The 288,358-nt window shown below is 38.4% G+C and overlaps 1 protein-coding gene across 2 annotated transcripts; it reads left to right on the top strand.

Annotated features, from left to right (window-relative positions):
* The first annotated feature begins 71,458 nt into the window (after positions 1-71,458).
* Positions 71,459-199,550, top strand: LOC149168885 (auxin response factor 6-like). Of its 2 annotated transcripts, XM_089428467.1 has the most exons (15): positions 71,459-72,215; positions 75,154-75,266; positions 127,911-128,009; positions 128,111-128,167; positions 128,265-128,423; positions 128,612-128,696; positions 131,051-131,141; positions 131,378-131,542; positions 131,635-131,757; positions 164,469-164,544; positions 183,824-183,977; positions 196,868-197,944; positions 198,204-198,292; positions 198,375-198,565; positions 198,806-199,550. In XM_089428467.1, exons 1-15 carry the CDS (start codon positions 72,173-72,175, stop codon positions 199,002-199,004), a joined length of 2,721 nt encoding a protein of 906 aa, XP_089284593.1. In that variant the 5' UTR covers positions 71,459-72,172; the 3' UTR covers positions 199,005-199,550. The 2 variants fall into 2 exon arrangements, with proteins under 2 accessions (XP_089284593.1, XP_089284594.1); XM_089428468.1 differs by lacking the exon at positions 71,459-72,215 and having other exon boundaries at positions 128,107-128,167.
* Positions 199,551-288,358: the final 88,808 nt, after the last annotated feature.

The raw sequence follows: 288,358 nt of genomic DNA, 5'->3' as shown, positions 1-288,358 counted from the left end.
TGGGGAAATGAAGAATCCATAGGATGCAGAAGCATGGTTGCTTCGAATGAATAAGTTCTTCAGGATACATGATTACTTAGAGAATATGAAGGCCAGAATAGCTACATTCAGTGTTAAAGGTAAAGCAGATATCTAGTGGAAAGATGTAAAGAACGCCAGAGATATTTATGAGGAGGAGTTGAATTAGAGTGAATTCGAGAGACTATTCAGGAAGAAGTACCTATCGGAGAGATACTATGATGACAGGGGAAAAAAAATTATGAGCTAAAGATGGGATCTATGACTGATGAGGAGTACACTAGCAAATTTATGGAGTTGTTGAGATATGTGCCTTACCTCAAGGAGGAGAAGTCTAAGATTCAAAGATTCATCAATGGATTGTTGATATCGTTTAAGGATAAGATTGAGTTTTATGAATCTAGACCATTGGAGGAGGTCATCCGGAAGCGAAAGCATTGTTACGAGAAATCAAAGCGCAGATCTGATACTAAACCAAACTAGAAAGGTAATAATAAGAATAAATGGAAATGGGACAAGAAATGGGCAAGGCCTCATGACAGAAGTAACAAAGAGAATGCAATGCCGCAAAATAAGTTCAATGCATCTGACATAAGGCATGGATTTCAGTCTTAGCAAAACAAGGGTAATGATAGGAAACCCATACAATGTTGGACTTGTGGCAAAGATCATTGTCAAAGAGATCGTTCACAACATCAGGGTGGTAGACCGCAAATTTACAGTTCCCAGGAGGCACAAACGGTTGGGGATGTTGGAGAAAGTGATCTTAGGATCTATGCGGGGTTGCATAACAGGCAGGCAGATCACCAGGTGTTTGTTATCGAGATGGATGGTAAGCTTTGTGATCAAGTTGTTTCTATTTTGATTGACCCTAGATCTAGTTATAGTTATGTTAATACTGACCTAGTGGATAAGTTTGGTTTGAATAAAGAAGTGCATGCATAGTCTTAGTTAGTGAAGTTGGTTTCATGTACAAAGAAGTGAATTCATCATTGGGTAAGAGCTTGTGCATTTGAGTTGAATGGTATGCCTACATCAACACATTTGAATGTATTATCGTTGGGATCATATAACATGCTTTTGGATATGGATTGGTTGTATCTCCATAGGGCCAAGGTGGAATGTTATGACAAAGTTATTGAGTTTTTGGATGATAATGGAAAACAGAGAATTTTGTGGGGTAAGAAGAAAGCAACATCAGTTAGGGTGGTGACAATTATGCAAGAAAAACGCAATCGCATAAAAGAGTGTGTGTTGTTCGCAGTGCATATTTCTAGTGACAAAGGTAAGGAAATTAAGGATGCAAATGTCTTGAGCAGATACCTGGTTTTACAACAGTTTCAAGATGTGTTTCCAGCAGAGGTTTCAGAATTACCACCTCACAGGGAAGTAGATTTTTCTATTAAATTGGTACCAGGGGTAGCACCATACAGGATGAGCACTCCAAAGTTGGTAGAGTTGAAGTTGAAATTGAAGGAAATGCTTGACAAGGGATACATTAGGCCAAGTGTATCACCATGGGGTGCACCGGTATTATTTGTGAAGAATAAATATGGTATTCTCAGGTTGTGCATTGATTACAGGTAGTTGAACAAGGTGACCATCAAGAACATGTATCCATTGTCAAGGATTGATGATTTGTTCGATCAATTGAAGGGAGCAATAGTGTTCTCGAAGATTGATCTAAGATTTGGATATCATTAGGTATGCATCAAGGAAGATGACATTTACAAGACAAATTTCTGGACCAGGTACAGAAATTATGAGTTTGTTGTAGTTCCATTTGGTTTGACTAATGCTCCACTACCTTTATGTGCTTGATGAATAGCGTGTTGCGCCCTTATCTGGAAAATTGTGTTATTGTGTTCAATGATGACATATTGATATATTCTAAGAATGAGGAAGAACATGTTGAACATTTAACAATAGTGTTGAGATTTCTAAGAGAGCATCAGTTGTACGCTAAGCTTAGAAATTGCAGTTTCTTTCAGACAAAGGTACATTACTTGGGACATGTGGTTTCCAAGGAAGGCATAACAGTAGACCCAAAGAAGATAAGGGCTATCATGGAGTGGACAACTCCTAGGAATGTGGATGAGGTGAGATCATTTATAGGGTTAGCATGTTATTGTAGGAGATTCATTGGGAACTTCTCACAAATTGCATATCCCATCACATCATTGCAAAGGAAAGTTAAGAAGTTTGAATGGACAAAAGAATGTGCAACAAGTTTTGAGCAGTTGAAACAATTGTTGACAAATGCTCTAGTACTAAAGATTGCAGATCTGGACAGAGAATTTGTGGTATGCACAGATGCTTGCAAAAGAGGAATTGGTGGAGTTATTATGCAGGAAGGAGAAGTAGTATGTTATGAGTTAAGAAAACTAAATGAGCATGAGTTGAATTATCTGCATATGATATTGAGTTGGCAGTGATCATACTTGCATTAAAGATGTGGAGGCACTATCTTCTTGGCAGGAGGTTTGTACTGATGAGCAATCACAGTTGATTGAGGTACCTATTTGACCAACCGAATCTAAATGTCAAGCAAGATAGATGGTTGGCCACTATTAGTGAGTTCGACTTTGAGATCAGGTACATTAAAGGTAAAGAGAACAGGGTTGTAAATGCTCTTAGCAGGCAGATATAGGTGAACCACATAGCAACTATGAGCTCTTATGGGACAAATTTATAGGCTTGGATCTTACAGGCAGGTCAGTAGGATAATAAGTACATGGAGCTCAGGCATAAGTTACAGTAGAGTACAGGTACATGTACAGGTGCAATTACAGTTACAGGTACAAGTGCATAGGATGTGGACTATTGTCTCACAGCAGATGGCTTGATCAGATTTAGGGACATGATATATGTGCCAGATGACAGCGAGCTCAAGAAGCTTATCTTGAGAGAGTTTCATGTGAAACCGTATTCAGGTCACCCAGGATATTAGAAGATATTGATAGCGGTGAAGAAGTTCTACTATTGGCCGAACTTGAATAAATAAGTGGCAGAGTTTGTGGCGAGATGCTTGGATTGTCAACAGGTAAAGGTAGAGTGTGAGTATCTAGGTGGCTTACTACAATTGATCTTGATTCTAGAGTGAAAATGGGAGGCCATTTCCATGGGCTTCATCACAGGTTTTCCAAGGACATCTAGACAACATGATTCCATCATGGTTGTGATGAACAGGTTGACTAAGGTAACACACTTCATTCCAGTTAAATCTACTTATTCAACTAGTGATGTGGCATAGGTGTTCATCAAGGATGTGGTTAGATTGCATGGTGTTCTGAAGAAGATTGTGTCAGAGAGGGATGCAAAGTTCACTTCCAAGTTCTAGAAAGAGTTGTCTATGGGTTTGGGTACAAAGTTGGCCTTTAGCACAACTTATCATCCATAGACAGATGGGCAGACAAAGAGGGTCAACATGATATTGGAGGATATGTTGAGGATGTATGTGATGCATCAACAACGGAAGTGGGAAGAGTATATTCCACTTGTAGATTTTTTGCTTACAACAATGGGTATCAAGAGTCACTAAGGATGAGTATGTTTGAGGCACTCTATGGGCAGAGTTGTAAAAGTTCTATTAGTTGGAGTGATCCAGTGAACAAGGTATTGACTGGACCAGACATGTTAGCAGAAATGGAGTAGGAAATGCAGGTAATCAAGAAGAATCTAAAGGCAACACAGGATAGGTAGAAAATTTATGCAGATCGGAATAGGTTGTTTAAGGAGTCTCAAGTTGGGGAAAAGGTGTACTTGTGCATCAAGCCCAAGAAGAGCTCCTTGAGGATTGGATCATGTGCGAAGCTGGCACCTCGATTTTGTGGACCTTTCAATATTCTTAAAAGGATTGGACCAGTAGCCTATCAACTTTCACTGCCTCCGACAATGAAATTCCATGATGTTTTCCATGTGTCATTTCTTAAAAAGTGTGTTAAAGATGTTAATCACGTGATTTATTGGTTTGTATTGCAGGTGGAGGCAAAAGGAGAATTCAAGTCGGAACCTCAGTGTATATTGCAGAGAAAGATGATCATGCTCCAGAACCGAGCAATCGAGTAGGTTAAAGTGTGGTGGAAGCACTTTGGGCCCGATGAAGCTACATGGGAGATGGAAAATCATATGCGGGCTATTTATCCTTCTCTATTCGTTGGTTCAGATAATGTCCTTGATATATGTCTTTGGTATATGCTTGGTAAGATGTTTTGGTATATGTACATATGTATATGGATGCAAATACTACCATGAGTTGTGTTATAAAGCTCCAATAAGTAGTATGGGTGTCATGTCAGTATAATTGTCATGTTGTTATGTTGTCATGTTGGTTTGCTTCTCAACAAGTTAATCATTATAAATATTGCAACGAGCTAAGTTATAAAGCTCCATGGGTAATATGTTTTGTTTTCAGCAGTATTATTGGTTGTAGGTGTCATTGAACACTGAGGAAGTTGTTCCCCCAAGGGGGAGGTGTTTGTAATAGCCCTGGTCAAAAATCCATGTAATAAAAGTTAATAAAGGCAAAATAATAAACATGGTCATGGGACACATATTCCAAGTTGAATGTTGGGCAAAACATCCTAGTGTGGGTGTTCATTTTGTTTGTTATGGCTATGGAAATTAGCAAAGGCAATGGCTAAGGCTTTGGAAAGGCAAAGTGGCATTTATTGGCATTTATTTATGAAAATAATGGAAATTAGGAGAAAAGGAAGGTCACAGGTCACAGGTTTCATGTGAGGAGGAAAATGAAGGAAAATAATGGAAATTGAAGAAAAAAGAGGCCTCATTAATAAAAAGGCTTATGAGGATCAGTTCATGGCTTTTGTCAGTTCAATTTTGGAGCTCTCATTCTATTCTCTCCCTCTCCCTCATACTCTTGGGTACTTAGATTTTTATTGGAGCACTCTTGGAGAAGTCTGACATACTTTGGATTTAGAGCAAGAAGGCAAAGGAAAAGCAGGAAAGTGCAAGAGGACATCGAGATCAGCAGCTACAACAAGTTTTCCTTGTAGGTACCGAGTTGCATGTATGATTGCTTTACTAGTTTTGGCATGCATGGCATACGCATGTGGTTTCTCGGTGCTGATCTATCATTGGCATGAAGGATTGTCCGGATTGATAGTGGTTTTGCCTAGCCTTACCATTTTTTGGATAGGCATAGTGTTGTGGGAGCCTTTCCCTTTTGTTTTCTGGTTGGTTCTCATGTTCCTTTGGTTGTGGGTTGAGTTATTAGTTCTCGAAGCCTTGCTTGGACAAACGCTCTGGAGCCTTGTAATAGCTTGGATTGAGTTATTAGTCTTGGAGCCTTGGTTGGACAAATGCTCTAGAGCCTTTGGTGGGTTGAGTTACTAGTCTTGGAGCCTTGGTTGGACAAACGCACTGGAGCTCAATAATAGTTGTGGGTTGAGTTACTAGTCCTGGAGCCTTGGTTGGAACAAACGCTCTGGAGCCCTGGACAACTTGGTTAGAGACCGATCTGGTGATGGATAGTGATGTCTGACGTGAGGTGGAATCACTGGTTGAGGGTTGAGGTGGTTTGGCCTTTGGAAGCCCTGGTTTGATGTTGATGAATTTGTTCTATAAGATCCCACATTCATGCTTGGAATATGGCACAAGGGTGATTGGATGAATAGAGATTTGGTTCAACCAATCTATGGTAACGTGGAACGTGGAAGTCTTGAACCTGGTTGGCCTTGCATTCATCAGTAAGAACTCTCTTTCTCCCTGGTATTTTATGGGTAAATATACTTTTCTATATATGGCTTATATGGTTGTTATATCCTTGATATTTTTGTTGATTATATGTTGGTTATGAGCGAGTTTTATGACAGTGATAATGTATGGATCTCATCATGTTTTGGTTAATATTTGAATGTATAATGAATATATGGCTTAATAGATGGTAATGCAAATATTGTGATGAGGAATCAATGCTTCTTAGCGATTCTCAAATAAGTATGAGACCCCTATGCTCAAAGATGTTGTTTAAACTTGTAGAATGCATATTTGTGACATGTTTGACGAAATCACTGTCATGGCTAGTAGGGGTTCAGTCAATTCCTAGTTCAAGTATTTGCATTTGTATCATTGTTTTGATGTTACCTTTCATTTCTGGAAGTTTCATGGAGTTTTGGGTAGTGGCCTGAGTCCTGGCCCTAAAAAAGTGGCACAAAATCCAGAGTTGCTAGCACATAACTACCTAGAAAAGTCCCCAATCGCACACATGCCTTGTTGTGGGAGCGATTGGAGGGTCCCAGTCACATGCATGCCCATGTCAAGGGAGCAACTGAGGCTTTAATGGAACAAAATGTCAATTTGTCTTAGGGGCTAGTCACCTGGATGGGTTGGATGGATCCTAAGGCTTTTGTTGCATGTGTAGAAGGTCAGGTTGCCCGTGTTCCGTCAGTTCCACTTCCTTAATTGATACATAGGGAGTTGAATCCTATCATAATAAATCTTCGTCGCATGTTTACCCCTGTTGGTCAGTTACTTGAGTAGATGTGAGAGGATGGTGTTACACCATGTGATTGATTCTAAGAGGTGTGATGGTTAGTCTAATAAGCCAAGCCTTTAGCATACATATTCCATAGTTAAAAAATAAAATAAGAAACAATGGAATTGCCAAACGTTTTTTTATTTTATTTTTTAATTGTATGTTGAGAAGAAAATTGAAAAAATAAATAAATATATATTTGATATATTTTCAAAAATATAATTATATTATTTTGATATGATAAGGAAAATATATAATTTCAAACATAATAAGTTAATTAGTGGATAAATATATTTTTTCTCCAACAAGATTATCTTTTTAGAATATGAAAAATTTTGTCCTAATTTATTCATATATTTTTTTTTAAATTTCAATGATACTTGTCATTTTTAAATCCTTGTATCGAGATAACAATGGTGTGAATGGACAATTGCATGTATGGGCGGTGGCTCTATCCTATTAATCGCCACATGATGGCTAGTTGAGGCCTCACCCCATGCAGATTTGGAGGAGGTAGTTTATAACTCAGACAACTATCAGCAACGAGAGGGACTTTTTTCAGCATAGAGTTGTTTGAATGATGAAGTTGGACTCTGTGATAATTATCTGGGAAACGTGCAACATGAATGTATCAATCTTGTGGCACATCCTAAGGTTTTGACTCCCACGCAGTATGATGGTAATAACTTTGACCCTTCCATCAATTAGTATGCATAATTATGTTAATGTTGGTTTTGGTCTAGAGCTATATTTGAGCTCCCCTATTTTCAGTCTACTACTTTCTCTAGTTACTATGGCTCTTTACTCCTGTCGTCGAGGAAAAGACCTTGCCCGTTGAACCAAAGTGGAGACTGTTATTGTCATTTTGAGACCAACTTTCAATGCTTGTTCCCATCTGATATTAAGAAAAATATTAAAGCCATGGAGGAATATGTCAAAGTACAACACATATATGGAGAGGATGAGAATGTTCATATGTTAATTAAGGACTTTGTGCTAGAACTGGGAACCAACTACATGAGAGACTAAAATTTTTAGGATTATTGAGCTTTAATGGCATATAAAAACATTTGTTACTCATGTTTTACTTGCTTAGGAATTAGACCATCTCAAGTTTAGATAACAATTAAAGAATTTAGAGAAGAAAATATGTCTTTTGGTTACCCTTTGATCATGGTTGGCAGAGAAACATGGTGGGGTTCTTATCTTACAATAGATAGGATGCTCAAAGGATAACCCAATATATATCTCTTATTCTTGGCATGCAAAGCAGACCTATGTTTGCCATTAATTTCAGGTTATCATCTATGGGTTTTAACTTTCCTATTATCATTTTTAGAATTATCTTTAGTTTTACTTACATTATCAACTCTCAGACCTAAGCGGGTTTGGTTTCCTACATGATGAATCTGTCTAGTTGCATGGTAGACTTAAAGTTGGTCTCCTAAAATGTTCATATCTAGTTTGACTTTGTTTCCCAATGGGCATGTGTCTAGTCAATTTAACGTCTTAAATTGCTCTACATAAATTATCAATCCGGGTATCGTAAACTGATGAAGTGTGGTGCACCATATGTGCTTAGTTAATCTTTTTCTTACTTCGTTGTTTTATAGATTTTATTTTGTTTTGGGGTTTTGTTCTTGTTGATCTCCTAAAGTGTCTAATGCAAATGGAAATCCTATTCTAAGGTCTTAAGAATACTTTTAAAGGTCAAGTATGGATGTAGATTTCAAGACAAAGTTTATGTCCCTAATCGTAACTTCCAAAACTTAGCACTTCAAAAGATCTCAAAACATGTTATTGATGAAATTAGTACTTACACAAGAATGGAAATGTGCTGCTATTCAAATCAAACAAATGATGAACTACTGATTATGAAATCACCATCTCTGCTCTTTATCTAAATACAGAAATAAAAGTTAAGCTATTGCACTCAACAAATCAAAAACTGCAAACTAATAAAAGTAAAATCAAATCACATCATTCATAGTCCGATAGCTCGCCAGGTAGTCTAAGCTATGGCTTTAGGAGATAACGTCAATGATATGAGGAATTTGATATCTAATTGCAGAAAAATAAAGCTAAAATCAAATCACATCATTCATAGTCCGATAGCTCGCCAAGTAGTCTAAGCTATGGCTTTAGGAGATAACGTCAATGATATGAGGAATTTGATATCTAATTGCAGAAAAATAAAGCTAAAATCAAATCACATCATTCATAGTCCGATAGCTTGCCAGGTAGTCTAAGCTATGGCTTTAGGAGATAACGTCAATGATATGAGGAATTTGATATCTAATTGCAGAAAAATAAAGCAAAAATCAAATCACATCATTCATATTCCGATAGCTCGCTAGGTAGTCTAAGCTATGGATTTAGGAGATAACGTCAATGATATGAGGAATTTGATATCTAAACTAACTAACAAAGCAAATGAATAAGAATGAAATCAAAGCATAACTGAAATTGAAAAGCTAAAAAAAACAAAGTCAGCGGAGAGGCAAATCTCATGTCACTATTTGATGCAAAAACATGTAAAGAAAAACTAATCTGCAATCAACCGGTTGAACACACTTACATGAATTAAAATTGCATGAATGGAAAATCTAATCTATCAAACTTGAAAACAATCAAATGACATAATGAAATCAAAGCAAAATTACAAAATGAAATATACTCTACCTTACATTCTGATATGCTCCATGACATCTACTTCACATCTCCTTCCATGTTGAGAACATCAAAGTTTTATTCAAATTCTTCAAAATTACAAAGTACAACAAAGCTCTCCAAAACTTTCAAAAGCCATCAAATAAGAACTACAAACTCCAAGCTAAGCTAAGACTCACAAGTTAAGCTCTAAACTCTAAGCTAACAAATGAAGGAGAAATATCTCCTATTTATACAAAAAGATGAGAAGCCATCTCGTTAATGAGAGTCCATGAATCTCTCCCTCTACCTCTAGAGTCCTAATCAAAATAGGAACTGATAAGACACATGTCTTCTTATAGTTTCAATACAATTAGGAGATGTGACACATATCCTCATGATCCCATGATTCTTTCCACTCAAATTCGAATTTGGCCTTAGAGTGCCACATAAGGGTCTTCTAGAAGTCTCCTTTTGACCTACACATGTCAACAATCTCAACCCACCTGCTAAGTATAAGCATATGCACATTATTTTCTAATTTTTAACCACAAATTCACTTAAAAAGGCTAAGAATTAATAAAGTTTGGAAAAAATAAATGTGGCCCAATGATAATGAAAGTGGGATGAATGTAGTAACATAGTAGTGAAATGAAGGTGAAATGGAGGTGATATAATGGACATAATAGTGAAAGTGTAATGGAAATGAATGATATTTTCAAGACCCAACATACCCCCCAACTGAAGTTATTGCATGTCCTCATGCAATATATATTACATTAACTCTTTTGATCCTTGAGATTTGGCTTAATTTTGCATGATATCATTTGATAACTTCATATTTCTGCAAAGTGTTTTACTTGAATTGCAACATGGTTGGTTCTTGTGTTACAACCAATTTTTTTTGTTGTTGTTGTTGCATTCTATTTTGATCTTTGAACTTTGCATAATGATATTTTGATTATTTTTGCAAAGTATATCTTTATTGGATTGCATGATGGTTGGTTCTTGTGTGACAACCATGATTTTGTTTGTATCCAATTTATCCTTTAAGCACTTTTTTGAAAAGCCATTGTATGCTCATAATAACAATGTAATAGTTAATATATGTTGGAAGTATGTGGGCTCTTGAGTATGATATGGACATGGCAAGATATGAAGATGAATGTATTCCCCCCCAACTGATGGTATTGACAATTTTATGAAATGAGGAAGAGAAATGTTTTTCCAACAATTATCATTCTAGCTTTTTATGGAATTCTATGGTCAAAAGTTAGAAAATGACGTACCTTAACTTACCCTTTGGAATGGATGAGTTGTATGTGTGGTGGCTGCAAAATTCTGATCATATTCTTCTTCAAGTGGCTGAACAAGAGGAGTCATGGATAAAGAGATAAGATGAATTTTTATTGCTTCTACTAAAACTTGTTGAATCTGCTCCAAAATGCTGAAAATAATAGTATTCATGTCTTCAAAACTCATTGGCACAATTCCTACTATGTGAAAAGATGTTCTGATGTCGAACATAGTAGGAAATTGTTGACTTAGTGGCCATTAATGGATGCCACTAGTCAACACGAGAACTCTCACCATTGATGACAATGAGAGTCAAGATGCCCAAACACATCTTGCTAAGTACGAATGATTTTTTTGATGTCGAGTCACCTAGAAGATCTAACGAACAAGGGACATTAATGTATTCCCATTGTTTGTCAGCATGAAAACTTGTCATTAAGGCATGCAAGCCTCAAGGTGTTTTTACAAAGAACTTAGACTCAAAGGACTATGGACTCAATAATTTGCATTGAAGCAGTGCTTATTTGCGAAATGAAAATGACAAGAAATGGAAGATGGCAGTGGAGAGTAGAAATGGCAATGGGCAATAAGTATGTGAATGAGCCTCTTGCTTTTATTTGTGAGTTATGAAAGGACAAAAAGAGATGGAAAGTGTATGTGAATGTAAATGGAAAATATGGAGTGAAATGAAGTGAATGGTTTATTATGAAGTATGGATGTGATGGAGACAATAGTATCTGAAAGTTTTTCAAGTGTTTGGATCTGATTTTACATCAGCGTATTTCCTCTTTGTTGTTGATCATCCTCTTATGAAACAAATTGGTCTCTTAGAGAGACACCATTCTCTTGTAGTAATTTGTCCTTCCTCCTGGAACCTATAAAGAAACTAATACTTCTTCTATAATGGAATGTAAGATTATCAAAGGAGAGAGGTGATCAATCTCTCTAGTTATGACATTTACACACAAAACTAAGAATTTGTATTAATAAAACAAGCTTTCAAAAGAAAAATCAAAAGAATTTATCACTGCTTTGGAATTGGTGCCGTAAGTTGAATGTTGCTTCTTTTCAGCGATTTATTTCATTATTTTTCATTTCAAACTCTAATGATGGATTTCTCATTGTGTAGATCTTGTTGAGATCTTTCTAATGATACTTGAAATCATCAAAATCTGATTTTGTATGAGAAAGTTAGGCTGATTTGAACAATGAGGTTTTTCAGCTCCGGAATTGGAGAACAGCTACAGAATTGGACTTTAGCTGCGAAATGTCGACGGTTTCTGTAGCTAAAAATCTTGAATAAAAAGTTAGCCATTCATCTTTCATCATCAGTTCAAAATTAATCAATACCTTCAGAAAAGTGAGCAAATAACTTATTCATTTCATTGATTCAAAATTATTATTTTTTCTTGACATGCGGCGACTTAGTGATAACACACAACTTGACTTCCCTTTGACTAGGGTCTTTTTCATCGACTTGGATCAAATGAATAGGACACCATCCATGTACTGACATTTTCCCAGCTACCCATGTGGTTTGTTTCGTCTCTTGACACCTATAACCTATAGAAGCAATAAAATGGTTGCGGAATTGCTAGTTAGCTGCGGAATCGCCAATTAGCTGCGGAATCAGGCTACTTTCCGCAGCAAAAAGACAGTCAACCATCTGTTTTCTGATTTAAGTTATTAGAAAATAGATTTTATGCAACCAAGTACCAGGGAGAAAGAGCCTAAGATTACAACTGGTGCACAAGACCAATTATTCATGAGCTTCTCTGTTATTTTTCAAAAAAATTCTTCACTGTTTTGTTTGAAAAATAAAATTTTTATAAATGGTATATGAAGCAAAATAGTTTTAATGATGAAAATATATCAGAGTAATGGAAATGTATGATCTTTTCAATAGCTTTGATGACTCCCTCGGTTTTGTCCTCACAATGAGACCCATTCTGTTTTTTTTACTGCGTAAACATCAATGAAAACAGAGTGGTTATGTGGAAGCAAAACGGTTTCAGATGGTAACAAGCAAATGTCTGTATTTGCAATTAAAATTAACACAACATACGACAAATGCAGAGCCAACATGCAGATCCGTCTCTGACGTAACAAGCCCTTCTGGTCAAAGTAAAGGAAAGTTTACAAATTAGGCAGAAGCTCAAATTAGCTCATTTGAATGTGGCACTCTCCTTTGTCCACAGAAAAACAAGAACAACAATATCACCAGAATACTGCTTAGTTTATTGCTGGAAACTCTTCTCATTTCTAACTCGTGTAAGGTGATTCTGTCCCAATATTGTGCTCTCTCCTGCAGTGTAAGCATGTAACCACCATGAAGCATTTAATTACAGGTTAGCAAGTGTGTAAACAATTCCCTTTCAAGCGACTTAACCACACATAAAAATTTTGCATGATAGAATTCGGATTCAAACCGTGCAGCCAGCAGACGTGAAAAGCTTTGAGGAAGAGTCGTATTCAATTAAAATTTCTTGTTAACAGGTGTTACGTCTATCAACAAAGAGCCGTATCCAATTAGAATTGTTGTTAACAAGTGTTATGTCTATCAGCAAAGAGCCGTATCCAATTAGAATTGCTATTAATCGGTAGAGCAGGTGTTAGACGAGTGGCAAAAGGCGGTTAATTATAAGCACGCCATTGATTTTAAATTGGAAGCAGCCGAATTAAATCAACTATCAGTTAATTAATTCAAATTCCGTTTTTCTTCACGCGGTAGGCAAAAAGAGGCTTCAGAGAACCGAGAAATTCTCTTAAACCGCCATGAATTTCTTAAAACCATTTCTAGGTTATCTAACTAACCCTATTGGCGAAAAAACCCATGTTTTATTTTTTCCAAATTCGCCTCCGTTTGGCCAAATCATGCATTCAAAGTTTGATGTTTTTCTCTGTTTTGCGTTTTTCTTCTAAATTGCTGTGGTTGAATTTCATTTGCAGGTCTGTTGTTTATGCTTATTGATTCCTAATGGTCGTGGTTTTGAAATTGTTTGTAGCAAATGGAATCTACTTTACAGGCAATGTAATACTCGTGTGCACGATCAGTTGACAAACCCAGGCATCGACTTCCTTTATCTGATCAAAACTGCTTTCCCACTCAATATTCTTCAGGTTAGTATCGGACTCATGGTCTCTTATAGCTAATTTTGTGCCAGTTGAATGACAAATTTACTTAGAGTTTACAGCACCTTTCCAAATTAAAACACCAGCAAGTGCAACATCGATATTGATTATTTTTCTTGCAGTTGCTAAAGCACCAAATTTAACTATAGCTGCCATACTAGGAGGAGTAACCTCACGATAGCCAAGACGACCTTCAGACTTCCCATCTAAGCCACCAACTGGGAACCTACTGCCAAAAGGTCTTGTTGCCAGATCATCTTTAAGAATGTGTGTTACTGCATTTACCTTCCCAAGCTCCTTTTCACCATGGGCAAAATGGCACTTGTACCCAGATCAACATCTAATATCAGCACCAAAATTACCACAAAGAATGCAGGTTTGTATTGAGGCCATAGTGGAGACTGGAATTGGAGATAGCCATAGATTTTTCTCTTCTCTGAAATTGTGAAATTTTATAAAAATGATTAATGATTTTCAATTTCAGGCAGCAAAGTCTTCAAGGAAAACATGCTAAAAATAGGACTTTGACTGAGGTCTTAAGCTGATTTTTTTATCAATCTGGGCTGGGTGACTAGGATAGGATCCATGTCGGGACAATTCTGGAGATGCCCATGGTGTCGGTTTCTTCATTGGATGCCTGTAACATATTAAACCTTGAAATCAGCTGCGGAATCAGGCCACATTCCGCAGCTAAGTTGCAAAATCTTATTAAAACAAGATACAATGTTTTGAGGACCATTATAAACCATAACCAGTCAATCTTGGTCAGCTGAATCTATCAAAGCAGTTGGGTTTCATTTTTTTTTTTTTGAATCAAATGAAATGATGAAGTTTATTTTGTCCCCTTCTTCTCTTTTTTTTTTATACAACAATCCTTTTTCTGATCCTCCACATCACACAAAGTGCAGGAGGAGAGCATACTCAAGAATTATTAATTTTTTTTTACATAACAATCATTTTTCTGATCCTCCAGATCACACAAAGTGCATGAGGAGAGCATACTAAAGAATTATTAAAAAAAAAATTAGATGTAAGAAATAAGGTCTCATAATTACACTTCCCCGGCAACTGGTGAGCTCCAGTATTGCAGCAATAATGCTGCAACTCCTGGGGCTCCCTTCTTTACTTTTATCAACCTGGTAGTTCGTAACAAACTTAGAAGCGGTGGTTCTATATGCACAAGTACTAGCTCTTTCCGCAGCTGTCACTTGGTCAGCTGGCACAAGTCCGCTAGGAGCTTAAGCCAACTTCTATGAGCTCTGAGAAGAAGATTTTTAACTGATGGATGAAAGCTAACTTAAAGAAGGTTGATCTACTTGCAGAAAGAAACTGGAAAGCTGAAAGGAAACGTAAACCCTAGCAAACCCTAATTTTGCCAGCTAGCTCTATTGATGCAAGAAAGAGGATGCAAGCTACTAGGAGATATGCAATTGACTTCTAAGAAGATGAAATGCATGTGTCTAAGCTACTTTTATAGTCAACTCTGAAAGAAAACATCTTTTTGTATTTTTGAATAAGTTGTCAGAATTATCATGCATGCGATTTGATTGTTTGACTATGCAGAGGTGGGTTGGTGAGAGGAAATGCTTAGATGAGGTCGGGAAGGTTCAGAGAGGGCCTAAGGGGTCCCTAACACCCTTCCAGAGAGTTTCACAAAGTTTGGCTATCAAGAAACTTCATTCGTGAGCTTCTACAGGAAGTCTGCAGGGGTTCTACAGGATGTTTGTGATTTTCTACAGGATGTCTGTAACTTTTCTACAGGATGTTCAGAAATGGGATTTTGGAGGATGGATGGATGAAGAAAGATGAAGGAGTGGTTATGGAGGTAGGATAAGGGTTGGAGGTGGTCCAGGACTTGGTGGATGGAGTGGAGGACAGATGTAGATGGCTGGATTTGTTCAAGGAGGACTGAAACAATGATGCACAAAAACTAGGGTTATGTGAGAAAATGGCAAACGTAAGGCTAGAACCTGAGCTGAGGGATGGAACAGATAGGTTTGATGGAGTATGGGCAGGTAGAGAAGTGGTACAGGTGCTCTGCAAGTCATTTTTCCAACTAAACTAACGAAGACTTGTAAAATCAAATAACTAGTCACGTTGACCTAATTTGATCTAGCTGTCAGTGAAGAGAATGAACAGAAGTTTGAACTGCAATGAAACCATGTATTCTAACTCATGTAACTAAGCAAGCAAAAGTCTGAACTTGTAACCAACTTCTACACATGAAAATCAAACACTAGTGATTGCATGGCAAAGCAAAATCAATGTTTTTGTGGGCAGCAAGGTCACCCTGATCCCAGCTCCTGATCCCACTGAGGGAGAGGTGAAATCAGAGGTGTTTGATGGCCCTTTTTTGAAGCTTTTCCCTGTTAACAACCTATCAACTAAATCTGAGCATCAAAAGTCTTTCTAACCATTAACAGTGACCTAGTTAATCAGCAAGATTTAATCTACTTAACAAAAATGATTTTGCAAATGCATAAAGAACAAATAACAATACATAAAGGAGGCCTTAGCACTCGGGTTGGGCCCAACCCCAAGAGCTGCAGGCTCCTATAAAGAACTCAGATCTGATGCCAAGTAAAACTGCTTCTCATTACTCCAAAATAATCATCACAAGAAAGTTGTACAACAGTAGCTAAGAAAAATGCGCTGAAAAAGGACAGCACTATAGTGCAAATACCAACAGTTCCAAAAGTAAACTACGAAGGTTGAGGCCTTCTTATTTATACAATACGAGGGGGCTAACAGCCCTCCTAGATTCAAGGGACTCGGTTGTCCCAACTGCTAGTAGACAGTCACTCTTCCCAAAGCTACTTGGCTGCCTTTAGAACTCGTTTTGGTGGCCTGTTGAGCTCGGAGTTGAGGGTGGAGATTTTGAGGAAGGGCCATTTAATGCCACAGACAACCTCCCTACGAATCCTCACCTCAAGCTTGGCTGTCACCTGGGCCATAATTGCTTGGTTTTGCTCCAAAATTTGTCCAAAAAACCTGAAATGACCACGTATTAGCCTCCTTGGTAGAGTGACCACCCTTATTCGTTCAAATAACATAAACATACTAGAAAAACATGCATAATCTATGAAAAATGGAGGATTTAACAAGGACAATTAGGCAAAATGAGCCCAATAAGTTACCCAATTCGAGGCTCATCATCACCCCCCTGCTAAATGGGTTGTTCATCCTCTGAGCAACTAGTCCAGCTCATCATCCTTTATGGCTTTGATCGCCTCCCTCATGTCCCAGGCCTCTGCTGTGATATCCTCTTCCCGGTCGTGGAATCCTGCCTTCCTTTCCACTTCCTCCCATTGTCTACCTTCTTCCTCTTCCTTCACTCCTTCTAGCAATCCCAAAAGTAAAGGAGGACTGAATTTCAAGCCAATCCAATTGGCCTGCAAATTCTGCATCAACTGTTTGTAGAGAGGTACCCTTGCCAAGGCTTCCCTCATCCTGGTGGGAGAGTGGTATTCTTTTATCTTCAGGCTGTGAGGCAGTGTGTTCCACCGCCTTGTGCAGGCATGCATGCAGTTTTCTCCCAACAGTCTCTCCATGTCCTCAAAGTGGGCAATGGCTTGAGCCTGTTGCTCAATGTATTCCAGTAGATCCTGAGGACTGTTGGCCAAGTGCTGGTGGGCGCTTATCACTGCTGATGGGTCATCCGGCTCTGCTCTGATCATGAGAGGCTCACTGAGCTCTCTGCCTATGATACTGCAGACCTCTGCTGCTCTCTTCTCCTCATGGCTCATCCAAGAGGCCATGGCCATAAGCTGGACATCTCCTATCACCGTGTTGGGATCCCATGTGTTCATGTCCGGAAGGGCGAAGTTGTGCAAGTAGAGCTATGATAGTTTGGCCCTATCCTCAGATGAACTACTGCCACACAGAGCTGCAAACTGATGATAATTTTGGAATGGGGTGATGCCCCTTTGAGCCAAGGTATTGATCTGAAACTGTAACCACTGATCCTTGAGGTATAGGGCATAGGATTTGGCAGGTTGCCTACACTGCAGAGCTTCCATTGCCCAGCTGGCCATGCAGGCCAGTTGGGCCTCCTTTTCTTGTACCTGCTGTTTCAGAGACTGTGTCTCCAATTCTTTTTCCTGTAGCTGTCGATTCAGTGTCTCAATTTCATTCTGCATCCCTTCCTTTCTCTTCTGTTCATCAGGGGTATCTTTGGTTGTTGTGGGCTCCTCCTGTTGCTGTTTTTTTCCCAAGATATGAGGCATGTCTTCCTTCCTCTGTCCCTGTAATTGTAGCTGTTGTCTAAGCAGCTCATTTTCTTCCTGTAGCTTGACCCGCTGGCTGCTCTCCACATGTCGTACCATAGCCAATTCCCTCCTTGCCTCTTTGAGTTGTTCCTCCAGAGGACCTATATCCACCACACCCTTGGACTTAGCGATTTTCATCCAAGTGTGGGTCCTCACTCTCTCTTCTTCTAGTGCAAGGAAAAGTGGCACTGTGAACTTTTGAGGAATGATATTTCCGGCCTCTAAGAAGTTATAATAGGAGCCCAAGCTAGGCTGGGGGCTAGGTTCCACAATGTTCTCCACCTTTTCTTCCTTCTGTGGTGATTTAGCTGCCTCACCTTCCATTGCTTTAGTATCCTTCAGCCTAGCCAGTGTTTCCTGTAGAATAGTCTCATCATCTTGTAGAGAGGCCTTTGTGTCCAACATTTTCATTCTTTCCCTCCAGGTGGATGTCTTCGGGCTTCCCCATTCATAAGTGATGGATGCCTTGGAGGGGGACCTCTCCTTTTGTGTGGTAGGGGTGTCTACAATTGTGATTGGTTCTTTTGACGGTGGTCAGGGTCTGCCAGTCTTAATCCTCACACTCCTTCTTGCCTTAAAATATAGGGGAGACTCCCTCTTTTGCTTTCCCTTCTGCTTGGGAGATGTGCTTAGGGTGGCCAACACAGCTGCTGCCTCCCTAGCTAAAATTTCCGGCGATTTTTCCCTCTGTTGCTCTGTCTTCAGACTTCCTGTAGAAAGTCATGTGCTGATTGTTTCCTGTCTTCCTGTAAAAGCAGTTTTCGGGCTTCCTGTAGAAACAGTTTTCAATGTTTTGGCCTACTTGGCTGGGGGTGTCTTCTCTTTCAATTTTGTTGTGGTTTCCTTGGATGCGCCCTCACTTGCTTGGACCTTTTCAGTCCTTTCTGCCCTGATTTGCAACCGTTTCTCCCTTGGCATTTTTGCTTTAATTCCACCCACAGCTTTGGCCTCAGTAGCTTGGCCTTTTATTGTTTCTCTTCTTGCTTTTCCTGTGGTGGTCTGTCCTGGGTTTCTTTACCCTTAGTTTCCTTACCCTTAGTTTTCTTCTCTGCCTCAATATGCTCCCTTTCCTCACTGCTGGATGAAGTGAGTTCTTCGGCCAGAATTCGGATATCATCATCCTTGGACATATTGCGAAAAATCTCCCAGGAGAGAGGGACAGTATAAGTATGGAGGGCATCTTCTACTAGAAGCTTGATAAGCCCATGATGGGCCAGCTGGTCTGGTGTCCCTTCCTTCAGTTTTGTGCCACACTCAATCAATGACTATAGGAGGAAGTAGGGGATGCTTAGCTTTTGTTCTGTGGGTAAATCCATCTTATGTCTGAGTTCAGTTAGCAGCCGGAAGTGATAACCGTATACAATACTGAATCGCCCCTCACAGGTAATGTATTTCATAATCTGAAGGCTAACCTTGCTCCACAATGGCTGAAGGCTGGCTCTCCAGACCCCATTCTTATCCTCTGAAAACTGTTCTTCTTGTAGGAAGAATTCCTTTTTGGCCTTCTGGCCCAATTTCCTTTCCTCTTTATCCCCGGGTATCCCCAATGGCAAATCAGTGACCCAACTAATGAGTTGTGGGGTGAGTTTTAATGTCAATCCTCTGAAATTTACAGTGGCCAGTGTCTTTTATTTAGGCTGCAGGGACCTTAGGAACTCCTCTGTTATCTCATCATCGTGACCTTGAATTCTGTCATAGAAGGTCATCTAATTTGCACGGGTAAATAGGTCTACCACCTCAGGAGTTTCTCGCAACTTCTTGGAATCCGAGGGTTCCTTTCTGATAAACCCTCCTGGCATGGTGAAAAATACTCTTTTTTGGCTTGTGCTATGATCAGAAAGGGAATTTTGTTTATGGTTTCCTCCTTTGATTCTCAGAACAGGGTTTCTCAAATGTTTGTATTTCCCCTTTCACCAATTCCCTGGTTATAATACTGTTGCTGCTCAAAACTCGACCTGTCAAAAGGAAATTAGGCTCTCACAGACAGAGTCCAGAGCTTAATTTTCACACCAACCATATACAAGTCACATTTTTTTATGCACAGATGAGTCCTTACAGAGGTTTATCGTTTCTACAGGAGGAATTCATTAATAGGAACCGTGGAGAAGAATGTGACGCAGCATCATTTGAAAGAAATTCCGTGTATCATACAAGCAAACCACCATTCTTGACCCTTGAGCAGACTTGTTTTAAATTTCCCTACTCCAAACAGTTTAATTTACCACCTTTTGAAATATCATGCATGGGTATGGCATTTTTCGAGCCTACCTCTCTTCGAAACTCCAATTCCGACGCAGAAGATTCGGGTTTCTCTACTCCGGGAGGCTATGCTGTGCTTCCTGTAGAGCTCCTTCCTATAGAGAGCTTTGCCGGCTTCTGGAAGATGTCACGGTGCTTCTGAGCAAGCTTGGGATCGCGGGAGGAGTTTGAAACGGGTCGAGAAGCGCGGGCTAACGAACTGCAAAGGAGGAGGACGCGTACATTGCTGAAAACCGGTTGCAAGAGTAAATGACAGTGGTTAATGTGAGTGTTATGGCCGAAGGACTTTGAATTACGGCGCAATTCGTGGCGCAGGGGTGAGGTGTCTAGGCCGATCCGTTTACCAACGTCATGGCCATCATTCTCCGGCGTGTCTCTGACCGCCATTTTTCTATCTCTGCCATTACCCGCCGTCATCACTGCCCATCCGCCGATTTCACTGCAAATCTTCCGATTTTCCTCGACTGGACACTTCCCACGTGTCGGCTCCACATCCCTTTGGCGGAATCAAGCGTAACCGAGCTCATTCGGATCCCACGAGGCCATTTGACTGACTGTGGGTGGCCAGTCAACTGGCCACCAAATTTGTTCAATCTGCACCATTCATAGACATGCAATTTTCATAGTATAGTCTATGCAATTTGACGAAATAAGGTTAGGCACTTACCTGTGTAGCCGCGGATGTGCTCTGCAGGTTTTTGGACGTGGAACGATGGCCTTACTCACTGCTGCTTCGTGCACAAGAGTTGGAATTCCTTCGTTCATTCGTTGATGCTGCATGTAAGGCTTCGGGACCCGATCCTCTAGTGATGAACGTTGCATGCTCGGCTCTGTCTTTTCTCAGCTGTCAAGGAGGTGTTCACATTCAAGCAGAGCTGGTTACATGCCTCCTGCGTTGATTTCAACTGCTATTGACTCCATAGTGTGTATTCCAGGCGGATCAGCTGCTACAGGATTCCTGTAGGACATCCTGTAGCTGCTTCTCCTCCTGGGCTGCATGCTGAAACGAGCAGGGTTGCATTCACGATTGAAGGGTCCTAATGAAGCTTTAACAGGTAGAGTGTGCGGGCCTTCATGTACTTGATTTGTCCCTTGAAAAAAAATTGCAATCTGAGGAAAACAGGACTTTTTGCATGACTGTGCAGGAATACAGGACCAAATTGTGGTAATGGCGGTGGAAAGAGATGAAACAGGTGATGGATGGGAAAAAGGGGTGGCTGCATGCCTCATCAACAGATTTCAAGCTTTAAATCCCTCTTTAGAATCGATTTTGGCCTGCCCAAAGGTTCTACAGGATGTTTCCTGTAGAAATGCAGAACTTCCTATAGAAATCCCTGAAACTTCCTGTAGGAGGTTGAATCTTGATTCGAATGTGTCCAAATCCTGGAAAAAGTGAGTGGCCATGGAGAGAGTGTCTGTGAGGATGTCTGGTAACTTGGTACGGACCCCTGTCCTTGTTTTGCACGACCTCCTTTATCTGCACTGTATTCCCTGCAACCTGCAATAATTCTTCAGAGATTAGACCTCTTTCTTTTCTTCTTTTTTTCTATTTCCTCTTTTTCTTTTTCTCTTTTTTTTTTTTTTGAAAGACAGCAGGGGCGCCTTCATGAGGTTTTCACCCCCACTATCTGCCCTGGGCGCCTCAGAGAGGTTTTCGCCCAAGGATCTTTTTTTATTCCATTTCTTTATTTTCTGAGAGACAACTGGGGCACCTCCATGAGGTTTTCACCCTCACAGTCTGCCCTGGGCGTCTCAGCGAGGTTTTCACCTAGGGATCTTTTTATTCCCTTTTTTTATGATTAAGGTGTGGCCGGAATAGAGGCAGAACCCTGCTCTACTACCAGCACTGATTTTTCAACATTTTCAATGAACTCCTGCCTTGAAAGGGGTTTCTTGTATATTTTCAATCGATGCCCATTGACAAGCATGGGGATGGCTTCTTCATCAATGGTCCTAATGCGGACTGAACCATTGTCATTTCATTTCTCCACTATATATGGTCCTAACCATATTGTCCTCAACTTTCCTTTGAAATCCTTGTATCTTGAGTCATACAGTAGTGCCCAATCTCCCGGCTGGAATTGCTTTTCATTAAGGTGTCGGTCATGCCATATCTTCCTCTGGAGCTGAACTACTTCTAAGTGGAGGAGGGCCTGCATTCTCTGTTCATCTAATCCATTCAGCTGCAATAATCTTTCACGTTGAGCATGGCTGAGATCTAGGTCCAGCTGAGCTGCCACCCTCAATGTATTGTACTCGAACTCTATGGACAGCAAAGCTTTCTTCCCGTATACCAGCTCATAAGGTGTGAAACCGGTTGTAGTCTTCCAAGTGGTGTTGTAGGACCAGGTGGCCTGTAGTGTTCTAGCTAGGGTACTAGACTAGACTATATTTATTATCGACCAGGATGCGTAAGCTTAGAGGAATGCGTCTAAAGTATATAGACATAAAGGATTGTTGGCTAAGTGGTTATGATGTAGGTCACAGGGCTTCTTTACGGAAGACTCAGGTATGTCACCTATCATCAAACACTCAGGTCACTCTGCTAATATAACTAATTACAATACTATCATTAAATGCATTTGCCCAAATTACACATTGAAACTAAACACTGTGTATCACTGCAACAATGATCTCAATCTCCTTACAAAGACATTACACATAAAACCCTTGTTCAGTAAACACCCAGCATTCGCTAATATTTATACAACATCAAAATATACAGAGATCATAAATGGATTGTGAAATGAAAACAAAGTTTATGACAGTGCTTTTAAAAGACAACACAGGGATCGAATCCCTTACAGGACGCACTTCAAGATCTCAGTGATGACTATTCAGGCATTACCACAAACGTAAACCATATACATTCGATGGAAATCAAGAGCTATGGAAATCGAAACCCAATTAATTGTAACTGTTGTGCAAACCATATAATACCTATTGAAATCGAAATCCAATCAATCGTAACTACTGTGCAAACCATACGATAACCTAAGTGCAAATAAAATGAAAAGAACAGTATACCGGTTGAACGCAGGGCTTGTCCGCGTTCCAGAGGTACATTGGACTATATTCGACCGGCTATCAAGTCAATGCACAAGACACAAAAGTCGTAACTGCAACTGGGTTCTTAGTATTAAGTTCAAAAACTCTGTTTCAGAATGATACAACGATTAACCATTACATCCGTTACTCGGACTGTATTTACATATGTCTAGCACAACCATGTCATTTCGATAATGAATGTACATTCGGAATTTGGCTGTTGCCGCTTTTACTACATCGAGCTTTTCAAAATATTTCTATCCTAACTGATTCCAAAAAGAACAAAAACTAAATCAAATTAGAATGAACTGTTGTTTCTGCCTTTGTCGCCAGTGTGCCATGCTTTGACCTGAGTTGACCGCGCATGTAGGAGGGTCGATTCGGTTGTAGGATAGGTGTTTGTCCATGCTTGGACATTCTACTTTTCATCCATGCCTTTCGTTCTAGCCCAGCTGTTGTGCCACATGTCAAACAATGAGCTAATTACAGGATGTTGGAACTTCCTGTAACCATTTCACCAAAAACTTCTAATTCTTCAACATAAAATTCCTAAATCAATTTCAATGCATTTTAATAACTATAAGACTATTAATAATTAATTTTCAAGGATTCTAAGGGATATATGATGAAAAGGAATGGGTAAATGATATGTTTTTAGGAGGAAAAAGGGGTCTTGGGATGATACCAACATCTCTCCCCGACTTAAGGAATTAGCATGTCCTCATGCTATCCCCGAAGTGCTTCCCTTGAACTCTGTCCCTGCCTGGATCTCTGCTGCCTTGAGCAATGTGTCCACATTATTTTTCACCTGGTTATCTTTCTGACCCTTGAGCTCCTGTTTTAACCTTTTGTATTTTTCTTTGAGAGTCTTCTTCTGATTGTACCACTTAGTGGCCCAGTTAGAAATCTCAGTTTGCTCAGCCTCCAGTTCACTGATTCTTTCCCTTAACTTTTCATTCTTCTTCTGAGTTTCTTTACTCTGCGCCCGGAGCATTTCATTTTCTCTCTTGATAACTTTTTCTAGCATATTAGCCTCCATGAGCTCTTCCTTTAATTCTTCAATTTGTTTTTCCAGTTTCTTCTGTCTCTTAATGGGAGGTGGTGAACATTTTTCCTGCTTGTTATTGCTTTCTACCTCTTTATCAACTTCTGGTCCTGGTAGTGAGTGGTCACCACTCTCAACATCCATTTGTGCAGGTGCATTGGATTCAAGCTGGTCTTCTTGTAACTGGGCTTATGGTGTCCTCCTTGTTCTTCGTGAGTAAGTGGTGAAAATTTTATCTTTTTCGGCCCTCTTAGCATCTTCCTTTCTCATGTTCCTAGTCTTTATGCTGCCCACAGGTAGAGGTGCCTTGCTGGTTTTGGATACTGGGATTTCTTCATCAATGTCCTTCATGAACCCTGAGTCCTCTTGCACTTCTTCTTTATCTTTCTCATCTCTAATTTGATTAACAGCTAGGAATTCTTTCCATGGTTTCCCTCTTCTCTGCAATTCATGCTCAATAAGGATTTTAATTAAGCCAAAGTGATACAGGCTCTTGTCTTCATTCCCCTTCTGCTTCTGGATAGTCTTGGACATCTTGGTTAAGCTTTGTAACAGAAAATATGGTACACTGATAACAAATTGTTTCTTCAAGTGGAGGAGTAGTTTAATGTGGTATAGATAGACAATACTGTAACGGCCTTCACAGGTTATGAATTTTTGAAGGATGTAGACCATCTCATCCCAGGGATGCATCAACCAACTTCTTGGAACACCCTTCTTCCAGTTCACTGATGAGACTCTAGATCTAGACATAAACTGTGTCCACGATTTCTCTTTAAATTTCTTGGTTTTAAAATACTTCTCCCCTTCTGGACTAATCCCTATTGCCTGAGCTATAGTATCCTCTGAAACCCTGAATGAGAAGTTACCTATCAGGGCTTTTTCTCCATTGAAGGTGAAAGCAAATTGCTTGGTAACCTCCTCATTGCTTCCATGAAATTTCTCTAGAAATGGTAACCACTGTATTTCTCTGAGAATTTCAATGCAATCCTCATGATATTGTGAACTGTCGAACACACTCGGCTCGACCCTATTAGTCATAGTGGCAGAGGGTCGTGCTTCTAACCCTTCTTTGTTTATGTTCTTACAATTTTAGCAAAGAAATTTCAAATTGGTTACCTGGTGTATCGCTTCCCTTAATCTTCAATATGATGCTCGGCCGATCGATTGTCTTATGACTGTGGTGGGAGTCAAAACAGAGTGGTGATACTTTCCTCTTTCGGCGCTCACTGCTTCCAATCCTCACTGTGTAAATCGAACCCAAATGATAATACTCTTTTCGGCGCTCACTGCTTCCGATTCTACTTTGAAAGTCACGGGAAATCAAATGCGAAAATGATGGTGGAATAACCGACTGTACTCACTTCACAGCGTATCCATTCATTTTAAAACAGAGGAGTGCTGTACGCTTACATAGATGTCACCACAAGAGCGCTGGGAGCATGTATATATAATGTTGGGTATGATTTCGGGGAGTCCCTTGAATCATTCGGTACGTCGGGTGGTGGAGTCATGATTTGGCTGTGTGGAATGAAATGGATAGGCCGCTTTACATTTGTCTCTTTCCCTTGTATTTAAAACACAATCCGCCACGTGTCCTATTTCAGTTGGTATTCGGTCAGATGGAGGATGTTGGTATGACTGTAGGATGTATGACAAGGTTGATGTGTTGGTAATGGGTTTAGAAGTATGAATAGGTTGATGTATGGTAAGAATCGGTGGAATAAGGGATGATAGGAAATGTAGGTGTCCTTGAAATCAATCATAACAGTTTACAGTCATCAAAGTTACATTAAAAGTCAATCTAAGAAATTAAATGTTTAAGAACAAGAAACATATTACTCTTTTGTTGGTCGTTATTGTATTGACATGCGTAGTAGCTAGTCCCTTTTTAACTGTTCTTTTGCTTGTTGTAACAGGTCCTCTAAGGAAGATTGAATGCACAGGTCCTTTGAGAAAAATTTGAAGATGTAACAAGTCCCTTGAGAAAGATTGAATGTAACAGGTCCCTTGAGAAAAATTTGAAAATGTTCATGCAGCTCCTTATATTGATACAGGTTCACTGAGTGGGCATTTGATGGAGTCTTGGTGCCCAAATCCTTGTAGAAACTTGATGAAACTTTGTTGAAGTAGCCCTTGGTGTCAATTTCTTTAACAGGTCCCTTCTGAATGTCTTAAACAGGTCCCATTACTGCTGGTGTTGGTAGCATAGTTGTCTGGACAGAACAGGTCCCCTTGCATAATGTTTATAACCAGGTCCCTCTGAGATAAAACAATGACAAAACAACTTATTTATTGAAGTCTGGAATGCTGGAACAAGCTGCTTTGGAAATTTACAGTGAAGATATAGGATAAGAAATCTTTAAGAATTTACAATGGAGAGATAAAAGAACAAAGTGCTGATGCCTCTCTCCCCGACTAAAATTTTGACTTGTCCTCAAGTCATGATTCAGCTGATAAATCAAACAGTGAACAAAAGAAAGAGAATTCTTACCCGCCAACAAATTGGTTTTCAAGTAGGAATTCGAGGTTAGAGTGTGCCAGAGACTGGTTTTCACATCTAACCCATTATTTTTTTATTTTTTTTTTTATATATTTTTTAGTTTTTGTTTTATATTAATTTTTTTATTATTATTATTTTTTTAATTTCTTTTTGACTCTGAAATTGAAATGAAATGAAACTAAGGCAGTGATACTGCAGCTGAGGGCTGCAATACCTCAACCTCTCTTTGCTGAGATAGTGTATGGAGAAAATCTTGCTTGCTGATGGGCTTGGTGTATAGTTTCAGGCGATGACCATTGACTGTGAAGGAGTGACCTTCTGCATCAATAGTTTTGAGCTTGACTGAACCATTGTCATAAGCCTGAACAATTTCATAGGGGCCCATCCAATGGGTGGTGAACTTGGCTTTATGATCTCTGAATTTTGAGTCAAAAAGTAAAGCCCAGTCACCTTCCTTGAACTGCTTCTTCTTAATATGTGCATCATGCCACTGCTTCCTTTGTTTTTACATGAGGATTGTTTTTTCCTCTGCTTGCTGCCTCATCTCATCCAGCTGGTTCAACTGCTGAATTCTTTCTTTTTGTGCTTGGTCCAAATCAATTTGTAAATCTGCAGCCAGTTTAAAAGTATGTATTTGGAACTCAATAGGAAGCATTACCTCTTTGCCGTACACCAATTGATATGGTGTAAATCTTGTAGTATCTTTCCAGGTAATCCTGTAAGCCTAGAGTGCATCTTTGAGCTTCTCTTCCCAGTTTTTCCCGTTCATTGCAACAGTTTTAGTAATGATGCCTTCCAAGGTTTTGTTTGTGGATTCCACCTGCCCATTGGCCTGTGGATGGTAAGGGGTACTTTTCCTATGCTTGATTTGGTATTTGTCTGTGATGTCCTTCACTAGCTTTGAGGTGAATTGGGTACCTTGATCAGTCACAATTTCCCTTGGTACTCCATACCTCACAAAAATCTCCTCAAAAAGGAAATTGACCACTGTGTGTTCGGTTGCTCTAACCAGTGCTTTTGCTTCAGCCCACTTTGTGACGTAATCAGTACATACTAAGATGTACTTCTTACCATTGGAGGTTGGGTTAATGGGTCCTATAAAGTCTAGAGCCCACTTATCAAATGGCTCTAAGTGAACTTGGGGCTGAAGGGGCATCTCATCGGTAGCTGTTGGTCTGCCCATTCGTTGGCAGCTGTCACAACTCTTTACATACTTCTTGGCATCCTTGAAAATGGATGGCCAGTAGTATCCAAGAGTAAGAACTTTGAATGTTGTCCGCTTCGCTGCAAAATGCCCACCACACGGTTCATCATGGCAAGATTTTAAAATATCAATTACCTCATCATTTCTTACACATCTCCTAATAATCATATCATAACCGGTGTAAAATAAATCGCCATTAAACCATGAATATCTAGCACTTTGTTTGACTAGTCTCTTCCTTTCCTTTGCAGTAAAGTGTGGAGGTGTCCTTCCTGTAGACAAATAATTGGCCAAATCAGCATACCAAGGAGTTACTATAGAAATTTCAAATAAGTTTTCATATGGAAAAGAATCTTCAACTGGAACAACCTCACCTGGATTTTGCAATCTAGAGAGAAAATCTGCCACCTAGTTCTCTTTGCCTGGTCTATCTAACACTGTGATGTTAAATTCCTGTAACAATAGTAGCCATCTGGTAACTCTGCCACTAGTTATTGGTTTATTCATTAAATGTCTAATGGCCGAATGATCAGTATGTACAAAGACCTCATAACCAGTTATGTAATGTCGGAATTTATTCACAGCATAAATGATGGCAAGTGTTTCCTTTTCTGTAACTGTGTAGTTTAACTCTGCAGGTGTTAGATTTTTACTAATGAAATAAATGGCATAAGTACAAGATTCCTCTTTTTGGCCTAAGGATGCACCTACTGCAGTGTCGGATGCATCTGTAAAGATATGAAATGGTAGGCTCCAATTAGGTCCTCTCAAGACTGGTGCGGTTGATAACTTCTTTTTGAGCTGTTCAAATGCTTGTTGGCAGTTCTCATTCCAGTTGAAAAGTACATCTTTGGTTAGAAGTTTAAACAAAGGTAAAGCTATCTTACTAAAATTTTCAATAAATCTGCGGTAATAGCTTGCATACCCAAGGAAACTTCTTACCTCTCTTTGATTCTGTGGAACTGGAAAATCAGCAATGATCTGGATCTTGGCTGGGTCAACCTGGATGCCTTGAAAAGAAATATAGTGGCCTAACACTATCCCTTTGTTTAACATCATAAAGCACTTTTCATTGCTAAGGGACAGGTTAGCTTCAATACATCTTTTCAAAACTCTCTCAAGATTTTCTAATGCATGTTCAAATGAATTGCCATATACTGAAAAATCATCCATGTAGACTTCAACACAATCATGAATTAAATCAGCGAAAATAGCTAACACAGCTCTTTGAAATGTAGCTGGAGCGTTACAAAGTCCAAATGGCAAAACATTGTAGGCATAGGTGCCCCAAGGACAGGTGAATGTGGTTTTGTCCTGGTCTTCAAAGGCGATCCTGATCTGGTTGTAGCCACTGAAACCATCAAGAAAAGAAAATGATGATTTGCCAGCTAGGGTGTCTAACACTTGGTCAATAAATGGCAGTGGGAAGTAGTCTTTGAGCGTTGCTTTGTTCAGTTGTCTGTAATCAACACAAATGCGCCACTTACCATTTTTCTTGGGCACTATAACCAATGGGGATACCCACTGACTGTCAGAAATAGGATATATAAAATTAACTCTCAAAAGTTTTTGCAATTCCTCTCTAACAATATCTTGGAGCATGGGGTTCATTCTTCTCTGTGGTTGCCTCACTGGTTTAATGGTGCTATCTGTATAGATATGGTGAGTGCATGTGTCGAGGTGAATCCCATGCATATCGGTGTAGTCCCAAGAAAAGGCTTTTTGGTATTTTCTCAAGAGTTTAATCAATTTCTCTTGTTGAGATGAGTCTAGGTGATTGCCTATGTTCAGAGTTTTCCCTGGACTAATCTCTATGATCTGACTCTGTGTATTGGTGATGGATTGAACTGGAAAAATGTCGTGAAATGTAGTTTGCAAAGACTGGATGGTGCATGTTTCCTGAAAGTTTTGGGCCAAAAGTACATCTGCAGCATGATATTATTCACTTCTCAAATTTTCAGACATATCAGGTTGAGAAAGGAATAATTCTACCAAATCATTATTGTCTTCCTGGAAATCATAGATTTGGTCAATGCTAAAAACAGATTGTACTTCTTCTTTATCATTAAATTTATCATCAAGCCACAAATTATGTGTTACTGCTGGTGATTGTGCGGATGGATAAAGGGTGAGTTGTTTTCTTTCGGTCCCCCTTGAAATGATCATGTTTCCCGATCGACATCCTATAAATGCATCAGCAGTCGCTAACCATGGTCTACCTAGGATGATAGGGTGTCCTCCTAAATTGGATTTGGGTTGAAGGACTAGGAAATCCACTGGATACTCCCAAGAGTCCAGTGAGACAATGATGTCTTCCAAAATCCCTTCAGGAATGTCTTTGGACCTATCAGCTAGTTCAAGAACAATCGTGGTATGTTGCAAATTCATGAGCTGGAGTGTTCTCATGGTTTCAAGAGTCATGACATTGATTACGGCTCCAAGATCTATCAAAGTGTTTGGAATCCGTATGTTGTTAATGATGGTGGTCACTTTGGGAATGCCAGGATCAACATACTTCTCCATGGAGATGGTATTGGTCATAAGCCTTGCTAAATTTCCTAAAACATGAATGGTTTGAGGATCAATCCTTTTCCTAGCAGGCTTCTTGAGGCACATGTCTTTGATGGCTTTGGTATAGATAGGAATGTCTTTTATAGCTTGCAGCAGTGGGATTTTTATGTAGACATTTTTAAGTTCATCCAAGACATCAAATTGTGGTGGAGACAGTGGTGGTTTTACTTGGACCAATCGGTCTGGAAAAGGTGGATGCAGTGGTTGCATCTGTTTGTCTTTGGTATCATTGTTTGGTTTTATTTGATTTGTCATTTCATTTTCCTTTTCTGAGTTTTCTTCTTGCTTATCTGTTATTGGAGAATCCTTGTGGAGCACCCTACCAGACCTCAAATTAATGTTTTGCAAAGGCAGTGTGGAATATGAGGTTCCTTCTTCTACATTGTAGGCTGGCCTCTCTGCTCTATTATTCAGATTTGGAACAGTTTGAGCAGGAATTTGAGTGGGTCTGGGAGGTTGTGAGTTAGCTGGAAATTGGAGTTGTGGTGCATTTATTGGTGGAGGAGCAGGCAGAGCTTGTTGAGGAGGTTGGGGCTGATAGACAACTTGCTGAGGATACTGCTGATATGGTTGAGAATGTGATGGATACGGCTGTTGGTATGGTTGATATGGTTGTGAGTAAGGTGGGTATGATTGAGGATATGTATGATAAGATTGGGAGTACTGTTGAGACGGTCTCCATTGGTGTTGTGGTTGGTTTTGGTGCTGCCATGGCATGGGTACATTCCATGAGTTTTGTGCATACATTTGATCATTCATAGGAAACTGCAGATTTTGATTTGGAAACATACCTTGGGTTGCTGGCCTTGGCTGCCATGGTCGCTTTGTGCCCATGTAATACACGGTTTCCATCTCTGTATCGGCTGCCATATTACAGTTCTGCAAAACTTTAACTTTAGGACAGTTAAACATATCATGATGTTCAGTACAGAAAGCACAAACTTGGATGTTCTCTAGAGGGAAATCTTTTAATGCATGTTTCTTTCGGCATTTTGGGCAGAAGATAGCCATGATATGATCTTCATCTTCTTGTTTCTTCTTGGCTTTTAAAGTGTCAATTTGGTTCCCTAGAGTGCTTAACAAATCTGTTTTAAACTCTTCTAAAAGATTCCCTATTTCAGCCCTTGTAACACTTGCAGAGGCGGATTTTGTGACCCTTGATGACAGGCTTCTCTTTCCCATTTTAGCTTTACTCCTTGAATACTTTTCACACAACTCAGCGATTTCTTCAAAGGGTAAGGCAGAAATGTCACCTTTGCCCATCAAGTTGAGATCATCCATGTATTCCTCTCGGATACCTTTCAAGAATATTGTGCGGACCAGATCAGGAGGCATAGTTCGGTGTTTAGATTTTTGTAAGTTATAGACAAACCGTTCTAAATATTCCTCTAAGGTTTCATCCTCTTGCTGACTCATTCTAAAGATATCATCTTTAGAGTCTTTGGATCTGCAATAAGGCTGATATTTCCTAAGAAATATTCTCCTCATACCATCCCAATCAACTATAGCATGCTCACCAAGCCCCATGAACCATTTTAAGGCGGATGCCTTTAATGTGGCTGGGAACAATCTAAGCCTATGGGCATCATCTGTATAGCCATAAGTTCGACATACAATGTCAAACTCGAACAAGAATGAGTCTGGATCCTCCGAAGCCATACCATAGAAATTTGGTAGCACGGATGGGGGTATGTTTTTCATTTTGATCTCCTCATCCTCTTGTGGTTCATGTATAGGGAACTTAAAATTTGACTCCTCTTCATCTCCTTGGTGTGGTACTGATCCAGATCCTTCCTCAGCCATTCTAATTGGTCTCTCTGTGTCAGTGTCACTTGGTGGAAAAAGGAGGAAGGAAGATTGTTCGGTAACTGTACTACTTTCTCCTTGTGTAGAAGGTCTAGGAAAGTGCTTCTTTTGCGATTTATGTGTGAATAAAGTTTCCCTCTCAATAAGAGTAAGTTTCTGTCCTGAATAGAATTTTTCTGCCAATGTTTGGATAACTTCCTCAGCTAGTGTTGTATTCCCTAGAGAGTCTGCTCCTGATGATGATGGGTTAGTTTTTAGATGGTGGGGGGTTTTTACAAATCTCCCTTGACTATCTCTAAATCTAGGCATAAATGAACATGATTTCTAACTGTGTTTTTGTTTATTTTTGTGTGTTGAAATTTTTTTTTTCTTTTTGTCTGAATCCTTTAAGTACGCCTCCCCGGCAACGGCGCCAAAATGTAGTGTTCTAGCTAGGGTACTAGACTAGACTATATTTATTATCGACCAGGATGCGTAAGCTTAGAGGCATGCGTCTAAAGTATATAGACATAAAGGATTGTTGGCTAAGTGGTTATGATGTAGGTCACAGGGCTTCTTTACGGAAGACTGGGGTATGTCACCTATCATCAAACACTCAGGTCACTCTGCTAATATAACTAATTACAATACTATCATTAAATGCATTTACCCAAATTACACACTAAAACTAAACACTGTGTATCACTGCAACAATGATCTCAATCTCCTTACAAAGACATTACACATAAAACCCTTGTTCAGTAAACACCCAACATTCGCTAATATTTATACAACATCAAAATATACAGAGATCATAAATGGATTGTGAAATGAAAACAAAGTTTATGACAGTGCTTTTAAAAGACAACACAGGGATCGAATCCCTTACAGGACGCACTTCAAGATCTCAGTGATGACTGTTCAGGCATTACCACAAACGTAAACCATATACATTCGATGGAAATCAAGAGCTATGGAAATCGAAACCCAATTAATTGTAACTGCTGTGCAAACCATATAATACCTATTGAAATCGAAATCCAATCAATCGTAACTACTGTGCAAACCATACGATAACCTAAGTGCAAATAAAATGAAAAGAACAGTATACCGGTTGAACGCAGGGCCCATCCGCGTTCCAGAGGTACACTGGACTATATTCGACCGGCTATCAAGTCAATGCACAAGACACAAAAGTCGTAACTGCAACTGGGTTCTTAGTATTAAGTTCAAAAACTCTGTTTCAGAATGATACAACGATTAACCATTACATCCGTTACTCGGACTGTATTTACATATGTCTAGCACAACCATGTCATTTCGATAATGAATGTACATTCGGAATTTGGCTGTTGCCGCTTTTACTACATCGAGCTTTTCAAAATATTTCTATCCTAACTGGTTCCAAAAAGAACAAAAACTAAATCAAATTAGAATGAACTGTTGTTTCTGCCTTTGTCGCCAGTGTGCCATGCTTTGACCTGAGTTGACCGCGCATGTAGGAGGGTCGATTCGGTTGTAGGATAGGTGTTTTTCCATGCTTGTACATTCTACTTTTCATCCATGCCTTTCGTTCTAGCCCAGCTGTTGTGCCACATGTCAAACAATGAGCTAATTACAGGATGTTGGAACTTCCTGTAACCATTTCACCAAAAACTTCTAATTCTTCAACATAAAATTCCTAAATCAATTTCAATGCATTTTAATAACTATAACACTATTAATAATTAATTTTCAAGGATTCTAAGGGATATATGATGAAAAGGAATGGGTAAATGATATGTTTTTAGGAGGAAAAAGGGGTCTTGGGATGATACCAACATGGCCTCAACCAGGCGATCTGCCCAATCCTTTCTGCTGCTGCTCACAACCTTAGTCAAAATCCCTCCAATGCTCTATTAGTGACTTCCACTTGCCCATTTGCTTGAGGATGATAGGGGGTGGAAGTCTTGTGCTTGACCTTGTGATGAGCGAGAAAAATCTTCAATCAGGTTGGAGGTAAATTGGCTTCCTTGATCTGTGACTAACTCTCTTGGGTAGCCAAACTTGTAGAAGATATTTTCCCTCAGAAACTCAGCCACATTTTCTTCTGTTGCTACTTTGATTGCCTTCGTTTCTGCCCACTTGGTCAGATAGTCGGTGCACACAATGATGTAAGACTGTTGCTTTGAAGGAGGGTTGATAGGACCCACAAAATCCATGCCCCACTTCTCAAATGGATCGAAGGTCACTTGAGGTTGGAGAGGCGTTTCATCCCTTGGAGTCAGTTTCCCCATCCTCTGACATCAGTCACATTGGCTGATGTATCTTCTGACATCTTGATGAAGAGTAGGCCAATAGTAGTCGGCCTGTAGAATTTTGAAGGCAGTCCTTTTTGCTGCAAAGTGGCCTCCACAAGCTCCATCATGACAAGTTAGGAGGATGTCAAAGACTTCCTCCTCCCTAACACAACGTCTCAAGATCTGATCTAGGCCAAGTTTAAACAGGTTGCCCCCGATCCAAGTGAACGGGGCACTCTTCCTTACAATTCTGCTTTTCTCCTTTGAGGAGAGATGTGGAGGGAACTGTGCTGAGACCAAGTAATTTGCTATATCAGCAAACCATGGAGAGAGCACTGAGATAGCAAACAGATGTTCATCGGGCATCTAGTCATCCACTGTTCCTTCTTCACCTGCAGGCAAGTCTAATCTAGACAAGAAGTCAGCAACAACATTTTCCTTACCTAGCTTGTCAACAATCGTCAAATCAAATTGCTGCAACAAAAGTAACCATCTAATGATACGAGCATTGAAATCAGGCTTATTCATTAAATATATGATCGCAACATGATCAGTGTGTACAAATGTTTGATAACCAGTGATGTAGTTTCTGAACTTGTTTAGGGAATGGACTACAGCTAGGAATTCTTTCTCGGTTACAGTATAGTTCATTTCTACCTTGGACAAGTTTTTGTTGACGAAGTATATGGCATATCGGAGTTTCTCCTCAACTTGTCCTAAGGCTGCCCCTATGGCTTTGTTCGAGGCATCAGTGTGGATGTGGAAAGGTAGGGCCCAGTTTGGACCTCTCAAGATCGGGGCGGACACCAGCTTATCTTTCAACTCATCCAGTGCCCCTTGACAGTTGTCAGTCCATTTAAACTCAACATCTTTCCCTAAGAGTCCAAACAAAGGCGATGCTAGCTTACTGAAGTCTTTAATGAATCTTTGATAATATCCTGCTAAGCCTAGGAAACTCTGAACATCTCTTACCTTTTGAGGAGGTGGGACCTTTTGGATGATAGCAATTTTATTAGGATCCACCTGTAATCCTTGCCGAGAAATGGTATGACCTAGCACGGTCCCTTCAGTCATCAGGAATTCACATTTTTCGGGACTGAGGGACAGGTTCATCTCAATGCACTTGGTTAGAACTTTTCCCAGATTAGTCAATGCTTCTTGGAAGTTGGACCCATAAGGAGTAAAGTCATCCATATAGATTTCTACCGAATCATGGACCAACTCAGAAAAGATGCTCAATACTGCTCTCTGGAAAGTGGCAGGAGCGTTGCATAGCCCAAAGGGAAGGACTCGGTAGGCAAAGGTACCCCAAGGACAAGTGAAGGTGGTTTTATCTTGGTCTTCCGGGCTGATTTGGATCTGGTTATACCCGCTGAACCCATCTAGGAAAGAGAAGAACTTCTTCCCTGCTAGTCCGTCCAACACCTAATCTATGAAAGGCAAAGGGAAATGGTCTTTCTTGGTGGCTTTGTTAAGTTCTCGGTAATCTACACAGATTCTCCACTTCCCGTTCTTTTTGGGCATGAGCATTAGAGGCGAGACCCAATAACTATCGGAGATAGGGTAGATGAATCCTGCATCCAATAATTTTTGCAATTCTTCTTTGACAATGTCTTTAAGCATTGGATTCATTCTCCTCTGAGGCTACCTGACTGGTTTACAATCTTATTTAATGTAGATGTGATGGGTACAGACCGAAGGATGGACTCCTTTCATCTCCTTATAGCTCCAGGTGAAAGCATCTAAATGATTGTTCAGTAAGCTACACAGCTCCTTCTCTTGGGAAGGAGATAGGGAGGAGCTGATCTTTAAAGTTCTTTCGGGACCAAACTCCACATTCTTAACTCTGGGAGAGGTTGGATCAGTCACACAGAGGTCCACTAAGGTGCTGGCTTGGGTATCTTCCACCAATTCCTCTAAGGACAGTGCACTGGGAGGTGGATTTTGAATCAAAGTCTCAATCAAATCATCCTCGGTTTGAGGACCTCCCCTAGTGGTTTCTACTATGCACAAGGGTGCAGAGTAGACCTCATCCTCATCTCCTTCTTCCAACCAGAGTGGTAAGTCATGTTCTAGCAGAGGTTGGGTAGGAGGATACAGGACTAGCTGCTTGGACATAGGCCCATTCTTGATGGTCGTGCTTCCAGCTCGGCAACTGATGTAAGCATTCGCAGTGGCTAACCAAGGCCTTCCCAAAATGAGGGGGTATCCAGTGAGCTTTGCCTTTGGTTGAAGGACCAAGAAGTCCACAGGGTACTCCCAAGAGTCAACAGAGACCAAGACATCTTCCACAATCCCTTCGGGAGTCACGGTGGAGCGATCTACCAACTGCAGGACTGTCGAGGTCTTCCTTAAGGAATTCTGAAGGTTGAGTTTAAGCATGGTGTCCCTGGTCATCACATTAATGGTAGCCCCTAGATCAATCAAGGTATGGGGAATTATGGTGCCATTGATGTGGACATCAACTACAGGACTCCCAGGGTCCAAATACTTTAGACAGATTACTTGCCCCAACGTTAGATCGAACAGTTTTCCGATGACATTAATAGTCGAGGCATCTCCCTTTCTCCTGCCTAGGTGCCTGAAACACTTATCCTTAATCAATTTGTTGTATATCAGTACATCTTTGATGGCCTAGAGAAGTGGTATTTTCACACACAACTGTTTCAGTTCTCCCAGAAGTTCAGTCTCCTCTGGGTTTGGTTGCATGGTTACTGTTAGTCGCTCAAGAAAGGGTGGAATGGCTTTGGGTTCACTTTCCTATTTCTCTTCCTCGTCCTCTGGGGGAGGAGGTTGGCGATCTGGAAGGGTCTTCCCGGATCGCAAGTTTATCTCCTGGATCTCCACAGCATAGGTAGGACATGTCGTCTCCCCAGTGTATACCTGTTGGGCCTGTCGGTTGTTGGGGTTAGGGTTCGGTTGAGCAGGCATCTGGGGTTGTCTTGGAGGTGTTAGTGTCAGTCTTTCCAGCCTTCCTCCAGTGATCAAATATGCTCTTACAAGGTGATTTTGAAGTGTCAAGGTCAAATTTTGTCATTTCAGTGAGTCTTCAAGCAAAATTTGGTCACTAGGCATTAGGTCTAGGGTTTGCTTTCACTCCTTCTAAAGTTGTCCAAATGTCGGTCCATGTCACCATTCAGCTGAGCTTATCATCATTCATAGGGTTGTCACTATCATGTCAATGTCTAATGAGTCATTTTACATCTTGTTCATGCTTCAGTTGCGCCTAGGTAAGGTCATTTCCCTCTCCTAGGGTTTTGAAGGCAATTTCTCTTGGACGGTCAAGTCATCAGCAAAACTTGTATCCAGATGTTCATACACCTTCCCCTATCCTTAAAATACCCTATCAAATGCTTCCCATCTCTTAGATCCCCCAAATTCCTCATTTTTGCACAAACCCTAGTTTCTAGCTACAACTTGGCAATTTTCTAGGTTTGGCCTGTGTTTTGCCCTTTTGGACCCCTTCCCCTCGCTCAATCTCTGAGATTCCACTTTCCCCTGCTTCCTAACATCCCTCCCCACTCCCAAAAATTTCCCCAAGAATTTAGAAGCCCCCTATCCCCTTCATTTCGCTCCATTTTGACAAAATTCCTTGTTTCACACATCGGGACAAGTCGCACTCAAATGATGTTCCAGAGCAATAAAAGATGAATTTTGGAAAACTGAGAGAGGTTTTTGTCCATAACATGCCAAAGAAGAAAAACCTCCTTCACTTTTTGCACAGGTGTCATGGTTTTAGAGAAATGTCAAAATTACAATCACCGGATTCAAGGAGGTTGGCCAAGGCACTAAAACGACGGAAAAGGCCCGATCCACTCCAAATTTTGGCCAAAGCCTCTTTGGCTGAGCATGGTTTTGTCCATTAACGGGTCTCACCCCCCGCGTGACCCTTCATCCCGGCAACTCCATTTGGCAAAAACTCAGCATTTCCAGATTTGTCATGAGAAGTTACATATGCTCATCAATGGACTTGAGATTTTATGAAGTTTTGGGCCTCCAGAAAGTCAAAAAACAAGCAAAAATTGACTTTCTGCCACATTTTTGAGTTACAGAAAGCAGTCTTGGGAGATTGCACTTTTGGAGGGGCAAATGACCACCAAATTCAAAAATTCCAGTTGGGTTGGAAAGTAGACTCACAGACCTTTCCAACAAGCCTACTCTTGCTCAATTTGGACACCAGGAAGTGCCCCAAATGTGGTCCCAGAGGCGCGCGACCCGTCAGGCAAACTTCTCCAAATTTCACTGTACAGCTCAGAAAAACGCAGTTTGACCCTGTTTGAATTTTTGGGGTGGATTATTAGGCTCTTTGATGTAATTATTGTACTTTTATGACACTTTTACTCTTATGTACCTCTTCTAGAAGATTCATTCATGAAAAGGGTGAAAATTAAATGAATGAATTGGTTTCCTAGCTTATAGAGGCAAGTTGTTTTGACTGCCTAGTTTGTAGTGCTTAGTTTAGAAGTGGTTGAAACAACTCCTAGGATGATGAGCTCGACCCCTAGAGGCAAGGGAAGAGGTTGGCTTGCCTATATTATGTATTTTCTCAATCATTTTCAGAGGTTGGAAGGTTGGACTCTTGAGGGAGAAGCTATCATTGTACTATTCACTGTATCTCTGCAATTTTTGGCTAAGGAAGACCAGGGTTTTGCAGTCCTCTTTGGGATTCTTGTGGACTCATGTGTTGATGGTGTGTTTCTCAATGTACTTGTAAGTGTGTTATGTGACTCATTTCCTTTCTTCTACTTCTGCACATTAAACAAATGAAGTGTTAAAGTAAGAATTCATGCCTGCCATGCTCTGCTTTTAAGTTTGTTTAATTTCAATGTTTTCTACTGTCTAAAGAGAATTCAAAGTTATTGTTTGCTCTCTTTAGCTCTTAACCTTTCATTCCTGACCATCCACCTCAATCAAAGGCATCAATATTGTCTCCTACCTCGCCCCAAAGAACCCCCTGCAGAAACTGTGTCCAATCCCCGCACCCAAAATTGCCCTCTCCTCAATTTGCCACCAAAAACCCAAAAAAACCCCAAATCAAACTCTTTGATCAGTTTACTAGCCTAATATCAGTGTTACCTTATTGGTCATCTCATCTATTGAAGATTTTACTGAGATAGACCGGAGAGAGCCTTCTCCTGCCCCGTAGAGCTAGCTACGAGGCTAAATGGTTTGATGTTGCCTTGAGGTTTACCTTTCTCAGCTTGAGGTGAAATTTCAAGCGCTAACAGGAGGAGCAGGAGGTAATGGTTGTGGTTGAGCCAGTGGTGGAGGCAGAATGGCGGGAGGAGAGTTGTATTGGGACCTCCACCCCGGTTGAGGTGCATTCCACTGAGGCTGTGGCTGGACATGTGAGTGAAACAAATGAGCAGTGGGTTGAGTATGGTATTGAGGTGGATAAGACCACGGAGGAGGTGCAAACCAGGAAGGATGAGCAGGGGGACCCCAAGAAGGCACGTGAGCAAATTGGTTGGGGCTATAATAAGCTTGGGATGTCCCTTGCATCCCCTGCTGGTAAGGTCTGGGTCCATGCGGCCTCCTTTGGTTGAGGAAGTAGAGAGGTTCAGTCGGTGCCTTAATCCCTTGGTACATGGCTTTGAATCTGGGTAAGGTTGGGCATTGGTTTGTGGGGTGGTCCTCCTCACAAACGAAACATACCTCTACTGAGTGCAATGGACACTCGTTCTTAGGGTGCTTCCTCGTACATGTGGGACAGAAAATGGCCAAAGCCCTCTCAACTTCCTCTTTCTTTTGTTGGATTTGGAAAATATCAAGTTGCATGGCAATGGTCTGTCTCATCTCACTTTTGAGGTCTTCCATCTGATTAGAAAACTCATGCTTGGAGAAGGTAGTACTAGCTGAAAGTGGATTCCCCCTACCTCTTTTCCGGGCTGCCCTAGAGTGGTTTCTAAACACAGTCTTTATGTCCTCATAAGGTAGTTGGTAAATGTCTCCTCCAACTAGCATGTGAAGGGTATCTAGGAGGTCTTCAGGGACTCCTCGGAGCAGAACCAGCTTTAGAGATTCAGGGTCAAGTGTGCACCTGGCCCGTTTATAGCTGAGTTGGAACCTTTCCTCGTAGTCCTCTAAAGACTCATCATTTCCCATGGTCATCCGAAAGATTTCTCCCTTGGTTTCCTTTGACCTACAGTAATCCCGGTATTTGTTGTTAAAGGCTTGCTGCATTTGAGCCCAAGTAGTGATATTGTTTCCAGGTAACCCCATGAACCAGCGTAATGCTGCATCCTTGAGGGTAGAGGGAAAGAGTTTCAACTTTTGCTCATCTTCTGTATAGTCATAAGTTCGACAAAGGATAGCAAACTCAAACAGGAAGGTATCAGGGTCTTCAGTGGTCAATCCATGGAAATGAGGTAAGGCTAAGGGACTTATGTTCTTCATTTTCATGTCCCCGTTGGTCTCTCGGATGGGGAAGGTACCTTCTATTCTCTCGTCATCGTTTCTACCATTTATGTTGTCAGCCATGGTCTCAAAAGGAATGTTTTCTTGCTCTTCTTCTGTTATAGGATCTTCGTATATCTCAGGAGGTTCACCTATAGGTTCTTCTGGATCACTGCCACCAAAGAAGAGAGAAGGGTGACTCAGTGAAGTGGTGGGGGTGTTGGGTAGGAATTTTCCGGTATTATCTCTGTTCCTACGAGGCATGAAAGGATTTTTGGTTGTTTTTGCTTTTTTCTCTGCTTGTACCTGCAAAACTGAAACAGATGGAATTGCAACTAACTAAAATCTATCTTGCAGAAATGAAAATGTGGAATTGAAATGAAAGCAGGAAAGGACTAATCTACTTTGCTGAAATCAAATTGCGAGAATGAAATGCTAGACTATGCTTGCAGAATTGAAATTCTATTCTACGCTTGCAGAATTGAAATTCTATTCTACGCTTGTAGAATTGAAATTGCGGAATTGAAAGGCTAATCTATGAAAGCAGGAAATGTCTAATTTACTTTTGCAGAAATGAAATTGCAGAATGGAACTGAAATAAACTACTTAGCAGAAGGTTAGAGTAGGAAAATAGAAGAAAAGCAGCAATCACAAATACTCTAATGCTTCCCGGCAATGGCGCCAAAAAGAGTGGTCAGCTCCAGTATTGCAGCAATAATGCTGCAACTCCTGGGGCTCCCTTCTTTACCTTTATCAACCCGGTAGTTCATAACAAACTTGGAAGCGACGGTGCTGTATGCACAAGTACTAGCTCTTGCCGCAGCTGTCCCTTGGTCAGCTGGCACAAGTCCACTAGGAGCTTAAGCGAACTTCTATGAGCTTTGAGAAGAAGCTTTTTAACTGATGGACGAAAGCTAACTTAAAGAAGGTTGATCTACTTGCAGAAAGAAACTGGAAAGCTAAAAGGAAACGTAAACCCTAGCAAACCCTAATTTTGCCAGCTAGCTCTACTTATGCAAGAAAGAGGATGCAAGCTACTGGGAAAGATGCCATTAACTTCTAAGAAGATGAAATGCATGTGTCTAAGCTACTTTTATAGTCAACTATGAAAGAAAACATCTTTTTGTATTTTTGAATAAGTTGCCAGAATTATCATGCATGCGATTTGACTGTTTTGACTGTGCAGAGGTGGGTTGGCGAGAGGAAATGCTTGGATGAGGTCGGGAAGGTTCAGAGAGGGCCTAAGGGGTCCCTAACACCCTTCCAGAGAGTTTCACAGAGTTTGGCTATCAAGAAGCCTCATTCGTGAGCTTCTACAGGAAGTCTGCAGGGGTTCTACAGGGTGTCTGTGATTTTCTACAGGATGTCTGTAACTTTTCTACAGGATGTTCAGAAATGGGATTTTGGAGGATGGATAGATGAAGAAAGATGAAGGAGTGGGTATGGAGGTAGGATAAGGGTTGGAGGTGGTCCAAGACTTGGTGGATGGAGTGGAGGACAGATGTAGATGGCTGGATTTGTTCAAGGAGGATTGAAACAATGATGCACAAAAACTAGGGTTATGTGAGCAAATGGCAAACGTAAGGCTAGAAGCTGAGTTGAGGGATGGAGCAGATGGGTTTGATGGAGTATGGGCAGGTAGAGAAGTGGTACAGGTGCTCTGCAAGTCGTTTTTCCAACTGAACCAATGAAGACTTGTAAAATCAAAGACCTAGTCAAGTTGACCTAATCTGATCTAGTTGTCAGTGAAGAGAATGAACATAAGTTTGAACTGCAATGAAACCATGTATTCTAACTCATGCAACTAAGCAAGCAAAAGTCTGAACTTGTAACCAACTTCTACACATGAAAATCAAACACTAGTGATTGCATGGCAAAGCAAAATCAGTGTTTTTGTGGGCAACAAGGTCACCCTGATCCCAGCTCCTGATCCCATCGAGGGAGAGGTGAAATCAGAAGTGTTTGATGGCCCTTTTTTGAAGCTTTACCCTGTTAACAACCTATCAACTAAATCTGAGCATCAAAAGTCTTTCTAACCATTAACAGTGACCTAGTTAATCAGAAAGATTTAATCTACTTAACAGAAATGATTTTGCAAATGCATAAAGAACAAATAACAATACATAAAGGAGGCCTTAGCACTCGGGTTGGGCCCAACCCCAAGAGCTGTAGGCTCCTATAAAAAACTCAGATCTGATGCCAAGTAAAACTGCTTCTCATTACTCCAAAATAATCATCACAAGAAAGTTATACAACAGTAGCTAAGAAAAACGAGTTGAAAAAGGACAGCACTATAGTGCAAATACCAACAGTTCCAAAAGTAAACTACGAAGGCTGAGGCCTTCTTATTTATACAATACGAGGGGGCTAACAGCCCTCCTAGATTCAAGGGACTCGGTTGTCTCAACTGCTAATAGACAGTCACTCTTCCCAAAGCTGCTTGGCTACCTTTAGAACTCATTTTGGTGGCCTATTGAGCTCGGAGTTGAGGGTGGAGATTTTGAGGAAGGGCCATTTAATGCCACAGGCAACCTCCCTACGAATCGTCACCTCAAGCTTGGCTGTCACCTAGGCCATAATTGCTTGGTTTTGCTCCAACATTTGTCCAAAAAACCTGAAATGACCACGTATTAGCCTCCTTGGTAGAGTGACCACCCTTATTCGTTCAAATAACATAAACATACTAGAAAAACATGCATAATCTATGAAAAATGGAGGATTGAACAAGGACAATTAGGCAAAATGAGCCCAATAAGTTACCCAATTCGGGGCTCATCAACAATGGCGCCAAAATGTCTAGTCAATTTAACGTCTTAAATTGCTCTACATAAATTATCAATCCGGGTATCGTAAACTAATGAAGTGTGGTGCACCATATGTGCTTAGTTAATCTTTTTCTTACTTCGTTGTTTTATAGATTTTATTTTGTTTTGGGGTTTTGTTCTTGTTGATCTCCTAAAGTGTCTAATGCAAATGGAAATCCTATTCTAAGGTCTTAAGAATACTTTTAAAAGTCAAGTATGGATGTAGATTTCAAGACAAAGTTTATGTCCCTAATGGTAACTTCCAAAACTTAGCACTTCAAAAGATCTCAAAACATGTTATTGATGAAATTAGTACTTAAACAAGAATGGAAATGTGCTGCTATTCAAATCAAACAAATGATGAACTACTGATCATGAAATCACTATCTCTGCTGTTTATCTAAATACAGAAATAAAAGTTAAGCTATTGCACTCAACAAATCAAAAACTGCAAACTAATAAAAGTAAAATCAAATCACATCATTCATAGTCCAATAGCTCTCCAGGTAGTCTAAGCTATGGCTTTAGGAGATAACGTCAATGATATGAGGAATTTGATATCTAATTGCAGAAAAATAATGCTAAAATCAAATCACATCATTCATAGTCCGATAGCTCGCCAGGTAGTCTAAGTTATGGCTTTAGGAGATAACGTCAATGATATGAGGAATTTGATATCTAATTGCAGAAAAATAAAGCTAAAATCAAATCACATCATTCATAGTCCGATAGCTCGCCAGGTAGTCTAAGCTATGGCTTTAGGAGATAACGTCAATGATATGAGGAATTTGATATCTAAACTAACTAACAAAGCAAATGAATAAGAATGAAATCAAAGCATAACTGAAATTGAAAAGCTAAAAAAAACAAAGTCAGCAGAGAGGCAAATCTCATGTCACTATTTGATGCAAAAACATGTAAAGAAAAACTAATCTACAATCAACCGGTTGAACACACTTACATGAATTAAAATTGCATGAATGGAAAATATAATCTATCAAACTTGAAAGCAATCAAATGACATAATGAAATCAAAGCAAAATGAAATCTACTCTATCTTACATTCTAATATGCTCCATGACATCTACTTCACATCTCCTTCCATGTTGAGAACATCAAAGTTTTATTCAAATTCTTCAAAATTACAAAGTACAACAAAGCTCTCCAAAGCTTTCAAAAGCCATCAAGGAAGAACTACAAACTCCAAGCTAAGCTAAGACTCACAAGCTAAGCTCTAAACTCTAAGCTAACAAATGAAGGAGAAAGATCTCTTATTTATACAAAAAGATGAGAAGTCATCTCATTAATGAGAGTCCATGAATCTCTCCCTCTACCTCTAGAGTCCTAATCAAAATAGGAACTGATAAAACACATGTCTTCTTAGAGTTTCAATACAATTAGGAGATGTGACACATATCCTCATGATCCCATGATTCTTTCCTCTCAAATTCGAATTTGGCCTTAGAGTGCCACATAAGGGTCTTCTAAAAGTCTCCTTTTGACCTACACATGTCAACAATCTCAACCCACTTGTTAGGTATAAGCATATGCACATTATTTTCTAATTTCTAATCATAAATTCACTTAAAAATGCTAAGAATTAATAAAGTTTGGAAAAACATAAATGTGGCCCAATGATAATGAAAGTGGGATGAATGTAGTGACATAGTAGTGAAATGGAGGTGATATAATGGACATAATAGTGAAAGTGTAATGGAAATGAATGACATTTTCAAGACCCAATAGCATGTCAATATATCTTTTTTGTTTTTTGTGAACCCTATGAGCAACAAGGTTTCTTGAGCACATGACTTGATATTTACACATTGGTTTGGTTTCCTCTAGGTAGACTAGTCTTGTAGCCTCTATGCTTTTTGTAATTATGTACTCTAATTAATTAACTATAATAAAATAAACTAGCTTACTAAAAAAAAGGGTTGAAACTAAAGCCAAAATTTCCATGATCAGATACAATTACAAGGTTAAACATTTTTTGTGTCAAGAGGAGTGCTACAACACACTATGTGGTGGACTTATTGTCTCATAATGTTACATTTAAAAATAATGAAATAATATTTACATTACAAATTGAAAAACAATGATATCAAAAAAACTTTAAATGTTGGATATAAATAAAATACTTCAATATCCACCTTAATTTTACATTAATTTTATATAGAGAGATAAAGTAATTGAAATTAATTTTTAATTGTGTAATTCCTTCAATATCAATATGGAGTTGACATGTGATGTCCCAAGGGCAGCTCAATTGGTGATCAATGTTATGTGAAATCTATGAAAACTAAGTTCCAATGTTCAAATCCCCTCGGTTATGACCTGGTTTACAGAGAGGAGAGATGTGTAATTCATTGAGTCAAGAGACGCTTAAAATAATACTTACATTAAAAATATTAATAACAAAAGATATTTCACTATGGACTATAAATATTAATAAAACAAAATATTTTAATGTCATCCATAAATGAAATACTTCAATGTCCACCTTAAACAAATGTTGGGCAATGTAGTCGCTACATTTAAGTGGAAATTATGATTTTGAAAATTGACATATGAAGTGGGAAAACTATTTGTCTACTAAAGGACAAGGATTTGCATAAATTTTGGTGGCTAGTAAACGCTAGTAAGTATGCACATTTACATTTTTACTGTTACTTGTTAAAGTGTTGAAGAACTCATAAATGGCGGTAGGTAGTAACTCTTGGTAAGTATATGTATTTACATCTTGTTCCTATCTATCAAGGATTTTAATTTTAGGTGGTTTAATAAGGAAAAATCATGACATAAATATTGCAACGACATCCAAAAATAATGATAGAAAAATTTGAGAAACTTATCCACATGAAATTGTATTGTGCAAAGATTGCAACAAGACTTTCAAGTTATTATCCAATCAAATGTTTGATTTTTTTTCTTTCAAAATAAATAAATAAATTATCTATCTATCTATCTATCTATCTATCTATCTATCTATCTATATATATATATATATATATATATACAATGAGTAGATATTTTTATACAACATCTGTGCTCGGAATGCAACAAAAAAACCGAGAGATTTACATCCAATTTTGAGATCAAATTCTTCATTAGAAGATGTAATGTCCCTTCCTAAATTATTTTGGAACAAGATTAATTTGTATATTTTGGGGCTGATTTTTGAGGTGATGGGGCCCATTCGATTTTTATTAGGAGATTAGACTTAGGAGAAGTTATTTTGTTGTGGTTAAATTACATATGGGGGCCACCCACCCTAGGAAAAGGCGCACTTCCTAGTTCGGTTTGCATTAAGGTGGTTAAGTGAGGGCCCACGATGGAGGTAAAATTTTAGGGAAAAGTGCTCCACGAAATCTATATAAGGAAGGTAGCTCTCCTCATTTCATTCATCTTATTAGATTATATCGATTTATCTTTGGTTGCTCGAGCTGCTTAGCTGAGTCACTAGCTATTTACCACGAGTTCTTCAGGCGAAGAACTCACCCTTTCTTCGGGGGACTTCGAGTGCCACCCTAGGAAGGTTTTCGTCATTTCTTTAGGAGGAGGATCACATTGTGATTCCCAGCAGTATCATTCCCTTCCAGGTTGTGCGTATTACTGGGGGACGCAGTGGAGAGGAGGCCGAGTTCATTGGTGGTGCTTAGTAGTGGAGATTTGACGTGAGATTTTTCAGAGAGGAAGCTAGGGAGGATTTTCAGCATCTATGAGAGTTTGGGAGGTTATTGAGCTTCTAGCTTGGTAGTGTGACTTTCGCAATACCTGGGCTAGCGCAGAGGTAGTATGTGGGAGCTCATTTGGTGGGTAGAGTATCAGTCCTTCAGGCTGAGCTTTTACGTGGAGGTTAGAGGAGATATTTGGGGTGGTGCTTGCTTCCATTTCAAACCTTGGAGGAGGAATTTGTGGTCATTCCTTGCAGGTCGTATTTCTTGAGATTTTTCTGGGTTTTCGACAAGGATCCCATATATAAAGTTTCAGAATTTTTTGAGCACCGGAAGTGGGATTTTCAGCCATATCTTTGCAACAGATAGTGTAGAATTGCTGGGGATTGTTTAGTGCCTTTGGGGTCGATTTTCAAAGGTCAAAATCGGGCCAAACCATTTCTGGGTTTTTGTGAGTTTTGGCCAAGGAGTTTGTGGCTGAAGTTTCATCACTTTCTAAGCATCGGAGGCGAGGTGTCTTGCAGCTCCTTTCCAGCTAGCAATTATAGTTACCGGGAGACAGCGTAGAGCATTGGAGGAGAAGTCATTTCCAGCGTTTGAGATCATTGTATTGACACCTGAGTTCTATCAAGATTTCCCTTGAGGCAAGCCCAGGTGCATTTTCCGCACTATTGTACTTATTCCACTCCATTAAAAAATGGCTCAACTGGTTCACATTTCTGTTGTGTATTGAGCATTTGTTGTTTGTTTAATTTTTCTGTGTATGAATCGCATTTTCTTTTGTATATCACTTTATGTTCCAATTTTTCTGCATTTGGGACATTACAGAAGAAGATTGATGCAGGAGCATTCAGCCCAAGGAAAATCATTGTAAATAGTAGACATAGGGGGTCATGCATTTTAGGAAATAGTTTCCTAAGTATCAAGTTAATGCAATATTTAGGCCTTTAAGTGTGATTTAATTAGATAATGGGAGAATATGTAAATGCTCTAAAAACAAATAAATGAGAACATCAGTAGTTCCATGATCCTAGGAGCAAGAGAGAGCTTTTAGGAATTAATTAGAGTAGAAGTGGACCATTGAGCTGATAAGGGGACTTTTCTGTTTTAAAACAAAGAAAAAGATGGAGTGGATAAAGTCTGCCACATATGTATGCATGTAGCGAGCTTTAGGGATTTTGTTAAAGGATGGGATCAGGTCCTTCATAGTAATCCAATCCAAAGTTTCCATATAAATATATGTAAGCCTACGGGAAGAAAGAGGAGGCCACTAATGTTGAGAATCAGGCCTGTGCGAGATGAGGAGTCTCAAACGTAATCTATGTTTTTACATTAATATATATACAGAGTTTTACCCTGACTGTGTCAGTATGTGTTGAGGAGTATTTCATGAATGATTTACTATGAACTCGTAGGTTTTGTAAAAGTGGTTGCAGGCAGAGTTCAGAGGTCACGCAGAAGAGGAATTGGGTACTGTTCGAACATAACAGCGAAGAGAAATTGGGCAAATAGAACCCAAGTAGAAACAAAAGGCGGAGTTGAAGAGCTCTAGAAGGACAGAGATCAAAGGAGTGTGTGGAGTTTAAGCTCAGAAGGAAGAGCGAGCTGCGAATAAGCAGGAGGTCGAAACCTTTAAAGAAGCAAATCATCGAAGAATTGAAGAAAACGCGAAGAAATTCCAAGTAAAAGGAATAAACGGAGAAGTGTAAAGTGACGCTCAACAGCCATTAGATCTCATAGATCAACAACTGTGATTTAATCGCATCGACGAGAGACCCTTTTAAAGTGATCAGAACGAGCCTTGGAGAACTGCGAAGAGTGAGCTGCGATTAATCGCGGACCGTTGGATTGTGACTAGATCAACGATCATGATTTAATCGCATATCAGCGATCGGAGGTGCCAAGGGTTAGCGGTTTATGAATGTTGCAATATCGCAATAGCGATAATCGGCGATCGGAGCTTGGACCTATCGGAGTTCGGCACAACGGGAGGTCGGTTATCGAAGAGAGTGAAGACAGCGTAGAGAAGGCGGACCTGACGATAGTTATGAATGCGGTTGGATAAGATTTGAAATCCGGCGTATGCGGTTCGGAGCGGGAATTCCTTTGTATTCCCAAGTGTTTAATATTTCCGATAGTTTATATGGCGCGGGCCTTTTAACGCAAAAGCATATGTTATCGCTCTGATAGTCGGAGATCGAAGTCGGAGAAGGGGTGATGGTGTATATGTGTTAAGACCGTGGAGGAGCCGATTGTCGATGGTGATAAAGGTGGAGCATTGAAAACTGTGCAAAAGTTGTACTAAGGTAGAAAGGTAAGTTTGTGCATATATTTCCTTTGTAACAGGAATATAGTGCCGATATATGACTTATATATATATATATATATATATATATATATATATATATATATATATATATATATATATATATATAACGATGGAGGATTATGAAGGAATACTTTAATAAAGTCTTATACAAAGGCTTGAGGTCTAGTTAAAGGTCCTGATAGGAGATTTCAGGCGGGGTGAATGGTTCCGATACAAAGGAACTGTGTATAAAAGGGCCTTGACCATTTATGGTCTGAAGATTTGACTCCATGAGTAGTTAAATACCTGGGACAAGAATGTGGATGCATTTTGCAAAGGCATATTGTGGGTACATGCTGGGTAACCCTGGCATGCGTTTGACTAAGGATGGTTATATGTCGGGGACCCCTGCATCAAAGACATACTAAGGAGTTCAAAAACATATCCACAATGACTTCCTGGTACATACATACTACTAGCATGATTGTAACTATAAAGCCGACAAAATTTGCCACAAAGGAGAACAATTTTACAATATTTTGTCATTCACAAAAAAAGGAGTCTACTGACATTACTTTCACATGTTCTGCACTTGTATTTTCTCTTGAACTCTGTTGCCTTGTAGCTTGACGTGATGAGGTGAGATTGTCCAATTGGCTGCGAAGGGCATATATTTCATCACTTTGATTGTTAATTTGGTCATGAAACCTTTGCATTCTTTCATACTATTCTAAAATCGTTTGGAGAGCTTAAAAAAGAGCTAAAAAAGGGAATGTAAATTTAAGAACTCATTAATAGGAGGGTGGGCTTAGAGGGGACATGAATTTGAGGCTCCCTCACCTCCTTCTATGCTATTTGGATTGTCCATTGCATCCCAAAAACCTGTAAACCACCAATTCAAACATCTATCATTAGCAAAAACCGTCCCCAATTCCCAAGAATTGCTTGCCGATTGAAGTGAGAGATTGTCACAAATAAACACAGAGAATATCTAAAGTGAGGCTATATCTATCACAATTTACAAGAAAAGAGGAAATTTATCAAATTTTTACCCAGTTGTTGCCCACGAGTCACATGCAAACTAGTGACCAAATGAAGTGAAGATTTATGGAGCAGCCTGTTGCTTGAATGAGCTCGCTCATAATCAATTGCTACCGAATTATCCTAAAGCATGAACTTAAAAGGATGGAGATTCCTTTTCCGATTGGGAGACCAAAAGCAAAAACGACTTCTATATGTAATCTCAAGAAATAAATTACATTCCCTGCTAAGACAAAACACGGTACCAACCTCTCTTCAAAAAATTGCAGGCTGAAAGGGTTCCCCAAGGTAGGGAGGTGACAGAGCCAAAATTTCTCACTGATCCAATAACTTCCATACTCCCTTAAATAAATGAGAACCATTTTGCACCACCATGAATAAGACAAATGAACTTTGTACCTCCAATGCATAAGCCATCTTTTCCTTTGGTGTGGGTAATAATACTCTCAAGTCTAGCTACTCGGATCCATTTTGCTCACAGGGTGAGATTTTAAACCGGATCCTTCCATGCATATTCACCTTGGGTGAGGGATAAGTGAGCACGTGACCTGCATGTTGGTCGATTTCCACCTCCCAAGGGTTACTTCGATCATACTGATTAATTGAATTGCACAAATTGATTGAAAGTCACATTTAATCAAAAGATTTGGACAATCAAATCTATGCTTCTCACCTTGGTTCTAATCTTATTTTCGATTGAATGCATATTGGAGCTTGCCATTCCCATAGGTGAAGTTAGGGTGTGGTTCACCATCCCTTTCCTCATTGATCTATGCTTTCCACTTCAACGAATTGCATGCTTGGTCGGCTTGCTTATCCGCTTCAGTATTCTGGATCCTTAGGATATGATAGAAACTCTTATACCCAAAAGAGTCCAAGATGCTCACAATTCTTTGGAGGAGGAGATTTATTTTATTGGCCTTAGGATTTGATCCATTTTACAGGAATTGGATTGTTATGGGAGAGTCCCCAATGATTGTGATCCTGGAGAATCCTCTTTCCTTAGATAATTTTAGGCCTAGCAGAAGCCTGTACATCTCTACCATGTTATTGGTTTCTTTACTGAGACCCTAGGTGAACTTAATTTCTTGATGCTCACTGGAATCCCAAAGGATCCCTCCCCCTCCCATTCCCTTGAATTTCGCTTTAATGCTCCATCGAAAAAGAGAATCCAATTGTTTCGCAAGAACTTCCAATGTTCAAAGTCAACTTCCGAGAGACAAAGCTTCCAACTTGGGCCCCATGGATGAGAATGGGGGGATAGGGGAAGGAGGATTAGGGGGTCAACTAGGGAGTCAACCCATAATCTTTCCTGGTAGTCAATAGAAAGGTCACACTCATGAGATTATAACATGTTGTGCTCAACATATAGGGAAATAGATTTGAGGGTTGGGGCATAAGGAGTGATAGGAGAGCTTTTAAAAATAACGTTATTGCAGGAGAACCAAATTTTCCAACATATGTATTTCGACAGGGAGACCGAAATCCATTTGAAATTGAATTTTTCAATGAAATAGCCTTCATACTGCTTATGCCATTTGGAGAAAAACACATTGACATCTGATGGGAGGTGGAGGCAAGGGAACAAAGGGCCTAAGGCTATGGATACAACTGAGAGGCATAAGGACACCGAAGGAAGAGGTGGGAAGAAGATTCTTCATCTTGGAAACATAAGGGGCCTTGAAGGATCATGAACACCTATTTTTTGGAGATTCTCAAAAGTAAGGATTTTTTTGTGGGAGAGTAAACAACAGGAGGAATTGATTTTAGGGATCACATTATTTAACCATATCTTTTTCCATATTGCAGAATTAGGGGGGATCTATTGAGAGAAGAGAATATCCTACCTTCATCAAGTACATATGAGATTTCCATCCCAATAGATTCTCTGCCCATCTAGTTAGGATTTCCTATAATTTATCTGCAAAACCATGCATATTTGGAGGGATATTCTCTAGTTGTTAGCTAGACCATTGACCGAAGTTATCCCAATTTGATAACGGGCCCTGTGTATTAATCACGAGACTTGACAAGTGTTGTTGGAGCAACCTCAAATAAATATTTGTGTGTAGAGGGGGGCTATTCAAGATTGGATCGATCCAAATATTGATGCGATTTCCATTCTTAGGGGTCTAACTGATATGATTTTCAATCAAGAATGAGGAGGATGAGATCAATTTCCAAATTGGAGAAAATTTCCTATATTATTGTGAACTCGACCTAGTATCATCACCTGTCATGTACTTGGCAAGGAGAACATGAGCCCGCGATGCGTCCAATTTGGTTCTTAATTGTCAGGCCAACTTGGCTCCCATTGCTTGATTCATCAAATCAGGATCTCTAATCCCCAGGCCTCCATGCACAATGGGGGCACGAATGGTAGCCCATTAACCATGTGAAATTTCTTTATAGTTGTTTTGCAATCCTCCCACAAAAACTTCCTTGTGATCTTCCCCAAAGAGTTAAGGATGTACTAAGGAGTGAGGATTACTAAGAATTGATAAATAGGAATTACACATAAAACAACTTTGATGAGAACAATGCGACCCATGAAGGTGAGCCACCTAGCTCCCTATGATTCCAACTTTCCCTTGACCTTTGCTATCACAGTAATCCATGCTTGTAGACAATGGGGCTATAAACATATCAGATTTCCCAATTACTTGAATTATCTCCAATGCTTAACAATGCTAAAACCCAACACCTCCCTAATCTGTATTCTCTTATTTGTCAATATATTCCAGGTGTAAATATGATATTTAATTGAGTTTTCTAACCCCTTAGAGGCCTCCAGAAAATTTTCTAAGACCACCTTGCATCTTTTAGTAATTACCACCAAAGCTCCTCCCATGAGAATGGTGTCATTTGCAAATTGGGAATGGTTAGCACCTTTAAATTTAGGAGTAAATATAAGGCATGGGAGATTCCCAGATCAACGCTCATGCTCAGGGCGTTTTCTCATGGAATCTACAATAATAATGTGGAGGAAGGGGGAGAACAGACAACCTTAGTGGAGACCTCTAGAGGCTTTAAAGAACCTGGTGAATCTTCCATTGACTAAGGGTGTGATCCAGGGAGATTTGATACAAATCGAAATCCAATGAATGGAAGTATTATTGAAGCCCAATTCATTTAAATTTTTAAGGAGAAAACTATGTCTCACTCTATCAAATGCATTAGTTAAATCCAACTTTATATCCATTCCTTTGTCTTTCCTCGATCTGCTTAACTGCATGGATTCTTGAACCAAAATAATGTTATAAAAAATTTGTCTCCCCGGAACAAAACCTCCTTGATTTTCTTAAATGATGGATGGAAGGAGATTCTTAAGTCTGTCCGCAATAATTTTAGAGATGATCTTGTAGGATACATTACATAAGGAGATTGGATGAAATATAGAGAAGGATGAGGGGTTGGATTGCTTTGGGATCAGAGCTAAAATAGAGGAGTTAATTGCGCCTCCTATGTAACCTTGATTTAGTGAATATTTGACCATTCTACAAAGATTTAATTATTTCCCAAAAGTGTTGGTAGAGGTGCGTTGAGAAGCCATCCGGTCTTGGAGTCTTGTCTGGATGAAAGGAGAAAACCACTCTACGAATTTCCTCTTCGGAAGGGAGTTGAGTTAGCTAACTGTTTATTTCATCTGAGATCATAGGTTGAATGTTTTCTAGCATGAACTCTTCGGAGTCCGCCGAAGGAGGGATGATTTCTAAATGTATGTTGCTAAAGAAGGCAACTAACTCTTCTTTTATCTATTGAAAGTCATCGATATGATGTCCATTAACTGTCATTGTTTGAATTCAATACGTTCGCTCTCTATTCTTAGCATGTTTATGAAAATATTTGGTATTCCGATGACCTACCTAGATCCAAACGCATCTTAACTTGATCCTCCAATATTCATCCTCCTCTTTTAGCATTGAATGGTATTTATCAAAGGTGAGTCTTTCCTTTTGCAACATTTCAAGGGTCACCAGATTCTCATCCAGTGAGTGAAGTGAACTCATATTATGCTTCATGTCTCTTATAACAACTTGTTTTTCGCCTTGCGTAGCTTTTCCCATAGCTTAATGTTGTCCTTGATCCTTTTAATTTTTTGTTCCCATATCTTAATGGGGCTACCCTCCACCCATTGGGACCAAGAATGAGAAACCAAAGAGTGAAAATCCAAGAGATGGAACCATAGCAAGATACATCTAAAGGGGATGGGGCCATAGTCAATAGGGGGAACAAGGGCCAATCGAATAGGGCGATGATCAGAGCCACTCGAAGTGAGGATATCAAATTTAATGCTCAGAGTGCTTTACAGGGAAGTGTCATAGATGAGAAAACAATCTAGCCTGGTAGAAATATGGGAGGGGCCCATTCTTTTATTATTCCAAGTGTATTTGAGGCTGGAGGGTTTAGGGTCAAATAGTTTAAAAAGATAAATAAGGTCATCCATATGCTCCTGTAAAGCATCCATAGTAGGAAGGCATCCTTTTTTTCCTAACTTTGGAGAGTAGTATTAAAATCCCCCCTATGATGCTCTTGACTCTGAATTTTTAGTCTTTTAACTTCATGCAAGAATCTGAACATACTTGTTTATCATGATAATGGACATGCATGTATATATTAATAGCAAAGCTTACCTGGTTGGATGATAAGTCAGGGAAAGTGGTTACAAGCCAGTGGATATTCTCAAGAGAGTTGAGAAGGAAAACTTGAGAGGGATTCCATAATGTACATAAGCCTCTCAATGCTTCTATGGAACTAACTACAACAAACCCACTTCCATTCCATATTTGATATTGGTGTGTTGTCACATCGTGCTCTTGCAGCTTGGTTTCTTGCAGTAGGATAACTAAGGGTTTTTACTTGTGAATCAAAGATTTGACTTCCAATCTCCTTTTCTCAGTCCCTAGGCCTATGCAACTCTAAGAAAGAATTATCGTTGTTTATTTTGGGAGGATGGCATCCCTTTGATAGGTCCAAGATCAACATTTTTTCTCCCTTTACTTCCTAGATTCCCAGATTTGATGCTTTTGAGGTGGCTTGATGTCCAAGTTCCTTTTATTTTTTTATTTTACCCGATTCTTATTTCCTGATTGGTCTTATTGCCCGAGTGACGTATTCGATGAACCTTTTCACGGGCTTTTATGCTTCTAATTTTTCATCTACTGAGATTTCAAAAGTGTTGTCAGTCACTCCTTCTCTCGAGGAAAGGAATTTCTCTTCCTCATCCAAAGAGTCATCATGAGAGAGCTTTGGCTTCGAATTAGGAATCCCATTAGATGTGATGATAGCATGTTGACGAGGCATCAATGCATTATTGATGGAGACTTCTTCTTCTGAGCTTTGAGGGAGGATATCCCCTTCCTCTCCTAGCACATTAAGAGCCTTATATATGTTGCTCGAGTATCTTGGATTAGCCGATTTTCTTGTTCCTTTGTCATTGTCCTTGGCTTTAGTCTTAGGGTAACTAGAGGAAGGAATATTCTGCTAAGAGTGTTGGATCTGTTGTTGTGTAGGACAGTTTTGACATTGAGGTCCTTTCTTTATTTTAGCTTACTACCATTGTTCTCCAGACTCACCTTGGTGATTTTGAGCCTTAGTTTTTTTGGGACAGTTCTTGGCAAAATGGTCGTATTCATGGAAAATCTTACACTTAAAAGGTAGTTTATCATAATCCACTTCTTGAATGTGGTTCCAAGTGTCCATAATCAAGTTGGTTGCTGCTGAGAGGCCCTTATCAAGATCAACCTCAACACGGATTTGAGCACAGGAGAAGAGGCATCTTTCAGCGCCGCATAATTTATATATATTCCTAGGGCATTGTCAATCCTTCTAAAGGATGCATTGTTCCAACAATGCAAAGGGAGGAAGGGAAACTTCACATAGTCTAGGACAGTGGATGGGACATCACCCTCTGTCTTGAAGTTCGAGCTCCAATGATCAAAATGAAGTCCTTGAGCTCCCATGAAGTAAGGCTCGCTTCTGAAACCCAAATCTCAATCATACTTATTCTCAAAATAAAAGGTAAAAAAACCCTTGATGCAAAAGAAGGAGGAAAACTCTACTTTGATAAGGGGTTTCCTATTGTTCACGATCCATTGCCAAATAGTTTTGGGGGAAGGCCAGAGCCCTATAAACTGTCAAATTAGTCCATGAATTGCAAGTTGAAGTGTTCTTTGATGGGCTTGTGGGGCAAGAATCTTGATTTTGGGAATATTATCCAGTTTCTTGACAAAATGAGATGCAAAGGCTCATTGCAATTTAGGCCCATTTGAAACCAATGAGTTGAAGGCTGCGATATCCTATTCTAGAGCAGAAGTGGAGTGAAGAACGACCATGGTTGACCACTAGCCTAGAAGGGGCTTCTAGACCGCGATCTAGAAAGGGGAAGCCAAAAAGCAGTGAAGCAAGGAGGAGAGACGTGTCAACGAGAAAAGAGGGAAAGCGCGAAGCAGGCATGCAGAAAGATAAAGTAATTAAAATAAAAAATAAAATTTATAATTTCATCTATAATTACTTATTACGTTTTAGCATGAGGGAAATGTCAATATATTCACTACTCAAATTGGAGTTGATCCATCGCATTTAAAGCAATATCGATAAAACACTCTATTAAGAAGGAGATGTGCAATTCCTACGATGTTCAAAATAGAGTTAACATGTGATATTTAAAAACAAATATATTCTAGCAAAATATATTTTTGTGTCAATTATAAATAAAATATTTCAATTTACATATTAACATAATTTTATATCAACTTGAGAGTAAACAAATTCTTATATTTTTACTTTTCAATATGAGGGAGACTTGTGCTTCTTTCACCATTTAAAAATATTTTAATGCAAGCCTTAAATAAATATTTCAATACCCAAGTTAACTAATATTTTTTTGTTTGTGAAATCAACCATTTATATTAATTCATGACAAATTTACATCGTGATGAGTACAACTTCAAAATAGAAAATGCCTCACTCCTACTAGATTTGTTGGCCAACAAATACAAACAAAATGACACAAATGTCAACATAAGAAAGATAGAAGACCCAATATCGATAGCCCATATGGACCAGAACTGCTAACAAATTAGAATACATCCCACCCTCATCACTAACCATCCAAGTTGTCTAGAGCCTAAGCATCAATCCTACCCTCTCCGGGGTGGAAAAATGCTTCATGTACATGAGACTCCATGTGTGCCATTCTCCCTTTGAAGTTATCCATCTACTCTTGGAGCCACTTCTGACCTCTTCGAAGGGAAGTCAATTGATCTAGAATATGCCATTGATTATGTTGAATGTCATTTAGGAAATTGATGACATCATTTCGATGATTGTGTATATCTAGAGCCAATTGTTCAACCGTCGCTAACACTTGTCAAATTTGAGCCTCTAAGGAGTCGAATGGTGGAGGCAGGTCCATGCACCTAGAGGAGACAACATGCTGTTGCTCCAACTCTCCCCCTTTGTCTTGCAAGACGACTTGATGCATAGATCCCTGCCCCATTGGGACCACCCCTCTCTAGGGCCATCCTCTTTGATGCATCATGGGTGTGTCGGTTTAGGCTTTCCTTGGCCCCCGCCTTTCTGACAGATAGATATTGTGTTGTCCGCACCACGAAAAGGATCACAATTCCTAAGGATTATGACCTCTCCAACGCCTAAACCCCACGCTCACAATGCACAATTCCTCCTCTTCCCACTCACCCTTTGAGTGTTTTTCCCAAATGCACATACCAACCCACACCAGCCCCAGGCTAAGAGAGAAGGCATCCAAGAACAGAGCCATTGCTTACTCATCCAAACTCTGTCACCCCACTTAAGCGAAACACTACATACATAATCTCCAAGGACACAGTGATCTCCTCCCATGAACCCAACTAAATGGCACCTCTCCACAGATAGAAAAGCATCGATTAACAACTCTTGCCCCCTTGGCAACTTATAAAAGTAAAGTTAATCACGTCGAATTGACCTCCAACATTCTTACCCTACCCACACTTACCTATAGGGCCACATAACGACACTAACCACAAATGTAAAAATAGTACCAGAAGAACTTACAACCGTCTAACCAAATATAAAAGAGTGGTTATAGGGAGAAGGCTATTAGGAGCACCAACAGGCTCCATATGCCCCCTTATCTGACCCCACCCCCACAACAGAGTGCCAACTAAACTGCGTACACCAATAATTGAAAACAACAAAGGACAAGCAAAACAATAATAACTGGGAGAAGGAGGGGGCTATATTTCGAATATCCATACCAAAAAGAACCTAGCTACGAGCACCACCACCCACCTGACCAACCCAAGCTTGACTACAGTCTCATAAATCTGTCGCGAGCCAGGATCCAAAATTGCGTTTTGGATTACCAATGGAGCCAAAACCTCGTCGAACCTCCCCCTTCCATTATTCATTGTGCACAACAACATGCCAAAGAATAGGAATGAATCACCTGATAAGCATCCCTTCTCTCATGGACACTATTCCCCTAGATTTATGAACCCTCATCTCCCAGCACTTATGAATGCACATAAGTGCCGAAATCATATCAATTATACTTTGGTTCACCTCCAGAATGTTATCCCTCGAAGTGCCAAACGAGGCTTGCATAACATGCTTTAGATTCATTAATGATGTGTGGAGTTTCTATTAAACACCCAAGTCCTCGGCTTCTCTACTTACATTTTCCACCCCCATCAAGGACATGTTAACAAATATTTTGATATCAACTTCACATATATTTATATATAAAACCATAAAGTTTGAAAAAAAAAAATACTAACCATAAATAAAATATTTCAACACCTTTTTTAAGTAAAATGTTTGAATGTCAGCGCAAAGTGAACCTATTAGTGATTGGGTGTTCTGTTAAGACACTCATTTGTAAAAGGTCATCGATTTAAACCTTAAGGGTGAGCCTGTCAGGGGTAACTCTGGCTTACCTTGTATGGACCTTTTGACTACCGATTTCCCTATGATATAATAATAATAATAATATTAATATTTGAATGTCAACTATGTATATATTATATAAAGAAATTAAAATAAAAAATTCTTATGGTTTAAACATTTTATTTGTGTGTTGGTTGAAATGAATATCTTATCTCGCAGAAGGATCACTAAGGAGAGGGACTTTTGTCAGTTGAGAGTTATTTGAATGATGAAGTTGGGATCTACGATAATTATTCGGGAAACATGCAACATGAATGTATCAAGCTTGTCCCCCATCCTAAAGTTTTGACTCCCACGCGACATGATGGTAATAACTTCAACCCTTCCATAAATTAGTATGCATAATTATGTTAATGTTGGTTTTGGTCTAGAGCCACCTTTGAGCTCTCCTATTTGTAATATACTACTTGCTTTGGTTACCATGGCTCCTTACTCCTCTCGCTGAGGAAAATCCCTTATCCATTGAACCAAAGTGGAGACTGTTGTTGTCACTACCGAGACCACCTTTTAATGCTTATTCCCATCTGCTATTAAGAAGAATATTAAAGCCATGGAGGGTTATTTCAACGTGGAGCACACATATAGAGAGGATGATAATGTTGATATGTTAGTCAAGGACTTTGTGCTGGGAACCAACTACATGAGAGACACTGATTTTTTTAGGATTATTGAGCATTAATGGCATACAAAAACATTTGTTACTCATACTTTACTTGCTCAGGAATTAGACCATCTCAAGTTTATATAACGATTGGAGAATTTAGAGAAGCAAAGCCATCTTTTGGTTACCCTTTATTCATGGTTGACAAAGAAACATGGTGGGGTTCTTATCTCAAAATCGACAGGATGCTCAAAGGACAACCCAATAGATATCTCTTATGGTTGGGATGCAAAGGAGACCCATGTTTTCCCTTAAATCCAGGTTATCAACTATGGATTTTAACTTTGCTATTCTCATTTTTAGATTTATCTTTAGTTTTACTTGCATTATCAACTTGCAAACCTAAGCAGGTTTGGTTTCCTACATGGTGAATATGCCTAGTTGCATGGTAGACTTAAATCTTGTCTCCTACAATGTCCATATCTAGTTCAACTTAGTTTCCTGATGGCCATGTCAATACATCCTTTTGGTTTTTCGTGAACCCTGTGAGCAACAAGGTTTCTTCAGCACATGACTCAATATTTAACACATTAGTTTGGTTTCCTTTGGGTAGACTAGTCTTGTAGCCTCTAAGTTTTTTGTAATTATGTAATTTAGTTAATTAACTGTAATAAAATAGACTAGCTTACTTAGAAAAATGGGTCACAACTAAAGCCAAAATTTCCATGTTTAGATAAATTATAGGGTTAAACAAATTTTTGGGTCAAGAGAAGCATTACAACACACTATGGGGGAGATATTATCTAGTAATGCTACATTTAAAAATAATGAAAAAATATTTGCATTAACAAAAAATATTTAAATTTTGGCTATAAATAAAATACTTCAATTTCCACTTTAACATCAATTTTATATAGAGAGATAAAATAATTGAAAGTAATTTCTAATTGTGTAATTCCTTCAATACTCAGTATGGAGTTGACATGTGGCATCTAAATCTAACATTGATATTAAAGTTCAATATGAAAGAGATGTATAACTCATTGAGTCGAGTGCTCTACGGGGGGAAGAGAGAGACATAAAATAATACTTACATTAATCTTTTTTAAATATTAATAATGAAAAATCTTTCAATATGGACCATAAATATGAATAACAAAGAAATATTTCAATGTCGCCCATAAATGAAATACCTCAATGTCCACTTTAAACAAGTGCGTTGTCCATGCCATTTAAGTGAAAATTATGCTTTTGGAAAAATTGCAAATTGATATATGAAGTGGAAAAATTATTTGTCTACTAAAAGACAAGGATTTGGATAAGGTTTGGTAGCTGGTAACCACTAGCAATTGCACCAAATGTTGCAAAGGAAACGTCTTAAGGCATAAATTCAAGAAGAATTGTGATATATAAAAGATTAGTGAATATAAAAATTAGTAAACAAAATGTCATTCAAATCTAGAAGATAAAGAGAAATCACTTACATTATGCCAAATTTATAGATTCTATAACCTTTCCAGTGTAGATTGCCTCTCAATCTTCAAAGATGCTATTTTAAGTTCAAATAGGAAATATTTGATAGAAAAGATGCTCTTTTTCAATATTGAACTATCTCACTTGATCAAAAGCTTACAATCTTTTACCACTTTCTCTTAAGGTGATTGGATTTGTCTTTGCTTGTCCTTGCTTAACATCTTTTGGGAATTTTGATTGGTTTGTGACATAGGAGGTTTATTTAAAACTTTTTCCCAAAATGACAAATTCAAAATTTACCATTAGATGAACTAGTTTAAAGCATAGCTAAGAAATATATATATCAATAAAGCTAGTCACTGACATAGCAACTTTACACTATTTGATAGGAGAGAAGTGGACCTTTTGTTGAGCATTGATTAAATAATTCTTTTAGCTGACATATCAACTTTAATTCACTATTCATAGGTACCATGGTGAACTCTTGGTAACAACCATGATCTTTCCTTTATTCAGCATGATATTTTGTGAGACTTGGCTATGCATTTGACCAGAAAAGGGCCTATAAATAAACACAAAAGGCTTTTTTATGACTCACAAAGCAAACTCTATTATGAAAAAGTGGAAAAAGGTTGTGAAGTGTACATTTGATGAAATAATTCTTTTAGTTGACATAGCAACTTTAATTCACTATTGATAGGTACCATGGTGAACTCTTGGTAACAACCACGATCTTTCCTTTATTCAACATGATATTTTGCGAGACTTGGCTATGCATTTGACCAGAAAAGGGCCTATAAATAAACGCAAAAGGCTTTTTATGACTCACAAAGCAAACTCTATTCTGAAAAAAGTGGAAAAAGGCTGTGAAGTGTACATTTGATGCTGAGATTGTTTCCTTCCACACAGGTTTGGTGCATATTTCTTTATCCTCTCATAGTCTTTTCTGACAAATTTTCATTATTGAACTTTCTCACTTGATCAAAATATTACATAAATTTCATAATTATTGTTAAGTTACTTGAACATAATGTTTGATACATGAAAAAAAAACAAAACTCTACATATGCATTTTTGTACCTTCTATGCTTCAAGAAAATAATTTTCAATTTTTGCTTCACATTGTTCAATCGACATTCTTTAGAAAAGTTATGAGCTTACACCATGTTGCATGGGGATCCATCTTATCTAAGACAAGGGAGTCAACTACACGAAGATGCTTTGCAATTTTATTATATGTTGGTTATAATGCTTGACAACACCCACACCAGGGTGGGTATATCTACCAAGAACAAAAATTTGTCAAACAAAGAAATATAGATTGACTTGTGCAAATCCATATGAAAGTTCTTTGTGATTTTTAGGGATGCCAAATATGGATTACCAATATGAATAACACAACAAACTTCAATTGCAATACAATAAAAAGCTAGAAGTTTGAGTGACAAATCATCAAAAGTCTCCTAACTTCAATTACAATAAAATAAAGAGCTAAAACTTTTGAATGTTACTGATGAAAAATCAATGAACGGTTTCAGACTCTGCTAATTATTTGATTGGTTGTTAATTACTTTTAGGATAGATTTACTATTGTGGAAAAAATCTCATAGGTATCCATGTGATGATTCATAAGAATAGACCCCAAATGCTAATAATAGGGGTGATACCCACAAGAGAATGCTTATTATGCAGAGACCCCAAATGCTAATAAAATAAACATATCCTGCACATGAGCCAAAACTTCTAGAAGCAATGATATGTATAGAAAACCAAAAAAATAAATCATGATTAGACTTAAGGTGTTGAATCTATGTTGTATTTGCAACAATTGAGAAGTCGTGCAAGAGATAGTCAGTCTAGATTTGTGTTCCAAACCCATGATCAACCAACAAGGAGGACCAACCTTTTCAAGCATTGATTCATCTACATCTCAAACTTCGTGTTGAGAGTCTATCAGAACTCTCATCAAGGATTTCATGATCTATAGAGGTTTTATTTTATTCTATAATAAGTCTCTACATTGTGAGGAGTGCAATAGGTAGGGTTGAGCTCATTGGTAGAATTTTTTGTTGAAGGTAAATAAAGCCCAAAATAATGATGATGCAAGGGAAGTTACAAAGAAATGTATAGGAATGAAAACATGTAATGGAAAAATGGTTGAATGATGTATGTACAAGAAAGACATCCTATTAGAATAGTGGTTGCAACAGTTGGTTACCCATACATTTGGTGGATGGTTGTTCATTTATATTGATGTCAACATCATAGAAGTATGATATAAATACTAGGTTGAACTAAACATAGACATTGTTGATCAAGATGACCATGTGCTACAAAGGAAGACAAGTTGGGTGTGGTAAATAATTCATTTCGCCCCGAAGGGGGAGTGTTAGATAATAAAGAAAATGAAAATTCCAAAAGGTCATGTTTCAGAATTTTTTATATCATGTATTCTGTGTGTCAAAGATATATTGAGTTAATAGAAAGGTCATTGAGATGGTTGTGCTCTCTTGTCTCTGTTTTTGCAATCCATTTTTTTTTCTTTTTTCAAAAACTTAAATTGTATCATAATTTTGTGAGTAATTAATCATAAAGAGCATCAATCCATATTTTCTTTTTTATTTTTTCAAAAAAATTAGAATTTATCATATTTTTGTGATTATAATAATAAAGAGCATTATCATGGATACATATTAAGGTAACAGCCAAGCGAGACACCAAATTGGTGTATGAGACCCCCTTGTTTGTGGGACAAGGGACCTACCTCCGCGCAACGATTTGATTGTTAAGTATACGAAGGCACACATACTCTACTTCCCTCTAGTTTTGAACATGTGACCTCTTAGGAGGAAACACATGCTCTTAACCATTAGACCCACTCAAGTTTTATATATATGTTTAGACTATTCCATCTTAACTAACATTTTTATTTGTATTGATACATTTTCATTCTTGACAAATATCTTTCAATTTTAAATAACTAATCCACTATTTTATATCAAATAAAAATAAATTTTAAATATCATTACCCCTATATATTAAAATATAATATTTTATAATTATTTAAAAATAATATATATATATATATATATTATATATATTTCAAAGTTTCAATAAATTTGAAAAACATTCTCACAAACTCTATTTAATCTATCAAATGTTTCAACTATATTGAAGAAATGACGGTTTTATTGAATTTAAAAAGCCTTGAAAATATGCAAATTTCAATTTTTCTATTTTCTAATCAAATTCCAAAAAAAATTTCAAAAACATATGGGATTCAAAAGAACAAAAGGGTAGCAGACATGTTTTAGACTTATCCTACATCACTAAAAGTCTTTTTCGCACGTAGAAATGATATTTATATACGCGTTTCATTTTGTGCCACCTACTCGTATAAGTTCCATGTAGATTTATACAGTGGAACGTTGCGATCGTTGATCAATTCCTCTATTGATCCCACTATTTTGTCTCCACAAGGATTACAGAAACCAACGATGGACAATCGTTCTCTTCTTTCGTTGACAACAACTCTATGTTCATCGTTTTTGTAGATGTCGTTTGTAAATATCTGTAAAACCAACCGCGTAGATCAATGAGTGCTATTAAATAAGTTATTGCATGTTGTTTTAGGATACCGTGTAGCATAATACAAATTGTAACGTATTCAACTTTGGGAAAATACCCACATAAACCGTCCAGATCTGGATAACATAAACTGCAATGAATATTGAAACAAAGTTGCAGATTTTGATATATTTGTTGCATCTATGTAATGAATATATAGTTTTCAAATATTTGATGAGTTGATATAACCTATTAGGAATTTTCATTCCAAACTTAAACTTGAAAAGGGTAGATCATGTTAAGAAAATAAGTGATATATGGCATATTTTCACATTTTACGTTTTAATTTGAAAAGTATGCCTCTAATTTCCAATATTATCAAAGTTTGATATACATCCATGAACATGGGCTTATACACATGCAAATATTCAAGTCAAAGTCTCAAAACCTCGATAAACCTCAATATTTTCACATTTTAATTACCTGCATTTGGTCGCCTAGGTTTACAACCAAAGAGTCGGGGATTCTTTTAACATAAACGCAGATGTTTTGAAGCAAGAAAGTTACACCTCCCATTGGAGTGAGATGACAAATCCAAAGTCAGACCTAGCTCCAGATGTAGAATTTCCTATAGATTCACAAGCTCATGCAATTTACTAAAGCACAGGACAAGAATCTGCTTCTACTTTCAACCAACATAAGCTAATAGATCGATGAAAACAATATGAAAAAGAAAAAGAAAAATCAATGGCACATAACACAAGATGTATTTGGGGAAATCCACTGCTCAAAACCCCGCTAGTTGTTTTGCATTAATCAACAATATGAGTGAAGATACAAAGCTTGTTCTCACTAGAACAATTCTACACAGGTATGCTTAACTCTCTGAGCTCACAAGCTAGCTCAAGCCAAATACTTAGCCTATTCTGCAACTCTCCAAGCCCCTATTTCCTTGTGCCCTTGGTCAAAGAATTTGGATGAATACAATATGCTCTGCTCAACCTTGAGCTTAACCTACACAAGTATTTCCTATCCTCTGCCTGATGATTTCCTTTGGCCAATACTTAGCCAAATTTCCAAGCCTCCAAGCTTCTAATTCTTTACACAATTCTTGAGAGAATTAGCCCGTATTTAAAGGGAAATTCCTCATCCATAAATGCGCAATCCAAAATTAGGTCCTTCTCTGATTGCATGCATGATATTTACAACTCAGTAAATCATACAACTGATAGTACACTATCCCTGCACTCTAGTCTCAACTGGGTCTTTCTCTGAACTGACATGCATGAGTTTCTCATGAGGGAATCTTCAGTTAACTGGAGTAACACTTGTGGATGCACCAGTGTACCAACTAACTGCTAATCCTCTATTAGTTCCACAAATAGTTAGAACTAATTTAATTGACCATAACTCAGTAACATGAGTTATCTAATTACAACTCATAAATAAACTCATTATGGACCCCTAAAACTTAGGGAGAACATATACATGACTTCCAAAAGACTTCCAACTCGAAATTCCTAAGTTAACTAAGTCAACTTAACTTAGTTAACTATTACAAGTTGCTATGAGAAAAGAATTACAATTTTAATTCACAATTTAATTCAAGGACAAATTAAATTAGAATTTCTGGATTCTATTTTTAACATTTATTGTTGCTATTTTCAACATTGGACATGGAGGATAATAATCGATTCGAATACACAAGCCCATATCTTCCTTGCCTCCAAATGCTTCCTTCAGATAATCCGGATGAAGACCGAGGTTGACAGAAAATACTGACAATAACTTCAAGCAAAAATTTACAACTTCTTTGTGGTATTCATTCATATGTATCCTATATCATCGTTTACATGATGATTGTACAAATTATCATGCAGAAAATAACTAACTAAAACTTTTAGTTAAAAATAACTGTAGATCAAACTTTATAGCTATTATTACCTGTAGTTCATTGGTGCGGAAGGCCATTTACTCTCATTTCTGATATCCAAAGGAAAAAAATGGTGATAGTAATAATCTCCCCAATCAAGAAAAACGCCTTTCTGCACTCTGAGTCGGCTTCCATATCCTTCATTTGTGATAGGATCATTTGTGTGCTTATCCTTTTCTTCTAATGAAAGCTTAAAAAATTCTCTACTGACATCCAAAGCAACCTTGAGAACATGAGAATCTATTCCATGGTTAATCACTTGGAAGAATCCCCACTCTCTGCATGCATATGAGATTTCCTTCATCGTTTTGTAGCAACGCTCATCATTCAACCCAAATATATCGATAATTGGAATCTGCTCATCAAATAAAGTATACCCAACTTGGGAAATGTTGGGAAAATACTTGATTCCACTTTCAACAATACTTTGAACTCTCTGAATCGGTTCAGGCCAATCTTATTCCTTCTTTCTGAATTCAAACGAAAACCCGCTTCCCACCAACTCTATGGACAGATTGATTTCAAAGTCCATACTTAAATGACGCAGATCAACCAACAAACCTTTCACAACATATCAAACGAGTAAACAAACTGGGCTTCCTATTCCGTGAAAGGCAAGGGAATCTGCTGAGAGTTTGTGTGAGCACATGTTTTTCCCTTGCCTTTCCCGGAATAGGAACCCATACTTTGACTGTGTTGTTAGCCGAGCTGGTAAAGAGCAGTCCATTGACAATAACGACTATGGAATTGAAGGCATGGTCGTAAGGCACGCGGTTTTGTCCCACGAGCCCGAATACAAAATATTGTTTCTTCACTGCTTCAAAATAAAACCCAGAGCGTTGCTGCGAGCATCGAAAAAACAACATTTGTCTCAAGATAACCAGTGTTCGGACCATCGATTCTTACCCCCCTCCTTCCCACGTCTCCCCTGCCTCCATTTACTTGCCCCTCGCTATGGTCTTCTAATTTCCTGCGCTGCGGGACATCAGCCCCTGCTCCGCCCCTCACATAGTCAGTGACTGAAAAAATACACCGTTTCAGTTCAATTATTAGTAGTTGGTGCCTGCAAAACTACCTCAACCAACATTCTCCACCTACCCTCTCATCCAATGGCTAAAAATTTTCTAATCGTCTAACCCACAAAATCAATGGCCCACCAAGGTACACAATGTCACTGAGGGGAGTTCTTTCGAGAGGAACACCTTACGATGTAACTAGTAAGTCTACACATTTACATTTTTACTCCTACTTGTTAAAGTGTTGAAGAACCCATAAATGATGGCGGACAATAACTCTAGGCAAATATATTTATTTACATATTGTTCCTATCATTTTTTTTTATGCAAATACTTGCTTAAATTATAGTGGGTAGTAAATTGTTATTTATGCTAGTATGAACTATTTTTAGTTTTAGGTGGTTTAATAATGAAAAATCACTGCACAAATATCCAAAAATCATGGCATAAATATTGCAACTACATCAAAAAATAATGACAAAATTATTTGAGGCAATTATCACATGGCATTGTATTGTGCAAAAGCTACACTAAGACTTTCAAGTTATGGTCCAATCAAATATTTGAAAAATCATTTTTCCAATAATATTATAAAATAAATATGTTTTATTTTTTTTCAAAGTTAAGCATAACTTGCATTGGTCAATGCTAAAATAATAGTAGTCAATAGGAAATCGATTGCTAGAGTCGTGCTTGACAGGGACTAATAACATATTTTTTATATCAACTTTATATATATATATATATATATATATATATAAATAAAGTAATTGGAAGTAAGAAATTATAATTTTAGTAAGACACACACACACACACATATATAATCTTCTTCAACCAATTACACCAATATTTCTCATCATCATGTCACTCATAGGGAATTAGGACATAACAACCATTTTTCCCAACCACCCAAAATAACCCCAATTAACAGATCATATATATATATATATATATCTTAATTTTGGATTTATAAGCATCTATAGTGATCCAATAAAGATGAAAAACTTTACGTTTTATATTCTAAAAGAGCTTTGTCACTTAGAAGATTTGATCCCTCTTAATGTTTGATAAATCAAGAGTTAAGAATCTGTGCTAGTTTTATAAAAACAAATTAAATTTATACATTAAGTAACTTACTCCACAGGAATGGACAATTGGGTCAAGCCTACTTGCCTTACACGTAGTCCATTCCGAGAGCCACCACTATACCTCCAAGGTCTAGGACAATCCTCCTCTCATCATTAGACAGGGTTACTTTAGAAAAATTTGAATTTTGAATCTTTTAATTTATACCATACATCATATCATGACTATGGCTAATTGAATTGCTTAACTTAACTTAATCTACTTAATTTTTAATTTAAAAAATTATATGTATTGTAATATATATAAAATACATAATTATTTAAAAAAATATTTAAAAATTTCTAAATAGTACAACATATTTTGATTGATGAAGTCATTGAATTTTTTTTAATAAAGAGAAATTAAATTAATATATATATATATATTTTTGGTAGGTAAGTACTCATTGGGGATTTGAACCAGTGACCTATCGCAAAGAGTACTTTAATAGTGCACCCATTCACGGTCAATCCAAAGCCCCATAGGCTATTACTTAATATATTTCATTTAAAATATCTAAATTAATTATAATTTATATTTAATTGATAAATAAAATATATATATATATATATATATATATTAAAATTGTTTTAAATAATTCTGATGAAAAATAAAATTCTCTACATCTAAATTCAATTCTCCTAAATATTATGACAAATGTTAACCCATATACAGTATTGTACTTGTAAAACACATGAAATTATCGAACTGGACAAAATTTATTTAATTGATTAAAAGTTTTCTATCTAATTGATTTGAAATTTTCTATTCACTTAATTTAAACCGCGAGACTCCTTGATGATGTTAATCCGTGGATCTTGATCTCGTTACAAAGCATTGCAAAGTTTTTTTTATGCTTAACGTATACGTTTTACTAAAACTATAATTTTATTTCATTGAAATTGTAAAAATAAATTTGAATCCAATTATCAAGAAGCTTCAATATTATATATATATATATTTAAAATGGTAAAGAATGTAACCACCGTCTCCACGCAATTTTTCCAAAAGCTTCTAGAAATGGTATAAAATAATAAAATATGAAGACTTTAGAGAGTCCTCCTTGCTTGGGTTGTTCGAAAGGAAATGCTTGCTTCTCACGCCTTCACTGTGGACTAAGTAAATGATGTTTTGCACTTTTGGGAAACTGCAACTTGTAAAATATAAAATGAAGATCTCTTGGTAACTAGATGCCTTCCATGTGAAGTCATTCTTGAAATGATGTTTCAGAGTATTGGAAAAGTGGAAGCCAAAGTTGTTGATATGATTGGACGAAAGCTCTGTGTTTTGGCAGAGGCCGCGGAAGAAATTTAGAAAAAAAAAACTATAAAACGTGTTTTCCATTACTTAAATGTGGGCTGTTACCCAGTGCAAATGCATGTCTTTATCAACTCTGCAATTGCAGAATATTGATACTGTAATGGATTTTGTTTGAGAAGCAATACCATCTCCATTACTGTTTTCATTTATTAGTAATTTTAATTCCGTATGTTAGGAACGATGCAATAATTTGAGGTCCAATTAAACTGTATGTACGTTACGGGGTGGAAGATTCAATGGCAACCGCCATGGGTGGAGCTGCGGATGGAGAAAAAGGAATGTTATGGGTCGCATTGCAGTAGTAAATAATAATATAAAGGTTGTGGTTGTTTTGCTATGGTGGCAGAGAGGAAATTTTGGTTTAAAAATATGAGTGGGGACAGATGGGCATAAAGTGATTAAATCAAAATAAAATATAAAGAGAGTGAGAAGGCTGGTCACATCAAAAGCTTTTCTCGAACGAATTGCAAAAACAGGGTGGGAAACGAGGGCGATGGACGGTCATGTATGATCTGGCTGGTGGCCATGGGTGGATTGTGTGCGTATAATGCTAAGACTTTACCCGGATGGCTGTCAACTACGGGCGCACTTGATAGGTAACAAGTCTAGGTCATAATATTGTACTTTAGGTAGTGAGCGCTATACAAGTATACGATACTCTACGACTAAGTAGAACGAAATTAAAGAAATTAAAGTGTGAATGATGGATACGCCTTTTGTCCTGACGGGGGCTTTGCTGGTTCTTTTATGAACGAGAGCAGAAAATGGAAGTGTCATAGAAAGGTCACAGAAGCACTTCTTGTGTGAGCGCCGTCATTGTGATGGGCATGGTGGAGCAGCAGAGCCTGCAGTAGTGGCAGCCTGGCAGGGGCTTTTAAGGTTGTTGTCAATTGGCCCATCTGGCGTAGGGGAAATCACACAACACATACTCTTTCATGGTAAACTGAAACGAGGCACGTTCTTTGAAGTGATGAGCCTCACGCGCGCACTCTCTGGGCTTGGCGGCAGCGGTTCGACTCACTCGCCACTCTAACCTCCGGGAAAAGCACCACAAAGCATCCACCTTTATAATAATAATCATTGTGGACTGGTTTTTACTGACATATACAGAGACACAGGGCATTTGTGAAGGAATTCAACACATTAAGGTGCTGTGCTTTTAGGATACACTAAAATGCTGGAGCCGGAGTGAGGCAGTGAAAGCCGTTTAGTGGGAATTAGAAACTTTCAGAAACCTCCTCACTCAAGAGGATATCTGGAGGCGATTATCAGCGTAGAGTAGGTTAATTCTTTGACATAATTAAGCAGGCAAGTAGGGAATTAAGGAAGGAAATCTGAGGAGTAGATTCTCTTGAAGGATTTCGTGTCTTGTCTTGTTGGGAAGAAATTGAGAGTCTATACACACAATGAGGCTGTCCTCCTCGGGCTTCTCTCAGCAGCCTCAAGAAGGTACCAGGACTTCTGCAACCTGAACAATCCTTTACTTGCTCATTTAGTTATCTTGTTATATAATTTTGGAAACTATCTCGCTGCAGTTAAGGTAGAAAAAACACTCAGGACACTTATTCTTCAGGAACTCACTTTCCATATATTTTGTTCAAAAAAGTTTCTGCACCTGTAGGATGGTGGTAATGCAGAAACATCAAGACTAGGAAGAAATTGCACCTGGATTTAACTGGCCAGCAGATAGAGCTTCAGATTTAGTCAGGGTTTCCGAGCAAACCTTTTTCTTTTCTAGTCAGGCGTGGGACTTGGTGGTTGTTTAAATCTGTCACGGGGGTTTTCTTGGCAAACTTGTTCTTGTCTATTTCGCTAATATGCTTCGCCGGCTTTTCCAATACCTAGGCTGCCATCCCCAGTAGTCTGCTCAAGAAACTTGGGTTGTCATCCCCAGTTGTCTGCTCAAGCAACCTAGGCTGTAGTCCCCAGAAGTCTGCTCAAGAAACCTAGGTTGCTACAAACCGTGCAGTGAGCAGTAAAAGAGGGGTACCAGGTGGAGTTTTCATTTCCATGAAGCAAGCCCAAGTTCTGTCAGCATTGGTGTACAGATAGATCCTGACAGATGATGATGAGACTGTCAAATCTATGCTATTAGTAATGAAGAGATTTGAACTTACCAATTTCCACCCGTCTGACTTGCAAACTTCTGGAATATGTATGTTACCCTGGATCGCACTTGGTCTGCTTTGTCATCTTTGGTCAGATTCCGGTCCACTCAAATTTCGTCTTCTAGAAAAACATGATGATACCATCATGGGATGACTACAACACCTGCAACTCCTTGGAGTTGGTTCAAGCTATACTATTGCTACTATGGGTAACCTCCTGGGAACCTCCTATGGGTAAACCTCCTGGGAACTATTGCTGATCCCTGTACATTATAATTTTTCATGCAGTTATTGATAGATCATGATGTGCCTGCGCCGACTCCATAACTTTCTAGCTGGCTAATTGTCTGGAGCTGTGTTAGTAGCTCACAAATATTTCATATCTAGATGAGCGCCATTATTTTCAGCAAGAAAATTGAAGTGGGGAATTGGATTATGCGTACATGGTCGATGCGCTATGCTCTAGCTCTTGAGATTTTACTGTTTGAAATATTGTCTAACTGCTCACAGCCCTCGAGTACAAGGAATGCTCTTACATGCAGTCTACGTTATATCAATACTTTATTGCTCGCAAATGCTATGCCAAACTTTTACCTATGCTTATTGTTGCTGATCCACTAGCAGTTCACCTTCAATCAGTGAAAATACCGCATAGTTTTCATCATACATCATACTTGGGAGTGCTTTGGACATCATTCTCTGTAACAGCTGCCATATACATGTGTAAACTCTTTCCAGTACACATTTTTTCTTGAATTTGTTTAAGCAATTCTATTGCTCTTATACTTTTTTCTGCTAGATTTACCTTGTAAGTTACCAGGATCTGGAGCTGGAAACAAACCAGTTTTTTTGCAAATTGAGGATCTGGATACAGGGAAGTTGGAACAACATGCCCACGCGTGCACACAAATATATATCATAAAAGAACAATGAAGCAGAAATAGAAAATTCAGATTGAAGAATAAAAACCATTTATAACTTTGAAAATGTAACCAAAAGGAGAGTTCCCGTTACTGTAAAGATATGAGATGTACATATTGCTCACGTACATTGCACAGATCGCATACATCACAAACTCAGAAATGCAGGCAACTACGGAAAACTCTAATTGATGTGTTTTAAAATGGGGGAGGGTTGATTTATAGGCAAAAGATTGGGTTTTAGGGCCCTGTGCATTTACTTTTTTCTTTAAAGTCTTTTTCTTAATTCTTATTTTTTAATTCAGTTTGTTTGGACTCCGGAGAATATGTTGGTGATTCTTATCTCTGAGGCCGAGCGCATCCACTAGCATTTCCAATCCAGAAACGGGTCCTCCCTAGATACAGACCTGATCCACTGAAACATGGATTCCGTATCAGATGGTGGTGGATCCGGTCACTTAGTTTGCTTCTTTTCCAATTTTCTCACTAAGTAGGATATATGCTGCTGAACCGGCAAATTTTATATTGTGAAAAATGCCTTGTTACTGGATTTCTCTTATATCTGGTGCTAGTTTGCTTCCTTTCCAGTTTTCTCACTAAGTAGGATATATGCGCTAAACTGTCAAATTTTATATTGTGGAAAAATCCCTTGTTACCAGATTCCTCTTAAATCTGGTGCTGGATCTGGATTTGATCCTTTTAAGATACTTGAATCTTACAGAACACTCTTATGATTTGTCTCCTTGGTGAATCTGGTGATAGAGACAAGTCTAGAATGGATCTCTTGATCGAATCATCTATGTGTAGCCTATGATGCTTCTCTAAATCTCAAGAGAAATAGAGAATAAAAACCAAAGAAAAGAAAAGAAGGTACAAAATCAAAATCCACCGTAAACTGTACAAGGTCCCTAGAACATACACGTGCAAGGTTAGGTATTGTGTTAGGTCTGGTGCCCTGTGCTTGCAATTTTTTTTTCTCGTTATAATGTACAATATTTTTGATTCATGTTTTGACTGTTACATTTGTATTTTATGGAAAGCTTAATCTGGATGGGTTTCTCAATTGCAACATTTTGAAGAATACCAGCCCCTGCCTCTGTGGTCATGCTTCTGGTGACATTGGAAAGACAAAATTATATTGCTATGATAAAAAATTGTCAATTCAGGAAGTATCGCATCTTGATAACAATTATCTATTTTTAACAATATCCTGTCTATGGCTGGCATGTACGTTGATGGAACATGGAATTATCACTTCCTTAAACAAGCAATTTATAAACTGACATTAATTCATTGTGCCATGTTTTAAAGAGATTCCAATGTTTGGATTCAACTTTATTTGTTTGAAATATTGTTCAGGGGAAAGGAGAAGTCTTAATTCAGAGCTGTGGCATGCCTGTGCCGGGCCCCTTGTATCTCTACCTGCAATTGGGAGCCGTGTGGTCTATTTTCCTCAAGGTCACAGTGAGCAGGTGAAGCTATATCATCTGTTTCTTTTAATTCTCAACTATATCAGTAGTATAGTTTTAAATTTTAATCATATGGAAGAGATTTTTTCTATGTTAATTTCCATCAACATGCATATGAGGATCTTGAGAATACCTTTTTATATTTTTTCAGTTTAGTAGTCAACATAAGTTTTTTGGGGAGATATATTCGTTTCCCACTTTCCTTATACAAGTGCACTAGAGTATGTCATTTCGTAGAAAGATACAAATAAAATGTTCTTTTTATGATCCTACACAACCCAATAAGTTCTTGGGATTGTTACTCGGCTACTCTTCAGGCATATTGAAAGTGAGAAAAAGAAGCCATAGATTGATGCAGTTTCAGTTGACCTTCCTTTCTACTTTCCATGTCATTTGATATTTGTGAGCAGTTTCATTATTCCCAGTTTTTTTGGTCAACACTGTCTGGTTTGGTTGGCCTTTTATTTCAAACAAGTTTTGTGGTCTAACATACTCATCAAGCTAAGTCACATGATTTGAGTTCGAGTTTGTGCTTGACAATGATTAGGTTTGGTTTGAGTTCGAATTTTTTGACGAGGTTCAAATGAGGTTTGTATATAGCATAGAATAGTAAGAAATAAACATCCATAAACGTAAAAAATGCTATCATGGACTTGAAAACTCCAAGGATGGATTATAGGCTTGAGTTGTGACATGAGGTTATAAGTGTTATAGGCTTGAGTTGTGACATGAGGTTATAAGTGTTATGAATATAATTCATAACAAAATAAATAAATATAAATAATATAAATACTAAGTAATCAATTAGTGATTATGTTAAGAAGTCATTAGTTAAGTGAAAAGGCATGTCTAAAAGACATGCCCGGTCATGAAAGGACACTTGCTTAGGTATATATATGCGTGTTCTCGTTGTAACATTCATCACTTGTACAATTTTATATATAATAAATTATTATTATTAAAATACCTCGTGTATTTTTACATTCAGGCCTACAAGCTATCGGTTTTTATGCTTCAGTGGTATCAGAGCCATGGTGCACAATATAATCATGCGAGTCTTTGAATGTAGTTTGCCGCACAATATGCCATTACGTTTACGTCCTGAATGCGTTGAGGAGTTTAGTAAAATTCAAAAAGCATTTCAGCAATTAGAAAAATCATGTGCAGAAGTTACAACATGTTTAAATAAAAGTTATGCAGAAGAAGACATTAATGATGATGCAGAGGAAAATGTTGAAGAAGATGACAAAACTGATGTTGCAAGCCAGGAAATCATGGGTTATGATATAGTTAAGTCAAATTCCAATACCGTTGATTTGCAGCAGACAAGGGAGGATGCAAAACAAAATTACAAGGATCTTAATGAACCTAGATTTGATTAAGAGATTCCTAAAACCAACAACAATACTCATACGTCAATCACAATTGTTACCGAGGGACGACATGACATAAAGTCTGAATCCAATTGGATTGCGAGAGTAGAATTAACAGTGGAGGAGGATTTAATGGTTGAAGACATTAAACACCAAATTCCTACTAACATTGACGAAGTTGGAGTTGAAGACCGCACAATTATATCTCCTATTAAAGAGGAGGATTCTAAGGAAATTTCGGACAATGCAGAGTCGAGTTCAGAGTCAGATTCAGACGTAGAAGATGAAGGCACTCAATATGCTCATGTTTTGCCCCCAGAGGCTGCAGTTGCAGAAAATCTTGTTAATTATGATACTCGTGTAGAGTACATTCAAGCACTTCGAAAATACAGCCATGTGGAGAAGCTTCGAAAAGCAAGAGAAGCAAGGAGTGCATTGTTTCCTCTGAACCCTACGTTATGGTAGGAGTGGACAAAGGATGAAGCTTGCTTGATTATCAGTTCTGACGTTGTGTCAAGTATTGAGCTATTGTATGAGTGGGGAGTACATGAGTTTCCTCTATGGTATGAGTACCTGAACCTCATACAAAATCCCACCCAACCCCTCTATTACAGAAAAACTCTGCAGACCATTTGCGGCACTGAACACCAGCCAAGAACCCACTTACTAGACAATGGGTTGACATTAAAAGCATTATTCCACAAAGAGAAATGAGAAAATAAATCAAGCATTTTACTAGACTTCATGGATTTCCTCCCAACCCTGTAATTGCCAAGTACTCAGAAATTCTGAGCGAGGGAGAGATGAAACAACATTTATGGAAGTTATGTAAATCTGTTGAATTGAAACCAATCACTAAGAAGAAATGGGAGAATATATGGAAGATAATGAATTTAATACACTTGTTTTGTGAGTATGATTTTCAGAGCATAAAATCAGTCATGTCTCTAGAAGGAATTAAGTATTTCAGGAAAGTGATTGTTAAAATCATAGCAGGAAACGATGCGAAAGAGGCTTCTCTAGATGTGGTGAAAGATATAGTGAAGGCGTTGGTTCATATGTTTCACCACACCACTCAGTCAAGTGGTCAATCCAGTCAACATAGCCTTTATCGACCAAACCTCTTGTCAAACGACGTGTCATTTCGCTGTTCATTACGATGTACGAGCCATCAACAATTATATAACTTAAGTTGCATTTGCTCAATTGCTCCGCTGCACAAACCAACATATTCATTCACATCTCGTCCCGTTGACCCTTTCTTCATGCAGCCGCACCCCATTCACACAGTCGTCCCATCGACCTTGTTCCTCCTATTACGCTGCTTCGCTTTCCCTTCAATACTCCACCCTTAACATTCCTACCTCCCCCTCATCGATACCTTACTGGGTTCTGCTTGCCGCACTATGTCAATCACCTTTGCATCCATCACCATCCCCGTTGGTTCATTCTCGTTCTCTTGGCATCCACTCTGCCTGCCCCACACTGGCCCGTTTCCGTGTCTGGCTTCTGCTTTGCGCACCCTTCCTCGCTGTTTCCCCGCGTCCGTCCAACATCGATTGTCTGCGTCAACGCCCTGTCCACACCCTCGTGCCAGCCCCGACCTTGTCCATTGTGTCACTGCTAGTGGACCGATGTGTTATCGATACCCAATCAACATGATTACATACACGTTCGATATCAATGTGTCATCGATACCCAATTGTCAGCGTGATTACATACACATTTGATACATCGTGACTGTTCCGTCATGGTGGGGTCGTATCATAATTAAGATGTATATAAGTTTTAAATATATATATAAAATAAAAAATATTATTATTTAAAAAAATATAATAATAATTATTATTATTAAAAAAAACAAAAGGGTCAATATATATAAAAAAATATAAAAAAAACAAAAAAAAATAAAATTATAAAAAAATAAAAAATAAAATCGATAACATTGGACTCAAATCAGAGTTATCAACGAATCATAGAAGATGAGCTACCAATGACGCAGTCAAAGGAAGAAAGTATTAGCGGTCAAGTGTAAAGAAGACATTTGCGACATTCGTGGTAGATAAGAGATCAAGTCTTTTCATCAACAAGCTTTGAGGACAAAGCTTCTGAAGAAAGGGGCTATGTTATGAATATAATTCATAACAAAATATATAAATATAAATAATATAAATACTAAGTAATCAATTAGTGATTATGTTAAGAAGTCATTAGTGAAGTGAAAATGCGTGTCTAAAAGACATGCCCGTCAAAGGAAGAAAGTATTAGCGGTCAAGTGTAAAGAAGACATTCGCGACATTTGTGGTAGATAAGACATCAAGTCTTTTCATCAACAAGCTTTGAGGACAAAGCTTCTGAAGAAAGGGGCTATGTTATGAATATAATTCATAACAAAATATATAAATATAAATACTAAGTAATCAATTAGTGATTATGTTAAGAAGTTATTAGTTAAGTGAAAATGCATGTCTAAAAGACATTCCCAGTCACGAAAGGATACCTCCTTAGGTATATATATGCGGGTCCTCATTGTAACATTCATCACTTATACAATTTTATATACAATAAATTATTATTATTAAAATACCTCGTGTATTTTTACATTCAAGCCTACAACCTATCGGTTTTTATGCTTCAATAAGTTTTGAATTATGAACTTCGTCAATGACTGAGGTTCGATGCGATTTGTTGAACCTCGATTTTTTTTTAGGTTTGCTAAATTTAGAACCTCATGATTAAAGTTCAGCAAACCTTGTGACATAGCTCATCAGGATTTTAGAGTTCTTGTCATGTGGAAATCATGACAACCTGTCATGATCTCAGTATTGTCAACCAGTCATAATAAGCTGACGATGTGGAAATCAAGATGTGTAATAGAAGGATCCAAAACATTTGAAACAAGAATACATTGCTTAATGCCAGCGCATGTTTTATGAATAATGGCATCCCCTTCATTTACATCCTCCAGGTTTTTGGTCAAGGTTGTTAAAATTTTACCTCATGGTAGTAGATCTGCCCTCATAGAACTTAAAGCCACAGTTGAATCTGAAAACTTTTGAAAAACCTATCAAAACTTTTGTTCTGCATAAATCAAAACATTGTATGGAAGATTGAATAGTGTAGACACTGCATATCAAGAGGCTAGATCATTCTAGCAGTGAACAACTGATAGATCTAATAAATGAAAAGTCTGAAAATCAGTTCTGAATGCTAAATTGGCCCAACACTAACCCAGCATCAAGTAGAATATAAATCAAACTCTGAAAATCAGATTAGCATGCTAAATATCAGCACAGAATTAGTTCAGCTATAAATAGAAATCAGATCTGCAAAAACAAAATCAGCATACTCAATATGCACTTGCATTCATATATATTTCTATTACAGCAGAGAAGCAGCTTACTTAAACCAAAAACAGGTTCTCCCAAGCTTATAATGGAAAACCAACCACTTCTCACAAGCTCATAAAGCAAAACAAACTCACTCTATCTCTCTTACACATGGAGTTATTGTGCCCCTTCTTTCGAGAAATGTTACATGTAAAAATCCTAAACTAGGTCCTCCTAAGTAAATGGATCTACAAGTGAAGTGCTACACCTTGAAAGGTCCACCTAACCCTATCAACTCATGCAAGTCACATGTGCTAAGGGCAGGTGGTTACATGCCATGTGCAAAGATGTTTCTCCAAGTAACTAACTGAAGTGGTGCGTTCCACGTGTCACAAGCTAGGTACATTCCCACACGTGCCAAGCACCCACTCCTCATAGTTTTGTGCAGTTGGTCAAGTAGTGTGCCTTCTTGGTTTTAATCCAAGTACCACCATGATTAAAAACAATAGATGAAAATAGAAAGGGTACCGCGTCAATTAGTTTGGGAGGTTGCTTTTCATCCTCCCCACCAAGTTTCAACCCTTGTGACATGCAACCCGAACTTATGAGGTTGAAAGTGTAGGCATCCTATGATAAGGATGTCTTGAGGTGTTTTCCTTAGGTTGGGAATGAGTTTTGGTATATGTGACTTTTGTGCTGTTGCATATATCCTGGGGGGATATAGTGGTAGCTACTTAGTTTGATCTTGCATCTTAGTGAGCTTACTCTAGAGTCTACCTAGTTATTGATTCCCCCTGTTTGAAAAAAAAGTTGAAAAAAGGGCTATGAGACAATTTGCTCTCTCAAGACTTTATCCCGTTGGTGCATTTCTCTCACAACAAAAGTTAAATACTCATTGAACAATAGGCAAACTAACAAAGATGCTATCTAAGTATTCATTAGTTTGAAGTTTTGGTTCCTTTATATGGTTTGTCATTGTAGGCAACTCATTTGGTTCATTGCCTCATGTACATAATGATATGTTTGAAGCATGGTAAGAATGGTTGAACATATATGACTTCAAAAAGCCATCTATATGTGCTAGTTGTTTATCAAAATCATCAATACTAGCAATGAGTTGGCACCTAGTGTGCAAAGTGACGTCAATATAAAGTGGATGACACTAGTACAAATTGATGTAATGGGTAACTAAATTAGTTATGGACCACTGCATATAAATGCCTAACATAAAGGGGCAATTGAGGAGGATCTTGACTTTGAAGCAAGCGTATAATAAGGGGATAAATCGATGATTGAAATTTGGTCCTGAATTGTAAAATTGAACAAGGGTTTAACAATCCGAGCAATGAATTGGTTGTTGAGGAATAAGGCCATCATGGATCTTATTTTGAACATTGTGACTACATATCTCTTGTTGGATGGGCCACTTATTTGATTATGGCATCAATGTCCTTAGCCCAAGTCCGAACCAATTTCTAGTTTAGAGAAAGATAATAGTTGAGGTTATAATTGTGACTAGAAGGTTATGATTATAATTCATTTTCTATAATTGAATGAAGATTCCAACAAGCTTATGATAATGAAAAGTCCAACTCTGGTATATGTTGTATTATGAAATAAAGGTTAATGGAGAGATTTCCATTATGCATACAAATTGTTAACATTTAAATTGATGGTTTGAGTGTTAATTTTTCTCATCTTTAATTGGATTTAATTGGTGTGTGCTCTTGTTTTGTAATGCTATAATGTATGAAGCAATGTTGCACGATTCGTACTCGTATAAGACACGTCTGTCTATTGACTTGGGAACGACCCGTATAAGACTTGTATAAAACTCGACAAAATACAAAAAAACTTAAAAAAAATATGATCTCCAAAAAATAGTAAAATTAAAAAATACGAATTTTAAGTGGGTCCACGAGTCTTATGCGGGTCACATGCGATTTTTCACAGGTTCAATACGGGTAGACAGGTTCTATGTGGGTTTGGATGAGTATGGGTAGAAACTGTGAGTCCTATGCTAGTGACTTGTCTCGCTATAAAACCTGTCAAGACCCGTGGGTACTCACGGGTCTTATAAGAGTCGTGCAACAAGGGTATGAGGCATCACATCATTGATTCTTCTATGTGTTAAATCCTCTTTACTTTGCAAGCCTGATATTTATTTAGGTTTAACTCATTGGTGATATTCTTAAGTGTAAATTTGTACATCATATTTTAGCATACATCAGATTTACATTCTAAGTGTAAGGTTCTCATTGATATATTATTTGTAGACTTTGTTTATTTAATCATTCAACATTTAGGGATACACCCCTTGGCCATAAGAGAGCCAACTAAAAGTGAGAGGAGAATTGTACTTTAATGTCTAATGAATTGAGGATCAATGGACTTAGTATCCTATCCATCCCCGTAGGCTATAATCCTTCATAAAGGGGATGAAAATACCCAAAATACCCATTGTTGGGCAAGTTATGGGTTAGATGGGTAAAAAAACCCAAATTTGGGGTTTTGAGTAAGACCGACTCAACTAATTTAGAAGGTGAAACCCCTCAACAAAGTCTATAAATAAAGGAGTATTGAATTCATTTGGAAGCATCATTGTGGATCATCTTCTATTTTTGAGCATTAGCTCGGAGATTTTAAAACCCCTTCTCCCTTGTCAATTTTGGTGGTGAAAGATTCCACCCTAGTTGACATTCTCTCATTTGTGCTAAGACAACACAATTTTGTAATTAATTCTCCAGTCCATCTAATGCTAGTGAATTTTCTGTCTGCTTCACTTAAGGTCGACGAAATCTGTGAATGATTCTTTGCCCTCTTGAAGGCCTTGACTCGATGGTATTGGTTCTAGGATGAAAATTGCACACAGGGATTCAAAAGAGGGACGCTAGTTGTTCCAAAGATTGTTGGAAGACAACCACAAGTCAGTGGCACAACAATCCTCATTTACAAGAGGGCGGACGACTGGGTTGCTCGAGATTTTTGCTTGAACTAGTTACAAACTAAGGTTGAGCGAAGTTTTTACAACTGACGTATAACATGGTTCTAGCATTTGTAGCGCGTCACTGGCAAGGGTTGGATTGTCCGAATAGAAGTTAATTCTCTTCTTGAGTGTCGAGTGAAGGGTTGGAGGCAACGGAAAATTTTCATCGCTGATGGACAAGCAAGTTTAGGAGTTGCCATCGAGGGCTCTTTTTGCAACACTCGAACTCGACTAATTATTGGTTGAACACGACCATGTTAGATTCGAGTTGAAGATCGGCTAGAGACATCCTCGAGTTCCAGCCGGGCATTTGCGTAGGATAGTGCGGGATCTATGGTGTTAATTCCAGCGGACAATGTTCGTTTTGCATGGTCGGTTTTTAACGACGCATTAGATAATCGACCTTGGGATTTAATAATTAGACTTGGGAAAATATAAGAATTACTTTTAACTCTATAGGGGATTATCTAAGTATTTGGTATTTTGCCATCTGAAATATTCAATTAGATTGAATATTAGTAGCGACAATGTGCTGTCAATATAGCATGAGTTTAATCTTGGACTTATAAAGTATTGTTTGCTTTTGTCATGTTATTAAAAGGTTGTCCAATTTGTCGCGTTGTTAAAAGAAGTTCTATTAATTACAATTGAAAAAATTATCCATTAGGAAAAGTATGGTATTTTTGTGCACATTAAGTACCCTAGCATAGTACATGTACTAAGGTGACATTGGTACTTCTCCTAGGCTTGTCTCAATGTTGCAAACATGGATTATGACATTTTATACCTAGATGCGAGTTGAGGAGGTAACATTTTGGCATCGTTGCCAAGGATAAAGTCCATGCCTTAGAAGTTTGATAGAGTTAACTAGTGTTTTGTTTTGATGAGCATAATCCTTAGGTTAATTTTGCATAGCTTGTTTGACCACGCCGCCTAAAAAAAATTACTAAAAAGATATTCTAGAAGAAGTTCATCTCAAGAACTTGTTCATTTGATTCTTGAATCATAAAGAGTTTACAAAAAAATATTGAACAAGCATAACCATAAGGTTAAAGAAGATAATGATAATTTGGTGTTTGAATCTACTTGAGACATAAGATATTTGTTTACAAGTAACCTTGGATCACTTAATTCTCCAAGCAATATGATTGCTATTTGGTTGATTGATTGTTATAATTCCTTTGATTTTTCTGGGATTGTTGGTCAACCATATGATATGCCTAAGTCATTTATAGATTGCCTACATTTCATGGAGATAATGCTATTACTGCTCATGATCATTCATATGCTTTTATGAATTTCATTCAAGTGAAATGATTGAAGATCTTGATGCAAGTTTTAAATTATTTTGTTTTATCTTTGAAGGACACGCATAAATGGTTTCTTGGTTTGGTTGATGATATTTGTTTGCAAGTAACCTAGGATCACTTAATTGTCCAAGCAATATGATTACACTATTTGGTTGATTGATTGTTATAATTCCTTTGATTTTTCTAGTATTGTTGGTCAAGATATGCCTAAGTCACTTATAAATTGTCTACATTTCATTGAGATAATGCTATTACTGCCCATGATCATTCAAATGATTTTATGGATTACATTCAAGTGAAATGGTTGAAGATCTTGATGCAAGTTTTAAATTATTTGTTTTATCTTTGAAGAGGACACACATAAATGGTTTCTTGGTTTGGTTGATAATAGCATAAATAATTTGGACGGTTGTAGGAACACTTCCTTTTCTAGCTGGAAAAAGAAAGTACAACCTTTTTATACTAAATGCATTGACATGTGTAAGAAGAAATGGGAATGAAACCATTGATGAATGTAATACAGGATTTGTTAAGTTAGTACAAGATACTCCCAATGATCTTAAAATACCTATAGGCTACAACAACCATTGTGTTATCATATTATTTAAATGCATATCAAGGTTAACATTTCCTTTTTAAGATGGAAAAAAGAAAGTGTAACATCTTTATACTGAATGCATTGACGTGTAAGAAGAAATGGGAATGAAACTGTTGATGAATTGAATACGAGATTTGATTAGTTAGATCAAGATACTCCTTATGACCATAAACCTATAGGCTAATAATAACCATGTTGTTGTTATATTAGTTGAATTCATATCAAGCCCAATTTAGTTTCTTCCTTAACCAAACAAAACCAACAAATATAAAAAGATGCCCAATCTAAACCTAAAAGTCTAATTGTTGATTAGGTAGCTGCTGGGAAGCTTGATTTCCTAGCCCCATCTAGAGCAAGTATGTTTAGGGTAAAGACTAGGTCAAGAATAATGAATACTTTTGATCCAACACTTGATTCTCTAACGACTATAATGTGTTGATTTTTGAGTAGCTTGGGAGGTACTCCAAGCCCCTAGGGTTCAGGGTTTGGAAGGTGGAGCGCCTCAAGAGTCACTTGTGGGCTTGGAACCCAAGCTTGGGGTTTTGCACCCATTGTGGTTTGGGCCAAAACCATGAGCACATTTCGACATGTGATGGATGAGGATGATAGCTCTCGTCGAGACAAATCCAACGCAATGGAGATCATTCGATTCTGAGTTGTAGAAATGGAGATATGAATTTTTAAAGTTGTGGAGTGGGTAAGCACCATACAAGTTAAGGCCAGCTTGAGTTAAATAAGCCTCTTGACAGTTGGACAAGCCCATAGAGGACGTTTGAGGAGCCCTTCTATTGTGTATATATAGAAGGTGATGGAGGACATTTTTCGTCATCCATTTTGTGCAACACATCACAAGATAGAAGCTCGTTGGAGAAGGATAAATACTTTTGTTCTAGGCTGCAGGAAGGAAGGCAAACCAACGAGGGTTTGAAGGGCTGTTTTGAGGCCATTTTAGGGGACCGAGTTGCTGGAAGGAGGGCCGAGGATCTTTGCTAGAGGGTCGAGGCAAGGAGGGATTGTTTTGAGGGCAAAGAAGGGTAGGCAGACTCTTATCCAGGGTGCTGCAGGCTTAAAGAACCTTGTTGTAGCATTCCACTGCTAATTGAAGGGAGGCCAAGGGGTTTGTGCAGGTTGGAACATCCCAACATCATAGCTAAGGGTCATATCCCCTCAAGGAAGGGTAGTCGCATCACCTTGGAGCAAATCTGGGTAGAGAAGAAGGTTGGTAAAGGGTTTGTGGTGTGCCCTAACCAGGCCTAGTTTGCAGCAGATAAATCAGACCTCAAATGAGTGAGATAAGGTATGCTTGGTAAAACATTCTTGTAGGTGTTGGATCCAAGGTTTGGATCGGTTTCTATTGCAGTCTGTGGGAACCAAGTTGAAGGCTTGATTTGGTGATCGAGAGCCTTCATAGGAGCAAATCTTGCAGTGATTGGATTGGGTGCCATTGGTCTGGTGAGGGCATTGTGTTGGTTACCCAAAGTATAGCCCTAGACAAGCAATCTTGAAGTGACTAAGAGAGTTGAAGGTTGGGTGAAGTTTGGTGCCTAATGTGCAACACTTTGATGGACTAAAGTGACTGCTAGTAGATTGGCAGATTGGAGCTCAGGTATTGGCCAACCTAGAGAGTAGATTGGATCAGCTCGTGTACATGCAGCGAAAGTGACTTGCAACAGTGTTAGGCAACAACCCTCTCGGAGTCTCTATGTGTTGTCCTTTGACTAAGGGGCAGCTAGAGACATGTTATTGGAGCGTGTCTGAGCTACTTTGGAAGTCAGTGAATAAGAGTTGTGCATAATGAAGTACAACTTAAGAGAGAGTTATTCACATTGTAGGTGACAATGTCGAAGTTGCAGGCTGATATCCGGTATGAGGATAGGTTGGAGGGATTGTCCAACTATATCCCATGGAAGGAAATGATCAAGTTGGTCTTGCTTGTCAACAAGATCTGAAAGTTTTGTCGAGAGAGCCATCAAGAAGCCAACTGACCCAAAGGAGTTGGAAGTGTATGAGGATTTGGATACGAGGGCGAGATTGATCATCCTTGATGGTGTGAAGGATTCCCTAATACCTCATTTGTCTGGGAAGAACACTGCACATGAGATGTGGATGGCTCTTCATAATTTGTTCCAGAATAAGAACGAGAACCAGGTATTGGTATTGGAGGATAAGTTGAAGTCCACCAAGATGATACAGGGTGAAGGAGTGACTTCGTATCTGATGAGATTGTCTTAGGTCAAAGATGAGCTTGCTGTCATCGGTGTGACTATTTCAGATTCAGATATGGTGAGGATTGCTTTGAAAGGGTTCACCGAGGAATGGAAGCCCTTCATCAAAGGGATTGTTGCTAGAGAGAAGTTGCTAAACTGGAATAGGCTGTGGGACGACTTCATTCAGGAAGAGTTGTGAGACAAGGATCTTCATTCAAAGAAGAGGGCTTCAGAGGATGACATGGCACTTGCAATGCGAATGAAGGGTAAGTAGAAGGACTTGAGTAAAGTCAAGTGTTTCAATTGTGGCGAGATGGGTCATTTTTCGTCAAGATGTCCGATGAAGAAGAAGGGAGATGACGAGAAGAAGAAAGGAAAGCAGGTCGTCGATGTTGCCACTTCTGCTGAGATAGATGCTCTCACCAGGAGGTTGGTGGAGGAGGACTTTGCTATGATCTCTCATTTCTCGCAGGGTACTATCAATGAGGATGGATGGTACATGGAAAGTGGTGCGATGAAAAATATGACAGGGTCGCATGAGGTTTTCGAGACTCTAGCTGAATGGGAGTCGAAGTTGCACATGGTATTGGGCGACAAGAGTCAAAAGGAGATCCGAGGATCGGGAGTTGTGCCATTTAGGATGATGTATTGTTTGTACCAGGACCTAGATATAGTGTGATATTTGTCTTGATGATCGAGAAGAAGGGGTTTTGAGGTCTTGCTCCAGGATGGAAAGGCAAGATTCAGGCCTAGAGGCTCTAGCTCCGATGGAATTGTGCTTGGAGTTAGAGAGCATGGTCTATATAGGTTGATGGGCAAGCCTATGGATCATGGGAAGAAGAAGAAGGAGCAGGTGCAGGATCTAGAGAAGCAGTTGCAGGTGCAGGATTCAGAGGAGCAGGTACAGGTTCCCGAGAAGAAGGTCCAGATTCTAGAGACTCAGAGGGAGTCAAGTTCTAGCGTGAGCTTGCATATTTAGAGGGAGACTTTGCAGCCCAAGAAGTGCGCTTGGCTAGTGTGAAGCAAGGGTGCTTCCACATCTGGCAAGAACGAATCATGGAGGGATTGGAAAGTGATACATGAGAAGAAGCAGGATGCTTCTAGTGATAGCGATACTTCCGAGAGGCGTAGTTCATGCTTCAGGGATTGTTGTAATGGTGAGCGCCAAGAGTTGGGCGAGTGTTGCCATGGAAGAAGAAATGTCTCAAATAGATCAAGAAGAAGCATAAGAGGAAAAAGAACCACCTCATACCCCTTCAAAGATGAAGTTTCTCCAGAAATATCATCTAGAAGAGCAGATTATTGGCAATAGAGATGAAGTGATGCAAACCCAAAGAAGGATGATAATTACACCAAAGAGAAACGTTATTGCTCTTCTATCCATGATAGAACCAGAAACATTTGCACAAGCAAGGAAGGATCCTCATTGGGTAAAAGCCATGGAAGAAGAAATGTCCCAAATTGAGAAGAACGAGCCATGAGAGTTGGTACCTCGTCCAAAGGACAAAAACATAACAGGAACCAAGTGGGTATTCAAAAATAAAATGAATGAAGATGGACAAGTTATCAGAAACAAGGCAAGGCTTCTTTGCAAAGGCTATTCACAAATTGAAGGAATTGAATTTGAAGAAACATTTGCACCAGTAGCTCGTATGGAAGCTATCAAGATGTTCTTGGCATTTGCTTGCTCAAAAGGATTCAAAAACTATCAAAAGGACGTAAAATCAACATTTTTGAATGGGGAACTCAAGGAAGAAGTCTACATGGAGCAACCAAAAGGGTTTGATCTAACAGAAGGAAAAGACTTGGTCTGTAAGTTGAAAAAGGCATTATATGGGTTGAAACAAGCTCCCAGAGCTTGGTATGCAAGATTGGATCACTATCTACAACAACAAGGCTTCAAGAAGGGAGTGGCAGGAAGTAATCTCTACATAAAGACGGATGAAGGTAAGTTACTAGTCACACTTGTTTATGTTGATGATCTGATTTTTGCTAGCAATAATGATGAAATGAGCCATGAATTTTCTCAAAACATGTCAAGAGAATTCGAGATGTCAATGATAGGAGAGTTATCTCACTTCCTTGGACTACAAGTATCTCAAACCAGAGCAGGATTGTTTATATCTCAAGCCAAATATCTTAAAGACATGCTTAAAAGATATGGAATGGAAGACTGTGCACCCATGAGCACACCTATGACCACAAATTGCAAATTGAGCAAAAATGATGACTCCCCTCCAGCAGATGCAACTCATTACAGGTCAATAATTGGAGCCCTTTTGTACTTAACTGCTACAAGACCCGACATAATGCAGGCAGTAGGAATGGTGGGAAGATTTCAATATGCTCCTAAATAATCCCATTTGTTAGCTGTAAAAAGAATTCTCAGATATCTGAAAGGAACTCCTGATTTCGGTCTTTGGTACCCTAAGAGCTCAACACTAACTGTAACTGCATACACCGATGTTGATTGGGCTGGAAGTGTAGATGATCAGAAAAGTACTAGTGGAAATGCATTCTTCCTAGGAGACTGTTTAGTATCTTGGCTCAGCAAAAAACAGACATCCATATCATTATCCACAGCCGAAGTCGAGTATATAGCTGCAACAGACTGTTGTACTTAAATACTATGGATGAAGGAAGCTCTAAAAGATGTCAACATAGGTACATATCAACCAATTACCATCTATTGTGATAACACAAGTGCTATCAGTCTCAGCAAAAATCCAGTGATGCCCTCAAAGACCAAACATATACCAATCAAGTATCATTTCCTTCGTGAACAAATAGCTGAACAAAACATCATCTTGGAATATATCAATACTAAGGAGCAGATAGCTGATATTGTCACAATACCTCTTCCTCGAGAAGCATTTGAACATCGCTGTCAAAAGATGGGGGTTATCTCTTTAACATCACTCAAGTTCATTCATAAAGATGTTGCAGGACAGAGGGAGCAGTTCTATAGGGGGAGCAGTTCGACAGGGGGAGTCCGTATGCATTCCTTTGCCATTGATGTCAAAGGGGGAGAGCAGAAGAATATTGCCATCAATAACAAAGGGGGAGATTGTTGACATAGATTGTCATTGATGTCAATATGGCAATATTCGAGGAGCCAGAGGAAGCAAACAAAGCCATCGGAGGAAGCAAACAGAGCCACTGGAGGAAGCAAACAGAGCTATCAGAGCAAAGTATGGCAAAGAATGCCAAAGAATACACTATCGGGAGCTATCGGGAGCAATATAGTGTATATGCATGCAAATACACTATCGGAGCAAAGTATGGCAAAGAATGCCAAAGAATACACTATCGGGAGCTATCGGGAGAAATATAGTGTATATGTATGTAAATACACTATCGGAGACAAAAGACTCATATATATGCATTTACACTATCAGAGGCGGAAATCATAGTTATATCCGAATACACTATCGGAGCGGAGAAATATGTATCTGTCGGAATATAAATGCGGAATATGTATATATCAACGATATTGTTATCGGCAGGTTCCATTATATGCCATCACCCCAAAACCCCCGACAATAATATATATGTGCGGACCCGACGAAACATATATGTTCGGGTACATATTAATCGCATCCGCCCTATCGGTACTCGCATATCGCAATACCCAAAGGGCTGTCCTCCTGCAAGCATCGATTGTGATGAATGTTGCGGACCCAATGCAACATTACAATTTGGCTTAATATCATATCACATCCGTAGGTGAATCAGCCATCGGCCATCGGGAAGCTGCGACTGCTGATTGCGATATATGTAGCGGACCCGATAAAGTTATAAATGTGGGCGTAATAAATTTGAAGTTTGCCCTTTAACGTTTTGGTCATTTTTTCATATATCCCTGTGTATTACATTCGCGACCATAAAAAGGCGGGCGCACATTCCCGGTGCATTTGACCCTCCACCATTGATCATCCCTTCGTGGATCCAACGGTCTACATATATTTCGGGTGGACATGTAGCTCGAGGAATACTCGCCCGAAAAGCGGTATCCTCTTCCTTCCCGCTGCTACGTGTCGCTTGCCGAGTGGAATCGGAAGCCATCCTCTGAATACCAGTTCCTGCTTATGCCCCTTTCGAAATACCACTTGTGGTATAAGAATATCTGTATTGCGCGGGGTTTTTGAAGGCCAAAATGCATAAGAAACGCTCCCGATAGTTCAGAAGGCCTGAATGATGCCGATTGCAATGGCAGTGGTGACATGGCAGCTTTCTCTGTGTATTTCGGTCCTTGCCGTTGAATCAACGTGTCCCAGGAGTGTTGGTAAGCACGAAGAGACAGAGGAATCTACAGGGACTGAAAAGCCAGGAAGCTGAAGGGTAAGCCAGCACAGAGGAAACAGAAAAGCCAAAGCAATGAAGAAGAGGGAAGCCAAAGGACAAGCTAGCGTAGAGGAAGCTGAAGCGAGCGTTGAAGAAGCTGAAGAGCCAATGGAAAGCGGAAACGAATAGTTAGAGTCATCAGGAATACAAAAACAGGAAAAAACAAGGAAGTGTGTGAATAATCAGAGCGGGAGGAAGCGAAAGTTCAGGCAGAGGCAGGAGAAGCAAGAGAACAGGAGTGAAGCAGAAGCTCAGCAAGTTTGGGAGCAGAGAACTACAACAAAACAGTTTATACCAGGTTAGGGTTGGAGCCCACGGGGTTGGAGCTTCATAGCTAAAAGGATTGGAATCCTTGGGAGTTGGTGCTCCTAAGTCAGAACTATTGCCTTGGAAAAACAGAGTTGGTGCTCTAGAGGTTGGAGCCTCACAAAAGTCCAAGTTGGTGCTTGGCAATTGATTGCAACTATTTATATATTGTATCTATTTCATTGCACTTTTTGTGTTAATAAAAGAATTTATTCTAGCTATCTATTTCTGTGTTCCATATATACATGTTTTGGTGATAAAAAGAAAAATTAAAAAGAAACACTGATTCACCCCCCCCCTCTCAGTGTTTCCAACATTATTAAGATTGGTTTAATATAACGAAGATTAGGTTGTACATTATTGTACAATATTTTGTTAAAAAATGTGTATACTTGTGCATATGTGATTTACTGCGTTATATTTTCCGCTGTGCAAAATAGTTCTTGTTGAGATTCTTAGTTTGGTAGCATCAGGGATTCTAAGATTCTAACCTACACCCAAGATTGTGGAAATTCAACATAAATGGATGCAATGAAGTACATGAAAACTAATCGCACAAAACAAAATCTTGCAATGCAAAGTATATTGGTGCAAGTGGAATGAGCCATGCAACAAAATAGTTTTTCTTTAACAGGAAATGAAGGATGAGGAAGAAATCAAGTCCCCTTGCCCCCCTTAAAATCCAAAGCCTCCTCTTTCGTTACAACCAACTAATATTTTTGATCATGAGATTCTTCCTTATTGCCATGATTGTCAAGATCTTCATGAGGAAGTAGCATGTTCTAGGCATAAAGAGCTTAATGCCAAATAACCAAATGAGTTTGATGGCAACAACTTTGGGTGTTATTTGGCATGTTGTTGATCTATATAAATCACGAGACACACGTTCACCTCCTTGACCATGTTTTAGGGTGCCATGAGACTTCACATGATTTGTTGATTATTTCTCTTGAGAAAGAGCATTCTATTGCCTTATATGTCTATATTATATATTGCCTTATAAAATATACAACTCCATTAGTAGAGTGCTCAACTCCTTGCCATACTTTGGAGCACCCTAGAGGTTTTGGTGGTGACATGCTACTTGATTTATGTGATGTAGCACCCAAGCAAATTTGATGTTTCTTGTGTTTCTACATTGACATTTAATTATATAGACAACTAATTTAGTGGATCTCTCACTTCCTTTGTGCATTTTGGAGAGACCTAAGGTTTTAGGCTAGCACTTAGCATGGTTGATGTATCACACTTGTTGGACAGAGTAAGCGAAAACTTTTTGTCTATCATGGGATCCATAGGTTGAAACAACACTTAGAATATGCAAGAGGGAATGTAAAACCTCACCTACAAGTCTCTAAGTATCTAAAGCCAAAATATTAAGTTATCTTGAATCCTACTATACATATAAAACCAAGTCCATAAAGATAGAGAAACTTTATTCATGTATTTTGGTTCATATATTGATTGCATTCAATGCTAGTTTGGTTATATGCAACCTTGCCATATACATGAGAAACTATGCGTATTTGTGTATATTGGTTTAAATTCACATGGACGCACATGAATACATAACTTTTTTTTATTATTATTATTCAAAATTTGAATATTTTATGTATTTTTTGGTCGACCAATTTTTGGTCCAATGCTACTTCCAATTTTTGTCCAATCTTGCTTTCTAGGGTTGACTAGTTTGATGTTCAGTTCAATTTTGATAACATTGGTATTACTGCTCTCTTAGTGGATGCATAACATGGTAGGGATATGTCTTCCTGCCCTCCTCCACTTGATGAGAAAGTTAGTGATAGTTTTCTGTATCAGATAAGTAGTTTGGTTGCAACATTCTTTCGGCTTATTGGGTAGACTTCTTTATTGAGTTGGGTCATCACAAACCCACTTTTTCATCTTCTAGCTATCATTGAGTCTGCTTTGAGTTAGGTGTGCCCCACTCTTTCATTTGTAACTCATAATCTTTCTCAATATCCCCTCATTTAGCTAGGTTGGGGAGGTTGAGAGTATGGGTAATCTTCACTTAAGGCCAAGTTTGACCTACTTCTTGGTTTATCGAGGGATTTAAGCAATCTACATTTAGGCATGCATCCACTTTATGATTTTTTTCTAAGTTAGCCTAGTCACCTTTTTTGCATTAGCGTGCCAACCCTAGAAGGATGTGTATAAATACACACACTCCTTGTTACTGATCAACTTGCACTTAATGATAAAATCCCTAATCCACAAGGTACAACTCAAGGGGCAATTGTTAGGACAATCACCACTGTCACCTTAGCAACCTATCCTCTTCCCTTTAGGTTGGCTCTTGTTGGATCAAAGGGGGTATCCCTTGTAGGATTACTAAGACCAAGCGACGAGGCACGAGGTTGTTAGAAGATCGGAAAGGCAAAAAGATTTTCTTATGTTGATAATTGCTTGTGATATTTTTGTGTTCTTATTAACTTTCTTATGTTCTTCTTTTATCTTTGTTTCATCAAGCAATTATCAAAATTAGAACATGAAGATTGATGACACTAGATGTAGGCACTCTGCCAAGGCTAAAACCCCTATATAAGGGAAAACCTAGTTAAACTCTTCCACTAGCAAATTCGAGGTGAGATAGACCAAGACCCTAGACCCAAAGACCTTCCTCCTCCACCAAGTCAGCTTTCCAATATGCTTCAGCACACTTCAACAGTCTCTTCTTGTCCAACAATTTCAATCCAACAACAATCCAGAAATTCGACTTCCTAGTTACAGAATTTAGACCCCCAACTACAAAATTTCGACCCAACAACAGAACTACAATTCCGACCCTCTAACAACTTCAGTTCCTACGCATGTGTGAGATAAGAGAGAGAAATTTCATTTTCTTAGATAGATAGTGTCCTCCTCCTTCTTCCATCGTGAATTTCACACTTTTACTGGCCCCAAAAGATTTAGATCGAACTTGATAAGTGAGTGCTCCAAATGAGGTCGAGTTGCTGCCTTTATAGTAGTTTTTGCCCTTCAGTTACGCTGACTTGTCTAGTTTGAGGTAGACTTGGTGGAGGAGGTTTAGAAGACCTAATTTACATTAAAATAAATTTCTTTCTTGACAAATAGAGCCCAAGAAGAGTCTTCTACATTATGACATGGACAAGGATACTTGACATAAACCCCAGAAGGCTTCAATGGACGCTATGACCTAAAAATTGTTAATTTTAGGTATGTTCTATGCTTAGAGCAATTTATTTCAATTTTCACAGTTAGCTCAATATCTTTTCTAGATTAGCAATCACATCATCATAATAGTAAATTGCAGATAGAACATAAACATAAATCGCAGAAGACAAGCCAAGACAAGAGGACACAAGATGTGGCGCTAGCCAGGGACAAACCCGAATGTGGGGAAACCCTTGATCAATTCTTCTTATATGTTCTTCAAAAGTTCAGCAGAGAGAGAGAGATAGTACATATACAACAAAAGTCAATACTTTGACTTATCTATATAAGAGCAGAGATCATCTTTAAGAAGATGATACATGAGGTAGCTGAACTCAGTTGAAGACATGTTGCTTCAACTGATTCTCTAAGGTGACTCCTTCTCCATGTTGCACCTATCATTGTGCTGCTCCTCATCATAATGCTGCCCTTCACAGTGCTGCACCATGCTACACCCATCATGTAATATTCCTAATTAGCCATGGTTAATTGGAATATTCGATTTTGTTCAATTTTTGCCTTCTATAGTTATTTGTAAATAAAAAAGTGAGGAAGGGGGACATAACTCACTTTTAGAATAAAAAGTCACTTCCTAGTAGCACAACGTTGTGACTTAAAGGGGAGCCAAGGGGGCCAAAGGGGGATGCAGAAATGGAGCCCACGCAGACACATGGAGGGACTGCGCAGGAGGGAAGAAACACGTGGCAAGAGAGGAATCACGCAAGAGGAGGTGAGCCTTGGGATTGAGAGAGGCAAAGGCTATAAAGGAGAGAGGAGCCCCCTCATTTTGGATCATTCAGTTATGAGCATTTGTGATAGTCATTTCGACTTAGAGCACGCTGGATGTTTAGCTAGTCTGCAGCACTGTTTAGTGCATTGAGTGTCTCTGTGCGGAGATCTCACCCTTAGCCTTGGGGGACTTCGAGTGCCTGCTCGGGCAAGGTATTTCCATTGGAATTTCAGCAGTAGTTTTATCAGCATTTCAACAACAGTTTCATCGGCGTTTTGGAGAACTGCGCAACACTGAGAGGGATGACGTAGTTCTTTCTGGCAGGAGTCTGAGTTGAGGGTTTGCAGTAGGATTTGTGCTGGGAGATAGAGCAGGGGATCAACCCTTGCATATTGGAGAGTTCTGGCAAAGGTTTCAGGCAGATTTCTGGAAGGTATCATTCAGTGGCAGCGCAGAGCATTTAGGGACTGCACAGAACCCCAAGGGGGTGATTTTCGGGGGTCGGCCATTCCAGGAGAGCTTTCTGGGTTTTTTTGGGTTTCTTGAGTAGAGTCTGATTCTAGAGTTTCAGCCTTTTCTAAGGAGGGGAGAAACCCCAATCCTCATTTGATTTCTAGCAGCAGCAGCACGGCAGTTCTCCAACAACTTGGACGCAGTTCAGAGAGGGGCCATTCCTTTGCTATTCTGAGTGTATCTTCACTTGCCTTGTGCAAGTCGAGGTGCCATCTTTCTGATCACCTCTTGTATTCATTCTATTACTCAGTATAATAAAATGGCTTAGCATTTTTCTTTGCATTTCTTGAGTATTTGCTTATGGTTATATTGTTATATGTTGCACCATTGTTATTTGCATCTCTTTGAGCATTCTCGGCTATTATACCACTTGTGTGTTCTCCTATACTCTTAGACAGAGTCTGGAAAGGGCCAGGTAGCCTTCGGATCTCGTCCTCTTTTCAGAGGCGACATATCTGGTAAATGCCCTCCCAGTCCATCTTTGGTTGGAGTTTGCTTGTGTTTGAGGAATATTCCTGATAAGGGATATTACACATCATTACAATGCTGCATCTCATCATGCTTCACTAATCATGATTGTACCCATCAATGTGCTCAATGTATACTGTAATGTTTCATCACGCTGCACCAGTGTCATTAAGCTGCTCTTCATCACACGCTCTCATCACCGCGCTGCACTCAATCATTATGCAACACCACACTGCTGCATCTAGATATGTAGCAACATCCATGGGCTGTATCTAAACATGTTGCATCAACCATGTAGAATCCAACCATTATGCTGCATCTCCTAGAATGTTGTCTACCTCCTGCATAAGGAGGGACATTACTTCTGTCATGCTGCCACACTACTTTAGTCATGCTGCAACACTGCCTTAGTTGCTGGCTATGGCCTATGGCCTAGCCCAGTAGCAAGATAGACTATGATCCCACAGTCCTAGGTTGTGACAACGATTAGGATCTCCTCATAAAACATCTGAAGAGACCTCTCCTTGTAGCGTGGCTAGTCTTCAGAACTGCGGCCAAGATGTGCACCTAAAACGCATTCTCAGAACTATTAACAATGTCTCTTTCTTACAGCGGATAGGTGGTGTCCAAGTTTGCATTTTTGCTGTTCCTTACTGTGACTAGTTAGGACACCCATGTGCTACAACAACCTTCAAACAGTCACCCAAAACAACCCTCAAAAACTACAACCTTGTCAAGGAAGGGTCTCCTCCATATGTGTCGCTGTTCTGGGCACTTTTCAGCCCAAGAAGCCTCCACGCTATCCCTATTTTAGTTAGGAAAGGCCTGCGGCCTACCACAGGGACTTGTTGTCACCTATAGCCAACCAAAACAGTGTTTCCCTTATCTTGAAGCTGCCCACACAGACCTGCGTGCTCCCTTCTTCCAACTCGGCCTGGATGTAGCATAGAACAACCCTTCATTCAGTCACCAAGAGGGTCCAACATCCCTAAAACACCCACGTTGTCCCTACCTTCTTTGCTGGCTAGTTCAGAGATATTCCTCCTCTCCAACGAGTTTGCACTTTTGGATTAGGGCTGACTGCGTCCTAGATCTAGGTCATGCGTAGAGCTGCTAGGGTATCATCTAGGACTGCTTTAGGAGCATCCTCTAGGACAACGTTTATCCCTTAGAGATTCTTCTTTCCATGAAGACCCAAAACAAGTGGAGAAGAAGAAATCTCAAGAGAGTTGTATGTACAAATGATTTGCAAAGCACTTGTATTTATACCAAAATGTGGAGCACAAGTGGGGGTAGTTTAGTTGCTGGTCGACCTTGACGAATTGTCCCATAACACAAATAAATTCATATCTCCATGAATACTTATCGGAATCGGATGATCTTTAGATCAATCCTACACCTCTCGATGAGAGGGATCGAAGAAAAATATCAGCTGCCATAAATACGATGACCCACATGGAGTTTGGCCCTAGTTGCAAATTTTAACAACAATTGACCCAAGCATGAAACCCATGCTTTAATAAGTCATTTTTTTAATAATAAAATTTAATTTTCTTTCGTTTGACAAATACATTACATCATGACTCAAATATAATTATGAAGACCGACACTAGTTACATTCTTCAATACTCCCTCTTAACTAGGGAGGTTTTCATAATTACATATATATAGAGGTACATGGAAGATCTCAAAATGATATGCTCTATGAAGAGTCATAGCACACTCAGTGTTCCAGACTAGATACCTAACCATGGTATTTTATTCGGGTGGGACTATTCTAGGTACCATCAGGCTTTTAAGCTCTACAACAACCCAAGGATCTAGGTGCGTATCTAAGGTTGGAGCTCCATCACCAACGTCACCCTCACTCTTCAGGATCTAGACATCAACACATAGGTCGTCAAGATGTCCTCCCAAGCATCTTGCCATAAGATGCTTCATCTCTCCCTATTAACTAAATCAGATATATCCAGTTGTCCAAGCATGCTTCCAAAGTGTTCAACCTTTTTATGGAGAGATTTACTTGTACAAACACAAACCCCAATCGGTAATAAACTTTCAAATATAAGTAAACACAAACCTTCGGGGTTCTTAATCATTCTAATGCTACTTTCGTCATTTGTGGGAAGCTTTTTTCTTCTTTCAATTCTTCAGCAACACCAAATATATCTTCAGAGCTTCTCAAGTCTTTTGTTTGCAACTTTATGAACATTCATCTATAGTACTTTTGCTTACTTCAAGGTATTGGCATAATATGCCCTCCCTCTCAACTGGGGAGATATACCCTTTCTCCTATCTAGGCTACCTGTCAACTTAGGGAGATCAACCACTTCCTTCTTCTATAACATCGGAGAACCTTTCACAGCTTCATTCCTTCTTACGACATCAAGGTCATCTTGATCATCACCATTCATATAAATTCCTTCATCATACTTATTATTATCATACAAACATATTCATTGTCCTGAAGATTATGTACTTGCAAAACTTTAATAGCAAGTACAACCAAATACAAACATACAGAAGCATGAAGTTAACTATATCAAAAACATGTTACTATAATGGAAGCATATAAACTTTAGACATCAAACACCTAAACCTAGTTAGGTTCATAATCAATGAGAGACATCTTTTTACATACTAGACTTCAACCTTTTTTGCTAGAGTTTTGTTATTAACCCTAGATTTCATCTTCGAGAAACAAAGCCTTAGGTATCAACAATTCAATCAAATAACAATTCTACTATACATCTAAGGATTCAACAATGTACTTTTTTAAAATTAGATGTCAGATTCTACCTAGATTTTGTTATGAAAACTAAATGAAAACAATATCATCATATCATAGAATATCAATCTCTACTAGGGCCTTGTTTCAAACCCTAGATTTGTGAGAATTCCTACACTCAAGGAACCCCTATTGCAGCAAACTGAATTTACTTCACCTACTTGATTTTAGTGTACATTATCAAGTTATTCTTTGAATACTGAAGCACATTACTTCTGCAGCCTACACTACCTTAAATTTGATTTCATGAAACAAAAAACTGAGAAAAGAACAAGATACATAGGACACAATTATTTTTGGACAAAATAGTCCCTTGAAAAACCCAATGCGGGAAAACCAGTGTAGCAACTCTGAGGGTTTTCTATTATTAATCAGTAATTCTGAATACAATGCTGGATGCCCTCCTGGCAATCCAGTGACAAATAAAATACAATGGCGGAAAAACTGAGTGACTTTTACCTCACTTCACCTGACAGATTCCAGCTGATCTGGCAACAACACTAGCTAACCTCGACTACTTCTGCGCTGGCCCTGCGCCAGCCTTTCAGGCTCTGCGTCAGCCATGCGCTACCTCTTTTGCCCACTGCGTCAACTTTCCCCGCTGTTCCGACTTTCTGCGTGGAGGGTAGCTTCAGCGTTTGGGCTGGCCCTTTTGGCTTTGTGTTAGGCTTGCGTGGGCCCAAATTGGCCTAGCGTCAGTCCTCTTCGCTGTTGCGCCGCCTCCAGTAGCTTCTCTCCGCCTCTTTGTCAGTACTCTCGAACTATCCTTGTCGCTCTGCTGCAATTGATCACCTAGTTCGAATTTCTCGGCTTCCTAGCCCCATAAATTGAACATTAGATCAATCTGTTCTCTGTGTCTGTATTTTTAACCGAACCCCAAGCTTCCTTCTTATACTTTTCTTGTTGAGACTTCAACTGATCCGTTAATGAAAAAGGTATTATAGACTATGTGTGAATTCGCTTATGTTACTTAGTGCAACGGATCGAAAAGATTGCGAATAACATAAACACATAAACAATTTGAAAACACATTCAAACACATCAACACAACCAAATTTAATAAAGGAGTTCACCATACTTTCTGGCTACGTCTCCTGGTCCTTTCGCTTCTAGTGCTGACCTCTTTATTTTGGCTTCAATTTGTTGTTACAGGTTTGAGCTCGAAAACATAGTCTCAAATAAGAAAATGGACATCACCATTGCGTCCAGCTCGAAATTTTGAGTCAAACGAGTATGAACTCTACCATATTTGGCCACAGTGACCTCCAAACCCCTTGGAATGGTCCAAAACCACCTCTATACTTGCAAAACCACACTTTGTCTGCAAAAATTGCCTCGCCTTGCATAAAAACCACCTTGGGCTACGCGCTGGTGGTAGGGCGGGTTCGACACCTGTAATGGTTTAATAAAAAATGGGTTCGGCTTTGTTTCAAGCCTGAACTATTGACATGTTGGTTAGCGGAGTTATGCAAAGTCATTGGTATATAAGGTTGGAGGTCGGCGGGTCGAAACCCCCGCCCGACATTCTTGCCGTTTTACATTGGATAACACCATATCATATCTCTGTTGTTCTTTTGGTTAACATTTGATATACCATATCATATCTCCGCTGTTCCGTTGGTTAATGTGGTATTCATATGGTATAATATACCATATATGGTTCTATCTCCGCAGTGAATGTGGGATATTGTTTGGACATATTTTAACACATGCTCGAATTTCGGTAAGGTGACCGACGGTCGTGGGGTTGACCCCGACCGTTTGGCCCTTTTCTGGTGGCCTTCAACCATAACAATAAAGATAACCCCATCCGGTTAGTTATCAAGCCATTCTCGTATCCCGATTGGTGCGCTGTTCCAGCAAGATCCGGCGAGATCTTAACAGTGCCGGGAGGTCAGGGGTTCGATCCTCCCTAACCCCCAAAATTTTGGGATTTCATGCCAACATTGGGCAAGTCCAGGCTGCCACGTGTCAGCATCGGATTGGCTCGTATCAACCAATCAAATCATGACACATCACGAACCTTGATGACATCACCTTGGACATATGGCATATTCTCGGGACAACACGTGTCTTGTTGACATCACCCTGTGTTGACCATTGACCTTTGACTTTGACTTTTCCTCATTTTGCCCTAGTTTGCCTTGAAACTTTGACTGGCTTTAACTTCTTCATTCGGACTCGGATTTACGTGTCGTTCACACTGTTGGAATCGTATCGATGAGCACTTCGATTTGATTCAACTTTCAACTGAATTTGAAGACTTTGATCCAGAGGCAAAACTAAATCCATTTTGGATCACTCCTCCCCATTGGAAGTTTTTGGACCACCAAAAGTTGGTTTTAGCTGTCGAGTAAGTGAGGATAAACTTCCTTAACTTTTCCAATCTCTATCCATTGTGCTTTACTTGGATTTGTACCTTTGAGTCCAACTCGAAAATACTCAACATTTCCCCGTCGCGAAGTCCTTATCCTCCTATCAAGAACTGTGTCCTCCTGTAGCTTAGTGAGATACTCGGGCAAAAGATATTCAATGGAAGGTCGCTGACCTTGCTCTTCGGGATCTTCAATCAACGAAGGCTCATACAATCGATAGTTTTCAACATTTATGACAGAATAGATCTGCATATAAGTTGTTAGATCTAGGCGGAAAGCATTTTCACCAATTTTATCAAGTATTTTGAAAGGACCATATCTAATTGGTTTCAACTTTTTACCTTCTCCTTGCAGTCTTTCTTTGCTGATGTACAACCAGACTTGATCACCAACTTGAAAACTATGCTCAACTCGATGCTTGTCATGTCGCGCTTTATACTTTGCTTGGCTTCTTTCTTGCTGTTCCTGTACTGCTTGGTGAATTTCCTAGATTTGTTCAATGAACTTGGTTGCTTTGTCCACATCATTGTGTCCATCAACCGCTGTATCTTTACCAAAGACAAAATCCAAGGGAGACTTTGGTATAAAACCAAAACAAGTCTCAAAAGGAGATCTCTGAGTAAAAGAATGTTTTGCATGGTTGTAAGCATGCTTCACATAACACAAATGCTCATCCCAAAGTTTGGGATGCTTGCTGCAATATCCTCGAAGAAACTGTATCACTGTCCTGTTGACCACTTCTGTTTGACCATCTGTTTGTGGATGAAATGCCGTGCTCTTCTTTAACTTTGTGTCCATTAACTCCCATAGACTTGACCAAAATTTCCCGACAAATCGAGAATCTCGATTGGATACAATAGAAGTGGGTAACCCAAAATGAACCCATACATTTTGAAAGAACAACTTTGCAATTTGTTCAGCTGTGACCTGTTTATTACATGGTGTCAAAATACACATCTTACTGAACCTATCCACAACTACATACAAATAATCATGACCCTTTCTAGACTTTGGCAATCCCCCAACAAAATCCATGGAAACACTTTCCCAAGGATGAGAAAGAATTGGCAATGGAGTATACAATCCTAATTTTCTATTACTTGGTTTGCTTGTAGCACACATAGTATATCCTTTAATATATCTAGAAACCGTCTCATTCATTCGTGGCCAATAGCAGAATCTTTGTAATTGTGCAACTATTTTACTTACACCAAAATGACCTGATATGGGAGAAGTATGTGCTTCTTGAATTATATTAACTCTTTTAGTTTGTGGAATGCATAACTTTCCCAAATGATATAAGAGTTTGTCCTTTATGTAATAATCCAATTATTCTACCTGCTTGCTATGACTTAAAGTTGCATATACATCCTTAAAATATGTGTCTTGAGCATATTGTTCAATGTAACTTTCATGAATTACTGAATTATGCCCAAGTATTGTGGATGCATTTATGATTGGTCTTGATAACATATCTGCAACCTTATTATGTATGCCCTTCTTATATCTGATAACAAGATGAAATTGCTGTAGAAAACCCATCCACCTGTAATGTCGTGATTGTTGTAATTTAGTTTGTGAGTGTAAATATTGAAGTGGTTGATGATCTGTGTGTATGATTGTTTCTTTACCCATTATGTAATGTTTCCACTTTTTAACACTCTGAACTAATGCATATAATTCCTTATCATATGTAGGATAGTTAACTACTACTGATGTGAATGTCTCAGAATGAAAGCATATAGGCTTTCCGTGCTGCATCAACACTGCCCCCATGGCATATTCACTTGCATCTGTCTCGATCTCAAATGGATGTTGAAGATCTGGCAGTGCTAGTATTGGCGCTGTACTGATCCTTTCTTTTAATGTGTCGAAGGCTTTCTGTTGTTTGCCTCCCCACTGAAACACCTATTTCACACTTGTCAAAGCATGTAAAGGAGCTGCAATCAAAGAAAAGTTAGCAATAAAATTTCTCCAATATTGCGCTGCCCCTAAGAAACTTCTAACTTCTGCAATAGTATTGGGCTTAGGCCAATTTACAGTGACTTCGACCTTAGAGGGATCTATCTTCAATTCACCACCCCCTACAATATAACCCAAATAATTCAAAGATGTTCTGCCAAATTCACATTTTGACAGTGTTACATAGAGATTTTCTCTTTTCAAAACATCTAAAATATGCTTTACATGCTTAACATGTTCATCCCATGTTCTACTGAAAACAAGAATAAAATCTAAATAGACTATTACAAAATCATCAATGAATGGTCTAAATACATCATTCATGACTTGCATGAATGTAGCTGGAGCGTTAGTTAAGCCAAAAGGCATAACCATACATTCATAGAGTCCTTGCTTCGTTTTGAAAGCAGTCTTCCATACATCCTGTTTTGCAAATTTGATCTGATGGTAGCCGCTTCGCAAGTCCAATTTAGATAAGTAAATTGCATCTTTTAACTGATCTAACAAATCATCAATACGAGGAAGAGGATAACGATTCTTTATTGTGATTTTATTTAATGCTCTAAAATCAATGCACATTCTCCATGAATCGTCTTTCTTTTGCACTAACACAATAGGTGATCCACACGGTGATGTGCTTGGTCGAATAAACCCTTGATCGAGCAACTCTTGTACCTGCTTCCTTATCTATGCATTCTCTAGAGCTGATAACCTGTACATTCAAATGTTAGGTAGTGGAGCATCTTGCTGCAAATAAATCTCATGTTCTATCTCTCGCTTGGGTGGAAGCCCTTTAGGCTCTTGAAACATAATATCATAATCGGAAACAACTTTAACTAGATGTGCTTTCTGTTTAGGATTACAGCCTTGGAAAGCATCGGATTTATCAATATCCTTTGCTTTTACAATCATAAGTAAAATTGTTTATTTGGATTTACAATTGTTTTCATCTGTCCAGAATTTATGAGAGAGAAGTTATCTTTGAGTTTATGAGCCCTTACAATATATTCAATTCCATCCTTAGTGAGTTGATACTTATTTTCAGTTCGATAGAAGATAACATTTCTATCATACAAGTGTGGACTTCCTAATACAATTCTACATATGTCCAATGAGACTATGTCTAACTGAACCTCATCTACAAACTTTGACCCAATAGCAAAACAAAGTTTACATTGTTTGTTTCGTAACTTGTAGCTTAGTTTTATCACACACCCAACCTAATGGATATGGATTTTTATGAGGTTTTGTTTCTAGGCCCAACTTCTTTACAATTGCTTCAGAAATCAAATTAACTTATGACCCACTATCAATTTTAGTATGCTTGGAAATGACTCTTATGTGAAATAGCTCATTTCTTTTCCTCTCATCATTATCATTATCAACAGAATGTGAAGAAGTACTTGTAGATGCTTTAGAATCTTTACCTTTTATACCTGTATCTGTAACCGTTGTCTCGTCACCTGAATTTGATCCCAAGTCCTTTTGAATAGCAGCAACATTCTTTCGCTCTTTACTCCCAAACTTCTTAGGCTTCAATTTTGGATGCAAAGACCAACAATGTGCCTCATCGTGTCCTTCCTTCTTATAATGAGTACATGAAGGTTTATCCTTCTTCACAATTTTTGTTTTCTCCTCCTTCCACTTAAGTTTCTTCTTGCCTTTATTCTTGCTTTCAATAGGTTTGGATGATTTCCCAACATCTGGGGTTACATTTTTACCTCTAGCTTTTAGATGAATTGCTTGAATTGATACATCATCTAAGCTAGTTGGATTAGACATAAGTATGGTATGCCTCAAATAACTATGAAGACCACCTATGTATTTCAACAATGTCTCTGGTGAGTCCAATGATATGCCTAATGTTAAAGCTCTCTTATGGAATTCCTGAGTATAACTTTGAACACTTTGACCTTTTAATTGACGTAGTCTTTGCCAACTCATCATTGCTTGTTGCATATAAGCCAATGGATAAAATTGCTTTTTAATAGCAGAAACAGATTCATTCCAAGTTGAAATGATTTTACCATGTTTTTGGAGATCTGCTTGTGTCTTGCCTTCCCACCATACAAGTGCGGTTCCTCCAAGTTGAAGGCTAGCAAGTTGGATCTTCTTTCTTTCTGAATCAACTTTCTGCACCCTGCAATATACATCAATTTGCCTTATCCAATTATCAAGCTTTTCAGCATTAAGTTCTCCATCATAAATTGGCAAATCAAATTTTACATCTAATTTGATCAAAGAGGATTTCTTTTTCTTCTTCTTAGAAGGACTAGATTTATGAGAAGAAGAGGATGATGACGATGATGGTGATGATGGAGGAGATGGAGGAGTCTTTTCTCTCTTTCCTTTATCTTCTTTATCTGGAGGAATAAAAAGAAAAGGTTCCTCTGCTCCTTTGTCTGGTTTAGGTGATGAAGTGCCTTCACCTTTACCCTTTTTAAACTCATTATACATCTCTTCCACCATGGCACGTATCGTCATGAAACTATCCAAGAATTGGGATTCTGACCCAAGTGGATTTTCTTCTGCCATCCTTCTTTGTGAAAAGACCCTTCCAATTTCTGGATTTGCTTCAACAAGCTCTCCTTCGCCTCGTTTGAGCCTCAACCTAGTAAGCATTCAAATCTTCACACAAACTTGTCAAACCTTAAAAACCTTGCTGCTCTGATACCACTTGATCTATTAATGAAAAAGGTATTATAGACTATGTGTGAATTCACTTATGTTACTTAGTGCAATGGATCGAAAAGATTGCGAATAACATAAACACATAAACAATTTGAAAACACATCAACACAGCCAAATTTAATAAAGGAGTTCACCAGACTTTTTGGCTACGTACCCTGGTCCTTTCGCTTCCAGTGCTGACCTCTTTATTTTGTCTTCAATTTGTTGTTATAGGTATGAGCTCGAAAATGGAGTCTCAAAAAAGAAAATGGACATCACCACTGCGTCCAACTCAAAATTTTGAGTCAAACAAGTATAAACTCGACCATATTTGGCCACAGTGACTTCCAGACCCCTTGGAATGGTCCAAAACCACCTCTGTACCTGCAAAACTACCCTTTGTTTGCAAAAACTGCCTCGGCCTGCATAAAAGCCACCTCGGGCTACGCACTAGTGGTAGGGCGGGTTCGACACCTGCAATGGTTTAATAAAAAATGGGTTCAACTTTATTTCAAGCTTGAACTATTGACATGTTGGTTAGCGGAGTTATGCAAAGTCGTTGGTATATAAGGTTGGAGGTCGGCGGGTCGAAACCCCCGATTGACACTCCCGTCGTTTTACATTGGATAACACCATATCATATCTCTGTTGTTTCGTATATTAACATTTGATATACCATATCATATCTCCGCTATTCCGTTGGTTAATGTGACATTCATATGGTATAATATACCATATATTGTTCTATCTCCGCGGTGAATGTGGGATATTGTTTGGACATATGTTAACACATGCTCGAATTCCGGTATGGTGACCGATGGTCATGGGGTTGACTCTGATCGTCCGGCCCTTTTCCGGTGGCCTTCAACCATAACAATAAATATAATCCCATTCGGTTAGTTATCAAGCCATTCTTGTAGCCCGATCGGTGCACTGTTCTAGTGAGATCTTAGCAGTTTTGGGAGGTCAGGGGCTCGATCTTACCTGACCCCCAAAATTTTGGAATTTCATGCCAACATTGGGCAAATTCGGGCTGCCACGTGTCAGCACCATATTGGCCCGTATCAATCAATCAAATCATGACACATCACCAACCTTGATGACATCACCCTGGACATTTGGCGCATTCCACGAATGACATGTGTCTTGCTGACATCACCTTGTGTTGACTGTTGACCTTTGACTTTGATTGTTTGACTTTGACTTTTCCTCAATTTTCCCTAATTTGCCTTGAACAATGTTACTTGGGAGCGGGAGCGGAAGCGGGGAGCGGGAGCGGAAGTGGGAGCGGGAGCGACCATTTTCAGAAGCTCCCGGTTTGGGAGCGAATCCCGGAGCGATTTTTTAAAAATATATATATATTTTATATTTTTTAATTTTTGATACATATATGTCAACAAAAACATGTAGAATGATGAATTAGATATAAAAAACATAAAAAAGCATAGATTGAACCATATAACAACAATCATCTAGAAGTTATAATCTTCATCAACCACGTCCGCTGCCCGCAAGTTAGTAACATAGTAACATACAACATATTGAGTCTCATGATTCATCAATCTTAAAGTTTCAAGCTTTCAAAATTCAATATATAACATTTATCATCATTGATCACCAAAGTTGTACTTGTAAGCTAAGTGTAACCATTACAACAAATAATATCTAACATGAAATGAAATGTTATAAAATGAAACGAAATGAAACAACTTTCAACTTTCATGAAGCATCATATTCATAATTCATTACTAATGAGTTATAATTGCCAACTTCAAACTTAAATTGTCATATATTGTTTAAAAAAATATCATAATAAATATGAAAGAGTCAATAGTTATAAAAGCTACTAGAAACTAGAGAAGAGAAGTAAATCTATTATCTATTTCTTATGCTTGGGCCTCTTGCCACCACGAGAAATGTCTAATTTTTTAGTCTTGTTGCAAAATCAGGATCTTTGTCATTAATATCACCCTCCAAGCATTAATATCCAGAGGTATCTTTGTCATTACCTTTGTATCTGTATAGGGATCTTTGTCATTAATATCACCCTCTAAGCATTAACATAAGATAGAAAAAGCATAGCATGTCAAGTCAAGATTTTGTTTGAGTGATGCGTACATTTTTAGAAGGGTCATGATAGAGGAGTTCGACAACCAATGTCACTAACATCAAGGTACATAGAGGGATTGGTACTCTTGATTAAATATGAGTTCCATACCCTAATACATGACAAAATTCAATGGAAACATTGCAATCCTGAAATCCTGAAAAACTGATAAGTCTGCTGGATTTTGAATGAAATCTAAAATTCTACTTTCTCCATATGAAATCCAATGAGGACGAAACCACTCTCAAACATCCTGAGTCATTTCATGGTAATGTTAAAAATTTAAGTAAAAGGATGAAAATGAAAATTAAAGAAAATGTCACTTTTACTTTAAGAATTTAACATTACCATGAATAGCATATCAATACTAGGGCCTAGACTTGATCATTAAGTTGCCCCACTCAAAAACTATTTGTTTCTTTCAAAAAAAATTGCATTTCGAACATTACTACAAAAAAAAAATGCAAAAAAGGCAAAACGCTCCCGAAAAGGCAGGGAGCGAAATTTTTTTTAGGGAGCACGCTCCCGAAATCGGGAGCGATTTCGGGAGCGCACTCCCGACCCGCTCCCGCCCGGAGCGCGGATCGGGAGCGGGAGCGAGGGGGGGGGGGGGCGCTCCCCCGCAACACTGGCCTTGAAACTTTGACTGGCTTTAACTTCTTCATCCGGACTCGGATTTACACGCCGTTCGCACCGTTGGAATCGTATCGATGAGCACTTCGATTTGATTCAACTTTCAACTGAATTTGAAGACTTTGATCCCGAGGCAAAACTAAACCCATTTTGGATCATCAACGAGTGAGATTGAGTCTCTAATCAATGGCTAAAGATTAAAACTTGACTTGATCCTTCTTCTAGATCATTCTCACCTATATTTTGATTAATACTTGTTGTCGCACAAAGTGTTTAGGCACCGCGACAACGCTCAGAGTAAGGGTTGTCATTCTAATCCTTACTCCATTTAGACTCTCTCCTAGACAAGTCAAGGGGGGTTGTCCTTAAGGTGAATGAATGAGAATAACTTGTGAAATACAGGGTCTAGGAGACTTAAAGATGGACAACTTGATGAGTGTAAACGAGTCCTGGTTAACTGAGATGGATAACCCATTTTGGAGCATCAACGAGTGAGATTGAGTCTCTAATCAATGGCTAAAGATTAAAACTTGACTTGATCCTTCTTCTAGATCATTCTCACCTATATTTTGATTAATACTTGTTGTCGCACAAAGTGTTTAGGCACCGCGACAACGCTCAGAGTAAGGGTTGTCATTCTAATCCTTACTCCATTTAGACTCTCTCCTAGACAAGTCAAGGGGGGTTGTCCTTAAGGTGAATGAATGAGAATAACTTGTGAAATACAGGGTCTAGGAGACTTAAAGATGGACAACTTGATGAGTGTAAACGAGTCCTGGTTAACTGAGATGGATAGATTTAATAAAATAAGACACAACCACAAGATAAAATGATTTTAGACTAGTGCCTTATGTTCAATTAACCAAAGACTAAATAAAAACAAGTTACCTAGAGCAATTTATAATGTGGCAAAGCGACGATCATGAACAATTAAATGTGAATGCTCAAAACTTTATTATGCAAGAGTTTCTAGCAATTAAATCCCAGATCTATCTTTCTCCTATACTCAATATGATTTTAAAACATTAATTGCACTTGACAATAAAGAGATCACTACCACAAAAATTAAAGTTTTACACTTAACATACAAAAAGACACCAAGGAACTTTAAATTAGAATTTAATTATCCCTTAGCTAATTTTTTTTAATGTGGTAAGCTTATGAAGCAAATTTAATATGGAAATTAAATTTTTTAATGTGACCAAAAATAAAAATCAAAAGTACTTAATAAATTTAAATTTTTTATGGGTCGTAGGCCACATAAAAATTTAAAACTTTTTAAATGTGAAAACTTAAGTTTTGCTTTTCATTTATTTCATTAGCAATTCTAAAGTCACCAATTTTTTTTTATGGATTTTTTAATGTTTTTTAAATTTTAGATTTTTAAGTTTTTTAAAATAAAATCAAAATGATAAAAAAAATCAAAACACAAAAGCCAAAGTAATAAAAAAACTAAAACAACAAAAAAAAGCGAAAAGGAGAAACTAGAAACAAAACAAAAAAAAATCGAATTTTAAATCAAAATGAATCTAACTTAACCAAAGTTAAAAAAAAATGAAACTCAATTTTATTAAAAAAAAGAAAAAAGGGAAATCGAAGCGTATTTGGTTTCGTAGGGCTCGACGGCAGCGGCTAGCAGCTCGACGGAGGGGCAATGGAGATGTAGCGGGAGGAATTGCAATGCAGGTGGATGGGGAGGAAGAAGCCGCGGGTATGGAGCGTTGATAGAGGGAAAAGGGAGACGCAGCAGGTCAACGACAGGAGGAAAGGAGACGCGAAGAGGAATGCAAACGGGTGAGCTGCAGATGGCAGCAGGAAAGGAACTCATGCGGGAAGGCAGGGGATTAGGTAGCGCGAAGTGATAGATGCAGGGCTGCGAGGAGTTAAGGGAAAGGATGGCCGCGGGTTTAGAGATAATGGCAGCAGAAGATCAACGAGGAGGAGCCGAAAACGAAGAAGATAAAGCAACATACAGGCATGAAACGAAAATCGAGGGGATGAGGGTAGCGAATTCGAAAATTGCAACGGACAATGGGAAAACCTCAGGCAACAGATGAAGGCTGGAGTAATGGAGGGATAAGGGTTTTCTACAAAAATTTCGAAATTTTTGCAGCAAATCGAAAACCCAGCCAGCAGATCGGAAAATTCAGATAAATGGTAGCAAGAAATCCCCTTAAGACATTTCTAGAAATTCTGATTAAAACGTTAAATCCTTTTGCTTCAGATTTATTCTTGAAACCCTCATGAAAATTTTCAGATTTAAGAATTTCACAACCCTTGGATTGCAAAAAAAAATGAATAGTATCCCTGCAAAATGATTTTGATGCCAGATCTTAACATCCAAGGCCTAAACCTGGCTTTAAATTAAACTTCTTTTTTCAGATTTGCACGCTGTACTTGCAAAAACGAAAGCAAAAACACCTAGAACCTAGATATACAAAAATAAATAGAACCCCAGAAATCGAAGTCAAAAACCAAAAAAATTATAGATCTATGCGCAAGAATGGCAGATCTATCAGATCTGAAGAGTATGAGTCCAACTCCGCTCCCAGATTTGATAATCTAAGGCTCTCAACAACCAAATCTATCAACTTTCGACACAAAAATTAAATTTTTAAATTTTAAAGGAGGTGCTAACTCGAAACCCTTCGTGTATCACCAATAAAATCTTATGATAAGCTCGGAGCTAATACAGTTAGGCTCTTTAGAAAACACGGATTGAGAGTTGGTTGGTCCAACTGAAAACTTCCCCTAATGTCTGATGATCCAAAAATCAAGATTTCCTTGAAAAACTCAATCTAGCGATCAAAATAGAGCAAGAAAATAATAATAAAATTCAGACAAATAGAGATCCTGCTATTACATTCAAAATTTAAATTATTATTTAAACCCAACGACTGAGCAAGATACCTGTACTCAAATCACTCTTCAGAAGCGATCATCAATGGCTTTAGAAAAAAAATTATGCATGAAAACAACACATCTTACAATATTACCATGAAGAGTAACACCAACAGAATTTAACCCCAAAGTCTTTATTTATTATGCAGAAAAAAATATTATTGTTAAGCACACAACTCAGAGATCAGATCCATCGACAAATGACTTTCTATTTAAAGAAAAATCCTCCAATGGCTAGTTCGAGTGATCCTCGTCAAAGAAATCTCGACCGTTGATGAAGATTAAGATTTTTTTTAATCTAATCCGTCGAAATATTTAAATATTTGGGGAAATTTGAAAATTTTAATTAACTCAAAAATAAAATTTTTGAGTTAATTTCCCCAAAAAGTTGACTTTGACTTAACCTGCAGGGATCAAAGGTTTAAAATTTAGCAAAATAATTAATTTACCTTAGTCGAGACCTTTTAAAATTTAATTTTTTAGGACCGACGAATTTTGCCTTAGAAGAATTTAAATTTACCTAGGACCTATAGAATAAATTAAATTTCTGGCATAGGATTTTAATTAATTTTTTGCTAGAAAATTTAATTAATTAACCTATGAGGTGATAAATTATTTTTCCAACCCTCAAGACACTTTACATCATGATTTTTATATTTTTTACATCATAAGGGGGAAAACCCATTTGTAATAGACTCTCGCAGACTACCCATTTCCGTGACACAATTATAATCCAACAGACCAAGCAATTTCTAATAAAATAACCTAACCAAATAGTTAGGATTATTCCCAAATCACTTTTACATAGAGTCGATCTAGAACACTAAGACTTGCCTAAGATTTCAACGACAAAATCCATTCCATCTTTGGTAATACTGAAGGGAAATTCTGCCGACCATCCGAGAATGGATTGGTGAAACAAAAAGCCTCCCAGAATGAAGATCGTCATCAGAAAAGTAGGTTTACCTAGGTCATTACATACATGACACGATTCTGTTGAGATTATTTATATCATATACATGCATAATGAGTTTACATTATAACATCTTGGAAATCACGCTGATGATGATAGTTGAACGACACAGGGACATTGATTAAGTGTTATCCCTTTTGCGAAAAAAGGGGGTGTACTGTTATGGGTCATTAACATGTAGTGGTCAACATTTGGCTCTACTTGGGGACATGTTGCTGCACTGGAGGAATGTGAGAATCCATAATCTGCATCCACGCAACACATAAGATAACATAAGTAGCGTCCATCCAAAATTCATCATATAATATTAAGCACAGGAAAGATATAAGCTCTTCATTTATTAACTATCCTAATAACATGAAAAACATAAATCTGACATAATTACAAAATGAAATGCTGAAATAAAAGGGTGTAGGGTTAGGAATACAATACAAAGGATGCCCAGTGGCATCAAATGTCTTCTCTGAAGTACAATTTGAGCATTTGGCCATTCACGAGTAAATCCAGTGGTTTGCCTTCCAACGTGCTCAAATGGAATGAATTAGGTTCAACAATGCCTCGAATGATGTATGGTCCCCACCACAAACTGTCAAATTTGTTATGCTTTCCTGGTTTTTCATTCTTTCGATCCCACAACAAGACCATATTTCCAACTTGCAAAGATCTAGGACGAGATTTTTTGTCAAAGCTTTTCTTGATGTTAGATTGATTCTTATACATATTATCAAAAGCCTTCCTACGAGTTTCATCCAACTCTACAAGCTGATCAATTCTATTCTGGACAACAGTTTTATTGTTAGTAAAGTGCTGAAGGAGTTAGTAAGTTGGCAATTTAAGGTGCACTGGCAAAGTTGCATCCAGGCCATAGACTAATTCAAAGGGACTTTTACCAGTAGCTTTCTTTTTTGTTATCCTATCTGCCCACAAAGCATACTTGATTTTACTATCCCAAGATCGCTTGTTATCTCCCCCAATTTTCTTGATAATGGTTATAAACCTCGAGGATAATAGTTAGATGAATGAGATAACACAATGTGGTACTCAAAAAAAGAAAGATGAAAGTTCCATAGAACTGAAAGCCTTAGCATTGTCAGTAAGTGATCTTGGCAGGGGCACCAAATCTAGTAATTATTTGATTTTCAAGAAAATTCATAATAACCTTTTCAATGGCATTCTTAGCTGGAATAGCTTCTACCCATTTTGTAAAATAATCAGTAGCGGTCAAAATCCATTAGTAGCCATTGCTAGAATTTTCATGGAATTTCCCTATGAAATCTAGACCCCAATGCTGAAAAGGAGCCTCAACAACCACAGGTTGAAGGGGCAAGGCAGCTAGCTTTTGCTTCCTAGTGAATAGTTGATAGGACTGGCAACTTCTAACAAATTTGTGCACATCAGTAAAAATTGAAGGCCAATAATATCCAACTCTACGGATTTTGTAGGTGGTAGTTTTAGCAGCATAATGCCCTCCACAAAATCCAGAGTGAAACTCGGAAATCAACTTTTTAGACTCAATTTCATCAACATATCTAAGTATAATGTCCTCTCGATTTCGCCACCCAAGGCCATCCTTCATGAGGCAATACTTAGAAGCCTTTAATCTAAGAGCCCTTCTTTTATGAGCAACTAAATGGCTAGGACATGTAAGATTCAATAGGTAATATATAATATCCTTGTACCATTCATGCTCTGCTAACCTTTGCAACTCAGGTGAAGATGAATCATTAAGACAAATCAAACCAAGAGCTTTCTTGTTATTTTTAGTTAACATCTCTGCTAAACCTTGATCCTTGACCAACTTGGTGGGTTAAATTTCCAAATTATATTCTTGAATTTTCGTTACCCACCTAGCACGAGTCCCTAAGCAATCAATTTGAGTTCATATATATTTGATACCAGAATGTGGGACGTAAGCTATGACTTTGGAATATCCCACATATGTCCTGAAATGCTTAAGAGATTTAACTAAGGCATAAGCTTGCTTTTCCATGGTAGTGTAATTGAACTTAGAATTCTGAAGCGCTCTACTCATGAAAGCAATAGGCTGCTCTTGCCCATCCTTATTTCTCTGAAGTAAGACACTAGCAATGGTATCCTCAGAAGCGAAAGAGAAAATCATGAAATCCTTGGGCAACTAAATGGCTAGGACATGTAAGATTCAATAGGTAATATATAATATCCTTGTATCATTCATGCTCTCCTAACCTTTACAGCGCAGGTGAAGATGAATCGTTAAGACAAATCAAACCAAGAGCTTTCTCGTTATTTTCAGTTAACATCTCTGCTAAACCTTGATCCTTGACCAACTTGGTGGGTTAAATTTCCAAATTATATTCTTGAATTTTCGTTACCCACCTAGCACGGGTCCCTAAGCAATCAGTGTGAGTTAATATATCTTTGATACCAGAATGTGGGACGTAAGCTATGACTTTGGAATATCCCACATATGTCCTGAAATGCTTAAGAGATTTAACTAAGGCATAGGGTTGCTTTTCCATGGTAGTGTAATTGAACTCAGAATTCTGAAGCGCTTTACTCATGAAAGCAATAGGCTGCTCTTGACCATCCTTATTTTTCCGAAGTAATACACTAGCAATGGTATCCTCAGAAGCGAAAGAGAAAATCATGAAATCCTTGGAATAATCGGGACTAATTAAAACAGGAGCTTTGGCTATAACATTCTTTATTTCTTGAAAAGCCTTTCTACTGTCTTCTTTCCACAGAAATTTTGCGTCCTTTTTCAAAAGAATTTGAATAGGCTTTGCTAATTCTGCGTAATTCGGAATAAATTTTCTAAGGAAATTTATTTTTCCTAGGAAGGACTGGAGGGATTTTAGATTATGGGGCAGAGGAATAAAATCATTCCTCCGCCCCATTAGATGAGGAGCTTGTGTCAAGGAACAATTGGAGAGCATTAAATGCTCATGGAACATTTGTCAAAAACTTGCCTAAGATGACTTTTATGATCAATACAATTCTTATCCCCATAATATAAAATCATTCCTCTGCCCCATTGAACATTAAACATTAAACATTGAACATTAAACTTGCCTAAGATGACTTTTATGAGCTTTTAATGTTCTCCAATTGTTCCTTGACACACTCAAGCTCCTCATCTAGCTCTTTCCCCCTAAGTGCATTATAAGTTGGGGCTTTGTATCCAGGGCCAACATATGCAATGACATCCACCATGGGCTGATAAAAATAAGACTTTGCATGGTTGAAAGAAACACTGTTATGTTTCCAAAACCTCCTCACTGCCATATCTGCCTCCTTCCTCTTCTTATCATTGAAACTGTCCAAGGTTGGTTGAGATCTTGGAGTTGTACAAGGACTGAAGAAAGAAGAGGTTATACTCTTGTTTGCCATAGCAGTTGAAGAGGAGTTACCAATACCTGGACTTTGAAACTGTGTTTCACTCTAAGATGAAGATTTACCTATCCCAACAATCTCATCCTTCCTTTTTGCCCTCTTAGAACTTGCTTCTTTAATGGCTTCCAAAGCAGCTAACATTTCAGTAGGACTTCATCAGGGCAACTTCGACAACATCCCACACCATGCCCAAGAATTCTGGCTAGGTAGTATTTCAGACTGTTTATGCCTGCATACATTGTGGCATTGCAATAATTGCACTCGTTATTGTGGTCATTATCGGGAATGATTCGTTGACCATTTGCCCATACCGAATCACGAAACTCTCTGAAACCCTTTGGTGGCATGGTAGCAAAATCTAGAAGAAATATATATATATATATATATATATATATATATTTTTTTTTTTTTAATTTGCAAATTTTTTTGGTTGTGTGGGTGAGAAACTCAGCCACACAGTGGCCCTGTGTGGTTGAGTTTCTCACCCAAGGCATCCCCAATAATTTTTTTTTTTGCAAACATAAGAAAAAAAACATTCTAACTAGGTTCATGAAGCCTACTTGAAGCTTAGTTTGATTTGATGAAGCCTCCTTTAGCCTCCTTCAACAGCTCCTTCACGCTCCTTTAGCTTCACTCTCAAGTTTCAACACTCACGCAAATTAGCCAAACACTCAAATGACAAGTGAATGAGAAATAGAAGGGAGAGAGGTGCTTATAAAGTTTTTTTTTTTTTTTTTTCTTTGTTTTGTTTTGTTTTTTGGTTCTTTCCTCCAATTTCCTTTTTCCTCCACCTCATTTCCAAAAAAGAAAAAAAGAAAAACGTTTTTTTGGACAGTTTGGGGGTTTTGCTGCTTGAAGGGTCTTATAGGGGTCCGTTGGGAGTCTTATAGGCTACCCGTGGGTCTAATGAGGCTAAACGGGTCTTGTACAAAACCCGCCGAGTAAGGGTAAAGAACGCGGGTTTAATGAGGGTCACCCATCCTCCCTTTTGACCCGTTTTTACCCGCGAATACCCGCGGTTTTAGTAAGGCTGGTGCTTCATTGGTCTTCATAATTGATATTTTAGCCCTTGAATTATGTAATACATGTTTTTCATGTCAGTTTCGAAAAGAAAATATATATAATGATTAATATAAAGACATGTTCTTCGTTTTCGTTTTGTTGGGCAAAAATTTTTACCCTCTGGCCAGGAGGGCCAACAAGAGAAAACAAAAACTAATTGCAGAAATAAACACCACACATGGACAACAAACTAACAACAAATTAAATCAACAGTGTACCTTACATAACACCACTGTTGCACAAAAAACCATATTGCTGCAAACAAACACATGTAAAACTGTTGCAATTACTAGACAACGAACTAAACAACAAGTTGCAAACACAATAATTAATTGGAATCTAGATTTCTTTGCCATTAACACACAAAAATTTACATCATATGCAAGCCTCCCTCCGATGGTGGTAGGGACGCTGCACAACCTCCACAACTCCTTACATCCCCCAAGATCCTACACAACACAGTAGGCAAAAGACAGACTCAAAACCTTCCCTACATGCTCCTCAAAAACCCTAACCCTAAACCTAGGAGAGAATATTCTATGTTTTAAGGAAAATATCTTTAACCAACTTTCTCTCCATGACAACTCCAGTTTCATTTGATTTACATTTCATGTCATTCCACATTTGCATTATGCATTTACATGTCTTTTGCACTTCATTTTTCATTTACATTTACATTAATTTTTCATAATTAACCCAAGCTCACACTTGGGCTCCAACATGTTTCAAAAGAGAAAATTTTTGAATTTTGGCTTCAAGCTTGTCAATTCGGCCCTAATGAAGGGACACCCATTTAGGCTAGCCAAAACACTACATATAAGGCACTCGACCTTCTCCTTCAAGCACAATTCGATATCTCACAAGATATTGAGGGTTTCTCTAAAGTAGCGCATCTTATTACATCGCGACAGAGGAAGAAAGTCAAGTTCATTTGGTCTGAGAAATGTGAGCAGAGTTTCCAACAATTGAATAAGCTGCTCACCAGTTTTCCTTAGCGCATGCCTGCCCGCCTATCTTCCTTTCTCTCTCTTACTTACTATTTTCATGGGGCATTGGTCCTATCTATTCAGTGGTGTTCGCTCTGACATAAGCGAGCAAAAAATGGTTTGCTCTTTCCTTCCTTTCTCGACATGCATCTGTGTTTGGTTTTGGGGCAGGCCTTTTGAAAACAGAGGGGCAAGCTCTCTATCCTTTTTAAAATGGAGAGCTTTCAATTCAAAAGGCTCCTCTCCCTCTCTCTTACTTGACCTAGCAACACTACTTCCATAGAGATAGATAGTAACCAGCATGAGGACCTTACAAACCACCGGAACCCAAGGAGGCTAGAAAAGCACACCCACTTTGGCATCAATCATTAGTAGTGACATCAACCAGCGCTAGCAACAACCGCACCAGCAAGCAGAACTGGAGCAATGGCTTCAACAGTGGTAGTTCACAATAAGAAGTGGGGTTCATAGAATGAGTCGCTTCGGAGGTATTTCGTTTATTCCCGCTATCTTCTGGGCATCCAAGCAAGGGAAAAGAAGAAGAAGGACGAAGACATATCAAGTATCTTTTCTATCTCTCCTTGACTTCGCACATTTGGTTCTCTCTCCTACAGCGTCGTGTGTGCGAGTTTCTGGTCATATTCTGGGCAGTAGTTTGAACTTTTGAGCAACATATTCTGGGTAGTAGGTCTGAATTTCCGGGCAACAAGGTGAAGTTTATGGGTAGATTTTGGGAGGTCGAATTTCGGCCCTAGGCATATCAGGAAAGGCCGAGTTTGTTGGGAAGAAGATTGACTTGACAAGAGGGCATTTTGACAAGGTTTGACCATAACATTGTTGGTCTGTTTGACCATCATATTTGACTAGCATTATTAGGAGTATCTGTTGTTCAACTAAAGAATTTCTCTAAGGAAAAGGGTGCTGGGTTTTATCCCCCAAGTGGCTTTTCCTAGGGTAAATCTTGTGTTATCTTTGTGCACTTATGGTTGAATTTCTAAAGTGTAAATGCTTAATGATAAGATTGGAAGTGCTAAAAGAATTGCTTCATCATTAGAAGTAATTATTAGTTTTTCAGAAATTAGTGCTTGTATATTTTGCACTTGAAAAATCAACACGGGTCCCACTCTCGTTCGCATCATTTTCCTGTTACATGCATTTTGGATCAAGTCCCGATCTTGGTGGGTCCACAGGACCACGTCACGCGAGATCAGCGCAACCCCTCGTCGACTTCCCATTTCAAGGTTTAATCACGTGCAAAGGTTATGGCAGTAGGCCTTGGACAAAGTTCTGGAGTGGAACCGAGGCTAGGTTGAGTAGCTTTGTGCTTTGATATGGTAACATGAGAAATGGCATAAGGACGAGACTTGCCACCTGAAGTGGAGCCCATAGATGCATGTTGTACCGACCTAGGGTCTCTTGGATCCTCTCTCTCTTTAACTGCTTGTTAGTCGGGTGGCTCGAAGGTTTGCAAGCTTAGTGGGTCCACGAGACACATGTCACATTGGATCGACTCCACTACTTGTTTACTTCACTTTAAGCTTTTGGGGGCTTGGTGGTCCAGTGGTGAGGTTCCACTGGACAGTCTCGCAAGTGAACTGGTCCTCTCCATTCCCTTCCACATAAACACTTTTGGGGGCTTGGTGGCCTAATAGGTCAGTGGTGAGGTTTCGATGGGCCAGGTTCTGTCCCAACCCACTACTTCCTCTGTGCCTTGGGTTATTTGGTCTCCACACAACCTCCTCTGTTCGTTGGACAAGGGTGTATGAGACTTGGGCTCGACTATCGACCTCCCCTTTCCCTCACTAACATGCACTGTGGCCCGTGTGGTTAGACCGGGGTCTGATCATTGTTCTGTTGGACCGTACAAACCTTTTCACTCCACTAGTTTGGTGATTAGTTAATGAAAATCACCAAATTTAAGTTTTGCAAACAAAGCGACTATCGTCCCAGTTGCCAACCTTTTGGGGTTTTGCAAGGCAAGGGAGTGACTGCCCCATAAGTCCAACTGTTTGTGCGTTCATGGCATGAGAGTTTTGGAGCCAACATCCCAGAAGTTCGAATTACTGGGCTTGGGGACAGTGCAGAGGGCCAGTCTAGCATTTTCGTGGGGCTTAGGAGCAGGTGCTATAGGCCAGAAGCCCATCCGGGAAGTCAGGGGATTTGTAGTAGGGGTCAGCCCAACACTTTGGGACATTTTCTGGGAGGATTGACAGGTAGATTCCAATAGGCCGAGTTTTGCAGTTGCAACTGAAGTTGGGCTCCTTGGGGGTCGAATTTCAGAAGTCTAAACCAGCTAAATTCTTTCGTGGGTTTTTTTTTGGGTTTAGGCCAAGGAATCCGGGGCTCAAATCTTATAATTTTCTAAGCACAGGAAGGGGACTTTCCAGCGGTTCGAACTTAGCAGAAAAGGTAGTTTTATGGGTAGCGCAATGCGGATTGGTGCAACAGTTGGAGCAGTCATTGGTTCAACCATTTCTCACCTGGGTGTGGTCATGCTTGTCCATTGAGACACGCCCATGTGCACCATTCTATTATCCATTGTATTTTGACTCAAAGAAGTAATAAAATGGCTCAACAATTCTTTATTTCCAGCATTTACATGGGTTTTTAATGTGTATTTCGTTTTGATATTTCGCTGAACAAATTATTTGCTTTATATCATTTGTATTCCTATTTAGGAACATTCCAGTGGTATCAGAGCCTAGTTCTTGGCTCAGCTGTGGGGATTTTCTCCTATGAGAGAAGGGGACCAGTAGCACATCACACACTGAAGGCAGAGGTACCGGAGCAGAGAAAGAGAGCTGGAGATTACTCCAGACACGAAGGATAGAGGGAAAGCAATGGTAGAAGAGGAGGACATGGTGGAACCCAAGAGCAGGGAAGAGATGGCTTTCGACAGCCTCCTGAGAGCCCTAAATGACTTAGCCAAGGGCCAGAAAGATATGCTGGAAGAGATAAAGCTGCAAAACAGAGAGAGGACCACTCCTAGAGGGTTTCTATTTGGGGAAACTTCTTGAGCCTCTTAGCCATTCCATCACCCCTCACGAGCAACGCAACACCCATGAGTTAGTGGGCCAACTCGTGCCACACTGCCCTCTTTCGTACTAGTGGCACAAATCGAACCAACAAGGGGTGAAGACCCCATTCAGATGGGAGACTATTTCAGAGAGTGGCAATCTATGGATGTAGACTTCAGGGAAGCACTCTCTTTCAGAGATTTCTGCAAGCTCAAGCAGAGTGAGAAGAACAAGGGTTATGGAGGACAGGGAACCCATAACTATGAGCTGCAGAGGACCATAGGGAGGATGTACTTCCCTACTTTCGATGGCATTGCCATGTGCACGACTAGGGCTTGGGTTGAGAAGATGGACACCTACTTCCAACTCAACCGGATGATAGAAGAGAAAGCCATTAAGATGGCCACGTTGCACATGGAGGGGGAAGCCCATGATTGGTGGTTTCATGGCTTGGCCACCCTAAGGTATGCCAATGTGGCTTCTTATGAGGATTTCACTAAGAGGGTGGTGGAGCATTTTGACTAGAGAAATCCAGAGGCCCATTTCAGAGCGCTGACCCAACTGCGCCAAACAGGGAACTCGGAGCAGTACATCTCAGATTTTCTATGAGTATCATTGATGGTTCCGGATCTATCAGAGGCTAGGAGGGTATACACCTTCATTGAGGGCTTACTTGAGTCCCTGTGTGGACTGGTGAAGTCACGCAGACCCTCTACACTGCAGGAGGCGGTTTTGTGCTCCAGAGATCTACAGGGGCCCATCCCTAAGACTAGAGTGCCTTTTCCTACATGGACCCCTTTTCCACAGAAGGGGCATGAGACTAGACCTCCACCTCAGAGGACCACACAGGGGCGGGGGCAGCTAGATGATGAGACACGAAAGGACCTCAGGAGGAGGAAGTTGTGCTTCACATGCAGGGAGCCCTGGGCACCAGGCCATTGGTGCACTGCCGGCAGAGCACACTATATTGAGGTTTTTTCAGATAGTGACCAGGAGGACGAGGTGGAGCAGGAGTATGGTGTGGGAGATGGTGAGAGTCCGATAGATAGAGAGCCACTACCACCACCTCCACAGGGAGGGGCAACCCTTGCCCCATTCGGGGGAGTCCTTGCTTCCTTATGCGGGGTTCCCAAATTTTTGACATTGAGGATCAAAGGCACCGTATAAAGGAAACAAGTGTTAGTCCTAGTTGACAGTGGAGCTACCCACAACTTCATAGATGCCTAGTTGATTCAGAGGAGGGGCCTCACCATGACTGAATTTGAGGGCTTTTCAGTCCTAGCATCAGGTGACCACACCATACATTGCACTTGATATGTGCCTGTCTTGACAGTAGTTATGGGGAACTACTCGATGACAGACCATTTCTTTGTGGTCGATGTGCTAGATACCAACTTGGTGATGGGTGTCTAGTGGCTGTACTCCCTTGGGCGAGTCACGACAGATTGGAGGAAGCCAGCGATGGAGTTCATTGGGTCGGATGGCAAACTGTAGTTCTGAGAGGCACGCTGTCCTGTCCACCTTAGACAGTCTCGACCCATAGGATGGAGGTAGATCCGCGACATGGGGACATTGCATGGGCAATAGAGCCGAGGATTTCAGAGGTTGAGGGACAGGCCCAACCACCACCACCAGACACACAGGCTTTACTGGATAGATGCACAGTGGTGTTTGGGGACATTCCACCAGGCAACCACTAGATAGGGGATTCGAGCAGACTATTGAGTTGGAGCCGGGTGTGCAGGCAGTGATCACCACCCCTTATAAGCATCCCAAGGCCTATAAGGATGAGATAGAGAAGGCCATTCAGGAGCTATTAGCATTGGGCCACATTAGGCCAAGTTCCAGTCCATTCGCTTCTTCAGTAGTACTGGTGAAGAAGAAGGATGGAACCATTCGCATGTGCATTGACTACTGGGCCCCCAACCAGAAAATATTGAAGAACCGATACCCCATTCGCCGCATAGATGAGCTGATGGCTGAGCTTAGAGGAGCCAAGTACTTCTCTAAGATCGATTTGCGTTCGAGGTACCACCAAATTAGGGTGAGGGATCAAGATATCCCTAAGACAGCTTTCCAGTGCCACTATGGGCACTTCGAGTTCCTGGTCATGCTGTTTGGGCTGACCAATGCTCCGACCACTTTCTAGTCATGCATGAACCATGTCTTCCGGGGACAGTTGAGGAGGTTTGTGTTGGTTTTCTTCGATGACATTCTGATTTACAGCCAGACATGGGAGGAGCATCTCCAACACTTGGAGGAGGTACTACGCATCCTGGAGGAGCAACAGTTTTATGCCAAACTATCCAAGTGCGAGTTTGGCTTGACAACGATGCTCTACCTAGGGCATATCATCGGTGCTAATGGGGTGAAGGTCCACGAGGAGAAGATACGAGCCATTCGGGACTGGTCGGTACCATGAGATGTGACTGCGCTGAGGGGTTTCTTGAGCATTTGCACCTACTACAGGAAGTTTGTCAAGGGGTTCTCATAGCTGGCGGCACCCTTGACTGATTTGACCAAGAGAGGGGCTTTCTCATGGACTGATGGAGCACAGGTTGCCTTTGATCGCCTCAAGGAGGTGATGAGTAGTTGCCTGGTCTTGGCACTTCCAGATTTTTCCCAACCTTTCACCGTGGAGTGTGATGCATCCGGGGTGGGAGTTGGAGCAGTTTTGTCACAGGATGGGCATCCCATTGCTTTCGAGAGTCAAAAGCTCCTACCACATGAGCTGTCATATTCCATATATGACAAAGAGATGCTAGCCATCATGCATGCATTGGCCAAATTTCGACAGTACTTGGTGGGAAACAGGTTTCAAGTGAAGACTGATCACAATAGTCTTCGTCACTTCATGGGGCAGTAGGGCCTCAATGACAGGCAATAGAGATGGGTCAGCAAAGTGCAGGCCTATGACTTCGACATAGAGTATGTGCGGGGAAAGCACAATGTGGTGGCCGATGCTCTATCTCAGAGACTAGCTAGTTTATCCCTCCTGAGCATCTGCCATGATTGGAAAGCTTAACTATTGATGGAGAACTCCAAGGACAGGAGGGCATGCGAGGTCTTGGCGGGTACCCATTTAGATGAGTATTACCAAGTGATGGATGAGGTCATTTATTACAAGGGGCGCAATTTCTTGGTATCCAACTCACAGTTGAGAGAGAGGGTGCTCCAGGCAGCACATGATCGCCATTATTTGGGCACCAAGGGTTCCATAAGACATATATGGCAGTGAGGGAGAGATTCATGTGGAAGGGCCTCAAGGGGGACGCGTTGAAGCACGTACAGGAGTGTGAGGCATGCCAGCGGAACAAGGGGGAGCTGATTCACCCTGCAGGATTGCTACAACCACTCCCCATCCCTGAAGGTAAATGGGAAAGTATATCTATGGATTTCATCGCAGGGCTCCCCACAGTGCAGGGGAAAGACTGCATCTATGTAGTGGTCGACAGGTTGACCAAATATGCCCACTTTTTTGCCATTCCCACCAGATACACGACTGCACAGGTTGCAAAGTTCTTTCAGGAGATTTTCCGGTTGCACGGGCTCCCCAAGGACATTGTGAGTGAACGGGACAACAGGTTCATGGGAGGTTTTTGGCAGGAACTTTTCAGATTGGTCGGGACTGAGCTCACTCCTAGCACCAACTACCACCCTTAGACAGATGGCCAGACCGAGAGGGTTAATTAGTGGCTGGACGGGTACCTGAGGAATTACGTGAACGGTCAACAGAGGGCTTGGATCTGGTGGCTATATCTGGGTGAGTACTACTACAACACCACCCACCACATGTCCATTGGATATGATGCATTATCTTTTGCTAACATTGTTTTTGGAGACGGCCGGGCCCCAAAGGCTAAAGAGTGGGTCCAAGAGAGCCAAGACATCCTCAAGGCTCTCAAGGATAACTTGGTGACAGCCCAAAACCAGCAGACCGATATAGGACAAAGAAGCATTTCAAGGAGGGGGACTTGGTGTACCTCTGGCTACAGCCTTACAGACAGTCCATGTTGAAGCAGAAGGGGCCGAGAAAATACGACCCCGCTTCTATGGGCCATACCGGGTGATTAGACGAGTTGGGGAGGTGGCCTATGAGCTAAAGCTGCCCACGGGGAGCAGGATCCACAATGTATTTCATGTCTCATGCCTTAAAAAGGTGCTGGGACAACAGGTGACAACAACAACAGATTTACCCCCATTGGATGACGAGGGCCACTTGGTTTTGGAACCTGAGGCCATCTTGGAGAGCAGGGAAAAGAAACTGAGGAGCAAGTTCATCAGGGAGTTCTTGGTGCGTTGGAGGAACTTGCCAAATGTGGATGCCGCCTGGGAGGGTGAGCATGTTTTGGAGCACCCAACTTTGAGGTTGCTTGAGGGCAAGCAACATTTGGGAGGGAAGGGCTGTCATGTCCCTTCTCAAATACATTTGTAACAGGGTGTTGCTACACAATTTTGCACAATTTTGGCTAAGGAAAAGAATCCAACATTTTTGACTTAGGGACTTAGGAGGAAACTCGACTTTATTTGGCTGCTAGTGGAATGTAGGGGCCACCCACATATGAATTCGAAGTAGGCCATTCAAATGGCTGGGATGGAATTCGAATAGCTGGATGGAGGGGCCCACATGAGGCAAGGAAGGTGCAAGGAGATAAAAGGAGGAGGAAGCTCTCATTTGGATTCATACTTACACCTTGCAAATAGAAATTACTTTACTGTTCGCTCTGCTATTTAGCTGAGTCAACTGGCTGTTTAGCCACGAATCTCTCAAGCAGGAGATTCAACCTTTCCTTCGGGGAACCTTCCGTGCCTGCCCTAGGGAGGCAGTTCCATAAGAATTTTAGGAGATCCGGGAGTGTGTTACAACACTACCATTCAGCCATATACAGGGAGTGCGTATTTCTGGGCTATCTGGAGAATACGCAAGAGGAGTTGGAGCCACCATTGATCAACCATTTGCTGGGAGAGTCAGAGGATTGGGAGAGCAGCAGTAGGCGAGCTTTTCTTGAGAGTTTTGGAGCCAGCATCCCGGCAGTTTGAATTACTAGGCGTGGGGACAGCGCAAAGCGCTAGTCCAACATTTTCATGGGGATTAGGAGCAGGTGCTACAAGCTGGAAGCCCATCCGGGAAGTCAGGGGATTTGTAGTAGGGGTCAGCCCAGCACTTTGGGACATTTTCTGGGAGGATTTACAGGCAGATTCCAGCAGGCCGAGTTTTGCAGTTGCAGCTGAAGTTGGGCTCCTTGGGGGTCGAATTTCAGAAGTCTAAACCAACTAAATTCCTTCGTGGGTTTTTCTGGGTTTAGGCCAAGGAGTCCGGGGCTCAAATCTTATAATTTTCTGAGCACAGGAAGTGGACTTTCCAGCCATTCGAACTTAGCAGAAAAGGTAGTTTTCTGGGCAGCGCAGTGCAGATTGGTGCAGCAGTTGGAGCAGTCATCGGTTCAGCCATTTCTCACCTGGGTTTGGTCATGCTTGTCCATTGAGACAAGCCCAGGTGCACCATTCTATTATCCATTGTATTTTGCCCTCAAAGAAGTAATAAAATGGCTCAACAGTTCCTTATTTCCAGCATTTCCATGGGTGGTTAATGTGTATTTCGTTTTTATATTTTGCTGAACAGATTATTTGCTTTATATCACTTGTATTCCTATTTAGGAACATTACAGGCAGCCACAATTATCATTACAGTAATCAGGGGTAGGACAGGGGGATGTTAGACTAACATAGAAATAATTAAGATAATGAAAAGTATTAATGAAAAAACCTGATTATATTTACTGCCATGTGCATTTATAGCCGATCACCTTCCTATTGATAGTTTGAGTTATAGTTTTGTTTCCCTGCTCCATGACATTAGCTTTTAGACTTTAGATGTTCACAGCACAGGCTAGATTTAATTATATTGTGTTTTTATAGGAGCTGCCTTTGCACTCCCACTTTTTACCTCACGCTGCTGCATTTATTAGTTCCATTGACGTATTTGTGGTCATTTGTTGGACATTAAAAATATTATCTTATCTTATATTTCTCATCATGATATCAAACACATAGACGCAGTTACAGCTGGTTAGATGGATACTTGGTCATTTAACTATTTATAATTATACTGCATAACTTTTTGGTCTATTTCATTAATTGACATTTAACTATTTGGTCTTTTTCATTAATTAATTACTTATGTGAAAAGATTTTCGTTGCTTATTTTCAGTCTTATTTACTTTGTTCTACAAGAGTATATTGCTGGTGAGCTTCATTAATATTAGCTAATTGCGAATCACATTTCTATGTTAACGACTAGTAATAGGAAGGTTGGTGCAATGTTAGTTTGAGGGACTGGGAGACATTGACAATGTTCATTTGAATTGGTTTTGTCTCTGTTTTCATTTGTTTGTTATCCTGTTTTGTTTCTTCAAAATAGTTGATAATGTTCTTATGATTTCAGGTGGCTGCCTCTACAAACAAGGAAGTGGATGCTCATATACCTAATTATCCAAACCTTCCTCCTCAACTAATATGCCAACTTCACAATGTCACAATGCATGTAAGTTCACTGTTTCAGAATTTTACTAAAAATATTATGCTATTCGGTTGCATTTCTTTTTGGCACTTTCATAGTCACAATATTGACTGTTTTGAAGCCAGGCCGATGTTGAGACAGATGAAGTATATGCTCAAATGACATTGCAGCCATTGAACCTGGTAATCCTCTTAGATTCTCATCTGTTTAGTATGCAACATAAGTTTGTTTGTTATTTAACTGAGACTTTTTATGTGCTGTATTGGAAATGCTGTGCAGCAAGAACAAAGGGAACCGTCTAGTCTAGTTCCTGAACTTGGGGCACCCAGCAAGCAACCAACTAATTACTTCTGTAAAACACTAACTGCAAGTGACACTAGTACTCATGGTGGATTTTCAGTTCCACGTCGTGCGGCCGAGAAAGTGTTTCCTCCACTTGTATGCAAAAAGCCTTCCTAATCCTTTTGTAATTTTTTTTTTTTTTTTCTCCTTCTTTATTTAATTTTATGGAGGAAATCTTCCTAGGGTCTTAATGAGGATATTCTAGAAGTAAGGGTGATCCAAGGCTCACTATTCTCTGTTCTCAACGGCAGACATTATGTTTGTGTTGATTTTATGCTGCACAGGATTTTACTCAACAGCCTCCCGTTCAGGAGCTCATTGCAAGAGATCTGCATGATAATGAATGGAAGTTTCGGCATATCTATAGGGGTACACAAGACTGAATTCTCACTATCTTTTGTTTGTGATTTGGATTTTCTAATGCAAGCTATTCTAATTACTATTGGAAATCAAGGTGCAACTTGATTTGGAATCCCTCACCCAATCAAGATTAACAATGGAAATCAAAGGTGCAACAAGAAGAAATCCATATGGGAACCACCTTCACCAACAAGATCAACTATGGATTGATATTCTTACTTAATATGTTAGGGTTCCAAGGTGGATAGACAAAGCAAGGCACCAGATAATGACCAAACCAACAAAGGAAAAAGGAAGGGATTACCCTAGAATGTCTTCCTTCAAAGTGGTAGAGTTTACCGTTCAAATGGATCGATATACTTAGCTTGTAGAAGGCTTGAGCATTTCACTATTAATCTTTATCCACTAAACATGAACCAAGACAGAGAAAGCCTCAAGAATTGACAAAAATTATCCACAAAGAAAGAAACCTTTACACAACCATATGCTTGAAGAAAGATATTCTAATTAAGCTCCAAATAGTGGAAGCTCCAGAAATCCAACCATGAGTGATAATGATGAAGGGAAACTCTTTATATAGAGTATTTCTGATCTTCATTTACAATAACATAGTATTATCTCATGTGAGATCGTTAGATCTAGGCTAAGGAGGAGGAGAATTTAAATTTCCTCCAACTATCTAGTCAAAATACATAAAAGAAAAGGTGGTCAGGCCACATGTACAATAATGCAAGAGAAATAACCCCAAAGGAGAGTCCACTATTGAAGGAAGAAAGTGAATCCGAGGTGCAATGTCTAACATCTGAAGGCTTCCAAAGGGGTGAATTCTCAACAAACTCCTCAAAGCATGCAAGTAAACACTTCCTGGGTCTCTTCCAAAGTGGACATATGGGCTCAAGGTGGAATGCCCTTTCCAATCAAGAGTAAAATTCTTCAAAACGGGAAGGGCCCTTAAACATAGCTCCAAAGAACCATGTGTGACATTTAAAGGGTATAGTAATCCTCCTAAAAATAAGCCATCATCCCCCCTCATGTGAAAGTAGAACCAATAAGTCGACATGTGTCACATAGAAGCCCTCATGAATGAGTATTGCATCCTCCAAAGTGGATCTCCACTTAAATTAGGCGACATATGCCTAAAAATGTTCAAACAAGGTGAGTGCTTCATAATCTAGGATGTGGCATGGCATGAGAAGTCCTGGTATATGATGAATAGCTGAAAATAGTTTTGACTAACGCGAATTATGTTAACTGCCTTGAGATACATAAAGATGCCTATGAAAATGTGAATTGTGAGGATGCCCAGAAACCTAAATGAAGCCAATGCCATAGCAAAACCCCAGGGTGCTTCAAAAAGGGAGTATCATCATCAAATGCCACATCATATGATCAATCAACATGCCATCAAACTGTCTAGCTCATCATTAACCATGGAATCAAGTGAGTGCCTCGACTACCCAAGGCTCATAGTGATAAAATCAGTAATAGTGAAGAAATTCACTAGTAGTACCCCTACCCCTATGCCCAAATGAGTAACAAGGCCCTCCAGGGCATTACTTGCAACTTAGTTTTTAACATTTGCTTCTTTATCAACAAATTACCGTCATGGTTTTACTAATTGGTTCAGGCTTAATTCCTATTTTCTAGACATTGTAACCTTCTAATAATATCTGCATTTTGAACTTCCAATTCACATGATTAGTACTGCCAAGCTTACTTGATTCATTGGTATATGAATTGCTCAAATTTGCCATATTGAAGTTTACTTTTGAACTAATAAAAGAACAATATTCAATTAAATATACCTGAATATACCTTCTTCCAGCGCATTCCTCTTTCTTCATCATGTGCAATCGTTCTTCTTTGTAGATTCACATTACCAAAGAGCAAGCCAATGATGCAAGAGCACACCTCTGCCCTTAGCCAAGCATTGATACCAAATTAAGATATTTCTAAGTCTAGAAGAAGTGGAGCAAACCAAACAAGAGAAGAAGAAAGCTATGAAAGAAATGGAGAAACTTTGAACTCTTCTTCATGTCTTTCCCATTCCCTTCAATCATGTATTTGTACAATTTTTTTTTACAACTTTGGCATGTACACGCCATGCAAACCCTCATACTTTATTTATCTGCTATACTATAGTGTCCAGAATTCGTGCACTTTCTTTGACTTCTACATTTTCCTCTTGCAATTCTACACTTTAGCATTTACTCTTTTCTTATGCCCGAACTAAAATCTTTTAACATCTACTTAACTCCTGTGTTTACTAATATCTTTATTAGTATTAACACCCTTCCAAAGTGAAAGAATTGCCTTACAGAATAGCCATATGTCCTGGTCTGACTTAATATTTTTGTTCTCAGGTCAGCCTAAGAGACATTTATTGACAACAGGATGGAGTGTGTTCGTAAGTGCTAAGAGACTTGTTGCTGGTGACTCAGTCCTGTTCATTAGGTGGGCTTTTGTTACTAATTGTATAATTTCTATTTTGCATGCTTCTCTAAGTTTGGTGCACTATCTAATCCCATTGACCTATTTTAACCATATCTGGAGATTAATATAATTTATCTTTTTTTGTTTACAGTTTTGTAAGTGCTATTATTTAGAAGATGGTGTTGATAATGTCAGTTAGTTAAAGAGTTTTGATCATCCTTTCATGATTTTTTTGCATTTCCTAATTTATACAACAGAAATGAGAATGGACAGCTATTGTTGGGCATTAGAAGAGCGAACAGATCACAAACAGTTATGCCATCATTGGTTCTTTCCAGTGATAGCATGCACATTGGAGTTCTTGCTGCTGCAGCTCATGCTACTGCTACAAACAGTCGGTTCACTGTTTTTTACAATCCAAGGTTGATTATTGTTGTCATGTTATGGATAATTATTGTCTTGGTTCAATGGGAATTGTAGTTCTCAGATTCTTCTTCATATTGTCACTATGTAGGGCAAGTCCATCTGAATTTGTTATACCACTTGCCAAGTATGAAAAAGCAATTTATCATACACGAGTTTCAGCAGGGATGCGGTTTCGCATGTTATTTGAGACGGAAGACTCCAGTGTGCGTAGGTATGATTTTGAGCCTTATCTCCTTACCATTCCGAAGTACTTTACAATGCACATATCATGTGAATCTATGGTCTAAATTAATCTCATTTTCACTGGGATTTCTATGTTCAGTTTTGTACTAGTTAATGTTATATGTGAAAATTAATGCTTGAATTAATTATTAACTTACAGGTCAGGAAGTGAATCCATGTGACTAGGTTGACCTCTTTGTTTATGTTGTACTATTTTTGATATAGCATGCCTCAAACGATCCTCTTTTTAAATGTTAAATAGAACTTATAAGGCTTATATATTTATACTTCCAATATGTCTTAAGCACTCCTTTCTGCTTTATTACTTGTCTAGAAATGGTTGTTACCTCCCAAACCTGTGCTTTAAGTGGTAAAGCCATAAAACACAAGTGCAACCTTAGGGGAGCTAAGAGGGGTGGTCCATTATCACCAGATCAATACCCGCTCTGACTTTAGGTTCGCTTTCTTTTGACACAAGGGGTGTGTTCCCAAGTGTATGATAAACTTTAGAAAATGGATGGGATGGTGACCTGAGACCAGTGCCTATCGAATTAGGGAAAATGTAGTCTAAAGGAGTTGAGATGATTTGAAAAAGATGTATAGAGTGGTTTAGATAGTGCTATTACAACATGTTAAAATCTCCATTTGGATGCTATTCAGATTGTAGAAATTACCCGGCCCTTACAAAGCTGCTCCTTAATATATATATGCATGACAACAAAGGGGTGACCATGCTCCAAACCAGAAATCTGCCCTATCTTTCACTGCAATGACATCAGCAAATTATCCAATTTAATAACAAAAATCAGCATGGGAGATGGATAGGAAACATCTCAACCCATACCCCTCTTTAATTGAGAAATCTGCCCTTGAATTAAAGCCCTATGAAGCAGAATTGAGATGAATTTCCAACAAATAAAATAGCAAGATGGATGAAGAATGAAGAACTTCACATATATAATCATCCCTAACTTTTCATTGCCATCATAAGATATTCAACTATGCTTATAGAGGGTATCACCCACAAGTCCAGCCATGAAAAGCAAATGGGAAAGAGCTATTCTTATAGAGTTTAGCTCAACTTTCCTTACAATAAAGTATTATTAAATGAATTCTAAATCCCCCTTTTTCTGCAAGGAGAAATAGAAAATATGTTTATCCATTTTCTTGATCCATGCTTTTCTCCAAGGAATAATGATAAAATACACAAACAAGTTATTAAATCTCTTCAAATGATGATGTTCTTCCTTTGATATCTTCAATGGCCTTGTAGAATGTGCTTGATGACTCCTTTTTGTTACATGCCATGCCCCCATGGAAAAAGTCCATGTATAAATTGTGATTTTGTCCAAATCTGAAGGTTCCTTGTGACATGTGTCTCTCCTTAACTTATGGAATTTCTAGGAAGAACCACTTAATAACCTCCTTTCCATAAATAGTATAATAACCCAAAAGAGGTAGAACACTCTTCAAGGTGTCCATTCATTCAGTCCTTGCATCATTTATTAATGCCACATGTCATCTCCTAGGTTAAGGCATTCATCAAGATAACCTCTTTAGCCATTATTAAGCGAGGGTGCATCCTAGGTAATTGTACAACAGTCAAAGTTCCAATTATATTTGTGCAAGAATTGGGTGCATCCTAGGTAAGTGTACAACAGTGAAAGTTCCAATGATATTTGTGCAAGAATTGGGTGCATCCCAGGTAAGTGTACAACAGTGAAAGTTCCGATGATATTTGTGCAAGAATTGGTTAAGGGTTTATAAATTCGCTCCTTGAAAGATGAGTACTCTTTAACATAAGCAACTTCTTGGTATTTGGGTACTTAATGAATGTTCTCTAGTGAATGGATTTTGACACAATTAAATAGCATTAAAATATCGCTAGAAGGGGGTGTACCCTTGAACTATGCGTGAGGAGGAGATATTGGGATTGTTATCGCCCAAACTATATGCCTCATTAAGGTTTTTATGAGATGTTAAGGTGGCACCACAGAAGACAAGTGCCCATTGTCACCTTGCATGAGTCCCCACTCTTTAGGCGAATTCTTACAAAGCCAAGGGAGGCTTCCCTGCACTAAAATATCCTCTACCGCAGGTTAGTAAAACAGGGCCTTAAAATACCTCTTGGGTGATGGGGTCTAGGAGTGATTTGTAAACTGTCGTGGATATTCCACTATGTTGGAAAATGCAAAGTGGCAACGTATTAATTCAATTTTCCTTAACCTTAATACCAGTGTTGAAAATATTGGTATCGGCAAAATATCGGTGAGGGTCAAGAAAATATCTTATCGGCAATATCGGCAAAATATCGACAAATATCGGCAAGCATAAAAAATGCATAATATATTCATTTTTTTTAGATTTATAAACATATAAAGCAATAACAACATGAACTAAACACATTGGCACATAAATATGAAGAAGGCATTGATATATATATGATGTCAAATAGAAATGATACATCAAACTTCAAAGGCGATACCAAATCCTGCTGAGCCCTGATAATTGTCTAATCAAGGACTCAAACAAAATAACATCACATATCCTGCTGATCCCTGATAGTGATAATTGTCTAATCAAGGACTCAAACAAAATAACATCACATATATAAAACTTTAAAAGTATTTCATCATCATGAGTTATAAACTTATATGTAGCAAAAGTTGCAAAACAAATAAAACTAGCAGCTATCTATCTGAGACCATTGGGCTCTCCCTAGCAGCTTTCTTTCTGGCTTGTTCAGCAATTGCTTCACGAGCATTTTGTATAACCTCTGCACTAGCAACCATACAAGGCATTACATCTGCATCATATGCAGAGAGTCTAGCCAGATGGTATTTCAATCGTATAACCCCTCTTGACATCTTGGTCCCACACAAGTTGCATGATATATATGCATGATTTGCCCCACCAACAGCCTCCCCATACTCCCAAAATGGGTCCAAGGCTTTTGGCATATTTGACATTTGTAGTGAACTAATTCAAACCTAGGGCACAAAAAAAACAGAAAATTGGCATTAAACCCCCCAACACAAAATGAAAAAATAATAAGTAATAACCACCTAATTAAAAAAAAATTACTAGATTATTTGCATTTTGCAATGTGAATGAAAAATGGCAATAAGAGGGTGAATAAGAAAGATGAAAAAAAAATGAAGCATGCTGTCCAAATATGGAGAAAACCCTTGCATTGGTTCATGGGCATGAAAATCACAGCAAATGGAAAAAAACAAAGAAACAAAATGTTGGTAGGCAAAGAGGCAAGCAAGCATAACCCTAAATCTACGAAAAAATCATTAACATAGGGGTTTTTAAGAACATATCTGTTAATGGAAGAAATGAAGTTTGTCTCACTATTCTTCAATCTTTGATCCACAAAAAAATCTTAGTTGGTGGTGATAATCGTTGTTTGATTCTCAAACCCTCCTTGACAACCACCACAAAACTCTTCCCCTTCCTTCTCCAACACTCGGAAACAAAAATGAAGAAAAGAAAAACGATTTTTCCTTTTTCTAGCCACGGCAAAACACGCCTGGCGATATTTTATATCGTCTTGCGATATTTTGCCGATATCTCGGAAATATCGCTATATTTTCGGGAGCCAAAAATATCGCGATATTTTCTTGGCGATATTTCGGCTCGGTGAAAATATCGCGATATTTATGATATTCGACGATATTTCTTTTTCATAAGAAGAGTCAGATTGATAGCCAAACTGTAGGCTTCATCATTATAACCAGCATTGTCACTCAGGCCTAACTTGACAAGCTCTACTTTATTTGAGAGCATTATATTGGGAGGCTTTATGTGTGATACCACACTACCTCTACAAGGTACATACCCCATCTGGATGTTCACAAGGTATGTCCATTTAGGACTATTCATATCTTGGATTTCCATTCCTGAATCCTCAAAGATTGTTGGTCCTCTTCGACCACTCTTTTCTTGGTATGTGTTCCATCCTCAAAGAGTCCCCGTACCTTCCCTAATTCTTTATCCTCAAGGAAACCATAGACGCTTATCCAATCCTCCACCATTCTCTCTCCATGACCTTCACTTAGACTTACGATAGTTAGTCCTGGTCAAGTGCTTGACACATGAAGAAGAGAATGCACATGTGATGTCCAACATAAGTCCCTCTCAACTAGAGAGGATATCCCTATTCCTTTTGACTGGGGAATAAATCCTGCTCCTTTTTCAAGGAGACTCCTTTACTCGTCAAAACCAGAGAATATTCCAGACTTCCTTTCAAATTTTGGAAGTCAACATTACAAGCCTTGTAGCTTATCTTTATAAGAGTATCAACTACTTGTTCTTCATAGCTACATGGCTCCCTCTTTCCTTCACATCTCTTGTATCGAGCTTGCTTTCTTCTAAGGTATTGTTGCACACATTTTGTCACAGTTCCAAGGAAGCAGTTGTGTCAATTTTTTCATAAGATCAAAATCACTAGCCAACAACTTATTATGTCATTGTAAATCCATTCTGCAAAGTTGTAATGTAAATGATGATAGTATGACTGGATAATTATGTAACAACCTAGGTAAGCTTATGATTTTGGTGACGAATTTCATCCTAGGAGTTTTTTAACCTCACTGATTAACCGTGTTTCTAAACACAACTAATCGGAGGAGTTTTTTCTCTCCCGCTTAAACCCCAAAGGTAGGGTGAAATTTATTGTCGTAGTCTTAGGTGAGTCCTAGTGTTCTTAGTCGAGTCTATTGTGTTAGCACTCCTCAGTGTCCCAAGGCTGAGAAAGGAGACTGACAGAGGGAACCTCAAACCAATCTTTTAGTTTGGCAGCTAGCCCTACCAAACCAGAGAGGGCTTTCTCTATGATCACAGCCAAGGATTTGACTGGTGCAAGAATGGATTTTAGGCTAGATAGTTCAGCTCAATTTGGGGTTTTTGATTTTAGGGTTTTTGTTGGATGATGGTCTAGGTCTAGGGGGCTAGGTCAGGGTTTCCAAAAGATGAGTTTGCAGAAATATAATGGGGCAAGGTAGGCATGCTCAGTTAGCATTCTTGATTTGTCATGGTGGATAGGGTAGAAAAGTAAGGTTTCAAAATGAGCATGAGTTCATGAATTCATTTTTATCAGAGTAATTTGTAACAAAAGTATGAGAGTTTCAACAAAAACATAGCATAAACATATGAATTCTGTTTAATACTTATGAAACAATCACAAGAAAGCATTAAGATGGAAGTAGAGAGGACAATACATTCAAACTGATGATAACAGAAGAAAAAACACTACTAATGAACATACCACAAGAATCCCACTATAATAGTTGCAACTCCTGTATATTACTCCTGCAAATAGTCACAAGTACACTAGCTCCACAAAGCCTTGACTAAACAACATCCAACCCTTTCACTAACTTAGATTTGGCTTGATATAGACCAAAAACCTCTTTCCCCTCTCTCAGGGGTCGAATCCAACATGATAGGAACTGTTTACATAAGAATCTCTAACCAAACCTAAATCTAGGAAAGTAAAAAACAAACCCTCACTATAGAGAAACTGATTCACTTTGACTTTTACAACAGTGATGAGCATGAATTTGGCTCAACTTGATCTCTAGTAGCATATTTACATTCAATTACATCATATTAACTCAAAAAAAGACAAATTACATCCTCAAGATCTGACTTTGACTGATGAATTTCGAAAATTTGATCTCCAGGGAAAAGCGCAGCGAAATTGGAGAAAAGCGCAGCCTCCAGGGAAAAGCGCAGCGCTGACTTTGAGGAGAGATTTGACTACCTTCCCGAGCTCCAAATCCAGATTTGAAGGTACCATTGGAAAGCTTAGGATGTCTAGTTGTCCATAGACTCCTCAAGCAAGCAAAATGGCCTCTCCAAGGCTGCGAAAAACTCATTCTCCCAAGGTCACTCTAAAAGCGCAACACCTGGGTCAAAATAGTGGCAGAAAGTGAGTTTTTAGGGTGTTTTTTTGCCTTTTTATTCCAAACTGAAAGCTAATATGGCACCCAAGTGGCATAGCTGATATGTGCAGGTGATAAGCTATCCAAGCATGTAAAGTTTTTGTCATTTGGAGGCCCCAAGGAAAAGCGTAGCGCACTTTCGGTAATTGCCAAAAATCCACAAAAATTCAAAATTTTCCTCAAAAATGGTCCAGACTTGCCCCTTTGAGTTGGAGAATGATGTGCTAGGAAATGAGAGAGGCCTCAACTAACAGGTCAAGTTTATCCTTCTTCCTTTGCTCAATTAGGGTTTTCCTCAATTCCCTTTTCAACTTTTTGACCCTGATATGACTAACCATGTGTCGAGTGTAGTAATGCCTTGCCATGTGCCTCTGTAGGTTGGTGGCCCTGTTTTCCCTTTTCAGGAGCATCTCCAAATGATCATTGACCTTCTCAAGCCAATACTCTTTGTTTTCTTCAAGATCTGCTTCAAATGATTTAACAAGGTCTTGTTGACCTAATGGAGTAGATGACTCACTCCCCTGCCCTTCTTGTCTCTGTAAACCTCTGGTCTTTGGCCCTATAGGCTTAATCTGAACCTCTCTGCCTTCAACATTTTCCACATCTACCACTGCCTTTCCTTTGTCATGCTTTGCCACCACATCAGTTTTAGGTTTGTTGAGCAAGATATTTTTTACCTTTAGCTCCATGTTTTCTTGCTGTAGGAATGCAATCATATAGTTGGCCTTTGCCAAGTCATCCTTTAGCCCTATGATTTCTGCCTCTTTCTCCTTGATGATTTGCTCATGTGACTTGTCCTCCTCATGCATTGTTAGATCTGCCATATATGTGTCAAAATCTACCTGCTCTTCCTCTTGCAAAGGTGCCTCATGGTGATATGCTGATGTCTCTTTCTCAACTGAAGTAGGCTTGGCCCTTTCAACATTGCTTGGAGTAAACACAAGCCTCTTTCCTTTGGTGTATGTTTTAGTCACCTCAACCCTATATATTCTTGTTATAGGTCTGCTTGTAGAACCCACTCCCTGTGGTCTTGGTGATGCCAAAGGTGTAGATTGATTGCTAGGTTGAGTTGGAGTAGGCAAAAGAGAGGCTGACTGCATGAATATCTTCCAAGACAAGTTGACTTGTGTACGCTGATGGCAAACAATGATTTTCACCAAGCCATGATGGAACAAGCTTGCTTGATGATCTTGCCCTTTGCTATGTACTTTTTCTGGCACTTTGACCAAGCTTCTGTAGAGGTAGTGAGGTAGGTTAAGAAGTTTAACACCTGTGAAATGCATTAGTAATCTAACATGGTACTGATATATCCTTGAAAACCTACCCTCACATGTGAAATATTTCATGATCATCTTCATGAGAGGGGCATACTTATCAAGCAAATGTCTAAAAGGAAAAATATGCTTTGGAGTAGCTCTGTAAGGAGGTTTCAAAAACATTTTATAATTTTCAATATCTAGGTCTGTCCTTTTGAACCAAATCTCTCCATGATTTGGGAGGCCAGTGGCTATGGCAATGGCCTTTCTTGAAATGGTAAAAGTGACCCCTGTAATAGTTGCCTTATCCCTCCTTAGACTGGTGGCAAAGGTGCTTGTTAATTTATCACTAAAACCTAGTTCTTCAATCTTTTGGTAGAAAACAAGGCAACCTGCATCTTGGAATGATTTCTTAAGGAAGGGTGAAGCCATGATGTCTTGCATTGTAGTGGGTTCATATATGATGATCTGGCCTCCCTTATGCTTCTTTTGATCAATGTTTGAGGTTTCTGGATCCATTGCAAACCCTAGCTCACTAAGAATAGGAATTAGGGTTTTGTGCTAGGAAAACAAGGGATTTTGGGGCAGTTTTAGGAATGGAGGGAGATGAAGGGGTTGGGGAGCTTCTAAATTCTTGGGAAAATTTAGGGGGTAGGGATAGATGTTAGGGAGTGTAGGGAAGTGAAATTTTAGGGGATGGGTGAGGGGAAAGGGTGCAAAAGTGGAAAACACAACCCTAACCTAGGAAAGTGTAGTTTAGGCTAGGGTTTGTGATGAATTAAAGGAGATGAGGGAAATGAGTGAAAGGAGGTGTCAAGGAAGGTGAATGAAGGTGAGGGAAGGTGGTTTGAGCCTTAACTTAGGGTTTTCTTAGAGCAAATGGATCAAAAACACTCAGACAACCAAAAATGTAGCAAACCCTAGGAGAGGGTGAATTCTGAGCTTTCAAAGGCAAACTGAAGCAAATGGAAGGTGGAGGGGCATGAGAGCCTTACTTACTTGTATTTTAGGAGCTGACACCTCTAGTTGCTGAAGAAATCCCTTGAAAACAAAGATTTGACACCTTGGAGGAAAAACGCAACACTTGAAAGAAAAGTGCAACGCTTTTGGAGAAAAGCACAACACAATAATGGAAAAATGGAGCGCAATAGTAATTTGGCACTCTTGGGCAAAAAGTTTGTCTTTCAGAAGGTGAGGATGACTTTTAGTGATGGAGTGAAGTCTTGAGAAGATGAAATGAATGAATGGTTTGCTCCTTTCATCTTTTATAGGCAAGGAGGTCGATTTTCTCTTGGGTGGTAATGTGGGCCCACCTTGTCTGTTACATAATGATATGAACTTGCTTTTGTACTGCAACCTTCAACTTCATCATGCAATATTACATCTTAATGAAGATCAAAATATGCTTTAGAGATCATTATAGAGTACTTTCCCTACTTACTACTCCCACAATGATGACCTAGATGATGTCATGACTGTTTTGACCATTTTGATGATTTGACCATAATGATGACATCTAATGGAGAATGAAACTGATGATTTGGACCTTTGTACATTGCAGTATGAGTGACCATGAGATGATGACTGAGGTGATGATCAAGACACTTTATTGATGACTCATCAGAATGAATGATGGCATGACCAAGATGGCATTTTGACCATGGAATGGAGGGAGTAGTAACCTACCTAGACATACTAACAAATGATCAATTTGTATTTGAAAGCCTATTGAAAATATAAAAATTTGACCTAAGATAGTAACACAATTTTTGAAAGAGTACATTTGATTACTGGTGACTGACAGGACTGATAGACACTAACATTGGTTCTAGCTGGGGATGGCAGCGCCTTTAGAAGGTGTCAAGAACATTGTAGACTAGGTAGGCATTATCCATTGGGCAATGGAGTAAAAAAAAAGTATACAAACTCAAAACTGAATTGATTGACTGACAAAACACAAGACCATTGAAACTAACATAAATTTCAAAAACAACAGCTGATAAGAAAAAGTCTTATTGCCTTCTCCTCGGGCTTCAAACTTTCATAACAACTCCTTCACACTTGGCAACAAAATAGACTGATATGTACAATGGAAATAAGAAATTTCTGAAGGAATCAAGTGAGGTAATGCTTGAGGAATCGACCATTGATCAGTGCCTCTGTCAGCTCTTGTCCATCTAGTTCTTCTAATAAATAGGCATTTTGACCTCTGAAAGCTGAAATCCTGTATGGTCCTTTCCACAAGTTATCAAACTTGCCATGCTTACCTTTCTCCTCATTCCGAGCATCCCATCGGAGAACAACATCTCCCAAACCAAAATCATCTGCTTTGTTTTTTCTGTCATAGATTTTCTTGATCTTTTCCTGAAGATTTGAAGTACTTCCTCCCTAGACTGTTGCAAATGAATCATTTGATTGATTCTCCGCTGAATATCATTGGGTTCACTGTCAACTTCCTGCAAGATCGTCATCATCGAGACAACAAGAGAAGTCGGAAAAACAGTGTGTACTCCATAGACCAGCTGAAAAGGTGACATACCTATGGACTTCTTGGTGCTCACTCTGTCTGCCCACAAAGCATTGATCAACTTTTTGTGCCAATTCTTCTTGTTTTCTTCCAACAACTTCTTGATGATATTTACCAATGATTTATTTGATGATTCAGCCAGCCCATTACCTTGTGGGTAATATGCTGTTGAACACCTGAGTTTGATGTGGTACTTGTCACAGAAATCAATCATCTTCTTCGACTTAAAGGCTGTTGCATTATCAGTGATAATTTTCTGTGGACAACCAAATCGGGACAAAATATTAGACTCAAGAAATTGAATTATTACCGCATCCGTAGCTTGTCTAGTGGGGATGGCCTCGATCCACTTCGTGAAATAGTCGGTTGTTGTTAAAATCCACTTGTGTTGAGTTGAAGATGAAGGGTGGATCTTGCCAATGAAATCAAGACACCACTGTTGAAAATCTGCTTGGACATAAATGGGCTGTAAGGGCAGCGGTAACAACTTTTTATTTCCCTGAATAATTTGACACTCATGACAACTCATTACAGTTTTGTATACATCAGAAAATAAACTTGGCCAATAATACCCAGCTCTCAAGATCTTGTTTGTTGTAGTCTTCCAATAAAGGTGACCGCCACAATCACCCTTATGAAAGTCATTCATTACCTCCTTTGCTTCGCTTTCAACCAGACAATTCAACAAAATTCCCCCCGATCTTTCCAGAATAAAGCATTGTCCAAAATACAATATCTTTGAGCCTTTAGCCTCAATGATGTAGCCTTACTTTTCGACACATCTGGTGGAGAATTCAAATGCGAAAGGACATAAACAATATCGAAATACCAAGGAGATGAGGTAAAAATCTGTGATACCTGAACAGATGGATCAACCACTTCTTCTTCGGACATTGCAGCAATAAGATTGATATCTAGAGCATGTAAATTGGATTTTGCCATCAGCTTCGCCAAACCCTACCCTTTGACCAACTTTGTAGGCTTAATTTCGAGGTCATACTCCAACATTGCAGCAATCCATTTACCTCGCCTACCTTCAGGATCATTCTGCATCAAAACATCCTTGACTACAGCATTTGGAACATAGGCAATAATATGTGAATGAAGAATGTACACCCGGAAATCCTTCAAAGCCTTTACTAGGGCCAAAGCCTGTTTTTCAATGATATTATACCTTAATGCCGCATCCCTTATGGTTCTGTTGAAAAATGCAATTGGCTGCTCTGTTTTTTGGTCTTTTTCCTGCATTAGGCAACAACCAATTTGTGCTCAGAAGCAAATGAAAAAATGAAAAAATCCATAATATAATCAAGGCTGATTAAGATGGGAGCATAAGACAATGCAGTTTTGACTTGGTTGAAAGATCTCCTTGCATACTTGGACCAACTTACCTTGTTGTCACTTTTCAACATGTTAGTTATTTCTCTTAGATGCTCAACAAGGTTAGGAATAAACCTTCTCAAGAAGTTGATCTTACCATTAAAAGACTGAATTTCCTTCTTGTTTCTTGGGTAATCCAATTGTTGGATTGCCTCAATTCTTGCAGGATCTATGCGGATGTCATCCTTTGATATGATATGACCAAGTAATTTGCCCTCTTCCATGGCAAACAAACTCTTCTTTGGATTCAGGGATATGCCGAATTTCCTGCACCTCTGGAAGACTATCCTCAAATGATGCAAGTGGTCTTCATTTGTTTGGAAGAAAACCGTTATATCATCAAGGTAAATAACCAAAAACACATCCTTTTCATTAGCGAAAGCGATGTCCATCGCTCGTTGAAATGTAGCTCCTGCATTTTTTAGCCCAAAAGGCATCTTGGCATACATGAAGGTACCCCACGGTGTAGTGAATGTTGTCTTTGCTTGGTCATCAGGATGGACCAAGATTTGATTATACCCAGAATAGCCATTGAGTAAAGACATTCTAGTAGAACCCACTACCCTTTGCAGAATGTGATCCATCTTTGGGAGAGGGTAATTGTCTTTCAAGGACACTTTGTTTACATTTCGGAAATCAATGCATAAACGGATCTCACCTTTCTTCTTTCGGACTGGAACCAGATTTGACATCCACTCAAAAAAGCGAAGAGGAGCAATGATACCAGCTTTATATAATCTGTTTACCTCTTTCTCTATGGATGGCAACAACTTCGGATTGATCCTCTTGAGCTTTTGGCGAAAGGACTTTTGATTGGGCTTGATAGGAATAGTATGCTGAATTACACTTTTATCATAAACCTTCAAATCTGAATATTCCCATGCAAACACATCAGAAAACTCGGCCAAAAGTGCTACACACTTACTTTTCATTTCCGGGGTTAAGAAATTTGACAACTTCACCATCTTTGGCTTCTCAACTGTGCCAATCTTGATGTCTTCAACTCCTGTTTTAGTGGGGACCAATGTCAGCTTTTGTGCAACATCATCATGATCGAAGAGCTCTTCCAAGGGTACAAGATCTCTTGGAATGGAATTGTCCTTCAACTGTAATATTTCCAATTCTGTGGCTTGGATCTCCTGATCATCTTCATAAAATACATCATCAATGTAAGAGGTGGCGAATTCTTCCTCCATTTGCAGAAAATTATTGATTTGCTTATCATCTTGAAACACTTGCCAGTATTGGAGATTATCAGGGACAATAGGGCAATGTTTAACATTGATTTCAAATTTCTTATTGGAATGTATTGGGATTTTAAACATGCTTGCAACAGTGGCAAGAGAATCAACCATGAAATTTTGGTTTCTTGGAATCAAAGATAATGTATACTCAGGAAAAGTTTTGAGGATATCTAACACAACATTGCGATATGCTCGCATCTTGGAATTTTTGGCCTGGTATTCCCCCTTTACTTGTTTGATAACCAATTCAAAGTCATGATAAACTGAAATTCTTTTTGCACCTAGATTCTTAAGAATCTTAAGATCGATAATCAAGGCTTCATATTCTGCTTCATTATTTGAGCAATTAAAAGCTAGTTTATATGAACATACCCTGACATTACAAGGAATGTTACCTGAGTGATTCATTGGAGTACAAATCCAAATTCCGATTCCAACTCCTTCCTTTCCTAGGGCTCCATCAAAATCCATGGTCCAAAGAGCCTCTTCCTCATCAAGAAGCTGAAATTCGGAGGAATGATCTTTATTTTTTGTTGGAAGATGACCAACTGTTTCAACATAATCTGTGTCCTTCACTGAATCCACTGTCCTTTCAACTGATATATTAGGCTGCAAATTGCTCAATCCCTATTCTTGATTTTCTGCAAGTGGAACTACTTCAACACTACCTGAAACTTCTGAAATTTCTGAAACTTCTTCAATTTGACTATCTAAATCAATTGAACTACTATCATTGTACAAAATGAAAGTTTCTAAATCAGTATGTACAACATGTATAGGGTGATTATTTGGCTTCTCTTTGCTAGTGATCATATATTTCATCTTGGTTTCCCGGTACAATTTTCTAAGTTGACCGAACACCAGTATAGTAGCATAAGAGAAATCAAGCTGCAAAGTACCTTTGAGTTTTGCTCCCCATGACCGGGAGAGCAGCATCCCATACCTTGGAGGAATATCCACAACAACCACATCCATCAGAGCATTTTTTGTCGGAATCTGATCTAAAGATACTACCAAGTCTTTAATGAGACTGAGACACTTAAATCTTCTTGAGTCAAAGGAGTAAAGGTCATGATATGATCGGGTAATATCCAGTCCTAACTTGTCCATGATGGCCTTAGGAATGAGATTGTGGGAAGCTCCAGAATCTAACGTGGCATTGTGAAGGATAAAATCATGGATCCTAAGACTGAGGTAAAATGGTGGGACTTCACTGTCTTCTAAGTTTCCATCTACGACAAGGCCAATCAAAAGTTCAGGGTGTGTTGGCATTATGACACAAGTTTGGCGCTATGACACAGTTGTTGTCCTTGATGGCAACTCACTTAGATGATAGATCACAGTTCAGGATCACAGAATGAAACAAAAAGATGTATACGCAGGTTCCCCTTGACCAAACTGCGTATCCACGCGGGTTTGCAAGCCAAAAGGCGCGTATGCGTATACACGCACTTTCACGCAAGGAAAAGTGCGTACATGTTGGAAAACTTGGTTTTGGTCTGTGGTATTTGGTCCTTGGTATTTTGACCCATGGTATTGATCCAAGGTATCTTGTCCGAAGTGTTGACCCCAGGTATTTGGTCCAAGGTATTGATTCTAAGTGGTTTTGGACCATGGTATTGAGTAAGGCCTAAGACTATAAAAGGAGGACGAGATCATTAGGCAAATGCACTCAAGGATTGAATATCTAATGAAGAGCAAGATCTAGAATACTGGTCATTGGGTTATGGTGCATAGCTGGATCTGAATCAAGGAGGAACCTGAGCGCTTGAAGAAGGATAAGTTCTATTGATGGGTCAAGATCTTAAGGCTTGAAGAGAAGTATCTTTGTGTGGTTTTTGATCTTTTATCTGAATAATTGGCACATGTTGTAATCTGTAAATCTAATGCTCTGGGTATAACTAATGTCTAAATAGCGGTAAAGGTTAAATCATTTTTTACAGATCTGTACGCAGGTTCAGTATAGCAAAGGCGCTTCAAAACTGCGTATACGCAGGTCCGCTTTGAGAAAAGTGCGTAAGCACACAGGTTCGACACATCGAAGTAGCGTACACCTCATAAAATATGTTTTAGCTACTTCTGTTTGTTGTTGCAGTGTTCTGGGTTCTAGCTTGGGTTCTGGTTACTGTTACTGTGTTCTGGTTACATCATTCAGAAAAGTGATTGTTTGATTCAGTTTTGGTTGGTGCAAAGAAGATTGGTTGATGCAGATATATTTGATGTTTGATTGATGTTATTGATGGATCCAGTTTGAAAATCTATGAAACAAAAGAGAAGGTTGTAGCCTTCTGTGGGTCAGCACCTACGTATTAGTAAACACATCAGCTAGTACAGGTGTTAGGGGGTTGTAGCTCCCTTCCAGGAGAAGCTGGAGAACGAGAGAAGGTTGTAGCCTTCTGCAGGTAGAAGCCTGCGTACTGGTATAAGGCTGCACCAGTACAAAATTTGTAAAAAGAAGTTTCTTATTAAAGAAAGATAGAGACGATTGTAGTAGGTGGTTTTCACCCACATTGGGTTTCCACCTTATATCTTGTGTTCATGTGTGTGATTGCCTGTTCTGTTTACTGCACCTGATTACTGGTTATATGGTTCTGATACACAGATTAAAGATCAACTAACTAAATTATAAGTTTTCAAGGTATACGTTGGTTGCTCTAAACACAGTGGCGTATACACGCAAGTTTCATTAATAGAAGTAGCGTATATATATCTGTTTATGGAAATGAAATATTGTTAAATTGCTAACACTGATTCACCCCCCCTCTCAGTATTATTTCCAACAGTTATCACTAACATTCACCATGTTTGACATTTGATCGACCTTCAATAATTTAGCTATATGGAATTTATATTGATCACTCTTAACTAATTCGGTCAAAGGAATGGAAATTTTCAATTTAGAAATCTCATTCTCTAGACTAAATAAGTTAGGATGTTTTTCTACCTCTTTGGAAGTCATATTTGTCTTTTCTGGCTATTCTTTGGCGGGAATCTCTTTCCTTTGTCCTCCAGTTTGTGTTTCTGCATTGCTCTTTCCCTGACTAGTGGTAGCAACCTCCTTTTCTTTGTTCTGATTTGCAGAGGTTGATTCTTTGGTATGAGTATCTTTTTGAGAAGTTGGCTTCTTTGGATTTGAAGTAAGCTGCACACTTCTGTTCCTCAAATTATACTGCCTTTGCACTTGGCTAAGAGCATTTTGGTAACCCCTTTGATAATCTTCTGTTTCGACTGCCAACACATCATCATTTGAAAGAACAAGTCTCTGATCATCAGCTGCATATGTTTCCTTAGAAAACTCATCCTCTTTTGTGAGAAAAATAGGTTGCTGATCCTGCTAAAAAAAGTGGTTCTCACCTGCAAACTCTTCTTCTTCATCAAGTCCCTGTGCATAATTCTGCTGGAGTGGAGTACGGATCTGCTGCTGTGCTTGCCGATCCTGACCTTTCTGCTCTCTTTGTTTTATCCTAAACTGAGGTTGCTGCTGTTGACCTCGGTAATTGGGATTCCTGACTTGAGTTTAGTCATCGAAGGGACGAGGTAATGGGTGAAGGAAAATAGGTTTTTCTGGACATTTAGAAGTAGCCACAGTCTAAAGTTCAGCCCTGTGGTTCCTCAAAATTTTAGAGAGGGCTGAAGTCACCTTCAAGAATGAAAATTCTAAAGGAATCTAAAGGATCGAAGTAGTTTCTCAGTTCAACAAATTGTGACATCTTGAAGAAGATACTAGTCGACATATTTTGGAGAATTAAAAATATTATTTTGTGCTTACTCGAAGCCCTAGTTTGAGGATTGAGAGCACAATAAAAACTTAAGTAGTTTCAAAATTAATAAGAGGTACTATAACTCTTGCTAAGGAAATAAATAAATAAGGAAGAAGTATGGTATCTTATTCAAGGATTGTTTGAAGAAATAATAGAAGACGAATTAGAAAGATTGTTAAGAGGAGCAATAGCTAGATACCTTTGGAAGGACATCTTGATGTAATATTCTTGTATATCATCAAGAGCCTTGGGACTATTTGAAGCAAGCCTACAAAATTAGATAAGGAAAATGCAGTAAGCTTTTCAGGACAAAAGGTATGAGAATCTTTGTTGAAAGAATGAGTCATTGAATCTTTTGAGGTATGTACAAATTTGTTTTTTATGTGCACTTAAAGTTATAAAGGGTTTGCTAAGTGCTTAGGGTTTTGTGGCATGCTTTGAATGGCTAGAATATAGGGTTTATAATCTTTGAAGGTTTGGTATATAAGGTTTATAAACAGTAGATAGGATTAAGATTGAAAGACCCTAGAATAGTGAAAAACCCTAATTTGTTTGATATCTAGGTTTTGCAAGTAGAATCTAGGGTATAAGGTAAACCCTAGTGTATGCCATCTAAACCCTAGAACTTGTGTTTCCAAAGGAAATATAAAGGAATTTAGGGTTTGTTTTTAAGAAACCTAGGAAGATTCCATGGAAACCATAGATCTTAAAATTGACATCATGCTCTTGTATTTGTATATTTTTCTTGGTTGTGATTGTCGATAAATATTGCAGGTACATGATGACTTTAGTCCTTCCGTCTGCAAACATAAAAGGAAGGATCTATCACTGGATCTCCCAAGTCGTTCAGTCATTCTTCGTTACTGTCTCCTAAACTGACCAACAATGTTGTACGCCACATGACAGTGGCGAAACCATCTCTTCCTTCCTCTTAGGCGTCACTGCAATATCAACAAAACCGTTTGTGTTTGTTATTTCCTCCTAGGCATCGCAACAATAATGTACAAGAGTCAGTGATTGATGTGTAGAAAGTTAGAATCATCAATTAGGCCCATATAAAAGCTTCTTCCCAAATTTAATCATCAATTTAACCGTCCGGGTCGTTTCCTCATCCTATGAGAGCAGGAAGCGTGGGAACTAAAGACATGAAAGCAACTTATTTCCATAAACCAAAAAGTCCCAGTAAGAATCTAAGGTCATTTATGAAATAGAGGCATTATTCTAAAACTGGGCACACAGGCTATTCACATTATATTTAGACCTAAAATGCATATATACTTCATAAAAATCGACCCCTCATCACATGTCACTCTAGATTTGGAGTAGAGATGATTTGGGTGCCTTCGAAAACTTTTCTCCTGAAAAATTTTCGAAACAAAATTTGTCCTCAACATAAAGTGGTTGTTCAAGTTATTTATAGAAATAATAAATGAAAAATTCAAGATGGTATCCCATGTCCTTGGTGACAATAGCGAACACAAGACGTTTAATGGCCCATGCAACACCATGTACAACTTTCTCATATTCGTCAATCCTATATAAAGTTTTCTAGATTGATACATTTTGCCTATAATCTCCTCATGAGTCAATTAAATTTTTTTTTTTTTGGCAAAAATAAAATAAAATCCTAAGCCAGAAAATTAATTAATTTAGAGTCAAAATTATAATGTTATTGAAATTAATTTCTCCAAGTGGAAAAATTCGTGGGTCATGAAGAAGTCGATTTTTGGAGGTACCTCACCAAGGGAATATTGGAAATTTCAAGAAAATTTGGACCCTTGGACTTTGGTGGTTGAGTCAAATTCAAATTTTTGAGGAAATTAATTCAAAATAATTATTTTTGAACTAATAAAAAATGGTTTTAATGAGAAATTCGAAAATTCCTCAAAAATAAATATTTTCGACGACAGAGATTAAAAGTTGATCAAAGATTTATCAATGGTCGAGATTATTTTGACAGGGATCAAGCCAACTAGTCGTTATTTTTCACTTGGAGGGATTTCTCTATAAATAGAAGAGGTTTTGCCTCTATAAACATTTTGATCTTTTGTCAGAGGTAATTTTGTAAACGTTGGTGTGAAGCCACTGTTTCGCTGGGAAGATTTGATTTTCATAATAAAAGACTTTGGGGTGCAGTTCATGGTGTCTTTGTCTCATTGATCTGTGGTATGTGCTTTCTTATATTGTGTTTCAAATATTATATGAATTGTTGTTTTATTTGTAGATGATAGGAACATTCTATTGGTAAGTTTTGGGCTTATCTTAGGTGATCTGATTCATTGTATGATTTAACAATTTTCTTAAGAAATATATAGTTTGTAGGTTCCCCGACCCTTGGGCTCCAAGTTCACAAACTATGGGCATAGATTGACCTTCTTTGGACTTCAGATATTTTATGTGATTTTCCTACTTTGTTAAGATTGTGGCTAAATATCTATCATTCGAAATACTTCTAGCTATTGTAAAAAATTTACAAAAAATTATTCTACCAAATATCTCTCAAGCATTGTATATTTGTACATTTTGTAAAATATTTTTCTATCCCTTGTTTGCAGCTGGGGTTTGGGGATTATTTTTCAAATTTTGTATATATTGGGATTTTGGGTACTTGTATTTTCATTTCTGCAGGTTATATTCAAGGAGATTTGTTGGGTTAGAGCTAGATCTAGGCCCTTGAGGGTAAGATCTAGCTTCTAGAATTTTTGTAGGGCTAACAAGGAATTTTGCAGTAAAATTGAAGATTTGAAGCAAATCCAAATTTTATGGCTAGGGTTTGGAAATTTTTGGGGCCTCTAAGCCCAACATCTTCCTCTCTAGCCCCAGCGTGGCCCTTGTTTGCCCTAAAACCCTAGCTGTCAACATTTTTCTCCCTTATCATGGGCTTTTCAGGGCCTGAAGGCCTAGCCACAGGCCTCTAGAGGCCTCGACCTGCTTCGGTTTCCCTTGCCGTGGGCTTGGGAGCCCTTCTTGATGTAGGTGCATCTAACTAAGGTTAAATGTTTACTAAGGGAGTTAGTTTCCTAAGCTAGGATTTAATTATTTAATGTATTTTCCCTATAGTTTTTGGAGAGAATGGGAATTATTGTAATTAGGAGAAGCTTCGAGAGTATTTCAGAAGAATTGAGAGATTTGTGGTTTAGTTAGCTCTTGTTGTCGCACAAAGTGTCTAGGCATTGCGACAACACTCAAAGTAAGGGCTGTCACTCTTGATCCTTACTCCGTTTAGACTTTCTCCTAGGCAAGCCAAGGGGGGTAGTCCCTAAGGTAAATGGATGAGAAAGGCTATGGAACACGGGCTCTAGGAGATTTTAATGATGAAGAACTTGATGAATGTAAAGTAAGTCTCTGTCAATTACGACAGATGGGTTAATATAAGACTATAAGACACAATTACGAGATATAAATGACTACAGACCAGTGCTTTTAACTTTTGAATTAACCATAGACTAAATAAAACAAGTTATCCAAAGAAGAGTTATAGACGTGGCAAAGCGACGATCATGAACAATTAGATGTAAAATGCCCAAAACTTTATCACGCAAGATATTCTAGATTTAAAATGATTTTCGTTAACTCCCTAGATCTAGATTTAATCAACTTTCTCCTATGGCCAATTAAAATTTTAAAACACTAGTCACACTTTGACCATAGAAAAATCATGAAAATGCATTTAATCACCAGATAACTCCAAGGAACTTTAGATTAGCGCTTCAATTATTCCTTAGGCTAAATATAAAGAAGTAAAACAAATCAACGGGTTAATAAATCAAATTTTTAATGGGCCGTAAGCCATGTTAAAATTTTTTAATGTTAAAGCACAATTCCTTTAATTTATTTTAACTCCTTAGTCACAAATTTTAAGAATTTTTTTTTTAATGTTTTAATGTTTTTAAGATTTTATAGGATTTTTTAAAATGTTATGACTTTTTAAATTTTTAGAATTTTAAGTCAAAAATAAAAAAAGGAAAAAATCAAATGTCAAAAGAATTTTATATTCTATATTTTTTTAGATTTTTTTGAAACTTTTATATTTTTTGAGTCAAAATAAAAGTCATAAATTACAAAAAATAAGAATAAAAAATATATATATAAAAAATAAAAATGAAATGAAAAAGAATCAAGTCAAAATCTAAAAGATAAAAATGAAAAGAAAAAGAAATAAGAAAATAAAAATAATAAAAAGAAATCCAAAACCAAAAATTAAAATCAAACCTAATTAAAAAATTAATGAAACTAAAAACTGTACATATGCTAACCTGAAATCCAATACCAAAAATCAAACCTAAGTTCAAATTTTATGAGACTAAAATACATATGCTAACCCCAATCAATTCAAACCTAAAACATAAGAAATAAAAATAAAAAAAATCGAAATGTTAGATGTTGTTGTTGTGAATGCAGGTTAGGTTGGACGACAGAAAGGATGCACGCAGCCCGACGAGGAGGGATGCGTGAGGGTTTGATGAGGAAATCTGTAGGGGTTTTTGTTGTTTGCAGGTATGCGAGAAGGTGGAGGGTTGAGCGAAGGGCTAGCATGGGGAATGACGGTGGCGACAGAGCTTGAAGAAGGCTGCGTGAGGACTGAGGGATGCATAGAAGAGCCGTTCGCTGTTAGAAATGGCTGTGGACAAGTTTGAAAAATGCCGTGGATATTTCTTGTTGCAGGTTTGCGTGGAGAGGAAAGTGAAGGTTGCTGCGGGAAAGCAGAAAGGGACGCAGGCAACAACAAGCAAATGGATGCAGTTTCGAAGGAGAGGAATGGAACAGCAGCACGCAGTGAGGGTTTAGGCCAGCGTTTTGATGGAAGATATGCGGATGAGCGATGGGGAACTAGATGGAGCAGGGAATGAATTTTGTTTTTCTGGCAGGCTTCAGATAGATGAAAGTTGGACGGATAGGATTGACAACAAGGGCTGTAAAAAATTGCACTGTGAAACACAAAAACCATGCAACAAACAAAGAAATCGGACAAATGGTAGCCCAGAAACCCTTTAAATCCACTAGAACTTCTTTAAGAATTTCCAGAAAATCTTAATTTAAGATTTTGAATCAACTTGCACTGCAAAATGTCTGAATAATATCCCTGGAAAACGATTTTAGTGAACCCCAGAGATCCATATCTTACCCTCCAGGGCCTAGATCAGGACTCTACATAGTTTTCTTCTTCAGATCTGTAGCTGCAAGACAACAGGGAAACACCCAAACGATATATATATAGTGAGCCAATTAAAACCCAAAAAATTGAAAATAATTACATATCTATGTACATGAATGGCATATCTATCAGATCTAGGGAGTGCGAGTCCAACTACACTCCCAGATCTGATAATCTGAGGCTCTCAATAGCCAGAGCTATCAATTTAGAACATAAAAAATTAAAAAATTTTGAATTTTAAAGGAGGTGCTAGCTCAAAACCCTTCATGCGTCACCTATAAAAAATATCTTATGATAAGCCCGGGATCAAATTAAGCTGGGCTTTTCAGAAAACATGGATCGGGAGTTCGCTGGTCCAACTGAAAAATTCCCTGAACGCCTGATGATGTAAAAATCAAGACTTTCTTGCAAAACTCAATTCAACCATCAACATAGAGCGAGAAAACAATAATAAAATTCAGATAAATAGAGATACCTGCTATTATGTTCAAAACTTAAATTATCATTTAGACCCCAGCGACTGAGCAAGATACTTGTACTCAAATCACTTTTAGGAAAGCTATCATCAATGGCTAAAAAGAAATATATGCATGAAAATGACACATCTTACTGTATTTCCACGAGGAGTAACACCAGCGGAAATTAACCCTAAAGTCTTTCTTTATTGCTCATAAAAAGATTACAAGAGAGCTTTTTGCTTAGCACACGATCAAAAGATCAGATGAACTGACTGACGAATGACCTCCTATTTAAAGATAAATCCTCCAAGGGCTAGTTCAAGTGATCGTCGTCAAAGCCATCTCGACTGTTGATGCGGATCAAAATTTCTTTTAATCTCATCCGTCGAAATTTTAAATTCTTGAGTAAATTCGAATTTTTGAATTAATTTCCTCAAAATTTTGACTTTGACTTCACCCCAGGGACCAAAGGCTTAAAATTTAGCAAAATAATCAATTTACCTTAATCCCGGGACCTCTTAAAATTTAATTTTGAAGGACCAACGAATTTTGCCTTCGGAGAATTAAAGTTTACCTAGGACCTAGAATTAATTAAATTTCTGGCTTAGGATTTTAATTAATTTTTGACCAAAAAATTTAATTAATTAACCTATGAGGGGATAAATTATTTTTTCAACCCTCAAGACACTTTACATCATGATTTTCACATTTTTTACATCTCAAGGGGGAAAACCCATTTGCAAAAGACTCTCATAGACTACCCAGTTCTGCGACACAAATATAATCTAGTAGACCAAGCAACTTGTAATAAAATAACCTAACCAAATAGTTAAGATTATTCCCAAATCACTTTTATGTAGACTCGATCTAGAACACTAGGACTCCCCTAAGATTTCGATGTCAAAATCCATTCCAGCTTTGGGGTAAGGCTAAAGGAAAACTTTGTCGACCATTCAAGAATGGATCGGTGAGACAGAAAACCTTCTGGAATCTAGATCGTCACCAAAAAAGTAGGTTTACCTAGGTAATTATGTACACGACACGGATTTGATGAGATTATTTACATTATACACATGTAGACTAAGTTTACATTATAAAAAGATGATCAAGCCAATGATGATAGCTAGACAACATGAACACATCGATTATGCACTATCCCTTTTGCGAAAAAAGGCGCTGTACTGCTATGGGTCGTTGACACGTAGTGGTCAATAGCTCTTATCTAGGGATAAGGGATTAGATGAACGATTTTATGGATCATGAGAGATATTTTGGGAGTTAGTTGAGGATCTAGAACTGACTTGGGTTCAAATCCACTTGTATAAATCTAGGTGAGCCCATAAGGCATAAAAATGTGTAAGAGTAAGTGAGGAATGAGTAGGCCAAGAGTTCTCCTGTAAATATTTTATTTATTAATTAATTATTTATGAGATTTTTATGTGCATACTATGTTGTGTGAGAATTATTAATTTGCAGGCCCCTTTGTTATGCTTCGTCACTTCTCCTCCTCTCCTAGGCCTACTGCAAGCCTTCTCTCTCCTTCGCTGCCCCTTCTAGCCCTCCGTTTGCCCTCCATCCAGTTCCCTCGACCCTCTCTCCTCCCTCCATCTCCTCTGCTAGCCCTCATCTCCTCTCGGGTACCTCTCTTCCCTAAGCCACAACCTTCTTTAGCTTGCGACAACCTCTTGGAGGCTCCTTCTTGGGTAATGTAGGTCTCTTGGAGGCCTTGGCCTTGGGCCGTGTTGTCGCTCGGATTGTACAGAATGAGTGGCCTAGCCACTTGGCTGAAATTAAGTAAGATTATTGATTAAATTAGATTTTCTATTATGAGACCAGTGCCTTAATGGAGTCACAAATTCTTGTTTCTTATGAATTGGAACCAAATGATCAGATGGACCCCTATTACTTGAATGGTTGACTAACCTATATGATATGCAAATTCTAGGACTTATGTGAGATGTAGTAATCTTGGTAAATTTTAGTTAAATGCCTAATCTAAGTGTAACCTTCCTTTAACTATTTTGAAGCTGAGCTCCAAGGTAGGTTGTGGGAAGGAGGCTAACAGGAAGCAGGCTAGGGCCTGATTAACGATACCTTCTGTTAGGCTTCTATCACCTGATGCCTTTGACGCTGCATAGATTGTGGCTCTGACGACTGCAAGGTCAACGTGTTAACAACCGAAGAGTTGTCGAGGCCCCTCAAGCTAGATAAGAAGGGTTCACCTATATCTCTATCAGCTTAGCTTATGCTAGGAGGTAAATTATTAATGCAAATCTAGATCTTGTATGCTTATGGAAGAGATTATGAGTGAGTTTTATCTTGAGTTAAGATTTTCTTAAGTTGTTTAAGTACTTAATTAGAATCCTTTTAAGAGTTCTTAACTATAGTGAATTGCAATCTTAAACATGATGAATTGCTTACGGAACGAGTGCAAATTTCAACAATATTTTACAAGATAAAGATGCCAAATGCTAACAACAATCAATCAAGATGTAGACACAAATTTATGACAGTTTATATAAGTTGTTTAAGTACTTAATTAGAATCCTTTTAAGAGTACTTAACAATAGTGAATTGCAATCTTAAACAAGATAAATTGTTTACGGATACGAGTGCAAATTTCAACAATATTTCACAAGATAAAGATGCCAAATGCTAACAACAGTTAATCAAGACGCTGATCACAGATTTATGACAATTTATATCAGCAATACTACTTCAGAAAATTCAGATTTATCAATGTATAACAGCAGTGCATAAACTACTTCACATGATGAAACTTGCCCAACACAAAACACTGAAATTCTAATGACCAGCAAATGTACTTTAGCTTGCTTAGATCACTTTAAGATGAAGTATTCAGTCAAATTTTAGATCTGATTTCTTGATTTACAGTGGTAAGTAAAGACAGATCAACTAGATAATACTGCCAAAATTAGATGACTTGTATGCCTAAAAATAGTAAAATGCACCAGAACTTGAAAATTTCGATTTTAGGGCTTTTAGAGAGTTTGACTCGGCAATTTTCAAAACTGATATGTTTGTTACAACAGTGAGTTAACCACAGATCAACAAACTAATCAAACCAAAAATAGATGCCCAATATTTCTAAAAGTAGGAAAATTTCGCCAAACTTGAAAAAATTAATTTCAGTTATTTAGAGGATGCGATTCAGAAATTTCAGAATTGATATGTTATTGCAACAGTGAAATAGTGATAGATCAGCAATCTAGGAATGTTTAAGACAAACCCTAATATTTCAAAAAATAGTAAAATTTTCCGGAAATTGAAAATTTCAGTTTTTGGGTCTTATTAAGTATTTGATTCAGAAATTTCAAAATTGCAGAAAATCCAGCAAGCTTAAATGTTAGATCTAGGCCAAAACTCAAATACCCAGGAGGCCAAAATTTGTGAAAATGAAGATTTTGCAATTTTAAATGATTTTGACTATTTGGTTTGTGATTTTAGGGCCTAATTGTTAGTAATTTGCTTGCTGTAATAAAACTCCAGAAAACAAGGGTTTAGTGGTGAAACCCTAGGCCCAAGGCTTTAAAGATCCCACAGTTGAAAATCGATGAAACTTTGGGTTCACTTTGCCGCTTGAAAGGTAAGAATTTTGAGACCTTAAGCCTGCAAAACCGCCAAGTATTTAGCCTTAAAACTTCAGATTAGGGTTTTTCGTCAATTTAGGGTAAACGAGGCTAAGAAAATAGAGAACAACGCTAAGGGAGACAAATTTGTGGGGATAAAAGTGTTAGGATGATAGATCGGGCGCTTAAATGACAAGAGGAGGCCAAAAACTGAAAACCTGTGTCTCAAATAAGTTTTTGTTTTTATTTATTTTATTTTATTTTATTTTTCTTTGTTGGTTGTTCCGGATCTGAATTTTGGCGTCAAATCTTCAGTAAATGTCCTTGCAAAATTGTCTAGAGACTAGATCTTACCCTCAAGGGCCTAGATCTAGCTCTTCTCTTATTTAATTCCTTGACCCAACCTGCAAAAATGAAAATAAAAACACCCAAACCTTAAATATATACAAATTACTAAAAATGCCCAAAACCCAAGGTAGAAAAAATAATTTACAAATTAGATCTACAAATAAAAGATCGAGGGTTTTAAAAATTTTAAATTTTTGGGAAAAATATTCTATGGAGTTTTTTTCTTTGAAGAATGGCTAAAAATACTTTAGAAACCCCAATGTATACTATAGCCTTAGCAAAGATTTAATCTACCATATAAATATTTGGAATCCAAGCAACAATGATTCTTGCCCAAGTTTGTGAACTTGGAGGTCAAGGACTGAAGTACTTGCAAGCACTATGAATTTATTTCAAAATAATTTGTTAGATCACATGGCGAATCAAAGCACCTACGATTAGCCCAAAACTCTCAATAGTATGTGTTGTGGCTAAATCTAGCACCTGCAACACAAGTGCAACAGGAGACAAGGAAATCCTCCTAGAGACAATGTTTGGGTTGATTGTAGACCAGTGCCTAGGACATCTTAAGTAGATGAGTGCTTGTAAGGTTATATGTGAGGGGGTACCAACACTCCAATTGTCACGTAAACAAAAAAGGTATGAGGGGGGTTGGTTTGTTCCTCCAAACGTATGAGTTATGCATTTCAGGCATTGCCTCACACTCACACTTCCTAGTAGTATCACATAGAACAGCGGAGGCCGATTACTTCAAAGGGGATTATAGCTTAATAGGCTTTGTTGAGTAAATGAAAGAGGATTAGGAGAGAGCATAACTCATCATATAGAGCCCAAAACATCTAGAATTCTATGTTGAAAACATAGAGCCGCAAGCAATGGGAAATTATACACTTGTTTGAGTTACAAGTAGAAATAATGGACTAAAGAGAGGATGGGTGCTATGATTCTTATAGAGCAGTTTAAAGATATACTTCAACCCTTCATACGACCATTATGCATTAATAAATCAACACACATGGATTTGTAAGGAAGCAGAAATAATTTTTAGCAGCTATTTTAGCACATATGCAAAGAAGAATCTGAACATAATGGAATTAATAGAAGGAAAAACATAATGTAATTCTAAGGAGGAATCACCACCATTTTTGTGATAGTCTGAAGATCTGCCTGTGTAAAGTAATACAATCTAAGATAACAGTTATTCACTTACAGAGTTATGAGCCAAAATATGGTATCACAGAGTTCATCTCTCTTGGGTGAGAAATTCCGGAACCTCTGTTATAGATTTCATCCCCCTATTTATAAGAAGAGGGGAAGCAAAGAGGCATAGATAGCACCAGGAGGATCAACGCAGTAGGCAGAGAGAGGGATGTAGAGGCAGCTAAGGGTTCACGTAGAGCCAGCCAGGACTCACGCAGAGCGAGCCAGGGCTCACGCAAAGGCAGCCAGGAGCTGCGCAGTGACTCAGAGGGCCAACGTGGGTGTCGCAGAGGGCCAAAGGACTGACGCAGTGCCTCTAGAGGCTGATGCAAACCAAGCTAGGGTGACATTGGGCTAAGGCTGGGCCAGAGAGAGGTTGACACAGTTCCTAGAGGCTGACGCTGGGGTTTCGTGCGGCAGATTGGAGCTGTGGAGCTGCCAGAGTGTTTATCCGGGGTTTCAGCTGGTATATCTACCTCCGAGTAGAGAGGTACTATTGCTGAGAGTTTTCTCTGTTGGGTATGCCGAATTTGGCACCCGGATTGTATTATGAAACTGCTTAATAAATCAAACCCTCAGATAGCTGCACCGATTTTCCCGCATTGGGTTTTTCCGGGGACATTAGTCCAAAAACAACGGTGTTACTTGTGTGCTTGTTTCTATTTCCTTCAGTTGATGATCTGTAATGTGTTGAGCATGTACTTGTATTTATTTTCAGTATTTACATGGTAAATAACTTGTTAATTAACATAACAAGTAGGTGGGAATAAATTAGTAAAGTGCATGAAGGGTTTCTAACGTGTCAGACTTAGAAATTCCAACAGTTCTTGATTTCTTATTAGGTTTCTTTATATCTTCTTTCTTTTAGTTCATCAAGTAATTACCAAAGCAATAGCACATAAAACAATGGACATCAGATGCAGGCTCATAGCGAGGGCAAAATCCCTCTCTAGGGGAAAACCCAGTCCGTAATTTTTCCTTAAATATTTTTCTGGAGATATTCCAAGATTCTTGACCTTGACACAAAGTTTCCTCCACACCAAGTCAACCTTCCTCTTTTCTTGCAAATGATCTTACTTGACCCGGCAGTAGCAACAACAGTAGCAACACTTTCTTCGACCCAACAACTTCTATCTTGCTTTGGAGACTTTGATCTTTACTGGAATACTTCGGTCTTCTCTTAGAAACTTCGATCTAGGCCCAATACAACTTCTAGAGGCAGCAACATCCGACAACAATAACTTCAACCTATACTTTGGTTTGGCAGCAACAACATACGACAATTGGCTACGACATCAACAAGAGAATTTCGATCTTCCAAACTAGGGCACGAGAGAAAGATAAAAGAACCAAAATTTCAATTTTCCCTTTTTCCTTCTCCTAGACCAAACTCACACTTCCTTCTCCTTCTTCTATTTCGCACTTTTTCCAGCTTCAAGAGATATCAAACTTGCTTGTGAGAGAGTGCTTCAAATGGAATTCAAACTGCTTCATTTATAGTCCTTTGGTGAGGTCGAATAACCCTCCTTGAGGCCGACTTGGTGTGGAGACAACATAATTCATATTTGACTCAATACGTAACCTTTTTACACGATTCTATTAATAATTTACAATGACTCTGTTAACTCAGAATAAATCCTAGAAGTCCTCAGTGGGGACTTTGACCTAAAACATGATGACCCAAGCATGAAACCCATGCTTTAACAAGTCATAATCATAATAATAATAATAATAATAATTCTTTTCTTTATTCTTTTGACAAGTACATTACAAGATGGCTCAAAAACATTTAGTGGAGACCCAACCTAGTTAAATTTTCTAACACTAGTGTGCAAGGAAAGAGGGGCAGGGATCAGGGGTTCTAAGGGCAAGTAAAGGCTATTCAGTAAGAGAATAATTCTGTTCCGAGGGATAGATTGTTGGCTACAGAAAGCAACGCGAATTGTAATAGATCCAATTGCTCAAGAACAATTAATAAAATATTACAACAAAGAAAGCGGGTTTTCCTGTTTGGGTTTCTTGGGTAAACAAGCGTGTTAATTTTGTTGAATTTCCACGATCTTGGGTCTAGGTTAGAGTCTTAAAATCATTGATGCTACCAAACCAAGAATCCCAACCATAAACTGCTTTGCACAGCAGAAATATAAAGCAGTGAATCACATATGCACAATATACATAGTTTTAAACAAAATTGTACAATATTGTACAATCCCAATCTTTGTTATAATAAACCAAATTCTGAATAATACAACAACGTATGGTATACAAGATACAATGACAAACTTCATTGCGCAACTTCTATGTCGTATCTTGTCCTGCCGGTCCTTCGCTCCTGTACTACTCACTAGTAGTGCTTTAGTCCATCAAGGCATCTACACTTCAAGACTCCAAGAGGGCTGCCTCCTATCACTGCTGCAAGTCATGTCTGCTCACAATGAAGACGGGCTCATCAAACTGCTCTACAACAGACAGTGTATGGTATACAAGATACATTGACAAACTTCGTTGCGCAGCTTCTATGTCGTACCTTTTCCTGCTGGTCCCTCGCTCTTGTACTGCTCATTGGTATTGCCTTAGTCCATCAAGGCATCTACACATCGAGACTCCAAGAGGGATGCCTCCTATCACTGCTGCAAGTCACGTCTGCTCCAATCTGCCAGGCTAGCAACAACTCTTGTCCATCAGAGTGTTGCTCTTCGACACCATCCTTCACCCAACCTTCAACTGTTCTTCGTCCTTCCAGATAGCTCGTCTAGGGCTACTTTGGGTAGCCAAAACACTTCCTACCAACAATCCTATGACACCCAGTACTGTTACTGCGAAATTTGCACCAATGAAGGTTTCAAGATTACCCAATCTTGCCTCCAAATTGGCTCCCATAGGCTTCTCCTCAACTGGTTCAATTCTGGTTACCAAATGACCCAATACACCTCCAAAACACACTATTGTTCTTCACCTTTTAGTTGCTGTGACCATGATTTAGGGCACCAAACACTGTTGTAACAACCCTTCAACAGTCAACAAAACAACCCTAAAATCTTCGTCTCCTCCTTGTGTAGGTGTTCTCCATTTCGCTGAAGGTGTAGGGCACAAGATAGCCCTCAAATTTGCCTACGCTACCCTTGGCTATGGTGGTATGGCCTGTGGCCTACCACACATCAATCCTGTAGGTTTACGGCAACCTTCACAAGGGTTTATCCCACACAAAATAACCCTTAAACAACTGCATTTTAACCTCCAGTCCTACGGCCTTCTCTGCTCACCAGCCAACCCTTCAACGCATTAGAAACATCCCTTAAACATGCCTTAGAATAGTCCGTTGTACCTTAGCAACTCAACCTCCACTTCAGGAATGCCCACATTGTCCTTGAGCCCTTCCATGCTATCCCATTTGGTCTTATTTAGCTGGCTGTGACTTCCTGAGATTTCAGAGCTCAACATGAGATGTATTGCACCTTGTTGGATGCTCCAAATGACTCCAATCCTTCCTCAATATATAGCCTTTAAGGCCTCCAATGAATCATATGAAAAGACATGTCGTTTGGATTTTACTTCAAGTCGGCCTACTTGAAAAATCCAATAATAATTATGTCAACTTTAAAAATTCATTTCTCCCAAACGACAACTCGGATTCAGAGGATTTTCGATGCGTTGGAATCGTCTTTCCAAGCACTATCATCCTCATCCATCACATGCCATGAATCCATCATGGTTTTGCCCCAAAACACGATGGGTGCCAAAACCCCATACTTGGGTTCCAAGCTCACAAACTGCCCTTATGGTGCTTTGCCTTCCAAACCCTGAACCCAAGGGCTTGTAGTACCTCCCAAGCTACACAAATCAACAAATTTGTGGACGTGTTTTTATCTCGGTTGTTTTTTCGCAGCCTATAAATTGTTAAGAAACTCTATATCTCGGTGAAAGTAAATTTGGTTTCTATTTTAGTTGCCTTGTTTTCAGTAATTCATGTATGTAGTTGCACAGCTTCAAGGAAATTTAACAAGAAGCCCCAACTCTTGTAAATTTGGCATTTAGTGATTTGAAAACAACTCTTCATAAAATCATTACAATTTAATAAGTGAGGGTGATGCACTTTGGAGGAGGGTGTTCCCATGACTTGCTTTTCCTCTGATAAACATTATCTAGAGTTGCATAGTGATCTTGTGGTCCTTGTGCCTTACTATTGCCCATCAATTATATGGTTGGCCATACTTCCTTGGCCCACATGCATGGTTGTACTCGTTCTCTCATTTACCCATGTGATCATATTTCCCTTTGCTCCTTGCTCCCCCTTCTCCCTTGTTAGCTTTCTGCGTTACTCTGTGTTACCCCTTGGGTTCACACTTGATGTAAAAGTCCCAAAACGAAATCGTGAGACCCCAAGGGTGACTTGGAGAAAGCTACCCACTGTCACCTCAGTAGCGTTATTTATTTTCTTTCTTTAGGATAGCCTTGGTCTAGCTTAAGAGGGAAATCCCTAAGGTAAACTAATCCCAAAATTTATTTTCATTTTTGATCTTGTTTGTGCCTTTAGGATAACTCTCCTTCTAATTCATTTTTGATCTTGTTTCTGCAAAACACAAACATTGTTGAGGCCTATACAAAAAATGTTACCATCCACCAGAATACATGGGTTACCATCAACTGTATCTGTCGGTTAATCTAGGAAACTTCTTTCACATGGTTCATCAACCATTCTTGGCATTTTCACTCCCCCATATATGTACAAAATTTTGTACCTGCACCAGACTACAAAGGAACAAAACACTTCTTCATGGGCTCTTGTCCATGAGTTCATCAATGCAGCTACCATGTTTGGTAGATTGGTTCCTTCGACCCATTCTACCTCTGGCTGTAGCTGCCATTTCACAAACTTCTGTTTCACAGCTTGCTTTGCTCTGTGTTTTGTGGAGTACCTCTGACTGTCACACCCTCAACTGTCATTCTGCTCCGACGCAAGTCCCTTTTTCATGACTTGCAATCTTTTTGGCTGCTTCAGATCAGCATTTCTACCAGTTGTGGATTGCTTCAAATTGGCTGTTGTGCTGACAGTCGTGCTTCTTCAGATTTGGTTTATGTATGTTAAGATTGTCCTAGAGGGCTGATACTTGTAGCATAAATCTTGGTATATAATTTCTTGGATTCTTGAGTGGATTGTGATTGTTTAGAGGTGGAATATCGTTTGCTGTTTTCTGTTTTTTAATTATAATTCATATCTCAGACCCAATGTTGTAAATTCATAGGGACTAGATCAGGGAAACCTCTAGGAAAGAGATGGAATTGCTGAAGTTGCATTAAGGCTTGAATTTTATAAATTTCTACATCCCCCAGCATGCTATTGCTTTTACAACCTGTTTCTGCTTCTCTCTGATTGCTTTCCCTCTCTGTGCATCATTAATTTCCTAAACTAATAATATGCTAATGTGCACCTATTGCTACTGATTTATAGAGTTAGTAAAGGTTCCTCCTTTTGTTAAATTACATTTGTAAGATTTTTTTAGTTCTTCAAAGTTTACACTATATTAAAGAATTCTTCTACGGAATGGTTTGTGGTTTCTTTGATTCTTGTTTTGCTACTGTGACATTCTTCTTTGCATTTTGACACTTTTTACCATTTAAATTTGTTATATTACTATGTGCATGCGATGTGAACAAACACAAGAAGAAATTTCATCCATTTCCATTGATGATAGCCAAATTATCTCTCATTATTACAATTGTTGTGGCCATACCTAGGATGCTAGTTATAATATACCTTTTTCTCTGTTTCTCTTTTCACCTTTTGGGTAAATACATAATGTTTGTAATGTGATTCACATGCTTGATATAGGTACATGGGTACTATAACTGGCATTGGTGACTTGGATCCAGCACGCTGGCCAAATTCTCAATGGCGTTCTGTGAAGGTATTGCCTTGGAGAAGATGCACTTACATGGTAGAAAGTAGTGATAGAAATAGTGAACAAATATTTTTCAATGTTGGAAAATTCAAATCAAATGGTGCCACATGCCTGTTTAAAATATTTGTATTACTTGAACTGTATTTTTTTTGCCAAGTCAAATATTGCACATAATTACGAGAATTGTAGGAATTGTAGATATTTGCTTCTTGTTTTTAGCAAAGCATTGAGGAAAATGATGAGAATTCATAACATCAAATTCAAATAAGTGGATGTAAATATTTTATCATAAGCTTTATTACTTTTTCTCTTTTATCTCGTTTTTTTTTTTTTTTTTTTAACTCTTCTTCTCATACGAGTTTTCCATTTATAGATGAGCTTTATTTGAAGGCTATCCCTTGTACTTTATTATACATAAATATAATGCATTATACAAATTGTACATACAACAAATACCTTGTTTCTATTTTGCTTGTGTGATCTCATCTTCTTGTTTTTGACAGTTCATTGTTTCTTAATGTATTTCAGCCTTGGGTATACAACAATTGGTATTAGAGCCTTTGATTAGGGCTTTTGTTGAGAAATCTAGGGTATCATGAATTAGGTGATTTCTCTTCTTTAGTAACTGCTTGTGAGTATTTTTACTTCATTAGATTAGGATCTTCTCTTTGCTTAAGTTATTAGTGTTCTTCTTCATCAAACAACTACCAATGCATGAACATAAATAGACAAGGGACACAGAATGTAGGCTATGAGACAGGGCCAAAACCTCTCACTCTTTGAGAGGAAAAGCCGCACAAATTCTTTTTATAGAGATTCCAATTGACGAATACCAAGACCAAGACCCTTGACCTATCAACCTCTCCAAGACCAAGACACAAGTCCTCTTCCTCCTTTTTCATTCCTTCTCCTCTCCTTCAACAGTAGTACCGAATCATAGTCACACCGAGACCTTCTTCATGCAATAACCCCGAGACCTAGTCACATACTTGTGACCTTCTTCCCGAGTGACACCAATCTCTTCTTAGCTGTGAGACAAAGATTATGCTGAGGCCTTTGCTGTGATACAATGCCAAGACAGTGAGGAGACATCACTGTAGTATCACCAATTTCATCTACCTTTCTCTGCTCCAATCTGCATTGCAATTATACCGAGATTCTGTGCATGCTTATCTGAGCTTCTTCCTGAACTTGTCACTGTAACTTCTGAACTTGTTACTGCAATGGATTACCGAATTTCTAAGTGTGATCCAAACTTATATTCACTGCCATTGCCCTTCCGAAACCACAGAGAGACATCTGAACTTTTAACTGTAATTGACATCCAAAAATCTCAGAGATATTCTCGGATTTTTCTGTGTATAATGTGAAGAGCCTGCCCTTGTATATATAGTAGTTCGTCCTATAAATAAGCCGACATGTTCATCTGAATAGGTGTGTCTTTATTTGGAGAGCCGACATGAATTCTTTTCTTCCTCTTGAAGCCAACATGAAGAGGAGGACTTGTGCTTGTCTTTGGAGGGTTGCTAGACAGTTCTATAGACTCATATATATTTGTAACATGCCCAAGAAGGGCTCTTCATACATGACATTAATTCTTTTGCCAATTCCTAAAGGCTCACAATGGGAGTCACTAAAAATAAAATCTCTTGCTCATGAAACCCATGAAGCAAGCATTACAATAATAATTTTATTTTCTTCCTTTCATCATTTAAAAATCACAATTACATGTCATTATGAAGACCGAACTGAGCTACACTTTTCAACAGCTTCAAGGTTCAATAGTTCTAGTTGCTTTAGAGTTTCTACCATTCAAAATTGTCCTACTTCTTACCAACCAAAATGGATAACTCCATAGGAGAAAACATTTCTCCTACATTTGATAACTAGTCGGACAACCAGCCAGCTAGTGGCCATTGACAACCACTATTTGATGATGATATGCCATGTGCGTTCGCCATTTGTATCAACCATGTGCCTCTCCCCATTTGGCATTACTACTTGGATGAAGTGGGCTGCGATTCGAAAGGTACTTTGATCATTTTGCAATTGGGTGCTTGTTTGTTTTGGGTGTTTAGTATGGATATGGATAAAGAGGTGATCTGGAAGATTGACCGATTTTGATTGTAAATCCGTTCTCTTACTTTATTGGACACTTTCCATTACACATTACAAGCCCCATATACCACAATTTTTTTTCGGTTTAACTTTTCATTGATTCTTTGGGATTTCGTGCCCTCGTGTTCACACTGCTTGAGTAGGGCCGAAAAACTATTTCCCTGGAGGTTGATGCAACTAAAAGAATGAGAGAGCATATCATGGCCACAACAAAAGAAGAAGAAAATCAAAACACAAAAGATGGCCGGGACATAAGTTAACATGTGGGCAAAAGCCTTGCATGAGCTCTACCCTCATCATTTGGCCATCAGCCGGTTCGAGCACATGATGCTCCATTACATCAAACAGAACCCTTGCATGTCCCAACCCTGATGAGTCTTGAAATGATTCTTTTTAAGCGGTAATAAAAATGCTACATCATAAAGAGCAAGTTCTTACCCTTGAGCTATATGTGGTAATAGAAAGCATTATAAAGATAATCAAAAGGTGCATAAGACGGGTGGAAAAAGCAGGTCGAGCAGGGAAACTCGTGCCTCCATGATTGCTCCCTCCTTTGCATTCATAAACTCAGGATGTGGACACCCCATCAGCTGGTCCCTTTGACCATGGCACTTGGCCATGCAAATTTTTCTCCTCCATTATCATACATACATATACTAACACCTATTGATTGAGGGGTTGATCTTGGAACTGTCACTTCTCCTTGAGGGTTGGCAACACCTAATAAGGTTGACCATTAACCACCTCTATCAAGGTAAGGAACACCTTTACGGGACTTGGTCTAGTTAGATATCAAAAGGTGATCCTTGTTTGAACTATTAACATGCCCTTAATATTCAAGTTTGGTCAACTTAGATACATATTTGATCTTAGTCTCTAATGGATGGTGGTTTTCACTTGAGTTCATGTCGTTTTTGTGAGGTGGTCCACAGCATCTTAGGGCTTGAGAGCACCCACTCTATAGTTACATAGGCCTTTTCATAGAGTTATATGGCTTAACAGATGTAGCGTTGAGAGAGTTGAGCTTCTTGACAACATAACTAGATGTTGGATGTCCTAGAGTACCTTCAAGTTCTAGGACGTTGGTCTACTTTGACCTGGCAAAGAGGATTCTTCATGATGATACCACTGGACCCAGTGTGCCCCCATGCTGGCCTTTACACAACATGATGGGGAGAACTTGATTCAAATCCCAAATGGGGATGGTCTCCCATGAAGAGACTAGGGAGGGCTTCTTGCACTTGGAGAAGCCATAACAATGGAGAGAGGAGGCCTCATTTTGATAGTTGGAGACCCATGGAGATCACATGATGGCATCCCATCTGCACTTGGGACCATAGAGGAGGATTTGAGGGCATTTTCTCAAACCTTTGATGATCCATGCACTTTGACACTTTTTCATTCCTTAGAACACCTTGGCATGGCATTTTGAGCCTGTAAATGGCATGATGTTAACATTATTTGAGGCTACGACTCACACATGTGGGCATTTTTGGTCCATTGTCATTTAGCTAGTGGGTTGGTTTGTAACCCAAGTTTATCTTATGTCACTCACTTAGGCTAATCGCGTGAAATTTAGAAATACTAGTTACCACTTTCTTACCCGCGCGAGATACCACTTACCATAAACGTTGCCCACTGTTGACTTGTGAAGTGTTGACCGATTTAACATGCAATCTGCGCTTTAATCTGAGCCGTCCATCCTCCATTTTCAACGATGCGACTTAATCTCCACTGTTCTTTCCCCTTCACTATCTTTTTACAATCCTTTAGGAAGTTGAGAAAAAGCTTGCGTCCTCCACTATAGAAGATAGTTCTCAATCTTCCTCTGTCTACTATGAAAACCAATTGTGCTCACTTCCAGCTAATCCCTCTGTCCATTTAAAAGGGAAATCCCGATCTCTACATGCCTATACACAGGGTTTATTAGACAATTAAATATTAATCCCGTAAAGGAAATTCCGTTAGTGATTCATGCTATTCAACACAAAAATTTCACAATATTTCTCAGATTCATAGTCAATGCACCATAAGGCTATTAAGACACATACAGACACAAATTCCCACACATGATATATACAAATCCACATTGTTTTGATATCTTTATAAAATATTTACAAGGAAAACAGTCACATTCGACTGTTTCAGTTCTTTTCTATAAAATCCATCTACTGCTCTTCTTAACTCCTCACTCTTGCTCTTACTATCCTCTAGCTCTCTAACCCCTAGCTAGCCTCTAGCTAACCTCTCGAATTATTCAAAAGATCCCAATTTATACAAAAACGGATTCATGAACCAATTTAGTTCAGATCCAACAATCTCTCACGCTCTCCCAAAGTATCTCTCTAGCTCCACTCTTTTGTCAAACAGAAACCCAAATTAATCATTTAAATCCCTCAAATCCTCACTCTTCCTAGGATTAGTATACTGTCTCTAAGGTCGCTACATTCACGACATATTTTCCATAAATAAATTTACAATTAAATCCCCCTCAACTCAACTAAACTTCAGAAAATAAATAAAATGATTAAGAGAACCCACTCCCTTTAGTAAATGTGAACTAAGGCTCACGGGTCTTATAAGTTTTGAAGAATGCTCCTGCATCATGCAGACCCTCTCCTGCATAATGCTTTAAAATCACAAAACTTTGTGAAAGTTTGATCATTTTTCTACATGAAAGATATCCAACATTTTCGAGAAAAGTCATCAACAAATATAACGTAATACCTGTGTTTGGCCGTGGATACTATCGAGAATAGTCCACACACATCTGAATGGATTCACTTTAGAATAGCCTCTTCTCAACTCTCTCTGTTGTGAAAGGAAGACTTGGTGTATTCTCCCAAAGTACACCCCTTGCATGCATCAACTTGCTCAAGCGTACCATTGGGAAGACCGATAGAGATCTGTTGCAATATCTTCAAAGCTCCATGATGCAAGTGACCTAACCGCTTGTGCCACAACTCACCAACATCCCGTGTTTCATGACCGCTCTAGGCGTATTGATATCATGTACCACTTTATCCGGGATATGGTACAATGGGGAGCAATAAGGCTCCAACACATTGGGACTGATGATGTTAATTTTAGGTATGTTCTATGCTTAGAGCAATTTATTTCAATTTTCATAGTTAGCTCAATATCTTTTCCAGATTAGCAATCACATTAGCATTAAAGTAAATTGCAGATAGAACATAAACATAAATCGCAGAAGACAAGCCAAGACAAGAGGACACAAGATGTGGCGCTAGCCAGGGACAAACCCCAATGTGGGGAAACCCTTGATCAATTCTTCTTATATGTTCTTCAATAGTTCCGCAGAGAGAGATAGATAGTATGTTTACAACAGAAGTCAACATTTTGACTTATCTAGATAAGAGCATAGATCATCTCTAAGAAGATGATACTTGAGATCAATTGAAGACATGCTGCTTCAACTGATTCTCCAAGGTGACTCCTTCACCTATCGTTGTGTTGCATTTCGTCATCATGCTGCACCTCACCGCGTTGCACCATGCTGCACCCATCATCACTATGCTGCATCTCATCACGCTTCATTAATCATGACTGTACCCATAACTGTATTGCATTATGTGCCATTGCCGCACCATGTTGCCATATTGACCTATGTGTTGGCTGCATCTTGCTTGCTTGTTGTCCCTAGCTTGCTTGTTGTCCTTAGCATGCTTGTTGTTGCATGCTAGCTGTCCCTTGCCTGCTAGCTGTAACATCGCATGCTTGGTGTATTTGCTGCTAAGTACCATACAACTGTCCCAATGTTAGTTAGTTTCCCGTTGCATGCTGCTCTCCTTCGGAGACAGATGCTCTGGCTGTTCCGGCAGTTTCAACAATTTTGGCTTTTCCCGACAGTTCTGGCAATTCCGTCTATTCTCGGTAGTTCTGGCAGTTCCCGGTAGTTTCGGCTTTTCTCGACAGTTCCGGCTTTTCCTGACAGTTTCGGCTTCTGCCCTCTGCGTCAACTTTCCCAGTTGTTCGACAGTTCCGGCTGTTCCTGGTAGTTTCGGTTAGTTCCAGCTATTCCCGGCAGTTCCAGCTATTCCCGGCAGTTCCGACAGTTCTGGCTATTCTCGGCAGTTCCGGCAATTCCGGCTATTCCCGACACTTCTGACAATTTCGGTTATTCTCGGCAGTTCCGGCAATTCTCGGCAGTTTCGGCTTTTCCCGACAGTTCCGGCAGTTCTGGCTTTTGCCCTCTGGATTAGGGCAGCGTTATCCCTTAGGATCCCTCTTCCTACTAAAAGCCTAAGACAAGTAGAGAGGAAGAGATCCCAAGTGTGTTGAAATTACTTGAAGGCCACCTCTATTTATACTAAAACGTTGAGCACAAGTGGGGATTGTTTGGTTGCTGGCCGACCTTGACGAATTTTCCCATAACACAAATAAATTTATATCTCCATGAATACTTATCGGAATCGGATGATCTTTAGATTAATCCTACATCTCTCGATGAGAGGGATATAAGAAAAATATCAGCTTCCATTACTAAGATGACTCACATGGAGTTTGGCCCTAGTTGCTAATTTTAACAGATGATCAGGTCGCTGATATTCTTACGAAGTCCTTGGGGAAGGTCAAATTCTTAACCCCTGTGAACGACTTAGAGTCGTGGAGAGACCCTCTTATGAGGGTCCCATATGAGATGGATGTTGAGCTCTGGGAGCTCTGGGGGTATTGGGGTACTTCTTGGAGCCATGAGCGACCATAGGGTGAGTGGTTCACCTTCCCCTAATGGTGCACGATGTACTGGGTGAGTGGTTCACCTTCCCCTGTGATACCCCATGGTGACATATGCATAGGTTGAGTGGTTCACCTTCTCCTATGGCATATGAGCAGGATGAGTGGTTCCACTTCCCCTGCCGACACATCCTACCCATGTAGTCAAGGACTCATGGGATGTACCTCTCGTTTGGCCAATGAGAAGGGAAATGAGGATAGGCAACATAGTACTACCCAATGTTGCACGAAACGGGAGCGAAGCGGAAGCGTTTTTTGGAAGCGGGGATGCCGAAGCGTCATTTTCCAAAAATCTAGGAAGCGAAGCGTCTGCTATATATATATATATATTTTATATTTGTTTGCATTTATACTCAAAACAAACATCCCAAATACCAAATTAATTGTAGAAGACATGAAAACATGCATATTTTTGCATAAATCAAGATAGATATGGCATCCATGATTCCATTGTAGTTACTAGTATGTACAACAATCATCTATATTCTAGCTATTACAAACATACATCAAATTTTTAAGCATATTATAAAACATAAAACATTTAAGCATATTATAAAACATAAAACATAGAGCATATTATGATTTATCTAGCAAGTGAGCAACTGTCAACATTTGTCATGTCCAAAATTCAAATAATAATGTTTACAAAATATGTCACTTGGTCACCGCCAAGCCAAAAAGGTTCAAAATTCAAATTCACAAGTCTACAAGTCTAATGAGTAATCTATGACAAAAAGTAGTAGATTGTGAATATATCTACTAATCTCTCCTCCTTCCACCACGAATAGAACATGGTGGCGGACCTCCACGTGGTGGCAATGAAGAAGATGGTGCCTGTGGAAGTCGTGGCACTGAAACTGATGAAGAAGAACCCCCTGCTGTTGGTGTTGAACTATGGAACCTAGGAACCAAGGGACCAAATGGGGGTGGGGGTGACATATCAACACGGTCATCATCATCCTAGAATCGCTCAAAAAATTCATGCAAAAAAAAACACTAGTTAACAAAAAAATTAAAAACATGAATTAGAGAAATGCTTTATAAGGGAAAATTGGAAAATTCATACCACAATGGACATACCTGGATAAGAGCATCCTCTAATTTCTCTAATTGCAACACTCCATCCTCCAAATTGGGCTCCTCTGGATTCTTGTCCCAAATCAACAAGTCTTTATTAGACTTTGCATCTTCACAGTAATGGGACAACAATCGCAAGTTGTAATGAACATAAACCAAGCTCTCTACCCGGTCTAAATTCAACCTGTTCCTTTTAACACTGTGGATGAAAGAATAAGAGCTCCAACACCTCTCTGCAGAAGAAGTGTTTACCACCTGTGATAGCACCCGCAATGCCAAACTCTGTAGAAGTGGAGTACCCCCTCCATGCATGTTCCACCACTCGAGCAGAAAAAGTCTCTCGATCTTTAATTGCATGCATGCTCCCAAATGGACCAGTGTTGAGCGTATAGTTGCTCACCTGTCTCTGTACCAATGCAGCCTCCTCCTCATCAGGGATTAATTTACTCAATGCAGCCATATATTTTTTGTGAACCTCTTGATCTTGGTGTGGTTTTCTCCTGCTTTCCCCCCCAGGTGCTGGTGTTGAAAGCCATGATGGATGATAGTATTTAGGTGTCAAAACATATGCTAATGCATGCAATGGAACATTTAGCATTTCCCATCGGTTTTCCACCTCTACACGAATATAATTGTACAAGGTGGTATCTCTAGGCTCAACAATGTCTTTAATCTGCCCCAACATGCTATCCATTTGCTCATACACCTCCCCCATTACTGGTCGATCTGAATCCGCAAACTTGATCATGTAATAAATTGGTTTGGTGAATTGCGAAACATATTTAACCTGTCCCCAAAAGTAACTGTCAAGAACAGTGTCCTTGTCTGCATTAGCACCATCTATGTCAGTGTTAATTTCATCCCATGTTTCAGCACACACCAGATTAGTTAAAGCTTGTCTCACCTTCACTAGCCGCCTAAAGGTGAGGTAATAACTAACAAATCTTGTCTTTGCAATTTTAAGCAATTGCAACTTGGAGTAAGTGCCATAGAAGTAGTTTACCCTTGTATGCCCTGTGATGAATTTAATGAGCTGCTTCCCTCTCCTGTAAACCTCAACAATCCACCCACATTCTTTGTGTTTCACAATATCATGCATCAAAAGGTTCAATGTGTGAACCAGGCACCCAGACCAAAAGATGTGTGGATGAGTACGCTCAATAATTTTTCCTGCTGCCTTACAATTTGTTGCATTATCTGTGATCACTTGAACCACATTATTCGGACCAACATCTTTGATTGATTTCAATAGGAGATCTGCAATGTTTTGTGCAGATGCAGTGATGGAGGAGGAGTCATGTCATGCAATAAATACTGCACCACTGGAAGAAACACCAAGAACATTTATCAAATGTTGGTTTCTAATATTTGTCCACCCATCTGATACAATGGATACCCCAGAATCTGCCCGCTCATTTGTAAAACGTGTCAAAGCTCTTTGAACCTTAGCTTTTTCTCTTTCTAATAACACTGTTCTAGCTTTCTCATAGTTGGGGGCCTTGTATCCTTTTGGGGCTTCATTGATGGGCTTTACCATTTCATGCCAATAGGGAGAGCGAAGCACATTGAATGGTACACCGCAAGCATAAAGAAAACGGACTATCTTTCCATCCACATCATCCCTCCCAGCAACATTAAGGAAATCCCCTATTGTTCTTCTACCTCCAGAGCTTGCAGAAGTACCATGAGGAGATGAGCAACTACCAAATTTAGAGGTTGCACTTGATTCAGAATGAGTTTTTTGTTTCTTGTTTTTTTGTTGTGTAGCCATCTCTATTTGGATGTATTTTCTTCTTTCTTCAGTTGAAATGTTTGGGCAAATTTGTACCCCCACAGGACCTTTTTTTTCATCACTGTCCAGCACCCCACAAAGATGCCTCCTCAGGCGGGTATATGAACCACAATATGGTTTTCCTCCATGACAACCATGAGGGCACACAAATTTGTAAGATCCACCACCCTTTCCGCCATCAAGTTTGGTCACATAGTTCCACAAGGGTGTTGATGTAGCTTTCCCATCTTGTGTTTCAGTGTCCCCTTCAGGTTCATCCCCTTCCTCTTCAAACCCTTCCTCCTCATCATACATTGGGTCACTCATATTGGGACCATCACCACTGTCCTCTTCTGTTTCTTCCCTTCTATTCCTATTCATCTTTGCCATCATTAAAACCAAGAGTGGAATGATACATAGAAGCCAAAAGAACACCATCTTGGAATATGGATATAGGTGGTGGACAACCTGTAAATAAAAGAGCAAGTAGAAACAATGGGAAAGAGTAGGAGAGGGAGGAGAAAAATACAAAAAAATTGTCAAAAAAATAAGGGAGTTTGGGGTTTGAACTTACCTCTTTAGCTCTTGTAGATGAAGTCCTCCAAGCACTTGCTCCAAGCTCCTCCTCCTTCTCCTAGCTCCTCCTTCTTCACTCCTCCAAGCTCTCCTCTCTTCTCCTCTCCTTTCCTCTCTTCTCTTCTCCTCTCCTCTCTTCTCTTCTCCAACTCTCATAAACTCAAAGTGAGAAAATGAGGAATGAATGGGGGCTTTATTCTTTTCATTCCTCACCTTAACCTCACTCTAACCTCACCCTAACCCACTCCCTTAATGCTAAGTTAACATAACTTAAAAAAAAATAAAAAAAGAGTCTTTTTCCCTTGCGCGCGGCCTGTTTGCTCGAAGCGTGCGCTTCCTCCTCTGAAGCGCCGCACTTCTGAGGCATGGAAGCGGCGCTTCCGTCTGGCGCTTCGGAAATTCCAGGAAGCGGCTAAAAAAGCCGAAGCGCCGCTTTCGACGAAGCTTCCTAGGCGCTTCCGTACGGGACGCGCTTCGGGGCTTGGAACCGGGGGGGGGCGCTTCGTGCAACACTGGTATTACCGATGGACGCATCGTGTACTACCGTACTCCCTATGCTAGGATGTTGATATTGATCTGGGATCAATACTGACTTCGGGTCAGTTAAGAGTGGTATGAAACACTCTTTATTATTGGACACTGACTTCGGGTCAGTGGAGAATGTTATGATACATTCTCGATCATTTCTTCTTTCTTGATGGTTCAGCAGAGAAGAGCAGAGACAACAATGGTACAAATTGTCAGACAGTTTGGCAAGTGAAGTTCTCCCTAGTTGAGAGGGAGTGTTAATTTGGCAAATAGGGCCAAACTTCACCTTGGACAACTCATATGAGGCAACTGATATTTTTATTTTATTCCTCTCTCAGAGGTGTAGAATTTCACCTTGGACAACTCATATGAGGCAACTGATATTTTTATTTTATTCCTCTCTCAGAGGTGTAGGATTGATCTAAAGATCATCCCATTTTGACATGTACAAATGGAGTTATGAATTTATTTTGATTATGGACAAATTGTCAAGGTCGGTCAACCATCAAATTAGCACCCTCAAGCCCCCAACGTTGCATATAAATACAAGGAGCCGCCTCCTCATTTTGGCATCTCGCACATTCATTCTTTTCTCTCCTTCATTGTTTGGGTACGAATCTTTTGAGGCTTCTCTTTCTCCACATGTGCGAAGAAGGGACTATTCTTTTATTGTCCCTACATTGACCAACGTTGACCGAAAGTTGTAGGAAACTGTTTTGACCAGCGTTGACCATATTTGACTATGTTTTGTGTGGGGTATTTCTATTTGGGTAGGCCGCAGTTCTGGGCTTGAAATTCGAGGCTGTTTGACCTCTGTTTGACCAGCGTTGACTGTGCTAGGGCTTGCTGTGTTGACTTTTGTTGACTAGATATTTTTGGACTGTTTTAGGGTTGATTTGACTTGCTGTTGGAGGTTGAGTTGACCAAGTTTGACCAAGCTATTTTGGAGGTCAAAATTTGCCTTGTTGACCAGCGTTGACTTTCTGATTAAAGCTTTCTGTTCTGCTGTTTGATTGATCATATTTCACTGTGATTGGGCAAGTGAATATTGTATATTGTACTCTCTCTATGTGTTGAACTTTTGAAGAATTATAAGAAGAATTGATCAACGGTTTCCCCACATTGGGGTTTGTCCCTGGCTGGTGCCATATCTTGTGTCCTCTTGTCTTGGTTTGTCTTCTATTGTTATTGTTTAAGTTCTATATGCATTTTACTATCATGATGATGTGATTGCTAAATTGAATATTGATATTGGGTTAATAGAGAAATTGAAGTAAAATTGCTCTAAGCATAGAACATACCATTGTTATCTAGATTCTAGAATTAACACTTGCTGCACTTCTCGGCTACCCTGAATTTTCGGCTTCTTTCCACATACCTGCAATCCGTACCTCTGTGATTTTGCACGTGGGAAGAACTGGAACGAGCTTAGAGGTATTTCCCTTCTTTGCTATACTTGGAGACTTCTTTGGATGACCTCGACTAGTAATGGATTTGATTTGGAGACCCTTTTGGTGACTTCCTCTTGAACTGTTTTGTCACTACTGAAGAAACCCTAGTTTTTTTGCCACACGTGAGAAGATACTAGCCCAAAACAATGCTAAACAACTTCGATAAGGTACCTGCTTCCTTCGCTTGGCTCTAGACTTTTTTCTTCTTAAACTTCGCACTTCTTTTCTGCCTTTTACCTTTGACCGAAATTCTGTCTCTAGGATTGGGGTCGAGCTGCCTATTTATAGTGGTTTGTCCATCAAGAATAAGCCAACTTGAGCTAGTGTTTAGGTGGACATGCCTTTTCTAGTATCATCCTTAGGCCGGCATCAAGGACCGTTTGTGACAAGGTCTTGGAGGGCTTATGACAGAAATGAATTCTCTTTTACAAAGTGTACCATACCCAAATGGGTATTTCATCTTTGACATTGACTTTATAGACTTTTATGACATGATGACTAATCCTAAAGGCTCACAATGGGAGCTCCTCCTCACGATGTCATGAACTTCTTTTCTTTATTCAGGAGTCTTCATGTTTTTGGGATTTCTTCATAGGGCACAGACCATTCATCACTTTTATCATGAGCTAGTGATGTGATTATTCCTTTCATCAGAAAGTGATCCATTAGTTCATATCTGGCCTCCCTTCATGCCATGCTGCCTTCTTCATGCCATGTTTCCTTAAGGATCTTTCATCCTACTACATGGACATCAGTGGTGGAAGATATTCATAGTTCTTCTCTTGGCAGCCTTGCTTAAGCCCATCCAAATATCATTCAAAAATAAGGAATGAACATTAAATCAAAATTACCTTTGTGATGGTCTTTCATCATGACATCTTCTAGTTCGCATCAACATCTTGCATACACATTGACACATCTCCAAAAGATATACTGTCAAGGGTCTCTTTCTTTTTCTGACTTCATTAGAGTCATCATATATTTCATGGAGATATCCTAGTCAAATATCTTAGTCCTCATATGTTGATTTCTTCCTGGGAACTTTTAATGAGAGTTCCTCCAATCACTGTCAACCACCTAATATTTCATATGAGGATATATTATGTTGATTTCATCTAGTTAATGTGTGACCCTTGCCTTGCTGCATCCTTTAAGGAGGAGATCCTTTCTTTTGATCACGCTCTCGAGATAGAGCATTTATCCATGTTTCTTGCAACCATATGACATGACTCTACAATATCTAATACAAGCATACCTACCTCATTTTTCCTTTAGGTCATCTAAACTTCTTCAACAGCGTCCTTGATTGAAAGAACTTCAATCCCTTGATCTGCTTCACCTCTTTTGTCAAGATACCATCATTCCATGAATTTGCATAAGATGGAATTCTTGATGAAACCCTTGCTTCCCTTTTGATTGGTGAATCTTCCAATGCAGATTCCAATAAAGGATCTTGAGTATCCTCATCCAACAAATGTTCCCTTTTGACTGATATATGATGAGCTTTGTGCTAGATGACTTTTTCTTCTTTTTCCCATAAGTGCCACTTATGCTCCTAATGAGGTTACTAGGAGCTATATCCTTCCATAGGTGATTGCCATAGACTTAAACTATCTTCCGTGCTTTTCTATGATGATGTCACAAGCTCTTGCGTTCAATGCTTTTGTGATGCCATGATGCATACTATCATGCCTCTAATGATTCCTAACATGATAGTTATATTCCATAACAAAAAACAATAACTTGAGAAGAACTAGGTGTGGAAAACTTATCTCAATAATAGTAGAGATATTTTCCTTCCTCTTTCTTGGATTTCTTCTTTTCAACTTCCTCCACTTCTTTGGTGACATGGGCTTCTTCTCTACCTCTTTTGTTATTTTCCTTCCCGAGCTTAGGACAATCTCTTTTGTAATGCCCATATTCTTGACATCAATAGCATTGAATTTGAGACATATTGATCATCTTCTTTTTCTGAGGAAGAAACTTGCCAAATATCCTTTTCCTTCTTGACACGACAACAAATGTTTGATCTTGCTCATCTGTATCACTTTTTGCCTTCAACTTGTTTTCTTCACTCTTGCATAGTGACCACAAATTATTGAATGGGATAGCTTTCTCCTCTTCATAGGCCTTTGATACAAGGTTTCCTTGTTCATTAATTAGAGAATTTAGAACAATGGTAATCATTTCTTTATCAGATATAATCTCTCCTAGATCTTGAAGTTGATCCCTTATTAGAGATGCTTTTGTGAGATATGTAGATATCCCTTCATCCTTTGATGCTTTCAATTTGCATAGATCAGATCTTAGTGATATGATTTTTCTTGTTGTGCTTTCAGAGAATAATTCTGCTAGCCTATCATATATCCCTTTTGATGTCTCCAACTCTGCTACATATGGGGTGAGGGAATCCTTGATGGATTCTATAATGATCCTTTTAGCCCTTAGATCCTTTTTCATAAATTTAGATAGTGCTTTCCCTTCAGATGGTTTGGAGACTTTGCCATTGACATGATCAATAACTTCATTTTCCTTGAGGACTAAATCTATCCTCCTTTTCCATGCAAGGAAGTTCGATGACCCAACCAACTTGTTGATCTCCTTGCAAAATGAAGTCATTTTACTAAATTTAATTTATAGGAATAAAGATACTTACTTGTCAAGTGAAGATGAACTCTTCAACTTGATCCCTTTGTTGATGATGATTGATGACTTCTTAATGATGTCTTGATGCTTCTTGGATGATCTTCTTCAAGGATAACAATTTTCTCTTGGGATGAAATCCTTTCCTTCAGAGAGAAGGAGATCGCCTTGAAATCTTTGATGATGACAATGCCCTTGATCTAGCGACCCTTGGACGAGCCAAGTCCTTCCTTTCTTTAGTGGAAATAGGGTCTTTGAGGTCCTTTTCTTTGATGTTGACTTCAGCGAGAGTCCCAAAACTTCTTTTGGTGAAGACTTCTTCTTTCTAGGGTTTTGACGGGTTTTGACACCTCTTTGTAGATATTCAATATTGACTTCAAGATGATCTTCTAGATATGCTTTGATGCCTTCCTCGATATTTGGTCCTTGAATTTTGGAGTGTCCCTTGATGAGGTGCCCTTTTCGTGATTTTATGACCTTAGCTCTGATACCATGTTGAGAAATCTAGGGCATAGTGATCAAGTGATTTCTCTTCTAATGATAACTGCTTGTGAATGTTTTTTACTTCTTTAGAGTAGGATCTTCTCTTTAGTTAGATTATTATAGTGTTCTTCTTCATCAAACAACTACTAAAGCAAAAATAATAAAGAGACAAGAGACACAGAATGTAGGCAATCAACCAGGGCCAAAACCTCTCCAACTTGAGAGGAAAACCCAAATGAATTCTTCTTCTTATAGAGACTTCAATTGACGAATATCAAGACCCAGACACTCAACCTATTTGCCTCTCCAAGACCAAGTCACAAGACCCTTCTTCAATGTTTCTTTTTCTTGCTTAAGTCAACACAAGTCGACTTGCCTTATTGCACTTCTCGGCTACCTTGAATTTTCGGCTTCTTTCCACAGACCTACAATCTGTACCTTTGTAATTTCGCACGTGGGAGGAGCTTGAACGAGCTTGGAGGTATTTCTCTTTTTTGCTATACTTGAAGACTTCTCTAGATGACCTCGGTTAGTAATGGAGCTCATTTGGAGACCCTTTTGGTGACTTCATCTTGAACTATTTTTTCACTACTGCAGAAACCCTAGTTTTCTGCCACACGTGAGAAGATACTAGCCCAAAACAATGCTAAACTACTTTGATAAGACACCTCCTTCCTTCACTTGGCTCTTGACTTCTTTCTTCATAAACCTCGCACTTCTTTTTTGCTTTTTACCTTTAACCAAAATTTTGTCTCTAGAATGGAGGCCGAGTTGCCTATTTATAGTGGTTTGTCCATCAAGAATAAGTAGACTTGAATTGGTGTTTACGCTGACTTGCCTTTTCTAGAATCATCCTTAGGTCAACATCAAGGAGTGTTTGTGACAAGGTCTTAGAGGGCTTATGACACAAATAAATTCTCTTTTACAAAGTGTAACATAGCCAAATGGATCTTTCATCTTTGACATTGACTCTGTAGACTTTTATGACATGATGACTAATCCTAAAGGCTCACAATGGGAGCCTTAACTAAAAATAAAATTCCTTGATCATGAAACCCATGATTCAAGCAATTTTATTTTTCCTTCTTTACATCAATAACATCAAATCATAATTACGCATGTCATTATGAAGACCTAGTTACACTTTCCAACATGATATGTATGGAATTAGGGTGTCCTTTACTCCATTTGCTATTAGATTCATCGCCAAGATTTCGGTTTTCTGAACTTCTTCTCTACATCATCTATAGGCTTCTTGCCTTTTCCTTGTACAAGATCTAAAACTTTGTGCTTAGCGAGGATAAGATCTATCGTCTTTTTCCATGCCCTGTAGTTGGAGGCTCCTTCTAGTTTGTTTTCTTTCTTCATTGTAGTTGGCATAGTTCCTATAGATACTAGGCTTCTCTTATAATCATTTTCCTAAATGACCTTCCTTTGATCCCCATTCTTTCAATAGATCTTCAAGCTGCCTTTTTCCTTCCTTCTTCACCTTAGTTCTGATGCCATGTTAGAAAAATCGGAAAGGCAAAAAGATTTTTCTATGTTGATAATTACTTGTGATATCTTTGTGTTCTTATTAACTTTCTTATGTTCTTATTTTATCTTTGTTTCATCAAGCAATCATCAAAACAAAACGCGAGGACTAATGACACCAGATGTAGGCACTCAACTAGGGCTATAACCTGTCTATAGGGGGAAACCTAGTTAAACTCTTCCAGTAGCAAATTCAAGTTGAGATAGACCAAGACTCTACCAAAAGATCTTCCTCCTCCGCCAAGTCAACCTTTCAATATGATTAAACAAACTTCAATAGTCTTTTCTTGTCTAGTCGCTGCAACCCAACAATAACCTAGAATTTTGGCCCCCAACAACTCCAGAATTTCAGCCTAGCTTAAGAACTGCAGTTTCGGCCCCTCCAACAGCTCAATAGGTTCACACGTGAGAGAAAGAGGGAAACTTTTGACTTCTTGTGCTTGACAAAGTTTTCCTTATTCTTTGCTACCCCTTTCGTCCTTGTTCCTTGAATTTTGCACTCTTCTTGTCCCAAAAATTACATATCGAACTTGTTGAGTTAGTGCTCCAAATGAGGTTGAGTCGCTGCCTTTATATAGGAGATTCTGCCTCTTAGTTAGGCCGACTTGTCTAGTTTGAGGCCGACTTGGTGGAGGGCCTAGAAGACCTAATTTGCATCAAAATAAATTTGTTTCTTGATTGACAATGCCCAGGAAGGGTCTATTACATATGACATGGATAAGGACACTTGACATAAACCCTAGAACCCTAAAATGGAGGCTTTGACCTATAAATCATTGACCCAAACATGAAACCCATGCTTTAATAAGTCAATTTCTTTAATAATAAAATTCCTTCCTCCTTCTTTGACAAATACATTACATCATGACTCAAATACAATTAAGAAGATCGAGACTAGTTACATTCTTCAACAGGGTTGAGCAAGCCAAGAGGCATATTTAGATATTCAAAGATGCCCAAAGCTGTGGTAAGTGTAGTCTTATGTTGATCAACCGTATTTACTCACACTTGATTATAAATTTAGAATCCATCGATCAGGGACATCATTGCTGCTCTTGTAACTCTTTGTAATAAATGTTCCATATTCGGCAATGGATAATTATCTTTGTTCAATAATGCATTCAGGCTTCTGAAGTCAACACAACGTCTATTCTCATCACTTTTCTTCCTTAACACCACAAGGTTAGATATCCAAGATGAATGTTTTCTTGTTTTGTGAGGGCAATGATCTTAAGCATATTTTGAACTCTTTTTGAGTAAGAGGAGCAAACTTTGGATTTATTTGTCTTAATTTTTTCTTGAAATCCTTAGCCTCCTCTTTTAACGGTATGATATGTAGGATTATATCATTTTGGTATTCCGCCATTCATTCTTGAAATGATTGGCTTGCTTAGAAGTTTGGCTTGATTACCCCTAATCATACATAGATTATGGAGTTGTGAGGCCATATCTCGGATTCGAAGCTACATAAAATGAATATTGGGATGCTTGGGATATGTCAATGTGTGAGGATTTCAGAAACTTAGGGTATGGCAATGAGGATTTTAACATCATTCATTCTAAGGGAAATCTGATGTAAATATGTTTTTGAACACGAGTTTGGTTCATTGTCTGCTTTTTGTTCTATGTGGTAGGACCATCAATGCTTAGTAATGTCCAGTCTTTGGATACCATAAATTATTTTGATTTCATCTCTGTGCTAGTTGCATCATGTCAGAGTTATGATGTCCTTTGTATATACCCTTCCACGTTTTGCTTTGGTATTTATAAATACTTTTCTGTAAATATAATAGATATTTTTACAAAAAAATAATAATGAACGAGAAGTTCCTTGTTAGTTGAAGGGGTTACATTCTTTGGCTAGTTTCGCGCCAGCAGGTGCCTAGTTTGAATCCCCTATGGTGAGAACCATTAGTCTACATCGAGGGGTTTACTAGGGATGTCATCCATAAATGCAGGGAAGCATCCCTTCCGTTTCCTCACGAGGTTTTCCTTGGAAAACAAAAGAATATGTGCCTTGTTGGACAGTGGACACAATCTTATCTCATGAATGAATTTCCATAATTGTTATAACTCATAACTCAATAGAGTTGTACAAATATGTTATGTTGACTAGTTATTAGTGTGTGAATCTAGGAAATAATGATTGATTTTCTTTGGTGGCATTTAGGCATCTTGTATTGACTATGCTAGTGTGATATCATTGTATAACATACTTGAGCTCTTTTGTTTGACTTGTCGACTAGAATTCCTATTTCTTTTTTACGAGGTTAACACTTCACTACATGAAATATTTTCTATCTTCAGGACAAGGCTTTTATGTGCTAACATCATCTTTTATGTATTGCAGGTTGGTTGGGATGAATCTACTGCAGGTGAAAGACAACCCCGAGTATCTTTGTGGGAGATTGAGCCTTTGACCACATTCTTGATGTACCCACCACCCTATCCCTTGAGGTTAAAGCGCCCATGGCCACAACTTCAAGGAATGGCTTCTATTCCTGGTAAACCAATTTTCAAAAATTCAAGCATGAATGAAGTTTTCCTATTTATATTTTGTAAATACTGTTACAAATTGGTCATCTACATTGTTTACACGTTCAAACAATATTGCTAACCTAACAACCTTCCCTGTGAAAAAAAAGTATTTTTTAAGATTCCTTAAAATTTTCTAAAAATAGGCCCGAATTCAACACAAGAAAAATGTCAATGCTAGAGACAAGTGTTCAAAAAATGCTATGATGGTATGGTTTTAATAACGAATTGTGGTCTTGTAACTCTTTTCTATTTTATGAAATATTTTTTTTCCATAATTTATGAAAAATACATGTCCTATATAAGCAGGCCTTTGTCCTTATTCCCTATATATAGTCCTTAATGCTAGTTTGCATCACCATGTTAATATTAACTTGAGCTTGTGTTAGTACAAGCACATTAAGTGGGAGTGGACATGTAAGCTATGTGGAGATACCTTTTAACAGAAACTCGAAACTGTCAACATGATTTGCTTTTCCTTTTGTTACGTGTTAAAATATTACCTTCACTGTGAGGTGTGTGCGCGCGCGTATTATATCTGAAATGAAAGGAACTATCAAGAAACACTGCAATTTTATCCAGTTTATCATATAATAGCTCAATAAAAACAACACCAAGAACTAGAATGTACTTGTGTCTTTTTCAGCAGTTTGTCTTTTATTTATATTTTATTTTAGTGCCTACATGGTCAATTTGACTATATATGCCTTATCAAGCTTCTCGTTAGGGCAGCATACATTGTTGATGGAAGTATGATGGGCCAAGGTCCTAACATTTGTTTGACTTGCGGTCTTCTATGGGATTGTGGTCATGGATTTTTGGCAATTGGATGGCCTGTTAGCACCAACTCATGAGTGTCAACTATTCACGAGTGTTAAATTCCCATACTAGAGGCTTGTGACATGCGAACTAACTAGACACAAGCAAAATGCTAGGCTTGCAGAATGAGAGGATAGAACACAGACAAAAGGGACAACCTTCTACAAACCTGGCATGCATTCAGTAGTATCATTCCCATATAGAGAACAAAAGCATAATGTGGAAAAACGACTTAAAATAATCAATTACCAGAAAACATTGTTTCTGATTTTCAGTTAGAGAACCAGTATTCAGATACCTAATTGTTTTCAGGTCAGACAAAACATCATGCAACATTATTGTACACGAGAGCAGAGGGTATTGTTTTTTGTTACTCCCTTTGTTGGTTGATTGGTTGTATGTGAGTTTCAATCTCACAAAATTGATGAGACAATTTAATTGGTGAAAGGGTTTATGACGTTTGCACATAAGGTATGTATAAAATCCTTCTTGTTGGAGAATTAGATTTTCAGAGCAATCAGCAGAGACTCCGAAAAACAGTTTCTGTAAGGAAAAAATTTGGAGTTATTAAATTTATTATTATTTTATAAATTCTGATACTTTCTAAATGAGTAAGTAATTTATTTGAAACTAATATATATATATATATATATATATATATATATATATATATATAATTTTTTTCTTTTTTTCCTTGTGTCTTTTTAACTGAGGAATAATGCTTTGGACCCACATCTTTTATTGTCTAAAAATTTGGAGATATTGTTGCTGTAATGATGTATTCTGTTTTAAAAACTGAAATATCTTCCAGATTCTTAAGTAGGTCTATAATTTTGAATTTTTTGAGGAGGAAGTTAATTTGCTCTTTGGGTTATATCCCTTTCCTGGAGTTACAGATAGATTGAGCCTGTTGATTAAAATATGCTTAGTTTCTAGATTATAACGAGTCTGGATTCTCACAAATTGACTAGGAAATATTATTTGGCATGGAAACAAAAAATGCAAATGCTCCTGATGTACAAGAATTTGTGGGACCTTATCATCTGAAAAACCCCAAAAGCAAGTCCATTTACGAAAATGTCTTGAAGAATATATGAAAGCTCTTGTGATACTCAATTTGTTTTTATGAACTTCTGACTGACAATGGAGACATTTATAATGCCAGTGAAACATAGGATAAATTGAAGGTGAGATATGAGATGAAAGGTAGCTTGAGATTAATAATGTTTAGTGATCAATTGCCAAATACTGGATTTTAGATAAAGGAACGATTTGTCTTAAAAGGTTGGAAGAAGTTTTAAAACAATTACATACCTTGGGTAAATAATTTCGAATGACAACTCCATACCTGTTGTGCTTCCAAGTCTAAATAAATTATTAGAAAATTTTGTGATGATTTTGTGTCTATCCTCTGGTACATGTTCCCCCCCCATGGCCAAGTTCTAGGGATTTTTTTGAGCAGAAGGAACACAAATTGCATGTAATAGGAAATCATTGAGCCGATAGAGCCTTTTCATTCAGAGACAGATTGTGGTAGAGGCCATGGCAGATGTGGATTCATAAGAGGTGGACATGGCCAAGGAGGAAGTAATAATCTCCTTATACAAGGCACATCTAATAATGCAAGTTTCAATTCAAATAAGAATAATATACAAAACTGTGGTAATTACTGTAGAAATTGTGGTAATAATGAAGAAGAATTCTATAAGAAACATAGAGATCAACAGAGGAATCGGAGTAATTCAAACACAAACAAAGGAGAGATTGATATGATTAGTTTTATTGAAGAGCAAGAGGAGTATTTCACATTGATGATTCCTCACTCGAATGCATTCTAAGGTGTTGTTTGGTGTCTAGATTTATGGGCCATCTTTATGAAGTGTTCAACAGATTTCATGGAATAATTTCCAAAACACATAAATTTGGACTTGCTGATTGAATTGATCAAAAGATTGTAGAATATTTATAGTTCAAACTTAAGAAAATGTTTTATTACTTTGTCTGGATCTGTCAATATTAGCTGTATGTTCTCTGCTTTTGCCAGAATAAACTTGTGGTTCGGTTAACTGTGGGAATGCATTTGCACCCTTGTACAATTTCTAGAATGCTGGGATGCATGTGTGCTCTTGTTTGATGCATACGCTTCCTCGCTCAACTATTGGAATGCCTGCTGGCACCATTGGCAGAATGCATACCAGCCCTTAGCCAACCATGGTTTCCCTTATTCTGTTTATTTATATATGTATATTCTATAATATTATATTTTCTAATATTGCATGTATATGCAAATATTTTCTATATCTATATCATATTTATGACAAACTTATATATATTATACTGATTTTATTTTTTCCTTGTAAGTTCAAACTTTATATATACATTTTTTTCCTGAAATTGTCATGCTATTTCATTAATCAAGAGTTTGTTTTGAAGAGAAATTACAGAATATCCACTTTGAAGAGCAATGCAAATCCATTCATAATCGAAATACAAATCAACTCCTAATATATATATATATATATATATATATATATATATATGTTATCAAGACCGGTTTGTACTGGCTGGTCCGACTGGTTTGAGGCCAAAACTGGTTCAGACCAGTGACCTAAACTGCTTTTGGCCGGATCATTACTGAACTGGCCAGTTTTGTATATTGCTGCCAAGGACACTTTGAACACAATTTTTTTTCAAAAAAACAATGATTTATGATAGGGGAAGCCTAGTTTTTGACCATATTGCCCTATTAATGCGAATTTAAAGTAAAAGGATGAAAAGTACTTTTCATCCTTTTACTTAAATTTTTAGCATTACCATGAAATGACTCAGGACGTTTGAGAGTGGTTCTGACCTCATTGCATTTCATATGGAGAAAGTAGAATGTTAGATCTCACTCAAAATCCAGTAGACTTAACAGTTTTCTAGGATTCTAGGATTGGGGGGACTGCAACGCTCCATTGGATTTTGTCATGTACGAGGGTATGGAACTAGTATTTAGTCAAGAGCACCAAGCCCTCTATGTAGTTTGATGTTAGTGGCATTGGTTGTCGAACTCCTCTATCATGAACCTACTAAAAAAAGTACCCATCACTCAAACAAAATCCTGACTTGACATGCTATGCTTTTTTCGTCTTATTTTAATGCTTAGAGGGTGATATTAATGATGAAGATCCCAATATAGGCAATGGTTTTGATGATGTGTAGGTATTTGTTGTAGCATGATTTTTTTGGATGCTAGAGGCCATGTGGAGCTTATTTGTTGATGTATTTTCAGTTTAGAGATGGATATCACTTGATGCTATTTTGGTTATGTGCACCCTTACATGCCTAATATAAATGAGAACTTTTGCTTATTTGTGTATAAATGGTATGGATTCATATGGATGCACATAACTATATATGTTTTTCTTTAAAATTTGAATATTTTGTGTGTTTTTGGTTGACCGGTTTTTTGGTCCGGTTATTTTATCGGTTCCTTTCTGGTTTTGATCAGTTCCCGGCTTGGGGGGTCTACTGGTTCGATGATTGGTCCGATTCTGATAACATTATCCAATCCATTAAAAATACTAACCATGATATGAACACAACTCTCACACAGAAAACCAGAGTTTGGATTGGAACAACTTGTCCCCAAAGAGCCAAATTCATAGAGTGATTTCTATTTTCTTGATAACCGCTTGTGATCTCGTTTTACTTTTTCTTACTTATTAGCTTCTTTACTTATTATTATGTTTCTATATCATCAAACAACTACCAAAACAGGAAGAACATGAACACAAAATGTAAGCTGCAAGCGAGGGCCAAAACCTCTCCACTTGAGAGGAAAACCCACAAATCTCTTCTCTTCTTATAGATTCTTCAATTGACGAATTCCAAGACCTCTAAACCAAGACTAATACCCTCCAAGACCAAGTCCAACCCTTCTGGATGATGTGCTTCCCTTGTCCAAGTCAAACCTAGTTAAAGCTCTTCCAACAACACAATTTTGACCTCCAGCTTCAAAATTTTGGCCTCTACTGCAGATCTGAAATTTCGCCCCGCCCCCCCCCCCCCACAATAGTGAGTGTTGCCACACGTGTGAGCTTGTTCTTGCTTCTCAAGGCTTCCTCAAATCGTCGGTTGGTTTTTCTCCTTCTTCTAGTGCTTGAGGATGACTGAATGTGACCTTCGCTGACCTTCTTTCTCTTCCTTCTTCAAGATTGAACATGCAGAAGAAAAACCCAAGACCAACAACAAAAACCCTAACCTTCCTTCGCACATGTGAGAGAGAAATAGCCCAGAAACAAGTCTTCTTCTTCTTCTTCCTCTTCCTCCTTCGTTTGAATGAGTGAGTGATGAATGTGTTCCAAGGAGGTCTGTTGATTTTGGGTAGCATCGGATGTACTCTAGTCATGAATTTTGGTGGAGAGGCTAAAGAACATGAGATCTCCAAGACCCATACATCGTTTGATGAAATTCCACCTGGATGAAGAGTTATTAAAATAATTAATATTTTTAATGAGTTCCTAAATCTAAACTTAGGAAAATAAAAATATTAATGTGTATTAATAAAATATGGATCAGAAAGTTCTAAGTGACGAGGATCAAACTAGTTCTAATATTAGCCGTTGATTAGGGACTTAATCTCGGTTGTTGAATCGTCGAAAGGAAAATTATAAGAGGAGGCTTGAGGGTCAATTGGAGACACACTAAGAGAGATCAAGAATTCGATTTTCTGGGGCGAGGTTTGCTGAGGAAATCGAGTTAGTGATCAGAGTTGCAGTGAGGGGCAGTTCAGCAAGGGATTTTCATCTGAGGCTGAAGAATACATAGCAGAGAGGCAACGTAGTGCCGAGAGAGACAATGCAAGCCCTGACGCAGATGTCGTAGGAGCTGATGCAGAGGACGCAAAGGGCCATAGTGGCTGATGCAAAAGCCGTAGAGGCTGACGTTGAAGTCATAGAGGGCTTTAGAGGCAGCGTTGGGAGATCCTGTGAGGTAGACTGAGAGCAGATCAACAGATTCTGAGCCGGGAGAGGGTGGCGTAGCTCCTAGAGGAGTGATGCAGTTCCTGAGTAGTGCTTGGAGCAGCTTTTGCTGTCCAGCATAGGGAATAGCCAGAGTCGCTATGGGGTTTGATCATCTAGTTGTTGATTTGCCGGAATATTTGTCTCCGGATAGAGGTACTATTGCTGAGGATATTCTTTGTTGGGTGAGCCATTTCTAGCACCCTAGTTGTATTCACGAAATCTGCTTAATAATACAAACCCTCTATATACTACACCGGTTTTCCCGAATTGGGTTTTGCCAGGGACGATTGTCCAAAAATAACGGTGTCCCTAGTTTGTCTTCGTTTATTTCAGTGCATGATCTGTATATTTGTGAAGGCACTAGTCTTTATTTGGTTGGGTGAGGTGTCAAACGAGAATATCCCCATAGCTTTTCCAGAGGAAGCTGGGTTTAAAGAGTGGGGATTTGGGCCGTGGTGTTAGTTGGACCTCATCCCGTGTGCACCAATTATGGCACATTGCTAGGACTTTAGCATTTTGTGAGTTTTATCTGTAACAAGGCCCTAGCCTTGAGGCTTAAATTGTAATTGGTACGAGTACATTACGAACAATGCAAGAAGATACTCACACACATTACTTCATGAGAAAAGTATGACTGTATGTGAAGAGGATTGTCATAATTATGCACATGGACATGCTGTACATGTGCATGTAATATATAAAATACACGTGTGCATGTAATATATATTGTAATATACTCTGTTACACGGGAATTGCTCCCGAGAGGTGGGAAACCCGTTCCAATGGTTCTCACGCTCCCGAGAGTGTTGGAACTGTATGGGAATGTTCCCTTTTCAGCGGGAGCTGCAATGGGAGCTCGAGAAAGTTTTGGGAGCTTTGAAGGCCTGTTTTTTTGGAGTTCCGACTTTCCTTGGGGTTGGGGAATACAAAGCTTGTAGAGAAATATGTTGAACTGCCCACAAAACATGAGCCTATGTTGAAACCTTCACAGAAAGAAAGGCCAAAGACATCCTTAACACCAATATCCGTAATTGAGAAACTGGAGCAATATCTTGATGGGTTAAGGAAGCGTGTGGCACCTCGATGTAAGGGCGATAACTGGGATGTCATGTTGATGATATATCGCAGAAGATTGTGTGTGCATATTGTATGTGGCAATCAATGCTTAAACATTAGAGTTTATTTACTTTTTCTCTTAAGAATAACTAGAGAAACATATGTAAAACGGTTCCTTTGTATTTTTAAGCCAAATTGTTTCAAAGACTAGTCATGTGTTAGAGAACTGATAATGAATATGACATTTTAATATTTTATATATATAAAAGGGAGAGACTCGGGGAGAGAAACACCCAGAGAATATATTTATATATAAGGGAGATTATATATTTATTATTTATATATTTAAATTGATTTTAATATTTGAATATTTTGATTCAATATTAATTTTAATTATTATATAAATTATATAATTAAAAAAATGATTTTTATTTTTCTATTATATAATATTACCGCTTCCGATTAGCCATTTCTTGTAAATTTTGGGGAAACCTCTAGCCGTTCCCGACACCTGTACCCAAGTTCCCAATGTTCCCACTTTCCAGAAACTCATGCAACATAGGTAATATATAAACTACAAAATTGTGGGGAGAGTGATCAAAGTTGGTCTCCAATAAAATATAGAGATGGGTAAGTGATCAATTTAGAGTAAGTCATGTCAAACAATACAAGGATGAAGTACCAAGTATGCTATAGTACAAATACAATATATGCACGTACATGTTTACTAGATTGTTACATGAAAAGGTTCAAACTCTTATTCGAAAAGGATCAGAATACAAACTGATTCCTCTTCTTTCCCAGAAAAGAATTACAAGAATATTAAGGAGAACTTAGCAGAAAATCGTTTATGGAATTTGTTCCAACATTTTCCTGGAAAGCACCATATTAGACGAGTTTGGAAGTGATTATACCATGTTAACTGATGTCTTTACTAATTCAACCATGGAAGTTAGGATCAGGTCAGTGTAATTAGAGTTTAGTTAGAGGCTTTGTGTATTATGTGGGGCTTCCAATGGACACTACCACTGCAATATACTATATAAAATCCTGGCAATAACAGAAATGGATCTCAACTATAACAGAAATACAACAGGAATATATCTCAAATGCACATTTAGAGAGGAGACATTTACATAGGAAGAAAAATTTGAGAAACAAAAGAACACTGCTTCAATACCGAAAGTACAGGTGTGTTGTGTTTCAGCTTACAAGTATCTTTAAGGAAGGATATGCTCCATGACTGACTTCAACGAGAAGAGTCCATCTAATCTAAAAGCAAGATGATACATCAATGGTAATAAACACAAATCTATAAATGGGTTGGTTGACTCAAACCTATAGACACAAAACAAGTGGCTGGAAACCACAAAGCAATCCCATGATTCAAAATCACGAGACAACTTATCTTGATTCACCAGGGCTTTATTCTCCTAGATGGTCTATTTACAAATGTCATACGATTACGACTACTGCTATATTATATAATCATGGTTGTAGTTGCTAAATATACTAATTACATAGATTGTATTTCCATTACAAAATTGAAAATTCAGTGTCTAGGGATGCAACATTAGACAGAGTTTGATATGTATCCTATATTTTAGAACAGTCATGATTTAAATATGGTATTTTCTCTGTGGAAGCCATGTTTTTATTATGTTTTGTAGAACTATTCAACTTTATATACTGCTGATGTACAAACTACTAAGCAATTACAACGGACCTAATTTGCTTTAAAAATATCAACAAGTTCTTTGTTGGGCTTGATATGCAGGCAACACCTACCCTTTTTCTCTATAGCCAGCTTGAAATATTTAGAGTCTTGTGGTTTAAACAAGGTTTCACCAGTTGTTCACTAATTGCCTTATTCTTTATAAGGATATATTTTTCTTAATGCTTGCATCAGTTTTGATATTTGTCATTTTCTGATATTGTTTTACTTGGTATTGGCCATTTGGCATCTTTTGTATATTTCAATGTTCCACGGGGTCACGCCCCCCCACCTGGTGGTCGAGTTTTCTAGCTCCCTCATGCTCCGGGGACTTGGGGATCACTGGGGGTTGTTTCCCCATGCTCCCAAAAAGCCGGGTACACACAAAAACTTGCAAGGGGGCGCTTCCTCTATTTTCGGTGTCGAATCCTCCAAATGGGGTCGTTTCCTAGGTGAAAGGGGTCGTGTGGGGTTGTGAAGGGTCGTTTCCCTAGACAAAAATCACAATTTTTTTTAATGAAACAAAAAATCCTCATTTTTATAAACCGAGATGGGTTTAAACTTTATTTTCAGTGCTCATTTCACATTGTTTTATCTTTTCATGATATCACTCTGCTTAGTCGTCCTCTCGTCCTCTCGCTGAATGCTACCCGTTATTGCCAAGACACATCCTCTCGCTGAAGTTCGAACCACTGCCCACTGACTTGGTGAACCTCTATCGACCAACCGACATCACTTGGTTGACCTCTACCGGCAGCTGCCATCGCTCGGTCGACCTCTGTCGACAACTGCCATCGCTCAGTTGTCTTGTCAACCAGCTGCCATTGCTCGGTTGACCTCTGCCGACAACTGCCATTGCTTAGTTCGAGTTGTCCATCACTCAGTCCGACTCCTTTTGCTGAACTCGCGCACTCCTGAATCCTCTCGTTGAACCGCTGCCCGTCGCTGCACTCAGTCGACCGACGACCCCATAACTCTAGAGTCTCAGCCCATCAACCCCATCCACAGTAACACTGTACAGTGTAGCCTGCGTAAATTTTTTTAATTTTAATTTTTTAATTTTTAATTTTTAACTATAATTATCAAATAGCCGCATATGCATAAATGTCAAATGATAAACGTTTAATTTTATTGTTTTAGTTTTTTTAAAATCAATTCAAGAATCAAATTTCAAAATTGAAAAGTTAAAACCCTTGTTGTAGCCTACAAGTTACAACTACGAGTCATAGTTATTTTGGGAAAAGTGGGAACAAAGACAACAACTACAGTGGTAGTGAGTTACATGATGCACAAGAATAAATTGAAAGCAGTCACAGGAGGACAGGAAATTAGAATAGGCCTTTGCATGGTGTAGATTTTGAAGGCCAACCAAGAGATCTGACAAAATTTGCAATGGGGACACTTAATCCTCTAAAACCGCTTCTAACCTATGTAACCAAACTTCCAAAAAAATCAAAAAGATGGTGGTGGCTCATGTGATTGGGTCTGCAATATTTCTGGGCATCACTTTGTTGGCAACTATACCAGCGTGAAGCAACATATTTTGGCTATTACAGGTAAAGGAGTCAATAAGTATCCCTCAAAGAACCTGAATCCAACTCAAAGAGAGCAACTTTGGAGGCTAGAAAGGGCAGCCAGTGGAAAAACATTGTTTTCTAGCAAAAATGTTGATCCATGCACAAATGTGCCTCCATCCAATGCTTCATCAAAAAAAGACAAAGGGTTCTACTGGTGCATCCCGTTCTTGTGCAATGGGTGTTACAGTGTCTGGGATGTACAATGTTCTAGATCAAGATGACACAAATGATGCAATTTGCAAATTTCTTTTTGCCAATGGATTACCCTTCCATGTTGTTTGTTCTCCTTATTACAAGGAAATGGTCTAAGCAACTGCAAAAATAGGGCCTTCAAATGTACCACCTAGAGAACATAAGTTAAGAACAACAATTTTAGATAAACAAGTGTCCAAAATTAATGTGCAAAAAGAGAGAATGAGACAAACATGGTTGAGTTTTGGTTGCTCTATTGTTATGGATGGATGGACTAACATTCGAAGAAGCCCACTAATCAACATCATAGTGACATTTGCAGAAGGTCCATTCTTTCTTAAAGCTGTTAACTGTTCTGGAAAGCGCAAGGAGGCATATTTCCAATTTGAGCTTCTTCGAGAAGCTATAAAGGATGTTGGGGCTGATAGTGTGGTGCAAGTTGTGACAGTTGTAACAACAATTTGTAGATCAACTAGGTTATTGATTCAAAGCAGATATCAACATATTTTTTGGACTCCTTGTTGTGTGCACTCAATAATGCACTGAAGGACATTGGCAAAATTCAGTGGATATCAGACTTGGTGAAAACAGTTAGAGATGTGCAGATGTTTATCTGCAACCACCACACCTCCTTGGCCATGTATAGGGCTCACACGAGGAAGGAATTCCCCAAGCCCACTGATATGAGACATGCTAGCTATTTTCTCTTGTTGGAGAGGATGCTAGAGGTACAAGCACCACTACAATCCTCGGTTGTGAGTCTAGAGTGGGAAAGATGGTAAGAATCAAAGACAGACTTGGGGAAGAAGGTCAGGCTTTAGGTGGTGGACAATGATTGGTGGGTAGATTTTTCTTATTTGGTGTCATTCTTAGGCCCTATTGTGGAGGTCATTCGTTACATTGACTCAGATGCTCCTAGACTTGGAGAAATCTATGAGACCTTTGATAGCATGTTGGGTCGTGTGAAGGCAGCCATTCAACAGAGGGAGCCCTCATTAGAGTTCTATACATCCCAGATTCGACCCATCATTCAGCATAGGTGGGATCACATGAACACACCTTTGCACATGGCAGCATATGCATTAAACCCAAAATGGTATGTTGAAAGCCTTGGGAGAGTGCCTCTTATTGATGATCCTGAGGTAAAGAATGCCTTCCTAGATGCAATTGCAAAGATGTACAATGAGGAGGGGAAAAATTTCGATGACAGTTTGTTCAGTTTGCATCTCTTAGTGGCGCCTTCAACACACGTGGTGCTCGGGCAGATCACATAGATCTAGCCCAAGATGGCCCAATTGGTTGGTGGAGGATGCATGGGGATGGTGCTCCAGAGCTCAAACATTTAGCTATGCGTTTGTTGTCTCAGATTGCTAGTTCCTTTGCAGCAGAGAGGAATTGGTCCACATATAGCTTCATCCACTCTATCAAGAGGAACACGCTTACCTTTAAAAGAGCTGAGAAGTTAGTTGCTGTGCATAGTGCCCTATGTCTTGAGCATAGGAAGACACTTGAGTATTTGAAGGGACCAACAACATGATGGGATGTTGATCCAGAGGATTATGCACAGGTAGATATGGAGGAGAGACTTGGTGAGAGTCGAGACATAGACGGGGTTGGTTGGTGTGCCACTTAGCATGTTTGAGAATGCAAGTGATTTTGATTTGGATGGTGTTGGTGAGACATAGACGGGGTTGGTTGGTGTGCCACTTAGCATGTTTGAGAATGCAAGTGATTTTGATTTGGATGGTGACATGGTTGATCCTGATTTATTCATGTAGCAGCTGGATGCAGAGACTAGTGGAACATTACCTTGAGCAATCATGCTCATTTATGATTTATCATTTGATATGTTCTTATGTTATTAACTTATTTTCTTTTTTGTTTCAGACTTAAGTTTATTTTGAATCTTGATATATGATATATTAGACTTGAGTCTTGACTCTATAAAAATTTGACTCTTGATGTATCAGACTTGACTTTTATTTCAATATTTAGTATTCATAGTTGGAACTTCAATATGGTTTAAACTTTAAAACTTTAAACATTTATTTTCATTGTACATTGTTAGTAGTTACACTGTACAGTTACAAACTTACATGTATGATGTATGATTATATGATATCATGCTTTTCGTTTTAAATTTGTTTCAGACTTCAGTTATATGATTCATCAATTTATCATTTATCCTTCATGATGTAAGTGTTATATATTATATAATGATAAAGACAGTTACATTATAAATATTAAAATTTCAATGATATATCATATATTTTTATATTTATAAGTTTTTAAGACCTTGATGTCCCCCCACGTTTCCTAAAAATTGGTGGGGAGCTTTTGCATAGGCTGCTCCTGCGTATCCCCGCTCCCTCGCCCCCACGTCCCGGAAACTTGGTGGAACATTGGTACATTTAATTCCTTTTCTGTGACTTATTGTGTTCTTCTAAGGCTCATCTCCATGTTTGCTGCTTACTCGATTGAATGCATGCCAGGTATTAATGATGACGATTGCAAGATGATGAAAAGTATCATGTGGACGGGAGGAGATAATGGGGAGCAACATCTTCAGGGTTTGAACTTTCAAGGGCTAGGCATGGATCCTTGGATGCAGATGCAGGATAGATTTGATTCTTCTGTGGCAGGAGTCCAACCAGATATGTACAAGTCAATGGCTGCAGCAGCGTTGCAGGAAATCAGGAGTGTTGATTCTTCAAAGCAGCTTCTGCAATTGCAACCACAGCAGCCTGTTCAGTCACAACAACTTCATTGTGTGCCACAACCACTCGCACACAGGCAAATTTTCCAGCATCAACAGTATCCACAACATATTCTTCAACAGCGAGCACAGAACTTACAACAGCAACAGCAGTTGCAACAGAACATACATCAGCAGCAAGCTCAAAGTACGCAGCAACAACAACCACATCATCATATACTTCAGCAGCAAGCTCTAAATGTGTTGCCACAACAAACACAGCAGCATGTCACGCATCATGCTCAGAATGTGCAGCAGCAGCAATCACAGATTCATGTTGTGCAGCAACAAATACAGCAACAGTCATCACAGCATCAAGTATTACAGCAATTGCAACAGTCTTACATTGAACAGAAGCAGAGCACTTCTCAGCAAGTACAATGCCAGCAGCAGACATTTAAAATATCACACGTTGCGGGTGCTTTATCACAGACCCCAGTGTCTCTGTCAGATTCGTCAATAAGTTTACCATCTAATGTGTCTTCACAACCAGTCTTGGCTGACTCTAATGCAAATATTGCTTCACATGCATCTTTGTCCACTGCATGCCCTCTTCAAAGCATTTTACATTCACTGGCATCAGATGAAAATTCTCACTACTCAAACATGCAGAGGGCTATTCAACCTCGTATGCCACAACCATCTAGAAATTTAACAGGACCTATCTCGCAGGATAGGCAACCTGCTTCAGCTTCATGCCATTCATCAAGGAGAGTATCAAATAATCAAATGGAATCTTGTCCACCAGCTGGACAAGTTGAATCCCCTCTTCCTTCTGGGGGTCAGAGTATTGTGTCTCAAACACAACCCACAGGTCAGTCTTATATTCCAACACAATCCATGTCATTGCCTGAACTCCGTTTAAGAAACTGTTCTCCGGAACAGGAAGTTGTTGAGTTAGATTCCCATAGTCATCTTCTCTTTGGGGTCAATATAGACATTCCATCTTTGAATATTATCTAATACAGGATCAAACTTGAGAAATGTAGTCAATGATGCATTTGCTGTTACTAATTTACTTAATCGATCACCATATGTTCCTGGTTCTGATTTTCCGTTAAATTCAACCATAGGTTTGTCTGGAGGCTTGGATGAAAATGGTTTATTGCAATGCACACCGAGCTTGTCACAACTGAACCCACCTACAAGAACCTTTACAAAGGTAATTTTTACTTTGCTTGTATATATATATATTTATAATTCCCATTTACACCATTACCTAGTAAGTTTTTGTGGATTGGCAGGTTTACAAGCTAGGATCCATTGGAAGATCAGTAGATGTCACACGGTTCAGTGGCTACCATGAGCTGCGCAGTGAACTGGCATGCATGTTTGGTTTAGAAGGTCAGCTTGAGGACCCTTGCAGATCAGGCTGGCAGCTTGTATTTATTGATAAGGAGAATGATGTGCTTCTCCTGGGGGACGATCCTTGGGAGTAAGTTTCTACTTCTGTGTTTGAGGCAATATCTATTTTTTGTGGCTAGTTGCTTTTAATTAAGCCTAATTTTTCCGTGACATAGATATATTTGATTTGATTAGTTTTCTCTGTATTTAGTGTTAGCCTTTTGCAAGTACTTGATCTTTGATAACAATAGTGTAACAATAGTGTAGATTCTCTTATTCTTTCCCCTTCCTAGGTTCTTCAATAACTTCAATGTATCCTTGTTATTCTCAGGGAATTTATGAATAGTGTTAGGTCTATCCGGATACTCTCTCCTCCGGAGGTACTGCAAATGACTCAGGAAGGTATGGAATGGTTGAACTCAATTTCAGTACAGCAGCAAACAAGCAGTAGTTCAGAGGAGTGTGTCACTGGACAAGATTCCCGCAACATCAGTTCTTGCATCACATCTGATCGGTCTCTTGATTACTAAGAATGGGACGAATGTCCACTGTTAAGCAATTTTTTTGATGTGGTGAAGGGACGATGAGCTGTATGTTTCAGTGACCAAAGTATTAAGTGTGTTGTTCTATAGCTCTTTAATTCAAATTGAACTTCCGAGTTTGAATTTGGTGACTGGAAAACATAGCACTGTATTTTTCCTTTTTTCTCTGATCAAAGAGAAGTAAGAACTTAGATGCTTGGTTGCATGGTTCAAGATAGTGACTAATACACTACTTTACGGCCTGTTTCTTTTATTGTACCTTTCTTTTTGGTCATCTCCAATAGTTTCAGATGGGACTGCTGTTTTATTTTTAGTACTGTAACAGTACATAACTGTTACATCCCAAAATCCCACTGCTAGCAGAGCCACACTGTAATGAGGAGATTGTTAATAGGCTATAGCAGACCTGTTATGGTATTGCTCCTCTGTGTGTAACTTGTGATCTTCTGAGGGCAGGTTGTAGATATGTACCATCAAGACAATGTGCCATGCATATGTGTAAGTATTTCAAAAGTAATTTTGCAAATTCTCAAATTCTCAACTTGTACTTTTGAAAGGGTGACGAAGTAAATTAGGGTTGAACTAATAGATAGTTTCGTTGTTTTCAGCAGTTGTTTGAGATGAGTTGTGCTACCATTTTTATTTTATATACCAACTCAGTATGGTTGATTTATGTTAACTAGATCCTAATATTTTGGTCTTTAGGTTTAGCAAAACATTTGTATTTGAGCTCTTTGATAGCAATCATTTAATTAGTAAAAATTCCTTAGCAGTGTTAATGTAATTCAACTCGTCTACATATCATTATTACTGGTTATTTTATTAGATGTCCTGAGTCCTGACAATGGCATTAAAATGTTTTCGACCAGATGTGCAAAATGAAAACTGGATCATCTACTCATGGATACAGACCAAAGCTTATAATAAACATAGAGATCATGAAGATGATCGAGGCACTTAATGGGAATATCTTTTTTGTTATTGGGATCGCTCCATTTTCGGATATTAGCTGATTCTCCTTGTTTAAGGTATTGTAGTTGGAATCGTTACCTTTTAAGAAGGCTCATTTGAAGGTGCATTGTAAAATACACTGCAAATAATGACTGGTAAGCTTTTAGTAAATTTCTGTTCACTGAAGTTCCCACTGAAAACAGAAAGGGACTGAACTAGTAACTTCGTCTTTTATATTGATTACCATGGGAACGAAGATCCTATGGAGATTATCACCGGAGGATCAGCTTGGTGGAAAAATATCTTAGAAGGAAAATATTTGAATACCTCTTGTCAACATCATCTATAATCCCAAACTCCTCTAAGATCTTGCTCTTCAATATAAAAATTGTGCAAAAAGCCCCTCCCACCCATCAAATCTCACGCTTCCAAAATCCCAGGAGGTGGGCATGAAATAGATATCTGGGAAGACAATATTCTAAGTAGACCAAGCCTATCTACCATCCCAGATCTCCAGCAGCTTAGAAATTGGTGCGTAGAAAGAGGCATAACAAATCTGGCACAAATCTCTTCTTGGGATCAAAATGAATCAGTCCAGCAGCTTAGAAATTGGTGCGTAGAAAGAGGCATAACAAATCTGGCACAAAACTCTTCTTGGGATCAAAATGAATCAGTCTCTCTTGGAAACCTCCACCTTTTCTTGTTGGACTTTCTCATCAATGGAGTTCACTTATCAAGCATTTGAAAGGTGTTCCCCCACTCAAATCACTCAATAGGATGGATTCAAGTGGAATTTAACGAGGAAGGAACATACAATCAAGAGTGGCTACATTACTCTTCAAGAAGAGAAAAATTAACAACCCATTTGGCCATACTGGAAGACAGTCTGGAAATCAGAAACCCTGCCTAAGATCAAACTCTTTACATGGACTCTCGTCAGGTGAAGATTTTCACTGCTGACAACCTCAAGAAGTGCAAAATACAGGGTCCCTCAAGATGTCCTCTTTGAATGAATTTCGAATGAGACAATCCACCATTTGGTAATCTCCTGCTCCTTTTCCCAAATGTGTTGGAAGTCACAACTCCAACCCCTCACTTGTTGAGAATTCTATAGGGCGATGATTTGAGTGATTTCTCTTTTCTTAATAACTGCTTGTAATGTCTTTTTATTTTTTCTTAACTTGTTATTATGTTTGTATATCATAAAACAACTACCAAAACAAGAAGAACAATAGTACACAAGAACACAGAATGTACGCTGCAAGCCAGGGCCAAAACCTCTCCACTTGAGAGGAAAACCTGTAAATCTCTCTTCTTCTTATAGGTTCTTCAATTGGTGAATTCAACGACCTCTAGACCAAGACCAATACCCTCCAAGACCAAGTCCAACCCTTCCGAATGATGTTCTTCCTTAGATCAAGTCAAACCTAGTCAAATCTCTTCCAACATCACAATTTCGACTTCCAACTTTAGAATTTTGACCTCTTTTGCAGGTCTAAAATTTCGGTCCCCCTAGCAACAGCTGCTTCCACACATGTGAGCTTTTTTTGGCCTCCCAAGACTTCCTCAGTGCTTCGCTTGACTTTTCTCCTTCTAGTGCTCGAGGATGAACCAATGTGACCTTTACTGACCTTCTTTCTCTTCCTTCTTCAATACCAAACCTACAGAAGAAAAACCCTAATCCATCAGCGAAAACCCTAGCCTTCCTTTGCACACGTTGGAGAGAAATAACCCAGAACAAGATTTCTTTGTCCTCTTCCTTCTTTGCTATCTTTCTTGCTCTTCTTCTTCACTTGGATGAGTGAGTGAATGAATGTCTTCCAAGGACGTTGAGTTCCCCCTTTTATATAGGCTTCTTAAGGTGGGTGTGACTCAATTTAGGCAAACTTTTCAGCTGTCAGGTCGACTTGGTCTTGAAGGGTATTTTGACACTTTTGATGACAAAAATATTTTTCTTTACAAGTTACAATGTTCTTGACAAGGGTCTTCAACTTGTGACAATGACTCTTTTGACTTCTTGACTTAGGACAAACCGTAGAAACACTCAATGGGTGATTGACCTCTACAATAATAAATAATTTTTTTTTTTTTTTTTCATTTACAAATAGAAGAATCAAAAATACATTTCATATTTATGAAGACTGAACCTAGTTATACATTTTTTCAACATCCCTGTCCATTCAAACTTTGACTTGAATCTATCAGAGTTCTTTCCTCATTGGAAGACAAGTTATCCCTACTCCCTCAAAAAGAAAAATTTGATAAAACACTTTTGGCTTAGCCTCACAACAAGAAAAAAATGATAAAACACTTGGCTTAGCCTCCCAACATTCTTCTGATGGAAAATATGGCTATCAAGAAATAAGAGCATATTTTATTGCAAAAATCGGGAGAAAAGAGAGATATTGGCTAAAGTGTGGGGCCTCAAAATTGAAGCCATCCTCTCAAAAGGAAACAATAAACTAGACCCTCAAAGATTACAAGGTTTAATTCATTCTGGGAACAACTCAAATTGCCCACAGTCCCAGGGGACGCCCTACCCTTCAAATTTGGGAAAAAAGCTTAAAGGATTGTGACTTCATGGCTTGGATAAAAGAGCAAAAATAAGTTTGTCTCTTTTTCGATGGCACTTCAAAAAACAACCCCGGGAGAGCAAGAGCAAGGGGAGTTATCATAGCTCTAGGAGGAGAAGAATGGGCATCATTTGAATGGGCCCTGTTGACCACTACGTGTGAACAACCCATAACAGTACACCCCTTTTTTTGCAAAAGGGATAGCGCTTCATCGATGTGTTCGCGCTGTCCAACTATCATCATCAGCCTGAGGATCATGTTGTAATGTAAACCCATTCTGCATGTATATGATGTAAATAATTTCAACAGAGCTGTGTTGTGTATGTAATTGCCTACGTAGAACTACTTTTCTGGTGACGATTTACATTTCGGGAGGTTTTTTGTCTGACCGATCCATTCTCGGATGGTCGGCAGAGTTTTCCTTCAGCGTTACCCCAAAGCTGGAATGGATTTTGTCACTGTGAAGTTGGAACATAGGTGAGTCATAGTGTTTTAGATCGAGTCTACGTAAAAGTGGTTTGGGAATAATCCCAACTATTTGGTTATGTTATTTTATTATGAATTTGGTTTGTTGGATTATATTTGTGTCGCAGAAATGGGTGGTTTGCGAGGGTCTTTTTCAGATGAGTTTTTCCCCTTGTGATGTAAAAGATATGAAAATTATGATGTGAAGTGTCTTGATGGTTGGAAAAATAATTTATCTCCTCATAATTTAACTAATTAAATTCTCTGGTCAAAAATTAATTAAAATCTTAAGCCAGAAATTTTATTATTTTTAGGTTCTACGTAAATTTAAATTCTCTGAAAGCAAAATTCGTCGGTCCTTAAAAATTAAATTTTAAGAGGTCTTGGGACAAAGGTAAATTGATTATTTTGCTAAATTTTAAGCCTTTGTTATCTGGGTTAAGTCAAAGTCAAAATTTTGAGGAAATTAATTCAAAAATTTAATTTCTGAATTAATTAAAATGCATTTAATTGAAAAATTCGAATTTCCACAAGAATATGAAATTTGACGGATGAGATTAAAAGAAATCTTGATCCTTATCAACAGTGGAGATTGATTTGACGTGGATCACTTAATTAGCCGTTGGAGGATTTATCTTTAAATAAGAGGTCATTTGTCAGTGAATTCATCCGACCTTTGAGTCGTGTGTTAAGATAAAAGTTCTTGTGTAAATTTTTATTTGGATAATAAAGAAAGACTTTAGAGTCAATTTTTCGTCGGTGTTACTCTTCATGAAAACATTGTAAGATGTGTCATTTTCATGCGTAAACTTTTAGCCATTGATAATAGCTTTTTGAAGAGTGATTTGAATACAAGTATCATGCTCAGTCACTGGGGTTTGAATAATAATCTAAATTTTGAACGTAATAGCGTGTATCTCTATGTGTTTGAGTTTTATTATTGTTTTCTTGCTTTATGTTGATGGTTGAATTGAGTTTTGCAGGAAAGTCTTGATTTTTAGATCATCAGGCTTCTGGGGAAGTTTTCAGTTTGATTAGCCAACTCCCGATCAGTGTCTTCTAAAGAGCCCAGCGTAATTTGATCCCGGGCATATCATAAGATATTTTCTATAGGTGATGCATAAAGGGTTTTGAGCTCAATACTTCCTTTAAAATTCAAAAGATATATATATATATATATATATATATATATATATATATATTTGTGCCAAATCGATAAATCTGGTTGTTGGGTGCTTCAGATTATCAGATCTGGGAGCAGAGTTGGACTCACACTCCCTAGATTTGATAGCTCTGCTTTTCATGTACATAGATTTGTAGTTATTTTTGGTTTTCTGAGTTGTGTTTTTGTATATATCGTTTGGGTGTTTTATTGTTGTCTTGCAGCTACAGACTTGAAGAAGAAAACTGCGTAGAGTCCAGATCTATGCCTTGGAGGGTAAGATTTAAATCTCTGGGATTCATTAAAATCATTTTACAGGGATATTCGAATTAATTTTGCAATCTAGGGTTTCAATTTTTTTTAATCTTGAGAAAACTTTAACAATTTTCATTGATAAATCTGAAGCAATTGGATTCGACATTTTAATTTTTTTTGGAAAAATTTTAAGGGGTTTCTAGGCCACTAGTTTGCTGACTAATTTCTTTGATTCGCTGCTTGGTTTGTGGATTTCACTGTGGAATTTCAATTTAAAAACCTTTCTGTTGCTGTCCTTCTCATACCCTGCCCGAATTCCTCACGTTGCTTGGTTTGTGGATTTCACTGTGGAATTTCGATTTAAAAGCCTTTCTGTTGTTGTCCTTCTCATACCCTGCCCGAATTCCTCACGTTGCCAAAGCCTTTCTCTCCAAACCCTGCAATTTCCATCACTGTCCATCCATTCACCCTCACGCAACTCCTTTCTCGTCCTCTGGCATCCAATCCGGCATCGTCCTTAGACCTTTGTCCAAACCTCTACAACTCTTCCCTTTGCTACTCTGTCCTTGCCTTCGCGCTGTTTGTTGTTTGTCCACGTCTTTCCGCTGCCACAACATACCTCACTCTCTCTTTCGCGGGTCTTCTCCTCTTTGCTGGACCTGCAAACGCACAAGAAACTCCAATGCAAAACCCGCCTATCTGTAACCTCGCAAGCCGTACTCCCTTTGTTTGTGCTCTCATCCCCTCGTTGCCATCTCCGCCTGCTAACCCTTGACCCTCATTTCCTATCCCATGTTGTCCTCTCGCTGCCTGTCCGTTGAACATTCTTCGTTGCCTTTCCACGCAAGCCTGCAACCTGCAAACACTGCACGTTCTCATCATCACTGTCAACTTCTATTTCCTAGCCCGCTGCCTTCTTTCGTTGCTCCATCCACGCTGTTCAGCTTCCCTTGCCGCAACCATATTTCTCTAGCGTTCACTTTGTCCAAACCTGTAACAAACAACCCTCCATCGAGCTCCTCTTTCCTTGGGTCGTAAAAAATCTTCGGACCTGCGGACCTGCAAGCAGCGATTTCATTTTTGGTTTTCATTCTCTTATATTTCTATACTTCGTAGAGTTAGATAGGATTAGCGTGTCTTTCACTTTATGATTTTTATTTTATTTTGATTTTGTTTTTCCCTTTTTTTAATCTAAAACATTTTGAAGCTTTATTTCTTAGTTGTACTTTTTATTTCAAATTTAATTTTGTTTTCATTTATTTTTATTTTTATGATTTTGATTTTAATTGTTTTTATTTAACTTTTTTTCTCTATAGTTAAACGTGTTTAAATTTTTTATATCTTAAGATTAACTATAGGGAAGTGGTAAATTTTCCTAGATTTGGGTCACTAAGCATAAATCATTTTCATTCTAGGATTGGAATTGATTAGCATTTAAATTTCGTGGTGTTTTTAAAGTTTTCGTATTCCTAGAAATTTAATTGCTAGAACATTGTGCATCTATTGAAATTGATCGTCATTGCTTGAATTATTTAATGCTCATTATATGTTAGACATTTTAGCGATTGTTAAAGAACTCTGTTGTGGAATTATAATAGAATACATATCTTTTGTTTCATAAACTGAGTATTTTTCAAGCATCTGATATTAATTTGTGAAGATGCTTTTGTTCTCTTTGAGCTATAATTGTATCAAAAAGATTTGAAATAAGCTTGTGGTTTAATTGTAATATTTTCAGGGGTTTATTTTTAAGTTTTCGTCCAATAAAAAAAGTGTTTTATTTTGGTGATTAAGGGTTTTCACGACACAAGTGTTTCTAATCCTCAGGTCTAATTTCTTCTCATCATCTAATGCATTTGCATATAAGTTAGTTTTGCATAAATAAATTTTACTTCCAAATATAAGCTTGGTTGATAGAGAGGTATGTATCCATCCATTTTTACTTGAGAAGCTTGCTTTTAATAGTACTTAAAACAGTGGCCTTGCAGTGATCAGAGCCACATCTCTCTGCAGCGCCGGAGGCACCGGGTATGTTAGATTTTCAAGAGAGGTATCGTTAATCACACCTTAGTGTGCTTCACCTTATCTTCTTTCTGTCAGTTACTATGAAATCAGGCTCAATATAGAAATGATCGAAGAGTTAAAACTTAGATAGGTATTTAACTAAAATTAACCAAGATTATTGCATCTAATATTAGCTTTAGGATCTGCACTTCATATAAGATAGTCATTCATCCAAGAAGTAGTTGAAAATCAATTACTTGGTCCTAAATTTTCTAGCAAGATAGTTGACTCCATAAGGCACTGGCATCAATTGCTTAAAATCTAATCAAATCCAATAAATCTTGCAAAATCTAAATCAAGTACTTAGTTGCTTCACCGTGTCTCCCAAACTCGCTGATTTCCAACTAGTTCTCATTCATTCCATTTGCGTATGGTCTACCCCCGTTGGCCTGCGGTAAGGAGACAACTTAAACGGAGAGATTGGGGATCACGGTGACAGGCCCCGATCTGAGCCGTTGTCGTAGTGCCTAGACATTCTGTGTGACAACAGGGCCTTGGACAAGAATCAAATAATAGAGCAGAATCCTACAACTTCCTCTCGGGTGTCAACATCCTTTTCGAGCTACATATTCATAATCCTATTGTTTTGGGGGAATCTACTTTACTCATTCATCAACTAGTTAAAGGCTCTAGTCCCAAAAGTGCTGAGCTCCGCTAACTATTAACGCCCATCCAAAATCACCTAATGCACCTCGGGGACATCTTCTACCATATCTTAAGAGGTGATAATGCTGTTGTAGATCACCAGGGAAACAAATCATATCAATGATCTCAAGGTAAGGCAAGAATCAACTTTGATCTCTAGACCATCCATATCCCTTGACCATGTGCATTGACACTAGTTCATTTTTGGATCTTGTTCCACCCCCCTTAGAGCCCAATTCAACACCAAATTCCAGAGTCAACATTCTCAGTAGCTATGATGCCAAAAGGACTCTCAGGGGTCAAATCCGCGCCCCCCCAATAGATTTGTTCAACTAAGAAGGATGATATGATCAAATAGTTTTCCCTTTACTATAATTTCCTTCGATCATGCACATAGATTCCTATCTCTCGAGCCACTCGCTCTATCTAATCCCACAAGCTAACATCTTATTAAACTAGCATCAATGTCTGCACTCCTCATCTTGCCTTTCGCTCCTCGTCCTTCTTATCCCCTTTGTTCCTCTATCCCCCATTGCTTGTGAGCTATCTACAATGGATCCATCAGGGCCCTCCAACTCTTCTTGCAATCATTTTGACTATCTCAAAGCGGAGTTGGCTCAAACCAATGAAATACAAAAGCGATGGAATGAAGAATTCCAACAAGTGTTCAACACTGAGATCGACAACCTGCGAGTTGACACAACCTCAATCAGGGAGGCGCTCAACAGGGCAAGCCAATGATGCTGCCACATTGAGAAGGTGATCTCCACTCTTCATGAAGTCATTGACACACACCACAACCACATTGGATCTTTGGAGCATCAAGTCTCATTGCTAGAAAGAGAAATTGCAAAGAATTTATATTCAAAAAATCGAAATCATGTTTAGTTCCTGGCAAAGGAACGATCAATCAACAAAAAATAGTATGGTCAAGCAAAATTCAACAAAAAATAGTATGGTCAAGCAAAATTCCATAGCCCGTAAGCATCAACAATCCACAAAGCATTGATGTAATAATCAATGAAGTGCAAATATATTTTACTTCTCCACCAGTTTGTAAGAAGCTATACAAGTAGTGCAATAAGAATAGATGCTCTCTCTATAGAGGGCCAACACTCTTGCAGTGGGAATTCTTCCACTTGAATTTCCCTCTCTGCAACAATATATCGAGGTTTTCTAACTTTAGTTTTTGTTTTGGAATTAATACAAAGTTGATCGTTTCTTTTTAAAAATAAAGTAAAATAAAGTTATTTTAATATATATATATTTTAATTTAATTTATAATTATTAATATCAAGGTAAAGTAAACATTAATATAAAGTATAAGTAGGAATATTGATATATTAGGGTTATATGAGATTTTAAGTAATATAACAAAGATAAATTAATTAATTAACAATATACTGATAGGAACCTGGGGGAGGTTAGATGAAAATGATAAAATTCAAGATTGACTTGGAGGTCAAGGTGGGGATCCAATTATCAATTATTTTCCAGCGTTCATCTTTATTAAGGTTGTTAGGGCATTTCCCTATTGCTATTACTTCCCTGAATTTCCCATGATTCTATTTTTTTTAACAAACTTCTACCAAGATAGGTTCTTGTGGCTTGCCATTCTAGGTAGGACATGTCTTATTTTACAACTTTTGTCGCATTTTGATTCTTGTGTTTTCATACTCGGGGTACTTGCTTCAATTGGAAAAAATCAGTATTAGCTTGAGGGGTGAAAGAAAAAAGAAAATATTATAAAGTGAAAGTTGGGGGAAAGAATAGAGAAAATATTATATAATGATAGGGATTGGGGAGGGTGCCGGGGAACAAAGAATATTATATATTTAGTTTATTCTTTCTCCATACCCCCACCCTTTTATTTTCTCTATTGTCCCCCCACCCTTACCATTACATTTTCTCTATTCCCCAGCGTTACCATTACATTTTCTCTACTCTATTATAAGATGGTGGGGAGAAAGAATACATACAAATATTCTGGGTGGGATAGGAGGAGGAAGAGGGAAAGAATAGAAAAATATAATAAAAGGGTGAGGGTGGGTAGACATAATAGAAAAAAATATAATATTTTTTCTATGCTTTCTTCCCATCTCCACCTTTATAGAGAAAATATTTTTCTCTATTCTTTCTTTCCACCCCCATCCTCAGAGAAAATATAATATTTTTTTCTCTATTCTTTCTTCTCACCCTACCTTCATATATTTATGTTTTTCTATTCCTACCCATCCACCCAAAATATTTTCTCTATTCTAAGGTGGGGATGGGGAGAAAGAGTAGAGAAAATATAATATTTTTTCTCTATTCTTTTTCCGCACCCACATCCTCATATATCTATGTTTTCTCTTTTCCTTCCACCCCTCCCCACTGACACCCTCATATATATGTTTTCTCTATTCTTTCTACTCCACCCCCATCCACTCACACCCTCATATATATGTTTTCTATATTCTTTCAACTCCATCCCCATCCTCATATATTAGGGGCAATGGTTGGTGGAATAATGTGCACATATAGTATTATATTTATGCCCATTAATACCTTCACTGCCCTCGTAAAGTTGTGACACAATGATACAAGTTTTTGCAAGATTGTGAATTTTAGTTGTTTAAAATGTGTTCTTGAATGCATAAATGGATATCACACTCTGAAAAAATATTGAGGCACTCCATTTCTATAAATTACCTAGATAAAACTTACAATTCCAAGAAATCCATGTCAGATTTCAGGCAAAATTGACCGAAAAATATGCCCAAAAAAGGGTAAAAACTTCTAATAGTTAGACTAGGATCATTTAAAAAATGGAAATTAGAATTTTTAATATTGCGTTGGTATGCTCATCTCTGGTTTAATTTCTTGGTATTGAAAGATATTTTTGACAATATTTTGAATTAATCGATGAGATTTAACAATTACAACATAGTTATACACATGGTAAGTAAGTTGTTGACTTCTATTGGAAGGAAGTAAACTCTTGCATATATAACATCCCATTTAGATTTGTGGTGCTTGGATGGCCCTTTTTTCAAGGGGAAGATACTTCGGTATATCTTGCAATGAATATTGAACTTAATGGGTCATGTATTTTGAGGCATTTTATTTTTTTTGTTGTTGTTCTGTTGATGTAACATCTCAAGCTTTCTGTTGGTGCACGCCGTGTTAAACACAATTACCAAATTCAAATTACTATGCTCGGAAATTTTGGACCAAACATCCCACCCAAAGGCATTCCAGGCATACATCTCATCAATAAATGAAACACATAGTTTTTTCTCCAAGTTTGCTAAACAAGCCAATGTGCAATGAAGGGTCGTTAAGAGAAAGGCCGATAGGTTTTTGTGACAACGCCAATTAATCTACATTTATGTATGCAATGTAAACATTTTCGAAAGAGAAAATGGTAAACATTTTTGAAAGAGAAAATGGGAAGAGTAATGGGACACAAATTCTAGAGGGATGAAGTGATTACTTGATGGGGAGTTTATATTAATGTATAGAAAATTCAAATGAGGAATGCCACGCTACCAACTGAAAAAAATGTTGGACACTTATTGCATTAATTAAACAAAAAAAACTACATATAAAACAACTTGGGGAATAGTTGGACAAGTGGCACACTTCACATTGGCTGCCAAGATCTTGCTGACAAAAGTTACCGCTAAGAGGAGACGAGAAAGAGAATTCAAACTGTTGGAAGCAACTCAACAGGGAGTTTGAAAGGTCAAGGGAATTTGAACAGTCAAGGGGAGGAATTCGAATTGTTGGGAGAGATTTGGAGCAACAAGAGAAAAGAAGGAAAATAACGTTGGAAAAAGGGAAGAGTGCAAGCAACAAGAGAACGAAGTAAATAAAATGCTAAGAAAAGGGTTTCGAATTGTTGGGAGAGATTTGGAGCAACAAGAGGAAAGAAGGAAAATAAAGCTGGAAAAAGGGAAGAGTGAAAGCAATAAGAGAACAAAGGAAATAAAATGCCAAGAAAAGGGTTGAACAAATGAAATGAATGAAATTTTCAGTTGGTAGAGAAGTTGGAAAAAATCACTAGGTGCGGAATTGATTTTCTCGAGTCCTTGTTGGCCTTGAGGGTGGCGATGGTGCCTCTTAGGAAATCCCTAAGGGTTGGGGTGGATCAATTGATCCAGGAAAATTCCCGGAGGATTTATGGATGTTTCTTTGTTGTATGTTGATTTTACTATGGTAATTGAATCCCTACATTAGGTGGAATCACAATGTTGAGTTTTGAAGGGTAGAGACAACTGTGAATCCCTACATTAGGTTTCAATTTAGTTGGTGGGTGGAGATGGGTGAATCTATGGAGTCCTTATTTCAGCTGATGGATGTGTTTAATCCCTGAAGCAAAAGATCCCTCAACCTTTGGAATCCGGCTCGGGGGTGACAACTACAAGTGAGACTTGGTTGTAGTTGTCTATGGTTGGGTGGAGAGTCATAGTCCCAAACTTGATTTCCCATTAGTTTTGAGATAAGTATCTCTCAAATTCTCATGAAACCAAGAATATATATATGTCTATTTTCATTGCTGGTCTAAAATGATGTTTGTTGATGGCATGATTTATGATTTCATTATATAATGATTGACCAATGTGTTGTTGTCACTGTCTAAAAGGTGTTGGAACAACATGTGTATATAATGATTATGTTCATGCAATAAATAGCATGGAATATCTGTTATTGCAGTTATATGATTTTGTTTAAATTACAATATTGTTCATATTTACAGTGTGCAGATTGCAAGCTACACGAGGATGTGAAATGCATGAGATGCATGGTCTTATACTAACATCTTGGATGCATGGGTTATTTCACTATGATGGTGTTGGGTTGCACTAATATAAAGGAGTGCCTAACAATGTTAATGAATAATGTGGAAAGATTTGAAATCTTGTGTTCATTGCGTGTTTAAATTACTGTATAAGTTCCGGCAGTCTTGTTGCATGCTAATTGGTTCATTCTTGATTGAAGGGAAGGAGGCCTTGTTGCCATCCCTTGTAGTCTTTGAGACTTAATCAATTATTGGATTTTTTGCAAGGGTCTTCGAGGGGGAAACCTCATTTTACATCACACAAATGAATAATTATTTGATGATTCAAATGAAAATACCTCCTTGGTATATATAGGAGTATAAGGGGTCAAAATATAATTGGGACCTATATAACAATAATAATGTAAGAGCACAACAATAACAATAGTCGGTTTTTATGGGGAACAACAATAAAAATATGGGGGCTACACTAGTTACATAGGGACCTAACACTATGTAAAAGGTGTTGGAACAACATGCAGATATAATGATTTTAATACAATAACTAGCATAGAATCTATTGCAGTGATACAATTTTGTTTAAATTACAATAATGTGCATATTTACTGTGTGCAGATTGCAAGCTACATAAGGATGTGAAATGCATGAGATGAATGGTATTATACTAACATCTTGGATGTAGGGGTTATTTCAATGTGATGGTGCTAAGTTGCATTGGTATAAATGAGTCCCCAACAATCTTAATGAATAATGTGGAAATATTTGAAATCTTGTGTTCATTGCATGTTTAAATTAGTGTATAAGTTCTGGTAGTCTTGTTGCATGCTAATTGGTTCATTCTTGATTGAAGGGAAGGAGGCCTTGTTTACATGCCTTGTAATATTTGAGACTTGATCACTTATTGGCTTTGTTGGCAGGGCTGTTGAGCCAAAGAAAATAAGTTTTTTGCTCAGTTAATCAATTGCTACAACTCTCTGTATTTTGAAAGAAATGCACTTGAAAATGCTGTTAAATTATTATCATGCAAATGATTGATTGTTTCTTAAGATAGCCTTAAAATCCTTCTAAATTTATTAGCCATTAAGTGCTAGAAGTAGCACTTGAAAAGTGGAAAAGTTTTAAAAGTTACAGCACTGTTAAAGTGCTGCAAATCTTAAAAACAAATTGCAATTTTGGCTAGCAAGTCAACCAGGTCGGAGGTCAGAGAGGGTTGAGAGTTGGGCAGGGTCGGGGGCAAGATGGCCTTGACTTATGGTGTTGCAGTGCCAAGTGAAGTTAGACCGACCTCGACATAGGTCGAAGGTCGGGGGTCAGGCCCTATTGTTAAATTTTAAATGTGTCACGGTAGGAGGGCTGACCCTGACCCTCCTTAGGATTTGTGTCCGCCACATGGACCTTTCCATGAAGGCCATGCATCAGGTGACATGTGGATATGTTGTGGGTCCATGCACCTCATCACCTGCCACGTGGTCATTCGTGAGACTGCCATGTGGAGGTCATGGTGATGTGGCAGGGTGTAATTGGTCCATAATTAAAGGGTCGTAACTTTTGATTCACAAGTCGGATTGGGGCGAAATTTTTATCGTTGGAATCGTCTTGATGGAATGTATGCAATGATGTTGTTTATTTGAAATTATGGCAAATTGAAAAAAAAGTCAAATTTTTTAACTCCCATTCCCATAATTGTACCTTGGGAGATAGGTCAGTAGATAAAAGATGTTGGTACAACATGTGTATATAATGCATATACCATGTAAGAGGTGTTGGAACAACATGTGTATGTAATGATTTCATGCAATAACTAGCATGGAATCTTCCTTATTACAGTGATATGATTTTGTTTAAATTACAATATTGTGCATGTTTACAGTGTGCAAATTGCAAGCTACATGACGATGTGAAATGCATGAGATGCATGGTATTATAATAACATCTTGGATGCATGGGTTATTTCACTATAATGGTGTTGGGTTGCACTGATAGAAAGGCGTGCCTAACATTGTTAATGAATAATGTGGAAAGATTTGAAATCTTATGTTCATTGCATGTTTAAATTACTGTATAAGTTCTAGTAGTCTTGTTGCATGCTAATTGGTTCATTCTTGAATAAAGGGAAGGAGGTCTTGTTTCCATCCCTTGTAATATCTGAGACTTGATTACTTATTGGCTTTGTTAGCAGGGTTGTTGAGCCAAAGAAAATAAGTTTTCTGCTCGGTTAATCGGTTGCTACAACTTTCTATATTTTGAAAGAATTGCACTAGAAAATGTTGTTAAATTGTTATCATGCAAATGATTGATTTTTTATTAAGATAGCCTTAAAATCCTTATGAATTTGTTAGCCATTAAGTGTTAGAAGTAGTTCTTGAAAAGTTGGAAAATTTTTAAAAGTTACAACATTGTTAAAGTGCTGGGAATAAAAAAAATTGCAATTGTGGCTAGCAAGTCGGCCAGGTTGGAGGTTAGAGAGGGCCTATAGTTGGGTAGGCTCAGGGGTCAAGATGACCATGACTTGTGGTGTTGCAATTCCAAGTGAAGTTAGACTGACCTTGACCTAGGTCGAAGGTCGGGGGTCAGGGCTGATTGTTAAGTTTTAAATGTGTCAAGGTAGGAGGGTCGACCCTGGCTACCCTTGGGATTTGTGTCTGCTACATGGACCTTTCCACGAAGGCCATGCATTAGGTGCCACATGGCTCTGTTGTGGGTCCATGCACCTCATCATCTGCCACGTGGTCATTCATGAGATTTCCATGTGGAGGTCATAATTAGAGGGCCGTAAATTTTGATTCACAAGTCAGATTGGGGCAAAATTTATATCATTGGAATTATCTTGATGAAATGAATGCAATGATGTTATTTATTTGAAAGCATGGCAAAGTTGACAAAAGAAAAAAAAAACTCTAATTCCCGTAATTGTACCTTTGGAGCTAGGTTAATAGAGTAACCACCTCCTTCTAACCTTGGTTGGGTTTGGGGTTAGGAGGGGTGTGTTTACAGGTGGTATCAGAGCATCGAGGTTCAACACTTGGACTGGATGGGCTCTCCCATAGGCAAAAAGGCAACATGTTTTAGTGATTGTGTGAATGTTTGAATGCATGCATGATTGATATGTTTTTACTATTATTGAGGTACTAACTATTTGTGTTGACAAAAATATGTTTTGCTAGCAATGCATGCATGTACATTGGTGCTAACATGGTTGTTTGCTATAACTGAGTTTGTTAGGACAACTCTGCAAAAGCAAGTTCATGGCAATATTTATTGTTATTTATTTATATTATCATGTGTTTAACAATTGCATGTGAATGACAACACATCACAAGTAGTGAAAAGAAGGGAAAGACAAAGAAATGAGGACAAGAATGGTACAATACATCTATGGTCAGTCACAACATGGGTAGGAAGATGTAAGGATGGATGAAGAAGAAATATCAATTGGCAAAGGGGGAGGGGAAAACTCTCTTGACTGGATGGATACCTTGAGAATCCTAAAGGCTGGGATTCGAAGCTACAACACAGAAAATGAAAGGTTGATAAAGACTCAAGAAAGATAGGATGATGTGAATGTAGTTATACTGCAAAGCCTCTTAGAGTTACAGAGACAAAAGCAACATGAGTTGAGAACTAGTCATAAAGATAGGCATAACTCTTTGGGGTCATAAGAGAAAACAACTAGGTAGATGGTGGCAGGTCTAGGAAGGGGCACAAAGGTGAAAGTGAGAGGAGATGCATCATTGAGCACCCCAGAAAGAAAAACAAACACTCATGAGCATCACTTTGGTAGTCATTCTAGCTCTGCTACCAAGAGATATCATCACCATACTCATCATTACCATCATTAGAGAAAGAGAAAAATACTATATTCCTGAAGAATTTAAGAAGGCCAAACCACCTACATTTGATGGAGAGATGAAGAAATATGAAGATGCAGAAGCATGGTTGCTTGGCATGAAGAAATTTTTTAGAATCCATAATTATTATAAAAACATGAAAACAAAAGTGGCCACCTATAGTTTGAAAGGAAAAGCAGGCATATGGTGGGAGGATTTGAAGAATGTAAAAGGCATAACTAAAGAGAGATTGACATGGAATGAGTTTGAGGGCTTATTCAGAAACAAATATTTATTAGAAAGATATTATGACAACAAGGCAAAGGAGTTTTATGAGTTAAAAATGGGACAGTTGTCAGATGAAGAATACATTACCAGATTTCTAGAATTGTTGAGATATGTGCCATATCTCAAAGAGGAGAAGACAAAAGTTCAATGATTTATTAGTGGGTTTCCCATGTCATTTAAAGACCACATAGAGTTTTATGAACCACAAACTCTGGATGATGCCATAAAGAAATTAAAACACTGTTATGAGCGAGCAAAGTGCATGACAAAATCTAAAAGTGATTGGAAGGCAAGGAACAATAGTAAGGATAAGTAGAAATGGCCCAAGAAAAAAGTGGAAAAGAAGGAAGGAATGCTTTCAGGCAATGCAAATCGATCTCAACATAAATTTAGTCCAACTACCAAAGGTAGTGCACATCAGCAGGAAGGAGAGTGTTGGGATTTGGATATGTCATATTATTCAGTATATAAAGTCTCCATTCATAAGTCGTATTCCTGCATTTATGACACCTACTGTAACAATTATACCTCCAACTTTCGTTAAATATACCTTTTCTACCTCGTGGTTAATTATGATGGATTTCTTATATTTTTAATGATTAAATGTGTATTTAATATGGTTTTATCAATGATGGTTTACTAATGTGGTTATGTGGCCAAGAAGCATGTTTGAATATGAAAATTTATATTTCTCTACCAGCTCAGTACCAATCTCGCAATTTGGTACCAGTTTCTGCACATGCACGAATGAAGAAAAAAAGTCAAAATTATAAAATATGTTTTTTTTTCTTCTCAAAGCATGACATATTAGGTGCCACATGGGCTTAATACGCTGGTACATGCCTTGGAATATACCAAGCTCACATGTGTGGGATCGTAGCACATGATTTAAGCTACAACCAAAAATAGATAACAATTTTGAAACTACCAAGTTTTTCCTCTATTTCCGTGCATATGGTGGCGAATATCAAGAATATGGAAAATTGGTTTTTGAAAAATATAGAAGTTTACTTATATTTCAAACCATTTCTCAAAATTCAATACAGTTTCAAAGTTACAACTGGCTCTTTGAAACATATTTGTACAAAATTTCTAAAAAACCCAGATTGGCAAAAGTATCTGAACAATCAACTTCTGTCATGATTTGCAAGGCCATGGAATTGAATCAAGAAATTACAACATAGTATTTTGTTGATAATATGGAAAATTAGGCCCCATAGAAATGAATCTCCAAAATACATCATGGTTTGGAAGATACATGAGGTTCTTTGAACCCAATTTGTAAAAAATGCACAGTTTTATGAGATTTCCAAAGCATGCCCAAATTTGGGGAAAATGTAAAATCAATCATCTTAACTGTATGGAGGACGAATATCACTTATTTTAAGAGTCTAAAAATCGTCATGTAATATCTCATATGTATTTTGGGAATCAAAATCACCTGATCTTGTGTTGTAAAATTTCCATTTACTATTTTAAATGTAACTTCGAGTCAAACATATCATAAATTGGGGGTTTGGTTTTGATCCACCCAAGCCTCTTTTTGTATAAATATTCAAGCTCAGAACAAAGCTAGGCGGTTGGACATATATTCTTGTAAAAAAACTTGGCATAGCGAACTGGTTAAGAGCTTGATCATGGCAACAAACTTAGCACTGCCTCTATGTAAAAATGTTGACTTTTCCTTAATAAAGTGTTGCTAGTTCTCTATCTTTCATGCCTCTTCTTAGTATTTTGATAGTTTAGATTTTGGTTAAATTGTAGATGTAGTAGTTTACTGAGCTCAACTTTCTACTTCAATATTGCTTTATAGGTTTTAAGCTCTTTTGAAATGTTTTATGTCTTTATTTTTATTATGCTTTCTTTCTTTATTACATAAGGCTAGTCTATTTTGGATCTAATTGGTTTGCATTATTTTTATTTGTTTTCTTGTAGCATATGTGTATATTTCATATAGGGAAGAATCATTGAAGGTTAAATAAAATAATGAGCAACTCTTATAAAGTTGCATGAACACCCTCGTGCGTGAAATATTGCAACGTAGAGCCTTTATAACATTAGTTGTTCCACACCCACTGTTGATTCTCTTAGTGTTAACTTTTAGTCATTTGATTATATTGTCACTACAAGAATTCATTGAAGGACACTGAAACCTTGGCAAGCTCTTCATGATAAATCACATGAACATCCAAGTATGAAAGATTGTGATCCATAACCCTTATAGCACTAAGTTGTTTTATCTACCAGTGATAGGCCTTGTGGTGATTTTCCATATGATTTTCACCGAAATTAGTTGTTAGCATAGGTAGAATAGAGTCTAATCCTGCATTTCTTGTGCTTGCATCTCTAAGTCTTACGATCTCAGATTCGATAACTAAATTGTGGAATTAGAATACATATTATTTTACCAGCTTTTTTGGCACCGTTGTCGGGGAGGTGTTAAGGGGATGAAAGCATAGTTGTTTTCACAATTTTTTTGCACGATTTTAGTTAAAAGGACAACTTGGGGGCGGAGATAAAATGGTAAGATGAGAGGTAAGAACCCGCACATCCACATTGATGTGTTGCCCCAAAATCTCGTTGTTTCCATATTTTTCTTTGCAAGTGTATTTTCCTTTATATTGATTCATGAAAAGAAGAGAAACCTAACTTGTGTGAACAAATAACTTGGTGATAACAGGGTCTTAGTAGCACGGTGAAGCTTCGAGTATATGATTGGTTTGCTTGTATTTGTTTTAAGTGTGGTTCCTTTTTATTTTTTTAAGATTTTAATTTTTTGTGGTACTTTAAGAACTCCATACACTAATCCATGTGCAGGACATGGATTAGCAACCAACAACACAATATTCAAGGATGATCAAGAGTTTGAAAGAACTCTCTCAAATCCTAGCAACATTTGGGATTTCTTCTTCTCAAGAAGAACAAATCTTGACAACAGTCAAGAACTTATCTGCCTCTCCAGAAGCGATAGAAGAACAACAACTCCGTGAACCACATGCACAATAAGATCTTCACCCTTGCAAACTTGTTGAGGAAACCAAAGAATTATGGACCACATCTAATGGGGAGCAACCATTAGAACCCGAGATTGAAGAATTTTTGACATGCCTATCTAGGATATGCTAAGTAAGCCAAATAACGAGGTAAACCAAGAGCATTTTGATTTTGTTGAAAGTTGGTTTCAAGCAACTATAAGACCATACCTCTCCTTCATGCTTCATTACTTCTTGACATCATTATCAAAACAATTGGTTCTTCATACTCAGGTACACATTATACACTATATTCTAAACTTAAGTATGAATGCATTTTTATACCTATTATGCATATGGTTACATTGGAAATACTCCTATACTTGAGGAGAGGGATTTATTTTTCTCATGTAGAGTAGGATAGTAAATAAATAAATGCTGCATATAGTAGTTAGTTTGGTTCTAAAATATAGTGCATCATCTTTCTCATTTGTTTTGTATAAGTGAGGATGTTAATAGCTAAAAAGAAATTAGTTGAAAATGGGAGATTTATGTTTCTATAGCATACTTTTGTTGAGTTCGCTTTTAGTTGCTTATTGTTTTAATGAAGATTACTACTCAGTTCTATTTCCAACAGCCGTATGGTTCAACTACGACAATGCTTTCTCACTTATTATTTCTTTTTGATAGTTAGATTTGTTTCTAGTATTTCTTTTCAATAAAGTAAGCTATGAATGATTATGTTTGGAATCTTATGCGAAGACAATCTCCTTAATATTTATTTTGGACTTATGAAATCAATATGATTGCATTGCAACATCATTCGATGCTACATATATAGGTAACAATTTTGAAACTACCAAGATTTTCCTCGATTTTCGTGCATATGGTGGTGAATATCAAGAATCCGGAAAACAAGCTTTTAAAAAATATAGAAATTTATTTGTATCTCAATTTTTTTTCTCAAATTTCAATATGGTTTCAAAGTTACAACTGGTTCTTCGAAGTAGATTTGTACAAAATTTATGAAAAACCCGTATTGGAAAAAGTATCTAAACAATCAACTTCAGGCACAATTTTGAAGGCCATGGAATTGAATCAAAAAATTATAAGACAAATTTTGTTTATAATATGGCAAATTAGGCTCCATAGAAAGAACTCTCCAAAATACATCATGGTTTGGAAGATAGATGAGGTTCTTTGAGCCCAATTTGTAAAAATTGCATAGTTTTCTGAGATTTCCAAATCATGCCTAGATTTGGGGAGAATTTAAAATCAGCCATCTTCGCTGTATGAAGAACGAATATCACTTATTTTAAGAGTCTAAAAATCATCATGTAATATATCATATGTATTTTGAGAATCAAAATCACCCAATCTTGTGCTATAAAATCTCCATTTACTATTTTAAATGTAACTTATAGTCAAACAAATCAAAGATTGGGGGATTGGTTTTGATCCAACCAAACCTCTTTTTGTATAAACTTTCAAGATCAAAATGGAGCTAGGGGTTTGGACATTTATTCTTGTAAAATATATTTGCATAGATATTTGGTTAAGCGCTGCATCATGGTAGAAAACTTGAGTGTTGCCTATATGTAACAATGCTGATTTTTCCTTAATAAAATGTTCATAGTTCTCTAACTTTCATGCTTGTTCTTAGTATTTTGATAGTTTATGTTTTTGTTAAACTGTACATATATTAGTTTACTGATCTCAGTATTCTATTTCCATATTTCTTTATAGGTTTTAAGCTCCTTTGAAATGTTTTATGTCTTTATTTTTATTATTCCTTGTTTCTTTATTACATAAAGCTATTATTTTGATTTGGTTTCTTGCAACATATGTGTGGATCCACTACATGGAAGAATCATTGAAGGTTAAATACACTAATGAACTACTCTTGTAAAGTTGCATGAACACCCTCGTGCGTGAAAGATTGCAACTTAGAGTCTTTATAGCATTAGTTATTCCACACCTAGTGTTGATTCCCTTAGTGTTAGCTTTTAATCATTTCATTATATTGTCACTACAAGAATTCATTGAAGGAAATTGAAACCTTAGAGAGATCTTCACGATAGATCGCATGAACATCCAAGTATAAACGATAATGATCCAGAACCCTTAGCTGTTTTATCTCCTAGTGATAGGCTTTGTGGTGATTTTCCATTTGATTTTATTTATCCCAAAGTATGCTTCACCGAAATTAGTTGTTAGCATAGGTTAGAATAGGCTCTAATCCTTCATTTCCTGTGCTTGCATATCTAAGTCTTGTGATCCCATATTCATTAACTAAATGGTGGAACTAGAATACATATTATTTTACCAAGATAGAGAAACACAAATTTGAAAGTAAAGAGCAGTTGAAATGTTGGACTTGTGGAGAAAATCACCAAAGGAGGAAGTCCTCCAAGGTCAATTTATATTTTAATTGATCTTGATTCTAATTATAGTTATATCAGTTCGGAATTCGTGGAAAAATATAAGTTGGCCAAATAATTACACACAAAACCTTGGTTCGTTTAGTTGGCAACGAGAACAAAGAGAAAAATATGTTATTAGGTGAAATAATTTGCATTTGAGATCAACGATATGCCAACAAACAACACATTTAAATTTGTTGCCATTGGGTGCATACAACGCTTTATTGGGCATGCACTGGTTGTGCACACACAACTAAAGTTCACTGTTTTGAAAAGGCAATTGAATTCTTGGATGATGTTGGAGAAAGAAAAATATTGCAGGGTAAGCAGAAGCTAACTTCAGTGAGACTAATTACAGCTATGCAAGCCAAGCGGAGTTACCAAAAAGGCTGCAAATTATTTGCTGTATAAATTTTGGCGATGGAAAAGTCATTGACAACATTGGGCAAGAAGAAATTGAATTGTTGGAGAAGTATCTCATGTTGCAGAAATTAGAGATGTGTTTCTAGCTGATATTCCTGGACTAATTCTTCATAGAGAAGTTTATTTCTCTATCGAATTAGTGCCTGGATCAACACCGATGCCCAAGGCACCATACTATATGAGTACACATGATTTGGTTGTGTTAAAGCTACAATTGAAAGATATGCTTGATAAAGGTTAGATATGGTCAAGTGCATCATCATGGGGAACTACAATATTATTTGTGAAGAAAAAGGACGGGACACTCAGAATTTGCATTGATTACAGGAAGTTAAACAAAGTGAAAATCAAGAACTGATATTTGTTGCCATGGATTGATGATTTATTTGATCAATTGAGAGGAGCAACAATCTTCTCCAAGATAGATTTGAGGTATGACTATCATCAAGTGCACATTAAAGAAGAAGGCATCCATAAGATTACTTTTCGTACAAGATATGGGTAATATGAGTTTGTAGTGGTACCCTTTGGGATTACTAACGCCCTTGCCACTTTCATGTGTTTAATAAATAATGTGTTGCATCCTTAGTTAGACAAGTTCATGATTTTCTTTGTTGATGAAATATTGGTGTACTCAAACACTAAAGGAGAACATGAAAAACACCTAAATGTAGTGCTACAGTTGCTGAGGGAACACAAGATTTATGCAAAGCTCAACAAGTGTGTTTTTTCCCAATCACAGATACATTATTCAGGGTACATTGTCTACAAAGAAGGGATATTAGTTGATCTTAAAAAATTTAAAGCCATCGTGGAATGGTAAACACCAAAAAATGTGAATGAAATTAGATCATTCATGAGATTAACAAGCTAATACATGAGGTTCATCATAAAGTTTTCCAAGATAGGCCATCCCATCACATCCTTGCAGAGGAAGGGAAAGAAGTATGAATGGATAACCGAATGTGCAACAAGCTTTGAGCAGTTGAAGCAATTTATCGCTAATGCATCTGTATTGAGGATTTTAGATCTGGGCAAAGATTTTGTGGTTCGTACAGATGCCTGTAAGGAAGGGATCAATGGAGTCTTGATGCAGGAAGGACAAATAGTTTTCTGTGAGTCATGGAAATTAAATGAGCATGAGACAAACTATGTGAGTCACGATATGGAATTAACTACCATTATTCATGTATTGAATATGTGGAAGCATTACCTCCTTGGTAGAAAGTTTACACTCATGACTAATCATGGTGGACTCAAATATTTATTTTATCAACCTAAGTTCAATGCAAGACAAGCTAGATGGCTAGCTATAAGTTAGTTAATTCTACTTTAACATTGAGTACATCAAAGGCAAGGATAACAAGGTTGTTGATGTACTCAATAGAATAATTCAATTGAATCACATAACAATCATATGTTCTTATGGAATGGATCTAGTAGAACAAATCAAGCATGTAGGACAATATGATGAGGAATATCCATAAGTGAAGGAAAAGCTACAACAAAATGGTGAGGATGAGGAATGTCATCTCACGAATGAGGGTCCAATTAGATTCAAGAACAAAATATATGTGCCAAATAATGATGAATTGAAGAGGCTTATAAGGAAAGAGTTCCATGAAAAGCCATATTCTAGTCACTTGAGATACTAAAAGACTCTCACAACAATAAAAAAGTTTTGTTATTGGCTTAATTTGAAAAAGGAGGTGGTTGATTTTGTTGAAAAATGCATAGAATGTCAACTGGTGAAGGTTGAATGTAAACATCTAGTAGGCTTATTGCAACCCATTCCCATTCCATGGTGGAAGTGGGAAGTCATCTCCATGGACTTTATCACTGTTTTCCCAAGAAACTCAAAGCAACATGATACAATTATGGTGGTGATGGACAAGTTGAGCAAGGTAGCTCACTTTGTAGAAGTTAAATAGACCAATTCAGTGAGTGGAGTAGCTCAAATATTCATAAAAGAGATTGTGAGGTTACATGGAGGTCCCAAGAAAATTATTTCAGATAGAGATGCCAAATTCACTTCCAAGTTTTGGAAGGAATTGTTTGCAGGATTGAGAACAAAATTGGCTTTAAGTACATTTTATTATCCACATACAAATGGGAAAACAAAGAGGACATAGAATCCTAGAAGACATGTTGAGGATGTATGTGATGCACTAGCAAAAGAATTTGGACAAGTATCTTCCACTTGTAGATTTTTCGTACAACAATGGGTATCAAGAATATTTAAAGATGAGTCCATTTGAGGAATTATATGGAAGGATTTGTAATACTCCTATCAACTAGAGTGATCTAGTGAATATGGTCCTTATTGGGACTGATATGCTAAAGGAAATGGAACAACAAATGAAAATCATTAAGCATAATTTAAAAGTGGCACAGAACAAGCATAAGAGCTATGTAGATCAACATAGGGTGCACAAGGAATTCCAACTTGGGGAACATGTTTACTTGAGAATTAAACCCAAGAAAAGTTCCTTTAATATTGGGTCATGTGCCATGTTGGCATGACAATCTTGTGGGCCTTTTAAGATACTTGAAAAGATAGGATCAATGGCCTATAGGCTGACCTTACCTCCATAAGTTAAAATCCATGATGTTTTCCATGTTTCTTTGCTTAAAAGATATGTATAGATTCTAATCATGCAATTGATTGGTCTATGATATAGGTGTAATCAAAGGGATAATTCCAACCATAACCAATATGCATTCTAGAAGAAGGATCCTCATGTTCTAGAATCGAGCAATAGAGAAAGTCAAGGTGCAGTGAAGGCACTTTGGGCCCGAGGAAGCCACTTGCAAAATCACTGATTCAATGAGAGTAGCATATAATTTTTTGTTTTCTAGTTGAAGAAAATGTATTTAATTGTAAATACTGTATACAACGGTGTTTCTAAAGCTCCATAAACAATATGTGTTTTTCTTTAGGCATGTTTTTGGTGTTTCATATGGAATAAGTATACCAAGGACGATGTTCCCCCAAGGGGGAGGGGTTCGTGATAGTCCCAATTAATCTACATTTATGTATGCAATGTAAACATTTTATAAAGAGAAAATGGGCCGAGTAATGGGATACAAATTCCAGCGGGATGGGTTGATTACTTGTTAGGGAGATTATATTAGTGGATGGAAAATTCAAATGAGGAATGGAAGACTACTAGCAGGCAAGAATTGTTGGCCAATTATTGCATTAATTTAGCAAAATATGCATTTAAAAAAAGATTGGGGAATGAATGGACAAGTGGCACAATTCACATTGGCTACCAAGATCTTGCTGGCAGAAGTTACTACCAAGAGGAGGCAAGAGAAAGAGAATTCGAAATGTTGGAAATGAAGCAACTCAATAACGGATTTGAAAGGTCAAGGGAAATTGAAAAATCATGAGGAGGAATTAGAATTGCTGGGAGAGATTTGGAGCAACAAGATGAGAAAAGAAATGAGAGGAAAGAAGTAAAAGAGAGTTGGAAAAAGGGAATAGTGTAGGAAATAAGAGAAGAAAGGAAATCAAATTCCAATAAAAGGGTTGAAAAACAGAAATGAATGAAGTTTTTGGTTGGAAAAGAAGTAGGAAGAAATCACCAACTGAGGAATTAATTGTCTCTTGAGTCCCCATTGGACTGGAGGGTGGAGATGGTGTTTATTAGGAAATCCCTAAGGGTTGGGGTTGAGGAATTGATCTTGGAAAATTCCCGGAGGATTTCTGAATTATTTTTTGTTGTATGTTGATTTTAATGTGAGTTCTGGAATCCATGCATTGGGTGGCACCATAGTGTTTAGTTTTGAAGATTGGAGACAATTAGTCTCTAGAATCCCTGCCTCTTCAATGGGAAACCTCCTTTTACATCACATAAATGAACAATTCTTGGAGGATTGAAATGACAATACCTCATTGGTATATATAGGAGTCTAAGGGGTCAAAATATAATTAGGGCATACATAACAATAATAATGTAAGGGCACAACAATAACAATAGTGGGCTTCTATGGGGCACAACAATAACAATATGGGGGCTACACTAGTATTATAGGGACCTAACATGCCCCTCTCCTTCAAAAAAATGTTTTCCTCAATGCTTGAGTAGTTTTGGATGCTTCTGAATAAAATACTCATCCTCCCATGTGGAGTCTTCAACAGGTAAGTTTTTCCACTTAATGAGATACTCTGAAATTGATCTACTTCATAGCTATCAAATTCTTGTTTTTGTGATTCCTTTAGGCTCCAATATTGCTTTTTCCTTCCTCGTGAAGTTCTGGAAATATAGTTTGAACTAGAATGTTGTCACCTATAAACTTTTTTAAGCATGAAACATGGAAAACTAGGTGTACTCACGAAGATGCAAGCAACTCTAATTTTTATGCCATAGTACCAATTTGTTTGTATGGTTGTAGTTGTAAAAATTCCCAATCACCCACATCAAAACTTTTTCCACTGCGATGCTAATATGCCTATTATTTTAGTCGATTATGTGTCAGAGTCAGATTATCCTTTAAGAGTTGGAGAGTTTGTTGTTAATGCTCAATGTGATATTCCACTGTTTGAACCTTAAAATTGTGTCTTAAAGATGATGTGATGGACGATGGATGATATCCATAAAGTGCCATAAATGGGGTCATTTTTTTCTGCGATATGGAAGGAAGTGTTATACCGCCATTTTGCTAAGGGTAACCACTATATCCATTGTGTTTGTTTATCAGATACACAACAATGAAGATATCCTTCCAAACATTTGTTCACTATCTCATTTTTCCCATCAGATTGAGGATGATAAGATGAGCTATGAGTTAATTGAGTACAAAGACAGGAAAATAATTTTGTCCAATTTTTTTAGTGAAAATGGGATCTCTATCACTTACAATAATCTTTTCTTTTGAAATATTTCCACAAATGCAGTAGTGACTATATTGGTTTTGAAAGAACTGGATAATGCAAAAAAGTGTGCATGTTTGGTAAGTCTATCAACTACCACTATGATACTCTTTCCTTTGGACGTGGGTAAACTTGTGATAAAATCCATTGAGACCTCTTCCCAACAATGTTGGAAATACTGAGAGGTGGATGTGAATTAATATTTCTTAGGAATCAACACTTTATTAATATTTTCCAGAGCATTAATTAATCTTCAAAAATATTGTTATAATTTAGTGTCAAATAGTAAAACCAGTAAAAAACACCATACAACAATTTAGAAAGGTAAATACAATACACACAATATTTTTAGGTGGAAAACCCCCTCCAGGTCAAAAACCAACAAACGCTTCTTAGTAATTGCCTTCTCCCTTTTAAAATAAAATAATTACATCAAGTTTTCAACTACAACTGAAGGAGGATCCAACCCCTTGATTTACAGGATACAACTTGTAGGATGTTACTACACCATAATAGTTTACTGCAACCAGAAGGATGCCCCAACGCCCTGTAAGTCAGGCCACAACCTGGCGAGTTCCCCAACACTTTGTTTACCAGCTGCTATCAGAAGGATGCTTCATCGCCCCGTAATTTATTAGCCCCAATTGAAAGGACACTCCAACGCCCTGTGATGGCTACGACTTACCCTAGTACCACCCTGCCACCCTGAATTGTTATCAGGACACAACCTGAAGGTGACTCCAATCAACTTGAAATGCTGACGAACCACATTTCAGAATTTTTAGACTAGACCCCCCTATGCTCTGAGTCAATGTAAAGAAACTCTAATGAATATTCTATTACTCTGCTTGGTATGAATGTCACTGCCAAGTCCTGGAAGCCTTATTTCACACCACTGCTCAATCTGCCCACTTCACTATCCAATCCACTATTTACACAACCTGTCTCTGCCCAGTCATAATGCCAAAACAAACAACTTCACAACTTGCTCATCCAACTGAGAATATGCTATTCTATAAGCTGTAAACCCAAGCTGTAAAAAAAAAAAAGAAATCACTGCACTGCAACAATCAACGCAACCTGGAATAGTCAATGTCACTGTACTGTATTTCTTTTGAATGAATATGCGTTCAATGGTTCATAGATCAATCATCTAAATCATTGTGACAAGCTGTTGCAAGTATCGAGAACTAAATTCCAATGATGGCACAATCCTAAATACCTCAGGTCATCCCTATGACTTGCTTTCAATGCTCTCAAACTCTTCCCAAGGAGGGTTACCGACATATGTCTTATTTCTGTTGCACCGTGCCATCATCGTTTACTGCTGTCATTTAAGATCATTCTTCAAGAATCAAATTAAAAAAATATTGTTATGCCAATATTATTAATATTGTCACTATTAAGGTCATTAGACTGTTGCATACAATATAATAGTTCACTTCAAGTTTCTATGCCTCTTATTATATAAAGATGAAACCTTTTGACTACTAATAGTGTACTATCATAAATATCAAAAACACATTCCCAAATGTAATAAGTCAATGTTTGTTAATTTATAGTATGTTCTATGCTTAGTGCAGTTTACTTCAATTTCTTCTTATTAGCCACTTTTAAGCAATCAAATTAACATAAAGTAAAGTGCTGATAGAACATTAATACATCGACAGAAAATAAGCCAAGAAAAGAGACAACAGATGTGGTGGCTAGCTAGGGACAAACCCCAATGCGGGGAAACCCTTTGATCAATTCTTCTATAAGCTTCAATAGTTTAGCAGAGAGAGAAATAGTACAAATGTACAGTTCTGTAATTTATGATAGCAGTGATAAAAACCCTAACCAACACTTAATCTTAATCAAACAATCCACAAATGACCTTGAGTCAACCTTGGTCAACTTGGCCTTAAAAAACAATGAAGGTCAACCCAAAAAAACCCAAAAGAGAAGGTCAAAATAGGTCCATGCATTGGAAGCCCTGCAGTCAACCCTAACTAGTCAGTGCTGGTCAATTCGGTGGTCAAATCAGGTCAACAAACAATAGATCAAGATTGTGGCTTGCTTGAAGGATACTCCCCACACTAGGCCGTAGTCAAAATATCTTCGTCGCTGGTCAATGCAGTTATCCCTTGCTTGCTACACCTAAGTCAACCACAGTGAACGCTGGAACAGATCTGCGTCCTCCTCCTAGCTATGTCTATCTTCCTTGCTGCATCCTCCTTCTCGCACGTGAGAGATGTTGATCCTTGTTTACCCAATCAAGTTATGAGAGAGAGATAAGAATGTAAGATGAGATGAGATGAGTGAATAATGCCTCATCCTCTCTTGTATTTATATGAAACATTGAGCATGTGTGCCACACATTTAGCTGCCGGACAAACTTGACAATTTGTCAAGTAAATACAAATAAATTCGTATCTCCATAAATACTTGTCGGGATCGAATGATCGTTAGATAAATCCTACACCTCTCGATGAGAGGAATCCAATAAAAATATTAGCTACCATAAATAAGATGACCCACATGGAGTTTGGCCCTAGTTTCCAATTTTAACACTCCCTCTCAACTAGGGAGACTCCATTTGATCGTCGGTACTATCTCTGCCATCAAATGCACTGCCCTGCACTGCTCGACCCTGCTCTACTTTGCTATGCTCTGCTCTTCTGAACTATGAAGAAGAAGAAATGATCGAGGATGTATCATACCATCCTCCACTGACCCGAAGTCAGTCCCAGAGAGTGTGTCATACCACTCGTACTGATCCTAGATAAGTTTCATTGATCCCATATTAATGGAGGTCATCCTAGCATAGGGAGTATGGTAGATACAACGATGCATCCATCTATAGTACTACTATGGTCCCTAACCCCATTTATCTACTCATTGATTAGATGAGAGGTATTTCCCATGAGTCCCAGATTGCATGGGTAAGATGCCTCGATAGGGGAACCATTCATCCTGTCCCTAAGTTGCCACAGGGTATCACAGGGGAAGGCTGAGCCTTTCACCTTGTACATAGCACACCACTAGGGGAGGGTGAGTCGTCCTGTGGTCACATGTTGCTCCAAGAAATACCCCACGCACCCCGGAGCTCCTAGAGCTCAGTGCATCCATCATGCAGGTCCCTCATAAGAGGGTCTCTCAACGACTCCAAGTCGTTCTCGGAAAGTCAAGAATTTGACCTTTCCTAGGGGCTTTGTCAGAATGTTAGCGACCTACTAATCTATACCGATATGTTGGAGCCTTATTTCTCCCCACTGCACCATATCCTTGATATAATGGTACCTAATATCGATATTCTTGGAGAGATCATGAAATACAAGACTCTTTGAAAAACAAATCCTGCTTTGGTTTTCACACAGGATCACGATAGTATCCAATGTAAATCCAAACAGTTCACTGAAGAGCTTACACAACCAGACAGCATCAGAAGAGGCCATACTTGCAGTAATGTACTCTGCCTCAGCGGTGCTCAAAGCCACCGACTTCTGCTTCCTGCTCATCTAGGATATCGAGGCAAATCCCAAAGAGAAACAACACTCGGAAGTGCTCTTTCAGTCCACCACACTGCCTGCCCAATCAACATCGGTATATCCATGTAGTCTCACATCTCCGGCAGTGTATCTCAACCCATGAGTGATTGTGCCACGAAGGTATCTCAACAGATTCTTGGCACCAATCCAATGTGAGTGGTGAGGCTCAACCATATGTTGACTCAATGTGTTGACTGAAAAACATATATCCGAACGGGAGTTCACCAAGAACATCAATGCTCCGATGAGTTAACGATAGTTGGTAGCATTTTGCAAAACAGGTCCGGTAGCACTACCGCTTAACTTCTTGAAGTCAAGCTCCATCGGGTTAATCACGGGCTTGCAGTCCACCATACCGAATCTCTCCAATATCTTCACCACATATTTTCCTTGAGATAGGAAAATCTCCCCTGGCTTTTGTGAGACTTCTAGTCCTAGGAAATAGTGCATTAGTCCTAGGTCCTTCATCTCAAACTCGGAAGCCAACTCCCTCTTACATTTGTGAATGAGAGGGTCTGCACCTGTCAGAAGGAGGTCGTCAACGTACAACACCAGTATTAGAGGTTTATCATCTTTAACCTTAAAGTAAAGGTTAGGGTCGGCTTCACTCCTAGTGAATCCCAAATTCATCAATTAGCTGTTGATTCTCTCATATCAAGCTCGGGGTGTTTTCTTGAGCCCATAGAGGGCTTCTTCAACTTGAATACATGAGATTCTCGATCATGAATCTCAAATCCTTCGGGTTATTCCACATAGACTTCCTCTTTGATCGAACCATGCAAGAATGCGGTCTTGACATCCATTTGATGTAGGTTCCACCCTTGCGAAGTAGCAAGGGCTATGATCGAGCGGATGGTGGTATATCGGGAAACAGGTGAAAATATCTCATCATAGTCTATACCTTTCTTTTGAGAGAAGCCACAAGCGACAAAACGAGCCTTATACTTTTTAGAACTTCCATCAGCTCCATGATTTATCTTGTAAAGCCATTTCGAAGTGACAAAATCTTTGTCATGGGGTCTGGGGACCACATCCTAGACATCGTTCTTCATGATGGACTCATATTCCTCAGTCATAGAATCCTTCCATAATTGATGCTTCACATCTTCAACGAATGATGAGGGCTCATTTTGAATGATCGTGCTCATAATGGTCAAGTATCCATGATACTTGGTCGACTTCTTACTTTCCCGAAAAGTCCCTCTGGGTGTAATGTGTCCTTCAACATCATCAAGTGTCCACCTAAGCCATGAGGGCCTCTTCCTAGAAGAGGAAGGCTCTTGTGGAGAGGGATCAATAGGGTCCATGGGTTCTTCCACTTTGGACATCGTTTCATCTTGCTTTTCCTCTGGTTTGTTGGTGTCAGCTTCTCCAAATTTCCTTAGTATAGGAAGATTGTCAACTTTGCTAAGAGCCATATCTTCGTCAAAGGTGACATCATGGCTAATATCAACTTCCCTTTGACCAACCACATAGATTCTATAGCCCTTAGTATTTTCTCTATAGCCCACAAAGATTCCATTCTTTCCAGATGCACCAAATTTATTCCTTTTCTCTTTCGGCACATGAAAATAAATAGGACTTCCAAAAATTCTAAAATGAGATACATCAGGTTTCTTACCAGTGAACATCTCTTCGGGAGTCTTGGAATCCAATGCTTGATGAGGGCATTGGTTTTGAACATATACGGCGGTATTTGTAGCTTCGACCCATAGAAACTTCAAAAGCCTTTGATCATGGAGCATGGAATGAACAACTTCCATAATCGTATGCTTCTTCCTTTCTGCCACACCATTTTGCTCAGGAGTGTATGGTGTTGTGGTCTCCCTCTTAATGCTGGCTTCGTTACAAAAGTCATGGAACTCATTGGATTCATACTTGGTCCCATTATCAGTCCTTAAGATCTTAATCTTCTTCTCAGTTTGATTCTCGATCAAGGCTTTAAAGTGACGGAACTAGGAGAACATCTCATCCTTCTTTTTCAAGAAGTATATCCAAGTCTTGTGAGAATAATCATGTGTAAAAGTGAGGTAATATAAATATCCTCCCAAGGAGTTAACAGACATGTTAGAGTGAACCAACTGCAATATATCGGAGGTCTTGCTATGGCTTGAGGGGAATGGTCCCCTTTTGAGTTTTCCTTCGGCACATCTCGGACATACACCTTCTTGCTCTACTTTAAACTCAAGCATCCCTGTCACCATTTGTCTCACATCAGGTAGAGCTCTATAATGAAGTTGAGAAAACCTCCGATGCCATAGTTCAGACTGAAGAGATGTGTCATAAGACATGACAGCGAACAGACTTCCTCCGACTTGATATAAAGAGTCAACTCGAAACCCAGGAGTGAAAGCATATTTAAAATTCTTTTTCCATACACGTACCTTGCCATCGATGAAGGCCACCTTGTATCTTTTGTCTTCCATTGCCGAAATGAACACAAGGTTCTTCTTGAGATCATGTACATATAGGACTTCTTGCAAGTGAATTACGTTACCCTGATTCAATTTAAGAGAAACATTCCCTACACCTTTCACGGGATATTTGGAGTTGTCTCCAAGAATAATTTCCAGGTTGGTCTCCTTCTCTATTAGATTAGAGAGAGCTTCTTTGTAACCAGTGAAGTGCCTTGAGGCACCACTATCAATAATCCAATTTCCCAACGAGTCTAGAGGAGAAGTAGTAGAGAGGGCCGATATAAGATAATATTCATCTTGCTTATTGTTAACAAGTTTAGATTCATACCTGGAGTGTCTTGCCTTCTTGGAGGGTTGACCACTTCCTTGATTTCCGACATTCCTCTTTCCTTTGCCATTGAACTTGGCCTTCCTTTGATTGTTGTTAGAATTTACCTTGGAGTGATTTTGATCCTTGTCATGAGATGTGTCCTTTCTATCAGGACACTCCCTCGCATAGTGGCCAATTTTGTTGCAAATGAAACATATTCCTTTCCTTCCCACTTTTTGGTCCGGCCTTTCCCTTAAATTTTTCCCCAGAATTATTTCTCCTTTTAGCATGGGAGGAGAAGGTAGCGGGATTGCCTCTAAATGCAGACATTTCCTGCTCTTCCATCCTTGTCTCTTCTTGAGAGCATCTCGTCATCAATTCTTCAAATCCTGGAATTACATTATTCTTGAGAAGAGTGGTTTTGTATACATACCATTCGTATGGGAGCCCCCCAAGAGTTGTGATGGTCAGTTCCCTGTCAGGAATGACTTCCCCAATTGATAGGAGATCATTCTTGATCTTGGTGATCCTTAAGAAGTAGGCTTGCATACTCTCATATTTTCCCTTCTTAATTTCCTTCAGCTTATTATTAAGGAATAAAACTTGATTTACATCACTAACTTTAAATAATATTACCAGTCTATCGTAGATTTCCTTGGAGGTGGTCAGCTCGGAAACGTAGGCCACCAGGCGCTTGTCGATAGAGTCCCGGATGATCTTCTTTGCTTTGAATTCACCCCTGGTCCACTTGTTCCTTGCAGCAACAGATGCATTTGATGGAGGCTCAATGATTTTGCCTCTCACATGGTCCAACACTTCCTGCTCTTCCAATGTCAGATTGAGAGACATCTTCCATCCATGATAGTTAGACTTCTCATGAAGCTTGTCTTCAGCGGGGAAGTGTGATGAGGACCCCATGAAGTCTTTAAGATTGCTTCAATAGCCTTCGGTGATTGCTCTTGCTCTTGCTCTTGCTTGGGATTTGTCTTCACCTCAGCTCTGATACCATGTTAATTTATGGTATGTTCTATGCTTAGTGCAATTTACTTCAATTTCTTCTTATTAGCCACTGTTAAGCAATCGCATTAACATAAAGTAAAATTCTGATAAAACATTAATAGATCGACAGAAAACAAGCCAAGACAAGAGACGCCAGATGTGGCCGCTAGCCAGGGATAAAACCCAATGCAGGGAAACCCTTTGATCAATTCTTCTATAATATTCAATAGTTCAGCAGAGAGAGAAATCATACAAATGCACATTTTTGTAATTTATGACAACGGTAATAAAACCCTAACCAACACTTATAATGTTAGTCAAACAATCCACAAATGACCTTGAATCAACCTTGCTCAACTTAGCCTTCAACAACAATGAAGGTCAACCCAAACCATCCCAAAAGAGAAGGTCAAAATAGTTCAACGCATTGGTAGCCTTGTGGTCAACCCTAACCAGTCAGTGTTGGTCAATTTGGTGGTCAAATCAGGTCAATGAACAACAAATCAGAATTGCGGCTTGCTTGAAGGAGACTCCCCACACTAGGCCGTAGTCAAAACATCTCCCTCGCTGGTCAACACAGTCATCCCTTGCTTGCTGCACCTAGGTCAACCACAGTCAATGCTGGAACAGACCTGCGTCCTCCTCCTAGCTGCGTCTATCTTCCTTGCTACATCCTCCTTCTCCCACGTGAGAGATGTTGCTCCTTGTTTACCCAATTGAGTTATGAGAGAGAGATAAGAATGTAAGATGAGATGAGATGAGTGAATAATGCCTCATCCTCTCCATAAATACTTGTCGGAATCGAATGATCGTTAGATCAATCCTACACCTCTTGACGAGAGGAATCTAAGAAAAATATCTGTTGCCATAAATAAGATGATCCACATGGAGTTTGGCCCTAGTTGCCAATTTTAACACTGTTTCACTGTTACACTAAAACACTATTGTTCACTGGAACAATCTCACAAACACTCTTGTATTCACTACTTCAAGTAATCAACTACCACTTATCATGTCAAATTTCTCTTGTATCACTATTATAGGTTACTTGGAACTCACAAGTATCCTTGGTTTCAAATATTCAACTTTTCTAAAAAAATCATAGTTATGTACCCTTGCCTTTTACTAGGATCAAATTCCCCTTATACTTGAAATCAAGATTAAACCGATACCCTGTTAATCAGATGGACTAATTTCTTCAGAACACCTTTAATAATCTAGTTACTGAAGTGCAATTTCCCTAGGAAATCTGTGTCAATTCCACTCTTTATCATCTACTAAATATGTGCATTCACATTTTACACATCAAATGACATCCTCATCAAATTTGTACGCATCATGATAAATTTTTTCCACATAAACTTATTGAATATATCATGCTAAATTTAGCATACTCTACTAGTTAAAAATTAAATTGTCCATAATAAATTCAAACTCAATAAATATTTAAAACCAATAATTACCTCCGAAATAAATTCAAACTCAATAAATATTTAAAACCATTTATGAAACCAACACACAGTTTCTAAAAACAACCCACATTAATAATTATAAAATAATCCATAAACTCTGCTCATAATTACCGTGAACCACCATAAGCCATTTAAATAAGTGGGTTTTCAAAACAATCCATAGTTTATATAACCAATAATGATTAAAGTAAAATTCCCATTCACCACAAATTTTTCTTCCAAAATTCTAAACTACCCAGGGTTCAAATGACATTTCCATTAGGGGTTCCAAATTTGATTATTATCTGGGTTTATAAATAAATAACATCACATTAAATCTATGGTGCAAATGATTTTGACTTTTTAACTTACCTGATCCTTGCCCCAAAATAAAAACAAGATTGTAAACCACAAATTATTTGTTGTCTCTTTGCCCCAAAATAAAAACAAGATCGTAAACCACAAATTATTTGTTGTCTCCTCTATTCTTTTCGATAACTTCTATAGGGCCAAGGTTCAAAGCAAAAACATAATAGATAGTTTGTTGAGGTGTTATGTGAAGAGAACTAACTAATGTTCTTATATAGTTTCTTTTGGAATGAGAGAGGGTTTTCAATGATCATTGTTAGAGTATCTTAAGGAGGGAACATAATTAGATTTAAGAGTTTAAGTTAATTTAAATAAAATTAAAATTTTTATTAATAATTAATATATAATTTAACCAATTTTTAATAATGTTTCTTTTTTTAATCATTTTAGATTGTAATGTATAATTAATGTTTTCTTTTCTTTTGAGTTTTAATTTTAATTTAAACCTTTTTGTTTAATTTCTCTTTGACCTCTGCCCCTAGTGTATGAACCATATGGCCACCCTTGGGGGTTTTAGCCCACGAAATGGGGTCCTCGACTCAAATGTGACCATCTCTTAAATTAAAGGGCCTCTTGGGGCATACCACATACCACTGAAAACATATCGACGAGGAGAATCCAATGAAATGGATCTCCAAGCCAAAATCAAAGATTTTCCACTTCATAAAACCTCAACAAAGTCATGGTATGTCCTCAGTATAAGGAACCCAATCCCTAGGACTTGGGTTTTCAACCATCCAACAATGTAGTTTTCAACTTGATGTGATCCAAACAATTCTAAGAGGTGTTAATTATTCATTTTAGTACATCAATGACGGGTGTTTCACTCAAATTCAAACCTAGTCAAACCCTAGGGTTTACACCAATGACAACACCATCCAAAAAACTCCCCCTTTGTCATTGATGGAAACACACATACTCCTTCTGCGAATACAACTCCCCTTGACTCCATGCCTCCATCTCCTTCCCATGTTTTCAATATCATTCTCATGATTTCTCTCCCACCTTTCACATTAATGGAAAAGGGTGATTCGCCCTAATAATCTGCCTGCTTCCTGTGGACATTTAACTTGCTTGTGCTCCCCTTGATGAGAAGCATTCCTCTATCTTCCCGCAAAATTCTTGTCGCAACAAATTGTCTTCCCATGTCATGCTACGCTTTATATAAATTGTCTATGTTGAATATGGATCAACTTGTCATGAGTTTCTGCAATTCTGTACTGCTGACCAACTACCAATGCTGATGATCGATCATTGTGGACTTGTATTCCATTGATTGTCATGAAACTATTATGGACTTGACTCATCTAACTTGAAGCTGCTAGTCTTCCCATAATTATACATATATGTCAAATGTATACCTGTCAATAGATAGATCTTCGAGAATGTGCCACATACTGCTGCATGGACTCCCCTTCTTCAAAATTTGAGGATTCAATAAGTTGAGGTCGTTAAAATAATGTATCACCCATCTCTTCAGATGGACCTTCTTGACTCATGTCATTTTCCAATGTATCTAATGCGTCATCATGACTCTTTGCATTTACGAAACCAAAAAGCATGAGTGTTGATACCTTTTTATCTTCCTGTACCTGTTTTCTTCTCCAAAATTTCTCGTAGCTGCAATCTTGAGCTATGTGTCCATAGTGATGACATTTATACCATTCAATGTTGGGGTTGTACATGCATTCTTGAGCTATGTGCCCAAAATTATGAAATTTGAAGCATTCAATATCATCCATGGAAGATTCCATTTGATATTTTTTGCTGAAAAAATCAGCGTGGAATCTGTCTCGTGATCTTGCAAACTTGCTTCTAGGGTTTTGTGGATGATAATAGTACCTATCAAAAGCTTCACAATACCTAGCCATATGTCCATAGTTAGTACATAAAAATGATAACCATTAAATAAATGAGCATACTTGGATGAGTTATCTTGTTTGGATTCATTCTTCTTCGGAGGCGATGGTATTTGATAATTGTACCTTTCAACAACTTCACAATTCCTATACATATGTTCATAGTTAGTATATGAAAACCAATAACCATTAAATAAGCGACCGTACTTGGATGGTCCTCTGTATTTGTTCAGTGGTGTATACTTTCATTGTCCTGTGTCCTTGACTGCTTTTCCATCATTATTTGAAGCTACAATATTCTTAGTTTTTTCCTCATCCTGATTTTGCAAATATTCAGAGGTTGTCCCTTCGTTACATGGATCTTTACCTGCTTCTTCAACCTTTATCTTCAACTAGGTGAATTATTTATCTTTCTTGTCAATAACTTGCAAATGTTCCTTTCGTCAATCCTTAAACTTGTTGACTTCATTAAGGGTTATGTCAAGTTCTTCTTTCTTTTGAGAAAGGTCTTCTTCAAACCATCTTTTCAAGATTTTTCTTCTTCTTTCTGCTTCTTCTATTTGTAGCTTTAGAAGAGTGACCTTTTCTGCTTCTCTGTTGAGAACTTTTATCTATTCCTTCCTCCTTCCATTTTCCTTCCCGTTCCTGTCTATTTCTGCAATAGTTATATCGGGTTCCTTTTGCTTTTGGTCAACTTCAGATACATGCCTTTTACCAGGTTCCTTTAATTGGCTTGCTAAATCTTTCTCTTTCTTCTCTTCATCCTACACTTGGAGTTTCAATAGAGCAACTTCTTCTTTCAGTGTATGATTCTATGACTCTTCGTCTTTTCTGGATTCTTCTAACTGGATTCTAAGCTTGCTGACAATTTCCTTGGATTCTTCATTATTCTTATTAAGTCTTTTGACATGTCCTTTTTCTATCTTCAGTTCTTCTTCTAGAAATTTATCCCTTTCCTTTTCACTCTTGATTTCCTTTATAACTTTGACAACTTCATTTTGAAATTCGATTTCACTCATTTCTTCAACTTCTTCACTATCATCATTGTTTGATTCCTTGATATTAGGATTTGCATGATTATCAACATCTATATCTTGACCTACATGCTTCTTTGAGTAGATATTATGGAGCCTTTCCCAAAGAATTTTGGTCATTGAGCATTTACCAACTTTTTCTTTTACGAGATTTGGAAGAACATTAAAAATGACATTCATGGATTTAATATTGTACCTTTTAGCTTTGTTGATATATTTGTTTCTAGAAACAACAAATTTCCATACATCAAGAGCTTCTAAATGGACTATCATTCTAGATTCCCATATCCAGTAATTATCTTCATCAAATTTGGGAGCTGGTGCACAATACTGATTTTCTTCAGATTTGGAGACTGTTATAGTGCTTGAAACTTCATTTGAATGCTTAGTTTCTTTCTTATTTGATTTTACCATCTCTGTACAATGAGATATGCTTTCCAGTTGCTAAGATTCTACTGAAGGAACCTGCTCTAATACCAATTGTTGGAAATACTAAGGGGGGGCGAATCAATATTTTTTTCGCAATCAACACTTTATTAAATTTTTTCAGAGAATTAGTTTATATTCAACAATATTATTATAATTTAGTGTTAGATAGAGAAACTAGTTAACAACACCACACAACAATGCAAAAAAATAGAGATAATAGACACAAATTTTTTATGTGGAAAACCCCCTCTAGGTCAAAAACCATGAAACACTTATTAGTAATTGTCTTCCCCCTTTTAAAAGAAAATAATTACATCAAGTTTTCAGCTACAACTAAAGGAGGCTCCAACCCCCTGATTTATAGGCTACAACATGTAGGATACAGCTACACCCTAATAACCCGCTGCAACTAGAAGTATGCCTGAATGCCCCCTAAAAGTTAGGCCACAACCTAACGAATTCCCTAATTCTCTGTTTACCAGCTACTGTCGGAAGGATAATTTTTCACCCTGTAATTTATCAACCCCAAAGGAAATGACGCTCTAACGCCCTGTGCAGGCTACTAACTTCCCTAGCACCACCCTACCACCTTGAAGTGTTCTTAGGCCACAACTTGAAGGTGACTCCAATCACCCTGAAGGGCCAACATACCATATTTTACAATTTTTAGACTGGATCCCCCTGTGATTTGAATCAATGTAAAGAAATTATAATGAATATTCTATTTATCTGCTCGGTATGAATATCATTGTCAAGTCCTGGTAGCCTTACTCCACACCACTGCTCAATATGACCACTGCACTATCCAATCCACTGTTCACACAACATGCCTCTGCTCAGTCACAATGCCAAAACAAACAATTGCACAACCTGCTCATCCAACTGAGAATATGCTCCTATATAAGTTGTAAACCCAAGTTGTACCAAAACAATAAACTCACTGCATTGCAATAATCAATGCAACCTGAAATGGTCAATGTCACTATATTGTACTGTTCTCAAATGAATATACATTCAACGGTTCATAGATTAATCATCCAAATCACTGTGCCAAGTTGCTGCAAGTACCAAACACTGAATTCCAATGATGACACAATCCTAAATGCATCGGGTCATCCCTGTGAATTGATTTTAATGCTCTCAAACTTTGCCCAAGGAGGGATACCCACATATGTCTTATTTTTATTGCTGAGATAATCAATGCCCTGGTGCCATCATAATTTATTGTTGTCATGTAAGACCACTGTTCAAGAATGCTGTTACAAAAATATTGTTATGTCAATATTATTAATACTGTCACTATTAAAGTCATCAAGACTGTTGCATATAGTATAATATTTCAGTTCCAGTTTCTATGCCACTTATTGTATAAAGATGAAACCTTTTGAGTACTAATAGTGTACTATCATAAATATCAAAAATACATTCCCAAATGTAATAAGTAATTGTTTCACTGTTACACTAAAACACTATTGTTCACTGGACCAATCTCATGAACACTCTTGTGTTCACTACTTCAAGTAATCAACTACCACTTATCAAGTCAAGATTCTTTTGTATCATTGTTGTAGGTTACTTGGAACTCACATGTATCCTTGGTTTCAAATATTAAACTTTTCTATTTAATCATAGTTATGTACCCTTGTATTTTTCTAGGATGAAACTTCCTTTACAATTGAAATCAAGGGCAAGATGTAAACCGATACCCTGTTAATCAGATGCACTAATTTCCTCATAACACCTTTAAGAATCTAGTTACTAAGGTAAAATTTCCTTAGGAAATTTTCCTCAATTCCACTCTTTATCATCTATTAAATATATGCATTCACATTTCACACATCAAATAAGCTCCTCATCAATTTTTTAGGCATCATGATAAATTATTTCCAGATACACTTATTGAATATATCATGCACAATTTAGCATAATCTACTCATCAAAATTTAAATTGTCCATGGTTTTAATATTTCAGTTGATGGTTCTTGAAACCCAATTGTCCAGTAATTACCTCCCAAAAAATTCAAACTCAATAAACATTTAAAACCATTTATGAAACCAACACACGGTTTCTAAAAACCACCCACATTATTGATTATAAAATAATCCATAAACTTGAATCATAATTACTGTGAACCACCATAAGCAACTTAAATCAATGGTTTTTTCAAAAAAGTCCATGGTTTATATAACCAATAATGAATAAAGTAACATTTCCATTCACCACAAATTATTCTTCCAAAATTCTAAACTTCCCAGGGTTCAAATGAAATTTCCATTATGGGTTCCAAATTTGGTTATTAACTGGTGTTATAACCCTATTTTCCACTCCATTATAGTGACATAAACCCAATATCAACTTAGCTCGGTTGTTTGGCTTAAATGCATCCCCTTTCACCTTTTATTTTACTTATGTGAGATTTATCCCATCATAAACAGGTGAAACTACATAATTGAGCAACTTCTCATAATTATTTTGCAAAAATATTATAATTATGAGATAATATTTATTTCATAATTGAGATAATTGAGAAAAGCTCATAATTATGAAAAAGGTTTCTAAAGTTGTCTATTCCCAATGTGATAAACTTGACCCACTTGTGTATGAGTTGGCTAAGGGTCCATTATTGTAAAAGTTTCCTAACTACTCAAGGTCCTAGGTGTATAGATACATTCCCTTGGAGGATGGAATGAGCCTTTATAATCTCACCAAGGGGGAAGGGGGAGAAGGGTCAAAAATATAGTGCGAGAGCTCTACTGCCTTGGGAGAGGAGGCCATACTGCAAGTTGGAGGAGAGGATCTTCTTTGTGTTGCTGGCATACATTTGATGTAGTTCCATTTATATGGTTAATAAAAATTTATGTTCCCTTCCTTACTTGAATTTGTGTTCAGCATATTATATGATCGTATCTATTGCTTTTGATCTAACGATATTTCGAGGAAGATCAACTGTTTTCCTTGTTTAGTTGTGCTTATGTGCAGGGATAGAGATATGGTGCAAACATGTTGGATCACTTGAGTGGAGCACAAGATATGCATTGAACTCAAAACCCTTCCCTGACATGCGAGGATTCCAAGTGTGATCTCTTATCTATAGCATAGATCCGATTGCTTGCTACATGCATGACCATTTGGATTGAGGGTCCATTATTATCAATTGGGCATGAGATCAATGAGAGAATTTTTATTTTGCGTTTGAGATCTCCTCTTCTTCTTTATGTTTTTTGGTTTTCTCTTGTTCCCATTGAGTTCTCTGTACTATTTTGGATCCATTTTGATCTGCTTTGATTTTACTTTCTTCAGATCTAAGCTGATCTTAGATTTAGAGTTTTTTTGTTTTTTTTTTTGTACTTGAGAATAACAAATCCGAGAATTGAATCAAATTATGGAATTTTCTGTACAGAATTTGATTTAAATAACCATATATCTTATTCCTCTTATATTTTTACCCCCCCCCCCACTGGAAATGGACTTTGTATGAGGAAGTTATGGACAATTGAAAATTGGGCAGTTTGTGCTTCTTTCGCCCTTGCGCACGACCGTTTTTTCTATTTATTTCTATTCTTTTCTATACAGAATTAAGTGAAAATAACTACATATCTATAATATTCTTGATTTTTTACCTCAAAAAAAAACCACCTAAAACAGACTCTGTATGAGGAAGATATGGCTGATTGAAAAATCAACCTGTTGTCTATCCGTTTTTCCCAAATTTTGGGTTCTCTTTCAGCTTATTTTCTTGATTTTTCAAGTGTGCTCTTCAAAAATTGCTACTATTTGTTGGATCTATTTATTTTTGCTGTTGATCACCACTAATCTCTATCAGATCTGATCCATTTCTTATTTATTGGTTGGGATCATCCATTACTTGTGTTCTTCAAGGTTTCTCTTGAAGAATTCTTTGTGTGATTTGGTTGAGGACTAGTATCATCTCTAGATATTTGTTTTAGATCTATTTGGATACTTTTGGTAACCAATTAGATGTCTTTGATATCCCACTTTGGTCTTTTGTTACCTTTGTGTGTCTTGGTCGCTTGTTTTTAAGTTACCTATTCTCTCTCTTCTTTGTTTTCGTCACAATTGGTGGTGTTGTGATTGGTTGTGCAACTGTCATCTAGGAAAGTTCTTTTGAGTGTGTTTTCATTGCTTTGTATCACTCTTATATGATCTTTTTTAGGCCTTCCTATCTCTAGGGTCTGGTTTTGACCTTTGTAGAACATTGGCATTTGTTGAGCCATCGTACTACAACCTTAGCTTGATGAAATTTCCCCCCCTTTTTCACTTTTGGCTTTTGATTTGATTTCTTTCAGTGTGTTTATTTGATTAGGATTTGTTTTTCCTAGTTGTGATGCTTCTGGAGTGCTTTGCATTCTTGCTTGGGAGTTTTTTCCTTTGGTTTATTTTTGGATTGTTTTTTTTTCCTTCCTGGTTTGTTTTGGGTCATTAATTGATAAAATTTTGGATAATTTTTATTTAAGAAGATCTAGTGAAAAGGTGCGTCATAATAGGCATTAGTGTGTTAGAAGGCTCTTACCTTCTTGTAGTAAATCACATATAGCTACATTAGGGTGACTAACTAAGAGTCAGTAACACCATCTTAGTTTCACGTTGCATCCCTCTTTTCTAAACAACAACCACTAAAATCAACACGGTAATAAAATTAAATTGGTAGTACACCAACACTAGCTTAGGCTAGGGTCTTGGAGATAGGAGTGTGATTTAACTGCTCCAAGACTACAAAATTAACTTAGCAGCTTGTGGTAGGGAGTTAAATCCATTTGCAGTAGTGCGGTCTAGGAAGCCCTCCTCACAAAAGGGTCAAGCACGAGGTCACACTTGGGCTAGGTGAATTGACACAACCCCTTTCGCTTAGTTTCGGGTGGTGCGATATAGCAGAATCTCCATGCATACAAACAATGTCATTATCACTTGGGGACCACTTGGGAGGAAACTCTCAAGGGGGTTTCGGTCTTAGCTCCTTTTGGGGTTAAGTTTCCTGCCCTTGCATGTGGATTTGTCCTGTGACTATCCCCCCAAGTCATGTTATTGTACGTGGTGACCATAGTGGCCTATATTCTTAGGGCTTATACACAGGTGCAGGGTCAGGTTCGTCTTCTCTGTACCTGGGACAGATATTAGTCATACTCTCTCAGTCCTCTTGGAGGGTGCCCCATGGCTAATAAGGGCACTTGCACCGAGTTCGCAGATAAAAGGGCTGGGAAGCAGGTCGCTAGTATAATTGTTCCACTGCCAGCTTCTTTGTATTTTGGTTTGCGTGTGCTATCTTCTAGGACATTTCTAGTGTGTGTTGTTTGGTCTGAGTTAGTAGTTTTGGCCTTAGGGTGTTTGTACTAACATAATTATACTCAAATCATAAGTTACCACCTTGGCTGAATTTGTTCATCGACGGTCACGTTGTATTCACGGTTTGCCTCCTGAACGAGGTGGACTTCTTACCCTTGCATAGAGAGTACCCATCGGTGCTCAAGACTTAGACCACCACATTGTCATGGATTCTATACCTGGTCATTCTCGTACTCATTTGGTTTCTATTGAGATTTTGGAAAACGACTCTGACGCTCCTGCAAACCTACCTTTGACTGATCCATTGGGACCTGAGTTATTGTGGTTGAACCCTAATGGTTCCACACCTGCCTACATTCACGTGCCTTTGTCTATACTTTACCCTATGGTGGAGTCTGAGACGTCCTTACCTTTTGCATCAACAGTATCCATGACATCATTTCCACCTCTTAGTGTGGCTATACCCACTCCTCCGTCCACACCTCTTACTTCTTGGGGCATTCCACCAGTTTCTTCTATGACTCCTGCAAATTTCTCAAACGTTTCCATGCCCACACCATCTCCTATGCCGACTATGGCACCCCAGCCTAGTCAGCCGGTAGGTTCAGGAATCTTTACCCCACATTTTTCCCAACTGACTGTTCCTGTCCCTCAGTTAGGCATGGTTACGTCCAATAATATGTGGGGAGGATCATCCGTTGTCCTTGGTCAGCCTGGGGGCAACACCGCTTCTAGTATGTCACAGGCTTGGTACAGTTCGCTTTTTGGAGGGGCGCCACCTACCAATACTTTTACTGGGGGGCTATTTTACCTAGGGGAAACCTTGTTGCTAGTACCATTTCTCACACAGGGTATCCTCCTTATGTCAGTCATACTACACTCAATGGTCAATTTCCTATACCTGGGTACAACCCCATCAACAACCATGATTTTGGGGGTCCTTTTCTCTCTAGAATTACTTAATCTGGGGGGCAACCTCCATTTATCAATCATGCTATCCCACAACAGTCCTATGTCTAGGTGAATAATTTTCTTCACTAGCAGGTGCATCTCTCCACTCCTCATATGGAGGGACCACATGGTTGATCAGGGGCCTCTCCCTCCTATGACCCATTTAGTTAGCTCCAAAATCCTTTCTTATCTTCTCTCGATGTACTAGATTTGCCAAAACTGACTATTGACCCGATACATCATGATTCTTGGTGGCCACCTGTGCCTGCCAAATTACCGTTTGATATTCCCAAGTTTGAAGGAAATCCTGGGGAGAATCCATCCACGCACATTACCACTTATCATTTATGGTGTTCATCTAATTATTTAGTGGATGATTTTGTTAAAATTCACTTATTCCAACATACATTGAATGGGGATGCTGCAAAGTGGTATATTGAGTTAGATACCACATCCTACGATGACTTTGCCTCCCTTTGCTCAAACTTTTCTGACACACTTCCAGTTACCTACTCGGTATGATCTCGATTTTGCCCTCTTGTCCAATTTCAAGCAAGATGATGCCACGTTAATTTCTGTTCATATTCATGAGTGGCGTCATCACAAGAGGTTGGTGAGAACCAAGTTACCCAATGACATCTTAAGTAAATGGTTCATTCAATCTCTCCGACCTCAGATTACCAAGGATTGTTGGAAATAATACTGAGAGGGGGGGTGAATCAGTATTATCAAATCAATAACTTTTTCATTTCATACTTAGATTTATATACGCTACTTCAATGAAGGTAACTCACGTGTACACGCAACTGTCTTTAAAGAAACCAACATATATCAAGAAAACTTATGATTCAGTTAATTCATCATATGTTGATCTTTAATCAGCGCATCAATACTTCATTAACCATATAAATAGTAACCATGTGCAATAATAACATAATAAACCATCACACATAAGCAACACACATGAATACCAAGATTTAAGGTGGAAACCCAATGCGGGACAAAAACAACCTGATGCTGTCTTCTTTTAATATAAGAAAAACCTGTTTACAATCTTGTACTGGTGCAGAATCATACTAGTATGTAGGCACCCACCTGCAGAAGGCTACAAAATTTTCTAGTTCTCCAACTTCTACTGGAAGGGAGCTACAACCCCTAGCTCTTATACTAGCCAATCCGTTTACTAGTACGTAGGCTCCAGCCTATAGAAGGCTTCAACCTTCACTCGTTTTCCAGCTGCTACTGGAAGGGAGCTCCAACCACCTGGCTCTTGTATTGGCTGATATGTTTACCAGTACGTAGGCACCGATCTATATAATACTACGACCTTCTCTCTTCCTCCAGGGACCACGTTTCATAAATTTTCAGACTCGATACTCCTGGAACACAACACCACAATTTGAAGGCCTCATTTCATCAAATTTTCATACTGGACCCATAAGTAACATTTAAGCTCAAAATCAATCACCACTACAATACAACCAATCAATGAAAACCCATCATCACTGAAGCAAATCACAATCAATCAATCTGAACATTCAGAACACTATCGCCAGAACACAGTCATCAGAACACAGAGCAGAACCCATAAATCTGCATCAACAACCAGAACCAACTGCAACTTAAAAACATCATATTTCATAATGTATATGCTACTTCGATGTGCCAAACCAGCGTGTATACGCGCTTTATCAAAGCGAACTAGCATATAGATATGAAAATACTAACTTAAAACTTCACAACTATTTCAAACTTCTGTCATACCTAGATCATAACATTTACAGAATTAAACATGCATTAGTTTTCAGATCTAGCCCAATCAACATTAGATCATGCAATGATAAGTCATTTCAGTTCTTATGATCCTGATCTAACATTGTATACAAGGTGCACAAAATATTTCAAGTCATCTCATAATCATATCCCCTGCAACATAACATATGCTTCAGATAGAAGCATTCCTCAGAAACCTATTCACTTGCACACTGTGGCCTAATGATCTTCTCCTCCTTATATAGTTTTAGGCCTTTCTCAATACCTCAGACCAAAACCACTTAGGACCAATACCTTGGACCAAATACCTTGGACCAATACTTTGGACCAAATACCTTAGACCAATACCTTGGACCAAATACCTCAGACCAATACCTTGGACCAAAACCTTGATTTCCTATCCCATACACACTTTTCCTTCTGTGAAAGTGTGTGCATATGTATATACTCGTTTTGTTCTGTTAACCCACGTGTATATGCTACTTGGACAAAATGAGCCAGTGTATACTACTTAAACCATTTATGGAGTCTGATATGTAATCCTTTGTTGAAACCTGTTGCACTGTGAACTGTCACCTATGTGAGTTTCCATCAAGGACAACACCTGTATCATAATGCCAACAATCTCCCCCTTTGGACTTGATGGCAACCACAACACCAATATTCTCTCCCCCTTTGACATCAAGGGAAAAGGGAGGACCAAGATAATCTCCCCTTTTGATATACATTATGCTGTCCATGCTCCCCCTGAGTACATGCAGAGTCTGCAGAGATATTTTTCAAAAGAATAACATGACTTTATAACTCAACTAAGTGAGTATGACTTCCCTAAGACCAATGACTCATTCATACATCAATCACCCAACCAAGTGGGGATACACCAAATTTGACTCACCTACCCAACCAAGTGGGGATATACCAAATGTTTATACATGACTGAAATAGAAATTATTACACCATCCTTCCCATGCATAGTGGGGTTACAAATTAGGTCTTTTCATGACCTTTACATAAAATGATATACATGGAATTTATAACAAGGACCAAAAATCTAAACAAGACATACACCATATATGATCTGCACCATTAGCATCTGTCAGCAACATCAAGATCAACAGCCTGTATATGTCCACCTTCAAAAGAGTCATAAACAACTATGTGGATCAAGCAATATAATTATCGTCATGTACCAAGGTCTTCTAATATAATTCCAACAATGCATTATTAGAAACATATGCTCCCCCTGAACCTATGCCAACTATTTACTATCAGATCTGATCATTGCATTTGTTAGTAAGAATCATCACGCCATCATCATCAACCAGTTATTCATCAATTTATTAACAACTTTTGAGGGCCAAAAACACTTCCACATATCATCAACAGACTGTAACCATCATCAGTTAGAATCAGAATAGATAATTGATAAATGAATGAACCATATCAGACCACTTTTCCTGACTCCGTCCCACTGCTTTTTCTTCAAAACACCATATACGCGACTGTGCAGCTTCTAACTCACGTATATTCGCGACTTATCTTCATAATAACTGCGTATGAGAATTGGAATACTGAAGTTTTACACTTTCAGATCCCCTTGGGTCTGTTATGTCTGTAAACTGAGCTATGCCACATGTTTTTGACAAGAATTCCTTCTTCTTCAATACCTTGGATATTCATGATGATGTTTGCTCCTTTTGGTATGGTGGCTGAAATTTTCTCCTGCATTCCTTTGCTTTATGTCCAAACTTGTTACATGCATAGCATCTTATATGTTTCATATTCCTTCTATCGCAATCAAAAGCTTTGTGGCCAAACATATTGCAAGCAAAACAATATCCCTTAAAGTACGTGGAAACTAATGATCTTTCTGTGTGACGGTCTTGAATCATTCTACTTCTGCATCTGGCTACAACATGTCCAAAATTATGACATTTAAAACATTCAACATTATTTGTTAGAGAAAAGAAAGAATTATCCCTTCTATAGTTAGGTGGAAGTGTTTTTCTTTGAAGTCTTTCTTTCCTTGATTGTTGATGGGGTTGACCTTTTATCTCCTTATTGTGCATTTCAGATTTTGCATTGGAGTTCCTTACCTCATCTTGTGAGCTAGATTCACCTTCATGTAAACCAAGACCAGTCTTTATAATAGGCAAACACTGAACTTTGATGATTTCATCTAACCTTTCCGATCCTTTAGCAAATCTAAGATTCAGAGTCTTTGTCTTTTCAAGTTATTTTCTTAGAATTACTACTTCACATTCTAACACTTCATTGTGTTTGTCATTTTCAGTGAGTTGATGTGTCACCGTGTTTATGACTGTATCCTTTTCTGCTAAACTGATTTCGAGTTAACTAATTCTTTAAGGAAATATTCCTTTTCTAAGGCATCATTTTCATACGCCATGCATAGTTTAATTTCTTGATCATATTCATCACTATTGGACAAGACATCACTATCATCATGAGTATAATAACTTCTATTACCTTTTGCAGACATATTTGCTTTGACATGAGGGCATTTAGCAGCGTAATGACCAACTCTACCACAAGCAAAGCATTTGAATGGTAGCTTACCTCTGAATCTTCCGGAACTCTGTTGAAGCTTATTGACAAAATTTACCTCATCTTCTTCTTCTGAAATGTGTCCTGATTCATTGTGCTCTTCCTTTTATTTTCCCTTTGCTAATGCTTTAAAAGCAGCTTCTCTCATATTTGATGGACCTCCTTTTCTCATTTCAAAGGAAGTTAGGATTCCATGGAGTTGAGTCACAATAATAGTTTGAAGATCTTGTTTTTCTTCTATGGTAGACACTTTTGATTCAAATTTAGAAGACAAAGATCTCAAAATTTTTCTCAACTAAAGTAGCTTCCTTTATCCCTTCACCCAGATTTCTCATATTATTTACAATCCCATCTACTCGTAAGAAATAACAAGAAATGCTTTCATCACTATGCATCTTGAGAGTTTCATACTGGATTCTGAGAGTTTGTAGTTTAGCACATTTTACATGGGAGTCACCTTCGTAGCTCTGAATGATTATATCCCATATTTCCTTGGCTTTGTTGAGTTGCATGACTTTGAAGAATTATAATTCTAATAGACTTTCCAATAATGCATTGACAACTTTGGCATTGATTTCATATGTTTTCCTTTCTGCTGGATCTGTGGGACTGCTGGTGGATATTGATATCCTTTCTCCAAAATTGCCCAAACATCAGCTCCAAGTGACTGAATATACACTCTAGTTCATGATTTCCAATATACCAAGTTGTTCCCATTGAATATTGGTTGTCTAATAGATCCCATGCCTTCATGATTGTTCATTTTGAAAGATCTCCCTTCAAGCGATCAAGATTCTTCTGAAGGACCTCCTTTGATACCAATTGTTGGAAATAATACTGAGAGGGGGGGTGAATCAATATTATCAAATCAATAACTTTTTCATTTCATATTCAGATTTATATATGCTACTTCAATGAAGGTAACTCGAGTATACACACAGCTGTCTTTAAAGCAACTAGCGTATATCAAGCAAACTTATGATTAAGTTAATTCATCATATGTTGATTTTTAATCAGTGCATCATTACTTCATTAACCATATAAACAGTAACCATGTGCAGGAATAACAGAATAAACCATCACACATAAGCAACACACATGAACACCAAGATTTAAGGTGGAAACCTAATGCGCGACAAAAACCATCTCATGTTGTCTTCTTTTAATATAAGAAAAATATGTTTACAATATTGTACTGGTGCAGACTCATACCAGTACGCAGACACCCACTTGCAGAAGGCTACAACCTTCTCTCATTCTCCAGCTTCTACTGGAAGGGAGCTACAACCCCCTAGCTCTAGTACTAGCTGATCTGTTCACTAGTACATAGGCGTTAGTCTATAGAAGGCTCCAAACTTCACTCATTTTCTAGCTGCTACTGGAAGGGATCTCCAACCCCCTGGCTCTTGTATTGGCCAATATGTTTACCAGTATGTAGGTGCCGACCTATAGAAGGCTACGACCTTCTCTCCTCCTCCAGGGACCACATTTCATAAATTTTCAGACTGGATACTCGTGGAACACAACACCACAATCTGAAGGCCTTGCTTCATCAAATTTTCATACTGGACCCATCAGTAACATTTAAGCTCAAAATCAATCACCACTGCAATACAACCAATCACTGAAAACCCATCATCACTGAAGCAAATCACAACCAATCAATCTGAACATTCAGAACACTGTCACCAGAACATAGTCACTAGAACACATAACAGAACCCAGAACTCTGCATCAACAACCAAAACAAACTGAAACTTCAAACAACATATTTCATAATGTATATGCTACTTCAATGTGTCAAACCAGCGTGTATACACGCTTTTATCAAAGCGAACCAGCGTACAGATATGAAAATACTAACTTAAAATTTCACAACTATTTCAGACTTTTGTCATACCCAGATCATAACATTTACAGAATAAAACATGCGTTAGTTTTTAGATCTAGCCCAATCAACATCAGATCATGCAATGATAATTCATTTCAGTTCTTATGATCTTGATCTAACATTGTATACAAGGTGCACAAAACATTTCAGATCATCTCATAATCATAGACCCTGCAACATAATATATATTTCAGAAAGAAGAAATCCTTAGACACCCATTCACTTGCACACTATGGCCTAATTATCTTCTCCTCCTTCTATATTTTTAGGCCTTTCTCAATACCTTAGACCAAAACCACTTAGGACCAATACCTCAGACCAATACCTTGGACCAAATACCTCGGACCAATACCTTGGACCAAAACCTTTATTTTCCATCCCATACGCGCTTTTCCTTTTGTGAAAGTGCATGCATACGTATACGCTCCTTTTGTCCTATTAACCTGCGTGTATATGCTACTTGGAAAAAATCAACCAATGTATACTTCTTAAATCATTTATGGAGTATGATATGTAATCCTTTGTTGTTAACCTGTTGCACTGTGAACTACCATCTATGTGAGTTGCCATCAAGGACAATACTTGTATCATAATGCCAACAATCTCTCCCTTTGGACTTGATGGAAACCACAACACCAAGATACTCTCCCCCTTTGTCATCAAGGGCAAAGGGCGTACCTAGATATTGTCCCCTTTTGATATACATTATGTTGTCCATGCTCCCCCTGAGTACATGCAGAGTCTGCAGAAATATTTTTCAAAAGAATAACATGACTCTATAACTCAACTAAGTGAATATGATTTCCCTAAGACCAATGACTCATTCATAAATCAATCACCCAACCAAGTGGGGATACACCAAATTTGACTCACCCACCCAACCAAGTGGGTATATACCAAATGTTTATACATGACTGAAATAGAAATTATTACATCATCATTCCCATGTATAGTGGGGTTACAAATTAGGTCTTTTCATGACCTTTACATCAAATGATATACATGGAATTTATAACAAGGACCAACAATCTAAACAAGACATACACCATATATGATCTGCACCATCAACATCTGTCAACAACATCAAGATCAACAGCTTGTATATGTCCATCATCAAAAGAGTCACAAACAACTATGTGGATCAAGCAATATAATTATCGTCATGTACCAAGGTCTTCTAATATAATGCTAACAATGCATTATTAGAAACATATGCTCCCCCTTAACCTGTGCCAACTTTTTACTATCAGATCTGATCATTTCATTTGTTAGTAAGAATCATCAAGGCATCATCATCAACCAGTTATTCATCAACTTATTAACAGCTTATGATGGCCAAAAACACTTCCACATATCATCAACAGACTGTAACCATCATCAATCAGAATCAAAATAGATAATTGATAATTGAATGAACCATATCGGACCCCTTTTCTTGAGTCTGTCCCACTGCTTTTTCTTCAAAACACCATATACACGATTGTGGAGCTTCTAACTCACGTATATACGCGACTTCTCTTCATAATAACTGCGTATGAGAATTGGAATACTGAAGTTTTACACTTTTAGCTCCCCTTCGGTCTGTTATGTCTGTAAACTGAGCTATGCCACATCTTTCTGACTACAATTCCTTCTTCTTCAATACCTTGGATTGTGATGATGTTTGCTCCTTTTGGTATGGTGGCCGAAATTTTCTCCTGCATTCCTTTGCTTTATGTCCAAACTTGTTACATGCATAGCATATTACATGTTTCATATTCCTTTTATCACAATCAATAGCTTTGTGGTCAACCATATTGCAAGAAAAACAATATCCCTTAAAGTTCCTGGAAACTGATGATCTTTCTGTGTGACGGTCTTGAACCATTCTACTTCTGCATCTGGCTACAACATGTCCAAAATTATGACATTTAAAACATTCAACATTATTTGTTAGAGAAAAGAAACAATTATCCCTTCCATAGTTAGGTGGAAATGTTTTTCTTTGAAGTCTTTCTTTCCTTGATCGTTAATGGGGTTGACCTTTTATCTCCTTGTTGAGCATTTTAGATTTTGCATTGGAGTTCCTTACCTCATCTTGTGAGCTAGATTCACCTTCATGAAAACCAAGACCATTCTTTATAATAGGCGAACACTGAACTTTGATGATTTCATCTAACATTTCTGATCCTTTAGAAAATCTAAGATTTAGAGTCTTTGCCCTTTCAAGTTCTTTTCTTAGAATTACTACTTCACATTCTAACACTTCATTGTGCTTGTCCTTTTCAGTGAGTTGATGTGTCACCGTGTTTATGACTGTATCCTTTTCTGCCAAACTGATTTCTTTTCTAAGGCATCATTTTCATACGACATGAGTAGTTTAATTTCTTGATCATATTCATCACTATTGGACAAGCCATCACTATCATCATGAGTATAATAACTTCTATTACCTTCTGCAGGAATATTTTATTTGACATGAGGGCATTTAGCAGAATAATGACCAACTCTACCATAAGCAAAGAATTTGAATGGTAGCTTACCTCTGAATGTTTCAGAACTCTGTTGAAGCTTCTTGATAAAATTTACCTCATCTTCTTATTCTAAAATGTGTCTTGATTCATTGTGCTCTTCCCTTTCTTTTCCCATTGCTGATGCTTTAAAAGAGGCTTCTCTCATATATGATGGACCTCCTTTTCTCATTTCAAAGGCAGTTAGGATTCGATGGAGTTGAGTCACAGTAATAGTTTGAAGATCCTATTTTTCTTCTATGGCAGACACTTTTGACTCAAATTTAGAAGACAAAGATCTCAAAATTTTCTCAACTAAAGTAGCTTCCTTTATCTCTTCACCTAGATTTCTCATATGATTTACTATCCCATCTACTTGTAAGAAATAACTAGAAATGCCTTCATCACTATACATCTTGAGAGTTTCATATTGGATTTTGAGAGTTTGTAGTTTAGCGCTTTTTACCTAGGAGTCACCTTCATAGCTCTGAAAGATTCTATCCCATATTTCCTTGGCTGTGTTGAGATGCATGACTTTGATGAATTCTAATTTTGATAGACTTCCCAATAAGGCGTTGAAAAATTTGGCATTGATTTCATATGTTTTCCTTTCTGCTTGATCCATGGGGGCTGCTGCTAGATATTGATATCCTTTCTCCACAATTGCCCAAACATCAGCTCCAAGTGATTGAAGATACACTCTAGTTCGTGTTTTCCAATATACCAAGTTGTTCCCATTGAATACTAGTGGTCTAATAGATCCCATGCCTTCGTGATTGTTCATTTTGAAAGATCTCCCTTCAAGCAATCAAGCTTCTTTTGAAGGATCTCCTCTGATACCAATTGTTGGAAATAATACTAAGATGGGGGTGAATCAGTATTATCAAATCAATAACTTTTTCATTTCATACTCATATTTATATACGCTACTTCAATGAAGGTAACTCGCATGTACACACAACTGTCTTTAAAGCAACCAGCTTATATCAAGAAAACTTATGATTTAGTTAATTCATCATATGTTGATCTTTAATCAGTACATCAGTACTTCATTAACCATATAAATAGTAACCATGTGCAGTAATAACAGAATAAACCATCACACATAAGCAACACACATGAACACCAAGATTTAAGGTGGAAACCCAATGTGGGACAAAAACCACCTGTTGCTGTCTTATTTTAATATAAGAAAAATATGTTTACAATATTTTACTGGTGTAGACTCATACCAGTACGCAGACGCCCACTTGCAGAAGGCTACAACCTTCTCTCGTTCTCCAGCTTCTACTGGAAGGAAGCTACAATCCCCTAGCTCTTGTACTAGCCGATCCGTTTACTAGTACGTAGGCGCCAATCTACAGAAGGCTCCAAACTTCACTCGTTTTCCAGCTGCTACTCGAAGGGAGCTCCAACCCCCTAGCTCTTGTACTGGCCGATATGTTTACCAGTATGTAGGTGCTGGCCTATAGAAGGCTACAACCTTTTCTCTTCCTCCAGGGACCACAATTCATAAATTTTCAGACTGGATACTCGTGGAACACAACACCACAATCCAAAGGCCTCGTTTCATCAAATTTTCATACTGGACCCATCAGTAACATTTAGGCTCAAAATCAATCACCATGGCAATACAACCAATCATTGAAAACCCATCATCACTAAAGCAAATCACAATCAATCAATGTGAACATTTAGAACACAATCACCAAAACACAGAGCAGAACGCAAAACTCTACATCAACAACTAGAACCAACTGCAAATTCAAACATCATATTTCGTAATGTATATGCTACTTCGATGTGCTAAACCAGTGTGTATACACACTTTTATCAAAGTGAATTGGCGTACAGATATGAAAATACTAACTAAAACTTCACAACTATTTCAGACTTCTGTCATACCTAGATCATAACATTTACAGAATAAAACATGCATTATTATTCACATCTAGCCCAATCAACATAAGATAATGCAATGAAAAGTGATTTTAGTTCTTATGATCTTGATCTAATAGTGTATACAAGGTGCACAAAATATTTCAGATAATCTCATAATCATAGCCCCTGCAACTGAACATATACTTCAGATAGAAGCATTCCTCAGAAACCCATTCACTTGCACACTGTGGCCTAATGATTTTCTCCTCCTTATATAGTTTTAGGCCTTTCTCAATACCTTGGACCAAAAAAACTTAGGACCAATACCTCGGACCAAATACCTTAGACCAATACCCTGGACCAAAACCTTGATTTTCCATCCCATACGCGCTTTTCCTTATGTGAAAGTGCGTGCATACGTATATGCTCCTTTTGTTCTGTTAACCCATGTGTATATGCTACTTGGACAAAATGAACCAGCGTATACTTCTTAAATCATTTTTGGAGTCTCATCTGTAATCCTTTGTTGTTAACTGTTGCACTGTGAACTGTCATCTATGTGAGTTGCCATAAAGGACAACACCTGTATCATAATGCCAACAAGGATATGTCTACGTTTCGAGCCTTTACTGAGGAACAAGCTATTTTAGCTGCCCAATAGTTGGATCTTATCTATTCATAGTTGGGTATGCTTTATGAAGTGTTTCCTAACACCCCTAGGCTTTCCATTGACCCTCCAAAACATGTTCCTAGCCCACATGTCGAGGGTGTGATTGGGTCTGTTTCTTATTCCGTGAGCCGACTTGCTACCCAACTTGGGTAATTTATTGTTACATCTCAAGCCCCAACAAGTGTATTTGGTTATTCTAAAGCACCCACTGTTGTTGGGAAAAGTATCCATTCGGAATGCCCCTATCCCACTCTAAGGTGTGATAGTGCCTTAGCAACAAACAAGGAAAACTACTTGAGTGTTCTTCTTTATGAAATGTAAATGAGGAGGAACGATGTAACTAACCTGTGTCTTCTTCTAGTTTGTTGATCCAATCGCTCCTCTCTTCAATAGCTCCCAGCTCCCTGCTCCCTTACCGGCCCAGCTTCACCAAATTCCTGCAAGATCACAAGAGATAGAAACTACACGAAGATACAGATATACATTCATAAAAAGCTCAAGATCAGATTAAGCTAAACATGCAAATATAGCAAAACATCATTGATACACAGCATGTAGGAGAAACTCAAATAGTTTATTGATAGAATAATAAAGTCCAAGAGGAGATAAAACCAAGTGAGTTCCGATCCAGCATCTACCTCCCAGCAAAGGAATCCCTTCCTCTCCTCCAACAAAGCATAAATCACCCAATGTACTAATCTCAATCTCAAACCAACAACAATTCTCTGCAAAGTACAAAATTCCAGCCTCTGGATCTCTGGGATGAGGGATCCATATATAGATGTAAGCAGAGAGGATGAGTCAGCTTATGTTTTGACTTGTGGCTTCTCTCTGTCAGTTCTTGCTTCCACTTGGAGACTGAGAGCCTCTTACTCATCACTTGGTCGAATTCAGTGAGGCAAGTGTCATTGGAGAAGATTCTGGAAGCTTCCATGGTCTTTCCACCTCGTTGAATGACTCTGCCACTTGTCCTTTCTCGTTCAACGCACCTGGGTAGTGCATTCAAGTGCATTGCAACGCACCTAGACAGTGTACTGGGGTGCTTTGCAATGCAGGCAGCTAGTGGAGCACTTGAATTGATCCTGAATTGACTGTTTCTGAGTGGTTTTTGGTGGAAAACTTCTGGGAGAAGCTGTCATTGGTTGACCTTGTTCCTTTAGGAGCTGTAACAACATCTTTAGGGACTTTGGATCCCTTGGATTATGGACATTTCATGCTCAAAGCTGTAAGGCACAAAAATGTCTATAACAGTTACCCCCTAAAGTATGAGGCCGTTTATCGGGTGAAATGCTTTATTAGGAGGATCCGAAGTTCATTCAATGCTGGGAGGAGACCTGTAATAAGATACAATACAATACATTATTTTTCATATTGTTTTCATGATCTAGCTGAGGCGGGCATTCCCATGCTCAGATTTATAAATTCATTTTTATGTACATAGGACAGACAATTGTCTAATGGTAGACTGATGATTCTGATGAAATCATCATCCCTTTGGTAGGATGATTATCTGTTCTGCAGTGCTGTACATGTTAATGTCTTTATTTTTCCTGAATATATATCGCAGCCCGGATGGATGAAACTAGATCCGGGGTCTTCAATCTCGTCCGATCTTCACTCTAAGTACAAGTCGATCCATGTGAGAAATGTTTTGAAGTCGAACATGGAAAGACATCGCTTGATTACCAGTCCATGATGTAAACTGTTAACAAGCACGAGAGGAATCACCGATAATGATAATGACCCTCAAGGTACTGCAGTACAATTCACGTGGTGTGAATAAAGGACTTGGCGTCGAACACCACGCAAAATCTTTCGGTCGAAGGTCATTGATGTATACTTGTTGCCGGAAGTGAGAAACTTGCCATTGAGGCATGCAAGCTTCAAAGTACTGAAGGGGATGTTCCTAGATCAACTTCTCGGATAATGAGTTGATGTCGACAAGAAGCGATCCGTCAAAGGAGGGCCTTGATGTATCCCACATCAGTGACACGGAACGGAGCAAATGATTTTTATGGAGGTGAAAAGGATCTGATGATATATGGTTCAGGGTGGCAGTCATGAACGAATGAAGTATAATGTATGATAGTGGATGGGACACGGTTGACTTCTTTGGATGACTTCTCTTGAACATATCGGCGACACTTATGTGATGGATTGGTAGCATTTAACCCAAAGGTGGATGGTATGGCGAGACCATGGTGATGTGACCGGTGAATGAAACAACCCAACCCGACTCAGGCACGAAGCGGAAGTGTCATGTTCAAGAGCGACTTGCTACCAATAAAGGTTCTTTGATTTTCTTCCCAATTTTTCCCCAGTCATTGCTGACCAGTATCTCTTTATTTTTGTCAAGCTTGAGGAGGATAACATATGCTTGTTCTATAATTTGCCCTTCGGGCAAACCCATCGCTATGTTTTAACGAGCCTAGCGATAGTGAAACTCGTTCTCGTCTAAAGACAAGTTTGTCGCTATTAATGTTTTTAACGAGTCTAACGACAAAGATAACTCGGTCCTTTTCATTTTTAGAGAGTCTGAAAAGGTACGTAAAGTTAACTCCGGGAGTCCTTTTTCGTCATCTAATCCCTTAAGTCCGAAAAAGTATAAAACAATACAGAAGGGATGAATTTTCGATAGTTTTAACGAGCCGAACAAAACAAGCGCTCGATCTTTTTGTGCAATAATCCCTCAGGTCCAAAAAGATTAAAATCTAGAGGAGGGATAGCTCTTCTGGTCGCTTTAACGAGCTGGAAGGCCAAAACTCGGCAATCTTTTCATATTTTACGAGTCAAATGAAAAGAGCTTAAAGAAGACTCGTCTTTTGAGGAACGAGTGATAAAATGGGTAGCAGCTGATTCCAGGTAAGGGTTGGAATTTTCCAAGCACGACAGTGTCACAAGGATGGCTAGTGAAATCACTCTTCGCAGCAGTTCCTCAAAATGGGTAAACAATCAAATGGAGGTGAATGATCGGCCAATGGAAAAGTGGAGGTGACGGTGCAAACACGACCAAGGCTTTAATGGCTGATAATGTTACATTCATGGTGGTTATTTACCGGAGGATAGTTCATTTTTTAACGAGCTTAAACGCGGGTTGAAAAACTTGCTCGATCTTATGTTTATTTTTTAACGAGCATGAACTATGTGCTAAAACTGCTCGATCTTATGTTTATTTTTGACGAGCATGAACTATGTGCTAAAATTGCTCGATTATCCAGTCATATGATAAGAATGTCTCATGTAAGATTCCATTTTTTATGGAGCTTGCGCCTTACAAAGCTATGCCCCACATACTTTCGTTATGCAAGTTCGGAAACGACTAATCCTACGAGTTTAAAGGGTTAGACCTACAGGTTTAAAGGGAGGACCTAAAAATTTAAAAAATAAATAGCCGCCCCTTGCTTGCACTCCAGAAGGTTTGCATGCCCCCAGGTATAAAGTACGATTTCAAGGTTACCTCTACTTCACTTCCGCCAAAACAATTGTTTTACCGAGAGAGGCCTACCTCTTTCAGGTTACCCAAAGATTGTTCTGTTAATCTTTCAAACAAAACACTTCTTCGGCGATGTCTACCGAGATAAACAAAGGTGAGTGACAACGAGCGCCAAACACATAACTTTGACAAAAGAATCTTATTCTAGAATAACCCCTCTTCCAAGACGGACGGGGTACAGACTAGTCATATTCTCCCGTGGAAACCTACCCTATACCCAAAGTTTTCCTGCCGAAGCAGACCGGGATGCATGCCCCCTGGGTTCCAGTCATATCCCTCCAAATTACTCGCATTCATCGGGAGGACGGACTGTGGGTTGAGACATTTCTTATGTGAAGAGACCATTTAGGGACGGTATATGACTATTTGCGATGCGTGATCCGGGAAATGAAAGCTGGTCCACGAGCTTGACCACTCTTCCTTCATGCGGAAAACACATTACTCTAAAGAGTGAGGAGACGATGGCTCCCATGCAATATATATAGTCTCGTCCAAGGAGTAGGTTATAATCCAAGGGTCCTTGAACGACCATCACATTCGTTTGAACGGTCTTCCCTTTCAATGTTATGGGCACATTGGGGAGGATCCCTAAAGGTCGACTGGTTCCTTTATCGAAGCCTGTCAGATTTCCCATTTCAGGCAAAAGCGATGGCGAACCAAGCGCTTTCCAAGCAGTAGAGGAAAGGATACTCACAGATGCCCCCTCATCAATGATGGTGCCAGCCATGACCATTCTGTATATTTGGACGATAATTCGGAATGGTATGCTTGCTGGCAAACGGGGTCTGCCTAGTTGATTCCAATCGAAGGATACAACTAGGTTGCTTGGAGGTGGGACCGAGTAAATGGCCGGGTATCGCTCTGACAAACTTCCTTCCTGTGATAAAGGAATGGGTGGATTACCTCCATGTTCATCGGAGTCTGTGTTGATGAAGAGAATTTGGATGGTGTCATCCTTATTCTCCTCAGTGACTGTATCATTCGAAGATAAAACCTCTGAAGGCAAGACCAGGTCAACTGCCGCCTCGACCTTTTGACTTTCGTCGGGTATGGATTCAGCTGGTTCATCTTCAATGACCGGTGCTTCAGCTGACCACTTGAGCGGGCCAGCTAGATTCTCAACTAACGAAGGACTCGGTAAGAGTTTTTTATATCCAGGAGGAAGTCGTAACGGTGAAACGGACGATCATCCAAAACTCTTTTCGCTTCGTCTAAGAAGGGACAACGGTGGATGGCGTGGTTGCCTTCGCACAGTCTACAGGGAGATCTAGCTCTCCCTTTTTGTCCAGGGACTTCACTTTTGCTAGTTGACGGTGTACATTCAACATGGCTATCAGAGGTTGATGCCACCGGATTGTGCAAACGGGGAGACCAGTCCCTTAGTATCCGAGGGATGCAGGGACAATCTCTGTGAAAGTGATCTCCCTTGAAAATGACACATGGCGATTTAGGCCTGGTCAGTGCAGTGTGTGGATTTTTGTTAGACGACACTTGTTTGCCCCCAGTCGCTTTTGGCTCCTTCTTCTTCTTCTCTTTCTTCTTCTTTTCCTTCTTCTCCTTAGGAACTTGGTTTTTATCTTTACCAGTCCCGTCAAGCGAAGAGGAAGGAGGAGAGGAAGAATTAGAGGAAGTAGAAGGCTGGTGGGTAACTCTGGACTGGTCTAACTGCTGATTCGACTGTTCAGGAATAGTGGTGTTCTGAATGACATTGGTTGAGAAGAGCCAGACCGGCAAGCCAATTGTCAGTCCTGGAAGCGACAATGTGGCCATATGGGGTGCACCAACATCTCCCCAAGAGGAGAAGGGACTAGGATATTTGTTGTTGGGAAAAGTATCCATTCGGAATGCCCCTATCCCAGTCTAAGGTGTGATAGTGCCTTAGCAACAAACAAGGAAAACTACTTGAGTGTTCTTCTTTATGAAATGTAAATGAGGAGGAAGGATGTAACTAACCTGTGTCTTCCGCTAGTTTGTTGATCCAATCGCTCCTCTCTTCAATAGCTCCCAGCTCCCTGCTCCCTTACCGGCCCAGCTTCACCGAATTCCTGCAAGATCACAAGAGAGAGAAACTACACGAAGATACAGATATACATTCATAAAAAGCTCAAGATCAGATTAAGCTAAACATGCAAATATAGCAAAACATCATTGATACACAACATGTAGGAGAAACTCAAATAGTTTATTGATAGAATAATAAATTCCAAGAGGAGATACAACCAAGTGAGTTCGATCCAGCATCTACCTCCCAGCAAAGGAATCCCTTCCTCTCCTCCAACAAAGCATAAATCACCCAATGTACTAATCTCAATCTCAAACCAACAACAATTCTCTGCAAAGTACAAAATTCCAGCCTCTGGATCTCTGGGATGAGGGATCCATATATAGATGTAAGCAGAGAGGATGAGTCAGCTTATGTTTTGACTTGTGGCTTCTCTCTGTCAGTTCTTGCTTCCACTTGGAGACTGAGAGCCTCTTACTCACCACTTGGTCGAATTCAGTGAGGCAAGTGTCATTGGAGAAGATTCTGGAAGCTTCCATGGTCTTTCCACCTCGTTGAATGACTCTGCCACTTGTCCTTTCTCGCTCAACGCACCTGGGTAGTGCATTCAAGTGCGTTGCAACGCACCTAGACAGTGTACTGGGGTGCTTTGCAACTCAGGCAACTAGTGGAGCACTTGAATTGATCCTGAATTGACTGTTTCTGAGTGGTTTTTGGTGGAGAACTTCTGGGAGAAGCTGTCATTGGTTGACCTTGTTCCTTTAGGAGCTGTAACAACATCTTTAGGGACTTTGGATCCCTTGGATTATGGACATTTCATGCTCAAAGCTGTAAGGCACAAAAATGTCTATAACACCCACTCCTGAGCCATCCACTGATGTTCTCATGGTGAAGTCCACTCAACCAAAGAATAATCAACAATCTGGTGGTAAGAAGAATAATAAGCGAAATAAACAAAAGAATCAAAATGCTCAGGAGTCTCAACCCAACCCTCAAAGTCAGGGAGGGGGCACTAGTGAACATCACCATAATGTCAAGTTCCCTTGTAAAATTTTTCAAGGTGACCATCTTACTCATGAATTCCCTTGAATGGATGAGATCCATAGGCTTCTTTCACCACCGTCTACCCAATAGCCTATTGTTTTAACCCACCCATTCCCCGCACAACCCAAACAATAGATGGTTGCTCAACCTTGTTGCCCTCTGCAAGGGGGAAACAAGGGGCCATCTTATCATAATTCATCAGTCTTCATATGCAAGGAAGATGTTAATGTGACCACGCAAGCCAAGTCTTATGATTTTCCTGAGTCGAGTCCCCCATCTAAGGACTTATCAACTCCACTACCCTCCATTGGACCTCTCATTATGGATAAACCTGTGGAACCCATATATCGCCCTCCCAAGGGTGTTCTTTGGAAGACAACACTCAATCCTTCTGCTAGGGCTGCTCAGTACTACAATATTGTTGAAGATCTAGCCCAAGCTCCTTGTGCCATGTCTTCCTTGGAGGTATTGCAAAGCTGTCCTCAACAACGCAAAGCCTTGTTGTCTTCCATTGGTGGAGTTGACCTATATGACTCTAGTCTCATCGCTTTTAACACCGATAAAGCTGCTCCTCGCCTTTCCCATCATATTGATTTCCAAATCATCGTGCGTGTTTCCCATAAGAATATTCATCGCACTTTGGTGGATGAAGGCTCTTCCATATGTGTCATGTCAGTATCATGTTGGAAGGCTATAGGCTCTCCGGCGCTTGCCACGTCCAACACGACTCTCCAAGATTTTGACGGACACAACTTTGTTCCAAAGGGAGTTCTTCCAAATTTTTCCATTGAGTTAGAAGGGAAAATTGTCCATGTTGATGTCGAGGTTATCGACGCCACATTAGATTACAACCTACTTCTTGGCCGTAGTTGGTTTTATGCAATGACCATAGTTGTATCCTTTATTTTTCACTTTATTTTCTTTCCTCATGAAGGCAAGATTGTTACTATAGATCAACTTGACTTCTGTGTGCCATCTGCTCATATTTCCACCACTAGAAATTTTGTACCACTTGTGGGAGATCACCCTAGTCAGTTTCAGAGTGTTGGAGCTGGACTCTTTAAAAGCTCATCTCTTATGGGAGTTTTTCCTCAACTCCCTCTACCGCCCAACACTCCTTCTACTTCTACCACAGCTCCTATGCATATGATCTCTTTCAGCACCTATGGACCCCATAGACCTCATGATCCTTGGGTGGTGTCGCCTGATTCTATGGAAGTTGATCAAGCTAGTGAGCATCCTCCACCACTTGTTGTGGAAGAGATTGCCTCTTCAGTAGTCCCGTCAGTACCTCCTGACGCTGGTTAGAAAATCCATCCCAATATGGAATATGATCAGAATATTTTTCTCGCACAGGCCACCCCTCTATTTGTTCCACATGACTCCCTCGATGACAAGCCCTCTTGGCTAGTCAACTTGGAGGTCATGGATTCACAGATTGATCATATTAGGGAGCTTACGCCTCTTCATGCCTCTAATCTCCCTGATGTGGAACAAGTGGAGCCTGGCACTTTAAATCTTGAATTGACTCAGGGGGCATCTCCTCCGCCTTCCTTCGAATTTCCACCCATGGACCGAGTCAAGTCTTGGGATTCTACTACCGAACTTGCCAATTAATTTCCCACTTCATTTCCACCTGTTGATGAGCATCTTGTACCCCCTTTATGTCCTCAGGTTAATTTTGAAAGTGAAACTATGTTAGACTGTCCCTGGCATGGTCAACCTTTTCATATTGGGAAGTTTTATTTCCTTTGGCATGGCTCCAGATTGGTGAGCCATATGGTCCCCTCATCCTCCATTAGTTTGCGTATAGAAAACCTTGGCCTATGTCCGACTGTGGGCACACTTTAGCGTGACCTATTGGACTTTGTCATGCTTGTATATATTGTACATAGGAGTGTGATCCTTTATCTCTTTTTTGGTTTGGAGTGTGATGCGGGTATTTGTCATGCCTTATTTAAGCCAAAAATCCAAAAAATTAAAAACTAAAAAAAATAAAAAATATATGGTCTTGTTTTTACCTTATCTGTGTTTATTTCTTTCATTATGTGATTTAACCATGGGTCTAGTCTTTCTGGACGGTTTTTATAGGATACAGTGGTGTTTCTATTGTGACATCCATTGGGCTTGAGGTATGTTTCCTCTTCCTAGCATACAGGGTAGGTCATATATCACCATAATTGTTGCATTTTGACCATCAGTGCCATCATTATGCCTTAGGTCCAACCCCATCAAGTTGTGACTTTAGCCACTCTCCTTTATGCATGTCGTAGCTTGGCAGTAGAGCTTACCCGATCATGGATACCCTAGTTAGCACCTTTTTTCCGAGATGGTGTCCATGCAGTCATTTTTTAATCCTTCTTGGAATTCCTCCTTCTGACCCGCCATGACCTAGAATTTGAGCCTCATGTCCTCTTCTTTGTCATATTTCTGGCTTTACCCCAGGAGGATTCCACCACTTTTATCCCTTGTGATTGCCATTTTTTATCAACCTACTTTTGCACGATGAGCCTTGGTTTCTCTCTTCCATCATCATCATCTACTTGGCCTACCATCCACTTTCACTTGGTTTTTACCCTTTCTTGGAGGAACCGCTGTAATGAGTGGTCTTATTAGCCAGCCTCTTTTCCTCATTATGTCATGAGAAGTTCCAACATTACCGGAACCAATTGCTACCCTCTATACCACTTGTTCCTCCAAGAGGAGTTTTCTTTAAGCTCTTTTCAGACTCCTTAATTTAGAAAATATTTCTGAGTGAACTTGTCTACTTCACACTCGTTAAAGTACCTGAAGTTTCATCCACCCAGTATAAGTTTAACCCTTTTTTGGACTAGGATAGACTAGTTACAAAAAAGGAATACCCTAGTCTACTTTGGCTAGGAGGTTCCCCCTTGTATACTTTTATCTCTTTTTCAGGCTTGGGGGACAAATTTATGAAAAAGGAACTTATAAAGAAGAGAAGGGGGGAGCATATTTTTCCATTAGTCATCAAAATGGCAACATTAGTTATGTCGCCCTTGAACACGACACCTGTCTGTCACATTACCTTACTGTTGGGTTTTAGCTTGCCTAAGAGTCATACCATCCATATGAGTCTATTTACTCCTCCGACTGATTACTCTTCTAGTCATATGGAGCGTGCTTCGATGCCACCTACATTGTTTCATGATATCACATGGTGCTCATTAGTCATGCTGCCAAGTCACTTTTGTGTCATTCCACTATGTGTTCAACGGAAGTATCAGCCTGTGTTCGCCATCTGCAGTAACCTGTTGACCTTTTTGAGTCGTCTATCCTTGTGTCAATTTTACTTCACGGCTTCATGACTTCATCCATTCATCACATCATCCTGGTTTGTTCCGTGTCAATTGATGGGGGAGACATTAAGGCCCTCCTCCAATGGATCTTCTCTTTTCGACCTCAACTCATTATCCATGAGCTTGATCTAGGAACCAATAGTACCTTGGAGCTTGCAGACCTCAGCGATAGGCTTCTTCGTGATTGATAGTGGGTTTTCATCATTAGCTCCTGAATGATCGAGTTCACTAGTGTTCGACATCAGCTCATATATTCACACTGAGTGGACTGTACTAGATACCTTGGGGTCCATTTTCCTCATTGGTGGATTCACTCACGTCTGTTACTGGTTTACCTCAATGGCTGGTAATCAGGTGGTTTCTACCATGCTTGACTTTAGCTCATTTATTCGCATGGTGTAGATTCATACCATTGGGGTTATGTCAAAGACCCTGGGTTAGAGACATCTCACTCATATATGGAATCCATCCTAGGTTGTGTTGGAGTTATGCATCATTTATGTACTTTGAGGGCTATCTTGAGACACTTCTTTGTCTGTCATGTGTCCATAGTCCTACTAATTTCTATTGTGAAATTGATCCACTATTGTATTTGTTGGTGGCTATGCTCTATCTGTTGAGTCACATGGATCCATTATGTATGTCTTCATGGCCATGTTCTAGCATTTCATTTCATGGATTTGCAATGTATTTTTTGGTGCCATGTTCCGTATCTTTTTATGACCAAGCATGGGTATGACTGCCTCAGGAATGTTATCAAGCACAAATGAGACTTCAGCACTTGAGTTCCTCCAATATAGCTTCGTAGTATTCGCTCCTTCCTCCCATTTTGACCATTGAGTATTATTATAATGCATTTCGGCCATCAGTTTCTCTTCTGACCTCATGCATTAGGGGGAATCTGTTATAACCCTATTTTCCACTCCATTATAGTGAGAGAAACCCAATATCAACTTACCTCAGTTGTTTGGCTTAAATGCATCCCCTTTCACCTTTTATTTTACTTATGTGAGATTTATCCCATCATAAAAGGGTGAAATTACATAATTGAGCAATTTCTCATAATTATTTTTCCAAAATATTATAATTATGAGATAATATTTATTTCATAATTGAGATAATTGAGAAAAATCTCATAATTATGAAAAAGGTTTCTATAGTTTTCCATTCCCAATGAGATCAACTTGACCCACTTGTGTATGAGTTGGCTAAGGGTCCATTATTGTAGAAGTTTCCTAACTTCTCAAGCCCCTAGGTGTCTAGATACATTCTCTTGGAGGATGGAATGAGCCTTTATAATCTCACCAAGAGGGAAGGGGGAGAGGGGTCAAAAATATAGTGCGAGAGCTCTGCTACCTTGGGAGAGGAGGCCATACTGCAAGTTGGAGGAGAGGATCTTCTTTGTGTTGATGGTATACATTTGATGTAGTTCCATTTATATGGTTAATAAAAATTTGTGTTCCCTTCCTTACTTGAATTTGTGTTCAGTATATTATATGATCATATCTATTTCTTTTGATCTAACAATCTTCTGAGGAAGATCAACTGTTTTCCTTGTTTAGTTGTGCTTGTGTGTAGGGATAGAGATTTGGTGCAAACGTGTTGGATTACTTGAGTGGAGTGCAAGATCTACATTGAACTCAAAAGCCTTCCCTAACATGCGAGGATTCCAGGTGTGATCTCTTATCTATAACATAGATTTGATTGCTTGCTACATGCATGACCATTTGGATTGAGGGGCCATTATTAGATTGTATTAGCCATTATATTTTTCTGTCTGGTGATCTCAATTGGGCATGAGATCATGGAGCAATAGCTCCTTGCATATTTAGCTGCAACAACTAGGTTGATAAGTAAATAACATCAAATTTAATCTATGGTGTAAACTATTTTGACTTTTTAACATACCTGATCTTTGCCACAAAAAATCATGACTATTCTTGGAAATGCTCCAAAAAAATCAATTGGAAAATGTTGTTCTCTTGACTCGCTATGGAGATAAATTTAGTCATGCGTTAGGGTTTCCCTAAAAAAAATAACATATCGTAAACCAAAAATTATTTGTTGTGTCCTCTGTTGTTTCCAATAACTTTTACAGGGCCGAGGTTCAGAGCAAAAACATAATAGATAGTTTGTTGAGGTGTTATGTGAAGATGACTAATTAATGTTCTTATATAGTTTCTTTTGGAATGAGAGAGATCTTTCAAAGATGATCATTGGAGTATCTTAAGGAGGAAATATAATTAGATTTAAGACTTTAATTTAATTTAAATAAAAATTAAAATTTTAATTAATAATTAATATATAATTTAACCAATTTTTAATAATGTTTATTTTTAATCATTTTAGACTTTAATATATAATTATTTGTTTTATTTTCCTTTTAGTTTTAATTTTAATTTATATATTTTAATTTAATTTCTCTTTGACCTTTGACCATAGTGTAGGAACCATATGGCCACCCTTTGGGGTTTTATCCCACGAAATGGGGTCCTTGATTTCAAACGTGAATATCTCTAAAACTAGAAGGCCTATTGGGGCGTGCCACATACCACTAGAAACATTTTGATGAGGAGAATCCAATGACGTGGATCTCCATGCCATAAACAATTATTTTCCACTTCAAAAATCCTCAAAAAGTCAGGGTATATCCTTAGTCCAAGGAACCCAAACCTTAGGACTTGGGTTTTCAACCATCCAATAGTGTAGCCTTCAACTTGATGTAATATAGACAATTGTAAGAAGTGTTAATTGTTAATTTGACATCAATGACAAGTGTTTTAGTCAAAGTAAAACCCAATCAAACCCTAGGGTTGACATCAATGACAACACCATCCAACATTGGGGTCTTAATTGTATGAAATTTATTTTGTTGGAAAACAAAACAAACCTCCATAAACTTCTGAATATCATATTTAAGTCCATCCCACAAAAATTCCTTCTTGACCCTGTGACAAGTTTTTAAAAATCTTGAGTTCCCTCCTATAGGAGAGGTGAACAATTCCAAAAGAACCTTTTGATTAAGTTGGGATTTTTTACATAGATATAAGAAATATTTGTACCACTATGAATAATTTTTCCAAATAAATGAATCATATGCATTGGGATCTTGTTGCAACTTTTGAATGAGTTTCCATACCTATTCATCATTCTTCCATTCATCCTTTGCTTCAGTTATCCAATTAGGTTGGATAATAGAAATGGCATAGAGAAATGCTTCGACATCCTCATCCCTTCTTGAGAGTGCATCTACAACAACATTTTTCTTCCAATTTTTGTAAATGATTTCACAGTCATAACCTAACATCTTTGTGACCCTTTTTTGCTGCTCTTCTAAAGATAATCTTTGTTCCAAGAAGTATTTAAGACTATAATGATCTGTTTTTACCTTGAAGTGTCTTCCCATTATGTAAGGGCTCGATTTCTTAAGTGCATGTAGTATTGCCAACATTTATTTATGATAAATAAGTTTCTTTAAATACTTTCCCTTGATTGGACGATTTTCAAAATAATGGGTCTTCCTTCTTGCATTAAAATAACACCAATGCTATTTCATGAGGCATTGCATTCCACAATTGTGAAAATTCCTTGAAATTGTAGCAACTGGAATTTATCCTTATAACTGATTAGCAGTTTAATTGTTTATGAAAATTAATGAATAAATAAAACTACAATTTTTCACAATTAAAATAAATGTTGCGAAAGTATTTCAGGAACCGAGAAATAGATGCACATATAGAAATCAACACAATTATTTTTGACTAAAAAGTCCCCAAAAAAACCTCGAAGGGAAACTGATGTAACCAATGAGGGTTTATTTTATTATTATGCAACAAAAATGGAGAGTACAATAATCTGGATGCCTCACTAGAAAACATCCAAAAAATATCTAGCAAAATCTTTGGGAGAGAATTTTCTCCATTTACAAATCTACTGGCCTCCGTTTGGCACACTCACACTGCCTACTGGTTGCTCATAGTGCTGGCCTGCGCAAGTTGTATGACGTCTGAAACTTCCTCCATCTGGGTTGTCTAGACTCCCTCTGAAACTTCCTCCATCTGGCTTGTCTAGACTCCCTCTGCCTCTGAAAATGACTCTCTCTTCCTTCTGTTTAGTCTCCCGACCTTCAACAAATGAATCATTCTCTTCCTGGAACTCGCACTGGGGTTTCTGGCTCACTTGCACTACTTGGGTGACTTTTTTTGCAGAATAATTCGGCCTCCCTTTTTCTTGCCTCTTTGACATTAGAAAATTGTTGGGAAACTCCTCCAGAATTCTCCTTTGTGTCTCCCTCAATTAATGATTCTCTCCCTCTAGCTTGAACTCTTTCCTAACTGAATCTATTCACGTCAGATAGCTCGATTTGCCTTACTCTTGTTCTTGCAACTGTGTCTGTCTCCATCGAATCGAATTCCTGTTATAATCTCTCGTTGGAGCACCAACGACCATGATTAGATCTTCACAAATGGATAATATCATACTAGACTAAATCCGTGTGAGTCTCTAGAGTATTCTTGATCATCCTTAATTAAGTCCCATTAATTAATCAATTTTCCTAAGTTATACTTAGGAATTTTAAAATTATTGATCAATTAATTAATCAATTTTCCTAAGTTATACTTAGGCATTTTAAAATTATTGATCAATTAATTTAATTAAGGTGTTTCACAAGCTTATTTCGGGAAACATTTTCTGGGTTTCAAGATCTCATGTTCCTTAGTTTCTTAGACACAAATTGAGACTAGAGAACATCTCAGATGCTACCAAAATATAACACTCCCTCTTAGCGAGGAAGGTGTTCTCTCTCATAAACATCTCCCCTTTGTAGTTGGACCATGCTGCCAGTGTCCGACTTCTGTGACAATCTATCACTATCCACTAAGTTGTTGCGCATACTCTGATTCACTTGCTAACCTTGTAGCTGAACCATCCTACATTTGTGTTGCTGCTGACAGTGCACTGTGTCTCACTACACTACATCCAACACTACCTGTGTTGCATTTGATCTCATGTTGTTGTTTCTTCTGAAACTTCTGCAATTGAGAAATGGTCTATTGTCCCTACAACTGGCTCATGCAATTATCCCTTGAGTCTCCGACTGCAACCAGCTATGCTTTGTCTACTGAGTAATTGAATGCACCCAAATGTCTCTATGTTGCTCTAGTATCTGACTGCAACTAGCTCTGCAATGTCCCTCAAAATATGACTACACCTTGTTGACATCTCAATCTACTTGCTACTGAATACTATGGGTCCCCTGTAGCCAAGGTAATGTTCTAAGAGGAAACACCTATGCGATGCTATCCTCCTTGGACCCTACACGATCTTGAAAATCTAAAGCATCATGCTCCTCCTCCATCTGGAGGTATACTGATGACCAATGCAAACTCCTCCAACCTAGAGGTCAATTCATCTATGTCTGTGAAGCTATTGTTTGATGTCACCCTTTCTTGTCCTTCTTTCTCTTGGGACACTGGGTGATGTAGTGATCAAACTCACTGCATCCGAAGCATTTTACCTTCATCAAGTCCTTTTTATTTTTTTCACCTCCCTTGTAGCTTTGTCCTTGAGTGGGACCCTTCTTCACTTTCCATTTACTCGCAAGGGATACATTCCCTTCTTTCGCAACCTTCAGTCCTCCATTGCTGCTGCTGATAGTACCTTTGACTAGACTGAGGTTTAGTTCCTCTTGTGTGAAGTCACTCCAAAGGTGTTCCTAATCTAGTAGCTGATCTCGTCTAGTGATCCATTGAATAAAGGTCCTCCATTATTTGGAAAATCCATTTATAGCGACTTGCACAAGTTCTTTGTCATTAGGATTCTTACCTACAACTGCTAGGTCATCACAAACATTCTAAATTTTGGTGAGATAGGGAGTCACAGCTTCACCCTTCTACATTGTTGTGGTCCTAATCTTCTCTTTGAGAATCATTTTATGATTCTCTGATGGATCCTGGTATAATTTTACAACGACATCCCACATGTCATTTGCTGTTGTCTTCTCTACAATATGTGGAATGAGATGATCTCAGACTCCATCCATGACCATCCTCTTCGTCTTTTCCATCTCTTTCTTGAAGTTAGCCAACTCCTATGCATCTGATGGCTTTGCCATGCTATTTGTCACAAACTCCTTCATACCATGCTCATTTGACATAAACTACATCCTAGCCTTCCAAATGCCAAAATTTGAGGGTCCACCAAGTCTATCTTGATCTTTGAGACATGTTGTGTCCATCCCTATGAAAACTCAAAAACTGGGAAATGAATTGAAATCTCCTTTCTTTCCTGTGGCCCTTATTATGCTAATCACACTTCCTCAGGAAATGCACAGATCTACTACCGATTGCCTCTAGATTTCCTTCTCTAGTACTCGCATTGCTTACTACCTCAACTGGGAAACTCACTCTGCCTTATAGAAGTCCTTATTCATAAACTGGCACAAATATTGCTGCTCTTGAAGATTGCACTCATTGATTGGAAAAACTGCTATGACCTTCTACAACTGAGAATCTTGGATTTCCTCCTAAAAATTGAAACTTGGAAGCCCTCTGGGAGAGCTGGAAATCTCCTTCAGTATGCATTTATCTTCGTTTTCCTTGCACAAATTTGTAGCTAAGGCCCTCGCTGCAAAACTTTTGTGCTCATATGTGCTCAACAAATTTACTGATTTGCTGACCAGAACCCTATATCTAGAAACTGCCTGCTAGAATTCTGCTATGGGAAAATTGAACTTTTCTTGCACACTGCCTCTAGAAATCAATTTCTTCCCAATAATTCAAAATACCTGGCTGACCTACGTAGACCTGGAGAAATTTTCCTCATATATCCCTCTAAAATTTCACAATTATGCTTCTCTTGCTTCCAAGCCTCTGATCTGATCTTAAATTCTCTAATACCATGTGAAAATTCCTTGAAATCGTAGCAACTGGAATTTATGCTCCTAAATAATTAGCAGATTAATTGTTTACGATAATTAATGAATAAATCAAATTGATATTCGTCATTATAAAAATAATTGCGGCAAAAGTAGATCAGGAATTGAGAAATATATGCACACACATAGAAATCAACACAATTATTTTGATTGAAAATTCCTTGGAAAAGACCCATAGGGAAAACTGGTGCAACAGATGAGGGTTTATTTATTATTATGCAACAAAAATGGAGAGTACAATAATCTAGATTCCTCACTGTAAATCCTCCAACAAATGTTTGGAAAAATTTCTGCGAGAGAATTTTCTCCCTCTACAAATCTATTGGCCTCCCTCTGGCCTGCTCTCGTTGCCTACTGGCTGCTTGCACTACTAGCTCATGCTTGTCATACGAACTTTGAAATTGCCTCAAACTAGGTCATATAGCCTCCCTCTGCCTTTGAAAATGACTCACTCTGCTTTTCGAGTGGTCTTTTGGCCTTCAACAACTAAATAAATATCTTCCTAGCACTTGCACTGGGGTTTCCGGCTCACTCGCATTGCCTAGATGACTTTTCTACAGAATAATTCAGCCTCCCTTTTTCCTGCCTCTCCGAAAATGAAAAAATGTTGGGAAACTCCTCTAGAATTATCCTTTGTTTCTCCCATAATCACCGATGCTCTTCCTATGGAGCAAATTCTTCCCTCGCTGAATCTCTACGCACTGGGTAGCTTGATCTACATTGATCTTGCTCTCACAACTGTGTCTATATCCATCCCATCGACTTCCTCTTATAATATGTCACTAGAGCACCAACGAATATGATTAGGTCTTCATCAACGATTAATATCATATTAGACTCGGTCCCTATGAGTCTCTATATTATTCTTGATCATCCTAAATTAATTCCCATTAATTAATCAATTTCCTAAGTTAGACTTATATTTTTTTTTAAATTATTGATCAATTAATTTAATTAAGGAATTTTGCAAGCTTATCTCGTTCAAACATTTAACAAGCTTATCTCACAGAACCTTTGATGGGTTTTGGAGATCTCATGTTCCTTAGTCTCTTAGACACAAATAGAGACTAGAACACTTGCCCAATGCTACCAAAATCTAAAATCGATAAAGGTTTTTTTGAAGTTTGGTGTAGATAATACTAGAGCTCAGCACATTTCCTCTTTAAGATGTTCAAAGGCCTTAGTTGTTTATGGAGTCCAAAACAACACATAATTCTTCAATAATGTTGTTAGAGGTGCTTCTATCTTCCCATAATTCCTAAAAGAATTGTGATAATGCCATGTCAACCCAAGAAAGCCTCGAAGATGCTTTAAGGTTGTGGGGTTTTCCATTCCTTGATGGCTTTAATTTTGTTAGGGTATATTTTAACACCCTCATGGGACGCAATATGACCAAAATATTCCACTTCCTATACCCCAAAGAAACATTTGGAGGATTTTTCATATAATTGTTTCTCTTCTAATAGTTTGAGCACCCTGTCAACATGTGAACATGATATTTCCAAGACTTTCTATGGATTAGTATATCATCAAAAAATAGTAACACAATTTTTATAAGAAATGTTTTGAAAGTAGAATTCATTGAACCTTGAAATGTGGAAGTTGCATTAGTAAGGCCAAAGGCATGACCCAAAATTCATAATGACCTTCATGAGTTCTAAATATTGTTTTTAGATTATTTTTGACTTCATTCTAATTTGATGATATCAAGAACGAAGATCCAATTTCGCGAAGTAAATTGCTCCATGTAGTTCATACAACAATTCATTGATGGCAAGAATGAGAAACTTATCTTTAATAATGAGTTTGTTGAGCTCTCTATGATTAGAGACATACGCCATGATCCATCCTTCTTGTGCACCAATACTATTGGAGAAGAGAAAGAACTTTGTGTAGGAATTTACAGGGTAAGTTCCTCAGACAGAACACCAAAGGACACTGCTCACAAACAGATCGCAGATCAATACACCAGTACTTTTGACGTGGTTAAAACCCTCAAAGAGGGAAACAGTCCACGGCCTGAGCCAACACGACCACTTCAGGCAATTTATTAATAAAAGAATGAAAATTTACATAAGCTTCTCTCATGAACGGTTAACCTACAAATGACCCTCCATGCTCTTTAAATAGAGATCATGGACCAATCGGGTGTTAAGCCACGGATCAAGTTTTGATAATACCGAGGAGAGAATGAACCGTCGGATCACTACATATCGTGACCTTCAGATTGTAAGTTACAAAATGTACATATTAAAGAAACACACTTTACCTAACTCTATACTAGACCAAGTTATACTTAACTATTTCCTATGTGTCGGAATATCGTAACATCCCCCCTTAAGAACAACTTGGGATAGGATTGAAGGATTTACAAATATGACACAATAGGAGAAGGAAGGAGGCACTAGAGCCTATCCCCCCTTAGTGACAACTTCCTGAACTCCAACCATAAATCAAAGTTTAGTGAACTTCGCCTCTGTGAGAGCCTTTGTAAAGATGTCTGCAACTTGATCATCTGTTGAACAATATTGCACTTCAAGAACATGGTCGTGGAAGAGCTTTCTGATGAAGTGCATGTGCAGTTCCATGTGTTTGCTGCGCTGATGTTGGACCGGATCTTTGCATAGTTGAATGGCACTTTGATTATCACACCAAAGTGTAGTCGGATGCTGCTACTGAAAGCCAAACTCTGACAGGATCTGACGAAGCCACAAGGCTTCCTTACTAGCTTCTACGGCACCACAATACTCTGCTTCTGCTGAAGAAAGAGAAATGGCACCTTGTTTCTTGCAAGCCCATGTAATAGGTCCTGAACCAAGAGTGAACACATAACTTGCAGTAGACTTCCGATCATCAGGGTCACCAGCCCAATCGGAATCAATGAAACCAACCAATAGAGGAGATGCTTCAGCACTGTAATGAATCCCAAACTGAACTGTACCTTGAACATAACGAAGTATACTTTTAGCTGCTTTCCAATGACTTTCACGTGGGTTTTGCATAAATTGAGCAACAAGGCCAACAACAAAGGAAAGGTCAGGATGAGTATGGGTTAGATACAAAAGTTTTCCTACAAGTTGACGGTATAAGGTAGCATCAACTTCAGGAGAAGTACAAGTGACTGAAAGTTTGACTCCAGACTGAAAGGGAGAAGGGGCTGGCTTACAGTCTTCCATTGTAAAATGGCGTAGAATATCACAGGCATACTTGGACTGGGAAAGGGAAATACCTTCCTTGGATTGCAAGACTTGAAGACCAAGAAAATAATGTAAGTGTCCTAAGTCTGTCATTTCAAACTTCCTTTTAAGGCTAGTATTCACATGGTTTATACGGTTGGGATCACTACCAGTCAGGATAAGATCATCAACATAAAGAACAAGAATGATAAGAGACTTGCCCACTTTCTTGGTGTAGACAGTATTGTCAGAATGACACCTAGAAAAGCCATTTTCTAAAAGAAAGTTATCCATTTTGGCATACCAAGCTCGAGGAGCTTGCTTGAGACCATAAAGGGATTTATTAAGCCGACATACAAGGCTGGAGTCTGTTTGTATAAAGCTAATAGGTTGTTCCATATAGATTTCTTCATGCAAGTCCCCATGCAAGAAGGCGGATTTAACACCCATCTGATGGACTTCCCATTTGAAAGAGGCAGCAAGGGAAAGAACAAGGCGGACAGAGTTCATTTTGGCAACAGGGGAGAAGGTTTCAGTGTAGTCAATGCCTTCAACTTGTGAAAAACCTTTAGAAACACGACGAGCTTTATGTTTATCAACTTTCCCATCTGGTCCATACTTGGTTCTGTAAACCCATTTGCATCTTACAAGTTTTCGTCCCTTTGGTAGAGGAACAAGATCCCATGTATCATTTGCCAATAATGAATGATATTCTTCATTCATAGCTGCTTCCCAATCTGGATGGCCTGAAGCTTCTGCAAAGGTGTCAGGATCATAATTCACTGAAGCTTGAGCCAGTAAAGAAGAGGCTCTATCAAACTAAGAACGTGTACGTCGCTGATCTGTAGGATCACCGGCAAGATCACCTGCTGCATCTCAAGTAGCACGAACCCATTTTGGAAGCTGAGGAGCTGAAGGAGGATCCTGAGAAGGTGGGGGGGATTTTCATCCTCGCTTTCATCATCTGAAGAAGAAATATTTTCAAAAGTAGAAGAGATAGGGAGTGGTGGCACATCCGCTGAACTAGGCTCGCAGTCCGATATATTTTCAGCAAACTTTACATCTCTTCTAATGATAATAGTTTTGGACTTAAGTGGAATAAGTCTATAACCTTTGAAAAAATACATTTTTCACTCTTAGGTTCTAAAGCTTTATGTTTCTCATCTGGAATATGGGCCCATGCTTCACTTCCAGAAACACGAAAGTGACTTACATCTGGTTTAATTGAGCTCCATGCTTCTTCTGGAGTGATATTCTTTAAAACCTTAGTAGGCGTGCAATTTATTATGTAATTTGCACAGTTAATTGCTTCTGCCCAATAATTAAGACTAAGTCCTTTAGATTTAAGCATACAATTAGCCAATTCCTTTAAGGTGCGATTCTTCCTTTCAGCTACACCATTTTGTTGTGGAGTATATGGAACAATATGTTGCATTTGAATTCCATTCTCAGTGCAAAAGTTGATGAATTTGTTGTTAACATATTCTCCGCCATTATCAGATCTTAGCTTAAGAATTTGATGTCCATATTGTTTTTCAACAAAGGCCTTAAAGGCCAAGAACATGTTAAATACTTCACTCTTGAGTTTTAAGAAGTATACCCAAGTGCATCTGGAGAAATCATCAATGAAAGTTAAGAAATACTTGCAGCCAGAGAATGAAACAACTGGAAATGGACCACATAAATCACTATGCACGAGCTGTAAGGGGGCTGAGGCGTGCCAAGAGGCACGTTTTTCAAAACTGTCCCGATGATGTTTTCCGAGTACACATTCGGAAAAAACACCATCTCTGCAAGATACCATTGGAAGACCTGTCACCATATTTTCTTTACATAGATTCTGAAGAGAGCGATAGTTTAAGTGACCAAATCGCTCATGCCAAAGTTTGCTCACTTCATCGTTATGAGCAACAAATACTGAGGGAAGATTTGATGACCCAAAGTTGTGAAACTTATACAACCTTGTAGAATCATCAGCAATGCCAGTAGCTAAAATCTGTCTAGGATCTCTTAGGTCCTTAATTACAACATCATGAGGTGAAAATTCAACGATTTTACCTTCACTTGAATGAGTTATCTGATATACAGATAGAAGGTTGTAGGATAAGGTTGGAACACATAATACATCATTAAACTGACCATTGTCTATATGGACAGTTCAAGTCCCTACAACACTAAGAGATCTATCATCACCAACATATATATTTTTGGTGTTACAATCATTTAAAGAAGAAAACATGGCTTTGTTTTTGGCCATGTGATAAGAAGCTCCAGAATCAATGAGCCACTCATGAGAATGAGAAGAAGAAGATACATTTAGTGCATAGCCAGACCGAGATGCTTGACAACCACATGCAGAAAGTGCCATTCCTGAAGATGAAGTTGAAGTTGAAGAGTGCTCCAAATGGATGTTATGCTTCTTCATTGCTATTTTCAAGGCTTCCATCTTCTTAAAGCATTTGGATTCTAAGTGGCCATCTCGATTACAAAAGTTGCAATGTCTATCAGTCTTCTTCCCTTTGTTTTTATTTGTCTTATCATTTTGTTGAAATGATTTTTCATTTTGAGGCAGAAATTGCTTAGGACCCTTGTTTGGTTTAGGACCATTCCTTTTAGGATACAACTTCTTAGGATTCTTTGGATTTGGTTGCTGTTGGGCGGCTAACGCTTTCTTGGAAGAGTTTCCAAGATTAAGAAGACCAAGTTGTAAGAGTTTTTCTTGTTCTCTTATTAAAGAATCACAAAAAGAATCAAAGGAAGGGGACTTGTAGTCTTGTCCTTGAGAAATGAAGGCTTCTCTTGTAGAATGGAAGGTTGAAACAAACACAGAGTAGGCTGGTCCCAACTTAGTAAGAATGGAATAGATAAGGTTACTATCTTCTTTCTTAACCTTAACACCTTCCAAGAGAAGTCTAAGGGTCTTGAACTTGGACAAAATATCTTCAATGCAAGAAAAATTATTGGGGTCCAATGTAAGCAACTCATTTTCAAGTTGATGGGCTCTAAGTTCATTTTTTATTCCAAAAACTTTAGTAATATGTTTCAATGATTCATCAAGAGTATCAAGTTCTACAATATGGAATCTAAGATCTGGAGAAACAGACATCCCTATCAACCCATGTGCTTGATCTTGCCTATTTTCCCATTTAGCTGCCTTATCTTCATCTTTCGGTTTGGTTTCTTGGCTTGTGGCTATTCTGTAGAGACCTTTACTTCTAAGTAAATCCACAATGTAAGACCACCATTGGAAGTAGTTGGTGCTGTCAAGAATAACTTGGCATGGACTTTCAATTTTAACAAAAATTGAAGCTATAGATGTTGAAACTAAGTGTTCCAATGGAAAGATCTCGAAAAATTAGGCTGTTTCAAAAAAAACGGTTCTGAAAACGGCTTCCGGATGAAGAAGTTATGGCTTTTTGAAGAAAATTTGATGAAGATGCTGACGAAGTGCGGGAATGTGTGGAAATGAAAAATCCGCCCCCACAAAAGGGAGACTTGAACTCAAGACCTCTACTCTCATAAATTAGCTTTGAACCAAGAGAGAGAGAGAGAGAGAGAGAGAGAGAGAGAGAGAGAGAGGGAAGCTTTGGTTGCGTGCTTGCTTTGAGAAAGCTCTTTTTCCCTACATACAAAAAAAACGAACCTTGCGGCTCGAAGTTAGCTTTAGCCGGAAACTAAATATTTTCCTCAATGTTTCTGATTTTCCGAGATCACACTAAGGTGCAGCGGAAAAGAGCATACGCATGAGAAAAATCCTTCCTTTCTGTTTCTGATTTGCCCAGATCACATAGAGTCGCGGGTCAAAGAGCATACACAGAAATGAAAGGTATAGATCCGGTAATAAAAAAGGCTAAATAAACCGAAACCGAAATAAACAGAGAGAAAATAACTGTAAACTGCAAATAAACACTGTATACCTTTAGATCTTAAAAATGACGCAACTAGGCTACCAGAAACCTTTTCGCGTGAAACGAAAGGGGTTCCTCACTGGAACAGATGCTCCCAACACAACATAGCAGTCTTCTCGGCCCGAAAGTAGTCAGAAACAGTAGATCTAGGAAATGGTAGTCAGATGCAGTTCTACCGGCTTCAGATTTGGATCACCAATGGACGCGACTCTCAAATAGCTCTGATACCATGTAGGAATTTATAGGGTAAGTTCCTCAGACAGAACAGGTAATAAAAAAGCCTAAATAAACCGAAACCGAAATAAACAGAGAGAAAATAACTGTAAACTGCAAATAAACACTGTATACCTCCAGATCTTAAAAATGACGCAGCTAGGGCTACCGGAAACCTTTTCACATGAAACGAAAGGGGTTCCTCACTGGAACAGATGCTCCCAACACAACAGAGTAGTCATCTCAGCCCGAAAGCAGTCAGAAACAATAGATCTAGGAAATGGTAGTCGGATGCAGTTCTACCGGCTTCAGATTTGGATCACCAACGGACGCGACCCTCAAATAGCTCTGAAACCATGTAGGAATTTACAGGGTAAGTTCCTCAGACAGAACACCAAAGGACACCGCTCACAAGCAGATCGCAGATCAATACACCAGTACTTTTGACGTGGTTAAAACCCTCAAAGAGGGAAACAGTCCACGACCTGAGCCAATGCGGCCACTTCAGGCAATTTATTAATAAAAGAATGAAAATTTACATAAGCTTCTCTCATGAACGGTTAACCTACAAATGACCCTCCATGCTCTTTAAATAGAGATCATGGACCAATCGGGTGTTAAGCCACAGATCAAGTGTTGATAATACCGAGGAGAGAATGAACCGTCAGATCACTACATATCGTGACCGTCGGATTGTAAGTTACAAAATGTACATAGTAAAGAAACACACTTTACCTAACTCTATACTAGACCAAGTTATACTTAACTATTTCCTATGTGTCGGAATATCCTAACACTTTGCCTAGGTAGAGTTATACCTGCCTCTAACATTTCTGTAACCATATGTTCAATTTCACTCTTTTGGATATAAGTATATCTATAAGGTCTAATATTTGGAGCAACACTTACTAGAATCAAGTGAATCTCATGATCATGATTGTGAATAGGTGGGATACCTTTGGGAGTCTCAAATACCTTGGAATGTTTGTCAAGGAATATTTAGAGATTTGGAGAAATGGATGACTTAGATGTTTAAACATATAGTGGACATAATTATGCAATTAGGTCTCATTGTTCATTCTTCAAAATATTTTTCATTCCATTAGAGATTATTATCTTCCCAGGTTTCCCTATGACACCCCTTAGTTCAATTTCCTTTCCTTCTAAGAAAAAAATCAAGAAAATTTCTTGAAAATTAAACGTTATCATCCCCAAAGATTATAACCATTGGAATCCTAATACAATATCTGCACCATCCATTGGAAGAGAAAGTATTGGGTTATTCAATACATATTCCACCATGGCTAGATTGATATTATGGAATTTCCCCAGGAAATTTATAGTTCCTCCATTCTCAACCATCACTTGAAGCTTAGGTGCTGGATATAGAAAGAAATTCAAATCCTTGGCTATATGACAATGAACAAAATTTTAGTACTACCTGAATCAATTATCACTATTACCTTTTTCTTCTTGGTATATCCTTCTCTTTTGAGAGTTTGAGGAGCGGTAATTCGTGCTAATGCATTACACGATATGGTTGGATTCATTTCTTCTTTTTCAGTGCCTGGGGTTGGTTCTTGGTTTATATCTTCTTCTTTTGGTGTTTCTTGTTCCTTTTCTTCCTCCTCTTCACAATATATGTAAAATAATTTCTTCTAAGCACATTTATGACCTTTAGTGTATTCACTATCACAATTGTAACAAATCCCTTTTGCTCTTTTTTCCTCTAATTGTTGTGGTTTCAACCTTGTAGGTTGTGGTAAGCTAGGAGTGGCAACACTTCCATGTTTATAGTTGTGAGAGGTAGGACTCCTTGTTGCCATAATTTTAATTTCGAATTTTCTTGCCACCCTGAATACATTTTCCAATGATACATTCCCAAAGGTGAACCTCATTTTGGATGTTATCCTTTAAATTACTTATGAAGAGATTAATTAGATGCTCATCTAGAATAGTAATGACCTTGATATTAAATCTTTGGAAGTCCTCAATGTTCTCCCTAACTAAACCCTTTTGTTTTAGATTTATCATTTGGCTAAAGAAAGTATTTCTCTTTGTATCCTCATAATGTGTTATCAATTTCTTCATTAAAATTGTCTAAGTGACTATTGCTTTATGAGAACTATGCCATCGATACCATACAAATTAATTGGGTTCTAAATATGAAGATGAAATGCATACCTTTTATGTGTGTGTTGCACATCGTGTATATCAAAGAAATTCTCCATCTATAGTATTCATGTTACCATATATTTGCCATCAAACTTCATCATATCGATATTTGGAATGTAGTGGGTCTTAAACCTAATGTTCAAGTCTCTATAATCATAATTCATATTCCTTTTTTCGTTATCACGATTTTCATGGAGTACCTTGTCACCACTAGGAAGCATTTCTTATAGTAACTTTGTCAAACCTTCCAAGTCCATTTTCATTTTCATTTTTAAATCAGTCTTCAAACCTACCATGTCTACTTTTAAATAATTATTCTAACCATCCATATTAGCTTCCATTTCATTTTTTGTTACTCTTTTTGAGAGTGAAATTTGTTGCACTTGGTCTCATAATTTGGATTTATCATGTTTCATTTCTTCCTCTTCTTCATGTGTCATAGTATATATTTCTGTTGGCTTACTCAGTGTATCCATTTTTTTTTTGTTTCGATAAACTTTGGAACCAATTAATGATATTTATGCTTCACTATGCCCTTTGAATTACTTCAAACTAATTTTTCAAACAAAAGTTATGCAAATTTTAAAAAACACACAAATGTTTCTTGCTTTTAGGAGATCGATATTGAAACTATTATATCTCTGTACTTTTAACCTCCCAAGGTCTGAAACTTCGTCTTAAGCTAGATTTTTGTTTCTTCTTTCCAATCGCACAAGTTAGACCGAAATTGGATTCTTCAAGATAAAGTTATATCGAATCTTCCACGATGACCCAATTATGGACTAGTTCAGTATATAGAACTTGTACAAATTTCAATGTGTTAGTGTTTCAACCTAAGGCCTTGAAACTCGTCCCCAAGAAACTACAGTTCGTGCACGTTCAGTGAAAATTTTCCCAAGGTCACCTATTTGAGACTGAATTTTAGAGCATGCAAAAACCCTAAATTCCTTGGACCATATCTAAAAAAAAAATGAACAAAGATCTAAATTTTATACACAATGTTCACCAAGGTTTCAATTCCATGTGGTAATATTTTTTATCTTCTGAAGCTCACAATTTTTTTTTTTATAGAGAAAATTCCAAGATGACATCTTTGAATCAGCAAAACCCTAGGATCCAAAGCTCTGATATGAAATGTTATGAAACTAGATCTAAAAAATAGAAGAAAATATAGACCAACGACTTGAAAATAAGTCTCTTCGAGGGGGAAACCTCTTTTTAAATCACACAAATGAACAATTATTTGATGATTCAAATGAAAATACCTCCTTGGTATATATAGGAGTATAAGGGGTCAAAATATAATTGGGCCCTATATAATAATAATAATGTAAGAGCACAACAATAAAAATAGTCGATTTCTATGGGAAACAACAATAAAAATTTGGGGGCTACACTAGTTACATAGGAACCTAACACTATGTAAAAGGTGTTGGAACAACATGTGGATACAATGATTATGTTCATACAATAACTAGCACAGAATCATCCTTATTGCAGTGATACAATTTCGTTTAAATTACAATAATGTGCATATTTATTATGTGCAGATTGCAAGCTACATAAGGATGTGAAATGCATGCGATGCATGGTATTATACTAACATCTTGGATGCAGGGGTTATTTCAGTATGATAGTGCTGAGTTTCACTGGTATAAATGAGTCCCCAATAATGTTAATGAATAATGTGGAAATATTTGAAAATCTTGTGTTCATTCCATGTTTAAATTGTTGTATAAGTTTTGGTAGTCTTGTTGCATGCTAATTGCTTCATTCTTGATTGAAGTGAAGGAGGCCTTGTTGCCATCCCTTGTAGTCTCTGAGTCTTAATCAATTATTGGATTTGTTGGAAGGGTTGTTGAGCCAACGAAAATAAGTTTTCTACTCAATTAATGAGATGTTATAATTCTCTATATTTTGAAAGAAATGCACTTGAAAATATTGAAATTGTAGCTAGTGTTGGTCTTCATAATGTAACGTAATTTCTTTATAAAATATATTTATTATATTCATAGTTATTATTATTATTAGTATTTTATTTTTGGTCAAAGCATGTTCTTCATTCTTATAAAGTCAAAAGAGTCAAAAGAAATTTATTATGAGTCAAAAATAAATGTATATGAGTCAAGTCCCATCTGGACTTTTGTAAGAAAAGAAATTATATTTAATTTTAAAGTAAAAATGTCAACACTAGACCAATTTGGCCCTCCTTGGACAAGTCGGCCGATGTGGCAACTATTTGACCCTCCTCGAAAGCTATATATAAGAGTCAAATCGACCTCTTGGATGCATTCACTCACTCATCACATCATCTGTTGATTTATGTGCCAAAACAAGAAGATAAGACAACAAAAGTCAAAGGAGAGTGATAAGAAGCATTTTTTTCCCTAGCTCTACTTATAGCGCAAAGTTTCTGTGATTTTTTGAGGGCACCATAGGACTGAAATTTAACCTCCACTACAGGTGCAAAATTTTCTATGGTTTAACCGGATTTTAAAAGGGATGGACCAACGTCGAATTTTGTTGACTTTGACTTGATTAGATGATACTTGGAGGAGGGTTGACTTGGGATCTTTATGGTAGTTTTCGTAACAGTCCTAATCAAAATCCATGTAATAAAGTTAATAAATGAAAAATAATAACCAAGGTCATGGGACACTTATTCCAAGCGTAATGTTGGGAAAAACATCCTAGTGTGGGTGTTCATTTGGTTTATTATGACTAAGGAAATTGGCAAAGGCAGAGTCTTTGGAAAGGCATGAGGCATTCATTAACATTTTATTTATGAAAATAATCAAAATTAGGAGAAAAGGAAGGTGAAAAGTCACATGTTGCATGTGAGGAGGAAAATTAAGGAAAATAATGGAAATTGAAGAAAATAAATGCCTCATTAATAAAAAGGCTTATGAGGATCAATTCACAGATTTTGTTAGTGTAACCTTTTTGTTAGTTCAATTTTGGAGCTCTCTCTCTATTCTCTCTCTCTCTCACTCTTGGACACTTAGAGAAATATTGGACCACTCTAGTATTGGATCAAGGAAAACAAGGAGGACTAGGATCAAGCAACTACAACAAGATTACTTGCAAGTATCTGTATTATCCTCCTCCCACATTTACCCAAGTTAATGGTCTGTTGCGGTAATCATGTGATGAGAGGCTACTATGATCCGATTCAACTCTACATGTACAGTTAAGGAAGTGGAACTGACAAAACACAACCAATCTAACGTTCTTCACATGCTACCGAACCTTCAGGAGCCAACCAACCCTTCCAGGGTACCAACCCTTGAGGTAACTTGACATTTTATTGACCTAGACCCTCAGTCGCTCCCATGACATGGGAATGCATGCGTTTGGGACCCTCCAACCACTCCCACAACAAGGGTATGCCAACTACTAGGGACTTTCTTAGCTAGTACTATGCTAGCTACCCCAGATTATGTGCTACTGTTTCAGGGCCAAGACTCAGTCAACTACCTTGAACTTCGTTAAACCTTTATAAATGAAAATTAACATCGAAACAATGATACTAATGAAAATACTTGAACAAAGACTTGAATGGACCCCTACTAGCCATGATAGGCATTTCGTCAAACATGTCACAAATATGCATTATACTGGTCATAACAACATATCTAAGCATAGGGGTCTCATACTTATCTGAGAACCGCTAAGAAGCATTGTTTCCTTATCACATTAGTTGCATTATGATATATTAGGTCATATATTCATTGTTCATTCATTTACAAATCAAAACATGATGAGAGCCATACATCATCAATGTCATAAAACATACTCATAAGCAACATATAAAAAACAAAAATAATAAGGATACAACAACCAAAAAATCCACATATAAATCAATACATTTACACATGAAATACCCAGGAGAAGGAACTCTTATTAATGACTGCATAAGCCAACTAGGTATGGGATTTCCACGAACCACTTGAACATAGATCGGATGAACCAAATATTTCTTTCAACCAATTACCTACGTGCCATATTCCAAGCATGAATGTGTGAATCATAACCAAAATCAACCAGGGCTTCCCAAGGCTACATTGCCTCACCTCATCAATAGAATGAGGCTTTTCTGCAATCCCCACTAGATCAATAGGCCCTAAAAAAGCATGGATGCCACTAGATTTATCCACCTACACCATGAGGAATTTTCTTGTCTCCTAGTCTCTAGGCTTTACTGTACATCCCACGATACAACGATCAAGGATACATAGGCCTAATTGAGACTCCACCCTCCAAGATTTACTGTATATCCTGCCATTCACCAGCCAAGGATTCTTAGGACTGACCAAGGGCACCTACCTGCAGGATTTACCATATATATCACCATTCATCAGTCAAGGATTCCTAGGCCCATTGAGGTAACACAAAATCCAGATTTACCGCACCCCACAATCTAGTTCAAGGGTTACTAGGCCAAGGATTTACCACAATCCACAGTCCAATTCATGGATCACTAGGCCATATGTTCTTTCTTTCAAAGACCACCTCACATAGTTTCAAATCTATCTAGAAATCCAGCTCAACTAAAAACATGAGAACCCCATCACACCATGGCTATCAAGAAATGGAAAGGAAAAGCTAAAGAACATTGTCACATATGGAAAAACCCATGCCAATAACAACAATAAAAAAAAATACACATATGCATGTATCATGCATGCCAAATATATAAAGGAAATCACACATTCAAATCAATACCTGCAAATAATCCCACGGTAGTTGCTTGATATTGCTCTTCCTTGCTTGATCTTTGCTTCCTCTTGCCTTCTTTTCTTTTCTTGATCCAATGCTGAAGTGCTCCAAGAAAATTCTAAGTGTCTAAGAGTGAGAGAGAGAGAGAGAGAGAATAAAGAGAGATCCAAGATAAAACTAACAAAATTGTTGAAGAATCTAGGGAAAATCAAGTTTAATATGATTCTTCTCATCATGATAACTATTTGTGAGGTATTTTAACTTTTCTTGTTAGCACAATATTCAATTGTTATTATTATAGTGTGTCTTCTTAGTTCATCAAATATATACGAAAGAAAAAGAGAAAAGAACACAATATGTTGGCTTTCTTCCAGGGCCAAAACCTCTCACTCTTTGAGAGGAAAACTCGCACAAAATTCTTCTTATAGAGATTCCAATTGACGAATATCAAGACCATGACCTTTGACCTATTGTGCCACTCCAAGCCTAAGACACTAATCCTTTTCTTCGTCACTACTGAGATCATCATCATTGCTGCTTCACCAAAGTCATCATTATTTCACCTTCACTGAGATATTCATCACAACAATGAGATCATTGCTATTGCACCATTGCCACACCTTTACTAACATCTTCACCTTGTAACTCTGTCTCCATAAGGATCATTACTATACTGAGATCATAATTGAATCTATCATGACAACATCTCGAAGTATGTCGAGACAGAG

Source organism: Pinus tabuliformis, chromosome 4_2 (genome assembly GCF_031772625.1).
Source record: "Pinus tabuliformis cultivar Carrire ecotype Pingquan chromosome 4_2, CPIR1, whole genome shotgun sequence".
Classification (NCBI taxonomy): Eukaryota; Viridiplantae; Streptophyta; class Pinopsida; order Pinales; family Pinaceae; genus Pinus; species Pinus tabuliformis.
Note: the sequence above shows the minus strand (reverse complement) of the source record. Positions and strands in the feature narration are given on the sequence as shown.

What these genes read in the sequence shown, in the direction of transcription:
- LOC149168885 (XM_089428467.1), top strand. Translation starts at nt 72,173, where the DNA reads ATGAGGCTGTCCTCCTCGGGCTTCTCTCAGCAGCCTCAAGAAG. An exon ending in CATTGCAGCCATTGAACCTG is followed by an intron (nt 128,168 to 128,264) that starts GTAATCCTCTTA and finishes AATGCTGTGCAG; the next exon opens with CAAGAACAAAGGGAACCGTC. An exon ending in AGGAATGGCTTCTATTCCTG is followed by an intron (nt 183,978 to 196,867) that starts GTAAACCAATTT and finishes AATGCATGCCAG; the next exon opens with GTATTAATGATGACGATTGC.